Here is a 256,141-nt window from a genome sequence, read left to right as displayed (position 1 = left end):
GAAATTAGTAATAGCCCTTGTGCTCAACAAAACCGCTGTATCTCCTTTGGTACATAAAGGGAAGTCATTCTTAACAGAAGTTAATTTTAGGTTAGTTTAGAAATACATTGTGGAAACAGGCCCTTCGGCCCACCGAGTCCGCACCAACCATTGATCACTCCATACATGAGCACTATCCTACTCTCTAGGGGCAATTTACAGAAGCAAATAAATCTACAAAGCTGCAAGTCTTTGGAGTGTGGGAGAAAACCGGAGCACCCAGAGAAAACCCATGTGGTCACACGGAGAACATTCAAACTCCATTCAAACAGTCGGGATCGAACCTGGGTCCCTCTCACTGTAAGGCAGCAACTACTGCTGCACCACGGTGCCACCCATATTATTCAGTAAGAGATTTTTCAATTTATATGTTAATAATTCAAGTGCTATATTGATGTGCATCATTGTGTGACAATTCTGATGTATTTAACCCAAGTAATGCAGCTTAATGATCCAACTTTGAAATAAGTAGAGAAAAAATACATGATTAAACAGTCTAGTCTGAAACAAGAATTCTCTCACTCTCAAATGCTGCCTGATCTTCTGAGTAATTCAAGTATTTTGAATTTTTTTGAGCAACCTCATCTTGTGAGCCAGATAAAGAAAAAGCTAATGAACAAGGCAGGTAAGGGATACTGAGTTGGATGATCAGTCATGATCATATTGAATGGTGGTGCAGGCTCGAAGGGCCGAATGGCCTACTCCTGCACCTAATTTCTATGTTTCTATGTTAACAAATAGATCTTAAAAGATAGAAGTAAATAATTTAGAAATTGCATAACTTGTGTTATTTTCTATGTATATGTGTGCTTGTTTGTATATCCTCAGGGGAAAGTAGCAGTGAAAATTAAAGTGGCAGTTATGATCTTATGTTCAGCCAAGCAAACTAATCAAATCTGATCTGTTGACTGAATTGATGCAAAATATCAAATTAAATCTGTCTGGAATATTAAATGAGTCTGCCTGCATATTTGCCATTCTTGATTATCATTTGAGGAAGCTCATCAATTAATTTAATATGAATGTCTGCAGCCATTCCAGAAGAGGTGTGAATTTGTTTGGCCAACTGGAAGTTACACTAAGCAGGTCCCAGGATTTGTTCTATGCAGGAGCTGGGTAAAACAAGTGCCCTGAAGATCTATGAATTGTTAAAGTGCCCTGAAGATCTATGAAATGTCCCCTTTTGTGAGACTTTCCCACCTCATTTGCTGGTCTGGAGTAATCTAGGCGTACTCGTCCCAGCTTGCACCTCAAGCTGACCTGTGTGTAGAAAGGAACTGCAGATGCTGGTATATACCAAAGATATGCCGAGCCTAACCATCAAGGCTGAGCAGGTGAGGAAGGAGCTGAGCAGACTGCCCAGGTAAAGCTCTGGGTTCTGACGGTGTCAGTCCTAGGGTACTCAAGGTGTGTGCCAGTCAGTTTTGTGGAGTACTCCAGCATATCTTCAACCTAAGCCTGGAGAGGGTTCCTGTGGTGTGGAAGACATCCTGCCTGGTTCCTGTACCAAAGAGGACGCGCCCCAGCTGATCCAATGATAACAGACTTGTGGCACTGACTTCACACGTCATGTAGTCCCTGGAGAGGCTGGTGCTCACTCACCTGTGACCCTCTGGTTAAACCGTACCCGGACCCCCTGCAGTTCACTTACCAAGCAAAGATGGGGTTGAGGATGTCATTATCCACTTTCTCCATCTTTCCGATGCCCACCTGGATAAGCCGGGCAGCATCGTGAGAGTCAAGTTTTTTGACTTCTCCAGTTCTTTTAACACGATCGGGCCTGCACTGCTAGGGAGCAAACACGAAGATGTGGGTGGATGCTCCCTTGGTGTCCTGGATCACCAACTACCAACTGGACGACCACAATATGTCCGGCTACAGAACTGTGTCTCGGACATGGTGGTGAGCAACACGGGACGGTCCTTTCTCACTTCCTGTTTACCATCTACACTTCGGACTTCAGATATAACTCCGCTCCTGCCACCTGCAGAAGTTTTCAGATAACTGCAATTGTGAGCTGCATCAGTGAGGGGAGGGAAGCTGAAAACAGAGATGTAGTCAACGACTTTGTTGAGTGGTGTGGGCTGAATCACCTGCACACAGGCCCTGTACAAGAAGGGACAGAGCCGCCTGTACTTTTTGAGAAGGCTCCACTCCTTCAACGTCTACAGAAAGATGCTGCAGATGTTCCACCGATCGGTGGTAGCCAGTACCATCTTCTTCGCTGCTGTGTGCTGGAGCAGCAGTGCGAAGGCTGCGGACGCCAATAGGGTCAACAAACTCTTCAGGAAGGCTGGCGTTGGATTATTGGGAGGTGGTCTTGCTCCTCAAACTGCGGAGCATCCTGGACAATATAGCACACCCCCTCCATGACACACTGGTCAACCTGAGGAGTACCTAGTGCAACAGATTGGTTCCACCAAGATGCAGCACAGAACACCACAGGAGATCCGTCTTCCCTGTGTCTATCAAACTTTACAACTCCTCCCCTTTCTGTCATGGGGTAGACTGAGACTGGACCCTCCAATTTGCGTTGGGCCTCACTCTGACCATGGAGGATGCCTAGGACAGAAAGGTCAGTGTGGAAATGGGAGGGGGAGTTAAAATCTTGAGCAACTGGGAAATCAGGTAGGTTCAGGCGAACTGTGGAGGTGTTCAGCGAAACGATCGCCAAGCCTGCGCTTAGTCTCGCCAATATACAAGAGTCCACACCTGGAACAGCAGATATAGTAGATGAGGTTGGAGGAGGTGCAAGTGAACCTCTGCCTCACCTGAAAAGACTGTCACGGTCCTTGGACGGAGTCGAGAGGGGGGGGGTTTATAGGGACAGGTGGTGAATCTCCTGCAGTTGCAGGGGAAAGTACCTGGGGAGAGGGTGGTTTGGGAGTGAAGGGATGAGTTGACCAGGGAGTTGCGGAGGGAACGGTCTCTGCGGAAAGTGGAAAGGGATGGAGTTGGGAAGATATATATACACATACACACAATCAAACACATATATATACATACACGCACACACATGTATATATGTGTGTGTATATATATATATATATATATATGTATATATATATATGTATGTGTGTATGCATATATATATATATATATATATATATATATATTTGTACACATACATACACATAAAAATCAAATACACAATAATAGTCAAAAAGATAAAACCAGATGATGGAACAAACATTGTTTCAGTTCTGGGCCTGAAAATTGATCTTGATGTATTTCTATTCCATACAATCCCTGCCTGTCCCTGAAGGTTAAACCATGCTTTTGTGAATCGAACGAAAAGGGAAAGGACAAAAAATCATTTAAACAAAGAAGCCACCTTCCTTGAACAGACTTTCAAAGAGGAACGTGAAGCCAGAAGGAACCAAACTTCAAAGCAGATTTACACATTCAACTTACTAGAAATATTGAAATTCAAGTATAACAGGAACAAATGGACTCTTTTGAGTTCATTGTCTGAATAACTTATAATATTTTATCCACAAGATCAATGTCACAAGGTTATTCAAGTTCCATCTTAAACATCTTAATTCATTCTTTTACGTACACCACTAAGCAAAAAAATTTGGTATAAATTATAATTCAGAGTTCTGTGAAATGGAGTGTATTGGCATCTAAATGTTATAAATTAATTCAAATTTCTAAGGCCACAATGACTTAATATTTCTTCAGAACAAGCTGCCAGAGAAGGTAGATGGGACTATCCCATTGTTTAAAAAGCAATTAGACAGGTACATGGATAGGACAGGTTTGGAGGGATATGCAGGCAGGTGGGACTAGTATAGCTGGAACATTGTTGGCTGGTGTGAGCAAGTTGGGCCGAAGGGCCTGTTTCCACACTGTATCACTCTACGGCTCTGTGACACTGATCTTTTCTTAGTTTTGAACAAATGAACCGTACAATGCTTAAATATCTGTGAATGCCACTGGATTTTGATTTCCCATCAGGCTGCCAGTAACTCATTTGCAGGATTTTATTTTCCCGAGTAATATCTTCACTTTACGTGTGGTAATAAAAACTAGGTGACAAAGTATTTTTTCATTTCCTTCTCAGTGAAGGTAATGACTTTTAAATAAGATAAGAAACGATTCTTGCTCCTCAAGATGTGGGTGAGACATATTACCAGTCACGTTCAGCTAAGCAAGGTTATTCAATTCATAATGCTTCTACAATACTGAAAACCTTTCAAATACAAATTCCTATTTGCCTATGATAACATCTCAAGATCTTTAAAATAAGCCTGCCAAACTATCGAAGAACCCAAGGAGTAAGATTTAATTTACAGGTAGCTCTGCTATAACATAAGAGTTGTGTTTCAGAAACATCACATTGTAGAAAATCATGTTATAAAAACAATTGTGTCTGTGGGGAAAAGAGGTTAGGGGCTTCAGAATTTCAGACTCGAAATAACAAATGTTTATTTCCCTGCAGGATTTTCAGAAATAAAAAGCCTTTTTAATAGCTTTTAAGTTTATTTTGTTACTGCAAGATAAAAAACACCAATGGCTGTATGTTATGTTATTTAATAGGTTTAGGTTTTAGATTTAGGTTTATTATTGTCACATGAACTGAGGTACAGTGAAGAGCTTTCTTTTGCATTCTGCCCAATCAGATCAGATAATACTACACATAAATACAATCGTCAAACTCCAGTGCAATACGTAGAGCGAAGGGGAAGATACAGAGTGCAGAATAAAATTCTCAGCATGGTAGCCCAACAGTTCCATAGACAAAGTTGAATGTTCTTCACGGGGTAGAGGTGAATTTGACAGTTCCCTAGCTTATGGTAGGATTGCTCAGAAGCCTCGTAACAGAAGGAAAGAAGTATCTGAATCTGGTAGTGCGTGCTTTTAGGCTTCTGAACCATCTTCCTGACGGGAACAGAGAGAAGGAGGAATGAACGGGTGTGACGAGTATTTGATTATGTTAGAAACATAGAAAATAGGCGCAGGAGGAGGCCATTCGGCCCTTCGAGCCAGCATCACCATTCATTGTGATCATGTTGACTGCTTTTCCGAGGCAGCGTGAAGTGGGGATGGAGTCAATGGTGAGGAGTCTGGTCTGTGTGATGGATTGGGTTACATCTACAACTCTCTGTTAGTTCTTACATTCTTAGGCAGAGCTGTTCCCAAACCAAGCTATGATGCAACCAGCAGTATTGCTGTACAGCATCATTGCACGTGGAAATAGAAATGATTTCTTGTTAATTTCAATGGCCACTTGCAGTGAAACAAGCAGACCGCTCTTAAGAGACAATGGTATCTAATTACTGCAGGGATTATATACGGAAAGTATTTTTCTTCCCTTGACTATTTTTTCCTATGACAGCTTTTTATTTTGCTTGTCAATTTCCAAAATAACATTAAGTGGTTCTCTAGTTCCCAATCGAAATCACATAATAATCAATTTAGTCCACAAAATACAAATAATTAGTGTTATGGTATTATATCAGTAGAACATAGAACAGAGAACAGTACAGAACAGGAAGTGGCCCTTTGGCCCACAATGTCTGTGCTGGGCATGATGTCAGGACCGTAGGATGTGTAGGAAGGAACTGTAGATGCTGGTTCCATGTCAGGACCAACACTTATCTGCCTGGACATGGAGCCCAAGGCTTACATATTGTAGGAGACACTATCTTTATGTCAACAGCTTGCTGTTTCTAATGCACTAATGGCTCACCTGAGGATTCCACGTGATCAGCCTTTACCCATTCAACTTGGTGCAACATTTGTCAATAGGGAGGCCGTATGCCAACTTTGAAAAGTCAAAGCAATGTTGGTTCAATACTAGTTAAGTTAATGTGCTTTCTTTCTTGTAAGGCAATGAGTATTGCTTATACATGCCCCAGGACAAAAAGTATTGTGTGACCTAAACCCAAAAGAGAAGAAGAATCATGCTACTTTAGAGGGAGATGGGTCAAACGTGGGACTAGTTAGATGTTTCCATGCTGCACGATTCTATGACTCTAGGATGTTTAAGTGGAAGTTTGCTATAAAAACAGATCATGCTGGAGACACCAACTAGGTCAGGCACCAAGGCACAGCAGCGCAGCGGTAGAGTTGCTGCCTTACACCACCAGAGACCCGGTTCGATCTTGACTACGGGTGCTGTTAGTGCAGAGTTTGTACATTCTCACCGTGACCGCAAGGGTTTTCTCCAGATGCTCTGGTTTCCACCCACATCCAAAGATGTGTGGGTTTGTAGGTTAATTAGCTTCTGTAAATTGTCCCCAGTGTGTAGAATACAACTAGTGCACGGGTGATCGTTGGTCGGCATGGACTGGGTGGGACGAGGGGCCTGTTTTCACGCTGTATCTCTAAACTAAACTCTAAGCTACCAACTGTGGACTCAGAAACAAATAGAAGAACCCTTGCGAAACAGCTTCAGCATAAAATGTTGCCTTGCCACAAATTGTTGAACCAGTTTAAAATTATATTTATCGGTCACATAAAATGCAGAAAGAAATGTGTTGCAGATTAAAGGAATCATGCACGCCATTGTCACGATACTCTCCCAGTTGCCAAATGCAGGCTTTCACAGCAGCCCTTGTGGAACTGTCATTGACCTTTTACATTGGAGATTTGTGTTAACCTTCAGATTCAGCAACTTCCCACTGAAATGCTAAAAAAAACATTGATAACATTTCACCAGCTGCGAATAGACAGTAGTATCAGGGTCCCTAGAGAATAAAAGCAGCCGAAACCTGCTAAACCTTGAAAAAGGAGGAAAGTTAAATTTGCTATTAGAGTTTTTGGTTTTGTTTTTGATATTTGATAGCAAAGCATCTGCAGATCCTTCTTGAACACTAAGATTATTAAGGGTTTGGACACGCCAGAGGCAGGAAACATGTTCCCGATGTTGGGGGAGACCAGAACCATGGGGCCACAGTTTAAGAATAAGGAGTAAGCCATTTAGAACATAGATGAGGAAACACTTTTTCTCACAGAGAGTTGTGAGTCTGTGGAATTATCTGCCTCAGAGGGCGGTGGAGGCAGGTTCTCTGGATGCTTTAAAGAGAGAGCTAGATAGGGCTCTTGAAGATAGCGGAGTCAGGGGATATGAGGAGAAGGCAGGAACGGGGTACTGATTGGGGATGATCAGCCATGATCACATTGAATGGCAGTGCTGGCTCGAAGGGCTGAATGGCCTACTCCTGCACCTATTATCTATTGTCTATTACCAATTGAGATCCCATTGTGACGTCATTGTGATGTCATACGCAACTGACGGGCAGGGCAAATGCAAAAGTGGTTTGAAAAATGATTTTTGTAAAGTTTAAAATGTCAATAACTTGTAAATATAACATAATTCCGAACTAAACTTGTTTCATTTACATCCCAGGACAATGGTGAGTAAGGTGGGCCAAAAATAGTAGAGCTATTGTGTACTGTTTTGACGGGGTTTTGGGATGTCACGCACATTCACGCACGCATGCATACAAACAAACAAGATGAGAGTTTTAGTAATATATATAGAAGGATGCATGATGGTCAGCCGGACTCGTTCGGTCATAGAGCAAGTTTCCATGATGCATCATTCCAAAATGATGCCTTTATCATTCTTTATCATTCTATCCTCAAGTTTTTCAAAAGACAATTACGTTATTTTTTATTAAAGGTACTAATTGTAGCAATGTGAGAGATAACAGTGATCAAAATGAACACTGAAAAGATGAGACAGGCAGAGTAGTATATTCCTGTCCACATGTTTCTACGTCTTATGTTTCTAGATTAGTCCCAGGTCTGCAGGTTCTTTGGGTGAAAGGTCTTGGAGAGATAGCATTGGAAAATTGGCTTCCCAGCCCCTGCTGTGCAAACAGTGGGAAAAAATGGAAAATAATCTTCATAATATGTCTCCAATAATTCAATTCCTCTGTTGCAAATATACAGCAGTTAACCATTTATAGTATCCTGAACTAATGAAAAGTACAGTGATTTAGAACTGCAGCAATGAGGTATACATTTTTAAAAATGCATCTAATGGCTCAGACTGCTCAAAGGCCTCAGAACAGATTTGTTTTAAGTCTTAGAGAAAATGCAGCATGATGTATTATCCAGAAATCTAAGCTCAACAACAATAGAATTTAAATTAGTTATCCACATAAATACTTTGATTTATAGAAACTCATGGAACAAGAGCTTTAGTACATGTGCAATGTAATTTGTGTGTGCTCTTAATATGATTATTGTACTTTTTAATTTAACAAAATGGCGTCGCTTTGAATGAAGCTAGTACAAGTCAGAAAATGTTTTGGTTTGATCATCTAAATTGTTACAAATATTTAAGTAATTACATCATTTTGTTGTGTTAATTAGGCAATTATTTCTTGTGGAGCAGTCATTAGCTGTACTGCTGAAGAACTGAAGGAGGTTACAGTTAAGACCTACATTTACACTTGCTGTGGTAATTTGCCAGGAGGTTGCATTGGGACTGACACCTGCCACAGTAATGTGGTTATTACAGTGTACTCCAAAACTGTGCAGCTCTTTCATCAGGCAAATAAAAGTCTTGCCATATGTTACTCCACACAGTGGTGCAGCGGTAGAGCTTCTGCCTCTCAGTGACAGAGATCCGGGTTGGATATTGACTATGGGTGCTGTCTGTACGGAGTTTGTACGTTTTCCCTGTGACCACGTAGGTTTTCTCCGGATGTTCCAGTTTCTTCCCACATTCCAAAGACATGCGGGTTTGTAGGTTAATTGGCTTCTGTAAATTGCCCCTAGTGTAGGATGGGAAAGTGGGGTAACATAGAACTAGTGTGAACGGGCGCGATTAATGGTCGATGCGGACTCAATAGGCTGATGGGCCTGTTTCCATACTGTATCCCTAAACTATACGTTAATCATGGACTGTTCGCATCCTTGTATCCCTCATTATCACGTTTTCCCCAGACAACAATGGGCTCCACCCTTCCTTCGTCATCTATTGTCGGTTCTGATTTGCTCTGGTCTTTTCCTACACTGGTTCTCTCCCTTCTACTTTCAGTCTGAAGAAGGGTTCTAACCCGAAACGTCACCTGTTCCTTTCGCCAGATACATTGCCTGACCCGCTGAGTTGCTCCAGCACTTTGCACCTCAATTTATTATAAACCAGCATCTGCAGTTCCTTCCTACACTTAATAAGCATGTGGTAGGTGACAGGCAGTGCTTTCTGCTTTAACTCAGCCTCTGAAGATCATAGCATAGATGGTTGCACAGTGTCAGAGCTACAAATACTTCCTAAGCTGTCAGTGTTTTTGGAGACAGTTTCCTCAGCAAATTATAGTTCCATCAAAATGTTGCTATTCAGGGGCATGTTTATAAAAGGAATAAAAGTAGCACTGGGAGAGCCAATTACAAAGATGCAAAAGTGAGACCATACTTAAGAGGAAGACCGTGACAATGAAAACAGAAGTGACCTCTTAAAAGGGAACTAAAAGACAAATCGTTCACAAGAAAATAATTACTTATTTCCCTTTTCTTTGGACATAGAAGGCAATATGGCCCATCTAGACCATGACAGCACTGAAGTGGAAAGGGTTGAAAGCTTCAAGTTCCTAGGAGAAACTATCATCTGCAACTTGTCCTGGACTAGACATATCAAAGCATTGGCCAAGAAAGCACGCCAACACCTTCCTTGGTAGGCTTGGAAAGTTTGGTATATCCCCAACAACTCTCACCAACTTATACAAATGCGCCGTGCAAAGCATTTTATCGGGATGCATCACAGCATGGTTTGGGAACAACTCCATCCAAGCCTGCAGGAAATTGTGGATGCAGCTTTGACCATCACACAAATGAACCTCTCTTCCACTGACTCCATCTACACTTCACACAGTCTCAGCAAGACCACCAGCATAATCAAGGACAAGTCTCATCCTGGACTCTCCCTTTCTCCCCGCTCCGATCAGGCAAGAGGTATCAAAGTATGAAAACGCATACTTCTAGATTTAGGGACAGTTTTCATCCCAGCTGTTATCAGGCAATTGAACCATTAAATCACCAACTAAAGAGCAGTCCTGACCTACCGTCTACCTCATTGAAGACCCTCGGACTTTCTTTAATTGGACTTTACTGGACATTATCTTGCACTACACATTATTCGCTTTATTATGTATCTGTACACAGTGGACATCTTACATAGAAACATAGAAAATAGGTGCAAGAGTAGGCCATTCGGCCCTTCGAGCCTGCACCGCCATTCAATATGATCATGGCTGATCATCCAACTCAGTATCCTATACCTGCCTTCTCTCCATCCCCTCTGATCCCTTTAGCTACAAGGGCCACATCTAACTCCCTCTTAAATATAGCCAATGAACTGGCCAACTACCTTCTGTGGCAGAGAATTCCAGAGATTCACCACTCTCTGTGTAAAAAAAAAAAGTCTCATCTCAGTCCTAAAAGATTTCCCCTTTATCCTTAAACTGTGACCCCGTGTTCTGGACGTCCCCAACATTGGGAACAATCTTCCTGCATTTAGCAATGTTGTAAGTTTCTATAAGATCCCCCCTCAATTCTAGTGAGTGCAAGCCAAGTCTATCCAGTCTTTCTTCATATGAAAGTCCTGACATCTTGATTGTAAAAATGTCCAGTCTTTCCGCTGACTGGATAGTACACAACAAAAAAAAGGTTTTTCACCGTTCCTCGGTATGCATGACAATAAACTAAAATAAAATAAATGAAACTAATCAACTAATCCCATCAAATAAATCCTGCCTGTTTAGTGTATTTTGTGAATGCAAAATGTATGCTCTATTTTAGTGTTCAGGGAGGATCCAGTCCAGTCAAGTTTCAAAATGCCCAAATGTCACCAGGAGCCCTGTCCATTAGCAAAGCTTATGCACATAGATATTAAGAATTCAATATTAGCATGTGCCTGTCAGAATAAGAGGCAACGGTGATAGGTTTAGGGCTCACTGATTAATAAAGTTAACTCTGGTTAAGTGTTTGAGCAGGCAAAAGGAGGAAACAACCTTAAAGAGGTGTACAAAATCATGAGAGGAATAGATCGGGTAAACACACCGAGGCTCTTGCTCAGAGTAGGGGAATTGAGAACCAGAGGGCAGAGGTTTAAGGTGAAGGGGGAAAGATCTTATAGGAATCTGAGGGCAAACCTTTTCATACAAAGGGTGGTGGGTTTACGGAACGAGCTGGCAGAGGAGGTAGTTGAGACAGGTACTATTGCCACATTTAAGAAGCAATTGACAGGTACATGGATAGATTAGATTAGATTAGATTAGACTTTATTAATCCCCTTATTCAGGGGAAATTCAGATGGCCTTGCAGCACACTAATAAAAATACAACATAGTATTCATGAAGAAATTCAACACCAAACATAAAACATCCCCCCACAGTGATTCCCACTGTGGGGGAAGGCACAAAGTCCAGTCCCCATCCTCTTGTCCACCCAAAGTCGGGCCTATTGAGGCCTCCACAGTCGCCGCCACGGCGCCCGATGTTCTCGCCGGGTGATGGTACTCCGGCGTCGGGAGAACCCTCAGCGGCTTGGGGTGCCAAGAACGGCCGCCTTCCCACCGGAGCCCGCGGCTTCCAAGCCAAACTGACCGCGCCGGGCGGAGCTCCACACACTGGCGATCTCGGCGAGAGATCCCAGGCTCCGGGATGTAGGTTCAACGTCGCAGCTGGCCACTCCGCAGAACCGCGGCTCAACGATGATGATTTTGGCGGTCCCAGCATACTGGAGTCCCAGCACGATGACCCAGGAAGGGCATCGCCCGCTCCGCGACAGCGCTCCAGCGCCGCGCCGCCGCCAAAGCCGATGTTCTGGGCAGGGCCCCTCAGGAAAACGTCGTTCCAGGACCCGCTGGTAGGCCGCGAGGACGGGTCGAAGACGCTGCTCGGAGGAAGGCAACCCCTCCGACCATGTAGGGACTTGGAAAAGCAGTTTCCCCCTCATAGGATAGGTTTATCCAGGATAGGATAGGTTTGGAGGGATATGGGCCAAACACAGACAAGTGGGACTCGTGCAGATGGGACATGTTGGTTGGTGTAGGCAAGTTGGGCCGAGGGGCCTGTTTCCATGCTGTATGACTCTATGTATCAGGAGATACAGGAGAAAACTTTAAAATAGATTAGAAGGGAAAAAAGGACCAATTAAATTACCTTGGCATTTAGGATTATGGAGAATCACAAAACGTTTTACAAACTTTTAAGGGCAGCATGGTGGCGCAACAGTACTGTTGCTGCCTTACAGCGCCAGAGACACAGGTTTGATCCTGACTGTGGGTGCTGCCTGTATGGAGTTTGAATGTTCTCCCGGTGACCACATGAGTTTTCTCCGGGTGTTCCAGTTTCCTCCCACATTCCAAAGACGTGCAGGTTTGGAGGTGTGTTGGATAATTGGTTTCTATAAAGTGTAAATTGGCCCTAGTGTGTAGGATAGTGCTGGTGGACTTGGTGTTTGCTGGTCGGAACGGACTCAGTGGGCTGAATGGCCTGTTTCCATGCAGGATCTCTAAGGTCTAAACACTGAATATTAGAAGAGAGAACCAGGTACCGAAGGAAGAAATAGATTCCACAAGATCAGAAGTGATAGGAGCAGAATTAGGCCATTCGGCCCATCGTCTACTCCGCCATTCAATCATGGCTGATCTATCACTCCCTCCTAATCCCATTCTCCTACTTTCTCCCCATAACCTCTGACACCTGTACTAATCAAGAATCTATCTGACTCTGCCTTAAATATATCCACTGACTTGGCCTCCACTCAGAATTCCACTCAGGAATCAGAGGAGTAATAGATGCGGAATCCAGATGATAGAAGCGAAACCTTAAATTAATACCTCATCAGTATTCGCTGGCCAGAAGGACATGGAGACTAGACATGAGCTAATGGAGGAGTACAATGACAACTGGAAAGATGACAAGGTTAGGTAATCTTGGATGACAAAAGTATGTAAAAGTTGGGACATTACATTGCAATTTTACAAAACACTGGTTAGACAGTATTTGATGTATTGTGTGCACTTCCAGTGGCCACACTATAGGACATTTGTGGTTGTACTAGAGAGATTACAGAGAAGATTCATCAGTCTCAAGAATGGTCCTGACCAAAATCATCATCTGTCCATTCCCTCCCTAGATACTAGCTGACCTTTTGATTATCTCCAACACTGTGTTTTGCTCAAGATCCCAGCATCTGCAGTCTCTTGTGTCTCCATTTCACCTAGATGCTGACTGGATTGGTGGACCTCAGTTACTGGGAGAGATTGGATAGGGTTTCCATCGAGTGAAGAAGGGAAAGGGGTGCCCTGATAGTAATATAGAATACTATAAAAGGCCAAGAGATAGGTTTATGGTAACAAAAAATGGAATTTAAAAGGCGATTTAAAGGATTTAAAAAAAATACTCAAACATACACAAACACACTGAATGGTTGATGTCTACAACTTGTTGCTGGAAGAGATGGTGGAGTGAAATACTATCATTTTAAGTTCACAAGTTCTAAGAGCAGATTTAGGTCATCGGCCCATCAAGTCTACTCCGCCATTAAATCACGGCTGATCTATCTTTCCCTCTCAACCCCATTCTCCTGCCTTCTCCCCATATCCTCTGACACCCTCGCTAATCAAGAATCTGTCAATCGCTGCCTTAAAAATATTGACGGCCTCCACAGCTATCTGTGGCAATGAGTTCCACAGTCACCACCTTCTGATTAAAGAAGTTCCTCCTCATATCCTTTCTAAAGGTTCACCTTTTATTATATTTAAGAGACATTGAGACTGGCTCTTAAATAGGCAAGGAATCGAAGAACACAGACATAATGGAGAAGGTACACAAAAATGCTGGAGAAACTCAGTGGGTGCAGCAGCATCTATGGAGCGAAGGAAATAGGCAACGTTTCGGGCTAAAACCCTTCTTCAGACTGATGGGGGTGGGAGGGGGTGTGGCGGGGAGAAGAACGGAAAAAGGAGGAGGAGGAGCCTGAGGGCTGAGGGAGAGATAGGAAGGGGAAGAGACAGCAAGGGCTAACAAAATTGGGAGAATTCAATGTTCATGCCCGCAGGATGCAGTTTCCCCCAAGCGGAATATGAGGTGCTGTTCCTCCAATTTCCGGTGGTGCTCGCTCTGGCCATGGAGGCGACCCAGGACAGGGAGGTCGGATTGGGAATGGGAGGGGGAGTTGAAGTGCTGAGCCACCGGGCAGTCAGGTTGGTTAAGGCGGAGGTGTTCGGCGATACAATAGGCAAGCCTCCGCTTGGTCTCACCGATGTAGATCAGCTGACATCTATAGCAGCGGATGCAATAGATGACTGTTTGGAGGAGATGCAGGTGAACCTGTGTCGCATCTGGAACTCCCCGCCCCCCCCCCCCCCCCCCCCCCCCCCCCCCATCAGTCTGAAGAAGGGTTTTGGCTCGAAACGTTGCCTATTTCCTTCGCTCCATAAATGCTGCTGCACCCGCTGAGTTTCTCCAGCATTTTTGTGTACCTTCAATTTTACAGCATCTGCAGTTCCTTCTTAAAGACTTAATGGAGCAAATGGGTCTAATCCATGTGGACAAAGAAGGTTGGTCTGTGTGTTGCAATAATCTTGTACTTGACGATCGTGCCAAACCGAGGACAGCGTTTACCCTACAAGCCATTTGGAAAACCCACATGTGTAATGTTTGTCAAGGTTTGTCACTCTTTCCATGTTAACAATAATAAAACATGCATCTTGTAGCAGCCAAGTTGAGGTTTTGAATTGGTTCCCTGCTGTGCTGATGCAATCTTTGTTCTTTTGTGCCTTTCAGGATGTTTAATGGGTGACCGGTAAATTCCACCAGGTAAATTCCACCACCACGTGACTCGATTGTTGAATTTTGAATTTAACTGTTTAGAATACACAGACCATTGCTGCAACATTTATCACATCCGAGAAGAACAAACGTAAGCTTTGCGATGAAGAGAATCATATATATGAAAAGCATGGGGATAACAGTAGCAAAATCAAGACATATTGGCGTTGTGAGCGTTTTTATAATGGTTGCCGAGCTAGACTACATACAACTTACAACTGCAGTGAACCAGAAGTAATTTTTTCATCGGGCTCCACAATGCTTTGCGCTCATCGATAACATCCACACATCCAAATGTGTGGAAACTGTGCACTGCCCTTAAGGCTGAGGAAGGATTAAGCCAGACAAAAATTGCGCACATTCGACGTGGAGACTCAACAACAAAAAAAAAGATCTATCAAATTATTGATGCACGACTGAAGAAGCTAGTTCAAGATTATCAAAATGAAAACCCTCTGCAATTTTTAAGAAGTATTGCACGCAATTTGTCTTAAGAGAATTTTCTTTAAATAAATTGAACTTTTTTTTCATAACTGCTTTTATAATGTACTCGCTGTTATTTTTTATCCTAATGTCAGAATAAAATGTGAGCTAAAATTTATTCTTTTTCTTTCTTTATCCCAAATTATATTATATTAAAAATTTTGCGATGGGAGTTCCTTTTTTTTATTTACTCTGGTGGAATTTACCTGGTGGAATTTACCGTGGTGGAATTTACCAAGAACCGTTTAATGACATGTCCTTCAGAGGCTGTAGCTTATTCCAGGCATGCTGAAAGTATCACGCAGAGCACAAATGTCAACTCAATGTGCAGCATCTTCAGCCTCCAGTCTCCTACCTTGTAAATACGTCAGGAAAATTATAAAAAGCCACCGCTGCAATGTTTTTCTACGGTAGTCTTTTAAAGGAATTCTACATTAATACTAAAAGCGCCCCGTCACAAATCATAAATGGTTAAAACAAAAATGTTTTTAAATGAAAGGTTTGAAGACTGTGATTGCTTTTTGTGCAGGGTTCAATTCTTTCCCCAGAATTGAGTAGATATAAGAATGCTTGGACAATTAAAGGACCTGTCGCCTATTGCAATGGGTAAATTTAGCTATGTAGGACATTTTGCAAGATGTTCTCTTTTACAGGAGAAAGGGTAATTTAGAGGGTGCGTGTGTGTGTTTTTTTTTACACACAGAAGTGTGGCCATTTCAATGCCACGTTTCCTACAAGGGATCTGGAACCCATGTAAACAGGCCAAGCTATTCTGCATAATCAATAACACCATGGATCAGAGTCAGAACCTGCTGATGCAAAACATGACAAATAATTGGTATTAATATAGCCAATTGTGCATGGTAAGAGGCACAGAAAGAGTAATACAAATAAGGTAAGAATATGGAGTGTATAAAAAGTAGTTACGTGTATGTAAAAATGTTCTTATTATTTCAAATAATAACTAAAATCTGATGGAATATTTTAGGTTAATTACATTGATATGGAGATTGTGATTGTGATATGGAAATAAAGGGCCTGTCCCACTTGGGCGTCATTTGCGCGTCATTTACGCGACATCCAGAAAATTGGTCGGCGCGTTGTGACGCGTGGGTGACGCATGCATGGGTGCATGGTGAGGCGTAGGTGCATATGTAGTGGCGCGCGGTATCGCGTGGTGCTCCAGGATTTTGCAGTGCTCGAAATTCTCGCGCGCCACATGCATGACGTATCCTTTACGCACGCTGACGTACTATTGGCGCATGCTGATGTACTGACATCGTACGTTTAGCGCCTGGTGACGCATGGTTACGTCACCGTGCATCAACGTCCGTAACCATGCGTTGCTGCGCGCCACACATACACCATCGGCGCGCCACTTACGCATCATGTGAGCGCTGCATCGCGTGACCACCCGGATATAAAGCGCACGAGTTTTGAAAAATTTCAGTCACTGGAAAATTTCTAGCCACGGAGTTTATTTCTTGCCAGGGAGTTACGAATGACATCGCGAATGGCTGCTAAAAGAAGCAGGGGCCTCAAGAACAAAGCCCAAAAGAAGCCAACCATGCAGGAGCAGAACTAGGTGAAGTAGATTGACATCCAGGTGGATCCAGCTCCTGTTCTTGGCCATGCTGCTGCTCCTGCCCCAGCTCCTGCCCCAGTTCCTGCTCCTACTCCAGCCACTGCCCCAGCTCCAGCTCCTGTTCCAGCTGCAGCTCCTGCCTCAGCTCCTGCTCCAGTTCCTGCTCCAGTTCCTGCCCCAGCTCCTGCTCCTGCTCCAGCTCCTGCTCCAGTTCCTGCCCCAGCTCCTGCTCCTGCTCCAGCTCCTGCTCCAGTTCCTGCTCCAGTTCCTGCTCCAGTTCCTGCTCCAGTTCCTGCCCCAGCTCCTGCTCCTGCCCCAGCTCCTGCTCCTGCTCCAGTTCCTGCCCCAGCTCCTGCTCCTGCCCCAGCTCCTGCTCCTGCTCCAGTTCCTGCTCCAGTTCCTGCTCCAGTTCCTGCTCCAGTTCCTGCCCCAGCTCCTGCCCCAGTTCCTGCTCCTGCCCCAGCTCCTGCTCCTGCTCCTGCTCCTGCTCCAGTTCCTGCTCCAGTTCCTGCTCCAGTTCCTGCCCCAGCTCCTGCCCCAGTTCCTGCTCCTGCTCCTGCCCCAGCTCCTGCTCCTGCTCCAGTTCCTGCCCCAGTTCCTGCCCCAGCTCCTGCCCCAGCTCCTGCTCCTGCTCCAGTTCCTGCTCCAGTTCCTGCCCCAGCTCCTGCTCCTGCTCCTGCTCCAGCTCCTGCTCCAGTTCCTGCTCCAGTTCCTGCCCCAGCTCCTGCTCCTGCTCCTGCTCCAGCTCCTGCTCCAGCTCCCGCTCCAGCTCCAGCCTCCAGCTCCTGCTCCAGCTCCTGCTCCAGCTCCCGCTCCAGCTCCAGCTCCAGCTCCTGCTCCAGCTCCTGCTCCAGCTCCTGCCCCAGTTCCTGCCCCAGTTCCTGCCCCAGCTCCTGCCCCAGCTCCTGCCCCTGCTCCTGCTCCAGTTCCTGCCCCTGCTCCAGCTCCTGCCCCAGTTCCTGCTCCTGCTCCTGCTCCAGCTTCTGCCCCAGCTCCTGCCCCAGTTCCTGCCCCAGTTCCTGCCCCAGTTCCTGCCCCAGCTCCTGCCCGAGCTCCTGTCCGAGTTCCTGCCCCAGTTCCTGCCCCAACTCCTGCCCCAGTTCATGCTCCTGCTCCTGCAGCAGAATGGGACTCTGATTTGGCTCAGGACACTGATGCCTCTGCTGGGCCAGTAATTAAGAAGAAGAAGAGGCTTATGGCAACCAAGCGTTACGATTTTAGCAGGGAAGAAGAGGGGGACCTGGTAGATTGGTATCAGGGTCACCCAGAGTTGTATGACAAAGCCCACAGGAATTTCAGCAGCACGGATGTAAGGAACTCGCTGCTTGAAAGCAAGGCAAAAAAGTTCTCTGGCTGCACTTGAAAGTACACGCTTTGTAGTTTGTCTGCATTTCTCTGGTTGTAATTGCAGTTCCAATTAAGATTACAATTTGTTCTACACTGATCTTCAATCATTCTATGTTTTCACAGATGACCAACTGTGCCAATGGTTCAAAAGCCAGAGGACAAGGTTCAGGAGGCTGTCGCACAGTCTGCATATGTCTGGCTCCGCCAGTAAGCTGGTGACTGAGAGACAGCAGTGGATCATGGAGAAATGGGGGTTTGTGCAGAACCACATAGTTCGAGTGGAGAGGAAGGAGAGCACCAAGAAGAATAGTTAAAAACATATTTAACAATGATAATTTATTGGCCACCTTGCTTGTTACGTCCTGATGGTCTTGAACATTTGTGATACACATTTATTTTCTTGCAGTTTATCAAGGAGATTTGCCCGTGTGTTATCTCTAGTGAGGATGAGTCGGATCCTCTTGAGGGACCCTCTGGGTCCACCACTGCGACCAATCAGGTGCACAACAAGCGTAAGCCGGCCTGCACAACTGCGGCTGAATGTGAAGAGACTGGAGAACAGTCAGAGGGAGATGTTCACAGATGTAAGTGCTTTTAGGTGAATTATCCGCAAGTTTCTCATTTAATCCACCTCTATGTCTATGTTTCTCCATCGCCTCCCAAAAATTACTTACCTGGATCGTACTCATTTGTTGCAGATCATGCAACAGGCGAAGACAACGACAGCCATGTCACACCCAAGGACGGCACACGAGAGGACGGTTTATGCCTTCTCAATGTTCTTGAGAGAGGAGATGCTGCAAATCCCAGAATCCGAATAGATTAGGTTCTCCTCGGTGGCCTTTGCCTTGGCAAGGGCCCATAGATTTCCTCAGCCAGTAAAATCTTTTAATCAAAGTTCATGGGATTTATAAAACGTTTTACTTTAATGCTTTGTATGAATTACTCACTATGAATGTGTTGGTGATGCAGAGTCTGATGAGGCACATGCTATTCATGGGACACCAACAAATGGGGATATGGCACCACAACATGCTCACCAGGTACACTGTGAAACCTTTTCTGAGTCTTATTCAAGACTACCTGTGACACACAGCTTGTGAAAGGTTGTGATTTAGTTTATATGATTTGTTTGCCTCCCAACTCATATTGATAGAGGTTTATGTGTTTTACCCACAGGCAATGATGGGACCACGACACTTGGCATGCCCATGGATGGCAAGCGCACCCAACATCAGGTTAGCCAGCTCAACGCCACATCAGGCACATCCGGCATCCGGCCTGGATACACTCTACAGCATTCCCACCGTGATTAGAGGGTCAGGACAAGTGTGAACTTGAGTCTGAATCTCTCGAACTATTTGATTGACGATAGCCCAGCGCAAAGTGCCCATAAAGAATGATGTTCGTTCACCAACATTCAATATTCTGTTGACTTGTGTCGTATATTAGAATTTTGTTTCTTGTTGTTGTTTTTCAATATGTTATTTGTTGGCTTGCACTAAATAAACAATTTATTTCTTAAAAAGTTATTGGTCTTTGTATTTATTGTCAATAAGTGCACGTACAACATGATTATTATACTTCAGTGTAACCTTTTCACGTTGTGGAAAACGCAGTTTGTTTGACTATCAATAACATTCTTGTCATTTCTATGAAAATTTGATGTGTGATGATCTTCTCATTTCTCAGTATTGTTAATCATGGAATTAATCTCACTTATGGAAAACACGATTTATTAGATAAATAAAACACACACAGACATTGAACTGCTTTGAAATGCAAAATGTGTCATATAATGTCATATAATATGGTCAATAAGGAAAAACAGATACAAGCATTTAACTGCTTTTAAAATTATGGCATTTCTACGAAAATCCGATGTGCGAGGTATTATTATCTCAGTATTAATAAATTTCACATACATAAATCCTCCATTAACACACATAAATCTTCCTATAATTAGATCAGTTCCTGTCGTGTTGGTCCTCCATTTGTGGTGTGGGATGTCAGCTGCTGATCCTCACCTCATATTGTTCTGCCAGGGTACACTGCCCAGCTCGGAGTTGTAGTAAACGCAGAGATGGTCTCTCTGCTCCTTGGCTCTCTTGTTGCAACCTGTCCAGTGCCACCATCGGTGCAGCCTGTCCTCCAGCTCTCCATGAACCTGCTGTGACGTTTCCTGTCTGTTTGTCCACTGTGTCACCCTCCACCATGACTGCTGCTGCACCTCTGCTGCGGATCATAGAAACATAGAAACATAGAAAATAGGTGCAGGAATAGGCCATTCGGCCCTTCGAGCCTGCACCGCCATTCAATATGATCATGGCTGATCATCCAACTCAGTATCCCGTACCTGCCTTCTCTCCATACCCCCTGATCCCTTTAGCCACAAGGGCCACATCTAGCTCCCTCTTAAATATAGCCAATGAACTGGCCTCAACTACCCTCTGTGGCAGAGAGTTCCAGAGATTCACCACTCTCTGTGTGAAAAATGTTTTCCTCATCTCGGTCCTAAAAGATTTCCCTCTTATCCTTAAACTGTGACCCCTTGTTCTGGACTTCCCCAACATCGGGAACAATCTTCCTGCATCTAGCGTGTCCAACCCCTTAAGAATTTTGTAAGTTTCTATAAGATCCCCCCTCAATCTTCTAAATTCTAGCAAGTACAAGCCGAGTCTATACAGTCTTTCTTCATATGAAAGTCCTGACATCCCAGGAATCAGTCTGGTGAACCTTCTCTGTACTCCCTCTATGGCAAGAATGTATTTCCTCAGTTTAGGAGATCAAAACTGTACACAATACTCCAGATGTGGTCTCACCAAGACCCTGTACAACTGCAGTAGTACCTCCCTGCTCCTGTACTCAAATCCTTTTGCTATGAATGCTAACATACCATTCGCTTTCTTCACTGCCTGCTGCACCTGCATGCCTACTTTCAATGACTGGTGTACCATGACACCCAGGTTTCGTTGCATCTCCCCTTTTCCTAATCGGCCACCATTCAGATAATAGTCTACTTTCCTGTTTTTGCCACCAAAGTGGATAACCTCACATTTATCCACATTATACTGCATCTGCCATGCAGATCAGGTTGTGGAGGACACATGCTGCATAGACAATGGTCTGCACATTCTCGGGCTCCTGCTCCATTGTAGTCAGCAGGCATCTGAATCTGCTAGCAAGGATACCAAAGGCATTTTCCCACGACCCTCCTAGCCCTGGACAGCCTGTAATTAAAGTAGGGGATGTCGGGGTTGTCTTCTCCCGGCAGAGGTGCTGGATCAGAAAGGCCTGCCCTTCCTTCTTCCCGTGCTTGCCCAAGGGAGGTCTCTCTCCAGATCCCTGAATCTCCGCCACTGCCAGGTGTGCCCACATCCACAAGCAAGAATTTGTAGTTTGCATCCACCACAGCTAACAGTACGATTCAATGGAACTTCTTGTAGATAAAGTACATAGAACCTCTCCTGGATGGCCACACGCTTCCCGTCAACTGCCCCACATGTGTGCAGGAAGTTCCATCTGGTTTGAAGGCCGTGCGCCACTCTCCTCCACTCGTCAGGTGCACTAGGGAAGTCAATCATTTCTTCTTCACATGCATTGGTGATGGCGTCACAGGTCTCTCGGACAACCTTGCTGATTGTGTTGTGAGCCACACAGAAGTTGTAGGAGAGGTTCTTGTAGGAGTCTCCTGATGCAAGGTAGCGGAGGGTGGTGGCCAGGCACAGGCCTGGTTCCAGTGCCTTCCTCATGAAGGTGTCCGTTTTCTCCAGAAGAGGACCGACTCGTGTCTGTAGCTCCCGAAACAGGTCAGGGGGAATCCTGGTGAAGTTCCTAAAGGCAGCCTCATCTTCCCGCTGCAGATCAGTCATCATGAACTCATACTGGGTCTCATCCGGAACAAGGACCTCGTCCACAGACCTCTCCCTGGGTTTCTTGCTACCCTTTCTTGTTGTACTCCTGCCTGGCTGATCTGTAAGCATGAGGGCTGCTGCTAACTGAAGTCTCTGTTGTTGCTATAGCAATACAATCTGGAGTTGTTCCATGGTGGTCATGATGCAGAATAGCAGCCTGTAACCCCCTTTATAGGGAGGCTGGGTATTCTAATTACGTCACGCGCACCAGACGACTGTGATGACGCATGATAACGCATGATTTTGCGTCACTACCGGCCTGTCGCGTAAATGACGCGCAAATGACGCTCAAGTGGGACAGGCCCTTAAGACACAACAATCCAGTAGAAAAATCACTGTCACTGGAATAAACAAGCACAAACTGTTTCGTGACTCAAGGATAAACCACCCCCTCCTTAGATACTTTCCCCTGCAGGAGATCAACAACTGTTCCTATGACTCCTTCCTCACTTCCAGGGACCTTAGCTGAGACAGTGGCTTACATACACCTCCTCTAACCTCATTGACTGTATTTATTGCTTCCGATGTGGTCTCCTCTGCATTGGTGAGACCAAGTGTAGACGAGCCTGTGTGTTCGGAATGCCAAGGCCTGCTAGTTCTACCAGTTCTACCAGTGCCTGCTAGTTCTAACATTTTAACTCCCCTTCCCATTACCATACTGACCATTCTGTCCTGGGCCTCCTCTCTTGCCAGTGTAAGGCCACACACAAACTGGAAAAACAGCACCTCATGTTCTGCTTGGGTAACTTACAACACAATGGTATGAATATTGAATTCTCCAATATTATATATATGCAACATCACCTATTTTCTCCCGTCTCTTCTTGTGCCCCTCCCATCGTGTACCTATTTCTTCTACACTCCCGCTCCCCTTTCCCCTTCCCTAGTTGAATGGTGGAATAGTCACAAGAAGAAGTTTGGTCTTTACTTGCTCCTATTTCTTATGTAACGTGTCCACATGCTGACACTGAGGTTAAAAATGTAAGCCTGGATGTGTGACCCTATTGAAATGGTCGGATTAAACTCATGCCATTCACTTCTACATAGCGGCTCCCAAATGTTGCCCTAACTTCAATGGAAGGTATTTCCAAACTACGAGATAAATGCTTGCACTGCCTTTTGGATTGTTTTCTTGGACCTTCCATTGCAATCATGTATGGCACTCGGATTTGTTGCAACTTCTAAAATGACTGCCACCCATATAACACAAAGCTCCATGGAATTCACATACATGGAATTCACACACTGACCCACTCGGACAACAACTCCTACATCAGGTTGTTGTTCATCGACTTCAGCTCTGCATTTAATACCGTCATCCCCGCCAGCTTGATCACCAAACTCAGCGGACTTGGCATCACCACCTCCCTCTGCAATTGGACACTGGATTTCCTCACCAACAAACCACAGTCTGTTAGGATCAACAACCTCACCTCCTCCACTCTAACACTGAACACAGAGCTGTGTGCTCAGCCCTCTCCTCTACTCCCTCTTCACCCATGACTGCGTCCCTATGCATGGCTCCAACGCCATCATAAAATTTGCCGATTACACCACGGTGGTAGGACTGATCAGCGACAACAACGAACCAGCCTATAGGGAGGAGGTCCAGAACCTGGCAGCCTGGTGTGCCAATAATAACCTCGTCCTCAACTCTAAGAAGACAAAGGAAATCATCGTTGACTTCAGGAAGACCAGAGGTGACAGACATACCCCCAACCACATAAACGGGACTGAGGTGGAGCGCATCTCCAACTACAAATTCCTTGGGGTACACATCTCAGAAGATCTGTCCTGGTCCCTCAATACCACCAAACTGATCAAAAAGGTGCAGCAGCGCCTTTACTTTCTGAGGAGGCTTAAGAAAGCTCACCTGTCCCCACAGATCCTGACCAACTTCTACTGCTGTACCATCAAAAGCATCCTGACCACCTACTTCACGGTATGGTACAGCAGCTGCACCACAGCTGACAGGAAGGCACTGCAACGGGTGGTGAAAACCGCTCGGCACATCATCGGTGCCCCGCTCCCTACTATGGATGCCCTCCACCGCAAACGGTGTCTGAGACGGGCCGGGAAAATCATCAAGGACCCTTCTCACCCTAACCATGGACTATTTGTCCTCCTTCCATCAGGGAGGCGGTACAGGAGCCTCAGGTCTCGCACAAGCAGGCTGAGGAACAGCTTTTTCAATAACACCATTACATTGCTGAACACACAGTCTCGTCGCTAGCTATCTTTAGGCTCTCCCATCTGTATACATTTATTTGCCTATGTACCAGTTTAATTCATCCACAGTCCACACATTGTTAACCAGTATTTTTATTTGTATTTTTATTTTGTACTTTTATTTTTATTTCTACTATCTTGCACTATGACCAGACGCTAAACTGCATTTCGTTGTACCTGTACTCGTATTTGTGCAATGACAATAAAGTTGAATTGAATTGAATTGAATGTTGGATTGAGAAGATACAAGAATTGGCACATTTAGAAGGTGCTCGCACCTATCGAGCCTTTAAAACCACAAGGAAGTGCAGACGCATTTAAAATATTTGTTTAGTTTAGTTTAGTTTAGTTACAGTGCGGAAATAGATTCTATTCCATTCTGTTTGTAGTTTGTTTGGTTGTTTGTTTGTCTTTTTGCACAAAGTCCGCGAGCATTGCCACTTTTCATTTCACTGCACATCTCGTATGTGTATTTGACAAATAAACTTGACTTGACTTGAAATGGTCCCTTCTGTGCACCGAGTCCGCAACGACCAGCTATCCCCACACACGAATACTATCCTATACTCACCAGGGACAATTTACAATTTTACCAAACCAATTAGCCTAAAAATCTGTATGTCTTTGGAGTGTGAGAGGAAACTGAAGTACCCAGAGAAAACCCATGCAGGTCATGGGGAGAATGTACAAACTCCATACAGACAGCACCTGTAGTCAGGATCAAATCCGGGTCTCTGCCGCTGTGAGGCAACAGTTCTACTTCTGCGCCACTGTACCACCTTTGTTACATTAAAATTAGCAATCCAATCATCAATTTTCCATTTTTACCCATTTTGTTTGGAAGAATATTTTCCCCCCTTTTCCTTGGAAACATTTGAAAACGTTAAGAAGAGAAATAACAGATGCTGAGATGTCATGGCGGAAATAGTGCTTGAATACCCTATTGATTCACCATTTACTTCACAGAAACAGGTAACCTCAGGTTATCAGGTAGATTCAGAATTTTAAAACTGCTTTTGACTCCAGCTAAAAAATATCCAACGTAACAGGTAATAAATCAGGCAGAAGTGAACATATTGTTTCTGTTTGAAGATGTCTGTCCATATGATGTGCTATCATTATGTAGTTTAGGGGCTTCAGCAGTACAAGGGGAAAACAAAGACAGAAGGCATTGATATAACCAGCTAACAATGTTGGTGGGCAGAGTGAAGCAAAGCTGTATATGTGTGAAATCAAATTCACTTCCACCACCTATCTTCTAGCAATGGCTGGTCTGGCACCTCCTGTAATCCGAACATAATTATGAGAGCACACTTGAAACCCCTCCCCCGAAGTGCCCCCAAAAATATGGCGCCCAGACCGGGTGAGCCGGCCGATCTCGACCTCACCGGGACTACCGCGCCAATTGGCAAGTCAACTTTGCCCCCTGCGGTCAGGGCTCTGGAACCCTGGCCTGGCCCTGAACAGAAGATCTGTTCTCATGGACGACTTCGAAGGCCAACTTCTCAGGGGCCGGTATCTTGGCTCCCTGTCAAGCTACGCAGACCGTTCTGGTACCATTGGACTCCTCTCGGAGAACGTGAGGGAATGGACAGATGACATAACCTCCCGAATATGCTGCTGTTCCTCTAAATTCCATCCAGCACCATGTATTTTGAAAAACAAGATGCTCTTTTTAATCAAAAACAAAACAGAAATAGTAAAAAAAGCCGAAGGGAAATGCTAGTTTTGAAGTTTTCTGCTTTCCTCAAAATTCTGACCTCAAAATCAATAGCTACATCCTAAATTACAAAACATGTACAGCTTTGTCCTATATTTCTTTCCGTTGTACAATAAAAAGCAAACAAAATGCAAAATTGCTCCTCAGAATCTGAGAACACAGAGCAAAAGAATAAACATACATCTCAAAAGAAGCTTTGAATTAAATATTTCTAATCAAGTTTCTGGTTTCAGAGGGCTTGGATCAAATTCTTTTTATTACTTAAAATTTTCAGATTTTATTAATGTTTTTCGATTTACACTCCACAATTCAATTTGTTCATCATCTGCGGCATTACTTTAATCGCCCCATCTGAACTATTACTCACTCTCATCACAATTACTCTGTACCTGTTAGATGCTCCACGTGGAATTGGATGAGTAACGATTTCAAGCTGGATCAAAGATCTTTTAGTCTGGTGTGTGTGAGGAAGCTCCTGTAATCTGTGCTGCAGGCACAGTTCATGATCTCCGGGACAAACATGAGTGATCACTGATCAGGATTTGTAAAAGGCAAGTCATGTGCAACCAATGTAGCTGCATTTTTCTGAGAATGTAATTATCATGATAGATAGGGAATTAAAGAATGATCAGAAGCATAAAGCATTCAAAAACACTTCACATAAAAGACAATTGTAGTCAGAGTCATACAGCATAAAAACAGCCCCTTCGGCCCAACTTGACCCCGCCGACCAACATGCCTCATCTACACTAGTCCCACCTGCCTACGTTTGGCTCATATCCCTATAAACCTATCATATCATGTACCTGTCTAAATGCTTCCTAAATGTTGTGATAGTACCTGCCTCAACTACCTCCTCCAGCAGCTCTTTCCATACACCCACCACCCTTTATGTAAAAAAGCTGCACCTCAGGTTCACTAGGATTTCTGTTTTTCACTATATTTATCAGATTTAGTTTAAAACAATGGTAAGCTTCATATTTCAGTTAATTAATGACACTGATGGTTCACAAGCAGTGAACAGATGCTGGAACTAATGTTTCTAGGGAGAATTCTGAAGGTGATCTATTATACGTTGTTAGACCACATCAACAAGGTTTCCTGATGCACTGCACATCTTTGCACATATATGTTTGCACCATGCACCTCAATTATAAGTGATAGGAGATGAATTAGGCCATTTGGCCATTAATGCCCCTGTCCCACTTAGGAAACCTGAACGGAAACCTCTGGAGACTGCGCCCCACCCAAGGTTTCCGTGCGGTTCCCGGAGGTTTTTGTCAGTCTCCCTAATGGTCGAAAGTGGTTTCCGCTTCTTCTATGTTCCGGCAATTATTTCAAAAAATTAAAAACCGGCCGCTACTAATAATATGTTGCCGTTTTAAAAATCGGTAATTTTTTAGTCGAAGCCGGTTGCGATGCTAGTTGAAGGTGGTTGCCGGAGGTTGCAGGGAGTTGCCGGAGGTTGCAGGGGGTTGCCGGAGGTTGCAGGGGGTTGCCGGAGGTATTTAGTGGAAGGTCTTACCTTCCACTACCTGCAACCTCCGGCAACCACCTTCAACTAGCTTTGACACCAGCAACCTCTCCTCGTCGGAGGATGAGGCGACATCAGGGTCCCGACGACGGAGGCACTGCTGAGAGATGCCATTGCCTACTTGCAGGACAGACGGGCGGGTGCCTGCCTAGTCAGCTGGACCAAGAGAAGGTCTTCAACGAGATATCGCACACGTACATGAGGGAAGTGCTCTACAGAATGGGCTTTGGGGAGGGAATCAGGAATTGTATCCAACTGCTCTACACCGATATCTGTAGTTCAGTCCAAATCAACGGGTGGGAATCAGACAGCTTCCCCGTCAGGTCTGGAGTCAGGCAGGGTTGCCCTCTCTCCCCTGTCTTGTTCATCTGTTGTGTTGAACCTTTTGCCGAGTCCATCAGGAAAAACGCGAGCATAAGAGGAGTGACATTGCCAGGCAGTGGGGGCACTCAGGTCAAAACATCCTGTACATGGATGATGTCGCCGTCTTCTGCTCAGATCCAGGGTCGGTCCGCAGATTGATTAGCGTATACGACAAGTCTGAGTCAGCCAGGGTGAACCGCAGGAAGAGCGAGGCCATGCTCTTTGGCTACTGGCCGACCGATCCTCCGTCCCCTTCACCATCAAGCCTGACTTCTTGAAGGTGCTGGGGATCTGGTTTGGGGGGGCAGAGGCGTGTGACAAGAATTGGCTGGAGCAGCGCTCCCTTTCTATAACGGGGAAAAATGTGGTCATCAGGTGTGAGGTACTCTTGGGTTTGATGTACTTGGCGCAAGTTTGGCCTGTCCCTCCCTCCTACACCACAGGGATCACCCGGGCCGTCTTCCAGTTCATCTGAGGGTCGAGGATGGACCGGGTACGACGGGCCACAGTCCACAAGTCGGCAGACAACGAGAGTAAAATTATACCCAACGTCGCTCTCACCCTGACGGCCACCTTTGTGTGTGGCTGCATCAGGCGGAGTGTAGAGCCAAGGCACGTGGGCACCAAGTGTTACTACCTGCTGAGGTTCTAGCTGTCCCCAGTGTTGCGAAGGATGGGCCTGGCGCCAAATGCCCACGCAATGTGCCAGTCAGCTGGACATTGCCGCTCCATCTGTCACTTGTGGAAAGGTTCTTCCGGACCAACACCTTTGACCACAAATCCATTGGGCAGTGGTCAGCACGGAACGCCCTGCAGGGAAATGACTCCATGGATCCTGTGGCGTGGTTCCCAGAGCAGACTGCCCAGCTTGTTTGGCAAAATGCCTCATTGCCAGAACTCACCGACAAGCACCAAGACCTGGCTTGGCTAGTGGTGAGGGGAGCCCTCCCAGTCAGGTCCTTCCTACACCGTCAGAACCTCACTACCAGCGCACGCTGCCCTCGGGACAGCTGCTCTGGAGAGGAGACGGTTGCCCACCTCTTTGCAGAGTGTGGATTTGCAAAGAGAGTCTGGAGAGGTTTGCAAGGGTCCCTGTCACGGTTTATTCCGAACAGCTCCGTCACAGATGACTCTGCGATTTGCGGACTGTTCCCAGGGACGCATTCAGAGACATACATCGAGTGCTGCTGGAAGGTCATCAACTCGGTGAAAGAAGCTCTTTGGTCTGCCCGAGCTTTGTTGACCTCCCAGCAGAGTGAGATGTCTGTCAGGGAATGTTGCCGACTGGCCCGCTGCAGACTGCAGGAGTACGTGCTGAGGGACGCACTGAAGCTCGGTGCAGCCAACGCCAAGGCTCTGTGGGGGAGGACCACAGTCTAGGGTCCTTCTGCTGCTGGACATGGGGGGCAGGGTGTGGTGGAGACGCCCCTCAAAATAAGGGAAGGGATTCCACGCCAGTGGGCCACATAATTGGCAAGGGTGGTGGGAAAAATTGTGTAATTTACGTAAGCAATATTGTATGTATGTATAGCCTCTGAGAATGTCAGATGGAGTTTTATAAGGATCATGTATTGTATATATTTATTTATTGAATAAAGTCTATTTTGAAATAAATAAAAAAAAAAGGCACGGTGGCGCAACGGTAGAGCTGATGCCTCACAGTGCATGAGACCCGAGTTTAATCCTGACCTCGGGTGCTGACTGTGTGGAGTTTGCATGTTCTCCCTGTGACTGCATGGCTTTATGACAATAAATGCGACTCGACTTGATCTGGATAGGTACAGCAACAATAACATACTGTTTCGGACAAAGCAGCTGATCAGGACCTCAATATCACCATCGGGTGGCGCCCATAATGGCTGTCTCACCAGCAGTCTGTCTTGTCCCTTCTCTGTTTTTAATTATTTGAAGTATGTCTTGAATGTTTGTTTTAATGTCTCTTGTTATGTTTTATGTGGGGGATGCGGGGCGGGGGGTGCAGGGGGGGGTCGGGGTAAACCTTTTTCAGTCACTTACCTCAACGGAGATGCAAATTTTCTCCGTGTCGCATCTCCGACCCCCTCTGCGGCTACAATGTGGAGTGGTGCGGCCTTTCCTGGAGACCGGCCCGGAGCTTCAAGCCGCGGGTGCGCATGGATTTATCATCGCGGAGCCTGGGATCTTTTGCCGAGGATTGCCAGTGTTGGTGCTCCGACCGCGGGGCCTGTGGACTTTAACACCGTGAAGCAGCGGTCTGCGGTACGAAGCGGCCGGCTCGGGAGCTCCATGCCGCGGAGTGTTCCGATCCATCCTGCTGCCGGAGTTTCGATCATCCCTACGAGAGGGCTTGAACAGCGGACCGGCAACAGTGGTTCAAAGGCCCCGACCACGGGTGAACAAAGGAGGAAGATGACTGAACATTATTGCCTTTCATCACAGTGAGGAATGTTGATTCCACTGTGGTGGATGTTTATGTTAAACTTTATTTTATGTGCTGTGCTGTTTTTGCTTTTTTACTTAGCATGGCTGAATGGTAACACAAATTGCACTGTAACTTAAATGGTACAAGTGACAATTAAATGAAATCTTGAATCTTGAATCTCTCTGCCCCTGCACCACCCCCCTATCGATCACAAATGGTCTGACTGTAGTCACGTTCTCTGCAGGCTTTACTGAAGCTGGATATTGATGATACATCATATTAACAACTAAACATTTGCGTTTTTGTTCCACTTTATGAAATAGAAGTCCATGTCAGGAGCAGTTTGGTTTTTAAAATGCTCAGTAAGAATCTACAATAAACCCTTCCCAAGATTAAAAACCTTACATTCTGACAAACTATAAAACTGCTATTATATTAACATATGTACCAAATGGAAAACTTGCTTATGAATGAAACATGTTTAATTAATTGCAATCGACAGTGAAAGGAAGGAATATTCCATTATTTAAATAATATCTCACACAAATGTCTATGGATTGTTTTCAGTATAAACCAGCAATGACAAATTGTCATTTATTATATATGTGGAACTGGAAATTAGCTGACAAACCACTTTAATGTTTGATTGAGAAACTCTTTAATTGAATAAGATGGTAAATACCAATATTGGACTTGAAATACTGTGCAGCATTTAAGCTGTGGTAGGTGAGGGTAAAGATGATCAGAGAACAAAATAAGAAAATTAAAGTAAGAAAAATATGGAACAAATAAACAAGTGTAAACGTAAGGTGTAATCAATACGCAATAATATAGTATAGGGTGATTTCACCAAATATCAAATGAGCGTAGATCCCCCCTCACGTGACCGAAAATTTTAACTGGAGGACATATGTCACTTCGGTACATGTTAGTGAATGGGGAAACACGCACTTTCCCACCCGTTAAAAACATGGAAAACGGCCGATTTTTGAGCTGAAATTTACTGTGCTAGTCGGGGTGACAGTGAAGCACAGCGACCTAAATTTTCAGGCAAAAAAAAAGATAGAAAGTAAGGTAATTACAAGAGGGAACTGAAGGTGGAACACAGCGGAAGTGATCAGCCGACATTTGCCGTGGAGATTTAAAGATCCAAAATATCGGGAATTATCGCGTTTGCTCGCTGAATTTCATCAAAAGTAAGGCATTATTAACTTATTTAGGTCGCTGTACTTCACGGTCACCCCGACTAGCACAGAAAAATTCAGCTCAAAAATCGGCCGTTTTCCATGTTTTAACGGGTGAGAAAGTGCGTGTTTCCCCATTCACTAACATGTACCGATGTGACATATGTCCTCCAGTTAAAATTTTCGGTCACGTGAGGGGGGGGGGGGATCTACGCTCATTTGACATTTGGTGAAATCACCCTATATGTGCCTTAGAAAACTTAAAGCAGGCTGCCACAACCTAACTTTGATCTTCAAGTATAACCCTTTATTATAACCATTCTATTTTCATATATTGGTTTTCACGTATAAACTTACGATGCCATTTAATTGCACTTAACCTCCTCTGTCAAAGAAAATGAACAAACACCATACATTTTACCGTACAATTTTCGTACTACAACCTACCCGTAACCAGAAATAACACTTCCAGGCTTACTTCCAACCACAATCATATAAGATAGAGCTAACATTTATATAGTCTCTCGCTCACCTTCAGAATATTCCAAAAGCTTCACCAGTCAGAGTATATTTTGTTTACTAATTGCGGTAATTTTGGAAATGAGGCAACCAATCTATGAAAAATATCTTTAGACTTTAGTGATCAGCATGGAAATAGGCCCTATGGCCCAGTAAGTCGGTGCAACCCAGCGATCACCCCGTACACTAGCACTATCCAACACACTAGGGGCAATTTGCAATTTTACCGAAGCCAATTAATCTATGGAGTATGGGAGGGATCTGGAACACCCAGAAAAAACCCATGTGGTCACAGGGAGAACATATAAACTCCACACAAACAGCACCCATATCCTTTAAGCAATTCTGCAAAAATGAACAGAAAATAAATTTTACTAGCGATGACCGACTGATAAATATTGGTCAGGACATTATGACTTCCTCTGCTTTTTATCAAAGCTTAAAGTACACTAGAGGTCATTTATACACAACTGAGAAGACCAGTGAGCTGGTGTATGTCATGTCACCTGTGGCAAAGTATCTCCTACATCCTCTCCACGGAGCACTGAGTTGTCAGCCTAGTTTGTGCACTCAGGTCTCCAAGATCACAAGATCACTGGAGTACGTGTAGGAGAACGTATAGACTCCGCACAGATAGCACCGTGGTCAGGATCAAACCCAGGTCTCTGTGAGGCATCTGCTGCGGTACTGTGCCACCCTATAAAAGTGGCTGATTTGAAGCACCTCAGCAACAGGCACCACTGGGATTTGAACCCAGGATCTGTTTACTAGACAGGTGCTTTAACTAACTAAGCCATGGTGCCACTATTGTGTTTCCGAAATTAAAGTGATATGAACCTGCACCTTCGCTGTCTGGGCATTGTCGTGTCAAATGCCTCACCTGGCCATCCGATTGCTCACCTGATTTCTCCTCCCTATCTGGCTCTTTGTTTTTATTTAAATGAAAGAAAATCGAAGAGACGCCCTCCTGTTGCCTGAAGTCCACCAATCCTCATCCATTTTCCTGCTGTATGATGATTTATTTTTCAATTTGTTTCTTGGCCTGCACTTTTAAAGTAAGCTAATACAGTCACGGTGGCGCAGCAGTAGAGTTGCTGCCTTACAGCGAAAATGCAGCGCCGGAGACCCAGGTTCGATTCCGACTACGGGCGCAGTACGTAAGGAGGTTGTACGTTCTCTCCGTGACTTGCGTGGGTTTTCTCCGAGATCTTCGGTTTCCTCCCACATTCCAAGATGTACACGTTTGTAGTGTAATTGGCTTGATAAATGTAAAAATTATCCAGTACAAAATCGTCTAACTTCCAGTATAGTTCCTGGTGGACTCCTCGGAGGTGATGACCACAAGGTACACGGTTGAATTAAAAAATCAGTCAGAATAACCATCCCGACCCGAAGTGTCACCCGTCCATTTTCTCCAGGGATGCTGCCTGACCCACTTAGTTACTCCAACATTTTGTGTCCATCTTTGTTAAAATAGAAAGATTGTCCTTTGTCACTGAATAAAAAGAAAACAATATGCAGATATCTATTTGCTTTTGGGGTAATCAATCTCAAATGACTGCGTGGGAGTCCATTGTTATTCAGGCTCACTCCAGGAATATGCAACATCCTCTCAATGATGTCTCTCTCGTATACATTGATTCATGTAATACATTACGGAAACAAATAGCTTCCTCTGCCTACATATCAACAGATTTTAAAGCTTCTCCAAGCCAGAGACCAACTTCACATTCCAAATAGGGATATGCAGTCAACCAAATATTTATGCTAATATCTCATAAGGATGACATTAGTAAACAAAATGTTATCAGATTTGATGCACAGGGTTAGCTATAAAAACTGCAGGCGAAAACTCCTATGTAACTAAAATGGTCTATTCTGTCTTTAACCCCATGGAAGGTGTTTTTCTAACGCCCCATTATTTGTCAATGTAATGTCTGGCCATTATCACTGAAAGTTCAGTATGAGAAATGAGGAAGCTTCCTAAAAATACAAGAAGGTTCCTGAAACTTAGCAGCTACATTTCCTTGTTGAAGGCCACAATGGTGCAGCGGCAGAGTTGCTGCAACACTGCGCCAGAGACCCCAGTTTGATCCTGACCTCGGGTGCTATCTGTGTGGAGTTTGCACGATCTTTCTGTGACCGCGTGGGTTTTCTCTGTGTGCTCTGGTTTCCTCCCACATCCCTAAGACGTGCAGGTTTGTAGGCTAATTGGCTTCTGTAAATTGTGGGATGCGAAAGTGGGATAACAGAACCAAAGATCCTATAGCAGGGGATCTTTGAACAGAACTAGTGTGAATGGGTGATCGTTGGTCGGTGTGGAGGGTGGATCGAAGGGCCTGCAACTCTAAACTAAGATAAACTGAGCTCCTTTACTGCTCACACCTGGAAGTACCAGTCTTTTCGTACCATCATTTACATACAATGCAAGTGTTTCGTAAGCTTCAATGCAAAATTTGGCAGGGCATGTAAAACTCAATCAGGGTGAAGTGGTGCCAATTTGCTAATCCAGACAATTTTCTGTAACCAAATCTTGGTGATAGACAGTCCTGTGTACATCTGAAAACCGAGTGGTGCTGGTTCTTCTCTGAATTGTTAAACTGATCAAGACAAGAGAATCGAAAGTCAAGAAAGTCAAGAGTTGAGTGTTTAATTGTCACATATACTGAAACGGACCAATTAAATTCTTACTTGTAGTAGCACAATGGGTTTGTAAACACAGCACTCAATAGATAACATAATTAACAAACAAACATAAAAACGAGTTCAATAAATGAAAACCCAATGTAGAGCAAAGCCGGTCTTCATAGTTTTCAGACTCCTATACCTACTTCCCGATGGCAGGAGTGAGATGAGATGCATGTTTTGTCTCTTATTAGCTTGGCATTATAATGAAAGGAAAGCGTTGGCTATGTTCATTTTAAAGCCTTGAATAACCCCTTAGGGAAAACAAGTACAGGTGCACAACTTTTATCCGAAAGCCTTGGGACCAGACACTTGTCGGATTTCGGACATTTTCGGATTTCCGAATGGAAGATTTTTAGCGTAGATTAGGTAGGTAGCGCGGGCGGCTTGAAAAGTCTGGAGCAGCTGCCTCCTCCCCGGAGACCGGGAGAATCATTGCATAAATGTTAGTCAGTTAGTTCGGAGGGATTTTATGTGGTGGTGGTGGAGTAGGGGTGAAGGGGGAAACTTTAATTCTTAGTCCCCTACCTGGTCGGCGACTCCCAACCTCGCGGAGCTGGGGGCTCCGTCCGGCCTCGGGCGGCGCCGGTTGTAGCTCCGACCCCGGCAACTCTACCCCTGGCTGCGCGGCTCCAAATCCAGCGACGCCCCGCAAATGTTGGGTCGGCGGCCACAGCGCTCCGGAGCTTGCCGCACGGCGACCCGGTAAGGCATTGCCCGCTCCCCGCTGGTGTCCCAGCGCTGCGACGCCGCCGACTCCCAACATTCTCGGAGCTGGGGCGTTCGGCCTCGGGCCGCGCTGGATTTGGAGCGCCTCGCAGCCAGGGGTAGAGTTGCCGGGGTCGGAGCTACAACCGGCACTGCCCGCAGCCCCACCGGCCACAGCGCTGCGGAGCTTACTGCACGGCGACCCGGTAAGGCATTGACCGCTCCCCGCCTCTCCGACCAGGTAGGGGACTAAGAATTAAAGTTTACCCCTTCACATAAAAGCCCTCCAAACTAACTGACTAACATTTAAGCAATGATTTACAGATGTTTAAATGTCTCCCCGGTCTCCAGGGAGGAGGCAGCCGCTACAGTAGTACAGACCTGGGTTGACCGTGGGTCGTTTCGGGTCAAGTTTGGCGCCAAACGCGAGCTTTGGTGCGCAGACGACATCTGGAAAAAATGGCCGGTTTTCGGGGTTTTTCGGTTTCCGGAACTCCGGATAAAAGGTTGTGCACCTGTATAGGTATACAATATGTGCTTGTTAACAATTGCCTCTTTGTTGCTATGTAAAACCAACTTCAGTTCCCAATTTCCCTTCTCATGTGAAAGGAAATAGGTTTTTATTTTGCAATTTACTGCCATTCCAAAGAGAAAATATGTATCTGAATTTTAATTGTCCTAATTAGAAGAAAGGTCTACGATTGACTGATGCAGAAAAGTCTCCAATAGTTGAGACTTAACTACTTTGAGGATGATGCCGTTCTACTCTGGAAACATTTAAAGTCATGAAAATTCAAATTGTTTCCGATATTGATAATGAGCTAAAATTCTATTCAAGGATTATTTTCCATACCATTAAAATATTTCTTGAGAAATGTATTGCCTTGCTTGATTGAACAAGTCTGATACTGCAAATGGGTTAGGGTTTGAGTGGAGAAGATACAGTGTGACTCGAATGTAGGCAGCCTACTGTTCTACTTTTTGAGTTTAGTTTATTGTCACGCATACCGAGGTACAGTGAAAAGCTTTTGTTGCGTGCTAACCTGTCAGTGGAAATACAATACATGATTACAATCGAGCCATCCACAATGTACAGACACATAATAAAGGAAATATTGTGAATAATTTCTAGTGCAAGATAAAGCCAGCAAAGTCCCATCAAAGATAGTCTGAGGGTCTCCATTGAGGTAGATAGTAGTTCAGGACTGCTCGCTGGTTGTTGGTAGGATAGTTCAGTTGCCTGATGACAGTTGGGAAGAAACTGTCCCTGAATCTGGAGGTGTGTGTGTTTTCACACTTCAACAATTCCACTGAACAATTGATTGCTTCTGCACCAGATACCTTCCTGGAGAATAACTAGCGAGGGTCATCAATAGCAATCTACATGGCAAGTGTTCGATTCGTGGATATAATAAATGGCATTTGTGAAGGTGAAAGATATAGACCAGAGTTTGAGGTGCTTTGCCTGCTGTTTTTCTCTCTCAGAATATTTTGTCAGAATCATCCTCTTTCATCTGCAATCATATCTCCAGTATTGGAATTCATTATGCTTTAGGTCATTTTTTTACAAATCAATCAACGCTTATCTTTCTTGTCTGCATTGCGGGATATGCAGTGTTTTATCTTTGTGATATTTTTAGCCCGAGGATTGTATTGGGCCAGTGGTTATGGCACCTTTTCAAATAACCCTGTAATCAGTCCCAACATCTGATTAACTAATGGCAAAACATTCACTTCTTGCAATCCTATCTTTTTCATCAGTGGAAACTGTGAATGCATTTATTCACATAGTTGTTATAGCAAGACAAACAGCGGTGATCGGCTGAATATCAGCCCATCAGTGAGATCGGGAAGGCAAGCAGAATAGGAAATAATTGAAGCCAGCAATGAATATGAGATTAGACCAGCAGGGAGCAGAAAAAGAAAACCTTTTATCACCACATAAGTAAGATGCAATTTGTGTGAGAAAACCTGGAATTGATTGAAACTGAAATGTTTAGAGGCAAATGGCTCAGGAATATTGATGTCAAAGTTACAAAGAGAAAGTTTTGAAAATAATAGGCAGGCAAGAGGATGTACTAAAAAACACTGGAAGAGCTTAACATAGATATGACCAGATCCAGACAGATGCTTCCAAGGTTAGTGATGTAGCAGGAATTGAGGCAATGAAAGTAATGGTCATTAACTTAGAAACATAGAAATTAGGTGCAGGAGTAGGCCATTTGGCCCTTCGAGCCTGCACCGCCATTCAATATGATCATGGCTGATCATCCAACTCAGTATCCTGTACCGGCCTTCTCTCCATACCCCCTGATCCCTTTAGCCACAAGGGCCACATCTAATTCCCTCTTAAATATAGCCAATGAACTGGCCTCAACTACATCCTGTGGCAGAGAATTCCAGAGATTCACCACTCTCTGTGTAAAAAATGTTTTTCTCATCTCAGTCCTAAAAGATTTCCCCTTTACCCTTAAACTGTGACCCCTTGTTCTGGACTTCCCCAACATCGGGCCCAATCTTCCTGCATCTAGCCTGTCCAACCCTTTTAGAATTTTCAACCCCTTAAGAATCTTCTACTCCTTCCTATATACCTAGGAATGATCAAGAGTTTTGGAGAATTGCATCTCCTTATTCAGAAAAGGTTATTTAAAATTAAAATTCAGCAACTACAAGATAATTTAGTTTAAATTCCACAATGAGCAAGCTACTGGAAACAATAACCAGCCATATATTGTACCCAAAATGACACAAAGTGCCGGACTAACTCAGCGGGTTGGGCAACATCTCTGGAGAACACAAATAGGTGACGTTTCTGGTTGGGACCAGAGCATTCTGAAGGCAGCCGACCGAACTGCTTTTGAACAATTTATTGCATCTGCATCAGATACCTTCCTGGATAATGAAAGTGTCTAGAGAGAGTTATCAATAGCAATCTACATGGCAAGTAGATGCCTATCCATGTTCTCCAGAGATGCTACCTGACCCGCTGAGTTACTCCAACACTTTGTGTCCTTTTGTATAATAATCTCCATTTGCAGTTCTTTGTTTCATACAGTGTATCCATAGCCTTGGGCCTACTGTGATCCCACTGTTCAGGTGAGTTAGGTGATGTGCCTACATTGTACCAAGCACAATGACACTGACCAGAAGATATACACTATAGCACAAGCTTAAAGACACAAGTAACATACCGGTTCTGCACTGTGCATAAATTGCTCCTCTTTTGATGTACAACAACACAGGGTGGCACGATGGTGCAGCGGTAGAGTTGCTGCCTTACAGCGTTACAGCGCCAGAGACCCTGGTTCGATCCCGACTATGGGTGATGTCTGTACGGAGTTTAAATGAATGAATGAATAAATGCATGAATGAATGAATGAATGAATAATGTATGAATGAATAAGTTTATTGGCCAAGTATTCACATACAAGGAATTTGCCTTGGTGCTCCGCCCGCAAGTGACAACATGACATACAGTGACAGTTAGGAATGACACATAAAACATTCAACATTAATAAAGTTTAATTCAATTAGTTTGTACGTTATCCCCGTGACCATCTGGGGTTTCTCCGAGATCTTCAGTTTCCTCCCACATTCCAAAGACGTAGAGGTTTGTAGGTTAATTGGCTTGGGGTAAATGAAAACTTGTCCCTAGTATGTGTAGGATAGTATAAATGTATGGGGATTGCTGGTCGGTGCGGACTTGGTGGGTCAAAGTGCCTCTTTTTCGCAGTGTATCTAAACAAACAAACACAAGAAAATAGGAGTAGGGCATATGCGACTGATGTGTACATGAAATTTTATTAAGCGTTTGAAAACACTCTCATCAGCTGAATTAAGCTCTTGATTGGAAACACTGTGAGCATGAGGATTGTAGATTTTCAGGCTTAGGACCTTTGTTCCTGGGGATGGATACTGGGACCACACCTGTTCCTGATATACATTAATAGTATAGTATATCTTTATTGTCATTTTCCTGAGTACTCACATACCCAGAGGAAACAAAAAAATGTTACTCAACCAGTGTCCATTCAGTGTGCAGTAAAAAATAAATAGAAATAAAAATACATATATCATGAACAAATTAAACACTCTACTCTCTACTATACATCAACAGGCGTTTTGATCGGCAGCGGCACGACAGTGGCTCTACTGCAGTGTGTCCAGGTTGGTGGTTGGTGCGCGATACTGTGGCAGGGGGCAAAGGCCGTTTATCAGTCTTATAGCCTGCGGGAAGAAGCTGAGGAGCATCCTGCTGGTTTTGCAGCTAATGCTCCTGTACCTCTTCCCAGATGGCAGGATGGAGAATATGTGATGCGATGGGTGGTAGGGGTCTTTGATGATGGAGATGGCTCTGCTGATACATCTCTTCCTGTATATGTCCAGCAGGAAAGGGAGTGGAGCACCAATAATCCTGCTGGCGGTCTTCACAATCCTGTCTAGTTGGTGCAGTTCGTACGCTTTGCAGCTCCCGAACCAGGAAGTGATGCCGTAGGTTAATGTGCTCTCGATTGTCCCCCTATAAAAAGTCCGTAGGTGTGTAGTGGGGAGACCTGCTTTACGTAGTCTTCGGAGAGGGTATAGTCGCTGCTGGGCTCTCTTGACCAGTGCTGCGGTGTTGGTTGTGGACGTCAGGTCATCTGACAGGTGACAGGTGGAGTCCTAGGAACGTCACGCTGCTGACCCTTTCCACATCAGCTCCATCGATGTGCAGAGGTGTATGGTGATGTTTTCCTGCCCTCCTGAAGTCAACCACCATCTCCTTAGTTTTTTTCCCACGTTGAGAATGAGGTTGTGGGATTTGCACCATCCTGTGAGTAGCTCCACATCCATCCTGTACGCCGACTCATCATTGAACTTGTTGATGAAGTTGTTGTTGAGTCTAGCAGTACTAACAGATAAATAGCATGATCGTCAAATGTTCCACAAAACCTTCCGGTTATAAATCTCTTAGGTACTTGAATTAATTTAGTCGTTGGTTGTAGGATAGCCTCCAGATGATTTCATCAAATTACGTCACTTGTGTAACTAAAATATTGAGCATACAAACAGGCTACCTGCTCTGACAATAATGCAGATCTCATTGATAAAGTAAAACTTGGATACTCTTATATGAGGGTACATTCATCTAAATTAAATATGTTGGGAAGAGATTTATCTTAATTAGAGACCATGCGAAGGTTCAAGTGCTTTGAAATAATATTTTTAAAATATTTGTGTTTTCATTAGGGTTAAAATGATACTGTAAAACTGGAACTCAAAGTAAACTTGAGCTAAAGAAAATGTCCCTTCCTGTCATTCCTGATATATTTCTATATTACAAAATAATATTGTTAAACCTTTCGGCAGAGTGTTTTGGGACACTACTTAACTCCACATAAAAGCAGTTTTCCAGGAAACTAGGTTTAAGAGAAAAGGTTGATAATTTAGGACTTTATTCCTTGGAGTGCAGGAGGCTAAGGGTTGATCTTATCGTGGTGTAAAATATCATGACGGAATGGATAGTGTTACTGCGCAGAATCTTTTTCCCAGGGTAGGGGAATCAAACACCAGAGGTTTAAGGTGAGATGGGCAAGGTTTAATAGGAACCTGAGGGGTAACTTTTTCATTCATAGGGTTGTGGGTATATGAATCTGGCAGTATGTGCTTTCAGGCTTTTGTGTCTTCTGCCCAATGGGAATGGGAACAGGAAATGACCAGCGCGGAAAAGATCCTTGAGGCTTTTGGGGCTTTTCCAAAGCAGTGAGAAGTGTAGATGGAGTCAATGGTCGATTGCGGGAGGCACCCACAGGGAACAAAGGAGAGGGACATCGGTTCACTGGTCGATCCACACGTCCAAGGAAGGCAATTAAATGGCTGACTATGACCTCTGCCCTTTAGTCCTAGTTAAACTCACATAATGCATTGCATTTCCTCTCCAACTATCAATGCTGAAAAAGGGGCCATTAAAAATTCCTCAAGGTGCTGCTCACATTAAATTCACAAGATGACTCAAATGAAAGACTTTACCGTTCTTTCCCATTATACATAATATGTGCAGAGAAAAAGAAATTGTAATAGGTTGAACATGCATTTGAATAATTTACCCTGGAGAAAATGTTTTACTCTTGTTATCAATCATGGTACATTGAAAAATAATTTAAACAAAGCAGTGTTTGAGACTGTTGGTTTACCTTTTGAAGTACCTTCAAAGTACCTGAAGTAATTGTTCTTTGTATCTGTGGCAGCATTGATTTTAATAGCACCAGGTTTTCCAGGCCTGCATCTGCTTGGGGACACTGTTGAAATATTCAATTGATACACAATAATTATGGAAATTACCTGGTAATTAGTATTACCTTAAAGGACGAGAAGGCATAAGTGTGGTAGAAATTTCTATATAGTTGAAAATCTTTAAATACTATAGCTTAAAGATTGCACGGCTAGTGATATAACCCTGGTAGGATTTTTCATTATTATTTATGGGAGGAAATGCGTGCAACCCATAATGTAGAACTTACGAGGGGCAGCACAGTGGCACAGCAAGAGGGCTGCTGCCTTACAGTGCCAGAAATTAAAGCACATTCTGCACATTTGGTAGTCACAGAACAGCTTTAAGATAGAAACAGAAAGCACTGGAAATATTCAGCAACTGAAGATGCATCTGTGGAGAGAGAGGGAAGGGTTAACATTTAATCACAATTGCTTTACAATCAGCATTATTTACAAGTTTTGATTTGCCAGACAACATCTCTGAATCTGCAGTGAGTCATCACTGAGATACAATTTTATCAATAATTCTGGTTTATTTGGTGCTTTCCACGTAAAGTACAACTTGGAGAAAAATAACACAGCCCTCTTAACATGGAGACAAGAAATCTAAGGAAGATAAGAGTTAGGATGGCACAGTGGCAGAGTTGCAGTGGTAGAGTTGCTGCCTTACAGCACCACAGACCCGGGGTCAACCCTGACTACAGGTGCTGTCTGTATGGAGTTTATACGTTCTCCCCTTGACCAGGTAGGTTTTCTCCAGGACGATTTGAATAAAAAATAAATAATGAAAGCCATGTATGTTGTGTGTAGGGAGGGGGGGGGTGATTGGCAGTCTGAAGGAGGGAGGGGTCGATGCCCAGGTTTATGAATAATGGTGGAATGTGGCTGGTTTCCTCCCACACTCCAAAGATGTACATGTTTGTAGATTAATTGGCTTTAATACAGATTGTACATTGTCCCTAGTGTGTAGGATAGTGTTAGTGTACTGGGATTGTTGATCAGTGTGGACATGGTGGGCCGAAGGGCCTGTTTCCACGCTGTATCTCTTAACTAAACTAAAGAATCCTGATCCGAGTTGCTGCCTGGCTATTTCCTCCCCAGATGCTGCCAGACCCACTGAGTTCCTCCAGCACCATGTGTTTTATTCCTGTTAATATTCCACAACTAACCCATCAAATGAAGCAAACCAGTTTGATCAGCTGGTACTTGAGTTTCACCTGATTGTATTTACAATTGATTGTGTTTATCTGATCTGCATGCAAAGCTTTTCACTGTACCTTGGTACACCTGACAATAATAACCCTAGCTGAAGTTATAATCTAACTCTCCTACTGAAATACGAGCTGATCAGATCCGCAGTTCGTTTTTTCCCGCAGTAGCGTGTCTTAAAAAACGTTGTTTTAAGAATGAAAGACAGATTCCCGCTGGGTGGCGAGATACCTTGCAGACAATTTCTCACTTCCTCTGGGTTTTCTTGGAGGAGAAATTTGAAGGCAGCATGGAAACATATTCCACACACGGGCACTGCTGTCAACTCCTATGAACCAGGAATCATCTGATTCCTACTTAACATTTATTAATCCGTGTCAGTGTCATTGACCGTCAGTTGTACAGCTGCAGACATGCCCTGTAGGAGTCAGTGTTCAAACCATGCTTGATGTCTCACTGATAAAATGGTAAGTGACTCCTTCAAGTGCATTGTGATGGGCGCAGTAATAGTACGAGCCAAATGCACTAACATCGCCTGTCATTGACTATTTCTTATTGGACACAAAATTAATCCCGTATACGAATAAACCATCATATCATAATAGTATTATTTCTGATCATTCACCATTGACTTTTATACTTAGTCGGTCTTCTAACCCCTACTGCCCGTCCAGATGGGGCTGGCGTTCCCGGATCCAGGGGCTGGGTTTCTCCAGCTCCACGGGTCGGGTGGTGGTCTCCAGCGCACGCGGTAGGGAATGCCGGGTATAAAACCTTTTTGGAGATTCAACGCACACATATTAAATAACCCGCAGGGCTATGAGTATATAAAAGAACAAACAAAATTTTTTTCCGAAATAAATGACATGCCGGGTATTTCTGCACCGCTATTATGGGAAACCTTCAAGGCATATATTCGCGGCGTCATAATCTCTTACCAAAGTTTTCAAAATAAGGAAAATAAAAGAGAACTTCAGCGGATAGAACAGAATATAAAATTACTAGAACTGGACAATGCAACTGACCCAACCATAGATAAACATAATAAGATAACTTTATTGAAATATAAAATCAATAGAATACTATCGGCAAGAGTAATAAGATTATTCCATATTATAAAACAAGCACACTTTGAATTTGGGGATAAGCCACATAAACTGCTTGCGAGGCAACTGAAGCAACAAGAAAAGGAAAAAACTATCACTAAAATCAAATCGGATAAGGGTGAGTTTCTAACACTGCCAAAGGATATTAATAAGAGGTTTTGCCCAATTTTATCATAATTTATATACATCTAAAATAAATACAGATGTTAGTAAAATTACACATTTTTTAGATAATTGTAATCTCCCAAAATTGGATAGTTTAGAACAAGAGCAATTAGGAGCACGGATTACTAGTGAAGAAATAAAACAAATAATAAACTCACTGAAAAATGGGAAGACCCCAGGACCAGATGGCTTCAGTAATGAATTTTATAAAAGATTTCAGGAGTCAATTGTACCAAGATTATTCAATTTATACATGCAGGCTTATACCGTAAAAAAAAACTACCAGATCAACCCTAGCAGAAGCAACAATAACGCTTATATCAAAAAAAAGATAAAGATTTAGATGAACTGGGTTCTTATAGAGCTATTTCACTACTAAATACGGATCAGAAAATTTTAGCAAAGATTCTAGCTAGAAGACTAAATAATTATATTAACAATTTAATAAATACGGATCAAACGGGATTTATACCCAAAAGACAATCATTCAATAATTTGAGAAGGCTTTTCAATATAATGTACTCTCACAATGAGGACAATGAAGATATTTCAGTTACGCTGGATGCAGAGAAGGCATTTGATCAGGTAGAATGGCAGTATTTATACAAGGTACTCCAAAAATTTAATACGGGAGAGAATTTTATTAGATGGGTTAAACTACTTTACGATAGACCTACGGCAAGAATATTAACTAACAATATGCTATCTCCAAAATTTTACTTATCAAGGGGTAATAGGCAAGGTTGTGCCTTATCACCATTGCTATTTGCCCTTATGATAGAACCGCTGGCCGAAAGGATTAGAAATCACCCGAATATTCACGGATATAACACTAAGGACTCAAAGAATAAAATTTCATTATACGCTGATGATATCCTTTTATATATTACTAATACACAAACGAGTATACCCACATTATTAACATTAATTGAGGAATTCGGCTCTTTTTCAGGATATATAATAAATTGGAATAAAAGCGAAATTATGTCTTTAAAACCACAGGATTCGAGACACTTACTAAAATTCCCCTTCAAAATTGCAACAGAAAAATTCAAGTATCTGGGTATTCAAATTACGAGAAGACACAAATCATTATTTAGTGCCAATTTTATGCCACTATTAAATAAACTGAATGATATGATTAAATTTTGGAAAATGCTCCCGCTCTCATTGATAGGTAGAATTAACGCTATAAAAATGACTTACTTACCACAATTAATATATTTGTTTCAAGCGATCCCAATATATATTCCAAAATACTTTTTCAAAAAACTAGATTCTACTATCACTAATTTTATATGGGATTACAGAGCACACAGAATTCAACGAAAGCATTTGTGTAAACCTAAAGAAGTTGGGGGTTTATCATTACCTAACTTTATGTATTACTACTGGGCAGTACATATTAAGAACATAATGTACTGGTTGTATACTTCCACTCAGCAGTTGGAGTGGATAAGAATGGAGAAAAGAGGAGTGCTATCGGCACGATATAGGAACGATCTTGCTCTCACCGATAAAATTGAATAGTATAATATATAAGAAGAACCCAATTATTCACAATTCAATAAGAATTTGGAAACAAATAAAAGTATCCTTGAAATTAAATAATCTATCAGTACTAACCCCAGTATTGAACAACCCCGCATTCAAACCATCTCTCATCGACAAAACATATCAACAATGGGATAGACTGGGGATTAGGAAAGTAGGGGATATGTATGAATTGGGCAAACTGTTATCATTTCAACATTTTAAATTAAAATTTAAACTGAAGGATAATCAATATTTTAAATATATACAGATATGTGACTTTATGAAGAAATATATACATAGATTTCAAACTATATTTTTAGACCCTTTAGAAGAAGCAATGAATATTAAGTCTGATTCACTAAAAAATAATATCATACTTTTATAATAATATATTAAATAGAGAATTAGAAGCACTAAGAGAAGATTGGGAACATGAGCTAATGATAAAGATCTCAAAGGATAGATGGGAAAAGTATCTGATGAACACATAATTGTTCTATTAATGCAAGACATAATTTAATTCAATTCAAATTATTACATAGACTATATTATTCAAAAACGAGGTTGAATAAATTTTATCCAAACGTCTCTCCCAGATGCGATAAATGTTTGTTTCAAAACGCTAATATAACACATTCATTTGTAGGATGTACAAAGTTGAATAAATTTTGGAGCGATATATTTGATAATTTACAAAGCTTTTTAAGTCCACAATAGAACCTAAAACGGAATGGATTATATTTGGAATAATAGTAGAAGATATCAATTTAAATAAAGACCAAAACGTTTTTTTTAATTATGGGTTAATAATTGGAAAGAAATTGATACTTAAATTTTGGAAAAATACAACCATACCAACTGTTAAAATGTGGATTAGGAATATGATGGACATAGCACGCCTTGAAGAAATGAGACTCCGAATAATAGATAAATATGACCAATTCTTAAGGAGTTGGTCTCCTTTCATCGACTTTTTGGAATCATGTGATGCAGCGGTACCGTAAAGATTGCTGATTTCAGTTCATGCCGTGGATAGATCTACATCTCCGAATAAAGATTTGAAAATTTCTCTTTTAAGGGGCCTTCTCTCCTATTTCTACTTTCTACTTTTTCTTTTTTTTATATACACACTTCACGTTTTTCTATTCTCTACCATCTATTTTTCCTCTTTTTCCCCTTTCTATTGTTTTCTTTTTCTTGTCTTACTTCCCTTCTCAAAACATAAAAGTAGAGGTTGTACATAGAATGGATTACGGTATGACATAGTTGGCACCTAAAATTAGGTTCCACTGTACTGTTTTGTACTGTATTAACTTCTAATAAAATAAACAAAATGTAAAAAAAACAAAAAAACATCGCCTGTCAGAACATATATGAAGAACACTGGCTAATGCTATTTAGCCCTTGTTCAAAATAATCAAATCGACCATCCACTCGAGCAATCTTATTTTAAGCTCACATCTTTCACCTTTCATTACAGCAACACAACAAACTAATATTAATATTTTCTTTGGAGAGAGAGAGAAACAGAACTGCCGATGTTGAAATCTTGCGTAGAACATAAAGTGCTGGAGGAATTCAAAGGGTCAGGCCTTTGGAGGACATGGATAGGCAGCATTTCGGGTTGGGACCCTTCATCATTTCACCTTACGTCCTGCCATTATCCACCACCTTTTCCGAAGAAGAAGGGCTAAAATTTTTTCATGGGAATGCCACCGCAAATCACAGCATAGTTTGGGAACAGCTCCTGCCAAGACCACAAGAAATTGCAGAAGATGGTGGACCTTCCCAAAAACCAACTTCCCTTTCCTTGACTCCATTCACACTTCACGCTGCCTAGGCAAGGCCACCAGCATAATCAAGGACGAGTCTCACCCCGGTCACTCCCTCTTCACTCCTCTCCCATCAGGCAAGAGGTCCAGAAGTGTGAAAACGCACAGCTCCAGATTCAGGGGCAGTTTCTCCCCAGCTATTAACAGGCAACTGAACCATTTTATCAACAACTAGAGAGCAGTCCTGAACTACTAACTACCTCATTGGAGACCCTCAGACTATCTTTAATCAGATAAAGCAATTTAAAGTTAATTATACCTGAGTACATCTCACAATAATTAATTTATTTAGTATTTTTACCTTGAACTTTATCTTGCACTAAACATTATTCCCTTTATCATGTATCTGTACACAGTGGATGGATTGATTGTAATCATGTAATGTCTTTCCGATGACTGGTTAGCATGCAACAAAAGCTTTTTACTGTACCTCAGTACATGTGACAATATACTAAAACTAAATTAAACTAAACAATGATAACTTGAATTGATCATTAATTAATTAATTTTCGACCACTACTGAATTTAAAAACCTTCTTTCAAATCCGCCTTATGGATTTCCCCATGGATATGATAAAGGCTATCAAGTCAAGTTGTCCATTTTAGTCCTTTTCCACACTACAAATGTTACTGAAAACATTGGTTTTGACAGGAAATTCAGACGTGAGTACATATGACCAAAGCTAACTACTTCATGAGACTCAGTGTCTGATTGATTAAGACAGATTTTCCTGGATTAGCCTACTCAACCTCCTTCTCCTGCCCTTGGCCTGTAACCTTTGATACCCCCCTACCGATCAAGTATGCAAATCATCTATACTAGTTTCAGAATTCCCCATCCAGGGGAACAAAAAGACTGAGCATCCACCATATCTCTACAACCCTTGATTTTATTATATACATCAAAGGTCACACCTCAGCCTTCTTTGCTCCCAAAGAAAAGGGTCAAATGATTAAATTTAGATCAATGATGCATGTGGATGAAAAGTGCAATAATGCATGTTTTCCCGTAATATTGCACTTTGCAGATTTTTCTTGCTGATTCTAACTCATCCACCTTAGTCACAAGAGATCTGACATGAAACTACAGCATAAAGGGCATGAATACAGCAGCTGTGGCCCCACTGGGGGCTGCTTACACGTTCGTGTGTCAGCCGAAGTGTTGGAGCAATGACAACTCCATTGACGTGCACCTTCCTGAACCTACAGTGTTTGAAGCTATCCTTTGACATAATGTCGAGGATAAATATATTATAGCCACAAAAAGGGAATACCTGTACAGCATTTCGGAGAAATTTAGTCACACGGGGAATGCAAGACAATGGGATGACTACAATTATGAACAAAGAAATAGATCTCAACGAGCACCTTGCAGGAGGTAAGTGAAGCAAAGAGATGGAGAAATACCCTGGGGCAGTGGGCAGATAACCCATATTGTCCAGAATGGAAGCCCGATTTTTCTGCTCACATTTACTTTGCCTTAGAGGCAAGCACAGAAATACAAGATTCAGCAGAGGTTCCATTTGAGCTTTTTGATTGTATTAAACGATGCACAACAAAACAAAGGCAGGTGCTATTGCAATGTTTAAGAAACATTTAGACAGGTACATGGATAGGATAGGTTTAGAGGGATATGGGCCACATGCAGGCAGGTGGGGCTAATGTAGATGGAGCACGTTGGTCGGTGTGGGGAAGTTGGGCCGTAGGGACTGTTTCCACGCTGCATGACTATGACTCTATTTGGTGTGAGCTAAATACATTATGCAATCATCATTTGACATAAACTCTTCAATAATGGAGGAGAGTTTTTGCAAAAAAAATGTCTTGGCAAAAATAATTTCCCAAGAAACAGTTCTTTTATCTCTTAGCTGACCTGGGTAGTCAGTCCTTCAAGATTGATGAAACCGGAGGGACTTTGATGATTATAATAATAACACAGGGACAAGTTGCCCTTCCATAAGATGTCAGTAACATTTTCTAAAAATGAATGATTCAAGAAAAACAGCATAAGTATTTGCATAAGTGTCCATGTTATTTACGAGATATTAATCGTGTATTAGTAGAAGAAATTTGTTCTTTGTGATTGAAGATTTGGATTCATTCCAAGGACTTTACGAGTGAAGATTCAAGTCCAAGGACTTTAGCAAATTACTTACATTGGCCGGAGACCAAATTAAAATTTCTGGGCTTTTAGTTTAGTTTAATTTAGTTTAGAGACACTGCATGGAAACAGACCCTTCAGCCCACCAAGTCCGTGCTGACCAATGATCACAATGATCACCCATACACTAGACCTATGTTATACCACGATTGCATCCTACACACTAGGGACAATTTACAAAATTCAAACAACCTACAAAGCTGCACATCTTTAGAATGTGTGGAGGAAACCGCAGCACCCATATAAAAAATACACAGTCACAGGGAGAATGTACGAACTCTGAACAGACAGCACCCAGAATCAAGATCAAACCTGGGTCTCTGGCACTATAGGCAGCAGCTACTGTACTACTGCACTACTGTGCCACCCTAAAGTACATTCTATTGGCACAGCTTTGCCTGCCAGATGGACTTGAAGAATCTCATGGAAGAGGGAGACATCACTGCCAATTTTTATTCTATGATGAGAATGATTAAATTTGATTACCTGGTCACCTTTTTGATTGCTATTTTGGAAACTAGCTGATTTATTTCTCATGTACAACAGTGTCTGAAAAGGACAACATAATTGCAATTGTTTTTTTCCTGTGAAAAAGTGTTTTATCTGAATTAATATATGCTACTGCTATAGTTACTAAGCCAGAGTTGATGGACTATTATCGAGATCCAAAGTACTTGGATAATAATAATCTATCTTCAGTTTTTTTTTTATCCCGTATCATGAAGACATTTTAATTAGAATGTTTCTTTGTCTTCAAGGGTCCAGTAGAAAATCAGAATGGACTGGTGTTTGGGATGGATTTCAATTGTGTTCATCAGTTAAAGGTCACATCCCATTCTCTGCCTGTTAAACAAAGCTTGCAATCATCGTGAACTTAATTTACATTTTCTGACAACAACAGGTTTGGACATTCACTGCATATGAATGACCAGGAACTTCAGAGTTTAGTGATAAAAGAATGATGGTGTAATTCTGTATAACTGTATATGGCATGATTTTAAGTGAAAATGCATGGAATAATAATGTCTCTAGTTTAAAATTAATCTCCACCTTATGGTTGCTGCATTGCGGCAGGCAAGCTGTGACATTAACACTGGATCAACAATGGAACCATGTAGAAACAAAGAACTGCAGATGCTGGTTTATACCAAAGACAGGCATAACGTGCTGGAATAACTTAGTGGGTCAGGCAGCATCTCTGGAGATGCAGGATGGGTGACTTTCGGGGTCTGAAGAAGGGTCTCGACCCGAAATGTCACCTATCCTTTTTCTCCAAAGATTCTGCCTGAGCCACAGAATGTGCTTTTTTGTGTTTTGTGTTTTGTGTCAATAGACAATAGACAATAGGTGCAGGAGTAAGCCATTTGGCCCTTCGAGCCAGCACCGCCATTCGATGTGATCATGGCTGATCATCCCCAATCAGTACCCCATTCCTGCCTTCTCCCCATATCCCCTGACTCCGCTATCTTTAAGAGCCCTATCTAGCTCTCTCTTGAAAGCATCCAGAGATTGCATTCAGAGATAACAATAGAACCATTCTCCATGAAGACCAGTGTCGATAAAGGCTGTAACACTTCTCGGCCTTGCTTGATGCACTGTTGCATCTGATCTCCAACAGGTATCGTGCAGTAGTGGTAATTCTTGGAATTAATTGGAGGCTCTTCAAATGCAGTAATTGCACTCCATGACCAAGGTAACCAAGCCTGGGTAGATGAGCTGTAGTAAGCAAATGATAATTGTGTTCACTCAAGTTCAGAGGCCGAGGGCCGAGCCATCCTCGATGCCTTCAACAAAGCATACGAGAGGATGGGTCTTTCACTCAGCATTCACAATGCAAACAACCACGAGCGATCGATGGTCAGCTCTGTAAGCTGAAGGGCCTGTTTCATGCTGTATCTCTAAACTAAACCTTTGCTGCATCAAACATAGACACAAAATACTGGAGTAACAGCGGGTCAGGCAGCAACTCTGAAAAAAAGGAATAGTGATGTTTCAGGTCGAGACCCTTTTTCAGATTGCGAGTCTAGGGAAAAGGAAACTGGAGGTATGAAAAGTTACAAAGAACAAATAAATGAAAGGTATGAAAATTGTTATCTGACAATAAAGGTACAAGCGAAACCCTTGCTACAGTTTGGAATCCAACTCTCAGCAGAGGGAGAGAACATTATTGAAGTTTACAACTACTTCAATTGAAATGTGTTGGAAAATCAAAACTCTGTGACCTATCAAACTATGACCAACTGGGCAGTAGAGAGCGCGGCACTACTCCATGTTTTGACACCAGCACCACCACCAATGGGCACCTTAAGGCGCTGAAATGATACAAATGATGCCATCCTTGCCATATTTTCCAAATTTATAGAAAGGTTTGCTTCTCCTTCCAATGTCCTCTCCCACACTTACATTCCCAATATTAAGGTCCTTGTGTCAGAATGTTATTCCAGCACTTTGTGTCTATGACAATAGGCTCACTGACAATTTTAAAAGAGTATCGGAACAAACTGATAAGAAAGATGCTACTTTTTTGTCACACTCCAAAACCAGTCTGAAGAAAGGTCTCAAACCAAAACCTCATCTATCCATGTTCTTCAGAGATGCTGCTTGACCTGCTGAGTTACTCCAGCACTTTGTGTCAGTCTGGTTGCTAGTTGTTGTTGGTCCAAATTGGTGCTGAGGTTTCAAGATTCCATATAGATTTCAACATTCACCTGCAGCATACAATACAAAAAGTGAGTTTCAGTATTAAATGCCACTTTTGTTTGCTCAAATGAATGCAACTCAACCATGCATCGAGAAAGAATGTCAAAGTCTGCAGGTTGTTACAGCATCGAACCACTGAGTGCCGCTGTGGAATAGCTGGCTACCTTTTAATAAGTTTAAACATAAAAAAGGGGGGAAAAGGGGGGAATTGTAGGGATTTGTTTTTTTCTTCTTACTCCCTGTGACTACAGTCTGCCACCGCAACTCCTAATGCCCCTGTCCCACTTAGGAAACCTGAACAGAAACCTCTGGAGACTTTTCGCCCCACCTAAGGTTTCCGTGTGGTTCCCGGAGGTTGCAGGTGGTTGCCGGAGGTTGCAGGTAGTGGAATCAGGCAGAGAGACTGACAAAAACCTCCGGGAACCTCCGGGAACCGCACGGAAACCTTGGGTGGGGCGCAAAGTCTCCAGAGGTTTCTGTTCAGGTTTTCCTAAGTGGGACAGGGGCTTTAAGCAAAGATAGACACAAAAATGTGGAGTAACTCAGCGGGACTACAGCATCTCTAGAGAGAAGGAATGGGTGATATTTCAGGTCGAGAACCTTCCTTAGCACTCCTAAAGCAGGTGGCTTTGTAACCATGGGCTCAGGTCAAAGTTGAATCATGAAGCATTGGGACTTCACTTTGTAGGAGTCACTTGTGTGCACTACCTTATCAGTTTCAACAGTGCACAGTGCCAGCTTCCAGTGTAGATCACAATTATCATCTCCCAATAATCAGTGGCACATAACTGTGCCACTGTGATTCATGTGCAGGCAGATGAGATTAGTTTAACTTGGCATCATGTTTGACACAAACATTGTGGATTATAGAACCCATTTCTGTGCTGTCCCATGTCCTTTTCCCTACGTGAAGAAGGCTCCCGATGCAAAATGTCGCCTATCCATTCCCTCCACAGATACTGTCTCACTCGCCGAGTTACGCCAGCACTTTGTGTTCGGCCACTAAGGACGAGTCTCACCAAAGCCACTCCCTCGTCCCCCTCATCCTTCAGGCAAACTGTTTACACACGTCTAAGAGGACAGATAATCTAGGGAGACAGTGGAATTGAAAGAACTTTGCATTAGGTGAGAAATAGTATTGGGTAGACTGATGGGACTGAAGGCTGATAAATCCCCAGGACCTGATGGTCTGCATCCCAGCATACTCAAGGAGGTAGCTTTAGAAATTGTGGATGCATTGGTGATCATTTTCCAATGTTCTATAAATTCAGGATCAGTTCTTGTGAATTGGAGGGTAGAAAGGAGCGAGAGAGAAAACGGGGAATTATAGACCAGTTAGCCTGACATCGGTGGTGGGGAAGATGCTGGAGTCAATTATTAAAGACACGCATTTGGATAGCAGGTACAGGTCAGCATGGATTTATGAAGAGGAAATCCTGCTTGACTAATCTTCTGGAATTTTTTGAGGATGTGACAAATAAAATGGATGAAGGAGAGCCAGTGGACGTAGTGTATGTGTACTTTCAGAAATACTTTGATAAGGTTCCACACAGGAGGTTAGTGGGCAACAATAGAGCACATGGTATTGGGGGTAGGGTATTGACATGGATAGAGAATTGGTTGGCAGACAGGAAACAAAGAGTAGGAATAAACGGGTCCCTTTCAGAATGCAGGCAGTGGCGAGTGGAATGCCGCAAGGCTCGGCGCTCGGGCCAAAACTATTTACAATATATATTAATGATTTAGATGATGGAATTAAAAGTAACACGAGTAAATTTGCAGATGACACAAAGCTGGGTGGCAGTGTGAACTATGAAGAGGATGCTAGGAGGTTGCAGGGTGACTTGGACAGGTTGAGTGAGTGGGCAGATGCAGTATAATGTAGATAAACGTGAGGTTATCCACTTTGGTGGCAAGAACAAGGAGGCAGATAATTATCTCAATGATGTCAGATTAGGAAAAAGGGAAGTGCAACGAGACCTGGGTGTTCTTCTACAACAATTATGCAGGTACAGCAGGCAGTGAAGAAAGCTAATGGCATGTTGGCCTTCATAACAAGAGGATTTGAGTATAGGAGTAAAGAGTTCCTTCTGCAGTTGTTCAGGGCCCTGGTGAGACCACATCTGGAGTATTGTGTGCAGTTTTGGTCATCTAATTTGAGGAAGGACATCCTTACTCTTGAGGGAGTGCAGCGTAGGTTCACGAGGTTAATCCCCACCCGGGATGGCGGGACTGTCATATGAGGAATGATTGGAAAGACTGGGCTTGTATTCACTGGATTTAGAAGGATGAGATGGGATCTTATAGAAACATATAAAATTATAAAAGGACTGATCAAGCTAGATGCAGGAAAAATGTTCCCAATGTTGTGGGAGTCCAGAACCAGGGGCCAAAGTCCAAGAATAAGGGGTAGGCCATTTAAAACTGAGATGAGAAAAAACTTTTTCACCCAGAGAGTTGTGAATTTGTGGAATTCTCTGCCACACACGGCAGTGGAGGGCAATTCACTGGATGAGTTATGTAAATGAGTGATCAAACACACTTGTACTTTACACTAATCTTTAATGAGAACACAGGGTTAAACACACATCAGCAGTCACTGTCTCCAGTCTTCTACTGTACTGCGCAGAAGGAGAAGAAGGCCTTATTATAATTGGTAACTAAGGCGTGGTTGGTGGTATTGAGGTAGCTATATTATTGGTTGCATGCATAAACCATCTACATCCTTCCCCTTAGAAAACCAAGCACGGCACGGAACCATGGCAACAGAGTTAAATAAAATTAAACAAAATCGCCGTAACAAACAGGCGGCTTAACAACCCGACCCGAGCACATACGGACCATGCCTCCCCCCCCCCCCCCCCCTTCACCGGAAAGAACAGAGGAATCAGCGGGAGCTGGAGACGGCGAGGCAGCAGGGGAGACCGAGAACGGTAGGGGGGACCGACATGCAGGCGGTGTTGAAACGCGGTCGGCACAGGGCGACCCAGGTGGAGGAGATCGCAGCACGCGAGGGGTCTGGGGCATGCAGGGGTCAGCAACCGGGACGGTTGTCGGTGGCTAGAACAGCAGCGGCGGAGCGTATGGACCCTCGGGCGGCGGTCTCGACTTGTTCACGGCAAGCAGATGCTGACGGCTTCTGCGATAAACAGTTCCTTCAAAGTCAACCAGGTAAGAGCGGGGAGAATTGGCCACGCCAACCACTGTTGCGAGATGGAAATAGCCACTGGCAGTCTGCAGCCGAACGACCTGTCCTGGCAGCAAAGGCTTAAGAGGTTTGCACGACCTGTCGTGGGATCGCCGTTGGACGTCATGTCTTTCCTGTATGCGCCTCTGGACGGAGGCAGGCTCCAACACTTGAGGCAGCAGCTTCTGTTGAGCAATCGGGATCGGTGGCCTGGTTGTCCTGGACATCAGGCGCTGGGCAGGTGAACCCATGGTCGGGTCTCTGGAGATATTTCTGAGGTTCAGGAGGTCTAGGTAAAAATTGGAGTTCGTCAGGCGCGATTGCTCCATTAAAAGTTTTGCACTTCGGACAGCCCGCTCCACAAGACCGTTGCTCTGTGGGTACTCCGGGCTACTGGTGAAATGGTGGAAGTTCCATTTGCTGGCGAATGCCTTGAACTCGTTGCTTGTGAACTGCCTGCCGTTGTCGGTCTGCAAATGGACCGGGGAGCCGAAAGTGGAGAAATGTCTCCGCAACTTGCGGATAACCATCTCGGACGTGAGTGAAGTAAGAAGGTCCACCTCGAACCAGTTTGAGTACGAGTCGGCCAGGACGAGATAATGCTTGCCACGCCATTCGAAGATGTCAGCAACCAGCGAAGTCCAGGCCATGGCAGGCGCCGGTTGCTGTAAAAGTGGCTGCCGTTGCTGGTGGGGCGCAAGGTTGTTGCAGGTAGAGCAGGACATGATGCGGTCTCGGATGTACTTGGCCATGCCAGGCCAGTAGAATTGGCACTGAGCGTGGGCAATCGTTGCATCAGCCCCAGGGTGCCCACTGTGGGCCACGTTGAAGTACTGGTCGTACAGGGAGGAAGGGACCACGACCTTGTGACCCTTAACTATGATGCCGTCCTGGATCACCAGCTCGTCGTGGACCAGGAAGAAGGGTTGAGCCTCAGCCGGTGCACTGGCGCGCTTGCTTGGCCAGCCACGTTTGATAACGGAAGAAAGTCGCTGCAGAGCGGGATCAGCAGCGGTGTGCTCGGCCAGGCACTGGAGCTGCTTAGTGGGGACAAAGTTAACGCCGAGCACAAGTAGATCCTCTTGTTCATAGGGGTGGCGGTCGCAGGAAGCCCGTGGGGCGCGAGAGAGAGTGTCGGCAACATGCATCTCCGTGCCCTTCTTGTGGACCAGTTTAAAGTCAAAGCGCTATAGTTGCAACATCATCCGCTGCAGCCTGGCAGGAGCAACATGGATCGGCTTGTTTAAAATGGTCACCAGCAGCTGGTGGTCGGTCTCAACCGTAAAACGGCTGCCAAAAAGGAAGTCCTTAAATTTAGAGCAGGCGAACACAACCGCAAGCAGCTCTTTCTCGAACTGAGCATACCGTTGTTCGGTGTCGGTCATGGTGCGGGAGGCGTACGAGACAGGATACAGCGATCCATCATCAGAGGACTGTACGCAGGCCACACCGAGCCCGAACCTGGAGGCGTCGCAGGTGACAGTGATCGGGCACCGTAGGTCGAAAAACCTTAGTGTCGGGGTGCTGATCAACTTGGACTTCAGACAGTCGAACGCCTGCTGGTGTTGCGGGAACCAGGACCAAGCGGAGTCCTTTCTGGTCAGTTGCCGCAGGGACCAGCTCAGCTCGCTGAGATTGGGTATAAACTTCCCTAGGTAGTTCACCATACCCAGGAACCGTTGCAGACCAAGCACGTCGGTGGGGGCCGGCATCTCGGTGATTGCGGCAGCCTTCAATGGGTCGGGCTTTAGTCCTTCCGAAGTGAAGACATGCCCGACGTAAGTGACCTCCGAGACCCGGAACCTGCACTTTTTAGAGTTCAGCTTCAGGTTGATTTGCCGAGCCCGATCCAGAGCGTGGCGGAGGTTCATGTCATGCTCAGCAACATTCTTTCCGTAAACCATGATGTCATCTACGATGATGGCGCACGGCAGGCCGGAGAACAACTGTTCCATCGCCCTCTGGAACACTTCGCTCGCAGAATTGATGCCGAATGGCATCCGCAGAAACTTAAATCTGCCAAACGGTGTCGAGAACGTCGTGAGGTCGGAGCAGCCCTTGTCCAGCGGTATTTGCCAAAAGGAACTCTTCGCGTCGAGGACTGAGAAGACAGTGGCCTGTCCGACTTGGGCTGTAACGTCCCCCACGGTCGTCATGGAGTAGTGGGGGCGCCCGATTGCGAGGTTTAAATCCTTCAGGTTGATGCACACACGTATTTCGTTTCTGTCCTTTTTCAGGGTGGCAACCATGGTGGAGACCCATCCTCGCTGACCGCCTCCAGCACTCCCGTGGCGACCATGTCATTCAACATCGACTCAACTTTGTCTTTCATGGCGTGGGACACTCTATGCGGTGCGCGGACCACGGCCGCCACCTTCGGGTCAATGGCAATTCTGTAGGTGATGGGCAGCTTGCCCAGCTCATCGTTAAACAGGTCAAGGTATTCCGATATCGGATCCAGCGAAATCAGCACTTTGTGGACCGTTCGGTCGAACGACACCAGTCCCAGGTCCTGGCATGCCTGGTTGCCCAACAGAGTCACACAGTCAGAGTTCAGGACATAAAACGTAAGGGGCCGCGATGTTTTTTCCAGCACGCAATTGAAGGTGGCCTTTCTCATCGATCTCAGCACCTCGCCCCCGTAAGCGTGCAGAGTGGAGCGGTCTGCAGTTAGGAGCTCATTATTTCTAATCTTCTTGAACAGGCTTGTTGACATTACGTTGACCTTGGCACCCGTGTCGAGCTTAGCTTGGAAACTGCAATTGTTGACAGTAACCAGGACAGTCGGATCGGGTAGTCGGCCAGGTGCGTGGAGGAGTGAGAACACACTTGCCTCCCCTTGAGAATTAATTGGATCTAAATCGTGGGCCGTGTCTAGCGAGGACTGGGAACCAAACTGGTTATCAATTTGCATCAGCATGTTTAAGTTAGGTCTAGAAGCCTGTGGAACTTTCCCACTGGAGCGGCAAGCTGCAGAGAAATGATTTAACTTCTTACAAAAGTTGCAGGATTTGCCGTAAGCTGGGCACGGCGACTGCTTTTGATGCATGTAGTTGCAATTGGGGCACTTACTGGGGGGCACCCCACTGGGACCGTAGCTGGCCCATGGCACAAATTTTGCATTATCCATCCGAGGACGCGGTCTGTTAAACCCCGTCAGATTGATCGATTTCGTGTCCGACCCCCTCTGACCGACCTGCGGATCAACGACCTCAGCCATTCTGCAGGCGTGCATGGCTTCGCTCAAAGTCAGATCTGGTTTCCTGAGGAGCTCCGATCTTAACCTCTGATCGAGCATCCCCATCACTAAAATGTCCCTGGTAAGCTGGTCTGTCATTTCACCGAAACAGCACCTTTGGGCTAGGTATCGCAGGTCAGCAATGAAATATTCAACAGGTTCCTCCGGCAGCTGCTTTCTGGTGGCTTTCTGGCCCTCTCTAAAATACGCAAACCTCCCTGAACTTGTGCAGCAGGCATACCGGGTTGTCAGCAGTCTCTAGAGGTATCTGATCAGCGGGACCCAAGACCGGCGGGTCGTAGATGAAGGTTCTTGCTCTCCTCATGGCATCGGGGCCGGCAAGGTTGAGAAGTAGAGAGGCTTTGACCGCGTCAGGCTCGTTCCGATGTGCGATGTTGATGTAGTGGCTGAAGTCCAACACGAAGGTAGCCCAGCCCTCTGCGATGTCAGAATCAAAGATGAGGGGCGCGGGCTTTTGGCACGAGGATGCTATGGTCAGTGAAAGCAAAACGCAGAGCAAGAAATAAAACTCAGAAAAAGAATTAAACCCGGGAAACAGGAGACGCAAGTCTTTTCCGACTGACACCATGTAAATGAGTGATCAAACACACTTGTACTTTACACTAGTCTTTAATGAGAACACAGGGTTAAACACACATCAGCAGTCACTGTCTCCAGTCTGCTACTGTACTGCGCAGAAGGAGAAGAAGGCGTTATTATAATTGGTAACTAAGGCGTGGTTAGTGGTATTGAGATAGCTATATTATTGGTTGCATGCATAAACCATCTACAAGTGAGATAGAGCTTTTGGGGCTAGCGGAATCAAAGGGTATGGGGAGAAGGCAGGCACGGGTTGCCGATTGCGGATGATCAGCCATGATCACAATGAATGGTGGTGCTGGCTCATAGGACCAAATGGCCTCCTCCCACACCTATTTTCTATGTTTCTATGAGAAAACACACACCTCCAGATTCAGGGACAGTTTCTTCCCAGCTGTTATCAGGCAACTGAACCATCCTATCACCAACTGGAGAGCAGTCCTGAGCTACTATGTACCTCATTGGAGACCTTTGGACTATCTTTGAGTCTACTCCACCATTTAATAACGGCTGATCCATCATTCCCTCTCAACCTAATCCCTTCATAACCCTTGATAACCTTACTAATCAAGAATCTCACAATCTCCACCTTAATATCTACCGAATGACGGCCTCCACAGCCGCCTGTGGCAATAAACTACATAGATTCAACACCCTCTGACTAAAGGAATTCCTCCTCAATTTCCTACCTACATCTTACAGCTACATTTTAACCTTTTACAAATGAAACACAGATCTTTCTGCATCTCAGAGCCCTGCATTCATGTTAATTTGGATAATGGGCAATTTCATTCCCCCTCCCTCTTCACATTATATTCCATTTTCCTGCCCTTGATCGCTTCAATCAACCTACGTAGATTCTTATGTAAGCAGCCTCTTACTATCCTCCACACTATTTACTTTCATGCTATCAATTAATTTGGCAACCATGCCAAATTATAAATTATGAAAAAGCTGATGCTTCATCTGCATTCCCCGTGGCAACCACTTATCAACCAGAAAAGGATCCATTTTTGTCTACTCTCCAATTTTTGTTAGCCGGCCAATGTTCTACCCATGCAAATATGTTACCTCAAATATCATTCATTTTTATTTTCTGTAATAAACTTTGATGTGGTACCTTATGAAATGCCCCATGGAAGTTTAAGTGTAGTACATGTGCATACAACATTTGCAAAGATTTCCAATAAATTGGTCAAATATGAATTTCTTTTCACAAAACAATGTTTATTTTGTCTGATAAATACAGTTTTTCCCCCCCTTGAGCTCTATCGCATCATTAATAATAGCTCCCAACATTTTCATGATGATTTTAAGCAAACCGGCTTTCATCTCCTGCATCCCTTGTCTCTAGAAAAGTATGTTTAATTCCTTTATTCACGATCTAATCGTACCTCTCACAAGTCTAGGGAACTTTGTTAAATTACAATCAATACATCAGCCACCTGGCCAGCCATTCCTTTTAAGATGCCAGGATAAAGTCCACCAGTGCCCAGAGACTTGTCAACAACATATTGCCTCACAGCACCAGAGAGTCTGGTTCAAACCTGTCCTCGGATGCTGTTTGTGTGGAGTTTGCACGTTCTCACTGTGACCGCGGGGTTTCTTCCTGGTCACAGAACACAGAAACAGGCCCTTATGCCCAACATGCCCATACCGACCAAGTGCCCCATCTATGCTAGTGCCCCAACTACCTGTGTATGTACCTATTCAAGCAGCGTTTAATTGTTGTTATACAACCCAACAGACTGTCTCATCCTTTTTTGTTGTTGTTGTTTTTAGTCTGTTGTTAAATGCATATTTTAGCGGACCTCTAGTTTTGTGTTATGTGGGGGGGGGCGGGGGGTCGGGGGGGGGGGGGGGGGGGGGGGGGGGGGGGGGGGGGGGGGGGGGGGGGGGGAAAACTTTTTTATCTCTTTCCTCGACGGAGATGCGACTTTTCCGTATCGTATCTTCCGTGTCGACCTTGGCCCAACACCGTGGAGCTGGCGGGCCCTTTGCTGACGATTGACTTCAGGAGCTCCAACCGCGTGAGCCTGCGGACTTAACATTGTGGAGCTCGCGGTCCCTTGGTTAGGGATCAACTTTGGGAGCTCCAACCGCAGGAGTTTCGACCACACCGATTGCGGAAGCTTCGATCGCCCCGACGCGGGAGCTTCGATCGCCGGCTGTGGGAGTTTCGATCGGCCCAACTGCAGATGGTTCGACTGCCCCGACCGCGGGAGAAAAGGAAGAAGATAATACGTGACTGGCTTCCATCACGGTGCGCTGGGAGTGGTTGTTTATGTTAATTGTTATCTAGTTGTGTGTCTTGTTGCTTTATTCGGTATGACTGTATGGCAAATCAAATTCTTTGTATGTTTTATATACTTGGCTAATAAATTAATTACAGGACAATTACAATACAATACAATAATAACTACCTTTTTCTGGCAGCTCATTTCATATAGGGAAGATGCAAACAAGGGGACATGACTTGAGAATTAAGGGACAGAAGTTTAGGGGTAACATGAGGGGGATCTTCTTTACTCAGAGAGTGGTGGCTGTGTGGAATGAGCTTCCAGTGAAGGTGGTGGAGGCAGGTTTGTTTTTATCATTTAAAAATAAATTGGATAGTTATATGGACGGGAAAGGAATGGAGGGTTATGGTCTGAGCGCAGGTAAATGGGACTAGGGGAGAATACGTGTTCGGCACGGACTACAAAGGTTGAGATGGCCTGTTTCCGTGCTGTAATTGTTATATGTTATATGGTTATATGGTTATATACACACTACCCTCTGTATGAATTCAAAGGGTGTTGAGTATATCAATCGCAGCACATCTTTGGTTGCTCCAGTTTCCCCCACATCCAAAGATGTGCAGGTTTGTACATTAATTGGCCTCTGTAAATTGCTCCCTGTGTGTAGGGAGTGGGTGGGAAAGTGGGGCAGCACATGGAACTAGTGTTTAATGGGTGATCGATGGTTGGTGTGGAATCAGCGGCCCGAAGGCCCCATTTCCTTGCTCCAAAGTAAACCGCTTCAATGATTTACTCACTTCCTAAAGGCAAGTCGTGAGTCATAACACTGACCAGTCAAGATAATGACAACAATGCCCAGGAATCAAAGGTGTTCTGAAAAAGTGTAGACTTTTATATGTACTTCCATCCAAGTCGAGATACTGCCAGTCCAGGAGCATCCAATCATCAGATAATTCTGCATTGCGAGGGGCAACTTTAGAATGTTATCCTGGTTCCGACCTATCTTTTGCTGATGGTACAACACAAGTAAAAGTTTAAACAAGTAGGAAGATAATGGGTGGGTGTTGACAAACCCTACATTGTTAATGTTCTGTGTTTGAGGTTTGTGGAGATTACGACAACATCCAGGAGGACACAAAGTGCTGGAGTAACTCAGCAGGTCAGGCAGCATTCTTGGAGAACATGGAAAGGTGATGTTTTTGGTCGGGACCCTTCTTCTTCCTGGGACGTCATGACGTCATCGCATCCAGGCCTTTTTCCATGGTTAGGGATCCTCACCTCCCAGTGACGACCCCTTCTCCTGTCGCTAAGTTTCCTCAAGACTACAACTATGTTGCCCAGGTCAGAGGGTGCCAGGGAGATCCCTGTAAAGGCATGAGTGCAGTCTAGGACAGTCTGCAACAAGAGCAAGGCTGGAATACAGGTAAATACTATGCCTGCCCTTCCCGGTGGGAAGGAATAGTGAATTAAGTCACCACTCTGAGTGTGAACAGCAATCTGTAGGATACGGTGGAGATAAGTGGCAGCTTGGACTATTCAGTGGGAGAGTGACTTTGACCTTCACAGTCATAGCACTCAAGGTAAGTACTATATTTACGAGCACACTGGTCTTCAAACAAAGCCTGCACTGTTTGAAGGCCTTTAAGCACAACTTAGAGAGAAATGGGGGGGGAAAACCCAATTACTCTGCACATATTTTCATTTTTAAGTTTAATTTAGAGATACAGTATTGAAACAGGCCCTTCAGCCCACTGAATCTACACCTACTAATGATCACATCGTTCTAGTTCTATGTTATCCTAGTTTTGCATCCTACACACTTGGTGCAATTTACAGAGACCAATTAACCTACAAGCCTGCACGTCCTTGTGACGCTAGAGGAAACTGGAGCACCCGGTGAAAACCAATGTGGCCACAGGGAGGACGTAGAAACCTTGTACTGACAGCACCCATGGTCAGGATCGAACTCAGGTGTCTGGTGCTGTAAGGCAGCAACTATACATCTCGGGGGGCGTTGTTCTGGCAGCAGCCATGTCAACAGTGCATCAGTTTTTTCAACTTTTTTTTTTTTTTGAGTATGTTTTAAAGTGTGTATTTAATGTTTCTTTGTGTGTTTTGTGTGGGGGGTGGTGTGGGGGTGTAAGGGGGAAACCGCTTCGGTCGCCTCCTCCAAGGAGAGGCGACGTTTTCCAGGTCGCCTCCCCCATGGCCTAACATCAAGGATCGGCGCGGCCTTTCCCGGAGACGTGCCCGGGGCTTCAGCGGCAGGCACAGCGTGGACTCTCGGCGTGGAGCGGGTGAGCCCTCGCTGGGGCTCGCTGGAGGGGAGTGCTCAATTTTGCTGGCCCGGGGCAGCCGGCAGCCTGAAGTCGCAGCCTGAAGCCGCGGTCTGCAGAGCTCCAGCTAGTGCGGCATCTACAGCCCTACATCCCTCGTGGGGGACCTGGGGGAGGAAGAAGCCGCCATTGCCGGCCCACGGCCAACTTCTACCACGGGGCCGGCATGGACTTACCATCACCCCTGGAGGGGAGCATCGACCGCCGGCCCTGCAGTCTACGGTGCTTCTGGCTGCGGCGGGGACTTTAAATCTTGACCGCCGGCCTGCGGCCTACAACAATCTAAAGCCGCGGTCTCCGGTGAGGAAGTGCCGATCCTGGACTGACTCTGGTCTCTGGTCCTGTCCACAGGGGGGGAAATGGAGGAGGACTGGCCAAATTTTTGTGGCTTCCACCACAATGATGAATGCTGTGGTGGATGTTTGTGTTACATTTTGTGTGTTCTTTATTATTGTATCGCTGCTGACAACCCAATCCTTGCCGGGTCACTGCTCGTGCGGTCGACCGGTAGGTGCAAAGAGTAGCTTTGAATGTTTGTCCCTTCGTTGATTGTGTCTCTGTCTTTTTTTTTTAAAAGCTACTCCAGAATTCTGTGTTTATATCTTCGGCGTAAACCAGCGTCTACAGTTCTTTATTATACAAGAAATTTCGAGAGCAAGGTCCAGAAACGGAAAGAGACATATGGAGGTAAATTAAATGGGAATCTTTCTTCCACTTGTTTTACGTTGATCTTGTTGAGTCTTAACAGCTGATGTTGTTTTTTTTAAATAAAAATGCGTGTTACATGCTGCCAAAGTGCAAATCAGAGCAGCAGTAACATCCTTGAATCCAAACTATAGTTAGTCTCATTAGCAGCCTGCAGTTTGGCCTCTATGTTGATGATCATTGGTCAGAATGGATACATCTTTAAATGTAGGAAGGTTTTAAAATTTAGGCCATACAAGTGATGAAAACTATTGTGTTTTGCAAATGCTGCCTCCTAGCCTTTTCTCCCATTAACATTCAAGGTTTTCCACGTTCCCAACTATTAAGCCACCACTTGTTTCAGCCTGCTATCATTATGTAATGAATGTCACTTTCAGTTCAAAGAAGTAAACTAAACAAATGGTGAATAAATATAGTATTGTCGTTATGTTTGTCTTAACCTTAGATTCATATAGAAACTTACAGTGAAATTAATATAAAAGAGTGATACTGTTAAAAAAAAAAGAATTGTATATAGGATACTCAAAGTAGAAAATTATGTTATTTCAAGATCTTTCTTGTGGCGGCACGGTGACGCAGCGGTAGAGTTGCTGCCGCGTTCGATCCCGACTACAGATGCTGGCTGTATGGAATTTGTACATTCTCCCCGTGACCGCATAGGTTTTCTTCAAGATCTTCGGTTTCCTCCCATACTCCAAAGGCGTACAGGTTTGTAGGTAAATTGGCTTAGTAAATGTAAAAATTGTCCCTAGTGTGTGGAGGATAGTGTTAATATATAGGGATCGCTGGTCGGCGCAGACCCGGTGGGCCGAAGGGCCTGTTTCCACACTGTGTCTCTAAACCAAACTAAATCTTTCTGATAAATCATTAACAATAAGACAACTATGCTAACTTTAGGTTTGTTCTGCAAATTCCATTTCTTTTACTATTGATAGATACATTCAAAGTGCCCCTGGTTTTGTTGGGTTTTGCCAATGGTTCCATACTGAACAGCCAGCATTTGTCAGCATAGTTACTGTGCAAATCCCCAAACTTATTAGCAGAGCGCTATCAGTAATTGCTAACTACTTGGCCAAACTGTACTTAAATAAGGCTGATTGAATCTCATTTATTACAACACATTTCTGACCTTTTACAAGAAAAAACACATAAGATCAATTGCGAATTTGATCACATAAAGCAGCGAGCCAGTCAAGTTAATGACAAATTAATATTGAATTCAAGCAATGTTACAATTGCTATGCAATTCAGATAATACGTTGAATACTTTTCTTAAGTAATATGACCGAAATAGATACAGTGGTCCAAACAGTGTTCCACCAATCCCCTATATCGTGGATAAATACATTGAATTTCCCTTCATGTAATTGGAGGCCTACCTTAATTCCACTACTGGGTATGAAGGAACTGCAGATGCTGGTTTAAACCAAAGATAGACACAAAATGCTGGAGCAACTCAGCGGGACAGGCAGCATCTCAGGAGAGAAGGAATGGGTGACGTTTGGGCTCTAGGCCCTTCTTCAGACTGTCGTCATGGGGGAGGGAGATAGATAAGGAAGTGGAAGGTGTGAAAACAGGGCAGAGAGAATGGAGATCAAGGAAAAAGTAGAATAGATCATTGTTATCTGGGAGAAGGTCAAAACAAAGCAAACGGAGATAATATGTAGTCGGAGACCGTAAGACTGGTCAGAGAACTGGGCAGGGGGAGGGATGGAGAGAGAGAGATAGTAAGGGTTACTTGAAGTTAGAGAAGTCAATATTCATAGTGCTGGGGTGTAAGCTGCCCAAGCAAAATATGAGGGGCTGTTCCTTCAATTAGCACTGGGCCCTACTGTTGGGATTAACAACTCAGTTATTCATCTTTGTTTGTAAATCAAGTAATGGCTGATATCATCATTCATCTTCTTAAATCTGACATGAGCTACACTATAGCCATTGGTCATTGGTAGCCACACAAATAAAACTGGCAAGTAACGGAGTAAAAACTGGCATGTAACAGAGTTAAAACTGGCATGTAACAAAGGTAATGCCACTGTGGTGATGGGGGATTTCAATATGCAGGTAGACTGGGAAAATCAGGTTGGTTCAGGACCCCAAGAGAGAGAGTTTGTAGAATGCCTCCGAGATGGATTCTTAGAGCAGCTTGTAATGGAGCCGACCAGAAAAAAGGTAATTCTGGATTTAGTGTTGGCCAATGAACCAGATATGATAAGAGAACTCGAGGTAAAGGAACCGCTTGGAGGTAATGATCATAATATGATTAGTTTTAATCTGCAATTTGAGAAGGAGAACGTTAAATCGGAAGTGTCAGTGATGCAGTTGAACAAAGGGGACTATGAAGGCATGAGAGGGGAGCTGGCCAAGGTAGACTGGAAAGGGATCCTAGCAGGAATGACGGTGGAACAGCAATGGCAGGAATTTCTGGGCATAATCTGGAAGACGCAGGATCATTTCATTCCAAAAAGGAAGAAAGATTCTAAGGGGAGTAGGAGGCAACCGTGGCTGACAAGAGAAGTTAGGGATAGAATAAAACTAAAAGAAAAGATGTATAACACAGCAAAGAGTAGATGGAAGCCAGAGGATTGGGAAACTTTCATAGGACAACAGAAGGAAACAAAACGGGCAATACGGGCTGAAAAGATGAAGTACGAAGGGAAGCTGGCCAGGAATATAAAGAAGGACAGTAAAAGCCTCTTTAGATATGTTAAGGGAAAAAGAGTAGCAAAGTCAAATGTGGGCCCCTTGAAGGCAGACACGGGTGAAATTATTATGAGCAACAAGGAAATGGCAGAATAGTTGAATAGGTACTTCGGTACACTAAGGAACACACAAACAATCTCCCAGATGTACTGGAGGACAGAGGATCTAAGGGGATAGAGGAACTGAAATAAATTTTCATTAGGCGAGAAATAGTTTTGGGTAGGTTAATGGGACTGAAGGATAATAAATCCCCTGGGCCTGATGGTCTGCATCCCATGGTCCTCAGGGAGGTGGCTCTAGAAATAGTGGACGCATTGGTGATCATTTTCCAATGTTCAATAGATTCAGGATCAGTTCCTGTGGATTGGAGTATAGCTAATGTTATCCCACTTTTCAAGAAAGGAGCGAGAGAGAAAACGGGGAATTAAAGACCAGTTAGCCTGACTTCGGTGGTGGGGAAGATGCTGGAGTCAATTATTAAAGAGGTAATAATGGGGCATTTGGATAGCAGTAATAGGATTAGTCCAAGTCAACAGATTTATGAAAGGGAAATCATACTTGACTTGAATTTTTTGAGGATGTGACAAGTAAAATGGATGAAGGGGTGCCAGTGGATGTAGTGTATCTAGACTTTCAGAAAGCCTTTGATAAGGTCCCGCATGGGAGACTGGTGACTAAAATTAGAGCACATGGTATCGGGGGTAGGATGTTGACATGGATTGAAAATTGGTTGGCAGACCGGAAGCAAAGAGTAGGAATGAACGGGTCCTTTTCAGAATGGCAGGCAGTGGCGAGTGGAGTGCCGCAAGACTCGGTGTTGGGGCCATAACTGTCTACCATATATATTAATGATTTGGAAGAGGGAATTAGGAGCAACACTAGCAAGTTTGCGGATGACACAAAGCTGGGTGGCAGTGTGAACTGTGAAGAAGATGTTAGGAGGTTGCAGGGTGACCTGGACAGGTTGAGTGAGTGGGCAGATGCGTGGCAGATGCAGTATAATATAGATAAATGTGAGGTTATCCACTTTGGCGGTAAAAACAACTACTTTCAATTTGAATAAGGGTCTGGCCCTAAATGTCACCCATCCTTTTTCTCCAGAGATGCTGCCTGACCTATTGAGTTACTCCAGCATTTTGCGTCTATCTTCAGTATAAATCAGCATCTACAGTTCCTTTCCACACAAAACTGAACTATTAGTTTTGTTACTCTCTCCACAATAGCTGACAGTCCCGTTGATCAATTAAGCATTGTTTTTAGGCTTCAGTTTTCATACTATTTTGCTTTCCAAATAATTAAATATATTTCATTGTAGGAAGAGGTTCATTGCTTTTTGTAAAGACATTTGGAGAGGTACATGGATAGGAGAGGATTAGAGGGACATGGGTCAAACACAGGCAGGTAGGACAAGTGTAGATGGAACATCTTGGTCGGCATGGGCAAGTTGGGCCGAATGGCCTGTTTCCGGGCTGCATGACTAAATATGAAAAAAAAATGGGATTGATAGAGACATCAGTAACGATAATTAATTTTGGAACAGTGGAAGACCGGTGCCTAATGATACACGACTGACACCAGCAACATTAACACATTATGATGTTAAGCAGACCGCACTTTCTCAATTCCCCCAGCAAGTTTTGATGAATTTAGATCCTAATCCTTGTGGGAGAAAACAAAACTCTATCCAATTGACAGTAACATTTCCGCAGGGATCTGTAAAATAGTTTGCTCTGGTCTTTTAACAGAATTCATTCCTTTTGATTTGTTTCAATTCACAAAATGTCTTTGATAGCCAGAAACGCTTGCTTCCAAAGAAATGATATAAAACATGCTGCTTTTATATGTAGACTAATGGAGCAGTGTCCAACGTAATTAAGACTGAACATTCTTGCCTAGAAACTGAACTCTGTGGGCTTTATTCGAGTAAAACGGAGAACCGTTCCCCGATCATGAACATTCAATATCTATGGGGCCTCCGGCCAAGGTGTTTATTTCCCAGAGTTAAAAAAAATCCAGAGAAAAAAAAAATTGGAGCGCTATCAGCGTTTCCACTATGACGGAAATTACCCGAAGTTCTGGTTCCGGCCCGCTGGAAGTTTTGGGGAAAAAAATTGCGACCATCTGCACCTGCGCAGTTGGGGGAGCCAGTGACGCAAAATGACGCTGTCTCTCCGCGTGTGTGCAGTGGGCCCGAGGGTGTTCAGATCTCCATTTGCACTCCACACAATCAACTCGATGCCTCGTGTCTACCAAAGATCCTAGGTGTCTACTCCAGGTAAGTAGTGGAATATTGCGTATTATATTTTGTTGGAGTGCAAGATTTTGCCGAAGAATTGTTCCGACGGGCGTTCTGTGTGTTTTTTTTTTAATTCGCCCGACAACTTAATCGCTGGAGTGATTTTAAAATCAGCTTCTGAAGCCATCAATACCGACAACGGGGCCGGATTTTATGTAGGGGACAGGTAAAAGAAAGTAGTTTATTTTTATGTATAAAAGTGTTTCTTAAGATGCATTTAATTCATATTTTAAGTTGCGAAACAGTGATTTAGTCCCCGAACGAACCGGCAGTGTATTTGCTGCAGATATGGGGACTAAAATCACCGCAACCGCAACGTTCCAAATGGTCGCATTCCATAAAATCCCACTCGCAAGTTGATTTAAATGGCCATTAATTTACAGGTATTAAACATTAAATTCCTTCCATTTGGCCTATAAACCCATGACAATGAGATCTAAAAATTATGTTATATTGTGAATTCTTGTGTGAATGTTATTTGGACACTTACGCTATTTAAAAATGTTAATCTATTCTTAAGAAATGGATAGATGTTTAGATCTAGTAATTTAATTTTGTAATTAGCTACAATTAGGTAAGTAACTAATTATATGCTTTAATTTCAAGTCATCTAAGTAAGATTGGTTCATATTTGTTTCAGAATGCTCCAACCTATAATAACTGAAAATGTCTTTCAGTTCTCTTAATTTTTAAGAAAGTTATGGACTTTTGACTATTCTCGATCACAGCTTTTGTGTTGTCAATGAAAAAGCAATAGGGAACAAGATGCTAATTTCCGAGTATGAAAATGGCCATAACTATTTTAATACTGAAGATATGAAAGTGAAATAGGTGTCAAATTAAACTTCTTTTTATGCTTTATCTGATGGGATAAATTACAGACTTGATTTTTAAAATCTCAAAATGCTGTAACATTGCTACATCAAAGGAGTATTTCTTGACATTGGAAGTCAAAAAGCACAACTATTGCTCAGTTGTTTACATCTTCACTTGCTGTACTCTGTACTTAAAGTTCCTGGCGATTTAGGTAAAGACATACAAGGAAAATGTGAGAAGGGGATTTTAGCTAACAAAGATCTTGAAGAAGTACACAACATAACTAAATTTCTCAAAGGCATTTGTAATGCACAAGATATCAACAAGAATGTAGAGTTTGTAGCTTGTTTCAGGTATGTACCAGTGACCTCAGCTGGGGTAGAAAGAAGTTTTTCACAACTGAAGCATATTCTGTCTGACAGACGGCATAGTTTAACACCAGATAATTTGAAACGAATGCTGGTAGTTATATGCAACCAGGCAATAATGTAATATATCTTTATAATAATCATTTAAAATCATATTTTGGTGGCGAAAATACATGTCTTTTTATGCCTTTTTTGTCAATAAATGCTTTTTCCGTGCCTTTTTTGTAATTTTATTTTGCCTTTTTGCCTGCGCTGCCTATTTCAGAGATTTTTAGCACCTAAACATACTGGTTCTAATAATGAAGCTCACTTTCTAAATCAATCACGTAACAGTACAACAGGGGACCAGAGTAGGTACACAAGGCGACCAGAGGGGGCAGTACAGCAGGGGACTGGGGTGGATAGTACACAAGGGGACCAGAGGGGGCAGTACAACAAGGGACTAGAGGGGGCAGTACAACAGGGGACCAGAGGGGACAGTACAACAGGGGACCAGGATGGGTAGTACACAAGGGGGCCAGAGGGGGCAGTACAACAGGGGGCCAGGGTGGGTCAGTACAACAGGGGACCAGAGGGGGCAGTACAATAGGGGACTGGAGGGGGCAGTACAACAGGGGACTAGAGGGGGCAGTACAACAGGGGACTAGAGGGGGCAGTACAACAGGGGACTAGAGGGGGCAGTACAATAGGGGACTGGAGGGGGCAGTACAACAGGGGACTAGAGGGGGCAGTACAACAGGGGACCAGGATGGGTAGTACACAAGGGGGCCAGAGGGGGCAGTACAACAGGGAACCAGGGTGGGTAAGTACACAAGGGAACTGGAGTGATCAATACAATAGCAAGAGTGAAGAGACAATTTTGGGAGTGAGCATTCACGTGTCATTCAGTGTTGGGGAACAAGTAAGTGAGACTGGCAATTAGTAGGCAGGAGACCCAATGTACCACTGTGCCACCAAACCGATCTTAGGTCTTGTCAGTGTATACGTTGCTCCCCACCACATTATTGTTTTAACCAGATGCATCACAGCTTGGTATGGCAACTGTTCTCCCAAGACCAAAGAAATGGCAGTGAGTTGTGAAGGGAGGGCTGGGAGGGGGAGAGGGGAACAAATGATATGTCGGTATGTCAGTGATGGTGGAGACCAGGGTTATTCAGAGAAGCAGTCACTTCCAGTGCAGTTATTAGATGACTGAGAACTGAGGGAAAGAAAAGTTCCCATTCTCGAACTGTGAGGTACATAAAACAGCTGTGGCTGGAAATCTAAAACAAAAGTGAAGACTGGAAATAGGCAGCTTCTGAGGAGAGAGAAAACACAATTAACATGACAAGAAACCTTTTTATCAGAACTGGAGACATAAGGAACTGCAGGTACTGCTAGACAAAGTGCTGGAGTAACTTAGTGGGTCAGGCAGCATCTCTGGAGAACATGAATAGGTAATGTTTCTGGTCACGATCCAGTCTGAAAAAGGCTCCCAACCAGAAACGTCACCTATCCATGTTCTTCAGAGGTGCTGCCTGACCTGTTGAGTTACCCCAGAACTTTGTGCCTTTTGTACCAGTCACAATGTTGTGCCATATAGCACCAAGGACCCGGGTTCGATCCTGATTACGGGTGCTGTCTGTACGGAGTTTGTATGTTTTCTCTGTGAGGTGGGTTTTCCCCAGGTTTCCTCCCACATTCAAATGATGTACAAATTTGTACGTTAATTGGCTTTGGTAAAAAAAAATGGTCCCTTCTGTGTAGGATAGTGCTATTGTATGGGGATTGCTGGTCGGTATGGACTCAGTGAGCCAAAGGGCATATTTCCATGCTGATAAAGTAAATATGTTTACACATGAACATTCTGGAGGCTGGATCACTGGAGGCATTTAAAGAGAAGGTAGATTATAAATTTAATTGAGTTTAGTTTAGTTTAGTTTAGTTTAGTTTAGTTTAGTTTAGAGATACAGCATGGGAACAGGTCGTGCAGCTCACCGGGTCCATGCCGACCACGATCTTCCATACACTAGTTCCATCCTACACACTGGGGACAATTTACAGAAGCCAATTAACCTACAAACCTGCTCGTCATGGGAACGGTGGAGAAAACCGGAGCACTCTGAGAAAATCCACGCGGTCACAGGGAGAACGAACAAACTCCATTCAGATAGCACCCATAGTCAGCATCAAACCTGGGGCTCTTGCACTGTAAAGTAGCAATTCTACCGCTGCACCACTGTGACGCCCTATTTTTATTGATAGACCAGAGAAATGCAGACATATATCTGGATAAGCAAGTGGAACTATCCCAATATGCCAATTTGGTTTTGCATGGACAAGGTGGGTCGAACGGTCTGTTTTCATGCTGTACAGCTTCATGATTCTCGGACTCTCATTGCGAGCTGTGGGAATCCTGCACCAAAGACAGTTTGAGCCTGGGGCAGATTAGCCATGATCACATTGAATGCTGGAGCAGGCATGAGGAACCACCCCTGCCCCAATTTTCTTGTGTACCTGTGTTTCCTTGGTCAGGCTAGGAAGAACGAGGGTTGGGGGAGCAGTAATCTGGGACACAGCAAACACCTCCAGATTCAGGCAGTTTCTTCCCAGCTGTTATCAGGCAACTGAACCATCCCACCAACAACTAGGGAGCAGTCCTGAAATACTATCTACCTCATTGGAGACCCTTGGACTGTCTTTGATCGGACTTTATCTTGCACTAAACATTATTCAAGTCATTGTCTTAATGATGTATCTGTCTGTACACTGTGGGCAGCTTGATTGTAATCATGTATCGTCTTTCCACTAACTGGTTAGCATTCAAAAAAAGCTTTTCACTGTATCTCGGTACTCGTGACAATAAACTAAACACAACTCAACTCAACTCAGAGGAGACAAGGTTAAGAGCTTGTCAGACAGAAAGTCTACTTACACTTGATCTGACAGTAATACCTCTGGGAATATGTTTTGCTGCTAGCCTCAATGTCAGCAGAAAAATGACGAAATGGAGGATGGACAGCATAAAGAAGGCACACTACAGCCTACACTGTCAGCAAAGATAAAGTCACTGTGAGAAACTGCCAGTTAACATTGTCGTTGTGATAACTGCGATTAGATAATTCCCAGGTCTTGGAGAAGGAGACAGCCTGAGCAATCAGTAATTGTTTGTAACGCTGAGCCTGCACACGTACATCTGTTCCACCTTGCTTCCAAACTCCACAGATGTGCCCCAGTATTAAGTAATCTGGTTTGTACAATGGGAGGAATTGTACAGCAGCTGCAATTATTGAACCACTTCAGGAATCAGGTCCAAGAGAAACAGAGAGTGTTCCAACCCAGTCCTTTTATCTTGTCTGGTCGTGCATTTTGCACTTCTAGTCAGCAGTTAGGGAGTGAATACTCTTTTCTCAAAAGAGAGAGAGAGAGAGAGAACGATCCTTCTTTCAACATTTCAAACTGCTACTGATTCAGAATAAAGACGTCAACAGCTGTGGCAGTGGAGTGGAGACACTCAGCACACTTACAATGCATCTCAGGGGAGTATTGCTCACTGCAAAGGCAAAATAGAGCAGATGCTATAAATTTAATTTATAGTATAGTTTAGTTTAGAGATACAGTGCGGAAACTGGCCCTTCAGCCTACCTAGTGCACGGAGAGCAGCGATCCAATACATTTACACTATCCGACACACGAAGACAATTTATAATTTTACCAAGCTAATTAATCTACAAACCTGTACGTCTTTGGTGTTTGGGAAGAAACCAGAGAACCCAAAGAAAATCCACGCAGGTTACAGACAGCACCCGTAGTCAGGATCAAACCTGGGTCTTTGGTGCTGTAAGGCAATTACTACTGCAGCACCATCGCCCCTGAAATACAAAGTGAAAACACTGGCAATACTCAGAGAACAAGCAAAGTGGATCTGAACCTGTGGTGATCAATGCCCTGTGGGAGTGGCTCAGACCAGAGAGAGTGGTGGGTTCCTGGGAGGGTATAACTATAGATTGAGAGTGATTGCTGGTCCTGGGGATGTGGTTTGGCCAAGGCAGGAGGTGGAGAGACACAAGGAGGTCTTGGCACTGATATCCCTGACTGTCATGGTCAATGAATTCTGGAGTAGGCCAAATAGAGTCCTAGAGTGTGGAATAGAGAGGGCATACTGTGTGGAAACAGTGCCCTTCGGCCCAACTTACCCACACCGACCAAGATGTCCCATCTACACTAATCCCACCTGCTGCATTTGGATAGGGTTCTATTCCTTGGAGTGCAGGAGAATGAGGGGTGATCTTATGAAGATGTACAACATTATGAAGGGAACAGATCGGGTAAATGCATGTTGGGGAATTAAGAACCAGAGGATATAGGTTAAAGTTAAGGGGGAAAAGATTTAATAGAAATCTGAAGGGTAATCTTTTTACACAGTGATGGGTGTATGGAACGAGCTGCTGGGGGAGGTAATTGAAGTAGGTACTATCACAATATTTAAGAAATATTTACACAGGTACATGGATAAGATAGGTTTAGAGGGATATGGGCCAAATGCAGACTAGATGGGACATGCGGTGTGGGCAAGAATGACTCTATGACCATCTAGTTATCTTATACTCAATGCTCCGACCTACTGTATGAGAGCAAGCATACCATATGCATTATTCACCACTCGATCTACTTGTTTTGCAGGGAACTATGGACTTGGACCCCAAGATCCCCCGGACATCAATGCTATTAAAGGTCATGCCATTAATTGTGTATTTCCCCTTATATTCGAAATTACCCCATGGTACGATTTCTGACAACAGGCGTACAGCATGGTTTGCAGTAACAAATATATTATCAGACTCCAAGAAATTGTTTTTGGATGTAGCTAAAGAAATCTAAGTAAAACAGCCAGCACCATATGGTGCATTATATTAATGTGAAGGAGACAGTTTACAATGATTACCCTACACGCCTTCCACAATGTGATTGCAATTCATGACAGCCTCATCGTCACTGCTTTTAATGAACATTTTAAAGCCAATTATTCGCTGTGAATTATCAGGTACAACATTCAGCCGATGTGCTCCCTCTGACGTTTTAATCATATTTTTAAAAATTTAGTGCTCCTAGGAATCAGTATTATCCTTACAAATATCCTCAGTGTTTTGCATAGAAATAGCCTACAGGGATTCTAAACTATTTCTCTACTGAATAAATTCTGACTCGTTTGTATTCTCTTCATATAAATAAAATCCCATTACACATAAGATTTTTTTAGTGGATACAACTGCGTACATAAGAAGTGGCTATGATGCCTATTCCCTGCTGAGCTTCATATTTTGCCATTTCCCTCAAAGAATATATGCTATCCAATTGCGTGAATGAATTAATACTTTATTGTCACATGTAACAAGTCACAGTGAAATTCTTTGCTTGCATGCCCAAGGTATGCAAATAGTCGCCACATACGGCACTTACAGTTATAAAGTACCCCCGCGGCAGGTCCCCCTTTGTTCTCCCTCCCTCCCCCTCCCTCACGACGGTCCCCTCATGACGGGTCCCCATTGTCCATTGTTCTTCCTCTACCCCTCCTCCCTCACGCAGTCCCCCCGCTTACTTTGCGGGAAGTGGATTATATTAATGCTGGCCCAACACAAGTATATGTGTGTGCATGCACTTGCACAAGTGTGCATGTAAATATGCATGTGATCATATTCATGCATGTGAGTGTTAGTGTGTTTCTATATTTGGGGGTATAACAATAATACCTTCTTAATACCTTCAATAATACCTTTAATAATACTTTCAATAATACCTTCATAGGAACAAAAATTGAATCAGATGTGCAATTGGATATCAATGTTCCATTTTACTGGAATAAAGTGGACGAGCTTGAGGCTCAGTTAGAAACTGGCAAGTATGATGTTGTGGGAATTACTGAGACCTGGCTGCAAGAGGGCCAGGGCTGGGAACTGAATATTCAAGGGTTTACCTCCTATCGAAAAGACAGACAGGTGGGCAGAGGGGATGTGGTTGCCCTGTTGGTGAGGAATGAAATTCAGTCTCTTGCAAGGTGTGACATTGAAACGGGAGATGTGGAGTCAGTATGGATAGAACTAAGGAATTGTAAGGGTAAAAAGACCCTAATGGGACTAATAGACAGGCCCCCAAACAGTAGCCTGGACATAGGGCGCAAGTTGAATCAGGAGTTAAAATTGGCGTGTAGTAAAAGTAATGCTGTGGTTGTTATGGGAGATTTCAACATGCAGGTAGACTGGAAAAATCGGGTTGGTACTGGACCCCAAGAAAGGGACTTTGTAGAGTGCCTTCATGATGGATTCTTAGAACAGCTTGTATTGGAGCCTACCAGGGAGAAGGCAATTCTGGATTTAGTGATATGTAATGAACCGGATTTGATAAAGGACCTCGAGGTTAATGAGCCATTAGGAGGCAGTGACCATAATATGGTTAGATTTAATTCACAATTGGAGAGAGAGAAGAGTAGATCGGAGGTGTCAGTGTTACAGTTGAATAAAGGGGACTATGGGGCCATGAGGGAGGAGCTGGCCAAAGTTGACTGGAAAGATACACTAGCAGGGATGACAGTGGAACAAAAATGGCAGGTGTTTCTAGGAATAATACAGAAGGTGCAGGATCAGTTCATTCCTAGGAGGAAGAAAGATTCCAAGGGGAGAAAGGGACGACCATGGCTGACAAGGAACGTCAGGGACAGCATAAAAATTAAAGCGAAGAAGTACAACGTAGCAAAGATGAGCGGGAAGCAAGAGGATTGATTGGGTAATGTTCAAAGAAGAACAGAAGATAACTAAAAAGACAATACGGGGAGAAAAGATGAGGTACGAAGGTAAGCTAGCCAAGAATATAAAGCAGGATAGTAAAAGCTTCTTTAGGTATGTGAAGAGGAAAAAATTAGTTAAGACCAAAGATGGACCCTTGAAGATTGAAAAAGGTGAATTTATTTTGGGGAACAAGGAAATGGCAGATGAGTTGAACAGGTACTTTGGATCTGTCTTCACCAAGCGGGACACAAACAATCTTTCTGATATAGTAGTGGCCAGAGGATCTGGGGTGATGGAGGAACTGAAGGAAATCCACATTAGGCAGGAAATGGTGTTAGATAGACTGATGGGACTGAAGGCTGATAAATCCCCAGGGCCTGATGGTCTGCATCCCAGAGTACTTAAGGAAGTGGCTAGAAATCGTCGATGCATTGGTGATAATTTTCCAATGTTCTTTAGACGCAAGACCAGTTCCTGTGGATTGGAGGGTAGCTAATGTTATCCCACTTTTTAAGAAAGGTAGGAGGGAGAAACCAGGGAATTATAGACCAGTTATCCTGACGTCGGTGGGGAAGATGCTGGAGTCAATTATAAAAGATTAGATAGCCAAACATTTGAATAGCAGTAACAGGATCGGTCCGAGTCAGCATGGATTTACAAAGGGGAAATCATGCTTGACTAATCTTCTGGAATTTTTTGAAGATGTAACTAGGAAAATGGACAAGGGGGAGCCAGTGGATGTAGTGTACCTGGACTTACAGAAAGCATTTGATAAGACCCACATAGGAGATTAATGGGCAAAATTAGGGCACATGGTATTGGGGGTAGAGTGCTGACATGGATAGAGAAGCGGTTGGCAGACAGGAAACAAAGAGTAGGGATTAGCGGGTCCATTTCAGAATGGCAGGCGGTGACTAGTCGGGTACCACAAGGCTCGGTGCTGAGACCGCAGCTATTTACAATATACATCAATGATTTGGATGAAGGGATTCAAAGTAACATTAGCAAATTTGCAGATGACACAAAGCTGGGTGGCAGTGTGAACTGTGAGGAGGATGCTATGAGAATGCAGGGTGACTTGGACAGGTTGGGGGAGTGGGCAGATGCATGACAGATGAAGTTTAATACGGATAAATGTGTGGTTATCCACTTTGGTAGCAAAAACAGGAAGGCAGATTACTATCTAAATGGCGTTAAGTTGGGAAAAGGGGAAGTACAACGGGATCTGGGGGTCCTTGTTCATCAGTCTATGAAAGTAAGCATGCAGGTACAGCAGGCAGTGAAGAAAGCGAATGACATGTTGGCCTTTATAACAAGAGGAATTGAATATAGGAGCAAAGAGGTCCTTCTGCAGTTGTACAGAGCCCTTGTGAGACCACACCTGGAGTATTGTGTGCAGTTTGGTCCCCTAATTTGAGGAAGGACATTCTTGTTATTGAGGGAGTGCAGCGTAGGTTTACAAGGTTAATTCCCGGGATGGCGGGACTGTCATATGCTGAGAGAATTGAGCAGCTGGGCTTATACACTTTTAGAAGTGTAGGATTTTAGAAGGATGAGAGGGTATCTCATTGAAACATATAAGGTTGTTAAAGGCTTGGACACGCAAGAGGCAGGAAAAATGTTCCCGATGTTGGGGGAGTCCAGAACCAGGGGCCACAGTTTAAGAATAAGGAGTAAGCCATTTAAAACGGAGACGAGGAAACACTTTTTCTCACAGAGAGTGGCGAGTCTGTGGAATTCTATACCTCAGAGGCAGGTTCTCTGGATGCTTTCAAGAGAGAGCTAGATAGAGCTCCGTAAACAAAGCGGAGTCAGGGGGTATGGGGAGAAGGCAGGAACGGGGTACTGATTGAGGATGATCAGCCATGATCACAATGAATGGGGGTGCTGGCTCGAAGGGCCAAATGGCCTACTCCTGCACCTATTGTCTATTGTCTATTGTCTATTGTCTATTGTCTACTTGCACTTTTAAAAACAGCGATGGATTTTTCTGATATTATCCCACACAATCACATTACTGAACAAAATGAATTTCTTTCTGTGAAAAGATCATAGTCTGGAAGGAGATAATCTTAATGCCTCTCTTCTCTCCTTCTTTATCTACCACCGTGGAATCCTAAATGGAAATGTTAATTGTAACAAAGCACATATTCATGCAAAACGAATGTCAAATTTTTATGTGTTCTGTTAATTTGTTTAATTTATTCCAAAAAATATTTCTTCATATTCCACGTGCGTTTTTGAGAAGTGAAGATATCTATTAAATAATTAAAGGATACTTTATATCGGAGCTAATCTGCAGATTAGGGCAACTGATTTTAAAATGGCGAGGTGGTGTTGTGGTTGGGGTTTTGCAGGTTGGTTCAAGAGGATTTAGAAAAAGATTTAGAGGGAAAGGTTTGGATGGATAGGTTTAGAGGGGTGAGGGCCAAGTGCAGGTAAATGGGACTTGCTTAAAGCGGGGCATCTTGGTCGGCATGGACAAGTTGGGCCGAAGGGCCCCTTTCCGTGCTATATGACTCTATGACTCGAAGAGCTTGACGGCTGATGAAAAGAAGCTGTCCTTAAACCAGAAGGTAGTGGTTCTCAGGCTCAATGGTAGCAGCAAGATCCTGGGTGGCCAGGAAGGTGAGGATCCTTGCATTTTCTCAACTGCCCTTCTTTGCAAAAGGAATAACATTATTAGTTATGCTCCAGCCTTCTGGAACATCGCCTATGATTAAAGATGCAAAAATTTGTCAGTGCTCCAGTTGTTTTCTCCTTTGCTTCCCATAGCAACCTGGGATAGATATTACCTGACCCCTGCGATTTATCAACTGTAATGAGTTGTAATAATATGATCCACAGGTTAGCCATATTATTAATTAAAAACACTTCTGATAAATGGAATTCTACATGCCATAAATACAATTGCCTCTAGGATATGCTGGATTATAGGGATATGTGTTTATTTATTTATCTGAATAGGTATGAACATGATGAATAAATATTACCATTAATATTTTTATGCCAGCCACATTGAAGACATTGCCAAGAAAGTGCACCAATGCCTCGACTTACACAGAATGCTTAGGAAGTTCAAGATGTCCCCTACAACCCTCACCAACTTCTACAGATGTGCCATAGAAAGTATCTTATTGGGATGCATCACGGCCTGGTTTGGGAACTGCTCCATCCATGACTGCAGGAAATTGCAGAGAATTGTGGACGTAAACAAGATCATCACACAAACTTTCCATCTACTCCATCTCTACTTCATGCTGCCTCGACAAGGCTGCCAGCATAATCAAGGACCAGTCTCACCCAGTCACTCCCTCTTCTCTCCTCTCCCATCGGAGAGAATACAGGTTTGAAATCAAATATTTCCTGATTCAGGAACAGTTTCTTTCCTGCTATTATCAGCAACTGAATGGTCCTCATCATCTAGAGTGCAGTCCTGGCCTCCTATCCACCATATTGGAGACCTTTGTACTTTCTTTAATTGGACTTTATTGGGCTTCAGTCTTTGTACTTTATCTTTGTACTGTGGATGGTTCGATTATATTCACTTCCAATAAAATAACTAGTCGTACCATAAATAAAGATTTTTTTTTTAATGGCACATAATTTCTAGGCAGACTGGAATCAAGTGCTAACTATCTATTATATACAAGAACCCATTATACTGTAGCGCCACAGTAGGTTGAAGCCCATGTAATGGGGCAGCTCCTCATTTTCTGCTAAAGTGTCAGCCAAAGCAAGAGTTGGAGAAGCACATAAAAAGTGGGCTCTGGAATTGTGCTGCAGAAAATTGCCGTAAGGTTTTCTGAGCATTCACTGGAGCTCCCTGGCTTAGATCACAACTGCCACTTAGAAGCCACAATGTAACTGAGGGAAACAACCTGCCAAAGGTTAGATTTGGGTGTCATTTAAAGGACCACTGATCTCAACGTAGAACGCTTGATATTGGCCGCCCCAAAATCCAATGAGGACTGCTCACACAATTCCCAAGATGCTCAAACTATTCTCAAACTGGTTTACATTCGCCGGTGGAGAGTTGTGGCGGTCAACTAAATAAAGAACAAAAGAGAGAGAGGGAGTAAGAAATGGCATGTTTGTTTGTGTATGTGTGTGCATGTATTTGTGAGTTTGTGTGTGCACACATGCCTATGTTTGTGTGTGTGTGTACGCAGATGTGTTTATATGTGTGTGTGAGTTTGTGTGTGTGTGTATGTGTGTATATGCATATGCATGCGTGTGTGTACACATGTGTGTGTTTAGTTTAGAGATATGTGCAGAAACAGGCCCTTCTGCCCACCGGTTCCGCGCCAACCAGCGATCCCCGCACATTAACACTATCCTACACCCACTAGGGACAATTTTTACATTTACCAAGCCAATTAGCCAACAAACCTGTACGTCTTTGGAGTGTGGTCTCCAGCGCTGCATTCGCTGTAGGACAGCAACTCTACTGCTGCGCCACCGTGACTGTTTGTGTGTGTGTGTGTACGTATGTGTTTGTGTGTGTGTGCATGTGTGAGTTTGCATGTGTGTGTAAGCACCTGTGTGTGTGTGTGTGTGTGTGTGTGTGTGTTAGCGCCTATTTGTGTGTGTGCATGTGTGTTCGCACTTATGTGTGTGTGTGTGTGTGTGTGTGTGTATTAAAGTGATGTATTTATAAGCCTTAACAGATCACCGTGGTAAATCTAATAACGTCATGACATATTTCCAGCATTTCTCGGTTGTAAGTTAGTTCCCCCTGGCATTTGATTCATCCACCAGCAATCCATTGTCTCGGTCAGAGAAGCTCTCCTCCATGGTAGCCACGATGTGTGTTGCTACCGTCTGGTTGGCCCCATAACAGAAGCGTCCACGTGGCAGGGCTGGAAACTGGAAGTATCCTGAGCTAACTCTGCTACCACCATCATCTATTGCGACAATTGATGGCTTCCACTGATTGTTGCCGGAAGCTTACGTCCTTTTCAGGACGGACGATGACAGCGAGGTCAACACTAGTGAATGCAGACCACGTCTTCCAATTGACGTGGTCTGCATTTATCGACTTACTACAAGAATAAGGTGCATCAGTACTTCAAAAAAAGAAATGTTCAGGATCTAGTAAGGGGGGAGGAAAAATACGAAGTTGGTATATCCCTTTTGCACGGTTTTCATAATAGAGCTTTTGTTTTGTTTTTTTCCTTCTTTCTTTTCTAGGGTCTATAACTTAATTTTCTTCTCTAACTAATGGGGTTGTTTTTTATTGATCATCTTTTGCACTAACACAACTTTCTTTCTCTCACTTTCTCTACTTTCTTTATTTCTATCTTTCCTTAAAGCTTAAAAAATGAAGGGGTACAATAAATGTAATAAGACATATCTGGCTTGTACTACTGTCATTTACTGTACTTCTAATAAATAAAAAAATATATATATTTAAATAAATAAATAAAGACATTTGTAACAAGATGGACACAAAAAGAGGAAGACCATCTGGCTGCCATGAGGACTGTGCCTTTAAGAGGTGACATCCTCCTCTAATTGTCGTAGAGCCAAGAGGTGACAGGTGCGTGAGATAGGGTGTGTCCCCATCAGGGTGTGCTCTTCATGATTAAATGCACCCGTTTGTATAGAAACCTTGCCAATGCTGTGTGCAGCCAATTCCACGATCTTGTTGGGGACTCAATTTGCTCCATTCAAACAATGTTCATTTCGCACCAAAAAAAGCAAAGCCCAATTTCTGGCCACATTAGTTAGAAAACCCAGGCTGCCTGATGCCAGGTTGCGATTGTTTGCTCATGCATTTGTACAGTTGTACAGGGTCTTGGCGAGACCACACCTGGAGTATTGCGTACAGTTTTGGTCTCCAAATCTGAGGAAGGACATTATTGCCATAGAGGGAGTGCAGAGACGGTTCACCAGACTGATTCCTGGGATGTCAGGACTGTCTTATGAAGAAAGACTGGATAGACTTAGTTTATACTCTCTAGAATTTAGGAGATTGAGAGGGGATCTTATAGAAACTTACAAAATTCTTAAGGGGTTGGACAGGCTAGATGCAGGAAGATTGTTCCCGATGTTAGGGAAGTCCAGGACAAGGGGTCATAGTTTAAGGATAAAGGGGGAAATCCTTTAAAACCGAGATGAGAAGAACTTTTTTCACACAGAGAGTGGTGAATCTCTGGAACTCTCTGCCACAGAGGGTAGTTGAGGCCAGTTCATTGGCTATATTTAAGAGGGAGTTAGATGTGGCCCTGGTGGCTAAGGGGATCAGGGGGTATGGAGAGAAGGCAGGTACGGGATACTGAGTTGGATGATCAGCCATGATCATATTGAATGGCGGTGCAGGCTCGAAGGGCCGAATGGCCTACTCCTGCACCTAATTTCAATGTTTCTATGTTTCTATGTGCAAGTCCAGGGACTAAACCAGAAAACACCAACAACATCAACGGAACCCATTACATTTTAAATGTCCTGACCCGAAACTTCACCCATCCTTCTTCTCCAGAGATGCTGCCTGACTCACTGAGTAACTACAGCACTTTGTGTCTATTTTCGGTAAAAACTGCAGTTCCTTTCTACACATATTTTAGATTCAGTTGAGTGTCGTTGATACCTCTCCTGTTAAATCTGTCTATCGGTCTGCTCCTCCCTGTTCTAGAGTAGGCATGCAAAGTGAGCTACTTTAACCTCCAGATTTTCATAGACTCATACAGCGCGGAAATTGGTTCTTCAGCCCACCATGTCCATCCTAAGCAGTGTGGACCCATTCATAATTAATCCCACCTTTGAGCACTAGGTATATTGCCTTCTATATCTTGGCAATTCAAGTACTCTTCAAGACACTTCTTAATTGTTGTCAGTGACCTTCCTTGAAAGTGGCGTCACAGGTAGATAAGGTGCTCAAAAAGGCTATTGGCTCAGTGGCTCTCATTAGTCAGAGTATTGGGTATAGAGGCTGGGAGGTCATGTTGCAGTTATACAAGACGTTTGTGAGGCTGCATATTGAGTATTCGGTTCAGTTCCAGGCACCATGTTTAAGGGAAGATGCTGCCAAGTGGGAAAGCACACAGAGAAAATTATAAGGATGTTGCCAGGACTCCAGAGTCTGAGCTATAGGGAGAGGTTGAGCAGGTTATGACTCTTTTCCTTGGAGGATGAGGGATGAACAAGAACCAGAGAACATAGGTTTAAGGTGAAGGGGAAAGATTTAATAGGAATCTGAGGGGTAATTTTTCCATACAAAGGGTGGTAGGTGTATGGAACAAGCTGCCAGAGGAGCTATTGATGCAGGGACTATTGCAACATTTAAGAAACAATTAGACAGGTACATAGTTAGGACAGATTTAGTGGGAAATGGGCCAAACGGAGGTACTAGTGTAGATGGGACATGTCGGCCAGTGTGGGCAAGTTAAGCCAAAGGGCTTGTTTCTACGCTGTATGTCTCTATGACTATGACTTTCACTGTTTCTACCACACTCTCAGGCAATGCATTCCAGATTTTGCCTGGGGATTGAATTGGAATCACCCTCAGTCTTGATATTTTAAGGTGGAAAAAAACCCAGGTAACCCTGTTAAGCGACAATCATTGCATTAAATTGCCTTGTTAGCTGTGAACTTGTATCATTCAGTGAACTAGACTGGGAGTGAAAACTAATCCGGTAACTGCAGCCACTAATCATTAGCCAGCTTAAACAGTCTATGATCTTTGGTGGAAAGTGATAGTGATCTGGAGTATTTTGATGCAATTAATAACTAACTATTGAGGTTCAGTTTCAGAGCAGAGGAGGCTGAGGGAGTGGAGTGGTAGGAGGTCATATCTGTTTAACAACTTGCAGAAATTTAAACTAAATCATGTGTTAAGTGAGTTAAGTGGTGACCAGATTTTAGTTTAGTTTAGAGACACAGTATGGAAACAGGCCCTTCGGCCCACCAAGTCCATGCTGACCAGCGATCCCCGCACATTAGCACTATCCTACACACACTAGGGACAATTTACACTTAGACAAAGCCAATTATCCTACAACCTGTACATCTTTGGAATGTGGGAGGAAACCGAAGATCTCGGAGAAAACCCACGCGGTCATGGGGAGAACGTACAAGACAGCACCCATAGTCGGGATTGAACCCAGGTCTCTGGCGCTGCAAGCACTGTAAGGCAGCAACTCTACCACTGCGCCACTGGGCCGCCCTTAATTTTGATTTTCTTTTAGGCTGACATTTGGTTTTAAAAATTAATAAAGTGTTTAAATGCCCTTTTGTTTGTAAACAACAACAAAGGACATTTATTATCACATACACCAATTGGTGTAGTGAAATTTGACTTGCCATCGCAGCACACGAATAAAGATAAGACACAACATTAAAAAATGTACCAATAAACATAAAAACTTCCCCCACAATGGTTCCCACTGTGGGGGAAGGCAGCAAAGTCCAGTCCCATCCTCTGTTCACCCATATTCGGGCCTATTGTGGCCTCCGCAGCCAGTCCGATGTTTTCAGGCCCTCTTGCCGGAAAGCTGGAACTCCGTCGTCGGGTGAACACTTCTCAGCAGCTTGGAAATGTCTGGAGCGGCCGCTTCCTCCCCGGAGACGGCGGCACCCGCAGTCCTCAGGCCGCGCTGGCTGGAGATCCGACTCTGGCGATCTCAAAGATGTAATTGTCAATGTGAAGAGTTGATTGAATACAATGGGAATAATGTTGTGAATAATATGACTTAATCTGAGTCAATTAGGGTCTGAAGGCAATGAAGTGATTTGTTGTAGAAAGACACAAAGTACTGGAGTTGTGGTATTATGCAATATAGTGTAAGGCTGAGCAGAGGGGCACTAGGACCCTGTGTGCCAGAAGCCAGGCTCCAGTAACCGGATGTGACTGGAACCCAGGGTGTGGGCAGTTAGAGAGTTGCCTGGGCTTACACACGAGGTTGCTGTTATTGTACAGATTAAAGGTATACTCTGTTTACGTCGTCGTACGAGCCTTATTACAAGCATAACCCGGCATGGTGTCAGATCTGGGAGACTTGTAAGCAAGAAAATAAATAAAGAAGAAGAGGACGGTGTATCGTTTTGGCGGGAAATAGGAGACGAGCTGGCAGATATGGCGCAACTGCTACGTTCACAATACAACCTCCAGAGCCATTCGATTTTACCAAGCCTCAAGAATGGGAGAGTTGGATCAGGAGATTCGACCGCTTTCGGCTTGCAAGCAATTTAAACGCGACGTCGGCAGAAAACCAGGTGAACACGCTAGTGTATTGCATGGGCGATGAAGCAGAAGATGTGCTAAAGGGGCTAACGCTAACTGCAGATGAGAGGAGGGTGTACACGGATGTCAAGGCAGGCTTTGATGCATTTTTTGTACCTAAAAAGAATGTAATCTACGAAAGAGCCAAGTTCAATCAGCGTGTGCAACTGCCAGGAGAAACAGTGGATTCCTTCATCACTGCTCTATACGGATTAGCTGAACACTGCAACTATGGACAGTTACAGAACGAGCTGATCCGCGACAGGTTAGTGGTGGGGCTGAGAAACGTCTCATTGTCAGAAAAGCTACAGCTAGACAGAGACCTAACCCTTGAAACTGCTATAGCAAAGACAAGGCAGTCTGAAGAAGTTAGACGACAGCGGTCTGACTTAAGAGGAGAAAATAGCAGTGCTAGCAAGTGCTCAAATGTTGATGCTGTGCATGCTAAAAGCTACAGAAAACCCAAATTTCCCTCAAAGCCTCAGCCACAAGCACAAACACCAGGCAAAAATAAACTTAATACACAGCCACAGCCAGGTTCAAAGGCCTGCTATAGATGTGGAAAAATGCCTTCGCATGGAAAAATGGAATGCCCTGCTAAAGATGCTGTGTGTCACAACTGTGGCAAAAAGGGACATTATGGCAAAGTGTGCAGAAACAGTGCAAAATCTCTCAATGCTGTCACTACAGAGGAAGAAAAGAGCTTTTTCCTGGGAGCTGTGGATGCTGGAAAAGACCCGTGGACGGTGCAGCTACAAGTGAGACAAAAAAAAGTGTGCTTTAAAATAGATACTGGTGCTGATGTCACCGCCATGCCAGCGGAAGTGTACCATGACATTACAGGGGGGCATGATGTGAAACGCCTGGCAGTGTCGACACGCCCATTGTTTGGGCCAGGGGGCAATGCACTCTCTGTCCTGGGTGTAGCCAGAGAAACACTGCGCAGAGGCAACAAGACAGCCATAGAGAACATTTATGTAGTCAAAGACCTCCACACTGCACTGTTGGGAAGACCTGCCATAGAAAGGCTTCAGTTTGTGTGCAGGGTTGACGGCATCACCTTGGAATCAGAGGACACCAACATGTATGTAGACTCTGTCATCAGCAACATTCCTGTCAGTGGAGATTATCTGAGCAGCCTACGTGAGCACCTGCAGGCAGACAGCACATGCTCTGCACTGATGGAGTACTGCACAGACGGCTGGCCCGACAAAATGCCAACTGCAGGGAGTGCTGAGACATTACTGGGCTGATAGAGCAGTGCTGACTGTGCACGATGGGCTGCTGCTGCGGGGCACGAGGCTCGTCATCCCATCAGCCTTACAAGGTGATGTGCTGCAGAGACTACATTAGGGACACCTGGGGGTGACAAAGTGCAGGGGCCGGGCCAAACAGACGGTATGGTGGCCAGGACTCAGCAGCCAGCTGAATGACATGGTGCTGAAATGTAGAACCTGCATCCAAGAGCGAAGGAACGTCAAAGAGCCGCTGATGCCAACGGAGATGCCAGACAGGCCTTGGCAAACCTTGGGAGCTGACCTATTCACGCTGAAAAACAAGACTTATCTATTAGTCGTAGATTATTTCTCAAGATATGTGGAAGTTGCGCTGCTGTCACCCACAAGGTCCACAGATGTGGTGGTGCACCTGAAATCCATATTTGCTCGTCATGGAATTTGTGATTTTCTTAAAAGTGACAATGGGCTCCAATTCTCAGGTAGCCACTTTAAATCCTTTGCAGCAGAGTATGGCTTTATGCACATCACGAGCAGCCCCAGGTTTCCTCAGAGCAATGGGGAGGCGGAACGCGCTGTACAAACCGTGAAAAACTTGCTAACAAAGGCGTCATACCCATATCTTGCATTGCTGGCTTACAGAGCAATCCCTCTACTAAACGGCTATAGCCCAGCCGAGCTGTTGATGGGGCGCCGCCTCCGCACTACAGTTCCTGCCCTTCCAACCCTGCTGAATCCAGTTTTGCCTGACTACAACGCACTGGGGGCCAAAGAAAGGGAGAAGAGGTGGAACGACGCAAGATCTTTTGACCAGAGGCACGGAGCGAGAAATCTGGAGCCACTAATACCTGGGGAGGATGTGTGGATCACCGATGCACGAGTCCAGGGCAAAGTGCTATCTACACACAATACCCCTCGCTCTTATATCGTCCAGGTGCCTCAGGGCACACTGAGGAGGAACCGGCAGCACTTGGTGCCGCTGCAGACCAACAGTGAGGTAGTCGACGCGGATGAGCCACCGGTGGGAGAAGAGCCAGCTCCACCAGAGCCAGCTCCACCAGACCCAGCTCCACCAGTGACAGCATCACCCAGCGGAGAGGGCCCCACCACAGAGACTGTGCGGACTAGGTGTGGGCGAGAGGTTAGAAAGCCGAAGAGACTTGATTTGTGATTTATTGATCTGTTTTCTACAATAAAGAAAAAGAGAGAGTGAAATGTGATGTGAAATTGTTCTGTAAACCTGTTACATTTACCTGAAACCTGAAAGAATAGTTCACAGTATGGTAACGTGTAAGTTATTTTATTTCTATTTTGCATGCTTAGATCAGGGACAGGTCTTCCAGCAAAAGGGCAGAATAAACCCCTTAAGACCTGCAGAGACAAAGGTAGTCCACCCTTTGTTCTCAAAGAAAGGGAGATGTGGTATTATGCAATATAGTGTAAGGCTGAGCAGAGGGGCACTAGGACCCTGTGTGCCAGAAGCCAGGCTCCAGTAACCGGATGTGACTGGAACCCAGGGTGTGGGCAGTTAGAGAGTTGCCTGGGCTTACACACGAGGCTGTTGTGGTTGCTGTTATTGTACAGATTAAAGGTATACTCTGTTTACGTCGTCGTACGAGCCTTATTACAAGCATAACCCGACAGAGTAGCTCAGCGGGCCAGGCAGCATTTCTGGAGAACATGGAAAGATAATGTTTTGTGTCGTGGTTCTTCTTCAGACTGATTGCGGGGGTGAGAGTGAAAGAAAGCTGGAAGAGAGAAGGGGCAGGGTAAAGCATGGATGGTAATAGCTGAACACGGGCGAGGGGGTTGTTTGATAGGCAGATTGTTGGACAAAGGCCAGAGATGAAAAACAGGTGTGAACCAAACACATTGTGGATTGTGAAGCTGGGAGAACGAATGGGTGGAGGGAAACCAGTGCAAAGTCATCCAAGGTGCAAGGGAGGGGAGTGAGGTGTGGGAGGAAAAATAGGGAGGGAGTTTTGTGGGAGAAAGGGGAGGGGGAAGAGGGGGTGTCGGTAGAAGTTACCTAAAATGGTGAATTCAATGTTCATGCTATTGGGTTGTAAGCTACTCAAGCAGAGATGATTTGTTATATAAATTAGAATCATATTCATGGTGCAGAGACACTAACCAGAGGCAAACTTTACTAATATGGTTTTATTGCTTTGTACATGCAACCTGTGTATCCTTGGTGATTGAAGAGTTTACAGTGGAAGGGCCGGGAGTGGATTGAGCCAGGAGAAGAAATTGTAATTCCAAAAATGTTTCAATTATATATTTTTATGAGACTTGATAAGCATTCATTATATTAATAGGATTATATATTCACCACAGTTAATTAAAAAACTTATTTATGATACATTTTGTTACATAAAGAGCAGTTTACACTGCAACATTTATGCATGTGTTTGAATGAAGTGACAGTCATCTGGTCATGCAGCACAGACACAGACCCTACAGCCCACAGAGTCCTCCCCGATTATCAAACAGCCATTTTTACATGAATCCTACATTAATCTCATTTGTGATTCTCCCATCATTCCCATCAACTTCCACAAGATTGTCCTTAACAACAAGTGGAAGAAGAGTGAAGCCTAAATCTATATCTATACTCCCAAGCCTTTCCTGACGTCCACTGAGCGAGGGCTATATGTATATATGTATGTAGTTTGTTTCTTTATACTATTCTTATAACAAATGTAAAGCACTTTGGCCAACGAGAGTTGTTTTTTAAATGTGTTATATAAATAAATGTGACTTGACTTGACCTAAATGCTTAACATCTTAACAACCCACTCCGTCTGAAGATGGGTCTCAACCCGAAATGTCACACATTCCTTTTCTCCAGAGATGCTGTCTGACCCGCTGAGTTACTCCAGCTTTTTCCGTCTATTTTCGGTTTAAACTGACATCTCCAGTTCCTGCCGACACACCTTTATGGCTTTCCCCGCAAATCTTCAAAAACTCTCTCTCCTCTCCTCTCTCTCCTCTCTCTCTCTCTCTCTCTCTCTCTCTCTCTCTCTCTCTCTCTCTCTCTCCTCTCTCTCCTCTCTCTCTCTCTCTCTCTGAAAGCTCTCTCTCTCTCTCTCTCTCTCTCTCTCTCTCTCTCTCGCCTCTCTCTCTCTCTCTCTCTCTCTCTCTCTCTCTCTCTCTCTCTCTCTCTCTCTCCCTCCTTCTCTTTCTCTCTCACTTCTCTCTCTCTTCTCTCTCATTCTCATTCTCTCTCTCATTCTCTCTCATTCTCTCTCTCTCTCTCTTTACTCGTTTTCTTTCTCCCACTTTCTTCTCTCTCTCATTCTCTCTCTCATTCTCTCTCATTCTCTCGCTCCCTCTCGCTTTCTCAATCACTCTCACACTCTTTCTTCTCTCATTCTCTCCCTCTGTCACCCAAGAATACTGTACTGCTGTTAATCTTATTGTTTGCAGTAGTTCTCATTCAGACAGTGTTGTCATCAATTGTTGAAAAATAACATAAAATACACATTCCTTCCACAAAATAGATTCCAATTTCCTTCATGGATTGCTACCGGTGCTTTTCTAACAGTGTCAGAGGCCCTCGATGATTATGATTAGCATTTGATGATGTTGGATGGCAAAATGTCACTTAGTTAGAGCCACCCTACCGACCAACCCATCTCCATTTTGCTATGTCTTGAAATCAGCCAATATTTTTAAATAGCAGCTCAGAAAGGGGCCCCATAATGAAACCATCGGAAAGAAAAGCACGAATGCTCAAAAACAGTAAAATAACTTTTTAAAATAACCAGGACAATTCGACTTATCATTGCAAAGCTTGATGCCACAATTTCAACCTTCCAGGAATCCTGCCCACATGCTGATACCACCAGCTACCTATAAAACCCATCAACCATCCACCCCAGCCCTGCCTGTGTTAGAGAGGAACTGAGAATTCACATTCATCAGAATACAGAACAAAGATAAATGCTACACAATAGAAGTAAAAGTTTAAAATGTCATGAATCTGAGAAGCAAATAAGCATTTAACTGTATGGATTATCTTTAAATCTACATTCTTAAATTCTCTTTCATTTAACCCAAGACAGCTGGCAGCCGTAGGTAGCTCCATTAAAATCACAACATCAGTCCATGAGAAAGAATTGATGCCATAAAATGCCACTTCATTATTACAAGATCTGCATACAAATATTGAAAGATGGGCTAACACTAGCTATAGGATATAGACCAGGAAAGGTGATGTATTTATTTACATTTATTTATTGTTTTGGGTCCTAAAACCTGTTGGTGCCAATCCAATCAATAGACAATAGATAATAGACAATAGGTGCAGGAGTAGGCCATTTGGCCCTTCGAGCCAGCACCGCCATTCAATGTGATCATGGCTGATTATCCCCAATCAGTACCCTGTTCCTGCCTCCTCCCCATATCCCTTGACTCTGCTATTTTCAAGAGCCCTATCTAACTCTCTCTTGAAAGCATCCAGAGAATCTGCCTCCACCGCCCTCTTGAGGCAGAGAATTCCACAGACTCACCACTCTCTGTGAGAAAAAGTGTTTCTTCATCTCCGTTCTAAATGGCTCACTCCTTAATCTGAAACTGTGGCCCCTGGTTCTGGTCTCCCCCAACACCGGGAACATGTTTCCTGCCTCTAGTGTGTCCAAACCCTTAATAATCTTAGTGTTCAAGAAGGAACTGCAGATGCTGGAAAATCAAAGGTACACAAAAATGCTGGAGAAACTCAGCGGGTGCAGCAGCATCTATGGAGCGGAGGAAATAGGTAACATTTCGGGCCGAAACCCTTCTTCAGACTGATAGGGAGTGGCGGGGAGAGGGAAGGAAAAAGGAGGAGGAGGAGCCCCAGGGCTGGGGGATGGGAGGAGACAGCCCGAGGGCTGAGGAAGGGGAGGAGACAGCAAGGGCTAACAAAATTGGGAGAATTCAATGTTCATGCCCGCAGGATGCAGACTCCCCAAGCGGAATATGAGGTGCTGTTCCTCCAATTTCCGGTGTTGCTCACTCTGGCAATGGAGGAGACCCAGGACAGAAAGGTCGGATTGGGAATGGGAGGAGGAGTTGAGTTTCTCCAGCATTTTTGTGTACCTTAATAATCTTATATGTTTCAATGACAACGCCTCTCATCCTTCTAAACTCCAGAGTGTACAAGTCCAGCTGCTCCATTCTCTCAGAATATGACAGTCCTGCCATCCCGGGAATTAACTTTGTAAACCTACGCTGTACTCCCTCAATAGAAAGAATGTCCTTCCTCAAATTAGGGGACCAAACCTGTACACAATACTCCAGGGTGCACAAAAAAGCTGTAGAAACTCAGCGGATGCAGCAGCATCTATGGAGTGAAGGAAATAGGCAACATTTCGGGCCGAAACCCTTCTTCAGACGAAGCCGCTGAGTTTCTCCAGCTTTTTTGTGTACCTTCGATTTTCCAGCATCTGCAGTTCCTTCCTAAACACAATACTCCAGGTGTGGTCTCATTAGGGCTGTACAACTGCAGAAGGACCTCTTTGCTCCTATATTCGATTAATTTTGTCAACATGCCATTCGCTTTCTTCACTGCCTGCTGTACCTGCATGCTTACTTTCATAGACTGATGTACAAGGACCCCCAGATCCTGTTGTACTTCTCCTTGTCCCAACTTGACGCCATTTAGATAATAATCTGCCTTCCTGTTTTTGCTACCAAAGTGGATAACCTCACATTTATCCGCATTAAACTGCATCTGCCATGCATCCACCCACTCCCCCCAACCTGTCCAAGTCACCCTGCATTCTCATAGCATCCTCCTCACAGTTCACACTGCCACCCAGCTTTGTGTCATCTGCAAATTTACTAATGTTGCTTTGAACCCCTTCATCCAAATCATTAATGTATATTGTAAATAGCTGTGGTCCCAGCACCGAGCCTAGTCACCAAAGATTATAGAGCGGAGCAAGATACTCCACTCCGACGTAAATTAACGCACTGTGTAGTACGTAACGGAACGTCACGGCCGCCATTTGTCAATGCAAAACGCGACTTCCGTTATACCTCCCGCTGTGCACTCCACTCTATCATCTTTGGTGTAATCAGTATTGCAGGGAACATTGTTTGATACAGCTCATCTATCACCTCACATATTTTAGTTAATTTTATTGTAAATGTTTTCCCCCTGTTCCCCCATTTCCCTCCCATCTTTCCTCCTCCTTTGTGTAGTTTCCCTTGCATTATATTGTGCAGTTTCTCTTCTATTGCTTTAACACACGCTGTGCACAAAATTAAATTTAACATATATATATTCATATGAATGTGTGTTTGTGTGTGCCTGTGTGTGTGGCAAGTTGGAGAGATATACATTTCCATCTCATGAATCAGAAGCAACTTTGATTTAAGGCATCACTATTACTCTCTATCGTATTTGTCAGATGATGTACATAAACCATAAAGGCAATTATATATATAATTATATACATATAAATAATATGCATATATATAAATATATTATTAATATACACAAATATATTTGAAATTTGACCCAATATGACAAATTTGACCCAATATATACACAATTTGACCCAATATATACACAAAGCTGCACACAAAAATATGACATATTGGGTCAAAGTTCAAATTCCTTGACAAGCACTTTATTGGGTTCATGACTGACATAGTACAACAACAAATGTCGAAAAGATAGCACATTGATGACAAGTTTCCAAAAATGGCATCAGAATACACAAAATAATTTTGTGTAATGGTTGTCGCGTGGTGACCAACAGTGACCTGCTGGACACAGTAAGTGCACGTATTTCTTATTCCTTTCTATGTGGATGAATACCACATGGAACAATAAAATTGTAAACACCGTTTCCACTTCATTCACTTGATCAGAATACTAGTAGATTACTGCATCCATCTGAGTGGACACCCCATGTGATCTAAACGGTACATTACCTTGTGGATCTGAGTGACATAGGTGGCCGATGAGACAGTGTGTTGCCAAATTGAAGATTGGTTCAGTTTTAGTTTTAATGACCAATTCATGTTTTGCCCCTCTCTCTGTGTCTCTGTCTCTCTCTCTGTCTCTGCCCCTTCTCTCTCTGCCCTCCCTCTATACCCCCCCCCCCCCCCACCCCTCTCCAGGTGTGACTGCAAGTTGGGGGCTATGCGTCAGTAGATAGGGTGCTTATGGGGTAAAAGGAGCAAATTAATAATATTAATATAATATCAAGGGGGGTAATTAGCGTGAATGCGGGGGGAGGGGGATAGTTAGTGTGTGTGACGCTGCATGCCACCTGCCCCCCAATTGGGGGAACAGACCCAACGGGTCTGCACTTGGTCTAGTATATATATAAAATATTATATATATATAAAATACTATATATAATATATATATATATGTGTGTATGTATATACATATCTATACACACACACACACATATATATATATATATATGTGTATATATATATATATATGTGTGTATATATATATATATGTGTGTGTGTCTGTATATACACACATATATATATACACATATATATATATATATATATATATATATATATATATATATATATATATATATATATATATATATATATATATATATATATATATACACACACACACACACACACACACACACACACACACACACACACACACACACACACACACACACACACACACACACACACATATATATATATATACATATACATATATGTATATAGATATCTATATTACTAAAAGTCTGTTCTTGACCGGTTTTGGTCATTTGTGCTGCGATTTCAGAGAGAATGCTGCCACCTACGTCCGTCATTTTTGGCCACCTTGCTCAGAGCCCTCCTCCACCGCATGTGTGCCGAGGATTTTTCCCGTCGATGAAAAATGACAGAGATATTAATGTTTTTACAAAATTCCCCATTCTCTCTGCTGCCCCCGCTGGCAGCAGGGGGGGAGACTATAAAACCAGGAAGTGGTGTGCCTCACAGTCTCTTCAAAATGGAGGAAGGCAGAGGGTCACGTTTCTCTGAGCTGTGAATAACACTGAACACATATCTACTCAAATGTAAGTGCCCTTAGTGGTTCTAAAATGCTTGCAGAATGTGTCTATTGGTTCTAAAGCTTGCAAAAAAGGTGTCTATTGGTTCTAAAACTTGCAAAAAAAATGTCTATTGGTTCTAAAGCTTGCAAAAAAATGCTATTATTGCTTGCAAAAAATGCTTGTTCTAAAGCTTGCAAAAAAATGTCTATTGGTTCTAAAGCTTGCAAAAAATGTCAATTGGTTCTAAAGCTTGCAAAAAAATGTCTATTGGTTCTAAAGCTTGCAAAACATGTCTATTGGTTCTAAAGCTTGCAAAAAATGTCTATTGGTTCTAAAGCTTGCAAAAAAAGTCTATTGGTTCTAAATCTACACACACACACACACACACACACACACACACACACACACACACACACACACACACACACACACACACACACACACACACACACACACACACACACACACACACACACACACACACACATATATACATATATGAAATCCTAATATTTTGAATAAAATATTCATGAACACAATGTCGAAATATTTTTCCATTCTTTCATTCTATATTAGCGTAATACAATGAAGTGCCTACATACCTACATATTTAAATTCAGTCGATAAGTTGGTCAAATAACAATGGGGACCTTCTTGCTTTTTTTTGAGACATGAATTTTTTAAATGTGAATGTCTCATAACGACACATTTGTGGGTCAGCAGTATATAGACCCACAAATGTCAGTACATAATTTACATCTTTTAATGCGCAATACATACAGGCTTGCAGGCTTTTGAAAGTGATGTAAAATTCAACATATTTCAGACGATGATAGCCCCACCCCTTGCTTACCCCAAAGGACAACATTTCCAACTTATATACATTAATAAATAAATCATCATTTGCACAAATTTGTGTGGGTAACGGGAGGTTCTCATTCTTTCTCTTGAGTAACCTGCGTTGGGAAAACAGACGTTTCGGCGTGTTCTGGATGTCAAATAGCGTTGGAACTGCATTCCAATTTAGCCTGTTATTGGTCTGCCTGTTGGAAAACTGGTCAAGTTAAGTGTTCAGAACAAAGACGGCAGGTGGTTGACGAGTACACCGGAGTTCGGTGGAGGAGATCTTGTCAACGAGTATTCTGGACCCGCTGTCGACATCTGGAATTACAGAAAATCTCATATAGGATTAACTAAGAAGAAAAAAAAATGATTATAACTACATATCTGCATAATGGATGAAATATCACTTAAGTGCAATTGTTTTCAGTTGTGGGGAGAGACCTGGATATTGAAGATGCATTTTGCCTCTAATATGTCAATTCAATGTAGAAGAGCTTTCTATCCTCTTTTGGACCTAAGACACTAGCAGGGCATCAACTCTCAGGCAGAGAGAGGGGAGGAAGACAGAAGGAAGCAAATGGGGCAGACAGAGAGAGAGAGAGAGAGAAAGGTAGATAGGGCAGAGAGGGAGAGAGAGAGAGAGGGAGGGACATTTTTGTTCCACTGTCATCCCTGCTAGTGTATCTTTCCAGTCAACTTTGGCCAGCTCCTCCCTCATGGCCCCATAGTCCCCTTTATTCAACAGCAACACTGACACCTCCGATCTACTCTTCTCCCTCCCCAATTGTAGATTAAACCTGACCATGTTATGGTCACTGCCTCCTAATGGCTCATTAACCTCGAGGTCCTTTATCAAATCCGGTTCATTACATAACACTAAATCCATAATTGCCTTCTCCCTGGTAGGCTCCAATACAAGCTGTTCAAAGAATCCATCACGAAGGCACTCTACAAAGTCCCTTACTTGGGGTCCAGTACCAACCCGATTTTCCCAGTCTACCTGCATGTTGAAATCTCCCATAACAACCACAGCATTACTTTTACTACATGCCAATTTTAACTCCTGATTCAACTTGCGCCCTATGTCCAGGCTACTGTTTGGGGGCCTGTAGATTAGTCCCATTCGGGCCTTTTTACCCTTACAATTCCTTAGTTCTATCCATACTGACTCCACATCTCCCGTTTCAATGTCACCCCTTGCAAGGGACTGAATTTCATTCCTCACCAACAGGGCAACCCCACCCCCTCTGCCCACCTGTCTGTCTTTTCGTTCGGAGGTATACCCTTGAATATTCAGTTCCCAGCCCTGGCCCTCTTGCAGCCATGTCTCAGTAATTCCCACAGCATCATACTTGCCAGTTTCTAGTTGAGCTTCAAGCTCGTCCACTTTATTCCTTATACTTCGCGCATTCATATACAGTCCTTTGACCTCCGTATTCACTTCCCCCCTCGCAATTGGCCCTGACCATTCTCAAGCTTTCCTTCCCATTAATTCGAGAATTTTTTGTAATTTCCCTTGTAGCCACTTCCCCTTCAACTCCATCTTTATACTCCCAATCTGTCAATCCCTCCCCCCCACTATTTAGTTTAAACCCACACGTGTAGCCCTAGCAAACCTGCCTGCCAGAAAGGCAGTCCCCCTCCAGTTAAGGTGTAACCCGTCCCTTTTGTACAGGTCACCCCTACCCCAGAAATGATCCCAATGGTCTATAAATCTAAATCCTTGCTCCCTGCACCAGCCCCTCAGCCACACATTCAGATCCCCTATCTCCCTGTCACAAAAGAGACAGTACACTGTAGAAAATCATGGCTCAAATTAAAAGACACACATTCATGCCAATATTTTACCTACAGTATATTGTGCAATTAGCGTGCAATTGAAGAGTGGAAGGTGCAAAACACTGACAATCCTTTATTCACAACACCTTCATCATCAGAGGGAGTTAGATGTGGCCCTTGTGGCTAAGGGGATCAGGGGGTATGGAGAGAAGGCAGGTACGGGATACTGAGTTGGATGATCAGCCATGATCATATTGAATGGCGGTGCAGGCTCGAAGGGCCGAATGGCCTACTCCTGCACCTAATTTCTATGTTTCTATGTTTCTATCATCAGTTATTACCTTTCAGAACCAAAAACGTGTTGAAGTGCTTGCAGTTATCAAACTAACAATCAAACCAAAGGGAGTAAATGATGACTGTTAATTAATGATATTTGATTTAAGTATGGCAGTTTCCTGCTTCTTATTTTCAAGCTCCATCCCATCAAGTTGTTACTTGTCTCAGCTGATCAGCTATTTAAAAAAGCAATGAAGGAAACATGGGATATGATTCTGGTAAATGTTAATCATTTAAATCAGCACATTTTTGAAACCAAAGTTTATGAGGTTTGTGTCATTTTTCTACAACACTTAAAATCTATTTTTTTCTGCTGAGATTGGAACGTCAATAAATTCTTGATTAAATTTCTACCGAATCTACATTCTGATGCTGCTGAATTCAGTTAGGATCGCCATGGAAACTGGCTTTGAAATACAGCTTTTGTGTATTATATTATTGCTGTTAGCAACATTTAAATTTTCCATTAAGATCCTCGGTGCAAGGTTTTTGGTTGTACAATAAATTGAAAGCTGTTTGGAAGACTGCAATTTGAAAACTTTAACAAAAATAATCACCTCCAATATGTGAACTTACCAAAATTGGTGTCTAAAATGTTCCACAAACATTTGCAGCTTAATGCCCCTGTCCCACTTAGGAAACCTGAACGGAAACCTCTGGAGACTTTGTGCCCCGCCCAAGGTTCCCATGCGGTTCCCGGAGGTTGCAGGTGGTTGCCGGAGGTTGCAGGTAGTGGAAGCAGGTAGGGTGACTGACAAAAACCTCCGGGAACTGCACGGAAACCTTGGGTGGGGCACAAAGTCTCCAGAGGTTTCCGTTCAGGTTTCCTAAGTGGGACAGGGGCTTTACTCACTGTAAAAGCTGAATATTACTTTTCTTACAAATGTTCCTTTATTTTCCTAAAGAATTCTTCCAACAGGCTTCGATCCCGTCAAAGGACAGACTGCCATCCAAACTTGGATTGTTTTTTTCTGGAATGTCGGAGGCTGAGGGACGACCTGATAGAAATGTACAAAATTATGAAAGGCATACGCAGAGTGGTCTGTCAGAATCTTTACCCCAGAGTGGGAATGTCAAATATTAGAGAGCGTAGCTTTTAACTCAGTAGATGAGCAGGGCAAGTTTTCTACACAAAGTTTGGTAGATGTCTGGAATACACTGCCAGAGTTCCAATGGGAGCAGATACATTAGTGGCGTTTAAAAAATTTTTTAGATAGGCACCTGGTGATACGCAGAATGGAGGGATATGGTTCATATGCAGGCAGAGGAGATCAGTTTAACGATGCCGTTAGGCACAGACGCTGTGGACCAAAGGGCCTGTTCTGTCTGTGCTATTCTATATTCTGTGTACTCATTCATGACTGGATACAAAATATATTCCATTAGTTTAATGATGAGTAATTTTAGGATAATTATTCAATGAAATTGCAGAATTATAGCAAGTGTACGTTAAGTGATGTGATACAAGTACATAGGAAAGAGGGTGGCACAGCAGTAGAGTTACTGCCTCACAGAGCCAGAGACTGTATCAGAGCCAGAGACTATCGGTGCTGTCTGTATGGAGTTTGTACGTTCTCCCCGTGACCTGCGTGGGTTTTCTCCAGGAGCTCCCGTTTCCTCCCACACTGCAAAGAAGAACAGGTAGCCAAAACAGGCTAATTGGCTTGGTAAAATTGTAAGTTGTCCCTAGTGTGTGTAGGATAGTGTTAGTTTGCAGGAATCACTGGTCAGCGCTGACTCGGTGGGCCAAAGGGCCTGTTTCCGCGCTGTATCTCTAAACTACAAAAACTAAACTAAGATGTTTCTGACAGAGAAATTGCCTCAGACAATTCTCAGGAACGGAACCCTTATGCATTCCGTTGACTTTCTTTAATCTGAATTGTACCTTCCACCTTCATCCACCTTAAAAAGAAATTGATGTTCTAATCCCATATGAGAGAGTCTTGGGCCTGTCCCACTTGGGCCGTCAGTTACGCGACAGGCCGGTGGCGCGCAAAGATTTCGTGCAGGAAGATGTCCACACTTCTCCACACCACTCCACACTCCTCCACACCACTCCACACTCCTCCACACCACTCCATGCACCATCACACGCTACCCACGCGCTACCCACACGCTACCCACACGCTAGTAGGTCGCTTAAATAGCGCGCGAATGACAGCCAAGTGGGACAGGCCCTTTACTCACTATACTGTAACCACTTCTGAAAGCTCTGCTGATTGTTTTCTGTTCTGATGCATTGTAACAGTGTGATTGTAAATTCTCTCCTCCCTATCACAAACTCAACAGCTTAATGACTTGAAGACCACATCTAAGAATGATTCAAAGGGAAGACATGGAAGATTATATACTTTATTCACATTAATAATAATGACATTTTATAGTTTGTAATAGTTGGAAAGCACTGTTGTTTCATGAACCATAAAAATATATTACTTTAGGAAAACAATGCACATTTTCGCATGAAAGCTGCCAATTCACCTGAAAAATAAACAAAACTTTACGGTTAATTGCAGGAATATTTTTCATTATATATTGGTATTACTGGTTAGGAAGCAATCATTTGTTGATTTTATTCTCTACTAGACCAAGTGCAGACCCGTTAGGTCTGTTCCCCCAACGTGTGGTTGCGGGGGATGGGGGGGGTTTTTTCCCTTCTTCCCCTTTTTTCCCTCCCCCCCTTTCCCCCCCCCCCCCCCCCCAACGGGGGGTGGTGGCATGCGGCGTCATACACACTAACTACCCCCCTGCACAAACGCTTACTACCCCCCTTGATATTATATTAATATAATTAATTTGCTCCTTTAACTGCCCTATCCACTGACGCATAGCCCCCAACTCGCGTCTATAGAGGGGGGGGGGGGGGGGGGGGGGGGGGGGGGGGGAGGTAGAGAGTGAGTGCCATTTACAATGAAAAATAAAAATTCCAAAGTCTGGTCCAAAGGCTGGGAGTGTTGGAATGCCCAGAGGGGAATAGATAGGGTAAATGCTCAGCCTCTCGCCAGAGTAGGGGAATCGGGAACCAGAGGACATAGGTTTAAGGTGAGGGGAGGAAAGATTTAATAAGAACCTAAGAAGTAACTTTTGTACACAAAGCTGTTTTTTAAACGAGCTGATGGAGGAGGTAGCTGAGGCAGGTACTATAACAACATTTAAGAAACATTTAGACAGGTACATGGATAAGATAGATTTAGAGGGATATGCCCAAATGCAGACAGGTGGCATTAGTGTAGATGGTGCACGTTGGTCGGCGTGGGCAAGTTGGGCAAAAAGCCCTGTCTCCATCCCATATGAATCTATGACTTTATGTACAAGGTACATCTGAATGCCAACATTTTTCAATCTTTCACCATTTAAAATACCACGTTGTTCTAGTTTTTCTGCCAAAGTAAAATATATCCTACTTTTCCGCATTATATTACATCTGCCATGTCCTTGCACATTTGATTAGACTGGCCATGTCACCCTGAAGCTTTTCTACATTCCCCTCATAGCTCACACTGACAACTTGCTTAATATCATCAGAAAACATCTGCAAGTGTGCAGAACCTTCTAATGAGCTTCTTTAACCTTTGTGAACAGGACAAGCAATTGTGTATCTTCTCAACAAGTCAGAAAGAAAAATAATTAAGAATTCTGAACAAGAGTCAGTTGGAATACTGAATTCTTACTCTAAAGCAGGCGTAGAAAATGAATAATGGGCAGCAAAATGCTGAATTAAGAGTGAAAGTGTGAAAGATACATCCACTAGATGCGCTGGGACACATCCTCAGTGATGTGACCTGGGGTCATCGGGTGTTTCGGGTCACAACATCAGACACCCTCGCCCAGGCAACCCAGCCAGGGGTTGATCAAGCCCCGACTTGCGTCCAGCAGCAACCGCCCACGGATCAGCCCCTGCGGCTTCGCTTGCGGATTGAATGGCGCTCAGGTCATAGAAACGTAGAAACATAGAAATTAGGTGCAGGAGTAGGCCATTCGGCCCTTCGAGCCTGCACCGCCATTCAATATGATCATGGCTGATCATCCAACTCAGTATCCCGTACCTGCCTTCTCTCCATACCCCCTGATCCCCTTAGCCACAAGGGCCACATCTAACTCCCTCTTAAATATAGCCAATGAACTGGCCTCAACTACCCTCTGTGGCAGAGAATTCCAGAGATTCACCACTCTCTATGTGAAAAAAGTTCTTCTCATCTCGGTTTTAAAGGATTTCCCCCTTATCCTTAAGCTGTGACCCCTTTAGGTCCCTATAAAAACTTTCACCCCCTCACCTTAATCAGGGTTAAACTTGTTAAACTAGTCAAACTTCTACACTCAATACTCTGACTGATGAAGGCCAATATGCTTAAAGCCTTTTTGTCCACCCTATCTACCTGTGCAACCAGCCGATCTAGTTGTGAAAAAATAGATTTTTATTTATTGAATTCCTGTGGAAGAAATTAATTTAGAGGGAAATAGAAGGAAAAACAAAAAGTTACAGACTTCGTGGGTTTGCTTCAAGACACTTTATTGCATGATATCATGGAGAAATGGCTGCAGAAAACTGCTTACCAGTTCTCTGACTTCACAGCAGAATTAGCTGACAGTAAACAACTTTTGTTTTTTGTTAGATACAACTACATGAAAAAATACTCTCTACTACATGTGTGCCAATTATTTAATTAGTCATAACATAGTTTTCGCTTGTTAATCTTATTCAACAACAGATGGTTAATACGTCAAACACAATACAAGGACATCTTGACATTATTCTATCTCACCTTTTAGGCGGCACACTCCACCATCCCCTCTCCGAGCCAATCATAAGTCTCCCATTTACAGTAACATTTCTATGCATCAAGCGGTAGGGGGTGCGAGTGATCTACTGTAACTTCTCACAGAAGAATAAACAAGCTTCGTTATCTCCCCTACTATTTCACCATCCACCCTTCAACACATTCCCAGACAAGAGATAATACGTCTAATCTTACTTTGCCGATTCCCACAAACGTCTTCTGCACATAGTCAAGCGAGAGCTGCTAATTATCAGATCCAAAACATCCTTTCGTTATCTTGTTCAATTCCAATCAACATTAAATAGGGAAGGATATTGATTTTTCTTCCACAATTCCAAAAAAGCATTAATTAAATCTTGAAGATTCATGGCTTGTTTAAATTAATTTTCACATCAATAGTAATTGGCAATTATAGTCTTATTTCCACTTACACTGGTTCTAGCTCAGCCATTGATTTTAGTACCCATCTATAAGATATGGAAAATAACTTACGGTGAGAGAATGTTAAGGGCCTGTCCTACTTGGGCGTTATTTGCACGTCATTTACGCGACATCATACAGGTGCACAACCTTTTATCCGGAGTTCCAGAAACCGAAAAGCTCCGAAAACCGGCCATTTTTTCCAGATGTCGTCTGCGCACCAAAGCTCGCGTTTGGCGCCAAACTTAACCCAAAACGACCCACGGTCAACCCAGGTCTGTACTACTGTAGCGGCTGCCTCCTCCCTGGAGACCGGGAGACGCTTAAACATCTGTAAATCATTGCTTAAATGTTAGTCAGTTAGTTTGGAGGGCTTTTATGTGAAGGGGGGTGAAGGGGTAAACTTTAATTCTTAGTCCCCTACCTGGTCGGAGAGGCGGGGAGCGGTCAATGCCTTACCGGGTCGCCGTGCAGTAAGCTCCGCAGCGCTGTGGCCGGTGGGGCTGTGGGTGGCGTCGGTTGTAGCTCCGACCCCGGCAACTCTACCCCTGGCTGCGAGGCGCTCCAAATCCAGCGCGGCCCGCGGCCGGACGCCCCAGCTCCGCGAATGTCGGGAGTCGGCGCGTCGCAGCGCTGGGAAACCAGCGGGGAGCGGGCAATGCCTTACCGGGTCGCCGTGCGGCAAGCTCCGGAGCGCTGTGGCCGCCGACACACAACATCGCGGAGCATCGCTGGATTTGGAGCCGCGCAGCCAGGGGTAGAGTTGCCGGGGTGGGAGCGCCAACTGGCGCCGCCCGCGGCCGGACGGAGCCCCCAGCTCCGCGGCTCCAAATCCAGCGACGCTCCGCGATGTTGTGTGTCGGCGGCCACAGCGTTCCGGAGCTTGCCGCACGGCGACCCGGTAAGGCATTGCCCGCTCCCCGCTGGTATCCCAGCGCTGCGATGCCGCCGACTCCCGACATTCCCGGAGCTGGGACGTCCGACCGCGGGCGGCGCTGGATTTGGAGCGCCTCGCAGCCAGGGGTAGAGTTGCCAGGGTCGGAGCTCCAACCGGCGCCGCCCGCGGCCGGACGGAGCCCCCAGCTCCGCGAGGTTGGGAGTCGCCGACCAGGTAGGGGACTAAGAATTAAAGTTTCCCCCTTCACCCCGACTCCACCACCACCACATAAAATCCCTCCAAACTAACTGACTAACATTTATGCAATGATTCTCCCGGTCACCCGGGAGGAGGCAGCAGCTCCAGACTTTTCAAGCCGCCCGCGCTACCTACCTAATCTACGCTAAAAATCTTCCATTCTGAAATCCGAAAATGTCCGAAATCCGACAAGTGTCTGGTCCCAAGGCTTTCGGATAAAAGGTTGTGCACCTGTATAGCGTCACGACGCACGATGCAACATCATTTACGTATCACGCGCATGTCGTGACATGTGCATTACGCGTGCATGGCGCGTGGTGAGACGTGGTGGCATAGGAAGTGATGCGCGGTCGTGCGCGGCGCCCCAGGATTTCGGGATTCTCAAAATCTTCGCGCGCCACTTGTGTGATGCACAAATGATGCCCAATTGGGAGAGGTCCTTTACCTTGTCTTTTTCAATGAAGCAGACACCTTGGAGAGAACCCTGAATTCTGTATGTGTGCTTACAGCAAACAGCTCATTTTCAAGATAATGGTGAACCATTAATCTGACTGCAAAATTTGACAGTATTATTCCACCATAATTAATTATACCCAGAAAATTGTAGTTGATGGGATTTTTGACAGTTCTTTACAAGATATGGTACAAAATGTAGAATTAATCCATTTAGCTTTTTAATTGTAACACAACGGGTCAGGCAGCGTCTCTGGAGAACATGGATAGGTGATGTCAGGTCGGGTCCCTTCTATATTCTAGAGATGCTGCCAGTCCTACTGAGTTACTCCAGCACTTTATGTGATTTTTTTTGTAAACCAGCAACTGCACTGCCTTGTGTCCAGCTTTTTAAGCACTGATGAATGAGATGGTAATGACAATTAATATTGTTCTTTTATATAAAACCCATCACGTAAGATCTATGATAAACAAAATTAGAATTAAAATGTAGTACCTTGATTGACAAATCGAGTGATTACATGAAAATGCAATTATCTCTGCATGAATCTTAAGTACTCTGTTAAAACATTGCAGAGGTCACTAGAATGGATGATAGGTTTAGTTTTAATTTATTTAGTTTAGTTTATTATTGTCACGTGTGCCGAGATACAGTGAAATGCTTTGTGTTTTGCATACAACCCGGTAAAATTATACAGCAGACCTCACCAAGGAAGTACACTAGAGTTGCCATGTGTCTGGCACCAATAAAGTTACCAAGGTTCACCAAACATTCCTATCTTCTGCCTGCCATCGCACATCAAAGTCAAAGTCAAAGTCAATTTTATTCGTCACAGGCACCTGAAGGTGCAGTGAAATTAATTTGCCAGCTCTGATACACTTAAAAAGAACACACAATACACAATAAGATCTCACACAAACATCCACCACAGCATTCGTCACTGGTGAAAGGCAACAAAGTTCCGCCAGCCCTCCTCCTTTGTTCACCCGCGGTCGGGGCCATGAACCATCCGTAGTCGCCGCTACGGACGGCCCGATGTACAGGCGCTCTCATCAGGATGATCCAAACTCCAACGTCGAGACGGTCAAACACATTCCGCAGCTTGGAGTGCCCGAATCGGCACTGTCCCACCGGAGACCACGACTTCAGGATGTTATAGGCCACGGTCCGGCGGTCGGAGCCCTTCACCGGCGATCCCTGGCAAGTGATCCCAGACTCCAGATGGTAAGTCCACGCAATGGCCGCGGCTAGAAGCTACGTAGACAACAGCCCCGCGATGCCAAAGTCACCAGGCCAGCGACCGGAGCACTCCTCTCTGGCGACCCCCAGCAAGGGTTCGCCCGCTCCGCGATGGAAGAGTCCATGCTTTGCCCACTGCTGTAGCTCTTGTCCCGACTCTGGGAAAGGCTGTTCCAATCCAAGCTGTTAGTCCGCGAGGGAGTCGACATGGAAAAAGTCCTGTGACTGAAAGCAGTTCTCCCCCTTTTCCCCCCCAATCACCCCACACACAAGACACATCATGAGACGCCTAAACTAACATTAGACACACCAAAAAAAACCCCAAAAAACTTATCAAACCATGTGCCGTATAAAACCTCAGCATTACACCCCTGTTGTGGGGGGAGAGGGGGGGGGGGGGGGGGGCGAGGAGGAAGTGTAGTTTCAGAATAAAGGCCGCTAAATTAAGGTATTGATGAGGAGGACATGTTTCTCTTGGATCTTCCCCAGATAGCACTGGAGATGGAGTCATTAAATACATTCAGGGTGGAGATTGACAGATATTTGAACTACTAGAAGGTCAAGAGATATAGGAGTGTGTGGGGGAACAAGGAGTAAAGAGCAACATTGAATCACCTATGATTTTATTGGATGGCCAAGCAGAATCCAGGGACCAACTGGTCTACTCATGTTTTTGTTTCTTGAAGTGTTTTGTTTTAGATGGTGACTGAGTGAGTGAGTCTGGGAAGAGTAGTTCAGTGTGGAGATGTGAGATCATAAACGTCACACGTGAAAAAGACAAACTGGAGTTTTCCATAATGTCAAGAGAATCAGAGCTATGTCAGAGGGAAGGAATTAAGAGTCTTGTATACAACCATAGTATTAATCTTTGTCCCAGAGGACTGGACTGGAAGTTAAAAAAATTAGCAAAGTGTTGCAGGAGCAGTGAGGAGGCCTTGTTACGCGCCACTGTATACGCACTGAACTTATACTCAGGCACTGTGGTTTGGACAGAGCTTACTGGCTTTTAGTGATAAACCATAATACTGCGGTGTATAAAGGATAAACCTATTAGGATAGGTCCATAAACCTGATTTATATTCCCTAGAGTTTAGAAGCTCAAAGATGTTTCAATTACAGTCTTTAAAACAACAAAGGAATTTAAGAGCACTGATTTGAAATTGTTTATTCAGAGTAAGGAAATCCAGAGCAATTCTTTTATTGCTCATGACAAAACAAAATCAACCTATCAAGTCGATACCGGTTATCCAAAGCAATATCATTTCCATTCGTAGACAAAAAATGCTGGAGTAATTCAGCGGGTCAGACAACATCTCTGAAAGAAATGGATAGGTGACGTTACAGGTTGGAACCCCTCTTCAGACTGCAGAAGGAACCCGATCCGAAACTTAGTCTATCTATTTTCTCCAGAGATGTTGCCAGACCTGCAGAGGTACTCCAGCATTTTAGAAATTAGGTGCAGGAGTAGGCCATTCGGCCCTTCGAGCCTGCACCATTTTGTGTCTACCTTTGGTATAAATTAACATCTGCAGTTCTTTTTTATGTCATTTCCATTCTTATTCCCTTTGACCTATTTCCTCTTGCATGCCCCTTCACTCTGCTCTGAGTCTCCTCCCACCCGTCGTCATGAGGGCTGAATAACAGTAACCAAAATAATCTACTAACCAGCACCTCTTTGGGATGTGGGGGAATTGGGGCACCTGGGGAAAATCCACATAAGGACAGGGAAATTGTGCGTATAAGCAGCACAGAAACCCACCATCTAATCCAGGTCGCTAGAGTTGTAAGACACAGCACCATTTCCTTAATGGCGTAATAAATCAGAGGAGGTCTCGGATAAGTCAGAATGAAATTGAGTATTTCAGGGTAGTGGTAGCCTGGAATAATTTTTACTGAAGGGCTGCTGAGGAAATTACAATTTTCCATGATACACTATAATTAGATAAGCAAAGAAAATGGAGGAATGTTAGGTAAATATTGTTCAAATAAAAATCACCATTGCATTGCAAAACAGGCTTGAGGGGTTGATCTGTATTTAACGGTTTTGTCATGTTCCCATGGCCAAAATTGTAACTTCCTCAGCAGATAAAATACTTCGAAGTAATGTCAGTATTTGAGAAAGGAAGTCAACTAATTACAAGAAAGCCTTTAGCAACCAATCTGTTCCTGGGTTACTATATCAAAATCTTCATAATATATATTTTTATAGATACAGCGTGGAAACAGGCCCTTCATAGAAAATAGGTGCAGGAGGAGGCCATTCGGCCCTCCGAGCCAGCACCGCCATTCATTGTGATCATGGCTGATCATCCCCTATCAATAACCCATGCCTGCCTTCTCCCCAAATCCCTTGGCTCCACTAGCCCCTAGAACTCTATCTAACTCTCTCTTAAATCCATCCAGTGATTTGGCCTCCACTGCCCTCTGTGGCAGGGAATTCCATAAATTCACAACTCTCTGGGTAAAAAAGTTTTTTCTCACCTCAGTCTTAAATGCACTCCCCTTTATTCAAAGACTGTGGCCCCTGGTTCTGGACTTGCTCAACATTGGGAACATTATAGAAACATAGAAAATATGTTTCTTCGGTGGACTTCGGCCCACCAAGTCCATACTGACCAGTGATCACCTGTACATAAGGTCTATCCTACAGACGAGGCACCATTTACAGAACCCATTTAACCTACAAACCTACACATCGATTGGGATGTGGGAGGAAACCAGAGCACTCGGAGAAAACCCGTGCGGTCACAGAGGAAATGTACAATCTCGGTACAGACAGCACCCCTTGCTCAGGATCAAACCCAGTTCTCTGGCATTGTCAGACATCGACTCTACCGTTGCGCCACTGTGCTACCCTTGCTGCACCACTGTGCCACCCTTCAAATGTACTGTAAACTACTAGCAAAATGTAATATCAGAGAAATATAAGAGTTTGCTCTAAACTAACTGTTGGAATATGCTAGATTAGGTAACAGAAATATTTTGAAGTATATGCTCACCTGGATAAACCGGGAAGCACTGTGAGAGTCATCCTTTGTTACTTCTCCAGTGATTTAACACCATCCGGCCTGCACAGCTAACTTTCGAAGATGCGGATGGATGTTCCATTGGTGTCCTGGATCATCAACTACCTGACTGGACGACCACAGGATGTCAGGCCACAGGGCTGTGTCTCGGGCATGGTGGTGAGCAACACAGGGGCCCCACAGAGGACGGTCCTCTCTCCATTCCTGTCTACACCACAGACTTCAGATACAACTCGGACTCCTGCCACCTGCAGAAGTTTTCGGATGACTCTTCAGTACCTGGAGTACCTTCAGCAACAGACTGGTTCCACCAAGATGCTGTACAGAATGCCACAGGAGATCGTTTTTTCCTGTGGCTATCACTGTACAACTCCTCCCTCTTCTGTCGTGGGGTAGAGTAACTCCCCCCACCTTCCCAACCCCCGAATCTTTGCACCTCCACAATCCTTTCCACTTGTCACTTTAATTTCATGTTTCATGTATCTTGTTATGTTTTATGACTGTTGGTAGACCAGTTTTCCTCCAGAGGTAAATAAAATTATATCGTATATTCTATACTTTTCATAACATTTCAAAGTCGGTTGACTCTAACACAGACTATTGACTTTAAAACTATACTTTTGATTACAGAGATATCGCAAAGAGCCAGGCCCTTTTGCCCACCGAGTCCACACAGACCAGTAACCCCATACACAAGCATTTTCCTGGAGTCAATGAAAGAGTGCTCACGTTGTAGCCCTGTTTCCACCAATCTTTCCACCACCACTGTTGGTCGGTGGGGGCACTGCGAGATGGCTTCCCTGCCGGCAGTGTGTTAGTTAATTCTACTTTTTTTTGTGTTTTTTAGTATGTCCAAACGTTTGTTTTAATATCTCTCGGTGTGACTTGTGTGGGGGGTGGCGAGGGGGGGGGGGGGAGGGGGGGAAACCGCTTTTGGTCGCCTCCCTCACGGCCTAACACCAAGGATTGGTGCGGCCTTTCCCAGAGTCGGGCCCGGAGTTTCAGCAGTGGGCGCAGCGTGAACTTTTTATTGCGGAGCGGGTGAGCCCTCGCTGGGGATCGCCAGAAGGGAGTGCTCCGATCACTGGCCCGCAGCAGCCTGAAGCCGCGGTCTGCGGAGATTCCAGCTGGCACAGCTTCCAGGGACCCTGGAGGAGAAGAGCTCCGACCTTCTACAACAGCTTGAAGCCGCAGTTTGCTGTGCTTCTAACCGCGGGCGCGGCGGGGACTTACTTACTTACCAACCGGAGCGGGATCCCTCGCCGGGAATGCCTGGAAAAGAGCTCTGGCCTACGGCATCTTCAAGTTGCGGTCACAAGTAGGGAAGCACCGATTTGGGACTTACCTTGCCTGTACATCTGGCCGGCCGCAGCGGCAACTGCGGAGGTTTATAGTCCTGACCATAGGGAAAAATGGAGAAGGACTGACTGAACTTTGTGCCTTCCTATAAAGCAGCAACTCTACCACTGTGCCATCTTCATTCATTGCACCACTGTGTACACCACCCTTCACTTGACTTGACTTGACTACTGTAATGTACCCGATTAGTTATTTTCGCGCCCAAGTATTTCACTTCATGCACGTTCTCTATTGCTTTTGTGCAACATGTCTAGCTGTGTCGTAGATTCATCTGCTCCAACACAGTCTTTCACAGATGTCAAACCCAAGGAACATTTTAATTTCTACAACCCAAAGATTTTTAGGTCTAACTGCACGACTATTTTCTCCCAATCCAACTTCCCTGTTTAACTATTAAGAGAACAGAACTGTAATATCCAAGGGTGCAAAAGAATTATTTTTATTTAAATCATACCTTCTGCATCGATAAACAATCACATTTTTCCATTGTGTATCCAGATTGTTATTTTATTTGCATATCTATATCTATTCTAATTAAAATTCATCGAACTTTAAATTTGCATGCACTACCTGTGATTTGGCAGTCAACATACCCGACAATTTGTCATGGATGATCTCCAACCTCTTTCTAATAAACATTGTGAAGATTAATATTATGACCTCACCCCCTGTCATGAGCACTATTTACACCAGCTCCATTTCACACTATATGCACTGATTCCAGCTGAAATGATTTACTATTTCAACTGGAGAAGCTTTTAACCTGATATTCTTCTCATTACTCAAGCCCTGTCAGGACTTTCTCCAAAGTCTGTGTCTTCTAATTCTATTCTCCTACATACTTTACCTCCTGCCATTGACACACCTACATTACATAGAAAATAGAAACATAGAAAATAGGTGCAGGAGTAGGCCATTCGGCCCTTTGAGCCTGCATCGCCATTCAATATGATCATGGCTGATCATCCAACTCAGTATCCCATCCCTGCCTTCTCTCCATACCCCCTGATCCCTTTAGCCATAAGGGCCACATCTAACTCCCTCTTAAATATAGCCAATGAACTGGCTTCAACTACCTTCTGTGGCAGAGAATTCTACACTAGTTATGCCTTAGTCAGTGAAGTTGGACCCAAGTGAAATAATTTTATAAACATTCATCTCTATTTTCCTCTTCTCTGAAAATATAGTTTGACCAGCGTAACATCCTGATCAACAAAAAAATAATATTTTACTTAATGTTTTCAATAACAACATCAAAGGACTTAAAGGCATTTATTTTCAACGCTATATAAAAGCAAGTTGTTAATATTGTTATTGTATAGAAATTGTACATTGTTGTAAAGAAGGCATATAATATGCTTTCTTCCATTAGTCGAGAATTGGGTATAAGGGTCAGGAAGTCATGATGTAGCTTTATAGGACCTTGGTCGGGGCACATTTGGAGAATTGTGTGTAATTTTGGCTGTCCTTTTATAGGACTGATGTGGTGGCTTTGGGAAGGGTGCAGAGGAGGCTTAACCATAATGATGCTTGGATTAGGGGGGTTTTAGCTACAAGGAGAGGTTGAACAGACTGTGATTGTTTTCTCTGGAATTCTGGAGGTTGAGGTAAGACCTTATAGAACTATGTACAATTATGAGAGGCATACATAGACTTTTTCAGAATCTTTTTCTAGGATGGAAATATCAATCATTAGAGAGCATAGCTTTAAGGTGTGAAGGGCAAAGTTTACAGGAGGTGTGCAGGACAATTTTTTACACACGGACAATGGAAATGATGGAGGTGGATTTGATAGTAGCATTTAATACACTTTTGGATAGGCACATGGATATGCAAGGAATGGAGGGATATGGTTTATGGCACAGACATTGTGAGCGAAAGGGACTGTTTCTGTGCTGTGCAATGGCAACCCAAATTTCACTACACCAGAAATGGTGTATGTGACAATAAATGTCCTTTGTCCTTTGTTCTATGTTCTACGTTTATTAATGCATGGAAAAAATATTGGATCAGTTTTGATTCCACATAGTTGCAGGCTATTCTGAATGCAGGTTGCTTAGTTTAATTTGCTTTTTAGTTTAGTTAGTTTATTGTCACGCGAGCCGAGGTATAGTGAAAAGCTTTTTGTTGTGCGCTAACCAGTCAGCGGAAAGACTATGCATGATTGCAAAAAAGCCATCCACAGTGCACCTCCTCTCCTTATCCTGTCAGAATCCACATAGGAATAAATGAAGAGAATATTTAAAATTTGAATTTTTCAAAACAAAATAAAATACAAGGAACGATGTTTATTTTTGGCAGACATTCCAAAATAGTTTTTACAGATGATAGCAGTGTGCATTTATACATAGTTTTATATTATGCATTAATAGAAAGCTCAGAGGACAGAATCACAAAAGTTTACATTGCAGAGGGAAACCACTTTGCCTATCATATAGCCAATGTGTCTTTCTTAGTGAGATATTAAACAGTATATTTGATTATCAACAGTTTTAATGGCATATTCTCAATTTCCAACTGGACATGATTCTGTGGACACCAAGCTGTATACATTTAATAAAAAGATCATCTGGAGGTCTTTACCTATAATACGTATTGTCCGTGATACAACTGCCTCACCTTTGCCCCCCATTCTGATAATTTACACTGTAAAATCCGTATCCCATGAACTACAGTGTAAAATCAGTCAGAACTCTCAGTTTGAACCAAAGGCAATGTTACACTTGCATATATTTGTTTCTAATGTAGGAATTATGAATAGATACATTTTGAATGGTTAAAAAATGTGTGCGAATTGTCCAAATAACTGAAAGTAGTTTTGGCATACAAAATTACTTAAAACTGAATGCTACTAGCTTTGCCTTCTCTGCCCCACCTTATCAGAAATTAAGACACACCTTCAGTCAATGCGTTGTACATCTATCATCTTTAATTTGACTTCTGCAAATTCAGCTTTGAGGCAAGTTGCTATTAAGGATGTTTGTGTCCACTGTTTGGTCCTTTTAGGTATGCAAGGCGTGTTCCAGAGCCATTCTCTGGAATGCACTTAATCTCATAAACTGGTCTCACGAAGGAACATAGTCCCAATATTGTATGATTTTCTCCTTGTGCAAGAGGGCATGCTTATCACTGTTAATGCATTCAGAGAAACATTAGCCTCCAGAAAATGACATATTCCATGAATTTCTTTTGGGAAGTTTTCTGGAAGGTCACTTTGTGAGCGTGGAATAAACTTGAAGTTCTCATCTCCCTTCAATATCCTATATTCAAGAAAGAGAGCAAAGAGTTAAATGAAACAATACAGAGGTTCAGTATTTTCCCTATTTGGCAATCATTGTGCTACAAACATTTGAAAAGCACTGATGAACCAATATTAGGAGGGTTCGGGGTGGGGGGGGGAGTGGATGTTGCAGAGTGGTGCAGCTAGTAGAGCCACTGCCTCACAGCTCCAGAGACCCGGGTTCGATCCTAACCACGGGCGCTGTCTGTGTGGAGTCTGCATGTTCTCCCTGTAACCACGTGTATACCTTTGGTTGCTCCTGTTTCCTCCCACATCCCAAAGACATGCAGGGTTGTAGATTAATTGCCGTCTGTAAATTGCCCCCAGTATTTCCGGAGCGCATGCAAAAGTGGGATAACATAGAGCTAGTTTTGAACGGGTGATCGATAGTCCGCTCGGACTCAGTGGGCGGAAGGGCCTGTTTCCATGATGGATCACGAAACTAAACTAAACATTTAATGCTGTGTGTAATTATAGCAAGTTAAATCGAACCTTAAGTGCACAGCTCTGATCGTCACACTGTAGAAAGGATGTGAATGCATTAGAGAGCGTGCAGAGGAGATTCACCAAGGTGTGGCCTGATTTGGAACATTACAGTTACAAGGAGAGACAGAAAACGGTGAACTGCAGGTTTAATTTGAAAGGCAATAATGTGTATAATCCGGGCTCGTGTTACAATGAGATCCTCAGAACAGTGTAAATGGCCGAGCACAGAGGTCGGAAAAGACTGGTTGATGAGAGTGACAGGTTAGATCATAAGGTCATAAGGGATAGGGGTAGAATTAGGCCATTCAGCCCATCAAGTCTACTCAGCCATTCAATCACGGCTGATCTATCTCTCCCTCCTAACCCCATTCTCCTGCCTTCTCCCAATAACATCTGACATCAGTACATGTGGGAGGAAACTGGAGCAAACAAAGGTTATTGGAAAGCCAATCATCACACTGCAGGAGCATTCTGAATGGAGATGTTCCACTGGATAGTCACCTAATCTCCCACTGTAACAACAACCACACTGTAAGCAGTAAATACCGTGTACTAAAGTAAAAGAAGGATTTGTAAATCACTGCTATGATAATCAAAAAAAAAGTGCAGATGCTGGAAATCTGAAACAAAAACAATATGAGGAAACCCTCAAGTTAAGCACAAAACGCTGCAGTAACTCAGCAATTGGGTAGCTCATAGATTGACAATCTCATAGCTTCATGATCATCATTACTGATACTAGCTTTTTATTCCAAATGTATTTAATTATTTGATTTACCCATTTGATGTTTTGAGTTTCAAATTCATGACAGTGAACGAATGGTCAGGACTTCTGCTTATTGATCCACAAGCACTTTGTTTACAGAATATAACTGAGAATATAACTGCGCAGTTGCACAGGAAGGTGCCAGTGACAGGAATGTGTTTTGATGGAGATGAAAGAATGACAAGAAAGAGTCCTTGGGAACAGTCTCTTCACAACGCTGAAAGAAGGTGGGGGGGGGGTTGCGACAACATCAACATTAAATTGAAAGAAGCAAAATGTGCCGAGTCAGAGGCATGAGTGGATTGTAAATGTTGGTAGTGATTATTGATGTAAGCCAAAGGAATGGGAAGGGAGTGGAAGGGGTGGTGTGGGAGGAGGTGATGAAAGGTTGAGACCATTGTGAGTTTGAAAACAAGGATTAGAATTTGTGCCGAATAAAACAAAACATGAAAGTACAGGTCCACCACCGATAAACTGACATGCAAGAAGAGTTGTACACAAAGTGCTGGGGTAACTCAACTGGTCAGATGGCATCTCTGGAGAACATGGATAGGTGACGTTTCGGGTCGAGACCGTTCATCAGATTGATAAACTCCTTCAGACTGTTCTCAGGGACAATAACTAGTCTCCTGAGATGTTGCCTGACCCATTGAATTACTCCAGCACTTTTTGTCCTTTTGTGTAAACCAGCATCCGCAGTTCCTTGTTTCCGCTGTTTGGCAAGCAAAGTTGTTGATTTTACCGAGGTGGACATGGGCATTATTGCTGATGGAATCTCAGTTCTTTGTCAAACATGCTAAGTTTCTGAGTCATTTAGCTCAGCTTTCCACTCTATCCTGTACTAGAAATGGTATAGAGGGAACTGGATTTCTGGAAAGGATCGTAGACAATAATAGTCTCTCCTACTTTTAGCTTCCGGAAATTTCTGCTCATCAAGTAAAAACATGGTGAAAATGGAAGAGAGACCATTACAGATGATACTTTGGCAATGATTCAATAACTATGCTGGAGCTATGGATAAGAGGTAGTTAAGGACACAGGGTGCTACCCCCTCTGTGATTCAGGCTCTGCTTTGTTCTGTACCTTCCCAGACCTCTAGTTTCCCCCTCCCAGACTCTCAGTCTGATGAAGGGTCTCAACCCAAAACATCATCTATTCCTTTTCTTCAGAGATGCTGCAGGACCTGCTGAGTTACTCCAGCATTTTGTGTCTATCAGTGTAAACCAGCATCTGTGGTTCCTTCTTACAAAGGGTGGTTAGATGTGCATATTGCTGAAGTCCGGTTAAAAGTAGTGAGGAGTGATAGTTACAGGAAGCAACGACCCTTTTTTGGTGCTAAAGAAATAAATTATTCCAGATGGAAACAGGCTATAAAATATTTTGCTATTTTTCCATGTGTCGGTGAATGATAATAATTTTACCAATGCTTATGCATCAGTGCAAGGAACAGCACGTTAAGAAACATTCTGTCTGAGCGTTTTGCCTCATAAATTCAGATGAGGCACAAGGATAAGCACAAGGATACATGATAAGTAACTGATCAGAATTCAGAACACCATCCTGTACCATCTACAGGATGTATTGCAGCAACTCCCAAGACTCCTTAGACAGCATCTTCCAAATTCATGAGGTCAACCAGCGGGAAGGACAAGCGCAGCAAAAGTATGAGAACACCACGGCCTTGGAAGTTGCCCCACCATGACTTGGAATATGTCAAATGACCCTTCCGGAGGTCATCTTTTGCCAGCCCTGTTTTGTTCTGGCCTTCTATATCTTTCGATTTGAACAAATCCAAGAATGAATAAATACATGAATGAATAAATTCATGAATGAATAAATAAAGCATTCAAATTGATGATCTCAAGAGGGGTCACGCCCTCTTATCCCCTCTCCCATTCGGCAAGAGGTACAGAAATGTGAAAGCGCATACCTCCAGATTCAGGGGCAGTTTCTTCACAGCTGAAGAAACTGAACCATCCTATCACCAACTAGAGAGCGTTCCTGACCTAACATCTACCACATTGGAGACTATCTTTAGTCAGACTGAGAATAAAAGGACTTACCTTTACGAAGTGGATGAGGAGGAATTTCTTTAGCCAGAAGGTGATGAATCTGTGGAATTCATTGACATAGATGGCTATGAAGGCCAAGTCATTGGGTATTTTCAGGGTGGAGATTGCCAGATTCTTGATTGGGAAGGGTGTCAAAGGTTATTGGGAGAAGGCAGGCGAATGGGGTTGAGAGGGAAAGATAGATTAGCCATGATTGAATGGCGGAGTAGACTCAATGGGCTGAATGGCCTGATTCTGTTCCTATGACATTATGAACTTATGAACATTGGGGATTTACACATGTGATTTATAATTCTTCAAGTTGGAAGTTGAATATTCTTTCAGGATTTGTTTTGATCTCTTTATTTGTACCAAATGAAAGACACACAAGGTTGGACTGAAAAATTAGAAATGGAAGGTAGTTTCAAAGGTGGCTATTGTAAGAATTGTAAAGGTGGCTGTTGATTTAATAAACACTTTAGTTTAGAGTTTCGATATACAGCATGGAAACATGCCCTTTGGCCCACTTAGTCCATGCTAACCATCGATCACCCGTTCACATGAGTTTTATCCCACTTTTTCGCCCCTACACACTAAGGTCAATTTACAGAGGCCACTTTAACCTACAAACCTTCATGTCTTTGGGATGTGGGAGGAATCTGGAGCACCCAGAGGAAATTCGCAGGGTCACGGAGAACGTAGGGTCACGGAGAACGTACAAACTCCGCACAGACAGCAGTTGAGGTCAGGATCGAAGCCGGGTCTCTAGCACTGTGAGCAGCAGCTCTACCAGCTGTGCACTGCGCCACAGAGCACAGTCTCTCAATCTTTTTGTGTTTAACCTTTGTGAGTTAAAGTCAGCGGCTGAACAGGGTCTTGAACCATGGCCCCTGAGGTTAACAGTCTGATGCTTTACCGACTGAGCTAATCTTTCTATGTGCTTTATTTTGGCATCTCAACAGTGTTTTCATACTCTTGTACAGCAATCTAATGTGGGCAGCAGGGCACCTCGGGCATGGGATAACTGTACATGTCGCTCACCAAAGTGCCCATCTCAAATCTCCAGAAATTCAATTTCAATACCATCAATTGACAAAGATAAAAAGCAACGTCAAAAAAGGCAGCAATGATTAAAATAACCCAGACGTAGCAGAGATGCCGCTTGATTTGCTGAAAATTGATTTGCAAATGTCAAAGTAATTAGATGCACTGCCTTTTGCTATTCGTAGGGAGGTAGATGTGAGCAGGAAGCAATTAGTCCTGTGATGCTCGAAGAGACTTGTCGTTAGAAGTGTGTTATAAAATATTCAAAATGGATTAACAAAAGTAGTTAGTTGATTTTTGCAGTCCTATGATGTGGGTTACCAGAGGCTGATTTCATTAATGATGTGTTGTAATCTGCATCGGGTATTTAACGGTAGAAGCTTCTATTAGACAAGCAATCGTTGCCTGGAAAATTCAATTAGAATTCAAAGCAGAGTAGGTTGGATATCTACCAGATCTTATCTTAGCATTTATTGGCACTCAATGCAAATCAGCTTGGATTGTCCACTGTTTTTTTGCAGTGGACAACGACCAGAGTCACCATCTGCTGTGCTTTATTGAGGATTAAGATTACTTGCAAAGTAGCTGGCAAAGTTTTTTAGGTTCATTACGGTCAAATACCATTTGCCAAAATCTTGCCAAACAAAATAATTTAACTCTAAGAAAAAGATAACAAGACTTTCAGAGATGATCACAAGAGTGACAGAGACACAAAGTGCTGGAGTAACTCAGCGGGTCAGGCAGCATCTCTGGAGAACATAGATAGGTGACGTTTTGGGTCGGGACCCTTGTTGTTTCATTGCAATATTGCGTTTTAGAGTTTGTGTGTGCAATTAGACAATAGACAATGGACAATAGGTGCAGGTGTAGGCCATTCGGCCCTTCGAGCCAGCATCACCATTCAATGTGATCATGGCTGATCATCCCCAATCAGTACCCCGTTCCTGCCTTCTCCCCATATCCCCTGACTCCGCTATTTTTAAGAGCCCTATCTAGCTCTCTCTTGAAAGCATCCAGAGAACCAGCCTCCACTGCCCTCCGAGGCAGAAAATTCCACAGACTCACCACTCTCTGTGAGAAAAAGTGTTTCCTCGTGTCCGTTCTAAATGGCTTACTCCTTATTCTTAAACTGTGGCCCCTGGTTCTGGACTCCCCTAACATCGGGAACATGTATCCTGCCTCTAGTATGTCCAAGCCCTTAACAATCATATGTTTCAATGAGGTTTCCTCTCATCCTTCTAAACTCCAGAGTGTACAAGGCCAGCTGCTCCATTCTCTCAGCATATGACAGTCCCACCATCCCGGGAATTAACCTTGTAAACCTATGCAGCACTTCCTCAATAGCAAGAATGCCCTTCCTCAAATTAGGGGACCAAAACTGCACACAATACTGGAGGTGTGGTGTCACTAGGGCTCTGTACAACTGCAGCTCTTTGCTCCTATATTGTTATAAAGGCCAACATGCCATTCGCTTTCTTCACTGCCTGCTGTACCTGCATGCTTACTTTCATTGACTGATGTACAAGGAGCCCCTGATCCTGTTGTACTTCCCCTTTTCCCAACTTGACGCCATTTAGATGGTAATCTTCCTTCCTGTTTTTGCTACAAAAGTGGATAACCTCACATTTATCCGCACTAAACTTCATCTGCCATGCATCTGCCCACTCCCCCAACCTGTCCAAGTCACCCTGCATTCTCATAGCATCATCCTCACATTTCACACTGCCACCCAACTTTGTGTCATCTGCAAATTTGCTAATGTTACTTTGAATCCCTTCATCCAAATCATTACAGTCATTCATCAGAGCTTCCTGGTGAGGCCTCTTCTGTAGACTAGAACATTAAATTATTGGAATCCACGAGAAAATGGAACATAGGATTGGGTAATACTTTACCGCAATCCTGCCTGGAGTAGCACAGAAAATGAGGAGAGTGATGTTTAGTTTAGTTTAGTTTATTGTCATGTGTACCAAGGTACATGAAAAGCATTTTGTTGCAAGCTATCCAGTCAGTGGAAAGACAAACATAGAAACATAGAAATTAGATGCAGGAGTAGGCCATTCGGCCCTTCGAGCCTGCACCGCCATTTAATATGATCATGGCTGACCATCCAACTCAGTATCCCGTACCTGCCTTCTCTCCATACCCCCTGACCCCTTTAGCCACAAGGGCCACATCTAACTCCCTCTTAAATATAGCCAATGAACTGGCCTCAACTACCCTCTGTGGCGGTAGGCGGCGCGACTCTGGTCAGCAGCGGCCTCTGCAGCCTGTCCGCGTTTTTATTATTTTTTGTCTGTGTTTTTATGTAGTTTTTGTTATTTTATGTTGGGGTGTGTGTGGGGGGGGTGGGGGGGGGTGGGAGGGGGGGGGGGAAACTTTTGAATCTCTCCCTGCACTGGAGACCCGACCTTTTTTCTCGTCGGGTATCAGTTGTCGTTGGGGCCGCAACGAGGAGCGGCCTCCAACAGGAAGAAGCCGGGGACTCTGGTGCCGACTCACCTCACCGTCGCGGAGCTGGCCGAGACCGGAGCGGTGGAGGAGCGCTGCCGCTGCTGCTGCTGCTGATGCGGAGGCTGCTACTGCGGGTCTGCGGACGGCGGCACCGGGAGCCCGCGGGTCCCTGGAGGGAGACCGCTTTTCGGGGCTCCTGCAACGGCGACTTCTCCCGCCCGAGTTGCGGGGTCGAAGAGCTCCTGGAGCGGGGCCTAGCACCACTGCCCCGCGCGGCTTGGAACGGCCGCGGGACTATGCGAGCGCACGCCGGGGTCTTTAACACCAAGACCCGGTGTGCGACCTCGCACCACCCGGCGTGGCTTTGATGGCCGCGGGACAATCGCCATCGCCAGCCGGGGGCTTTGACTTTGACTCTGACAACGGGGGGGGGAGAGTGCAGTGGAGAGATAAGTTTATTTGGCCTTCCATCACAGCTATGTGATGGATGTTTATGTAAAATGTAATTATGTTGTGTCTGGGGTCTATTTGTGTGTAATGTATGGCTGCAGAAACGGCATTTCATTTGGACCTCCAGGGGTCCAAATGACAATTAAATAGACTATTGACTAGACTATTGACTATTGATATTGGCAGAGAGTTCCAGAGATTCACCACTCTCTGTGTGATAAAAGTTCTTCTCATCTCGGTTTTAAAGGATTTACTCCTTATCCTTAAGCTGTGACCCCTTGTCCTGGACTTCCCTAACATCGGGAGCAATCTTCCTGCATCTAGCCTGTCCAACCCCTTAAGAATTTTGTAAGTTTCTATAAGATCCCCTCTCAATCTCCTAAATTCTAGAGAGTATAAACCAAGTCTATCCAGTCTTTCTTCATAAGACAGTCCTGACATCCCAGGAATCAATCTGGTGAACCTTCTCTGCACTCCCTCTATGGCAATAATGTCCTTCCTCAAATTTGGAGACCAAAACTGTACGCAATACTCCAGGTGTGGTCTCACTAAGACCCTGTACAACTGCAGTAGAACCTCCCTGCTCCTATACTCAAATCCTTTTGCTATGAAAGCTAACATACCATTCGCTTTCTTCACTGCCTGTTGCACCTGCATGCCTACTTTCAATGACTGGTGTACCATGGCACCCAGGTCTCGCTGCATCTCCCCTTTTCCTAGTCGGCCACCATTTAGATAATAGTCTGCTTTCCTGTTTTTGCCACCAAAATGGATAACCTCACATTTATCCACATTATACTACATCTGCCAAACATTTGCCCACTCACCCAGCCTATCCAAGTCACCACAATAATGATTACAATTGAGCTGTCCACAGTGTACAGACACAGGATAAAGTGAATAACGTTTAGTGCAAGATAAAGTCCAGTAGAGATAGTCGAAGGGTCAGCAATGAGGTAAATGGTGGTTAAGGGCCACTCTGTGGTTCTCTAGATATGTGGTGAGATTTCCACGGCTGCATTACCTAGTCCAGTATTACACTCCACCGCCCATCATAGCCACTGCCAGAAGTCAGACCACCTCTCAAGACTCTACAAGCCTAATAATGTGCCTGGGGAAAGTGACAGGAAATCCTGAACAGAGAAGTTGAGTTAAAATAAAAAAAAACATCTGGTAAGACACCAAAGATGAAAACTCTCGTGAAAGTGAAAAGGAGGAAAAGTGAAAAACAAAACTCTTAAGATTAAATGACCTTAGAAAGACTAGAAAAATCTTCACATCTAGAATCATTTCATTTGTATTGTGTACTCATGATACAGAGAAACAGTCATTTTATTCTTACTATCAGCTGACAATCATTAATTAGTGGTTAGTATGTTTCCAGATCTAGTTTCATATCATGGGATCTATGTTTGGAAAGACTTATAAAAGAGCCTGACATTGTCTATGATCCCATATATGTTTAGGTCAAGCTGCGTTTTGTACTTACTGGTATGTTGTGGGACTGACATTAATGCGGCATGGTTGACTTCCTGATTCAAACTTGCTGGCCAGGGTCACGTTGTTTCCAAACAAGCAATAACGAGGCATTTTTACACCAACGACTCCTGCTAGTACTGAGCCAGAATGAATCCCAATCCGTAACTGTAAAAAAAAGCGTCGTTTTTTTCTTACATCAGAGACAATTTGGGCTCATAGATTGTAATAGAGTCATAGTCATACAACATGGAAACAGGCCCTTCACTCAAACTTGCCCACACTGGTCAACATGTCCCATCTACACTAGTCCCACCCGCCTGCGTTTAGCCCATATCCCTCTAAACGTGTCCTATCCATGTACCTGTCTAAATGTTTCTTGAACGTTGCGAAAGTACCTGTCTGAACGACCTCCTCTGGCAGCTCATTCCATACACCCACCACCCTATGTGTGAACATTCCTAGAGTGTCACAAGACAGTTTTCTTGTGAATGCATCAGCTAATTCCACAGTCTTCAGCAGTTGAAAGGCAAATACAAGTTAAAAGATTATTATGTATAAACTGCAGAAGGAAGAAGAACTCTGAAGAAGCCTCTTGACTCGCCTATCCATGTTTACCAAACATTTTGCCTGATCTGCTGAATTATTCCAGCCCTTTGTGTAGAATCAAGGAACTGCAGATGCAGTTTTAGAAAAAAAGACACAGTGCTGGAGTAACTCAGCAGATCCAGCAGCATTATGGCTTTTTTTAACAGATGGTATATTTGAACAGGCATACTTGTGCCAACAGGTTTTGTGCTTCCTTGCAAAATCAGAGAATAAGTTTATTGGCCAAGTATGTACACATACAAGGAATTTGCCTTGGTGCTCCGCTCGCAAGTAACAACACGACAAACAGTAACAATTAAGAATGACACGTAAAACACTAAACATTAATAATTTAAAAATATAGTATAAACATGTGAATGAAATAAAATACTACAGCAAACGGAGGCTACAGACTTTTGGTTATTGAGTAGAGGTACTGCTCGTGGGAAAAAAAGCTGCTTTTATGTCTGGCTGTGGCAGCTTTGACAGTCCGTAGTTGCCTTCTAGAGGGAGGTGCTTCAAAGAGTTTGTGGCCAGGGTGAGAGGGGTCAGAGATGATCTTACCCGCTCGCTTCCTGGCCCTTGCAGTGTACAGTTTGTCAATGGGGGGAAGGTTGCAGCCAACAACCTTCTCTGCTGATCGGACGATTCGCTGCGGCCTCCGGATGTGGTGCTTGGTGGCTGAGCCAAACCAGACCATGGTGGAGAAGGTGAGGACAGACTCTACGATGGCCGTATAGAATTGGACTGTGGCAGATTGTGGTTCTTCAGCTGCCACAGGAGGTTTGAAGAAGGGTTTTGACCTGAAATGTTGCCTATTTCCTTCGCTCCATAGATGCGGCCTCACCTGCTGAGTTTCTCCAGCATTTTTGTTTACCACAGAAGGTACATCCTTTGGTGGGCCTTTTTGACTGTGGAGTCGATAGAGGCCCCCCATTTCAGGTCCTTGGAGATGATGGTTCCAAGGAACTTAAAAGACTCCACAGATGTGACTGTGGTGTTGTTGATGGTGAGTGGGGGGAGGGGAGGGGGAGCTCTCCAAAAGTCTACTTTCAATTCCACTGCCTTAAGAGCATTGAGCTCTAGGTTGTTGCGATGGCACCAGGACGCCAGCTGTGCCACTTCCTGTCTGTAGGCAGATTCCTCCCCATCCTGGATCAGCCCAATCAGGGTTGTGTCGTCCGCCAACTTGAGAAGCTTGACAGAGGCGTCTGTGGAGGTGCAGTCGTTGGTGTAGAGAGAGTAAAGGAGAGGAGAGAGTACGCAGCCTTGCGGTGCTCCTATGCTGAGGGTCTGCGGGTCCAAGGATGTGCTTTCCCAGCCTCACATGCTGCTTCCTGTCTGTCAGGAAGTTGGTGATCCACTGACAGAGGGGTTGAGGCACAGTGATCGTGGAGAGTTTGGAGTGTAGTAGCTCTGGCACAATGGTGTTGAATGCTGAGCTAAAATCCACAAACAAAATCCTTGCATAGGTCCCCTGGCGGTCTAGGTGCTGGAGGATGAAGTGCAGGCCTAGGTTGACTGCGTCATCCACTGATCTATTGGCCCGGTATGCAAACTGCAGGGGGTTTGTGATATTTTTCAGCTGGGCCAGCACAAGCTTATCATGCCTCCAGAGGCAACTTATGTAGGTGCCCTGGCTGAATGGACAGACTGTTTGCACCACCTTAAGGGCCTGTCCCACTTACGTGCCCTTGGCACGCAAATTACGCGACCTTGTCGTCACGTTGAGGCGCACGGGTGGCCGCGCAGGGCCGGTCCCACTGAGAAGCGCGGAGGGGTATGTAGTTGTGCGCAACATTGCGCAGGGCTCCAAAATATTTGTAGCGAACAAAATCTTCGTGCGCCAACGGCCTGTCGCGTAAATGACGGCCAAAGTGGGACAGGCCCAAGACCCTGGTGCGACACAACGTCTAACCTGCAACAGCAGCAGAAGCAGGCAAACGATTGCCGAGCTCGGCCTGGGGCTCACGACCATTGCAGTCCAAATCCGCCCCCACTTCTACTCCCACAGTGGGTCCAAGAAAATTGAAGCAATGGGTGACGTTTCGGGTCAAGACCCTTTCAGACTGAAGAAGAGTCTCGACACGAAACGTCACCCATTCCTTCTCTCCATTGAAGCTGCCGGTCCCGCTGAGTTACTCCTGCATTTTGTGTCCATCTTCAAATGACGTCACGCGCTCCAGACGGCTGTGTGGGCACATGGAATCGTGTGCGACCCTCGCTGGACCGTCGCGCCTCAACGCAACCACGATGTCGCGTAATTAGCGTGCCAAGGACATGTAAGTGGGACAGGGGCTTTAGATACAGTAAGTCTGGGTGTGAGAAACATCAAAACATAGAAAAATAGGTGCAGGAGTAGGCCATTCGGTCAATATGATCATGGCTGATCTTCTAAAAGCAGTACCCCGTTCCTGCTTTTTCCCCATATCCCTTGATTCCTTTAGCCCCAAAGAGTTAAATCTAACTCTCCCTTGAAAACAAGATAGAACAGGAGGGGAATGGGTTCATGAGCTGTAACAAGCTCAAGATAGTGCTGTGGAGCCATCTTGCTTTCCTTCCATAACTTCTGTATTGCTCTTGTTTCCACAATCTACAATAATCTGTATGTTTGTCACAAACCCTTCGACCAAAGATAAACTCACAGTATGCACCACATAATGGCAACCACACTGACACAAACATGACCTTCTGGGCTGAATGTAGCCTTGGGACAGTAGGGTGAAAAATGCCAACCTAATTGAATGATTTTTCTAAATGAAATCATTTCAAACTGGTGTGTTTATTGCATGTGAATCCCTTTTAAAATTCTGGTTCCGTGTGGTGCTATGTGACGACTAAAACTGATTGTATTGTGTATTGTATTGTGCTGGAAAATAACTAAATTTGTCAGTCATTCACATTTTATTTTTGCCAGATCAATGCTCATTACTACAGAAAGCTGCTGCAGCAAAAGTAAATTGAAGCAGAGCTAGTGTTAACATACAGTCACATACATACAAGATGACATATAATCCAATTTAAGACAGTGACCTTGATAAAATGAAAGATACGGTCACATTTGCTGCAATGTGCCACAATTTGAAAAACATTCCCAATAGCAGCAATTGATGATGAACTTACTTCTCCACTAAAAGTCCAGTGAAATGCAGATCATATTAGTCAGCCTGAGCAACCTTTATGTTATCTTAATGGTAATGGTAATTATGGTAACTTAAGATTGACACAAAGTGCTGGAGTAACTCAGTAGGTCATACAGCACCTCTGGAGCAAAGAAATAGATGACGTTTCGGATCAGAATTCTTCTTCAGACTGAAAGTAGAGGTGGATAGTTTGATCCTGAACCTTAGCATTGGTAGCACAGCTCCCGATACATATATTATTAAAACAAAAAGACACAGTGTGCTGGAGTAACTAAGAGAATCAGGCAACATCTCTGGAAAACACAGCAGATGATGTTTCAGGTCTGGATCCATCTTCAGACTGCATTGCCTACGCCTGCAAAAGTCTGAAGAAAGGTCCCGACCCGATCTATGTTACCTATCCATGTTCTCCAGAGATACTGCCTGACCCACTGTGTTACTCCAGCACTTTGCGGCTTTTTTTTGGTGTTATATCTGTCCCCCCGGATCCTGACCAACTTTTACCGCTGTACCATAGGGAGTATCCTGACCACCTGCTTCACGGTATGGTACAGCAGCTGCACTGCTGCGGACAGGAAGGCACTACAACGGGTGGTGAAAACCACGCAGCACATCATCGGTGCCCCGCTCCCTGCCATGGATGCCCTCCACCGAAAACGGTGTCTGAGACGGGCTGGGAAGATCATCAAAGACCCCTCACACCCCAACCATGGACTGTTTGCCCTCCTCCCATCAGGGAGGCAGTACAGGAGCCTCAGGTCACGTACTAGTAGGATGAGGAACAGTTTCTACAACAACACAATCACACTGCTGAACTCGGAGTCCCGCCGATTGATTCTCTGGTCCCTCCGTCCCCATTGTTTAATTATTCTGTATTTCTTGATTATTCTGTATCTTCTCTCTTTCTATTTTTTTTTTCCTTATGTACAACTACTATGGACTGACGCAAAACTGCATTTCGTTGTACTCATACTTGTATTTGTGCGATGACATTAAAGTTGAATTGAATTGAATTGAATTATATTGAGATTATCTTGCGACCTTCAGCAGTTTTAGGTGTAAAGTTGTAAAGAGTGCTCCCCTTCTGCTCGTATTCCTTTTGTTATCCAGTCTTCTGGGCCTACTTTGTAGACTCTTGGGCCTGTCCCACTTTGGCCGTCAGTTACGCGGCAGGCCGGTGGCGCGCGAAGAATTTGGGCTGGACGAAGTCCACACTCCTCCACGCCACTCCACACTCCTCCACACCACTCCATGCGCCCATCCCACGCTACCCACGCGCTACCCACACGCTACCCACACGTTAGCAGGACGTGTAAATGGCGTGCGAATGATGGCCAAGTGGGACAGGCTCTTCTCTTCAGACATCGTGTAGTGTTTCTACTCATTTAGAGAGCATGAACCACACAATACCAAAATGCTTCTAGGTAGGGAGTAGTTATCGAAACAGGAATTAAACCTGGAGTATTTGTAATATGTTTTTATAAACCAGCATCTGCAGTACCTTGTTTCTACATATATTATTCAATCTGTTTTCTGTCTAGGTAGCAGACTTCTGCAAGCGCCAAGAATCTACAAACCCGTAACCTAGCTGCTGAACAAGAATTTAACTGCATTAACACTGTGAATAAGTCAGATGCTTTAATTTGGTCAACCACAAAGAAAACAGCATTCACAGCATAGGCTCCCATAATTAAGTGGTGTTATCAGAAGAGCGTACCATTACCGAGGATATATCTGTGAATTGCGAACAACATTAATTCAAATAAATGACAACTGCATGTTCATTACAATTATACACTTAGATTAGAATCGTAGTCATACAGCACGGAAATAGGCCTTTAGGGCCAACTTGTCCAAGCCGACCAACCTGCCCCATCTACACTAGTCCCACCGGCTTGCGTTTGGCCCATATCCCTTTAAACCTATTTTTTACAGGTACCTGTCTAAATGCTTCTTAAACTTTGCAATAGTACATGCCTCAACTACCTCCTCTGGCAGCTTGTTCCATACTCGCACCATCCATTGTGTAAAAAATTTACACCTCAGAGAAGGTGTAAATCGTTGCCCCTTCACCTTAAACCTATGTCCTCTGGTTCTCGATTTCCCTACACTGGGCCAAAGACTCAATGTGTTTACCCTATCTATTCCTCTCATGATTTTGAACACCTCTATACGATCACCCTTCATTCTCCTGCACTCCAAGGAATAAAGTCCTAGCTTGTTCAACCTCTCCCAATAAGAATCCTGGCAACATCCACGTAAATCTTCTCTGCACCCTTTCCAGCTTGACAACGTCTTTCCTATAAACTGAAACACAATACTCTAAATGCGGCCTCATCAATGTGCCGGAAACAATACCGTGAATGATAAAGGCCAATGTGCCAAAAGCAAATTCACCTCTATAATTTTTGGAAAGGTACAAATTATATTTAAAATATAGCTTGTATTTTAACTTTTCAAACACTATCTTTATCAGATTGGCACTGCAGTAGAGTTGCTGCCTTACAGCTATTGCCAGCCTTGTATCATTTTAGGTTTTTAGTGAGAATTAGATTAAGTGGGACCCATTGGGTCCCAGTCACATGGGAGGCCTGGTCCCCCAACACAACCCATTCCCCAAATCATTATTCCACCACTCACCCGTTCCCCCCAACGCAACCGTTCCCCTAATGCAATATTCCACCACTCACCCATAGCCCCTAACTGCGCAGGCGCGGCTCATTTCCTCTCATCCCCAAGCACTCCCTCCCCTCCTCTTCATGTGTGTGGGGGGGGGGGGGGGAGGGGTTGAGGGGTGTGAGGGGGGGGCGGTGTAGGGGGGGGGGGGGGGGGGGGTGGGGGGGAGGGGGGTGGGGTGGGATCAGGGGTGGGCTGGGGGGGGGTGAGTTTTGGGGGGAGAGGGATGGGGTGTGGGGGGGGGGGTTGTGGGGGGAGTGCCAGCGGGTGGGTGTGTGGGCAGGGGGATTGTGGGGGGGGGGGTAGTGGGCTTGGGGAAGAGGGGGTGGTGGGGGGGTGAGGGGGTGAGGGGGTGTGCTGGTTGGGGTGAGGGGGGGGGGAGGAGGAGGAGTTGTGTGGGGGGAGAGCAGTGTGTGTGGGGGGGTGTGAGGGGGTAGTGGCTGGGGAATTGATGGGTGAGAGGGGGGACTCACAGGAGGAGGAGCTGGTCGCTGTTCGTGGCTGGAATTGATGGTGCGATGGGGACTCACAGCGGGCGCTGGTCGCTGTTCGTTCACTTCCGCTGGGATCAGAATCTCCGCTTTCTGTTTGGAGACATCGGCGACATCTCTGACTCCAGGCTGGGCTCTGTCTCCGATGCTGGGCTGGGTCTCCGATGCTGGGCTGGGGCGGGTCTCCGATGCTGGGCTGGGGCGGGTCTCTGACACTTGGCTGTGTCTCCCACGCTGGGTCTCCGGGGCTTGGCTGCTTGGGGCGGGGCTGCTTCAGGTCCCTCCGAAAATTGTGTCCAGTTGGAAACCTCCGCCGGCCATTCTCAGCTCCAGTAAAGACACGATGGCGCAGGAAGGGGTGGACCGTCCCGATGAGTGACGGGGAAGAGACAAATACTCGCGGCGCTGAACGGCAGGAGAAGAGATCGATCTGCGCAAGCGCGGTTTTTAAGATTTGTTAAACCTTTGCGATAGCTTGGTGCAATGGCAGCGTAGGAGAATGGTGAGTGAGCTGGTGAAAAATTGTAGCGCTATCCCAAACCGTTTTTGCGCAAATAGAAAGACAGCACAAACTGGAAGATGAAAAGATCAGAGTTTTAGTTTTGTATAGATTAGGCGACATAGCTCCAGGCATATTAGCCACCATTATTACAACAATCATTATGTTATTGTGTTACTTTTACAAAGTTGTGTGTTCTATTGAGTAAAGTAAATTTTGTTGAGACTTTATACTTTATAAATACAGCGCGGAAACAGGCCCTTTAGCCCACCGAAGCCGCGCCAACAAGCAATCACCCCGTACACTAGCATTGTCCTACTCACTGGGGACAATTTAAAATTTACAGATGACAATTAACCCACAAACCCATACGTCTCAGCAGTATGGGTGAAAACCGGAAAAGGATCGAACCCAGAATATCTGGCGCTGTAAAACAGCGATTCTACCACTGTGCCACAGTTACAGTTAACTCTAATTAATAAGTTCCTTCGTCTTCGTAACCTTCAGAAACTTCCAAAATAATATTTAACATCAAAGAGCAACGGGCAGCACAGTGGCGAATCGGTAGAGTTGCTGCTTCACAGGGCTGTAGATCCGGGTTCAATCATGGCAATGGTGCTGTCTGTGTCGAGTTTCAAATTCTCCCTGTGACCGTGTGGGTTTTCTCCGGGAACTCTGGTTTCCTCCCACACTCCAAAGACGTGCAAGTTTGTAGATCGAATGGCTTCTGTAAATTGTAAATTGTCCGTAGTGTGTAGGGTAATACGAGTGTATGCGTGTGGGGTAACATTGAACTAATGTGCCCAGAATAGGTGATCGATGGTCGGCACAGATTCGGTGGACCGGAAGGCCTGTTTTCATGCTGTATCTCTAAACTAAACCAACACAGTAATAACAGGCGAAAACAGACATGCAATGGGAGGTCTTCAAATTTCAATGGTGAGCATATGACATTTTAGGTATTGCAGGTCTGATTAAGCACCAGCAGGTCTAATGCTTAGAAATCCTTAGTAGATTCAAATTTAATAAGGCAGACATTTGTGTTTGGTCATGCTGCAAAGTACTGCAGCTGCCTTACATAGCTCAGTCCAATATTTAGGTGTCCCGAAAACTGAAGACAAATAGATTTTGATATAACTAGCCAGAGATTTCAACTGGATTGTTCTAATGGATTTGCACCGCACATTCGTTGAGTGTCAATGATTGTTTGTGATTGTTTATCTGCACAAAACCCTTTCTCATAAAGAACTGTTGAGTTGCAGTTCTCCCAAAACACTGCAGCACCACTGTTACCTTGGCAACATTTCCAATATTAGCCAGGAAAGCTGAAATAGTTTTGTAGTTCCAATTATTTTAACCTCTGTGGATAAAAACACATTCTTTTTCTACTTGAAAGAGCAAAACCGAGTCCTTGTAAACGGAGACGTGGATAATACTGAACAAGTGGGATAAAAGGAGCTGGCTAATTCAAGTACATTAGAAAGGTTAGCATATGGTATTTTATCTGTACTGAGTACTCTCACGGATGTATCAATCAGATGGTCTTCCCATCACTTCAGATGGAGAAGAGTCACCATTCAAAGGGGCGAGTAGGGCTGAAGCCACGCAGGGGATATTGGAACCAGCGATCGGGTAAATGACCAGGAGGAGTTGGAGGTTAAAGGGAGATCCCAGGGTTTGTTGGGTTGATTACATTGTCGTGAAGTAGATTGTTCGGTGCGGGATAATTAGAGGGCTGTTGGGCCTCCAAATGGAGAATCGGGGCCTTAACCAATCAAAGGGTAAGTGGGGGGTTTTTGTAGGTGAAGGTGGTCAGAGACCTTTAGGGAATATGATACTTGAATTAATGGACGAGGATGAGTTGATTGGAGGATATTGGGGGAAATTGAGATTAGAAATTGGCAGTGTCATGAAGTCTAATTTCTAAATTGCAGCATATTCATTTTAATAAATCTCTTAAATAATTCATACAACAATAGTCATTGTGTTCATTTGGCAGGAAATTAATTACTTGTAGTGGCATATATGAATTCAAGACATTTTTTTCAACCTTGAATCAATGTAGATAGAAACACTCAAAATGTGGACGTCAATTAGCATCAGAAAAATGTAGATTATGAAGGAAGCTCATTGTGCTCAGACCAATGAAAGGAAAAGGCATGGAGGCACAGGGGTAGAGTTGTTGCCTTACAGCACCAGAGACCAGGGTTCAAACCTGACTACGTGTGCTGTCTGAATGAAGTTTGCAAGTGTGACAGCATGGGCTTTCTCCCACATTCCAAAAAAGTGCATGTTTGTACATTAATTGGTTTCTGCAAATTGTCCCTAGTGTGTAGGATGGAACTAGTATACAGGTGATCATTGGTTGGCATGGACTCAGTGGGCTGCAGGGCCTATTTCCATGCTGTATCTCTAAACTAAACAAAAATTGATAACCACAATTTGTCAAGACCCTTCAAACAAGTCCTCACTCATTTTTTTCTAAATGTTTAGATGCTACAAACCCACATATTCTAGGTAACAGCCATCTCTGAACAGCTTCCCTCATTTAAAATCCATTCTTAAATATGTAGATCTATACTGTACAGAGCAGCGCACACTTGATGTCACCAATGCCTTGTGTAACTGTTTGCCTAACCTGCATTCAACTTGCTTGGCAACACGGACTCAGTGGGCAAAAGGACTCGTTTTTGAGCTGTATCTCTCTGTGATTCTAATATAAGTCAGTGCTTTTTTGGAAATAAAAATTATCATTAGTACACCTTACAATGGCAATGACTTTTGGACAGGGTTGAGAAAATTGTGACATAATTAGTCTAAATCACTGCAGAATTAAGTCAGCAAAAATATTTTATCCCACACCTGCTAAATGCTCTCTTCCATTAATTCAGCTCATTGCAAGGTTATTAAAATTATTGCACGTTATATTTATTTTGAAAGAAATACAAGCAGATAATGATTTACTCATTGCAGTCAGCTGCTTCATTCCAAAGTGGGTAAACACATTTGCTGGACTTTAATTACCAGTTTAGTAAAAAACTGAATCGCAGGCAACATCCTCCTCTTCTCTAATGAGGCAATATTCTCTAATGAGGCTACTACAGCTAAAAATTAGCACATTATTTAGGGACTCAGCAAAAATACTATTTTCTTTATTCTTGAGAGATACTTTATGAAGGTGGAAGTGAATATCACCAATTCATGTAAAAACTACTTTTTACTTCAATCATTTTATATTTTCAAAACCAGTGTGTGATGTTCACCCATGTATTAGCTATTTGTCATTTCTATTTTCATATCATGATGACTCAGATTCAAAAGCTGTCTGCTTATCTGAAGATTCTCTTTAAGACTGTAAAACTTCAATGTGACACTATGAAGAATCAAAGGCGTCCATTTCTGCAGTACATTATTACGGCACAACTCAGGTAATTCAGGGTTGATTCATTTTGAATTCCCAATCCAGCCAACATTCCAGACCCTACCAGTCTCACTATAAAGGTGAAAATATGTTATCACCTTGCAATCGTATAAGAGTTTAGGGCAGCACAGTGGCACAGGAGAGGAGCTGCTGCCACACAGATTCAGAGACCCAAGTTCAATCCTGACCTCGGAACCACACACAAGGTGCTTCCTGGGCAGTTTGTACATTCTCCCTTTGACTGCGTGGGTTTCCTCTGGGTGCTCCGGTTTCCTCCCACATCCTCACACAAAGATGAGAATATGTAGAATTGGGGATACTTTAGGACTAAGTTTAAGTATTCTGAGCTAAGTTTCAATTTCTTTATTTTGACATCATTAAGTTAAGTTTAATTATCCTTGCTGTGACATTGTTTTTCCTGGAAAACGTGTGATGTTTACGTGGTTTAATGCTCTTGAAATTGGCTAAGATGTATTATGCTATGTATGATTGTAATTGGGTAGAAAGATTGTCCCCACCTATATAACCATGTAGTTATTGGTCTAGAATCACCACCCTTTGTAAGTTACCTCCCACTGCATCAACCATATATATATATATATATATGCTAATTCCTTTATTTGAGCATGTGTGTTTCTCTGTGATCCACTGGGAACGTTTCCCAGGGCAGTACAGAGAAACCTAGTCACCATGGTGAAATAAAGGATGATTTAAAGTATTCTAGTCGGTGTTTTAACTGAACGGACTAAGGGATATAAACACAGGAATTATCAAAGACGTGCGTGTTTGTAGGTTGATTGGCCTCTTTAAATTGTCCCAAGTGTGTAATTGGATAACTAGTGCGAACAGTCATCATTGTAAATTACTAGAGTGTGTAGGGAGAGCATGCAAACGTGGGTTAACATGGAACTAGTGTGAATGAGTGATCAACGGTTGGTGTGGACTCGATGGGCTGAAGGGTCTGTTTCCATGCGATATTTCTAAACTAAAGAGTTGTAAAAACTGTATTTCTTTGAATAGTCCATTTAATTTTAAATTTAGTAGTTTACTTTAAGTTAAACTACTGTTGCCTCCAAATAAGCTCCTTCTATTAAAAGCAAGAGTAAGTGAGTCAGCATCAAGATCATGATGTGTAGGAAGGAACTGCAGATGCTGGTTTAAACTGAAGATAGACACAAAAAGCTAGAATAACTCAGTGGGTCAGGCAGCATCTCTGGAGAGAAGGAATGGGTGATGTTTCTGGTCGGGACCCTCCTTCTGATTGATCAGCCTGAAGAAGGGTCTCGACTAGGGTTGCCAATTTTCTCACTCCCAAATAAGGAACAAAAGGTCAAAATAAGGGACAAATTCCCGACTACAATTCATTGACCGACTCAGCCGTGGCTGGGTTAATGATGAATTGGCCCGGGTGCTGGACTGCACAAAGCCCAGCCGGCGGGCCAGCTGAGGAGTTTTGGCCCGGGCGCCACATCGTGTGCAAAGTCCGGCACCCCATCCAACTCATGAACTGATGATCGGCCATGAGATGGAGTGGTGGTGGTGTCAGCAGTAAGCGAAGGTCTGAATGTCGGACAGCTGGCCGGGCTGCCGACCGACGGGGTCAGGGGTGAGGTTCTTTAGTAACTTGTCAGTTTCTTTGTTGAACTAAACTAAGGCGCATGTTCCAATCAAAAGCGCTTGAACAATTGCTGCTGCTGCACTCCATGGGCTGCACTACATCGGGATGTGAGGCGGGGCCAGATACGGCGCTCCGACCCGACAGTCCCCTCGACCAGAGTAGTAGCAGGCAAATATAGGACAAGGGCAGACCTGTACGGGACAAACCAATTTCGCCCAATATACAGGATGTCCCAGCTAATACGGGATAGTTGGCAACCCTAGTCTCGACCCGAAACGTCACCCATACCTTCTCTCCCGTGATGCTGCCTGTCCCGCTGAATTACTCCAGCTTTTTGTGTCTATCAAGATCATGATATTCGTTGAAGTCTGTATATTTTGTGGCTGTGCGTTGACTCGTCTGGTCACTTTGCCTGCTGTTGAGTTTGACATTTAGTTTAATTCGGACATAAAGCAGTACAGCACAAGACCAGGCCCTTCGACCCATCATGTCTGTGCTGACCATGCCAGCCTCATTAATCCCATGTTTCTGCACATGGTCTGCACCCTGCTGTTCCCTGCCTCTTCATGTGTCTGCCCAAATGGCTCTGAAATGTTGCTGTCGTACATGCTTCTGCCACCACCCCAAATCACATATAAAAACCATCGATTCAATGGAGTGTCCATGTAATCTGTGTATCTATTTCACCTCAAATGTAACTACCCATAAACTCAAAATCATCCAGTTACTCCAGCAATATTCTGTGCCTCATATAAATAGAAACAACAATTTGCATTTATATTCGCCACCTTTAATCTTGCAAAGACGTCAAGAGCACTTCAAAGGTTTATTAACAAAGTCTGTCGTTGAGTCATGCAAGCCAATAACAGGATGATTTAGTGTTAGGTCAATTGTATTTTGCAAAGATTTTGAAATGTTTGCTTGGGTGAAGGAGCCAAAAATAGTGGAAGCAGAGGCAGTGGCTGAAGAAATTCAAACCACCCATCCATGGACCCAATCTTGCTTGCAGACCCCACTTCCAGATCTGATTTTGCGTGCAGTGCCCTCCTCCCTCCTTTTTTGTCCCCACATCCCCAGACCCGGCTTGAACATGAACGCAGTGCCACAAAAAGTTAAATGACCACTCACTTATGGTAAAGGTAGATTAAATCCCATCATCTCTGGTGATACCTTCTGCAGCACAGTCTCACTCCCTGTCCCAAGCAATTCCACCATCACTCGCTTCCATTACCAGCACCTGACAGGCAATTTACAGCAGCCAATTACCCTACAAACCCGCACGTGTTAGGAGAGAACTGGAGCACCCTGAAGAAACCAATATAGTGACAGAAAAAATGTGCAAACTCCACACAGAGAGCAGCTGAGGTCAGAATCGGACCCAGGCCTCTGGCGCTGTGGGGCAGCAGCTCTACCAGCTGTGCCACTGTGTTGAGTCAGAATTACCTCGATGTCTGCACTCAGAGTGTTCCCATTAATTGCATTCCTCCACTTAACTCCCAAACCCTGTGTTCTCTTACATGCCCATCAACCTGTTCCTAATATTCCTACCACCCACCTCCAATAGAGGCAATTTACAGTAACTAATCAACTAATCAATAGGTGACGTTTCGGGTTGGGACCCTTCGTCAAACTGATTATAGGGGGGTTGGGGTGGGTAGAAAGTTGGAAGTGAGGAGGGGCTGGACAAAGCACAACAGGTAATGGAGGAATACAGGCGAGAGGGGGAATTTAATAGGCAGATGGTTGGACAAAGGCCAGAAATCAAAAAAAGGAGCAAGCAAAAGGATTGAAGAGGTGCAAATTGTGAAGCCAGAGTAAGGAAGTGTGGGGGAGGAGAAATAGATACAAATCCTGGTGGAATACAGAGGCGGAGGGGGGGGGGAAGAGGAGAAGAAAGGAGGGTGTGGAATAGAAAGGGGAGGGGAAGCTGGGTTGTTAGAGGTTACCTAAAATTGGAGAATTCAATGTATGGATTACATATTAGGTTATTAATGTAGCTCCTTTCCACCTCAAAAAAATATCGCAAAGGATTTCAGCAAGAGTATATTGTATTTGGAAGATACACACAAAGTGCTGGAGTATCTCAGCGGATCAGGCAACATCTCTGGAGAAAAAGGATGGGTGAAGTTTCGGGTCGGAACCCTTCCTAAGACTAGGCTTCGGAAATCAGCAAAGAGAGCTGTATGCTGAAAAAAATGCTTTCTGAAGAAAGTTTCCGACCCATCCTTTTTCTCCAGAGATGCTGCCTGACCCACCAAGTTACTTCAGCACTTTGCGTCTTCTTCGGTATCAACGAGCATTTGCAGTTCCTTCCTACATTTATTGTATTTGGGGTTCTCATGAGAAAAATAATACGTCACCAGGCACATTCAATATCTTCCATCAAGCATATTGTTGGATATTCTCTATTAATTGATCTTGAATATTTTGGCTCAGCATGGGTGCTGGAAATTCCACCGCGGAACCTCATTAATCACTTCAGAGTGCAGTCAACATCACAAATTTAGAACAAATGTGACATGCAATTACTTTCACTTCTGCAGGCTATTCTTCAGTTTGATGTTATTTGGTGGCAGACAGTTTAATTAAAACTTTTCCAAAACCACACAGCATTCACCAACAGGAACAAAATTGCCCACTGTTGCATCTCTTCCGTCAGGAACCTGTGTGTCATTCATCACATACATCTCGAAAGGCACGATCAAAACGGCAACAGCAATAAACAGTCCACTTACATGACAGTTCCATTGGCAAAATGAGGGAAAATAACAAGGTCAACACAGTTTACAGGGAATGAAAATTGAATCCGTTTCCGCGATCTCATTGCCCATTCCAGCTGTGTTGTGTACACTGGGGAACATTGAATGGTGTTGAATCATGTATTAATTATTGCAAGCAATGATTAGTGTAAAAGTAAACCATTCATCCCCATATTAAGAAAAATCGTTTCTGTAGCTTCCATTACTAAATAACATCGATCTTAAAGTAATAGGAAACAAAATGTGGGGAATACAGTAATAGGAAACAAAATGCTCACTGTGGGGAAAAATAGAAAATGCTGGAGTTTTCAAGCACCTTCATTGTCTGCACATCAAAAGGGAACAATAAAAGCAAATAAAAAAACACTCCAAATGCTGGAAGTCCAAATTAAAAACTGGAAAATGTGAGAAATATTGGGCAGCTCAGAATCTAAATTGTGTTAAAAAGGCCATTGATCTGGAATGTTAACTCTTTCTCATATTTGACCTGCTGTGTATTTGCAGCACTTGTTTTTTAATAATATACTAGACCAGGTGGGACCCGTTGGATCCCGTCCCCTCAATATGTGGTTGCGGGGGCGAGTGGCGGCCTGTGGCATCACACACACACACTAACCACCCCCACCCCACACACCTTACCTTGATATTATATTAATATTATTAATTTGCTCCTTTTCCCCATCCCCCACCCTATCCACTCACGCATAGCCCCCAACTGCGCAGCAGAGGGAGAGGGATGGGTTAGAGAGGGAGGGGAGGGGTAGAGAGGGAGAGGATGAGGGGGTTAGAGAGGGAGGGGAGGGGGAGGGGGTAGAAATTGAGGGGTGGGGGGCGCGGCTTTACTAGGAAGGCTGGTCCCCTAATGCAATACTCCACCAATCACGCATAGGTCCCAATCAAAGATCGTTGCTCTAGTAACTATGGTCCCAATACTCATCACTCCCGAGAGAGGGAGGGAGGGGGGTAAAGAGGGAGGGGGGGGCAGAGAGGGATGGGTGCAGAGAGGGAAGGTGGGGGGGGGCAGAGAGGGAGGTGGGGGACAGAGTGGGGAAGAGAGGGAGGGGGTAGAGCATGAGGGGGCTAGAGGGGGAGTGGGTAGAACAGGAGGGGGTAGAGAGAGGGAGAGGGGAAGGGGTAGAGAGGGATGGGAAGGGGGTACAGAGGTAGGGGGTGTAGAGAGGGAGGGGGATAGATAGGTAGGGAGTAGATGGGAAAAGGGGGTAGAGAGGTAGGACAGCTTGTTCTATTTGATCTTATTTGATTGTGCACGCAAGGTTGATTGCATTTGTGGAAACATGTGAAGGTTGTAATCTCCCACCCCTGTCCCATTGTGATGTCATATGTAAATGAGATCCATTGTGATTGGATCTGTGACATCATCCACGGAAAGTGTTGCAAGACTCCCACTGAAAAGCAGTTAATTTTTTGAAATAAACGATTCAAACTTAAAAAACTTTGGAAATATAGGTTGGAATGCGACGGGAAGACATTTATCCCATCGAGGGAAAAAATGTGAGTAGCATGTGTGAAAATGGGACGGCTGTGGCCAAGCATTTTGGAAGAAGATACAAATTCAGGAGATTAAAAGAAAGCCTACACTACCCTGCATACACACAGAAATTTCGAATGTTGAGAACAAAGGGAAGGGTTTTAGTATAAGGGTTACTAGACCAAGGGGACCCGTTGGATCCTGTCCCCTCAATGCGCGGTTGCGGAGGAGGGCAGCCTGCGGTGTCACACACACTAACCACCCCCCCCTCACACACACACTAACACACTAACCCCCCCTGATATATTAATATTAAACATTTGCTCCTTATACCCCATCCCCCGCCCTATCCACTCACGCATAGCCTCCACCTGCATAGCCTCCACCTCCACCTGCACAGAGGGAGAGGGAGGGGGTAGAAGAGAGAGAGAGCGCAGAGAGAGAGAGGGCATGAGATATAGGGGGGGAGAGAGAGGGGGCAGAGAGAGAGGGCAGAGAGGTGGATACAGATGAGTGGTACAGTGGTGCAGACAGTAGAGCAGCTGCCTTGCAGCGCCAGAGATCCAGGTTCGATCCTGACCTCGGGTACTGTACGGGTGGAGTTAGAGCAAGAGTGGGTCATGTGGCGTATGGCGCTCCCGCCTCCATTTCCTGTCATCCTGATCAAACCTCCATATTCACTTTATTTTCCTATCCTATCTTCAGATCTATTGAATCCCCTAAAAATCTCATTTACAGTCCTCTGAGGTTGAGAATTCTGAATGCTCATTGTGTCCCAAGCGAAGTACCTTCTTATCTCAGTTCTCGTTGTTTGACTCTTTATCAATCCCAATCAATCAATCAATCAATCAATCAACCTTTATTGTCATCTTGCAAGCAACAGTTGTACAGTGCAAAATGAAAAGACCTTTCCCAGGGAATACCGGAGCATCGCACATGAAATTTAAAACATTTCACACATAATAACACTAAAAACAATCCAGTCCCTGATGGAACAGTATAAATAGTTAAAAGCAGGTAAAACACAACGTTAAAATACAGTAAAACCAATCATAAAAATGTCCGGGGCAGCTGATTTGAGTGGCCAGTGCCAGTTATTAAAGTGTCCATGCCAAGCCGCAGAATCAGGTGACTGTGAGTACAGAGTGACTGTTTAGCAGCCTCACAGCCTGTGGCAGGAATCTGTTTAGCTGTTTATCCTGAAGCAATGACCTGGACCATGTTAACTATTCAGATGGTTTTACATGTGTTGATGATGCTTGTCAATTTTCTAAACTCCACTTCATATAGACCAGTTCTCTCATCGCAGAATCAATCTAGTGAACAACTTTTGTGCTCCCTCCAAAGCAAATGTGTCCTGCCTCAAAGGGACACCAAAGGTAGACATTGAAGTCCAGGTATGGCCTGTCCAAAGCCATCTGACATGGAATGTAATGTCACTCTCCCCCTCTGTTATCAGTCTTCTGAACAATCCTTCCATCAGCTGTAGTACTATCCGATTCACCTCTACCCCCTTGCGGATGTTGTCTATGGAAACTGGTGCGCTACATTGAGAACTATGTTTGGCACTCTGAATCTTCCCCTTTGCACTACCTCGGCCTTTGCTTTTGGCACTTTGGCCTTCATCAGTCAGAGTATTGTATAGTAGTTAGGCAGTCATGTTGCAGTTATATAAAATGTTGGTGTGGCCACATTTAGAGTATCATGTTCAGTTTTGGGCACTATGTTATAGGAAAGATGTTGTCAAGCTGGAAAGGGTGCAGAGAAGATTTAAAAGGATGGTACACAACAATGCTGGAGAAACTCAGCGGGTGCAACAGCATCTATGGAGCGAAGGAAATAGGCGACGTTTCGGGCCGAAACATTGCCTATTTCCTTCGTTCCATAGATGCTGTTGCACCCGCTGAGTTTCTCCAGCATTTTTGTGTACCTTCGATTTTCCAGCATCTGCAGTTCCTTCTTAAAGATTTAAAAGGATGTTGCCAGGACTCAAGGGCCTGAGATATAGGAAGAGATTGAGCAGGCTATACCTTGAAGTGCACGAGGATGAGGGGTGATCTTACAGAGGTGTACAATATCATGAGAAGAATAGATTGGGTAAACGCAGAGTCTCTTGCCCAGAGTAGGAGAATCAAGAACCAGAGGATATGGGTTTAAAGTGAGGAGGGATAATTTTAATATGAACCTGAGGGGTGACGTGGTGTTATTCCACTTTAAACAGTTTTCTTCTGATCTTTCCATGACATTCCCAACATAATTCACTCACTGTAAACAAATGCAGCTATTATCTGTCACCATCTGATTGATACTCTAAAGTTTATCTTGTAGCTGGGTTTCCAGTACAAATATATGCCGATATGACACAGATTACCTGCCATGATTTGTCTTACTATGTTTGGCACTCTGAATCTTCCCCTTTGCACTACCTCGGCCTTTGCTTTTGGCACTTTGGCCCTCATCAGTCAGAGTATTGAGTATAGTAGTTAGTAAGTCATGTTGCAGTTATATAAAATGTTGGTGTGGCCACATTTAGAGTATCATGTTCAGTTTTGGGCACTATGTTACAGGAAAGATGTTGTCAAGCTGGAAAGGGTGCAGAGAAGATTTAAAAGGATGGTACACAAAAAGGATGGTACACAATCTTCCAGCGTTCATCCCCCCCACCCTGGCTACAATCAGTCTGAAGAATGGTCCCAAATCAAAACGTCACCATGTTCTCGAGAGATATTGTCTGACCTGCTGAGTTACTCCAGCACTTTGTTTCTTTACTTGTAAACCAGCATTTGCAGTTCCTTGTTTCTGTTGATGTCGCTTCTTCCCTGAGTGACCCTACAGGGTTACCAGTTGTCCAATTGTAACCATTCAACCATTTTCTCCTTTTTGACCTTTTACTGATATTTCTTCTCTTCAAAAAGAAACCATTCCATTTCAATCCAAATATTACCCTTTAACTTCAGCTTTGATGCATTTTCTGATTTTTTTTTAACTTGCCATTTCTCCAAACTTGACAGCAGTGTCAAATCTCCTGAGTGCAGTAAGGTCAATATAAAAGGTGAAAAACCAGCTTTGTAAAGATTCCAAGAAAATGTTTTTTTAATCTCACAGTGGGGCAAACAGCAACTCATTCTGCTGAAGCACTAGCCGTATGTTTCTCATCTCTTGTTGCTGGAAAATTGAGATTAATAACAATAGATATCTCTTGTGCAGAACTCTACCTTTGCAGAACTCTGATATATCACGACCTTTGACATTAAACTTATTTTATTGACCATTGGAAACATTTCTTAAAGAGTCACAGCTTCTGCATTTTTCACTTGATTTAGTTCCAAGTATATAACTCCCTGAAAATGGCAACACAAGTAGATATTGTGGTAAAGAAGGCATATGATATTCTTGCCTTTATTGGTTGGGGCAATGAGTATAAGAGTCAAGACGTCATGATGCAGCTTTATATGACATTGGTTAGGCTGCATTTGAAGTATTGTATGCAATTCTGGTCACCCCATTCCAGGAAAGGTATGGAGATTTTGGAAAGGATGTAGAGGAGGTTTACTGGAATGATGCCTGGATTAGGTATTAGCTACAAAGAGAGTTTGGACAGACTTGGATTGTTCTCTCTGAAATGCCAGAGGTTGAGGGGAGACCTAATAGAGGTATATTCAATTATGAGGGGCATATATAGGGTGACAGTCAGATCTTATTTCCAAGAGTGGAAATATCAAATACTAGAAGATATAGCTTTAAGGTGAGAGGGAAGTTTAAAAGGAGATGCACGGAGAAAGTTTTTTTTACACAGAGGATGGTGAGTTCTTGAAACATGCGGCTGCGGGTGGTGGTGGAGACGGATGTATTTAAGAGATTTTTGGATAGGCGTATGGTTATGCAGGACATGGAGGGATATGGATTATGTGTAGGCAGATAACAGTTGGTCTTGCCATCATGTTCATTGTCGGCCAAATGAACATTGAACATGATGGCAAGACCAACTGTTATCTGCCTACACATAATCCATATCCCTCTATATCCTGCATAATCATACGCATATCCAAAAGTCATTGTCGGCCAAAGGGCTGTGCTGTGCTGTTCTATGTTTTTATGTTCGATGTTATATATATTTCTGTTAAATGCCAGGCAACTCTGTGCCACAAATATTATGTACATCTTATTAGCCTATATCCGAGTGTTACAGCATGCAAACAGGCCTTTCGGCCCACTGGGTTCATACCGACCATTGATCACCTGTTCACACTAGCTATTCCACTATATACGAGGAGCAACTTACAGAGGCCAATTAACCTACAAACTTGCACATCTTTGGGATATGGGAGGTGACCAGACACAGGGAGAACGTGCAAACTCCACAGAGACAGCACCCGAGGTGAGGATTGGCGCTGTGAGGCAGCAGCTTCAGCGCTGAGCCACTGGGTTGTTATTGCTGCTTACAGAGAGTTGAGGAGTTGTGAATGAACTGAACATTGTGGCATCACTTCCAATGATCCCCATTATTGACACGATGAGAGGGTAATGATGACGATGATCTGTGTCTAGGACACTGCCTGAAAGAACTGCAAAAATGTGTTAGAGTTGGGATGATCAATTTTCAAAAACCATAACCTTCATTTCTTGTGGAATGTATGAGTTTAATTGTTGGAGTATTTTTTTCTTTGGGTGTGCCCTTACTTCAGTTTTACCAAGTAGCATTGATGCCTACGTTAAATGCCGCTTTGATGTCCAGGGCAATCTCTCTCACCCCGCCCTAAGATTAGCTTCTTTTAACGCAAATTGTGCCAAGGGTATCTTATTCTTATAACCACCTTATTTTATTCAGTGTTCCCTTAAAAACTATTAAATACTTTCATAGAATAGAGAAAAAGCTATAGTGTATAGACCCTTTTAGTTTAGTTTAGAGATACAGAGTAGAAACAGTCCCTTCAGCCCATACCCCAGTTCTATCCAACACACAAGGGACAAATCATAGAAGTCAATTAACCTACAAACCTGCACTTGTTTGGAATGTGGGAGAAAACCAGAGCACCTGGAGAAAACCTATGGGAGAATGTACAAACTGGGAGAATGTACAAATCCCACACCGCCATTGGTTCAATGGTGCTGTATTTGTCACAAATGCTACTACAGAATAAAATTCTTTAGCATATATTACACATGCTGGCGTTGCCATTTCTTGCGCCATTATACAAAGTCCAGCCGGCGCGCACACCCGATATACTGGAGCAGTTCCCACGAACCGACAGCAACAGGATCAAACCCAGGTCTCTGGAGCTGTAGGGCAGCAATTCAACTGCTGCACCACTGTGCCACCCCTAAAAATAGTTCTTATAGAAATGTTAAACAAAGCACAGATGTACCATCAATGTTGATTGAGCTCAGTTATTTATGCCATTTCTCAAATAAGTCTGTGAACCACTTTGAGCCAAAATAATTAACAGTTCATCTCAGGGAGTTTAGGAACTATCTCCAGAACCATTACTCACCTGAATGGGCTTTCCATTGGGTGTCTGTACTTCCTCCGACAGTTCTATCATCTTTAATGCCATCAGGGCGATGAGTTTAGCATGATTGTTGCTTTTTCTATGTAATCCTCCAGCCACACAATATGCATCACCTATTGTTTCAACCTGCCAACATTCAAATAGGAAAAGGCAATGAGATGTTGCTATGTTTACCCAGTGCTTTTTCTGACATGATCCTCTGCACATCTCATTCAAGCAAGACCAATCTCCCGGTCTGAAGTAAATGATAGAATTACAAATGTGCCAGACAAGTCAAGTCAAGTCAGATTTATTCGTCACATACACATACGAGATGTGCAGTGAAATGAAAAGTGGCAATGCTCGTGGATTGTGCAAAAAAACTACAAAACAGAATGGACCAGAATCACATATTCACATATTACATATTTGTGGGAGGAAAAAATAAAGAAAAAACAGCAATTTTAAAAAGACATCACACAACAGTAAATTGCTACAGTAAAGTTAGTCCCTGGTGAGATAGGAGTTTACAGTCCTAATGGCCTCTGGGAAGAAACTCCTCATCCTCTCCGTTTCCACAGCATGGCAATGGAGGCGTTTGCCTGACCGTAGCAGCTGGAACAGTCTGTTGCTGGTGCGGAAGGGGTCTCCCATAATCTTGTTGGCTCTGGAGTTGCACCTTCTGATGTATAGTTCCTGCAGGGGGTCGAGTGTAGTTCCCATAGTGCGTTCGGCCGAATGTACTACTCTCTGCAGAGCCTTCTTGCCTGGGTAGAGCAGTTCCCAAACCAGATTGTTTGTCCAGCAGTTCCGGACAAGATGCTTTCCACAGCCGCTGAGTAGAAGCACTGGAGGATCCTCAAAGACACTCTGAATTTCCTCAATTGCCTGAGGTGGTAAAGGTGCTGCCTTGCCTTACTCACGAGTGCTGTGGCGTGTGATGTCCATGTCAGATCTTCTGAGATGTGGACTCCCAGGTATTTAAAGCAGCTCACTCTATCCACAGTATTCCCATTTATCTTAAATGGTGTGTACGTCCTCGGATGATGTGGCCTCCTAAAGTCCACGATCAGCTCCTTAGTTTTTTTGATATTCAAGGGGAGGCTGTTGTCCTGACACCAGAGTGCCAGATCAGCCAGCTCCTCCCGGTAGGCCTTCTCATCGTTAACCGAGATCAGGCCCACCACCACAGTGTCATCAGCAAACTTGATTATAGAGTTGGAGCTGAACCTAGCCACACAGTCATGTGTGTACAGGGAGTACAGACAAGTCATCGTCTGATATATTGTGCTGGAAATCAATTCTGCTGTTGCCTCCAGCATCACATGGGTAGCATTTTTGCACATGAAATTATAGAATCATAAAATCATTTCAGCTGGAAAGGATGGCATTTAGCACATCCTGTCTATGGCATAGGAAACCAGTCAGTCTAGTACCTCCAATCATTCCCAATTTCCCATCATGTTTTTTCTCCCAAGCTACTATTAAATTCCCTGTTGCCATCACTCCTTCAGGCAGTGAATTCTTGATCATGACGACTTGCAGTATGAGTACCTTTATTCCTCTTAAAGGAGGGTCTCAACGCACAACGTCGCCTATCCATGTTCTTCAGAGATGCTGCCTGACCCCCTGAGTTACTTCAACACTTAGTGTATTAACCAGCATCCGCAATTCTTTGTTTCTGAAGCACGAAAATGGTTTTCCTCACATCACTTCTGATCTTTTGCCAGTCAGCTTAGATTGTGCTAATTGGTCCTCGATAGGACACAAAGTGCGAGAGCAATCTATCCATGTTCTCCGGAGATGCTGCCTGATCCATTGAGTTATTCCAGCACTTTGTGTCCCTTGTGTAAACCAGCATGGGCAGTTCCTTGTTTCTACATTAGATTCTCGACCTTTTCCTCAGTATAAGTTGTTACCTTTATTCACCTTGTCTCAACCTCTGATGTATTTAAACTTTCCTTTCCAATCGCATAGCCTTTTTTTTTTCTTTCTCCCCCCCCCCCCCCCCCCCCCCCCCCCCTCCCTCCCTCTCTCTCTACCTCTCCCTCTCTCTCTTTCTCTCTCCTTCTCTACCTCAATCCTCAATTGTCTCTACACTCACACCAATTGTATTGTGCTGCCAAAATTGTCAGTGGAACAGGACATGCCTGGGGATGTGGGGGGAGTGCGAGATGTCAGGCGAAAGTTTCAATTTCAGGGGCTGGTACACAACTATTCTGTGGTACAGTTTACCAGTTTTTAGCATGTGTTTAAATGTTTGTGTTCACAACATTGAGGCTTAATGAATTGGGCATCTGATTCCAGGGACAAGTTAATTTAACTGTTCTCTATTGTTTTTTGTTTTACTGTTGTCCCTATTGGAGGCTGATAGAATTGAAAGGTTTGCTAGGTTATTTTTGATAGACAGATACAAAATGCTGGAGAGATCCAGAGATGCTGCCTGTCCCGCTGAGTTACTCCAGCACGTTGTGTGTATCTTTGGCGTAAACCAGCATCTGCTGTTCCTTCATATACAGGTTTATTTTATCGGTCCACTACAACCTTCCATAATCCATTCACACTAGTTTTATGTTATCTCCCTTCCGTATCCACTCCCTACAGACCTGGGGCAATTTACAGATGCCAATTAACCTCCAAAATTCACACGTCTTTGGGATGTGGGAAGAAACCGGAGCACCCGGAAGGAACCCACGCAATCACAACGAGAACGTGCAAACTGAGGTCAGTATTGAGCGTATGGGGTGATCGCTGGCCGGCAAGGACTTGGTGTGCCAAAGAGCCTGTATCTCTAAAGACTAAACCTCTTTTAAACTATGCCCCTCTCACCTTAAAGCTGTGCTCTCTAGTATTTGATTTTTCCAACCCGGGAAAAAGATTCTGCCCGATCTATGCCTTTAGTTTCACAACAATGACATTGTCCTTTACAATTACCTTGTACACATCCAGGATTCCACATTGGTAGTCAAATCTGGTGTATAGTTCGTTCAGCATACTGATCACTTGCATCGGGGTGCATTGTTCACAAATAGCTGTGAAGCCAACAATGTCCGAGAAAAGCATGGTGACGTCGTCAAACTTTCTTGCCTGCACGGATTTTGCTTGCCACAGCTGTTGGGCAATGTCACCTGGGAAAATCGAATACAGCAAGTCCACCGTCTTCTTTTTCTCTTCTTCTAAGGCTTGATGTGCATTTTCAAGAGTTGCTTTCAACTTGTCCATGCATTTCTTCAGGCCATCCTGGGCTTTAGCTTGCTCACCCAGCAAGATAACATCTCGGGTAGCATCATGGATGGGTATGTCCGAGAGATGCAAGCCTCGTCCCATTAACTCCTCTAGTTTGTCAACACATGGTGAGCCCAGGAACAGGATAGAGTTTGATTCAGGCACATAAATCATTTGTCCCTTTATCTCCATCACCTATGAAGAACAAGAAAGGTTTTTGTCATCTGTTCCCACCATAACCCAAACATCATTACAAATTACTTAAACATGAAATCAACAATAAATGGAGAAAAATTGGCACAACGTCAAGGAATCTTGATTGGGATATTGTCCTTAGATTATGTTGGGGGCTAGCACAGAATACTGTAGACAGTCGTGCATGAAAGAGGAATAGATAAGGATAGATGCACAGAGTCTATTCCCCAGTGTAGGGGAATCAGGAACCAGAGGTTACAGGTTTAAGCTGAGAGGGAAACGATTCAATGGGAACCAGAGGGGCCACCTTTTCATACAGAGGGTGGTGGGTATATGAAATAAGCTGCTAAAGAAGGTCATTGAGGTAGGCTCTAACAACATTTAAGAGACATTTTGACAGGTACATGGATAGGAAAAGTTTAGGTGAATCTGGGCCAAACGTGGCAGGTGGGCAGTGTGGCTGGGGCATCTTTGTCAGCATGACCAAATAGGACCAAAGGGCCTGATTCCTTACTCTCTGACTATGATATCGTTTTTTTTAGCCCTATCTGCCACTTCCTTTATCCCCCATTTACTTACTTAGCTTCCTGTGATCTTTCAGCTCAATTATTCTGTAATATTGCATTCTGATACTTTCTGGTTAAAGATATTTTGCCTGAATTGTGTTTATCAGTAATTATATTTATGGCATCTGTTTTTGGATTTATAGATGTAGTGAGTCCATAGAGCAACATAGCATGGTAAAAGGCCCTTCGGCCCAACAGATCCATGTTGACCAATTTGCACAGATGGGTAATCTGAGAGTTGGTGCAGACCTTAAGGACTTCATAAATTGGTGGACTGGTGATGAGTCTGCACATTCACGAATGAACTCGTGACTCTCAATCTAAATGTTCCTAATTCAGTGATAGTCCCTCTAATTTACCAATAGTCTCTCTAATTCAGTGATACTCAGAACATTGTCTTTGAGATGCAACTTGGAGTTCTTCCGCTATTCCACAGTTCGCAAAGCTGCATCCCTTCGTTATCACCTCTTCCCCAGCCAACAATAGGCCATTATGGGCTCCATTCTTCCTGGACCATCTATTGCCAGCCCTGATTCATTCTGGCCTTTTCCTGCATCCAGTTCCAAACTCCCAACCCCCCCCCACCTCCACCCCCAACCTGGGCTGGCTGTCTGAAGAAGGGTTCCGATCTGAAACGTCACCCATTCTTTATCTGCAGAGATGCTGCCTGACCAGTTAGGTTAGCCCAACACTTTGTGTCTATCATTTGCAGCTCTTCGAGTTCTCTGTAGCAGAACAACATTTCCTTTCCTAACAGAGTAAAAGAAATCATACATTTCCCGTTGAAATCTGTTAACACCGGGACACTCGTTAAAAATCAATTTGAATTAATTTAAGAGTCCAATCCTCTCATGGATGTTCGTACCCCTGGTGTTGCTGCGCAACCCAGCAGAGCAACAAAGATAGTAGAAGTATGAAGATTAAAATAAATCTTCCTCTTTAAAAAGGAATGGGATTTTTATTCTTTGTGCCCAGTGGTAGAGATAAACACTTCTCTGTAATATGCAATCATTAGAATTAATGCAATTTAAAAAAAAATCAAAGACTAAAGGCAAAATCAGCTTACTCTCCAACACACATAAGAGTCTCTTTGAATTGCTGATCAACCATAGCACTCAACTTCACAAAACCTGCGTGTGGGGAGGAGTCTTACATTAACGGAGACCAGGTGATAAAATAACGGAGACCAGGTGATAAAATATATGCAATAAATAAAGACACAAAGTGCTGGAGTAACTCAATGGGTCAGGTAGCATCTCCAGAAAACATGGATGGATGTTCTGAGGATCACCCATCTAAGGACCGGAGATGCTGCCTGACATGCTGTGTTACTCCAGCACTTTGTGTCTTCTTTTGCAAACCAGCATTTGCAGTTCCTTGTATCTCGTTTTTACATGCAATAAATACGTTGGCTAAACTTAGTTTTTTTTATCACTTCAGATTTATTTGGTTGCATTTTCAGAGGATTTGGGTTTAACTATAATTATGTTATTCCGATCACTGTATGCGCTTGCTTGGTGGAATGGTGCGGTGAAGAAAGAGCAGTATTAACATCACATAACTGTACTGTTGCTCACTTTCAACTGAAGAACCTGAAAGACAATAATTGAATGTGGCTGTGAAGCCCAAGCTGATTCTCAGACCCATGTAATAGGGTCATAGAGCCAAACAGCACAGAAACAGGCTCTTCGATCCACTTGCCCATGCTGACCCAGATGCCCCATCTATACTAGTGTCACCTGCCTGTGTTTGACCCATATCCCTCTAAACCTTTTCTATACCTGTTCCTGTCTAAATGTCTTTTCCAGCCAAACATGATCCATTAAAAGCTCCACCCTTCCTGAGGTCATCTGTTGCCGGCCCTGATTTGTTCTGGCCATTTCTCATCTCCAACTCCTGCCCCCCTGCCCCCCCTCCCTCCCCCCCCCCCCCTCCCTGCAATACTGTCATTACAGGCAAAACTGCAATACGTTTAGGTCGTTCAGTTTAGAGATACAGCGGGGAATCAGGCCCTTCAGCCCATCGAGTCGGCGCCAACCAGCGATCCCCATACACTAGTTCAATTTTTGGATTACATTATCCGGGCTCTGAATGTGGGGGAGGAAAGCGGCCTACCATCGCTGGAGCTGGAGGCCCCCTCGGACGGTCGTGAGCCCCACCGCGGGGCGTGGACTTAACATCGGAGCTGATCCCTTGCCTGGGATCGCTCCCACCATGACCACCGTGGAATCAACACCAAGGGCTCGCAGTCTCGGGTGAGGCCCCGACGTGAGGTTCGATCGTCCACCGTGGGGGAGCTGATGACCCCCCCGAAGCGGGAGCTTAATTGCCTCGACGCGGAGGGCCTGAACGTCGCCGGCTACGGGAGTTAAGAACATCCCATCAACGAGGGCTTGAGGCCCATGACCGACGAAGAACTAAGGGAAGGGATTTGAACTTTATTTCGCCTTCCATCACAGTGAGGAATGTGTAGGAGTCACTGTGGTGGATGCTCATGTTAAATATGTTTTTGAATGATCTGTTACTTTTAATTGTATAACTAACCTGGCCAATTAAATTCCTTATATGTTGCAAAACATACTTGGCGAATAAAGTGTGATTCTGATTCTGATTCTGATAATGCGGCTTTTAAGCTTCAAGTCTCACACACTAATTGGCCGTAATGTGGCTTTTAAGCTTCAAATTCAAAAGCTTCAAATGGTGCTTTTTTTAAATTCAGAGTAAAAATATTTGTAAAACCAGTTATGTACGTGAATGAAAACATTTATTTTACTCTGAGATAAAAGAGGTGCTCATGACAGTACAGTGTACCAGCACCTAAACTAAACATTATTTTATCTTCCAGCCACAAGACACATACCTTTATTAATTGTGCATATTGGCACCTTATTGTCGACCAAAACAGCACTGCATTAAAGGATGCCAAGGATGTAGTCTTTCAATTTAGCAAGCAACAATTCAAAATGTTTTTGTGTTATATTGTACATTTCCCCAAATACAATTTGGTTCCCATTTCATGTTCTGCACACTGTTAATGTTTGATTACACCAGTATCTGAGTAAGGTCCAATTTTAAATTGTCTTGTTGATCTCAGTGGTACCCTGAAGTAATCTACCCCAATACTCATTAACAAATTCCAAAGAAAATGATCCTAATCTAACATTAATTTCATTTTCAGTCATTTGATATGAATGCAAATATAATCTTTATTTTATACAGAGGTTTTGAAGATGAGATAAAGAGCATAATGTAATTTATTCTGATTCTATGTTAATAAGAAGCATGCTCATTGCCAGGGGTGGTGGTGGAGGCTGATACAATGTTGGCATTTGAGAAGCTTTTGGATTGGCACATGGACATGCAGGGAATGAAGGGATGAGGCAAAGGAGATTAGTTTAATTTGGCATCATGTTCAGCACGAACATCCTGTGCAGTTCTTCAATGTTCTTTGTACTCATGCAGTGTACCACTCCTCTCTAACTTACTTATTTTGCCTAGATATGTTCCATCTACTCTTTACATGGCCTCAGCATGGCCACCAGCATAATCAAGACCAGTCGCACACCGGTCACTCTCTCTTCTCCCCTCTCCCAACAGGCAAACGTGATAGAAGTGTGAAAATGCATACCTCCAGATTCAGGGACAGTTTCTTACCAGCTGTTATCTGGCAACTGAACTGTCCTCTCACTAGCTAGCGTGCGGTCTTGACCTCCCAGCTACCTCACTGGAGAGCGTTGAACTATCTCTTGCACTAAATGTTGTACCCTTTATCCTTTATCTGTGCTGTGGATGGCTTGACTGTATATCACGGACAACACGACAGCGGTCATCAAGAAGGCTCAGCAGCGGCTGCACTTCCTGAGGGTCCTCAGGAAGCACAACCTGGACTCTAACCTGCTGCTGACCTTCTACCGCTCGTCCATCGAGAGCCTGCTGACATACTGCATTACAGCATGGTATGGCAGCTGCACCATGGCAGACAGGGAGAGGCTTCAGAGGGTAACTAGGACAGCGCAGAGGATCATTGGCTGCCCTCTCCCCTCCCTGATGGACATCTACACCTCCCGCTGCCTTAGCAGGGCAAAGAAGATCATCAAAGACAGCTCCCATCCTGCGTTTGGACTGTTCGACCTGCTGCCCTCTGGAAGGCGCTATAGGTGCATCAAATCCAGGACAAATAGACTCAGGAATAGTTGCTTTCCGAGAATTATAACTACTATTAATTCAAATTCACACATGCACTGACTTCACTGCCCAACACGGACTTCCATCTGTATATATGTATATATGTATGTAGCGCCGCAGAAATTGTGCACCTATTCCCCCCCCTTCTCCCTTCTGTTTTTTGTTTTTTCTGTTTCTTGTTTTTGTGCTAAATTGTATGTATGCACTGAGTACGAGCAGCTTTCATTTTCACTGTACATGTATAGTGACAATAAATGGCATATCTATATGTATATCATGTATATATCATCTGACTGAATAGTACACAACAAAAGGTTTTTCACTGTACTTCAGTACACATGACAATATAAAACTAAATCAAACTAAATATGCATGGACTAGGTAGAGTTGTGATCTCATTTGACTTCTGCTGAACAGATGAAGATAGAAGGAGTAGACCACTTAATCCCTCGAGACTGGGATTCAACATGATCATGGCTAAATTGTCACTGGCCCCGTCTCCACTTCTGTGCTGTGCCTTGATGCCCCAATTTTTTAAAAATGTAGTTACTTGCTCCATAAATCCTCCAACGATCTGGCAAAGAATTCCAGAGACTCGCCATTATTGAGAAGTTCCTATGCACCTACGTTTTAAATGGCACCCTCACCCAATCTAGGTCCCCTGATTCGAGATTCTCCCATAAGTGAAAACATCTTAGCATTTATTCCTCAGGAACATATTGGTCTGAAATACGACAGGTGGAGCAGCAGTAGAATTGCTGCCTTACAGCACCAGAGACCCGGGTTTGATCCTGACCATGGGGTGCTGTTTCTATGGACTTAGTACATTCTCCCTGTGAAGGGATGAGTTTTCTCCAGTTGCTCCAGTTCCCTCCCACACTACAAAGACGGAAAAGTTTGTAGGATAATTGGCTTTGGTAAGTTGTAAAATTATCCCTAGTGTGAAGGATAGTGTTAGTGTACGGGTTGATCGATGTTCGGACTCAGTGGGCCAAAGGTCCTGTTTCTGCACTGTATCTCTAAAGTCTAAAGAATAAGGTCACCTCTCATTCTGTCTATGAACTAGAGACAAATGACATCCGCAGTGAGAAATCTATGCTTGAGTTTTGGTGCCAGGACATGTCCTGTATGAGCCCACTGCCCGTTTCAAAGAGTTCCACTCAGTCCCCCATAGCTGAGCTTACACCGCATGCTGTCATGTTAGGAGCAAAGAGGTTCTTCTGCAGTTGTACAGGGCCCTAGTGAGACCACACTTGGAGTATTGTGTGCAGTTTTGGTCCCCTAATTTGAGGAAGGACATTCTTGCTATTGAGGGAGTGCAGTGTAGGTTCACAAGGTTAATTCCCGGGATGGCAGGACTGTCATATGCTGAGAGAATGGAGTGGCTGGGTTTGTATACTCTGGAATTTAGAAGGATGAGAGGGCATCTTATTGAATCATATAAGATTATTAAGGGTTTGGACATGCTAGAGGCAGGAAACATGTTCCCGATGTTGGGGGAGTCCAGAACCAGGCGCCACAGTTTAAGATTAAGGGGTAAGCCATTTAGAACGGAGATGAGGAAGCACTTTTTCTCACAGAGAATTGTGAGTCTGTGGAATTGTCTGCCTCAGAGGGTGGTGGAGGCCAGTTCTCTGTATACTTTCAAGACAGAGCTAGATAGGGCCCTTGAAAATAACAGTCAGGGGATATAGGGAGAAGGCAGGAATGGGGTACTGATTGTGGATGATCAGCCATGATCACATTCAATGGTGGTGCTGGCTCGAAGGGCCGAATGGCCTACCTATTGCCTATTGTCTATTGATCACCTTTGTCATTAACACTTCTTTACTTTAGACTTTACTATAGAGATACAGTGTGGAAACAGGCCCCTCGGTTCACAGAGTAACACCAACCAGTGATCACTCCGTACACCAGCTCTATCCCACTGGGAGGAAACCGGAGCATCCAGAGAAAACCCATGCGATCACAGGGAGAACATACAAACTCCATACAGACAGCACAGCACCTAAGATCAGAATTGAACCCGGGTTGCTGGTGCTGTGTCAGTGGAAAGGGAAATGAGAGATACAGCTAGTGATATGGAGAGATATAGAAAAAATGAACGAAAGATATGCAAAAAAGTAACGATGATCAAGGAAATGGTCCACTACAAAGGACAAAGGACAAAGGACATTTATTATCACACTAACTACACTAATACCCTACACTAATTTCATTTTATTATCCTTGGATTACAATTAACTTCCCCAGACACTAATGCTCCCCTGCGAGAGAAAATTCATTTTAGCCGATCAAACTTCCAAACTGCATATCTTTGGGAGAACTTGGAGGAAACAGGAGCAGTTACTGGGGTAACACGCAAACTCTGCACATAGATCAATGGAGGTTAGGACTGAACACTGGGTCACTGGAGGTGTGAAGAAATAGATCAACTATTTGTGCCACCGTGCCATTACTCTTTCTTCTAAATTATGGATATACACATTATCAAAGGCCTTAGTGTATTTATTATCCTGAGGAAAGTTTCAATAAAGTTGCATCTTCAAAATCTCCAAAGAAATCTCCAAATATATAATCTTGCATCCCATTCGATTATCCAGGCAGCTTTTTCACTGAGAAGGTGGTGGGTGTATGAAATGAGCTGCCAGAGGAGGTCGTTGAGGTAGGTATCTTAACAGCATTTAAAAGACACTTGGGCAGGTACATGGATGGGGAAGATCTAGAAAGATATGGGCCAAATGCAGGCAAATTGAACTAGCTTTCAAGGGGCACCTTGCTTGGCGTGGACAAATTGGGCTGAGTGTCCTGGTTCTACGAGTCTATCCACTTTGGATCAGTCGTCCATTTCACAGACATTTCTGTGTAGCAGCTTTAAAACCATCTTATTGTTCAGAACATCCAATTATCTAATTCAATTTTTACTGATAACCCTCTCTCACATTCTTAGCTAAATATCCATTCAGCTTTATTTTAATCAATACAACCTTGACTTGCAATTTAGGAAGCAATTGCTCCTCCAAGAGGATTGTGGCCTTTAATAGAACAGGACTCGTTAATAAACAGTTCACACAGACTTTTTAATTTCCTGTTAAGACATTGCACAAATTATAGTAATTAATTCTGCTGCAATGCTAAGTTGCTTATCCTTGTTTTCCTGCAACACATACTCAATCAGCAAAACAAAGGAAAGCAGTATCAAGAAGAGGGCATAACTTTAATCTGACAGGAGCAAAATTTAAAGGAGGCTAAGTTGGACCCGTTGGGTTCCTGTCACACGGGAGGCCTGGTCCCCCAACGCAACCTGTTCCCCAACGCAATATTCCACCATTCACCCATAGCCCCCAACTGCGCAGGCGCGGCTCATTTCCCCTCAAACCCCAGCACTACCTCCCCCTCCTCTTCATCCTCCCTCTTCTTCCCCTCTCCTCCTCTGCTCCCCCAATACCTCCCTCACCTCTCCCTCCTTCTCCTTTCCCCTACCCTCAGTCACTCACTCCCTCCCTCCATAACTCTCCTCCCCTCCCTACCCCCATCCTATCCCTCTATCCCCCATCTCCCCCACTCCTCACCTCCCCCCTCCCCCCCCCCCACTATCCCTCCTGCCCTCCCCCACTGCCCTTCTCTCCCTCTATTCCACACTCCCTACTTCTCCACTCCTCCCCCTCTATTCCCCCTCCTCGCCCACTCCCTCCTCACCTCCCCCACATCCCCCCCTCTTCCTTGCTACCCCTCCTCTCCCTCAATCCCCCCACTCTCCCTCCTCACCGCCCCATGATCTCGAGACTGCTAGCTTGAGGTGGGGTCTGTCGGGGGGGAAGGGGGGGGGGGGGGAACGACTTGGGGCGGGGGCTGTCAGCAGGGGGGGATGGAGCACGACAGGGAGGGGGACAGCTTGAGTCAGGGGCTGTCAGGGGGGGGGGGGTTTGGGGGGGTTGAGCGTCTTGCAGCAGCCAGGGATGGGGACGACTTGAGGTGGGGGCTTTCGGGGGGGAGGGACCGTCCTGCAGCCGGGGAGGGGGATGGCTTGAGTCAGGGGCTGTCGGGGGCTGTTCGTCCTGCAGCTGGGGGAGGTGGACGGCTCGAGTCGGGGAACCCCAACCCAGGGCCCGGGGTGGCAGAAATTAAAATAGAAGGAAACTTACCCGTGGAGACTTTGCTTCGCCGTTGTGATGAGGGGGAAAAAAGATGGCATTCTTCGGAAATTATATTCTGGAAAGGCCGTTGGGTTCCCTTCGCGACGCTAGTAAAGACACGCATGGGAACTCTCCCCGACTGCGCATGCATGGTTTTTAGGGTTTTCAAACCTTAATAACTTTTCAAATAAACCATCGATTTGAACAAAACTTTTCACTTACAGCACAGGACAATGGTGAGTAAGGTGGGGACAAAAATCATGGCGCTATCGTAAACCATTTTTGCGAAATAGAAAAACAACGCTAACCTGCAGGTAACAAGATGAGAGTTTTAGTTATATACTAGACTAAGTGGGACCCATTGGGTACCATGTTCACACCGGAGGGCTGGTCCCCCAACGCAATATTCCACCTCTCCACCTGTCCAGCTTTCTGGAGCGCTAGTATGGGTGTTGTGGGCTGAAGGGACTGGGTTAGTATGGACATTGTGGGCAAATGGATTCATCTCACTCTCAGCTGGTGGGCTGGCAATTGACTCACGGCTATTCCTTGAAATTCCATTTCAAGCAGGGTGCAAGGCCACCAAATTCAAATGCAGTTTATTACCACTTCAAGCAGGGTGCAAGGCCACCAAATTCAAGTCCAGTTCCATGCCATTTCACGCAGGGTGCAAGGCCTCACAGTTCAGTAGACATTCAGTGTGTTCAGTTGATTCACAGCTCCGACAGAGTCGTGACCTCTCCCTGCCCCATCTTGCAGAGGCTGAGCCACATCCACATGTCCGGGTTTTATAATCCTCCCCCTCCCACTGGAAGGGGGGTGGCCTTCATGGCGTGATCGACAGGAGAGTTTTTTAAACACTAATAACACTTTTATTTTTAATTGGGAAGAATCCTCTGCACCTGATGAGCGGAGGTGGACTGAGTAAGATGGCCAAAAATCACAGCCGTAAGTGGTAGCGTTTTATCTAAAATCAATATACAGTGCAAACAGGAAGTTGTCAAGTTTAGACTTTTAATCATTTGCCATTTCAAACAAACCACCACCAAACATTTGCTGTGCTTTATTTCAAACCAACCACCACCAACCGTTTGCTGTGCTTTATTTCAAACCAACCACTACCAACCATTTGCTGTGCTTTATTTCAAACCAACCACATTTTCATTTTCAAACCACATTAAGGGCACTCAAGGTCAGTAAAACCACACTCACAGTTTAGTATACATGTGTTCCATGTTATTCACAGCTCAGACTGAGAGACGTGACCCTCTCGCTCCCCCATCTCGCAGAGACTGACTGAGGCACTCAACACTTCCTGGTTTTATAGTCCCTCTGGAAGGGGTGTGACTTTCAGGAGAGAGAATCTCAACATTTTTTAAACACTAATAACTGTTTTATTTTTCATCGATGGGAAAAATCCTCTTGTCCTGCTCAGCAGAGGGGGACTGAGTAAGATGGACAAAAATCACAGCCGTAAGTGGCAGCGTTTTTTCTAAAATCAATATACAGAACAACAGGAAGTGGCCAAGATCAGACTTTTAGTAATATAGATACTAGACCAAGTGCAGACCTGTTGGTCTGCTCTCCCAACGCACCCTTTCCCTACCCGTAGCCCCCATGGGAGGCGTTGTCCTCCAACTCAAGCCGGTCCCAAACGTAAGATTCCAGCACTCCCCTGCCTCCCTGAGCAGTGGGCTTTAAAACAAATTCCAATTGCACTTCCCCTGCGTGTTGCAATAGCAATTTTCCCTCCCCCTCCTGTGAGGTGAAAAGTTCAGAGTGTTCCTGTCGTCACTGCTAGCTGAGCCATTGTGACGTCATCAGTTGAAGCTGGTCATTTTGAAATTCAAAGTATTTTGATTTTGTTTTTACTTTAATCAGTAATGTCCAGAAATAAAGCATAAAATGGTTAGTGAAAGTGATCTCTGCCTAGAGGGAAAAAATGTGAATCAGAATATGTAAAATCCTTGTGAAAGTTGGCATTTTTAAAGCTTTAATCATGAATAAAGTGTCAAATACAGGATGAAGCCTTCAGTGAGGCTGATCACTGCTGTTCGAGCCATTGTCATCAGTGAAAGCTGGTCATATTAAAATTAAAATCTTTTGATGTTTTTAAACTTCTTACTTTTAGTCAGTAATAAGTCGAGAAATAAAGCATAAAATGTTCAGTGAGGGTGATCCCAGCCTCGAGGGGAAATATGTCAATCGAAATATGTAAAAATGGAATCATTACAGCGTAGTGTTTTTACGAAGATGTAAAGACAGCCACATATACACACACACATACACATATACACACACGTAGAAGATCAGATGTTGGGTCTGCTCCCCCAACCCACCCGTTCCCTACCCGTAGCCCCCACGGGAGGCATGGTCCTCCAACTCAAGCCGTTCCCGAACGTAAGATTCCAGCACTCCCCTTGCCTCCCTCAGCAGTGCTCTTCAAAAAAAATCCCATTGCACTTGCCCTGCGTGTTGCAATAGCAATTTGCCCTCCCTCTGCTGGTCGAGCCATTGTGACGTCATCAGTTGAAGCTGGTGGTTTTAATTACAAAGTCTTTTGACTTTTTTAGACTTTTAATTAGTAATGAGTCGATAATAAGTCGAGAAATAAAGCAGAAAATGTTCAGATAAGGTGATCCCAGCATCGAGGGGAAATATGTCAATCGGAATATGAAAAAATGTTATCGTCACTGCGTAGTACTTTGCATTTGTTTTCAAGGAGAAGGACATGGAGGACAGTAAGATTAGTGTGGAGAATACTAGTATGCAAGGGTAGTTTGAGATTATAAAGGAGGAGGTTTGGTGTTCTTGAAGAGCTTTACGGAGGATAAATCCCCAGGACCTGATAGGATCTATTCTAGGTTATTAAGAGAGGCAAGAGCGGAGACTGCAGGAGCCTTGACAAAGATTTTCAACTTTTCCAGCTACAGGAGAGGTTCCGGAGGACTGGAGAATAACTAATTTTATTGCTTTATTTAAGAAGGGAAGTAGAGAGAATCTGGGGAGACTCGCGTCAGTGGTAGGGGAACTATTGGAGAGGATTCTTTGGGATAGGATTCACTCCTATTTGGAAAAGAATGGGTTAATTAGGAACAGTAAGCATGGCTTTGTGCATGGCAGGTTGTGTCTTATTAACTTGATCAAGTTTTTTGAGCAAGTGATCAATGAAGTGATCAAAGTTTCCCATCAATGGTACTATTTCATTGGTTGCCATTATTAATAACCAGTTTATTTTCCCAAGTTTTCTTTTTAGCTTCTCAAAATCCAATTTATCCACCTGCCTTACTCAATAATGAACTTAAAATGTATATTATGGTCATGATAATTTGAATATTCCCCTATCTTTATACTTTATTTTCTCCATTTTCTCCAGATTTAATAACCTTTGATTTTAAATCACTTTATTGAGAGGTCCCTTCCTTTCCCTGCAAATTCCTCCAGCCCTAAGACTTTGCAGGTATCTGCAAACTCTGAGCCAATGCCGTTGCCAGGACTACGGGCCTTTATGGCCAAGCTAAGAATTTAAATTTATTTTACAATCGGACTTGAAGGGTACGCGATGGTGCCTAAAACATGACGACTCCTGCATAAGGGCTCAATGCGGTCCCTATCTTGCACTCACATACTTAGTATGATTGTGCCTAATGAATTGCTGCAATGTCGTTGAACTGTATGCAAAAAAATAATTTCACTGTACTTAGGAACACGTGATAATAAAGTACCATTGAACCATTGATTTATTTCTGGCATATTCCTCAGTTTTGAATTGATTGATTCCAGCATTAGTCAAGGTGTAATAGCTAATAAGCCCTCAAGCTCCAGAATTAGCTCCTTAAACCTTCCTATCCATCTACTTACAACTTTTAAATTGCAGGAGTGTGAAAAAACGCTAAAGAAAATATCTGGAAATGTTTGGACATGAAACCACATTGATGAAGGAATATAAGAAAATGTCCAGAAATGGATTTGGACATGAGATATTGAAAATGAAAGCATAAAAGTGAATAAAATACTATAAAAACATAGAGGATGTTTAGCTATTTTTAATTTAATTTAAAGGTACAATGCGCAAACGGGCCTTTCATCCCACCAAGTCCACGCCGACCAGCGATCCGCGTACACCAACACTATCCAGCACACTAGGGACAATTTATCATTTTTAGCAAAGCCAATTAATCTACACATTTGTATGTTTTTGGAATGTGGGAGGAAGTGGAAGCACCCGGAGAAAACCCATGCGGTCACAGAGAAAACATACAAACTCTGTGCAGACAGCACCCATTGTCAGGATCGAAACCGGGATTCGGGTGCTGTATGGCGACAACTCTACCACTGTCCCACCCTCAAATTTGATATTGCTAAAAAAAGACACAGAGTGTCAGGATCGAGTTGTGTATCAGGGTCTCTGGCATCGTAAGGCAGCAACTATACCGCTGCGTCACCATGCCTCCTCTTTTGTGTGTAATCTCACTGCAGGAAGGATCTGAAAATCATTGAAAAGACAGTGGGAAGTATCACTACAATTACAGTGTAAAAAGTATTAGCAGTTATGAAGAAAATTTTCTGAACAAATAAGTTTGAAACAGGAGGAATGGATTTTCTAAAGTTTTGAAAGATCTTCGGGAGATATATAGAACGTGGTTATTTTCACTTATTGGTCTGTAGGAAGAAGGGGATATGGTCTGGATCACCTCACAGCAGTTAAGTTGGTTAAGAAGGCTTTCGGCACATTATAACCATATAACAACAAACATATAACAATTACAGCACGGAAACAGGCCATCTCGGCCCTTCTAGTCCGTGCCGAACACTTACACTCACCTAGTCCCATCTACCTGCACTCAGACCATAACTCTCCATTCCTTTCCCGTCCATATACCTATCCAATTTATTTTAAAATGATCAAATCGAACCTGCCTCCACCACTTCCACTGGAAGCTCATTCCACACAGCTACCACTCTCTGAGTAAAGAAGTTCCCCCTCATGTTACCCCTAAACTTTTGTCCCTTAATTCTCAAATCATGTTCTCTTGTTTGAATCTTCCCTACTCTCAATGGAAAAAGCTTATCCACGTCAACTCTGTCTATCCCTCCCATAATTTTAAAGACATCTATCGTCCCCCCTTAAGCTTCTGCACTCCAAAGAATAAAGACCTAACTTGTTCAACCTTTCTCTGTAACTTAATGCTGAAACCCAGGCAACATTCTAGTAAATCTCCTCTGTACTCTCTCTATTTTGTTGACATCATTCCTATAATTTGGTGACCAAAATTGTAAACCATACTCCAGAATTGGCTTCACCAATGCCTTGTACAATGCCTTTAACATTACATCTCAACTTCTAGACTCAATGCTCTGATTTATAAAGGTCAGCACACCAAAAGCTTTCTTTACCACCCTATCTACATGAGATTCCACCTTCTGGGAACAATGCAAAGTTATTCCTAGATTCCTCTGTTCAACTGCATTCCTCAATTCGCTACCATTTACCATGTATGTCCTATTTTGATTTGACCTGCCAAGATGTAGCACCTCACACTTATCAGCATTAAACTCCATCTGCCATCTTTCAGCCCACTCTTCCAAATAGCCTAAATCTCTCTGTAGACTTTGAAAATCTACTTCATTATCCACAACACCACCTACCTTAATATCATCTGCATACTTACTAATCCAATTTACCACACCGTCATCCAGATCATTGATGTATATGACAAACAACAGTGGACCCAACACAGATCCCTGAGGCACCCCACTAGTCACCGGCCTCCAACCTGACAAACAGTTATCCACCATTACTCTCTGGTATCTCCCATTCAGCCACTGTTGAATCCATCTTGCTACTCCACTATTAATACCCAACAATTGAACCATCTTAACCAACCTTCCATGTGGAACCTTGTCAAAGGCCTTACTGAAGTCCATATAGACAACATCCACCACTTTACCCCCATCAATTTCCCTAGTAACCTCTTCAAAAAATTCAAGAAGATGAGTCAAACATGACCTTCCAGGCACAAATCTATGTTGACTGTTCCTAATCAGACCCTGTTTATCCAGATGATTATATATATTGTCTCTAAGTATCCTTTCCATTAATTTGCCCACCACTGACGTCAAACTAACAGGTCTATAATTGCTAGGTTTACTCTTAGAACCCTTTTTAAACAATGGAACAACATGCACGGTACGCCAATCCTCCGGCACCATTCCCGTTTCTAATGACGTTTGAAATATTTCTGCCATAGCCCCTGCTATTTCTACACTAACTCACCTCAATGTCATTGGGAATATCCTGTCAGGACATGGAGACTTATCCACTTTTATATTTTTCAAAAGTGCCATTACTTCCTCTTCTTTGATCCTCATAGTTTCCATAGCTACTCTACTCGTTTCCCTTACCTCACATAGTTCAATATCCTTCTCCTTGGTAAATACCGACAAAAATAAATTGTTCAATACCTCCCCCATCTCTTTTGTCTCTGCAGATAGCTGTCCACTCTGACTCTCTAATGGACATATTTTATTCCTCGTTATCCTTTTGCTATTAATATAGCTGTAGAAATCCTTTGGATTTACTTTCACCTTACTTGCCAAAGCAACCTCATCTCTTCTTTTAGCTTTTCTAATTTCTTTCTTAAGATTCTTTTTACATTCTTTATACTCCCCAAGCACCTCCTTTCATGCTGCCTATAATTATTGTAAATCTCTCTCTTTTTCTGAACCAAGTGTCCAATTTCCCTTGAAAACCATGGCTCCTTCCAATTATTACTCTTTCCTTTCAACCGAATAGGGCAATAAAGATTTTGTACTCTTAAAATGTCACCTTTAAATGTCCTCCATTTCTCTTCTGCATCCTTCCCATAAAACAAAATGTCCCAATTCACTCCTTTTAAATCCTTTTGCATCTCCTCAAAGTTAGCCTTTCTCTAATCAAAAATCTCAACCCTTGGCCCAGTCTGACCTTCTCCATAATTATATTGAAACTAAAGGTATTGTGATCACAGGACCCAAAGTGCTCCCCAACACATACCTCCGTCACCTGACCTGTTTCATTTCCTAACAGGAGGTCCAGCACTGCCCCTTCTCTAGTAGGTACCTCTATGTATTGGTCTTCATCAGTCAGAGTATTGTGTACAGAAGTCGGGAGGTCATATTACAGGTGTTAAAGACTTTGGTGAAATACATTTAGAGTATTGTGCGCAGTTGTGGTCACCATGTGAAAGGAAACATGTTGTCAAGCTGGAGAGAGTGCAGAGAAGATTTATGATGATGTTGCCAGGCTTGGGAAAGATTTAAAAGGAAACTGAGGGGTAACTTTTTTACACAAAGGGTGGTGGGTGTATGGAACAAGGAGACAGATGAGGTAGGTACTATCACAATGTTTAAGAAACATTTTGACAGTTACATGGATATGATAGGTTTAGAAGGATATGGGAAAAACACAGGCAGGTGGGACTAATGTGGATAGGGCACGTTGGTCAACATGGGCAAGTTGGGCAAATTTCTATGCTGTCAGACTCTATGACATCAAAGAATGAAGGATGACATTAGAACTCAGACACACAGAGATAGAAACACAGACACGTAACACATAAACATTAGGATATATTCCTTCACTGCACAGCAGTGACTCAAGACCAATAGCATTGTTAAAGAATGATTTGGACAAAGCTTTGAAAAAGAAACTGAAAGAAAAAAAGTAAATAAACTTTTGGATGGGGGCACTAGACAAACAGTACAGTTTGAAGAAGGGTTTCGACTCAAAACGTCACTTATTGATTTTCTCCAGAGAAGTTGCCTGACCCGCTGAATTACTCCAGCATTTTGTGTCTACCTTCGGCATAAACCAACATCTACAGTTCCTTCCTACTGTTACGATGAGCTGAATAACCTCTTGTTGTGCTGTCTTGCAAATGATCCTGAAAGCATGCATGTAAATTTGCTCAGATTCTCAAACGCTGCAAAATTTGAAATACATCAAAATGCACACTAATTATATGCTGAATGCTTTTGAATTGCTTCCACTCTGAGCAAATTATGAATTGGTAATCACCTCTGGTGCACAAATGTAACTGAGCACTTGCCCCTGGGAAAAAGCATAATTTCACTGATACCTGCGTTCTCATCCACCTCACCCAGCACTATCATTATGTTCTGTTCACAAATGACATTTTCTGGTGAGAGCTTTTAATTATACTGTTTATGGATCAATATTTGCATACTTAACATCAAAATTAAAATCCTTCAGGGTTGTTTAATTTAACTGGTATTTGACACTGAAACGTAACCTTGACAATGCTACACATAGGTCAATAATACAAACAGAAAATGCTGGGGGAAAAACAGGAGCATCTGTGGAAAGGGAAACAGTGAATGTTTCAGAGAAATGGAGGCACAAGGGACAGCAGATGCCTGTGTACAAAAAACGTGCCGGAGTAACTCAGCCGGTCAGACAACATCTATGGAGATTTTGGATAGGCAATGTTTCAGGTCGGGACTCTTCTTCAGTGATAGTCTGAAGAAGGGTCCTGACCCAAAACGTCATATTTAAACTTTAGAGATAAGAGAACGGAAGCAGGCCCTTTGGCCCACTGTGTCTGTGCCCACGATCATCCTGTACAGTAGCACTGTCCTACACACTAGGGACAATTCTTTACCAGCCAATTAACCTACAAACCTCTAGTAGAAAAGATTCACCAGGCTCTTTGAGGAAAAATTTATATGCAACTAAGATTTAAACCATCCCACCCTTATCTTGTAACTCTGTCCCATCATTTGAGATTTTTCCCATTTGTGGAAACTTCTCAACCTTATCAGACCCATGACATGATGAAATTGAGAGTTTGCAATCTCCACCCTCTACCAAATAGGGTCCAAAAGCAAAAGCAGCAACTTCTCCAAAGCTTCCTTCATGATCACTCTTTCAGTCACACCCTCCTGTCACCAAGCACTGATCAAATTCAAGGTGAATAATCCATTGATTGCAACTGGCTCCTAGAACATCAGGGTAACTCTACCCTCTCCCTGAATTGAGTCTAAAGTCTAACTCAATTCCAAGCCAAAATTCCTCAAGCAGCATTATTAACTTACTTTTGATGAAATTCAGCGAGCAAACGCAATAATTCCCGATATTTTGGATCTTTAAATCTCCACAGCAAATGTCGGCTGTTCACTTCCGCTGTTTTCTACCTTCAGTTCCCTCTTGTAATTACCTTACTTTCTATCTTTTTTTTTGCCTGAAAATTTAGGCCGCTGTGCTTCACGGTCACCCCGATTAGCACAGAAAATTTCAGCTAAAAAATCGGCCGTTTTCCATGTTTTTAACGGGTGGGAAAGTGCGTGTTTCCCCATTCACTAACATGTACCGAACTGACATATGTCCTCCAGTTAAAATTTTCGGTCACGTGAGGGGGGATCTATGCTCATTTGACCTTTGGTGAAATCACCCTATTAAGAAGAGAATCGTAAGAAAGGCATGCCTACTTTGAAGACTGCAAAATCTCCTCAAGGTATGCTTACTTTGAAGAACTTCTCCTCAAATACTTTGTGAGTATCTGCAGTTTCTTGCTCCTACATTTTGATTGCTCCACCACAGCATCTCTTCAAGGCATTCTTACTTTGAGGAAGTTCTCCTCTAAATGAATCAGAAGAAGGGTCTCGACCCAAAGTGTCACCTATACACCGTGGAGCTGGATTCCGTGCTGCAGGCTATTTACTTCCTGTCTCAGGGAGATCACATAACGGCGGGAGAGAGAGAGAGAGAGAGAGAGAGAGAGAGAGAGCAAGAGAGAGCCCAGGACGGAGAAGCCAACCTTCCGTTCAGTAGCTACCCGCCAACCACCACCTCCACCGGTTGCGCCTGTGCCAAAGGACACCGTGGCTGGCTGGCGGGCGGGCTGGCGTCGCTGTCTGTGGGTGCTTCCAGTCGGCTGAGCTGACGGTGCGCGCTGGTGTTCTGCCGCTCCGCTGCTCCGCTGTTCTGGCTAGCTCAGGAGCGAGACGGAGTTCGGCCAAAAAGTTGTTGCAGCCGCAGGAACCGAAGTCCAGAAGTTCCTGTTGGCTGTACGAAAGGAACACAAGACTGCTCCGTGTGAGCAGACTTGAAGCAGGTAGGTGAATTGTCGCTGGTTCGCAGATTCTCAGGAGACACGGGGCGTCGCGATGTGCTAAGTCCCGTTTCCACGCTGTATCTTTAAACTAAACTAAACACCACCTAACTATTGAAAAATATTTCCATACAACAGATTTCCATATGCCCAAAGTTTTGCAGGCTCATGTTTCCAGCAGTTTTTGGCTTGTTTTAGATATCCAGAATATAAATAATTGTAATTAAAGATGTTCACCTTCAAATTACATACATTTCAAACCCCGCGCAAGATGATTTATAAATTCTCATTTTCAAAATTTCCATTGCTGTCGGACCAAATTAACAGGTTGCAGCTGCTGGAAGGAGAACTGTGCTCGCAACTAAATGGTAATTATAATCCAATTTTAATCATACCTCACCTGCCATCCTACTGCAATGAAAGTAAGTGAATAGAAAGATTTATCAAGATGCCCCATTAATATTATATGTTCTGCACTTTTATTCTTAAGCTGAGAAAAACTGCACTGAAGACTACATTGGAGAACCTCAGGTAAGTTGTAACATAAAGCCTCTGTATTGGTCTTATTTCAATAATAACATCAGACAGTCATGTCCACAAGTCAACTGGTAAACAGAGACGATCACACAATTTTTAGGACGTAGGATAAATCAGAACCTCCCAAAGGTTACAGGACGAACATGCAAACTCCACACAGACAGCACCCGAGGTCAGGATTGAACCCAGGCCTCTGGCAACGTGACGCTACTAGCTGTGTCACTGTGCTACCCCGGATTAAACTTTTTTAGACTTTAGGCTTTAGAGATAAAGTGTGTAAACAGGCCTTCGGTCCACTGGGCAGCGATCCACCCCCCACCCCCGATACTCAAGCACTATCCTACCTACTAAGAACAATTTACAATTTATACCGAAGCCAATTAACCTATAACCCTGTGCATAGAAACATAGAAAATAGGTACGTCTTTGAAGTGTCGGAAGAAATCAGAGCACCCTGAGAAACACAAGTGGTCACAGGGAGAGCGTGCAAACTCTGTACAGGAATGTAGTCAGGAACCTCCCCGGGTGCGTGGCGCTGTAAGGCAGTAACTCTACTGCTGCGCCATTGTGCTACCCTTTCGTTTGACACATTTATGCCCAACTGACCAGATCAGCTATATCATCCTCCATTCTAAAAGATTTTCTCCTTCCCATCAATGATATTCCCAACTTCTGTACCATCTGCAAATTCCTTTCACATCCCCGAAAATTAAGTCGAAATCGTTAGCATATGAAGCAAATGGAAAGGTGCTCCTTCTGAGTCACATGGAAACGCTATTGGAAACAGCCTCCCAGCCTCCCAGCCGTCATCATCATCTTTTGCTTTCATTGCCTTTATACCTTCAATGCATTCAATAGAACATAGAACAGGACATCACAGGAAATGGGCCTTTCATCCCCCAGTATTTCTGCTGAATATGATGCCGTTAAACTGATCTCATCTGCCTGTATATGATCCATATCTCCCCATTCCCTATATATCCAAGTGCCTATCGCTGCTATTGTATCTGCCTCCACCACCAACCCTGGCAATGCATTCCAGGCCCCCACTACTCTCAGGGTCAAAAGCTTGCAACGCGCATCTCCATGAAACTTTCCCAACCTCTCACTTTATAGCTATGCCCTCTAGTACAGGATATTTTCACCCTGGGGGGGAAAGATAAGAGCTATTGATTATATAAGTTGGGACATCATGATATAGTCATAGAAGTTGTGGATGAGATCACACTTGGAATAATGTGCGCAGTTCTGGTCGGCCAGCTCTAGGAAGGATGTCATTAAGTTGGAAAGGGTGCTGAAGAGATTCACCAGGACGTTAGCAAGACTTGTGGCTTAAGTAAAAAGAGAGAGACTGGATAGGGTGTGACTTTTTCCTGTGTAGGAGGCTGAGGAATGCATTTAAAGGGGATCGAGAGAAAGTTTATTTTTCAACAAAGAGTGGGTTCGACCGTATGATGGCACGACCCTTGGGAGCCGCCACAGGTTTATATTTGGAACGCACTGCCAGAGTAGATGATGGAATTGGATAAAATTACTATGTTTAAGCGGGACACTTATCTTTTGGTCCATTACAGGCATTGCTCATTCTCAGATATTCCTTTGTTCTTTTTGTAATTATGACGCATTTGTTGCATTTTCTTTGATTTTTATCTGGCAGCAATTTATTCTGCTTGCTTTCTTATTTCACTTTTAATTTCAACACTACACTTGCTAAATGCTTCTAGCCTTTCAATGGTATTACGTTCTTGATATTTGACACTCACTGCCTTGTTTTGCCAGGTTTACATTACACCACAAATGTAGCCGGGACAGAAAATGTATCAACTCCAATGAATAGAACAGAATTTATAAACACTAAGAGAACATCAAGACCAAGCTCTTTTCACTTGCTGATTCTCTCCAAGTGCTTCTAAATACAGGCAGGGCAAATTTGCAGGTGCCTTTAATTGTTTAGCTACACATTTTGACAATCAGTTTAACTGAAAGAACAGCATGGAAATAACTTTAAAGGACACAAAGTGCTGGAGTAACTCAGCGGGTCAGGCAGCAACTCTGGAGAACATGGGTACATAACCTTTCAGGTCAGGACTCAATAGAGGCTAAGTCAATGGATATTTTTAAGACAGATTCTTGATTAACATAGAAACATAGAAAAAAAGGTGCAGGAAAAGGCCATTCAGCCCTTCGAGTCAGCGCTGCTATTCAATATGATCATAGCTGATCATCTAAAATCAGTACCCCATTCCTGCTTTCTCCCCATATCCCTTGATTCTGTCAGCACTAAACGCTACATCTACTCTATATGAATATATCCAGTGAATTGGCCTCCCCTGCCTTCTCTGGCAGAGAATTCCACAGATTCCCAACTCTCTGGGTGAAAAGGCTTTTCCTCATCTCAGTCCTAAATGGTCTACCCCTTATTCTTAAACTGTGATTCCCCAATTTCCTGCATTCTAGGTCAGGGAAAAGAAGCAGGAGAATTGGGTTGTGAGAGAAATTTCCTGGAATGGCAGTCTCAGCCTAAATGGTAACATATGACAGGGGTTCCCAGCCTTTTTTGTCCCGTTACCTGGCAACTTTTCCAAAGTAACTGTACCCCCACTGTTTTGGGTAATTTGAGTTCACACTCTACCATAATAAGAAAGGGGACATTTTAAAATACTGATTTCAACACTGCCCCTGGGTAGTAACCCCCTGGGGGTGTCAGGTTGGGACTCTTATATGAACATGAACACAATCGGTCGAAATGTCACCTATTATCCATGTTCTCCAGAGAAGCTGCCTGACCTGTTGTGTTACTCCAGTACTTTGCATGCTTTTGTGTAAACTAGCATCTGTAATTCCTTGATTCTACATGGAAATCACTTTTGGGGAATAGTTAGATAACCATGGTATAATTTAAAGCAGCCAAAACACATAATAACCTGCCCATCTTAGATATAAGGGCAGTGATTTGGGCTCAGTCACCTATTAACCTATTGCAAGATGGCGGCGCGCACAGTTGCAGCGGCTCTAAGCTTCCCTTGCTCCTATAACATACGACAGGTGCGAATCTCACCTTCCCAGGCCGGATTTGTTTGTAGCCAAGACACCGTGTTGTGGCAAACCGGGCAAGCAAAAGCGTGGTCGCCGGTCCGGACTACTTTTCCAAAGTAAATTTAGATCCCCAACAAAAATGGACCTGTTTTGTTCAGTAATTTGAGTCACACACTTTGTACACGCACCTACCATTGAGCTAGCAGGCCGCACAGCAAAGCAACAAAACCAAAGGGGACATTTCACAACAACTGGTGCACAAATACACAGCAATCATAGACAGACAATCTGAACAAGTATTTAGATGCAGGCCCCTCCACGTGAGTTTACCCGTGGTCATAGTTAAAGCATCCCACCGGATGCTATGCTAGCATAGCCCTAGGCTACCTCCATAGCGCTATCAGCAAACAAGAGAACACCTACCCCAAAGCAGCCCATATCATAGCTGGTGATTTTAATCACGCAGACTTAAAATCAGTTCTCCCCAGGTTTGAACAACACATCAAATATGCAACCAGGGGGGAGAAAATACATTAGATAAGGCCTCCTCAAACATCAAGAAGGGGTTTAGAGCCACACCACTACCACACTTAGGCCAGTCGGATCACCTATCCATTCACTTAGTACCAGCATACATCCCCCTCAGGAGAAAAGCTCAACCCGCCACCAGGACTGTTAAAACTTGGCCTGAAGGAGCTTCCTCACAGCTACAGGACTGCTTTGAAAGGACAAACTGGGAAATTTTTGGAAATCAGAACTTGGAGGAGTACACATCCACGGTACTCTTTTACATCCAGAACTGTGTTGACAACGTCACCGTCGACAAACTCATCCGGGTGTACCCCAACCAGAAGCCGTGGATGACAAAAGAGGTCCAAACTCTCCTCAAGGACCGCAACACCGCATTCAGGTCTGGCGACAGAGCCCTGTACAGCGCTGCTAGAGCCAACCTGAAGAAAGGCATCAGGGATGCCAAAGCGGCCCGCAAGAGGAAGATAGAGGACCACTTTAACAACATCGATCCACGGCGGGTGTGGCAGGTCATCCAGCACATCACCAACTACAAACCCAGCAACAGCACGACTGCCGACGGCGACGCCTCACTGGCAGAGGACCTGAACTGCTTCTTTGCTCGCTTCGAAGCAGAGCCAGAAGAGTTTGTCACCATTCTCCCACCAGCCCCTAACGACAACAACTACACCCTCACTGTGCAGGAGCATGAAGTGAGGCGGGTGCTCAGGGCGGTGAACCCGAGGAAGGCTGCTGGCCCGGCTGGCGTGACAGGAAGGGTTCTGAAGGAATGTGCAGACCAGCTCTCCGAGGTCTTCACGAAAATCTTCAACCTGTCCCTGTCCAAATCCATCATCCCACCGTGCCTGAAGTCTGCCACAATCATCCCACTACCAAAAAAGCCTGTTATCAGCGGCCATAACGACTACCGACCGGTCGCTCTCACACCAGTCATCATGAAGTGTTTCGAGAGGCTGGTCCAGCAGCACATCAAAGCCAGCCTCCCGCCCACCTTCAATCCACACCAGTTTGCCTACAGAGCAAATAGGTCCACTGAGGATGCCATCGCCACTGCTCTTCACACTGCACTGACCCACCTCGAACACCAGGGGAGCTATGTGAGGATGCTTTTCATTGACTTTAGCTCCGCCTTTAATACCATCATCCCCAGCAGACTGGTCACCAAACTCATGGATTTAGGACTCTCCCAACCCATCTGCCTCTGGATCAAGGACTTTCTGTCTAACCGCCCCCAGACCGTCAGACTGGGCCATCACCTCTCCACCCCCATCACACTCAGCACCGGCTCCCCACAGGGCTGTGTGTTGAGCCCCCTCCTCTACGCCCTCTACACCCACGATTGTGCCCCCGCCCACTCCACCAACACCATCGTCAAGTTTGCGGACGACACGACTGTGGTTGGACGTATCTCAGGAGGAGATGAGACAGCCTACAGGGAGGAAGTCCAAAGACTGGCAGCATGGTGTTCAGACAACAACCTCATCCTAAACACCACAAAAACAAAGGAAATTATCATAGACTTCCGTAAGAACAGTGCAGCCCCCAAACCCCTATTCATCAATGGGGACTGTGTGGAAAGGGTCTCAGACTTCAGATTCCTGGGCACACAAATTACGGAGGATCTCTCCTGGACTACAAACACCACCACAGCAGTCAAGAAGGCCCAGCAGCGACTCTACTTTCTGAGGATCCTCAGGAAAAACAACCTGGAGGAGAAGCTGCTGGTGTCCTTCTACCGCTGCTCCATCGAGAGTGTGCTGGCGTACTGTATAACCACATGGTATGCCAGCTGCTCTGCAGCGGACAGGAGAGCCCTTCAAAGGGTCATCGACAACGCACAAAAAATCACTGGCTGCCCACTGCCTTCCCTGAAGGACATCTTCAGCTCTCGCTGCCTTGGCAGGGCAGCCAACATCCTGAAGGACCCTTCCCACCCTGGACACAACCTGTTCCACCTGCTGCCCTCTGGCAGACGGTACAGGTCTTTCAAAACTCACACAAACAGACTCAGAGACAGCTTCTACCCCATAGCCATACGTGAACTTAACAATGCAAAATAAGAAATAACACTCACATTCAACAGAATGGTTCTAACTCAGCTGCTATTGTTATTTATCTGTAATTTTTTTTTATATGTATATATTTTTACCTTTTCTTATATATTTAAAATTGCTCTTGTGAATCGCACCGTGGGATTGACTTTTAAATTTCGTTGTACCATGTGCAATGACAATAAAGAGATTCATTAAGCTGATGCAGTTGGAAAATAATATTTGAACAAAGATTTGCAATTGCATGTTGTTATTTTAGTTTAGTTGAGTTTAGTTTAGTGACACAGCGTGGAAACAGGCCCTTCGGCCCTCCAAGTCCGCACCGACCAGCAGCCACCCATGCACTAGTTCTATTCTCCACACCAGGGACTATTTACAGAAGCCAATTAACCTACAAACCTGCAAGAAATTGGAAAGTGCGATGGAACTGGAGCATCCGGTGAAAACCCATATGGTCACAGGAAGAACATGCAAACTCTGTACAGACAGCACCCAAAGTCAGGATTGAACCCAGGTCTCTGGCACTGTGAAGCAGCGACTCTAAGGCTGTGCTGCCCTTGTCTTTCATGTCCTTTGTCCAGGGAATTAAACTTACAATTTCACAGATTTTGGAAGAACAGACAAAACCCATCCTTAATTTTATATGATGAATGCCAGTCCATGTCCCCTCCTTACCCCTCTTGTTGTTGGGAGCAGCGATAGAGTCCCTACTTGCCACACTCCAATATTTCTTCCAAACAATATTATCATTACAAGGTCAACATTGCGAAGACATTTATTCACGCTAGATTTGCCATTGCCATGTGCGAGTTTAGACTGAGTGACAATTCATTATACATTCATGGCTATTGAATTTTTGTACACAAAAGGAGTCAAGTGAAATGAAGATAGAGTGAGAAAGCTGAAAAAAGAAAGAATTTGTGATGAAATTGAATGGTGAGGTTGGACTCCTTATACCCTTTTCTGACTTCAATTCCTTGCTTCCTTCATTCACTATGGAGGGCTTTGCTGAGAGGTTTTACCTACCTTAGTCTATATTCCCATATGTGCACCATGCCATTAGAGTCACTGTTGTACAGGTCCACCACTGATTTTCCAGCACCCTTGGTTCCAGAGGCTTGCCTTTTTACCCATTTTGCCAGACTCCGAGAGGAGTTCAACAATACCAGCCTGCAAAGTCAGCCTCGGAAGTTGGCAACAGGAATGGATCTGCTGTCTCTGACCATGCCAGAGTTCCAGAGCCAGGCTGCAGGTGGTCAATTTTACAGAAGCCAATTAACCTACAAATCTGTACGCCTTTGGAATGTGGGAGAAAATCGAGCACCCAGAGAAAATGCACACGGTGACAGGTAGAATGTACAAACTACATGCAGACAGCTCCCGTAGTCATGATCGAACCTGGGTCTCTGGCTCTGTGGGGCAACAACTATACCGCTGCACCAGTGTGCGCCTAAGATGAAGGAAGGTTGAATTGTGACTTTCCAGCCCTATGGCCAGGATTGGTGGTGGACAGTTAAATCACAAATGAACAAACTATGCTTCAGAAATATTCCCATCCTCAGTGATGGTGTGAAGGCTTGAGGCAAGACTGAAACATTGACAACATGTTCTGAATAGATTGTCCATCTTAGCTTCCTCCTGATATCCCCACCATCACAGAAGACAGTGTTCTGTCAATTAAAAACCCTCCAATCCCACTTCCCCTCTTTTTGTTTAATTACTTTTTGCATGACCCTAATGGAAAGCCTTCTTAAAAATCCAAATACACTACATCCATTTGTTGTCCCTTGTATATTCACTCATTGCAACCTCAAAATACTTTTCATAGATTTGTCCTTTCAGAAATCCATGGTAACTATGCCTAATTCTATTCTTATTTCCTAGATGCTCTGGTAGCACTTGCTTAGCTAACAAATCTCCCATTTACTTATTTTATTTTCTTTGCCCGTTTTCTTTGTAAGCATGTTTCTGTTATGGTTACACGCAGTCAGAAGAAGGGCCCCGAACTGAAACTCGCTTGTCCATTCCCTCCACAGATGCTGTCTGATCCCCTGAGTTTAATTTAGTTTAGTTTAGAGACACAACGTGGAAACAGGCACTGCTAACCATACACGCATACACCACCCATACACTTGTTTTATCCTACACACTAGGGAGAATTTACAGAAGCCAATTAACCCACAAGCCTGCATGTTTTTAAAATGTGGGAGGAAACCGGAGCAACTGGAAAAAACCCTTGTGGTGACAGAGAGAATGTACAAACCTGTTGACTACGGGTGCTCACTACAGACAGCACCCGTAGTCATGATCAAACTTGGGTCTCTGGCGCTGTGAGGCAGCTACTCTACCACTGCGCAGCTGTCTCTCCAACAGTTTTGCTCTTTGTTATGGTTATTAGAACAGAACAATTATTTCCATTTATACTATGTTTATTTATCTTGCTATAAATCTGTTTTCATTGAAATCAAGACCCCCCTCCATTTAGTTAGAAAATCATTCTTTCCTGCGTTTCCTACGTGGTCCGAGAGGTATAGAAGTTTCTTGGAACAAGATGGCCCAGTAACCTTCCCGCTCACTGATGTACCATTGTGTCCAAATCCCAGACTACAACTTTAGTTTTTAGTTTAGTTTAGTTTAACTAAACAGTCTCTCAACCTGATTCTGCTGCTTTGCACTGACAATTTAATAACTCTGGCCACTCAAATCAGCTGCCCTGGACATTTTAATGACTGTTTTTACTGTATTTTAATGTTGCTGTTTTACCTACTTATAATTATTTATACTGTTTCATTAGGGACTGGATTGTTTTTACTGTTATTATGTGTGAAATGTTTAAGTTTTATGTGCGATGCTCCGGTATTCCCTGGGAAACGTCTTCTCATTTTGCACTGTACAATTGTTGCTTTGCAAGATGACAATAAAGGTTGATTGATTGATTGATTGATTGATCGATTGATTGATTGATTGATCGATTGATTGATTGATTGATTGATTGATTGATTGATTGATTGATTGATTGATTGATTGATTGATTGATTGATTAGAGATACAGCATGGAAACAAGCCCTTCAGCAATCTCTCAACATTGTACACACTGGGGATACTGCAGCAGAGCTATGGATGTCCATGGGCAGAGATCCATTAACGGGGAGCACAGTGGCAATACAGTAGAGTTGCTGCCTCACAGTGCCAGACACAGAGGTTTAATCCTGACTACTGGTGCTGCCTGTACTGAGTTTGTGTGTTCTCCCTGTGACCACATGGGTTTTCTTCAGTTTCCTCACACATTCCATAGACATGCGCGTTTGTAGCTTAATTGGCTTCTGTAAATTGTCCCTACTGTGTAGGATGGAACTAATGTATGGTTGATGGTTACACAGAAAAGGTGTGAAACTCAGCGGGTGCAGCAGCATCTATGGAGCGAAGGAAATAGGCACGTTTCGGGCCACCCTTCTGTAGACTGATCAGGGGTGGGGATCCTTCGACAACAAACTACAGAGGAGTAGCCGGAAGGCTGGAGGGCTGGGAGGAGACAGCAGGGGCGCTGAGGCTCCAGCAAGGAAAAAAGAACTGGGAGAGTCGATTTCTTCGGGATTGCAGATCCCCAAACGGAATATGAGGTGCTGTGCCTCCCATTGCCGGTGCTGCTCGCTGTGGCCATTGAGGAGACCCAGGACAGAGAGGTCCTAGACGGAATGGGAGGGGGTCATCGTCACCCTGCTGAGCCACCGGGAGAAAGCTAGGTTATTGCGAAACATAGTGGAGGTGTTCGGCAGACAATAATCGCACAACTCACTTTGAATTCTACCGATATAGTTCTGCTGACATCTGAGAGTCAGAACGCAATAGATGAGGTTGGACAGAGGAGCAGGTAAACCTGTGTGCACCTGGAACGATTGGGATTTCTAGCAGCGGACAAAGCTAGACGGACGCTAATGTATGGTTGATTGTTGGTCGGTGTGGACTCAGTAGGCCGAAGGGCATATTTCCACGCTGTATCTCAAAAGTCTAAAGATCCTTTGACAAACTGCAAGAACAAGGCATACAAGGTGGCTTTCCTCATCAACAGCGCCATGCTCCACAAGCAAAAAAGCACTTTGAGTTTCTTCTCAAGATTAATAAAGGGTTTAACCAAAAATGTTGGCTTGTTTCTCTGCCATTGAGGATTGCTGCTCCAGATCCTACAGGAATTATATGGGTCATCGTCACCCTCAATACGTCCAAGAAAGTGTCAAAAGCAGAAACATAATAAAGTGGAGGCAGACAATAATCACGACACACTTTGAATTCTATTCAACAGCTCAGCTACAAGGCTGTGAGTCAGAAGGAATTTGTTTGACAAAGGAGTGTGTGTGTGTGTTTTAATGGATTTCTAGTTTTCTCAAAGCTGCAGGGGGAAAATATTGAGATGGGTAATCAGAAGCTATCCAGCATTGCTCAGCACACCTGCATTTAGTCATTAAGGTTTTTCTATCTGGATGAAGTAAGATGGACTGAATGTTTTTTCTCTGCAATAATTCACATAGATAAGCAGTAACTTTGATACAGTTTACCTGTCAGCAAGCAGCCTTGGCACACCTGCCGAGTATGTGTGGAGGAGCCTTACTTTATAATGTACCATCTTCTCAAGACAATGGTGCCATATTGCACCGGTACTGTTGACAGGACTGAATTTAGCTGTCATCTGGAGTCATAGAGTCATACAGCGTGGAACCCGTCCCAACCTGCCTGTGCTGACCAACATGCCCCATCTATACTAGTCCCCTGACTGCATTTGCCCCATATCCCTATCCCTAACCTATCCTACCCACTTGTCCAAATGTTTGTTAAATGGTGCGATAGCACCTGCCTCAACTACTTCTTCTGGCAGCTTGTTCCATATACCCACCACCCTTTATGTGAAAAAAGCTGCCCCTCAGGTTCCTATGAAATCTTTCCCCCTGACAGAAATCATGCCCTGTAACCTTCTGGGCAAATTCACGAGAGAAACCTTCAAACTGGGCAAATTTCCTCACATCAACCTTCATCATAACCATGCTTGACAGGGATCCATATCCTGCTACTAAATCACTTGCCTGTAGGTGCCTTACCTCCATTCACATTGTTTTTTTGTCCTTTCACTCTCACTTCAGCTTTCTTCTCTCTCTCCTTTCAAAATTCCCTCTCAAAAACACAACATTTTTACTCTACTACCATTTCCCACAATTTGCCACTGAATGGCCTGATTTGTTTAACCTTAAACTACATGCACTGATTTTCTCAAGAAGACTATTTGTCTCACTTCTTTGCAGGTTCAACGTAAGTTCCAATAATTTGGCAGCCTCAGGACCTTAGTGGTGGAAGACTGGTAGGTTTTTCAGTCTATGGACTGCTGTTAATACCAAAGATCATAGAACGGAGCAAGATAGTCCACTCAATGAAAAAGCCGTGGCAGGTCATGGGTAATCTTCAGCGCCATTTCCGTAACCGGTTTCCATCTCCGCTCTATGATCTTTAGTCATGGCGTCCACATCTATAAGCGTAGCGTACTGCTCTGCTATAAATTGCTCGAATCGCCAATGTAGCCAATATATCTGGCTGGGGCGGCTTTGACAGTCCGGAGTCGCCTTCCAGAGGGAAGTGCTTCAAAGAGTTTGTGGCCAGGGTGAGAGGGGTCAGAGATGATCTTACCTGCTCACTTCCTGGCCCTTGCAGTGTACAGTTCGTCAATGGGGGCAGGCACGGAACTTGCTATCAAAATATGGAGGGGACAGGGGGGACACAATGTTTTGGCGGCTGCGCGCACATGCGCACACTCACACACACATGCACGAGGCTTTGGAGGCTCAATCCAGCGCTAAATGCAGCTCAACTCTGCCTGTCTCGCCGGGTTAACCTACAGCCCTGACTGGACTAACAGGACACCAGCGCTGCTTCTCCGCGCTGGCCATATTTCCGGCAAGCCCAGGCAGAGTTGAGCTAGGTTTAGCGCTGCTTCATTGCGCTGGCTGTGGACCTGGGGGTACAGCTCTCGTCTGACTCCCGACCTATCTGGCCACCCGTGGGGAGGGGGAGGGGGGGTGGGACACTGGGGTGGGGACGGGACAGCGCCGGAGACCCAGCTGGGATCAATCTTGGCTGCGGATGAGGCGCAGGTCTGTGACACGTCTCCCTCCTCCAATCATCACACTCTATCCTCAGTCGTCCCCCCCCCACTCCTCCCTCCTCCAATGGTCGCGCTGAATCATCATGTCCCGCCCCCATTGCCTGCTGATGTCTCTCTCGTCCAATCGGTGCCCTCGATCAGCAGTCCCACCTACACTGTTTTGCGGAAAGCTGAGATTTTAAAACGTGGATGACAAAAACTTGGGGAGGATGTCCCCCACCTCTCAAAACATGGGGGCGAACTGTCCCCTCTGGTCCCCCCCCTGGGTTTTCCGCCCCTGAATGGGACGAAGGTTGCAGCCAACAACCTTCTCAGCTGATCGGACGATTTGCTGCAGCCTCTGGATGTGGTGCTTGGTGGCTGAGCCAAACCAGACCATGATGGAGAGGGTGAGGACAGACTCTATGATGGCCGTATAGAATTGAACTGTGGCAGATTGTGTTTCCTCAGCTGCCGCACAAAGAACATCCTCTGTTGGGCCTTTTTGACTGTGGAGTCGATGGTGGCCCCCCAATTCAGGTCCTTGGATATGATGGAGCCAAGGAACTTAAAAAGACTCCACAGATGTGACTGTGGTGTTGTTGATGGTGAGTGGGGGGAGGGGTGGGGGAGCTCTCCTAAAGTCTACTCTCAATTCCACTGTCTTAAGAGCATTGAGCTCCAGGTTGTTGCGATGGCACCAGCTGTGTCACTTCCTGTCTGTAGGTAGATTCCCCCCCATCCTGGATCAGTCCAATCAGGGTTGTGTCGTCTGCAAACTTGAGAAGCTTGACAGAGGAGTCTGTGGAGGTGCAGAGAGAGTAAAGGAGAGGAGAGAGTACGCAGCCTTGCGGTGCTCGTATGCTGAGGGTCTGCAGATCCAAGATGTGCTTTCCCAGCCTCACATGCTGCTTCCTGTCTGTCAGGAAGTTGGTGATCCACTGACAGAGGGGTTCAGCCAAAGTCAATGTTTGGAGCGTAGTAGCTCTGGCACAATGGTTTTGAATGCAGAGCTAAAATGAACAAACAATATCCTTGCATTGGTCCCCTGGCTGGAGGATGAAGTGCAGGCCAACATTGATTGCGTCATCCACTGATCTATTAGAAACATAGAAAATTGGTGCAGGAGGAGGCCATTCGGCCCTTCGAGCCAGCACCGCCATTCATTGTGATCATGGCTGATCGCCCCCTATCAATAACCCGTGCCTGCCTTCTCCCCATATCCCTTGACTCCACTAGCCCCTAGAGCTCTATCTAACTCTTTCTTAAATCCATCCAGTGACTTGGACTCCACTGCCCTCTGTGGCAGAGAACTCCATAAATTCACAACTCTCTGGGTGAAAACGTTTTTTTCTCACCTCAGTCTTAAATGACCTCCCCTTTATTCTAAGACTGTGGCCCCTGGTTCTGGACTCACCCAACATTGGGAACATTTTTCCTGCATCTAGCTTGCCCAGTCCTTTTATAATTTTATATGTTTCTATAAACTCCAGTGAATACAAGCCTAGTATTTTCAATCTTTCCTCATATGACAGTCCCGCCACCCCAGGGATCAATCTCGTGAACCTACGCTGCACTGCCTCAATCACAAGGATGTCCTTCCTCAAATTAGGAGACCAAAACTGTACACAATACTCCAGATGTGGTTTCACCAGGGCCCTATATAACTGCAGAAGAACCTCTTTACTCCTATACTGAAATCGTCTTGTTATGAAGGCCAACATTCCATTAGCTTTCTTCACTGCCTGCTGTACCTGCACGCCAACTTTCAGCAACGCCCAGGTCTCACTTCACCTCCCCTTTACCTATACTAACCCCATTGAGATATTGGCCTGGTATGCAAACTGCAGAGGGTCCAGCAGAGGGTTTGTGATATTTTTCAGCTTGGCCAGCACGTCTTTCAAGGGTCTTCATGACTACAGAGGTCAGTGCGACAGGCCTGTAGTCATTATGACCAGTAATCCTTGTATTTTTGGGTACAGGGACAATAGTGGAGACTTTGAAGCAGGAAGGGACAGTGCAGGTTTGCAGGGACTGGTTGAAAATGTCTGTGTAGCCAGTTGTTGGGCATAGAGCTTGAGGGTAGAGGGGGAAACATTGTCCAGTCCTGGAGATTTCCGGCTTTTCAGTCTTCCGAATACCCTCTCCGCCTCCTCAATTTCTATTGTTGGTGATGGAGAAGTGGCCAGACTGATGTTGGGCAGCAAGGAGGGGGTGGGTAGTGGACGAGGGCCCAGTCTTTGCAGACTGGAGTCAGGCTTTAAGTGGGTGTTAAGTGGTGATTGGAGGGGGCTGGAGTCAGTAAGCTTGTAAGCTTCCCAAGTGGAATATGAGGTGCTGTTCCTCCAGTTTGCGTCTAACCTCACTCTGGCTATGGAGAAGGTCCAGTGAACCATGTTGGGTTAAAAGGAGTGGAGTTAAATAAGACTGCAAGGCCTCAGTGAGTTTAAAGGAACAAGGAAAACAGAACCAAACCATTTGCTGAAATACCGCATTTTCAAAAAAAATCTGATAATTAATTTTCCTGTATATGACATTAATGTTTATGAGTCAGCGACCCACAATAATTGATAAAGACTGCTCATTGTTCTGCCAATTTACAACATATACACATTATAGAAATGTTTTCTGAAGGAGGGTGTCGACCCGAAACGTGACCCATTCCTTCTCTCCAGAGATGCTGCCTGTCCCTCTGGGTTACTCCAGCATTTTGTGTCTACCTTCAATTTAAACCAGAATCTGCAGTTCTTTCCTACACATAGAAATGTTTTCATTGGGATCACTGAACCAGCAACATGTTGAAATGCATGAACAAAAGGAAGGACGCAAGGATCCTTTAATGCTCCTGGAAATTCATACCTATCGCCTCAATGAGGGCATTTGTCTGTGTAATTACAACTATGTATTTACATGATACAGGCAGACAGGGGGCGCCGTCCTGTACGGGTATGGCTGCCCAGCCTGCAGATGTCCGTTTTTTTCATCTCTTTTTTTAATTTTTAGTTAGTTGAGTTTTTGTTTTCGGAGTTCTAGCCTTTTTTATGTGGGGGTGGGGGTGGGGGAAAACTGCTTTTCAGGGTCCCTACCTGGGCGGAGAGGCGGTTTTTCTCCAGGCTGCACCGACGACCAGTCCTCGCGGCCTACCAGTGGGCCTGGAGCGGCGTTTTCCTGAAGGCTCCGCCAGGAACCTCGGCTTCCGTGGCAGCGCAGCGTGCGGTGCGGTGCCTTGCCCGGGTCCAGAATGCTGAGACCGCAGGTGAAGATCGCGGAGCTGCGGGCGGCGCGCTGACCTTAACATCGGGAGCCTGGGATCTCTCACCGAGATCGCCAATGAGGTAGCTCCGTCCAGCGTGGCCTGTCGGCTTCGGAAGCCACGGTCTCCGGTAAGGAGGCGGCCGTTCCAGGTGTCCCAAGCCGCAGAGAGGATTCTCCCGACGCCGGAGCACCATCACCTGGCGATGAAGGGCTTGTAACATCGGCCCCGTAGCGGCGACTGCGGAGGCTTCAATAGGCCCGACTATGGGTGGACATGGGGAGGGGGACTGGACTGTGCCTTCCCTCACAGTGGGAACCATTGTGGGGGGATGTTTTTATGTTTATTGTTAAATTCTTTAGTTGTGTCTTATCTTTATCTGTGTGCTGCATGCAAGTCAAATTTTACTACAACAATTGGTGTATGTGATAATAAATGTCCTTTGTATCCTTTGTTTGTATACATGAGTAAAACTCCAGATAGTTTAAAAAATGGAACACTACATCATATAAGTGTGAAGGGTGTAAAAGCTGAAGATATGGATAACATAACCTGATACAGACACCTTCTTTACTTTAGAGTTTCTGAGATACAGCGTGGAAACCGGCCCTTCGGTCCATCAAGTCAACGCCGACCACAATCACTCCGTACACTAACTCTATCCTACACACTCAGGACAATTTACAGTTTACAGAAGGCAATCAGCCTGCAAACCTGCATATCTGCGGGAGGTAACAAGGGCGGTCACGGTGGCGCAGCGGTAGAGTTGCTGCCTTACAGCGAATGCAGTGCCAGGAGACCCAGGTCCGATCCCGACTACGGGTGCTGTCTGTACAGAATTTGTATGTTCTCCCCGTAACCTGCGTGGGTTTTCTCTGTGATCTTCGGTTTCCTCCCACACTCCAAAGACCAACAGGTTTGTAGGTTAATCGGTTTGGTAAAAGTGTTAATGTGCGGGAATCGCTGGTCGGCGCGGACCCAGTCAGCCGAAAGGCCTGTTTCCGCACTGTATGTCTAAACTAAACTGAAATGAAACCAGAGCACCCAGAGAAAACCCACACAGTCACAGGGAGAGCATACAAACTCTGTACAGACAGCACCCCTTGTCAAGGTTGGACCTGGGTCTCTAGCACTGTAAGGCAGCAACTCTACCACTGCGCCACTGTGCCTTCTGCCCAGATAAAGGCTCGATGGCAAATAATTTCAGTAACTAATTCTCCACAGCAAGGGATGTAAGGGAACAAAGCTGGTGTCCTTCCAAAAACTCTATTTTGAAAGAAAAATAAACTAGCTGAAGAGATAATACGACTCTGTTGTAGCTCTGTAATGAGGTGCATAATTAATGAGTTTAAAAGACTGAGACTGCCAAGAGCTTAATCTTGAAAGCTAGGCTATGTTCCAACTGTTCGTCCAGCCAAAACCTGTGCTTATGTGAAGGATAGTCATAAAACGCTGAAGCATCTCTGGAGAAAAAGAATAGGTGACGTTTCGGGTCAGGACCCTTCTTCAGACTGAGAGTCAGGGGAAAGGGAGATGGTGATGAAGAGAGAAATAGAACAAATAAGCTGGGGAACAGGAGTTCGCCGGCTCATTTGTTCTCTATGATTCCTGCAACATCTTCTCTCGCTGCACCCCCTCAGTGATTCCTCCTGCTCTTTGGCTCATTTGTTCTATAACTCTCTACATCACCATCTCTCTCTCTCATTTCCCTTTACCCTGTCTGAAGAAGGATCTCGACACGAAATGTCTTCCAGAGATGCTGCCTGACTCGCTGAGTTACTCCAGCATTTTTGTATCTATCTTCGATTTCAACCAGCATCTGCAGTTCCATCCTACACACCTATGTGAAAGATATTACTTCAGAATTGCCAGCTTGTTTATCATTTCCAAATTTAATCACTGTTCTCAATTGGCATTCTTGATTGAAAAACAAGGGCATGCACTTACTTTGTCGTGATGTTCGAATCCAGTACCTTCTGGCTTGGCACGAATGACAAATGGTGTGGCCAGCTTTGATAGAATCCATTGGAAAGTACAGCAAATCTTTGGGGAAGCTATCTCAAAGCAGTCCTGAAACCTCAGAATCGTATGAGTGTCATATTTCAGTTGTTTCCTGAGCCCTTCTCCAAGCTGAAGGATCAACATACTTGGGTCGAACATGAAATGAAATGGGAAAGCACTGCTGAAAGTGTTGATGCTTATCCTTAGATCGGACGGGGAATGCGTTAGTCCCTGTGGAAGCAAGTTCACATTTGTTGCTTCATTATATACTTTGATAATGAAGGTGAGGCAATTGCTCCGGTTTATGCCAGCTGCGGTCAGTTTCTCATCAATATTGTGCACCTGCTCTACGTCTACTTCCATCTGATAAATCTTCTCTGCCGCTGCTTTTATCAGTCCGGGCATTGCAAATCCAACTATTTTCTGTGGGTAAAAGTAATGAAGTTTCAAAGTACCATTGGGTAGTTCCTTGCATAGGAAAGAAGGGGATTCAAACTCATCCTGTTTACTTCTAGATGTTCTTGCGTGCTCCAGCAAAGCATCAAAACCCCCAAAGAATTCCTGCAACGTGCTGCCGACTGCCCGTAGGACTCGTTCATTCTCTTCAAAACAGATGCAGAACAGCTCTTCACCAAATTTTGCTTGCAATTCTTCAAACTTCAAACCTGAAAAGAACAAAGAGATTTGGTTAAATAAATATTATTTTTCTTTTTTGGCTTTAGACTTTGAGAGATACAGTGTGCAAACAGGCCCGTCGGCCCAACGAGTCCGCACAGATCAGCGATCACCCCATACACTAGCACTATCCGACACACTAGGAACAATTTACAATTTTACCCACGCAGACGAAAGAAGAATAGCACAAGAATGTAGGCAAGGAAGGAAATTACAGCATTATTTTTGGAGAGCAAGTGTGGAGGTACACTCTATTTCTACGATTGTTATTTTGTAAATTTTTACTCAGTAAAAGTCTCCAAAGTACACCTGTTTGAATGTTTCTACTTCCCCAATCAATATCCCATTGAGCTCCTCCAATGGGAGTAGAGATTAAACTATTTGTGCCTCCATATTTCCTCCATCCAAAATCCTTTTGTATAATTGTGACCAAAGACAGAAATCTTGGTTCAATCATTTGGATCTGAATTCAATGACAAGTCCATAATAGAAGAGGCCATTCATCCACTGCAGCAACCAACATCCTGTTTAAAACAGAATATGTTGGATATATTCAGCAGGTCAGGCAGCATCTGTGGAGAGAGAATAAATTAACATTTCAGGTGTCCTTCAAGTGAAAGGACAACCTTCCAATGAAAGATCACCAGCCTGAATCGGTAGGCCACAAAATGCTTGAGTAAATGCTCAGTGGATCAGGCAGCATCCCTGGAGAAGATGGATAGGTGGCATTTCCTGTCAGGACTCTTCTCTGTCTGATGACGGGTTCCAACCCAAAACGTCACCTATCCGTGTTCTCGAAGGATGCTGCCTGACCTGCTGAGTTACTCCAGCATTTTGTGTTCTTTCTTGGTAAACGAGCATCTGCAGTTTCTTGTTCTACAACTTGAAGCGGTAACTGTTTCTTGCTCCATGGACGTCAGCAGATCTGCTGAGTATTTCCAGGGTTTCCTGCTTTATCTCAGTTGCAGAATCTGCAGAATTTTCCATTTGATTCTGCAACTATTTGCTTTCTGTGCAAATAAGCCTTGTGTATATTTGTCTCTCCTCTCTTGGAATGCCCTCTACAGAATTTGCCATTAGGAGTTAAAACATTGTAATATGTGACATAATTATGTTTCTTCCAGACCATCAGAGTTAATTTTGAAAAAGATATCTAAAAACTGCAGAATGATAAGTTAAATAAACAACTAAATGAAAGAACAATTACAGACAGATAGATATAAATAACATATCTTCGGGACAAGTGGCCAGCATAAATATATCAAAATTGTCTTGGATGTTATGGAATTTATTTTTAGATTTAGTTCACCCTGTCTTAGTACTGCCAGCCCACAGTTAACAAAATACATTGATTATTTGACCATGGGGTCAAAAATACTGCACAAAGAGGAAATAAAATTTGTTCTGTAGACTGCCTTTGATCCAACCACACCTTGAGGTGATGTCACCAATACATGCATGCACACACTCACAATCTCACACAAACAGAATGGCGAGGCTTAATAAAGCACTGGTCAGACCGCATTTAGAGTATTATGACCAGTTTTGAGCCCCAATTCTGAGGAGGGACGTGCTGGTGTGTGGGATGGTTTTGGAGATCACCATTAACATCTCCACACAGTAAATGGTCCCTTCTCCTCCTCCCCGAGGGTAGGCTGGGTGTTACTTTTAGAGATACAGCGCTATATTAAAGACTATAGTAAAGGTTATAGTGTGTCAGACTAGATGCCTTTACAGAGAGGATATTTACAAAAATGGTACCGAGGGTACTGTGTTTTTTTAGAGATACAGCGTGGAAACAGGCCCTTCAGCCCACAGTCCCTGCCGAACAGCAATCACCCCATCCCCTAGGGCTATCCTACACACTTGGAACAATTTACAGTTTTTTTAATGAAACCAATTAGCCTACGTCTTTGGGGTGTGCGAAGAAATTGGAGCACCTGGAGAAACCCTATGTGGTCACAGGGAGAACAAACAATCTTCATACAGACAGCACCCATAGTCAGGATGGAACCCTGGTCTCTTACACTGAAAGACAGCAATTCTACCGCTGCGCCACTGTGTCACCCTGAGTTGCGGAGGCCAAGTTATTGGGTATTTTTAAGGATTGACAGATTCTTGATTAGCAAGGTTGTCAACAATTATGGGGTGAAGGCAGGAGCATGGGGTTGAGAGGGAAAGATGGATCAACCATGATTGAATGGCGGAGTGGACTCGATGGGCCGAATGACCTAATTTTGCTCCTATCACTAATGAACATGAACAATCATGCATGTGAACTCACTTACATGTGAATACGTATAGACGCAGAATATGTTTGTAAATGCGTACAAGAACGGTTGATATTTCAGTGCTGGAGACAGTTCAGAAACAGATTTCATGTGCTTTCGATTTTTAATTTCTCTCCAGAGAAAATAGATTCTCTATGGTTGTGCTACAATTTCCTTTGAAAATTTTATGACGTCAAACAGATCAGCTTTTAGTCTTCAGCACTGAATGCAACACTGGTTTAGCTGAGTTCATATAAAGAGAGTGCAAGAATGAAAAGATAAATTTATGGAAAGCAATTCTCAGAGCAATCTGTGGGGTTTTGCTCTTTCCATTATTGAAATCACAATAAACCCATGAAGAGCAATGAACCAAGATTGACCAGAACATATTAAACATGACAATGTGTTTCCATAATGGGCAAAAGGGATTTCAATATTGGTATTGATTGTGGAGGAGCTGGGAAACTAAGACGTGCAGCAATTTAATTTAAAATTTAAAATTCTGAAGAATTTTAATAGATCGAATAGAGAAAATGTTTATCGTGCGTTTTCTTTGAATGCAGTCAGCAATATAAGGGTTATTAACTTAAACTTAAACATTAAAGAGTGAACAAGATGTTATGATAATATTTTTATATTGAAAATGCTGCTGGAATATGGAGATCCTTCTGCAGAATGGAGTCATATCAGAAATTATTATTATTTTTAAAACAGAATAGAGAAAAAAAATTGTTAACGAAGACACAGAAATATGAGAGAAAAGGATACTTGCATGCGTAATGACTCAAGCACAGTGACAATGGTTCACTCCATTATAGGAATGATGTGGTGGCTTTGGAGAGGGTGCAGAAGAAGTTTACCAGAATGCTGCCTAGATTAGATAGTATTATAAATAAGGGGAGATTGGACAAACTTGGATAATTTTCTCTGGAATATTGGAGGTTGAGAGGAAACCTGATAGAAGTATAAAATGTTATTAGTGGCATACAGTAGATAGGGTATACAATCAGAATCTAATTCTTAGGCTGGATATGTCAAGGACTAGAGGGTATGGCCTTAGGTGGGAGTCGCAAAGTATATAGGAGATGTGTGGGCCAATTTGTTTTACACAGTGGTGGATGCCTGTAACGTGTTACTATGGATGGTAGTTGAGGCAGATACGATAATGCCATTTAAGAGGCACATGGATATGCAAGGATTGGAGGCTTATGGCACGGGCAGAGGAAATTAGTTTAACCAGACATCATGTTCGGCATGGACATTGTGAAGTACCATTCCTGTGATGTAACATTCTATATTTTATGTAATAATTTCAACGTCAAAAGCCCCATTCCAGAGACATGAGCTCAGGCTTACAATGCAGTACAGATGCAGTGCTGCCTTCTCAGAGCTGATGTCTTTTAGATCAGATGTCAAACTGAAGCTCATACGTCTTCCCTGTCCAATATGTGTAAAGATTCCATGGCATAATTACAAAGAAAATCAAGGGAATTTTCCCCGGTGCTCAAGCCAATATTTATCTTTGAGGCAGTATTACCAAAATAGATTATCCAATTATTTAGTGATGCTTGTCACTAAATAATGAGATAATCTATTTTAGTAATACTGATTCACATCGGCTGCTATGTTCCCCATATTACAATTGCCACCACACTTCAAACGTTTGCTTTGCTGGACAATATCTGGGGATATGAAATGGTGCTATAAAATGCAAAGTCGTGCTTTGTTGGATCAGCCATGATTTTGCACGTTTGAGTGACAATTTGGCCTACTCCAGTAGAAACAAGGAACTGCAGATGCTGGTTTACAAAAAAAGACGCAATGTGCTAGAGTAATTCAATGGGTCAGGCAGCATCCCTGAAGAACATGGATAGGTGGCATCATGTTCTCCAGGGATGCTCGTACAATCATAAGTCATAGAAGTAAAATTAGGCAATTCGGCTAATCGAGTCTACTCCACCATTCTATCGTGGCTGATCTAGCTTTCCTTCTCAACCCCATTCTCCTACTTTCTCCCCATAACTTTTGAAACCCTTACTAATCAAGAATCTGTCAATCTCTTTAAAAAAAAATACCCAATGATTTGCCCTCCACAGCCGTCTGTGGCAATGAATTCCACAGATTCACCACCCTCTGACCAATTAAATTCCTCATCTCCTTTCTAAACGTACAGTGCATTCAAAAAGTATTCAGACCCATTCACCTTTTCCACATTTTGTTATGTTACAGTCTTATTCTAAAATGGATTAAATTCTTTTTTTTTTTAAATCATCAATCTACACACAATACCCCATAATAAAAAAGCGAAAACAGGTGTTTAGAAATTTTGCAACGTAATTAAAAAGACATAACTGAAATATCACATTTACATAAGTATTCAGACCCTTTACTCAGTACTTTGTTGAGGCATCTTTGGCAGCAATTACAACCTCAAATCTTCTTGGGTATGATGCTACAAGCTTGGCACACCTGCAATTAGGTAATTTCTCCCATTCTTCTCTGCAGATCCTTTCAAGCTCTGTCAGGTTGGATGGGGAGCCTCAATGCAGCTATTTTCAGGACCCTCCAGAGATGTTCGATCGGGTTCAAGTCCGGGCTCTGGCTGGGCCACTCAGGGACATTCACAGGCTCTTGCGTTGACTTTCGCTGTGTGCTTAGGGTCGTTGTCCTGGTGGAAAGTGAACCTCCGCCCCAGTCTCAGGTCCAGTATCTGGAGCAGGTTTTCATCAAGGATCTCTCTGTACTTTGCTCCGTTCATCTTTCCCTCGATCGTGACTGGTCTCCCTGTTCCTGCCGCTGAAAAACATCCCCACAGCATGATGCTGCCACCACCATGCTTCACCATAGGTATGGTATTGGCCAGGTGATGAGCGGTGCCTGGTTTCCTCCAGACGTGACACTTGACATTCAGGCCAAAGAGTTCAATCTTGGTTCCATCAGACCAGAGAATCTTGTTTGCCTTTTGGCAAACTCCAAGCGGGCTGTCATGTGCCTTTTACTGAGTAGTGGCTTCTGTCTGGCCACTCTACTATAAAGACCTGATTAGTGGAGAGCTACAGATATAGTTGTCCTTCTGGAAGGTTCTCCCATCTCCACAGAGGAACTCTGGAACTCTGTCAGAGTGACCATGGGGTTCTTGGTCACCTCCCTGACCAAGGCCATTCTCCCCCGATTGCTCAGTTTAGGCGGGCGACCAGGTCTATGAAGAGTCCTGGTGGTTCCAAGTTCTTCCATTTAGGAATGACGGAGGCCACTGTGCTCTTCGGGACCTGCAATGCTGCAGAAATTATTTTATACCCTTCCCCAGATCTGTGTCTCGACACAATCCTGTCTCAGAGGTCTACGGAAAATTCCTTCGTCTTCATGGCTTGGTTTTTGCTCTGACATGCACTGTCAACAGTGGGACCTTATGTAGACAGGTGTGTGCCTTTCCAAATCATGTCCAAACAATTTAATTTACCACTGGTGGGCTCCAATCAAGTTGAGGAAACATCTCAAGGATAATCAATGGAAACAGGATGAACCTAAGCTCAATTTTGAGTGTCATGGCTAAGGGTCTGAATCCTTACGTAAATGTGATATTTCAGTTATTTATTTTTAATTACGTTGCAAAAATTTCTAAACACCTGTTTTCGCTTCTTCATTCTGGGGTATTGTGTGTAGATTGATGATTAAAAAAAAAGAATCTAATCCATTTTAAAATAAGGGTGTAACATAACAAAATGTGGAAAAAGTGAACGGGTCTGAATACTTTCTGAATGCACTGTACGTCCCTTTATTCTGAGGCTGTGCCCTCTGAACCTAGACCTTCCCACTAGTGGATGCTGCCTGACCCGCTGATTTATTCCAGCACTTTGTGTCTTTTTTGGCCTACTCCTGTACTCGTTTCGTATAGTCTCAAAACTTTTATATTCGGGAGTTTACATTCACTTCAGATCACCAGCTTTTGTGGAGAGTTACTGCAAAACACAGACATCTCCCTAGATACTTAAACCCAATGACACTATTATTTATTTCATTTCTCTTTTAAACGTACATTTCTTAAATCCCTTTACTGTTTCTGTGTGTTTCTGTTATTATTAAGGTAAGTCTTTGCTCATTTTTGAGGTTTCCCATTTGATTTACTTCTTTCTTTAAGGTCACTTTGGGGTCTCACAAGTTTAGTCTGATCATAAAAGGCTTTCAGTGCATTTGCCTGCTTCCCTTAAAGGCCTGTCCCACTTGGGAGACCTCCACCGCGAACTCTGGCGGCCTTAAGCGACTAAACAAAATCAAGGTTGTGGTGACCTATGACCTCCTACTAACTTCCTCGACTATGTGTACGACCTCCTACGACTATGTTGAAGACCTCCCTTGACTATGAAGTAGACCTCCTTAGACTATGTTGAAGACAGGCTTCGACCATGTACGTTTTACTCAAGGATGGTCTCTGGCAAATTGGTCCGTGAATGAGCACGACCCCCTTCCACCTCAGAGGACCACACCGAAAACCAACAACGACCAGTGACGAGTGATTACAGCTCAAATGATCACCTGATAAAATTATGTAATGTCTACATTTTTTTCTCACTAAAAAATGCCTCCCAGATTTTTTTTTAAATCATTCTGAACCATGCAAGCAAGGAAGGAACTAGTTTGGAGGATGTTAGTAAAAATACAACTACTGCTGTTTGCAGTAGCCCTTTTGCTTCAGCAGCCTTTTAAGAAAGGCAGAAGGGGAAGAGCAAGGATGAAGAGGTAGCACAAGAAGATGTCTCAATGGGTGAATGGAGATGATGTGATGGACTGTCCCAGTACACCAGATGACTGGAAGAGAGTGGCGCTGGGCTTTGACAAAAGATGGAACTTTAAGCACACATGTGGGCCAGTGGATGGCAAGCATGCCATTCTTGTCCCTGTCCCTGTACCCCTCATTTTCCTTTTCGTACAGGATGGCATTCTGCTGGAACCAAGGTCCCCCTCCTGTTTCCAACAGGACAACGACCCTAGGCCCACAGCGAAAGTCAACGCAGGAGTTCTTTTTAGGGTTGTGCCCTCCTCCTGCGCTGCTGCCTTCTTGGTGCCATCTCTAGAACACATGTCTCCTCTCCAAAAAACTCTCCCGCTATGAATGAACATGCCCTGGAGTGACAGCGATCACGTGCTGCTGTTTACATTACCTTTTTTTCTACTGACCTTTTGTTCAGTAGAAAAAAAAGCTATTACCTTCGACCACCTTTGACTACCTACAACTAGCATCACGACCTACTACGACCGACTTCGACTAGACCTACGACTAAAAAAAATAGATTGTTCCCACGGCGACCTATTTTTAGTCGCGGTCAATTTTTAACATCTTGAAAAATACGCCGCGACCTAGCTGAAGCCTCGACTACGCGGAGACCACTCCCGAGCATGAAGGACAGTGACAAAGACCTCCTACGACCTCCTAGCGACCGCGCCGCGACTATGGGTTGCAGGCAAACTCGCCAGAGGTCACGGTGGAGGTCTCCCAAGTGGGACAGGGGCTTCAATAGTGAACATGCACTAATCTGAGTCATATTCTGGGGAATAAGATGTTTAACTGTATCAAGGATCAACAAGAAACTAATTACACACTGAATGAGTAACCTCTTCCGGGTCCATCCTATAAAATGGTGATTCAAATCAACATTAACCACATTAGAAGCATATTCCACAATGGTTTGTCTTGAGGGTGGCACAGCGGCACAGTACAGCCGTAGAGTTGCTGCCTTACAGCGCCAGAGACCCTGGTTCGATCCTGACTACGGGTGCTGCCTGTACGGAGTTGTACTTTCTTCCTGTGACCGTGACGGTTTTCTCCAGGTTCTCCGGTTTCCTCCCACACTGCAAAGACTTGTAGGTTAATAGGTTAATTGGCTTTGATAGAGATTGTAACTTGTTCCTAGCGTGTAGGATAGTGCTATTGTACGGTGATCACTGGTCGGCGTGGACTCGATTGGCTGAAGAGCCTGTTTCCGCGCTGTATCTCTAAACTAAACTAAACAAGATCAAAATAGTTTCTACTGGAAATCAAACCATGGCCTCGGCCAGCATGGTGGACAGAATCAAAATGACATTCAAGCAACTTCTGACTAACAAAATTATTTTGCAAGAGAAAACAACACTCTTGAGTGACATAGAATATAAAAAAACAATTCTACCAAGGACATTTGCCGAACACTGCAGTATTCCTGAGACGTCTTCCAGCTCCTCACTGACAGAATGATCTGTGTCCTGGTATCTGTTTGATGGCCGCAGGTCTCTTTCTAATTCTCTGCAATTGAAGCAAAATAACAGTTTATAACTCTTGGTGGAACAGACATGCATACAGACAGGAGAACATCCTTAGTATCACAAGACTGCCCTCCACTATCGTATGGTGCTGACATTAAAGATTAATTTGTGGCAAGATTTCTCACATCTGGTTTTAAGTTACATGGTAAGAATGCTAATCCTGCAAAAAACGCAATGTGTAGCTACGCATAAAATCAGGAAAGACTTGTTTGACACCTGAAGGTGCTGTTCAGTGACCTGTTACACTGGGATCTTGCACATTCATCTGAGCAAAATCCATTAGGCATCAGAAAATATCTGCCAGAGCAACTTGACCAGAAAGCTAGATTATCAAATTCAAGCTTTTGGAAAGGGATGCTCTTACCTTGCAAAACTAAACCATTCGTCAGTGGACACAATAAGATTATTATTATGTCCACTTTTATCTCACGATGAATCAACAACCACCAGCAATTGTTAATATCTGCTTTAAGCACCATTAATATTTCAAAATGTACAGTCACGCATCAACATAGCAGGTCCCTGATTTGCTATGGAAGAACACAGAGTTTTGAAAGGACTGATTTCACTGTTCAGGAGGGTACTGGGTGAAGAATTTTTAAATGACCAGAGAACTACCTGAGCTCACCAGCTTCATGTCATCGGGACTATGCAGTATGATTCAACTGATTTCAGCCTCCCAGCTGATTTACAAGGCACAGTGAGGGCCTTCCCTACCACTGGGAGATGTCTCCAACACTGAATTTCACTGTCATTTCACCCAAGCCGGGAATTAAAAAGGTAGGTGACTTGTATGAAATGGGAAATTTATTATCATTTCAACAACTAAAATCAAAATTTAAATTGAATAACAACCAATATTTTAAATATTTACAGGTATGTGATTTTATGAAGAAATATATACCAAGATTTCAAAGTATAATTTTAGATCCACTTGAAGAAGCAATGAATTTCAAGGCGGAGTCACAAAAATTAATATCATACCTATATAACAGTATTTTAAACAGAGAATTACCATCAACAGAGGCAATTAGAGAAGACTGGGAAAAATAATTAATGACAAAAATCTCAAAAGAAACATGGGAAAAGTATTTGATATATATACATAAATGTTCGATTAACGCTAGACACAATTTAATTCAATTTAAAATATTACATAGATTATATTATTCAAAAATTAGGTTGAATAAATTTTATCCAAATATCTCTCCCTTCTGTGATAAATGTCTTTCTCAAAATGCCAATATTACACATTCATTTGTTTCTTGTACAAAACGTCAGAAATTTTGGTGTGATATATTTGATATATTCACAAAGCTATTTAAGATAAAAATGGACTCTAATACTGAAATGATTATATTTGGATTAAGGGGAGATGGGAACAAATTAAATAAACACCAAAACTCATTCTTTAATTATGGGTTAATAATAGCAAAAAAACTTATACTTAAATTTTGGAAAAATGCTAATATACCAACATTTAAAATGTGGATCAGTAATATGCTGGACACAGCGCATTTGGAAGAAATGGGACTCCTCCTAATAGACAAACAAGACCAATTCTTAATGAGTTGGTTCCCATTTATTGATATCTTGGAGTCATGTGGTGCAACAGTATCGTGAAAGTTAAAAGTTTCAGGTATGGGTGAAGGACGATCTAGAACATAAAAAATCATCTCCTTGTGGCGATTGGATAAACTTCCTCCAGCTTTCCCTCCTCACTTATTTCTTTTCTTCACTATTTTCTTTTTCTGCTTCTTACTCACGCACACTAGCCTATCCTTCACTCTTTACCACCTCTTTTTATTTTTCTCTTCTTACTTTTCTCTTTAAAAAAAAAAAAAGGAAGTTGTACGGAGAATGTAATATGTTAACATACTTTTGGGAACCTGTAAAAAGGTACCACTGTAATTGTACTTACTTCTAATAAAATTAAAAAAAAATTAAAAAAATTAAAAAATGTCACCCAAGCCGGAGGAGAAGGGTATGGAGGGAGCCTGAAAAGAATAAGAGAGAGGCTGTATGTTGGGAGGCTGAGGTACCAATAGCCATCTGAGCTCAATGTACATTCAAACAGATTCCAAAGAGAAAAACTGTAAGTTCGAGCAGTTCTTGCAGCAATCGTTGGCAAGCCTGCAAAAGATTTGATTTATTGTTCCAAGGTGACTTGTAGGTAAGTCAATTAATTTTATTTTAATCTGTGTCAACATATAGAACACCATACAACTTATAAAATCTAACACTGTGATTCACGTTGCTACAAGGAACGGCAGATGCTGGTTCATAGTAAAAGGCATAATGTGCTTGAATGACACAAAGTTCTTGACTAACTCAGCGGGCCAGGCAGCATCCCTAGAGAACATGATGTTTCAGGTCAGGACCCTTCTTCAGACTCAATGTGGTGGAGTAACTCAGTAGGTCAGGCAACATACAAAAAAAGGACATAAAATGTTGGACAAACTCAGCAGATACAAAATAAAATGTGCCAGAGTAAAATTTAAAAACGCTGCCTGACCCATTAAGTGACTCCAACACGTTATGTATTTTTACTGTGATACACATTTTCAGTTTATACTGTACTATGCATGGTTGCCTCCTCTTTGACCCAAGCTCTCTTGAAGTTTCCAAATCGGGAGCCTGGAATTAGCCCCACGGTCTAAAATAGGTTCCTTTTTAGGAATTATTTAATGACATATTTCTGTACGTTCTGAACACTTTCTTCCTTGTGCGTGCTCAGCTTCTTCCAACCAGCCTGAACTGGAGATGATGGGCAGAAGACCTCCACACAGTTGTGTTGTATAGATCCACAGCAGGATGTGCCAGACACCAGACAGATCTGACCCTACCTTCAATTCTCAGCATTAAACTCTGGTTATTTTCTTTGTCATAATTTTGGCATTAATTGCCAGAGCACACATATTTTACTAAGTAAAGTTTTATTTTTAATGTTAAAGTAGTTTTATATTTAAACAGATTTTCCATCCATTTAATCTTGTCTCAGTTTCGTGGGAGTCATATTTTCCCATCTGTTTGGGCATGTTTTAACTCATGCACAAAGAATGCGATTAGACAGTGCAAACTAAAATATTTTGCACAATAATATTACCTTCACACTGAGAAAACGATGTGCACATACAAAATTTCCTCCAACCCATTATTATTGCAAGTAATTCACATGAACACTCCCAGAATTTGTAGTTTAGTTTAGAGATATAGTGGATACAGAGATACAGCATGGAAACAGGCTCTTCGGTCCACCTGGTCCACAATTTACATAGGCCAATTACCCTACAAATGTGCACGTCTTTGGGATGTGAGAGGAAACCCGAGCCCCCAGAGGAAACTTTGCGGTCAGAGGGAGAACATGCAAACCCCACATAGACAGCACCCGAATCTGAACCTGAATCTGTAAATAAACTCAATATCCCTGCTGCATTACTTCCAAATTCATTGATATTTTTGGTCAACAAAAATTGACTAAACTCATTAAAAAAACAACATATAGAATTTGTGGCCATCTGTGGGACTTCCAAACTCCTACAACCCTTTAAATGTAACAGCCCGACTCTATGTGCTACCAGCCCTAGACTCAAAAACACTGAATACTCTCTCTGCATCCACTTCATTGGTTTCCCACAACTTCCATCTAATCACCACTTCTATATTACAAAAAATACATTCATTATTTCTGTAATTTCTCCTTAAATGTAACCGTTAGAGCCTCAATAAGTCTGTGATGGAGTCTTCAAATCCCAAAATACCCTTCATTAAATGGTAGAGTGGGAGAGCTAAGCCCAGTGATACTTCACTGAGGAGAGTACAGAGAGAGGGAGAGAAGGATCATAGCTAGGAGAATTGCGTGTCCATGAGTCTTTCAGGACCAATCCATCTCTTCCTGAATCCAGAGCCCAAACGTTCAAAGGCCACGGTTGACAGTATTCTGCCACCTTCAACAGCCGTAGTTACATACGAGTGCCGATGGAATTATGGTACTGTCATGCTGAATTTATTGGCCTCTGGATCATTTCAAGCCAAGGATGGTGATTTATGTCATATTTTGCAACCTACTGCTGCCCAAGATTACGCAGAAGAAATCCACTCAAGGAAAAGAATATTCATGTCTATCTCCTTGATGAAAGAACATCAGGAAGTGTAGAAGCATTTGCACAGATTGTATGCTTCATTAGTACAATGATAAAGCCACGTACAAGTATGCCCTCATCTTGGAGCTGACTTCCTTGTTCAAAACCAACAGCATCAACAAACTCCAATGGTTCACGATGGTATTGCGATTGCAACTTTGTCAGTATCTTTCAGTTAGAACATAGAAATGAACAGTGCAGGAATAGGCCATTGTTGTACAATGTCTGTGCCAAACATAATACAAAGAAAAACTAACTTCATCTGCCTACATATGATCCATACCCCTCTATTTCCCGTATATATATATCTGCCATGTAACTGCAACTTAAATGCCACTATCGTATCTGCCTTCAACACTATCCCCAGCAGCATGTTCCAGGCACCCACCAGCTTGTGTGTAAAATGGATGGATAACATTTTGGGTTCCTAACCCAAGACATCATCCATCCTTTTTCTCTAGAGGTGCTGCCTGACCCACTGAATAACTCCAACACTTTTTGTCTATCTTCCCTCTAGTCCAGTATTTGACGTTATTATTATGTTTTGACAGGACAAACACATTTTTTTATAGTTTCAAAGAGCTCAGATGATAGACTGCCCTTTTCAGTCTTAAACACCACCATTTAATACAAAATAATAATAATAATAATAATGCATTTCATTTGCTGGCGCCTTTCTGGACACCCAAGGACATAAAATCACAATACATTTATCAATATTAAAATCAAGTTGATTAAAAACAAAAAAAAAACAACAAAAATTACACAAAACATTTTAAGTCATTAAAATCAGGGTGAACATGGTGGAAGTTATGTCGGGTATGCTAATCTAAACAGGTGTGTTTTGAGTTGTGGTTTGAATTGATCGATAGTGTCCAGGCGACGGATGGGAGGTGGGAGAGTGTTCCAGAGACGTGAGGCAGAGCAGCTGAAGGCTCTGGCACCCATGGTGCTGAGTCTAAATGTGGGGACAGTTAAAATTGCAGCTGAGGAGGAACTAAGTGACCGGGAAGGAGTGTATGGTAGCAGCAGGTCAGAGAGGTATTGGGGAGCAAGGTGGTGTAGGGCTTTGAAGGTCAGCAGTAAAATCTTGTAGTTAATCCGGTGGTGCACAGGGAGCCAGTGGAGCTGAGTGAGGATGGGTGTGATGTGGTCCGATGATCTGGTGCGGGTGATGATCCGGGCTGCAGAGTTCTGAATGCATTGGAGGCGATGAAGAAGTTTATTGGAGGTGCAAGTGAGGAGGGCGTTGCAGTAATCGATGCGGGATGTGACCAGAGCGTGGATGAGGACTTTTGTATTGTCTTTGGAGAGGGAGGGGTGGAGTCTGGAGATGTTGCGGAGATGAAAGTATGCAGAGCGTGTGATATTGCTGATGTGGGGGCTAAAGGAAAGTGTACTGTCCAGAAATGATGCCAAGACTTTTGACATGGGAGGAGGTGGGTATGGGTGAGCCATCAACTGAAATGGTGAACGGGTGGGTTTTGGAGAGTGTGGACTTTGAGCCAATTAGCATGATTTCTGTTTTATTTCCATTGAGTTTTAGAAGGTTGAGTGACATCCAGTTGCTGATAGCTTGAAGACAGGTGGTGAGGTCAGTTGGGGGAAGGGAGGTGATTGGTTTTGTGGAGAGGTAAAGTTGTGTATCATCGGCGTAGCAGTGAAAATTGATTCCAAAATGACGGAGCATATTGCCAAGAGGTTGAATATAGATGATAAAAAGCAGTGGCCCCAGCACCGATCCCTGAGGAACACCATGGGTGACTGTGGCAGTTGTGGATGTGACTTTATTTCCCTGGATGAACTGTTTTCTGTCGTGTAGATAGGACATGAACCAAAGTAGTGCATTGTTGTTGATGCCGGTGGCAGATAGATGTTCCAGAAGAATTGGGTGGGAGATGGTGTCAAAGGCTGCTGTGAGGTCGAGGAGGATCAGAATGGATAAGTGACTGGTGTCAGCTGCGAGAAGGAGATCATTTGTAATTTTTACCAAGGCTGTTTTAGTTCTGTGATTGTGGCGAAAACCGGACTGAAATGGTTCATAGAGGTTATTGTTTTGAAGGTGGACTTGAAGTTGTGTCGCTACTGTCCTTTCCAGAAGTTTAGTGATGAATGGGAGGTTGGAGATGGGGCGGTAGTTATTTGGATTGTTTGGATCAGAACCTGTTTTTTTTAGAATCGGGGTGACAGAAGCTGTTTTGAGAGATGTAGGGACAGTAGCAGTTGATAGGGAGGAGTTAATTATGGACGTTATGATGGGTGAGATAGAGGGCAGACAGGATTTAACCAGGACAGTAGGAATGGGATCAAGCAAGCAGGAGGAGTTCTTGGACTTGGTGATGAGTTTAGTTATTTCTTCGACTGTTGGAAGCTGGAAAGTAGATAGGGTGGAGAGTGGGGAGTCCAGTGTGGAAGTCCAGGGTGGGCTGTTGCGAGCAGAAGCTGAGAAAGAGTTCAATTGGTGATGAATGCTGGTGATTTTGGTACTGAAGAAGTCCAAAAACATATTACACTGAGCAGTGGAGGTGAGGTGATTCGAGGTTTCAGGAGGCTTAAGTAGTTTGTTGACAGTGGAGAATAAAGTCCGAGTGTTATTTTCACTGTTGTTGTTGCCATAATGCAAAAATAATCTATTCTATCATGTACTCAACAAGTCATTCTATTACAGTTCTTGCTACCAATTATGGCTGTGCACACACCCATCTTGGAAAGGCAGTCCAAACCCAGATTGCTTTGCCCCCTAGGCCTCAAAATATTTTATTTCTACAAAAAACTATCTCCTTTAATTGGAAATGCGACCATTTCCCCTTGACATACAACTCCATAAGAAAAAAGGCATAGTGCTGGAGTAACTCTGCGAGTCATGCAGCATCTCTGGAGAACATGGATAGGTGACGTTTCAGGTCGGAACTCTTCTTCAGACTTTGAAGAAGGATCCCAACCCAAAACGTCACGTATCCATGTTCTCCAGGGAAGCTGCCTGACCCACTGAGTTACTCCAGCACTTTGTGTCTTATTTTGCAAACCAGCATCTGCAGTTCCTCGTGTGCCCAAAATAAATACCTTCATTATAGACCTCAACTAGCCATTTAATTACCAAAGCTCCAAGAGCACATCAGAGATGGGATATGCCGCATAAGGAGACTCCATGAGTTAATTCACAAACACTTCCACCATCTGCAAGGCACAACAGGAATAAAGACCATGGATGTTTTCCTATGCACCATTTTAGCAATCCCTTCAAAAAGGTAATTGATGTTCATGAGGAATGACTTAAGCTTTACGAGTGAATTCTGAAGAATTCAGCAGAAATGTTTTATGGAATGACTGATTATCTTCAAAAAAGAATTGAGCAATTACCTGCTGAAGAATGTGAGGCAAACTGGTGTTTGGATTCCCTGCTCACTTTCATAAAAAGTGGCGCAACAGAAGCAATTTTCCAATCTAAAGAAATGGATCCTAAATCAAGTTACCCTCACAAGATTATAGGCAGGAATCTGCAATAGTCTCATTGCCTTCTTTTAAAAACTGCAATAGAACACTGATCTGGGGATTTGTCATACTTTAATATCAATAACAAATGCTGGGGGTTTTCCTGAGAGGATATTGAGTCAGATGACCTTACACTCTCTGGAGTTTAGAGATGATCTCATTGAAATATAGAAAATGATGAGATAGTTTAATAAGACTTTAAAAAAAAACCGTAATGATCACCTTGTCCAAGTCATTAATGGCATTGTTTTCTTCATCATTTCTATTTTGCCAACATTAATTTTGATGTCACAATGGATGAATCAAGGTTTTCTGGGGAATACCTGTCATGCTATGCTCTTCTTTCATTGGAAATAATGTTTCAAGATAATAGTTCTCACTCTTTTCTTCTTTTCACTTACAAGATAACAGGTTTCAAAGGATCTGTGAGGCTATTGTTTTGTTTGCTCTGTTATCTTTCCATCATCCCTGTTAGTATTTCTTAATAATTGTTTGGTTTCTCAACATTTATGGCCATTTGCATCTTTCCCATCAGTTGCCCGGGTCTGATTTGGTTTTACCCTCTTTTGAATGCTTCATCTTTATGTTTTACTAGACCAATTGCAGACCCGTTGGGTCTGCTCCCCCAATGGTGTGATCCCCCAACCCAATATTCCACCATGCACCCGTCTCCTCCAACGGAACTGAACCCTTTCCCAAATGTAAGATTCCAGCACTCCCCTGCCTCCCTCAGCAGTGGATTTAAAAATAATTCCAATTTCACCTCCCCTGCCTGCTGCAGCAGTTCCAATTGCAATACCAATTGGCCCAACCCCTCCTGTTGAAGCACTTGCTGTGATATTCCATTGAGGTGAAAAGTTCAGAGTGTTCCTGTCTTGCAACTTTGTTTTGAAGTGTGTTGGAAGCTGATAGGAAGGAGCAGTGAATCAAAAGGAAGAAAGGCAGCCGGCAGCCAGACGGATAGTCGTCAGGTGGCAGCCACAGACTTTTATATAATAATAGATGTAAAACCTTACATCATCCATCATTGTGTAGGAAGGAACTGCAGGTGCTGGTTTACATCAAAGATAGACACAAAATGCTGGTCATTCATTGGGTCAGGTCGTGTTTCTGGAGAAAAGGAATAGGTGACGTTTTGGGTCAAGACCCTTCTTTAGACTGAAGAAGAAGTCAGACCTTCTTCAGTCTGAAGAAGGGTCTCTACACGAAGCATCACCTATTCCTTTTCTCCAGAGATGCTGCCTGACCTGCTGAGCCACTCCAGCATTTTGTGTCTATCCTCATCCATCATTGTGCGTTTTTAGGTGTGGTCTTCAGTTTGTTCAGAGTATCAAGACTTTAAACTAGAACGGTTTGGGGGAGGGACTCAAATATAGAAAGCTAGTAGACAGTGTGTGAGGCAGGAGGCAGAGAAGGGAAGCACTCAGACCCAATATGTAGGGGAGAAAGAAGAAAAAGATAATAAACAGAGAATAAAAGGCGGTGGGTTTCTTAAATGTGTATATTTTAATGCTAGGAGCATTGTAAGAAAGGTGGATGAGCTTAGAGCCTGGATTGACACCTGGAAGTATGATGTTGCGGCGATTAGTGAAACATGGTTGCAGGATGGCTGTGATTGGAAACTAAATATTCCAGGATTTTGTTGCTTCAGGTGTGATAGAATTGGAGGGGCAAGAGGTGGAGGTGTTGCATTGCTTGTTAGCGAAGATATTACAGCAATGCTTTGGCAGGAGAGATTAGAGGGCTCGTCTAGGGAGGCTACTTGGGTGGAACTGAGAAATGAGAAAGGTGTAGCAACACTTATAGGGGTGCATTATAGACCGCCTAATGGGGAGCGAGAATTGGAAGAGCAAATATGTAAGGAGATAGCAGATATTAGTAGCAAGCACAAGGTTGTGATTGTGGGAGATTTCAATTTTCCACACATAGACTGGGAAACACATTTTGTAAAAGGGCTGGGTGATTTGGAGTTTGTAAAATGTGTGCAGGATAGTTTTTTTGCAGCTATACATAGAGGTGCCTACTAGAGAAGGGGCATTTCCTAACAGGTCTCATGACCTGTTAGGAAATGAGACAGGTCAGGTGGCGGAGGTATGTGTTGGGGAGCACTTCAGGCCCAGTGATCACAATACCATTAGTTTCAATATAATTATGGAGAATGTCAGAACTGGACCAAGGGTTGAGATTTTTGATTGGAGAAAGGCTAACTTTGAGGAGATGCGAAAGGATTTAAAAGGAGTGAATTGGGACATTTTATTTTACGGGAAGGATGTAGAAGAGAAATGGAGGGCTTTTAAAGGTGACATTTTAAGAGTACAGAATCTTTATGTCCCTGGTCGGTTGAAAGGAAAGAGTAATAATTGGAAAGAGCCATGGTTTACAAGGGAAATTGGACACTTGGTTCGGAAAAAGAGAGAGATCTACAATAATCATAGGCAGCATGGAGTAAATGAGGTGCTTGAGGAGTAAAAAGAATGTAAAAAGAATCTTAAGAAAGATATAGAAAAGCTAAAAGAAGATATGAGGTTGCTTTGGCAAGTTAAGGTGAAAGTAAATCCAAAGGGTTTCTACAGCTATATTAATAGCAAGAGGATAATGAGGGATAAAATTGGTCCATTAGAGTGTCAGAGTGGACAGCTATCTGCAGAGCCAAAAGAGATGGGGGAGATATTGAACAATTTATTTTTGTCGATACTCACCAAGGAGAAGGATATTGAATTATGTGAGGTAAGGGAATCAAGTAGCTATGGAAACTATGAGGATCAAAGACGACGAAGTACTGACACTTTTGAAAAATATAAAAGTGGATAAGTCTCCAGGTCCTGACAGGATATTCCATAGGACATTGTGGGAAGTTAGTGTAGAAATAGCAGGGACTATGACAGAAATATTTCAAATGTCATTAGAAATGGGAATGGTGCCGGAGGATTGGCGTACTGCGCATGTTGTTCCATTGTTTAAAAAGGGGGTCTAAGAGTAAACCTAGCAATTATAGACCTGTTAGTTTGACATCAGTGGTGGGCAAATTAATGGAAAAGATACTTAGAGATAATATATAAAATCAACTGGATAAACAGGGTCTGATTAGGAACAGTCAACATAGATTTGTGCCTGGAAGGTCATGTTTGACTCATCTTCTTGAATTTATTGAAGAGGTTACTAGGGAAATTGATGAGGGTAAAGCAGTGGATGTTGTCTATACGGACTTCAGTAAGGCCTTTGACAAGGTTCCACATGGAAGGTTGGTTAAGAAGGTTCAATTGTTGGGTATTAATAGTGCAGTAACAAGATGGATTCAACAATGGCTGAATGGGAGATAACAGAGAGTAATGGTGGATAACTGTTTGTCAGGTTGGAGGCCGGTGACTAGTGGGGTGCCTCAGGGATCTGTGTTGGGTCCACTGTTGTTTGTCATATACATCAATGATCTGGATAATGGTGTGGTAAATTGGATTAGTAAGTACGCAGATGATACTAAGATAGGTGGTGTTGTGGATAATGAAGTAGAATGAAGTGTGAGGTGCTACATCTTGGCAGGACAAATCAAAATAAGACATACATGGTAAATGGTAGCGAATTGAGGAATGCAGTTGAACAGAGGGATCTAGGAATAACTGTGCATAGTTCCCTGAAGGTTGGAATCCCATGTAGATAGGGGGGTAAAGAAAGCTTTTGCTGTGCTGGCCTTTATAAATCAGAGCATTGAGTATAGAAGTTGGGATGTAATGTTAAAATTGTACAAGGCATTGGTGAGGCTAATTCTGGAGTATGGTGTACAATTTTGGTCATCAAATTATAGGAAAGATGTCAACAAAATAGAGAGAGTACAGAGGAGATTTACTAGAATGTTGCCTGGGTTTCAGCACCTAAGTTACAGAGAAAGTTTGAACAAGTTAGGTCTTTATTCTTTGGAGTGCAGAAGGTTAAGGGGGGACTTGATAGAGGTCTTTAAAATTATGAGAGGGATGGACAGAGTTGACGTGGATAAGCTTTTTCCATTGAGAGTAGGGAAGATTCAAATGATCAGGGGCCATGATTTGAGAATTAAGGGACAAAAGTTTAGGGGTAACTTAAGGGGAAACTTCTTTACTCAGAGAGTGGTAGCTGTGTGGAATGTGCTTCCAGTGGAAGTGGTGGAGACAAGTTCGATTTTATCATTTAAAAATAAATTGGATAGGTATATGGATGGGAAAGGAATGGAGGGATATGGTCTGAGTGCAGGTAGATGGGACTAGGTGAGAGTAAGTGTTCGGCGCAGACTAGAAGGGCCGAGATGGCCTGTTTCCGCGCTGTAATTGTTATATGGTTCTATTAAAAAAAAGATTTCACCAAAAAAATAAGTTTAAAAAATGTGCAAGTGAGATATATTTGGGATAACTAATGCAAATTTTGAACTTAAATATCCCCATTACACATTGAATACAGAGGGGGAGAGAGAGAGGGGGGAGAGGGAGAGGGGGATAGAGAGGCAGTGCTGCCAATTCCCATGCACTGAGCGTGAGAATCACGCATTTCACCAAATTCTCACTCTGATAACAAATTTCTCTCGCTCTGTTGTGAGAAATTTTGTGATCAACGAAAATTTCAAAACTCATATCCACTGCATGGGCCGCGGGTGTTAGAAGCGGAAGCAGCAGCGGGGACAGATGCAGACGAGGAGCGGGGCTGGAGAGTGTTTTTGGGGCTGGCGAGTCGCTCACTGCAACTCCGGCCATGGAGCAGCCTCAGTGCAAGAGTCCCGGGTCATCGGAGGCGTCGAAGCATTGCGCCGCTGCCGTGAGTCTCTGTGCCAAATTCGCCCAGGTGACCGGCATGGATCAGGCTGCGGCTCGGTGCTGGAGTAAGTACCAAGCACTGGGTAGATACGGTGGAAGATAGTGGACTTCAAATGGGGATGGTTGGTGAAAGCATCCTGCTTGCCTGCTAGATTTTCACTTACTGTAACTGCAGGAAAAATGTTCCTGATGTTGGGGGCGCTCAGAACCATAGGTCACAGTTTAAGAATAAAGGGGGGGGCAGTTAGGACTGAGATGAGAACAAAGTTTCTTCACGCAGAGAGTTGTGAATCTGTGGAATTCTCTGCCACAGAAGGCAGTGCAGGGCAATTCACTGGATGTTTTCAAGAGAGAGTTAAATTTTGTTCTTGGGGCTAACGACATCAAGGGATATGGGGAAAAAACAGGAAAGATGTACTGATTTTAGATGAATAGCCATGATCATATTGAATGGCAATGCTGTCTCGAAGGGCCGATGGCCTATTCCTGCACCTATTTTCTATGTTTCTATGCTTGAGTACATGGCAATAAAACTCGATCACTTGATTTTGAAGCATTCATGCATGGTGGAGGTATAATGTAGTCATAGTGATACAGTGTGAAAACAGGTCCTTCGGTGCAACTTTCCCATACCCGCCACATGTCCCAGCTAGACCAGCTGCTTTTAGTCCATATCTCCAAACCTGTCCTATCCATGTATCAGTCTAACTTTTTCTTAAATGTTGGGATGGCTCCTGCCTCAACTACCTCCTCTGGCAGCTTGTTCCTTACACCCATCACCCTTTGTGTGGATAAAGTTACCCCTTAAAAAGTTACCTCTTAAAAATACTTCATACAAAAAACATTGAAATCATACTTCTACAGTGCACTAAAACATGATTTTAATACATCAAATTTCAAAAAGTTCCTACCTTGGGAGGGGGAACACCCTTCTTCCACACCCTCTCCCCACTCGGTTGCTCCACTCCCTCACCTGGTACCCCCAAGGCCAGTGATCAGTGATCGCACAGCCTCCCTCTTTTCAAAAACGCTCCAATCCAATTTAAAGCATATATATTGCATTCAAGGGAAAGTTAAAAGACGCTATACTCCCTCGGGCTTGGTCTCTCGCAATTTCTCACTCCCAACTCTCACCCAATGTTGGCAGCCCTGGTAAAGGGGAAATCATCTCTTATAAAAAGTGCAGTAGAATATTCCCATAAAAGATCGACACAAAATGCTGGAGTAATTCAGCGGGTCAGGCAGTATCTCTTGTGAACAGGAATTAGCAAAGTGTACAGAAATAGTCCACTGGAAAGAGGCACCATATTTTGGGGCCATTTTCAAAGTCCAGTCTGCACTCTAGTTGTTATGAGCGCTGTCCATTCCAGGCAAGCCCTGGGCTGCTGCAGGCATCCGGCCATCGCCTTCCATGTGGATCATCCAGCGAACCAACATCCCGCTCCTCGCCTGTCCGTCTTTGTGCCGCGGGAGTGCATCCCGCAGCCGACCTTGAAGGCACTGTAGGACAGACCCCGGTTCCGTCTCACACTTCCTCTTCTCCCGCCTTGTCCGTCGTCATTGTTGACTCCATCCTCTGGTTTTCAAGGAAGAGCAGGGCCTGTCCTGTAGTTTCCCCCCCTAACGTCTGTGGCCCGCCGGCGAAGACAAGCAGGGGCCGGCTTGGCGGCTTCCCGCCAACAGGCCACAACACAGCCCACCGGGAGCTTCTGCCGCATGGCTCACTGGCACCTTCTGTTTATGTACATGTTGTTTAATCAATATATGCATGCTGATTATAAAGTGATGCTGTAAATATTTTTTTTCATTCGAATATGTTATCTGCTGTACTCACACTTGTTTTACCAATCACAGTGGCACCTTAATGACATGAATATTAGCATGTGAGCAGCTCATGCTCGTTAGAAATGTTCAGGGAAGGTTGAATGAGCAAAGCTGATTTGACATCACCAAGCCATTTTGATGCTCATATTCCAGATATTCCTATTTTAAACTTCCTCAATTGAGCATAAATTCTGCAGCAGGCCAGAAACCATCAACAGCTGACACCTATTAAACAACTTACAGGTTGGTAGCTGGTTATTTCTTCACTAGCTGTTGTTATAGTTATACAGCGTGAATCAGGCCCTTCAGCCCAACTCATCCATGCCAACCAAGATGCTTCATCTAAGCTAGTTTGCCCGCAATTGGTCAATATTCCTCTAAACCTTTCCCTATCTTTGTATTGTCCAAGTGTCTTTTACATGTTGTTGTTATATCTGCCTCAGTTACTTCTCTGGCAGCTCATTCCATAAACCCAACACAACACACAAGGTTCCCCCTCAGTTCCTATTAAATGTTTCCCTCTTTCACCTTAATGCCTGCCTGCTATGCCTGCATCTTTGTAGGGTACGTCGAACAATCACTGTTCCAGGCAAACACTGGCTCTATCCCTGAACTCTAGCTCCGCTACATTGATGACTTTAGTGAACGGGGGTTCCCCTCTTCCATTATAGATGAGGCTCTCACCAGGGTCTCCTTGATATCCTGCATCTCCGCTGCTGCTTCCCCTCCCCCCATTCATAACTAGTCCTCATCTTCCACCCCATCAGCCGCCGCATACAGCATATAATCCTCCAACACTTTCATCACCTCCAACGGGATCCCACCACTGGCCACATCTTCCCATCTCCATCCCTTTCTGCTTTCCGCAGAGACCGTTCCTTCCGCAACTCCCTGGTCAACCCGTCCCTTCTCACCCAACCCACCCCCTCCCCAGGTACTTTCCCTTGCAACCACAGGAGATGCAACACCTGTCCCGTTACCTCCTCCCTCGACTCCATCCAAGGACCCAAACAGTCTTTTCAGATGAGGCAGAGGATAACTTGCACCTCCTCCAACCTCATCTACTGTATCTAACTGTTCCAGGTGTCAATGCCTGTATGTCGGCGAGACCAAGTGCAGGCTCGACGATCGTTTCACCGAACACCTCCGCTCAGTCCGCCTTAACCTACCTGATCGCCTGGTTGCTCAGCACTTTAACTCCCCCTCCCATTCCAAATCTAACCTTTCTGTCCTGGGCCTCCTCCATCATCAGAGTGAGGCCTAACGCAAATTGGAGGAACAGCACCACATATTTTGCTTGGGTAGTTTAGAACCCAGCAGTATGAACATTGACTTCTCTAACTTCAAATAGCCCTTGCCTTCTTTCTCTTGAACAGGTATTTTGGATCCGTCTTCACTAAGGAAGACACAGAGAATCGCCCTGATGTACCAAGAGGATCTAGGGTGACGGAGGAACTGAAGTAAATTCACATTAGGCTGGAAATGGTGTTGCCTTGAATGATGGGATGAAGGTTGATAAATCCCCAGGTCCTGATGGTCTGCATCCCAGGGTACTAAACGAAGTGGCTCCAGAAATCGTGGACACATTTTCAAATGCTCTATAGATTCAGGATCACTTCCTGTGGATTGAAGGGTAGCTAATGTTATCCCACTTTTTAAGAAAGGCGGGAGAGAGAAAACAGGGAATTATAGACCAGTTAGCCCGACATCGGTGGTGGGGAAAAAAATGAAATAGCAGCACACTTGGATAGCAGTAGGAGGATCGGTCCAAGTCAGCATGGATTTACGAAGGAGAAATCATGCTTCACTAAACTTCTGGAATTTTTTGAGAATTTAACTAGGAAAATGGACAAGGGAGAGCCAGTGGATATAGTGTACCTGGACATTCAGAAAGCATTTGATAAGGCCCCACATAGGAGATTAATGGGCAAAATTAGGGCACATGGTATTGGGGGTAGAGTGCTGACATTGATAGAAAATTTGTTGGCAGACAGGAAACACAGAGTAGGGATTAACGGGTCCCTTTCAGAATGGCAGGCAGTGACTAGTGGGGTACCGTAAGGCTTGGTGCTGGGACCACAGCTATTTACAATATACATTCATGATTTAGATGAAGGAATTAAAAGTAACATTAGCAAATTTGCAGATGACACAAAGCTGGGTGGCAGTTTGAACTGTGATGAGGATGCTACGAGGACGCAGGGTGACTTAGACAGGTTGGGTGAGTGGGCAGATGCATGGAAGATGCAGTTTAATGCGGATGAATGTGAGATTATCCACTTTGGTGGCAAAAACAGATGCTGCCTGTCCCGCTGAGTTGCTCCAGCATTTTGTCTACCTTCGATTTAAACCAGCATTTGCAGTTATTTCCTACACACACTATCTATTCCCTTTATGACTTTATACACCTCTATAAGATCACCTCTTAGCCTCCTGTGCTCAAAGTAAAGTCCTAGCCTGGCCAACCTCTTCCTATAGCTCAGACCCTCGGGTCCTGACAACATTCTCATAATGTACATTCTTTCCCATTTAGTAACATCCTTCCTCTGCTGGTTGTGTAGGTCCGTTAGCTGACATTTGAAGAGTCATTTATTGACCATCAACCACAGATATCTGTGTTTGAGGTCAATGAATATATGTGGCAATGCACACAGATCTTCAGAGTTTTAAGCCTGACACCAGTCATCACGGTTATATCCTCACACTGCCTTTTGAGTAGTCTCCTAGATAAACAACACTAGTGATCTTCTTCTTCTCTGCAAAGACCTGCATGTAAACATCACACTCTCAGAGCCAGCTTTTTCCCATATGGTTCCATTTTACAACTCATCCCAGCACAGCGGTAGAGTTGCTGCTTTGCCGCACCAGAGATCTGGGTTCAATCCTGACTACCGGTGCAGTCTGTACTGCAATTGTACGTTCTCCCCGTAACCACGTGGGTTTTCCCCGGGTACTACGGGTTCCTCCCACATTCCAAAGACGTGTAGGGTTGTAGGTTAATTGGCTTCTGCAAATTGTCCCTAATGTGTAGGATAGAACTAGGGTAGGGGTGATCATTAGTCGGCACGAAGACGGTGGGCTGAAGCGCCTGTTTCCACCCTATCTCTAAACTAAATTAAACTATTCATCCTCATGAGCATTACAAACCCTATCTCATGAACATGACAAACTCTGTTTTTAACTTCACACCCCAGACCCTGCACACCCCATTGCCTATTTCAGTAAATATTCCACCACAGAAAAAAAGTATAAGAACGTGTTGACAATGAAAGCAGCATCTCAATTATATGCACTTGTGTCCCACCACCTAACACCCTTAATTAATGCTGAAATGCATTTCTTTCCCTCTGGACGATTAATTTATTTGTTTTCCTCCACAAAGAGGCAAGTGGTTATTTCACAGGAAAGTCTGACGATATACTTACTAAACACCCACATATATTTGCACACACATATCAACTGGGGTCAATAGACAATGATTGGAAGATGAATATCCTCCTGATTTCAGGACCTTCTACTTACCCAACTAACAACAGCTGGCTTGCCACAAGTCATCATTTTGAAGGTTCCATTTTAATTATTATATAAAGAGAGATTTATGTAAACATTGTCATATAATTTATTTGAATGTCAATTATTATAGAATGAATTTTACTTCGGAGTCACGTGAGTGACTTCGTGAAGAACCCCGCTACGGCGCATGCGTGCCATATCGCATACACGCATTGAACGTGTCGGACCTGGGGAGGACGTCCCCTTGAACGGGAGAATTGCAAAGCCGGTGGACGGCAGGTAAGTGACTCTGCATTTTCACCCTGTATAGGAAATGGACAGAGCAACACGCAGAAAGGCTGTGAAGAAGCTGCAGGACGTCAGCGGTGAAGGTGCCGGGGACCCGCAGCAGCAGCCGGCGGCACAGGCAGCTTGTACTGAGACAGCTGTGCCAGATTTAAACCCCGCGCCGGGAAAAACAAATTATAGACCGGGCAGGAAGGCTAATGTATAGCAAGATATAACCTCCATCCAAGTCTGAGGATTACTCACTTGTTGCAAGTTCAAACCAATATAGCAACTAAAACCACTGGTTGATTTCCATTTTTTGCTGCGAAAGTGAGCTCGAAAAGTCGCCGGTAAATACTTACCTATACCGCAATAACGATGACCAGCTGCAGGGCATAGAGCAGCCAGCAGCGACCACATCTGCAGAGCTCGGAAATCAGTACGAGTGGCTGCAGCATGTGGGGCCGTCATCAACATGTGGCGATGAGTACCGGGACGGCGAACAACGGCACTTGGAGCGGCCGGGAGCAACCAGAGCCGGTAGGCATGGGGACCGGCTGCCACAAAAAACCGCGTGCGACTAGTGCCCGAGGGCACGAAAGTCGGCAGGAGCGGTGGGCTAAAAATAAACACCCGCGATCGACCAGTGCGGGAGAGCACGTAAGTCGGCTGGAGCGGTTGTGGGAGGAATTTCTCCACAGTGCCAGGCTCCAGAATATGGATAAAGCCACACAGGCAAAGGTGTAAGTCCCTCAGCACATTGCCAGAAAAGGCTGCTGGACATTTCATCCTCCTCTGAAGAGGGTGTTCAAGGGCTGCCTGAGTCAGACTCTGAACAAGAGTCAGAGCCACGTTCCCATATGGGGGATGAGGGAACACAGTTGCTGGACATGGTGGGCAAATATTTCCAGCAAGAACAGACTGGCAAAGACCTAGAGGCCAGGATGGAAAAAAAAAAAAAAAAAAAAAAAATTTCTCCACAGTGGCAGGCTCTGGGATTGGAGGATAGCCACAGTGGGCAAAAAATATAAGTCCCACAGCAGTTTCCCATAAGGGCTGCATGTAATATCAGACGCCTCTGAGGAGGGTATGGAAGGTCTGACGGGGTAAAATCTGAGCAGGTGATGGAGCCACCTTTCCCCTATTGAAGGGTGGGATAAAACAACCTGCTGAACATGATGAGCCAGTACAGCCAGCAGGAACACACTGAGAATGATCTCGAGAAGGATGGCTGTGAGTATTGAATATATGTCCACCCATCAACTTCAAGCTAATACTTTTGCTGAAGTGTTGGCAAGGCATTTATACCCCGGGATATTGTGGTGCTCTTAATGTAGCCAGTGTTACAGGTGCACTTGCAGACATGTTGGGAAGGCCGTTAGGAGTCGGGATATTAAAATCCAAAATACTCTGAAAGGTCTCATGGCGGGCATAACAGCTTTGGCCCGCATGTTAGAAAAGGTGGACATAATTAGTGACCACAAGGATGCTATTGCACTATTTTTGCAATGTGCAGTTTTGAACTAAATATATTAGAAAGAGGGCCATTCAGCCAGCTCTAGACCCTAAGTTCGCTATACTATGTAAGCAAAGGGCTATTGACCCTGTTATTTGGGGGAGACCTGTCCAAACAGGTTAAAGAATTGGATGAGGAGGCTCGACTTTGGGGCTGATTAGAGCATCCAAAGGATATCTGGGGAAGACATTAACCTTATGTGCATCCTAAGAGAGGTAGCGTTTGTAATTATACTACAAAGAATTGGGCAGAGGTACCCAGCAGCAGCGTCCTGTTTAGGTTTTTTTTGGCCCGGGAGGACCACTGTGGAAGATGCAAAAGCCTCTACGTCAGCATCTACCCTAACCTAAACCTTTAGGCCCTCCACAACCACGAATGAAACCAAGAAAATAACTTGGTTACCACCGATAACCATGGAGGTAGGTGAATTTGGGGCTCCAGCATTAATAGGGAGCACGGAAGTTGGAGGAACATTGCAACTTCATGTTGAAGATTGGTGTAATATATCTATGGACAGATATATCCTTAGCAGTTTTAAGGGATATCTGATAGAGTTTCTACACAAACAAAACCCTCCAGTACAACATAAACCGGACAGATATACATGCTTACTAAAAGGGTAATGGAATAAACAAAACCTGAACAACAGGATTTGTCTCAAACATCTTTATTAGAAATAAGAAAGATGGGGGTTGCTGTATTATTATGGATTATAAACGCTTCACAATGTTGTGCAATATATTCATTTTAAAAATGGATACTTTTAGCAGTACTAAAGAGTTAGTTTTCAGCAGGCTACTTTATGGCAAGTATTAATCTTTAAGATCCTTACTATTCAATATCCAACAGGAGAAAAATTTTAAACCAGCTTTGGGACTGCTGCAACACCAAAATCATAGAGTAATGGCATAGTTGGATGATATCCTTATTGTGGGAATAACTTATGAATTGGCAGGTTAGGTAGTGGTTGCCACTAAACAATTATTTGAACAGCTGGAATTCATTGTCCATCCACTGAAGTCAAAATTGACACCATTAACACATTTAATATGTTAAGGACTTTACTAATAGGTAAAGCCACAGAGTTCAATGGGCTCAATATTATAGAGGCCATTTATTTTGGCCAATGGAGCTAACGATAGAAGCTATAAAAGAATTACAATGTTGGGAACACAATGTTAAGTATTGCTCCAACCCAATAGTTATTCACAACCCGTCTGTGCTATTACAAACAGATGCCAGTGCAATTGGTTACGGTACAACTGATACCATCTCGAGCTATGGGGGAGATGGAATATACAAGAAGCTAACCTACTTAACACTAAGGGTATAAGTACTTAGAAATGTTAAGTGCATTTCATGGGCTAAAAATCTTATTGCTCAGGAATGAAACTGCAGCATGTTAGATGGTAGATAGATAATACCTCGGTGGTGGCATATATAAGTCATATGGGTGGAAATATATCAACATCTTGTGATGAATTGGCAAATTAAATTTGGCAATGGTGTATCCAAAGGAATATTTGGTTATGGGCTACGTATCTACCAGGGATACTTAATTCAGTGGCAGACGCCAGGTCACGAAAATTTAATAAAATACGGAATGGATGTTAGACAGAACGATATTTGCTGAAATCACAGCAAAGTACGCAATGCCGGATATTGATTTTTTTTGCATCCAGGTTAAATCATCAGTTACCAAGGTATATATCATGGGAACCAGATCCTGGGGCAGAAGCTACAGATGCATTCTCACTGCACTGGGGGAAATGGTTCATTTATGCATTTTCCTCCTTTCTGCCTCATCAATCGGGTACTATGGAAAATTCAACTAGACTCGGCATCTGGGATTCTCATAGTACCTGATTGGCCTACCCAACCATGGTTCTCGGTGCTTCAGGATTTGGTGCTAACACCATATATTATTTTAAGACATAGTCCTCAGTTGCTGGTGCATCCGGTGACTGGGGACAGCCATCCTTGCCATAATTATCTGAATTTATTGGTTTGTAGACTCTGAAAGAACCACTTCGGCATATGGGTCTATCTGATAGAACTGTGGACATGATCACAGCAGCACAGAGAACTTCGACTCAAAAAACAGTATTTATGTCATATTAAGAAATGGACTAAATACTGCCTGGATAACAATCTAGACCACAGAAAGATGGATGTTCCAGCTGTGCTAGAATTTCTCACAAGCCTGCACTATGAAGGACTCAGTTACAGCACGGTCAATAGTGCTAGGAGTGCCTTGTCGAGTTATTTATGGGAAGGCACAGAAAGACAGGCTGTGGGCTCACATCCTCTAGTAGTAAAACTGTTACGAGGCATCTTTAACAAAAACCCACCAAGGGCTAGATATAGCCAAATCTGGGATGTGAGTGTAGTCCTAACCATGTTACGGAATTGGTCACCGGCTACAGCATTAACGCTGAACAAACTCACTATGAAAATGGTAATGCTAATGGCGCTGGTCACAGCGTAAAGGGTCCAGTCATTGCAGAAATTAAGATTGGATAACTTCACTGAGGCGACAGGAAGTTTGATTTTCGTGATCCAGGACCTTATTAAGCAAAATAGACCAGGATCAGCGGGTTAGGTCATAGAGTTCATAGCCTATCCGCAGGACGAACGCCTCTGTGTAGTGAAACACATTGTGTTATATATTGACAGAACAAGGGCTATCAGAGGCAATGAAAAGGCTTTTTTTGATTAGCCATAAGAAGCCGTACCATAAAGTCTCGACTCAGACCATTTCACGGTGGCTGATATATTGCTTAATTCAGGCAGGAGTGGACACTAATGTATTCAAATCTCACTCCACCAAGGCTACAGCTACATCAGCAGCTAATCGCCTTGAGGTACCGATGGACAAAATCCTCAGAACTGCAGGATGGTCATCAGAGAAAACGTTTCACAGATGTTACAACAAACCAGTTAGAAAAGAAGAAACGTTTTCGGGCAAAATTTTAAGTTCTATATAATTTATACCTGAAGCTTACAAGGTTTATGAATTGATTTAATAAATATTATTTACCATTTTTGTTTAAAATGTTGGTATGAATGTATTTCTTGAATACCAGTAACAATTTCTCCCAAACTACCAAGGCAGTTGTGAAGCTTGGACTCGTTCCACGGCATGAGGTCACAGAGCTTTGAAATCTTCACGAAGTCACTCACATGACTCCGAAGTAAAATAGTAAGATTAAACGAGAACTTACCAGTTTGAAGTTTGATCTTTATTTTATGAGGAGGAACGTTGAGGGAATACGTGCCCTCCGCTCCCACCCTCATATGGTCATATCTTAAACTGGTATCTCTTTAATAATCTTACTATCTTAGGTCATTATAGTGTATCTGTGACCTCACACCGCTGCTTTGAAGAATGACACGCATGCGCCGTAGCGGGGTTCTTCACGTATTCCCTCAACGTTCCTCCTCATAAAATAAAGATCAAACTTCAAACTGGTAAGTTCTCGTTTAATCTTACTATTTTCGCTGGCATGGTTGCTAAATTGTGATGAACATATATTGTAAGGGAATTATGGGTTGCAAGGCTGAAGGAGGTTACAAAGCTTGTGAGAACTCAGGTCATGACAGAAGTTGAAAAGAGTGTTTTTAAATCAAGATGTGGTAAAATATTGTGAAATATAAATATTTGTCTTTATTTTATAACATACAAAACAAGTTACAATAATAATCGCTAATTCAATCTGAAGAAATGAATGCGTTACATAATAATTTAGTGATATAGAAGTAGAAATGGATGATTCAAATAACTGTTATTTCAGTAAAATATATCAGAAAGATTCAAATGTATCTGAATTTGAAAAGATTTAAGAAATATAACCCAGGGCATGATGCTACTGTTTTTTGGTCCCCATTTCACACAGACAGGCAACTCTCTATTCTTTAATTTGATTCTAAGATGAAGATATCTTCCTGGCCATACCCACACTCCCGTTTCAGACATGACATGTGCGAACACCATGCACTCCTAATTATGGTTAATCTTTAAATAAATAATAATGGCAATCTGTAAAGAAAAAGAAACTTCAGATGCTGATTCATACCAAAGATAGACACAAATTGTTGGAATAACTCAGCGGGTCAGGAGTCATCTCTGTAGAAAATGGATAGGTGACGTTTTGGGTCAGGATCCTTTTTCAGACTGAAGTATGAAGAAGGGTCCCAACCCACAACACAAATGGACACCAAGTGCTGGAGTAACTCAGCAGGTCATACAATCTCTCTGGAGAACATGAATAGGTGATGATTCAGTTCAGGCCCTTTATTTATGTTAGTTTCTCATTTCTCCAATCTATTCACCACAGTAGGGATGGTTTGAATTAAAGCACATTATACTTGTTCTTCCTACTCCTGAAGGATCCTATTATTCAAATGCCACTGAGGTACAACATCCAGCTAGGGTTGAGGAGACCTTGGACGATGCTGCATCTTCTGACACCAGTGAGCAAGTTGTTTCCACGTTCTATGATTCTATGTGTACTATTTGTGTCTCCACCCTCTGTTCTTACTCATTTGTGATTAATGAGTCACCATGTAGAAATGAAACCATCGCACTTACCAAACCCACAAGGTTTAACTATCTCTTCTGGTAGATGGTATACAAGAGTTATGTGACTGTGTGCCCTGAGTGTGAATGTTTACTTCCTCCAAGGAGAAAGAGTCTCTGTCAGCCTTCAGTTTCACCCCTTGATAGATGGTATAGGGCTGTCGAATTGAAAACACAAGTTAGAATTATTGAGATAAGAAGGATGATGGTTTATCATATGCAAGAGATCAGCTTTCACTTACAACAGACATCCAGTCGAGAGGCAGCACGGTGGTGCAGCAGTAGTTGCCGCCTCACATTGCCAGATTCCCGGTTTGATCCTGGCTACGGGTGCTGTCTGTACAGAGTTTGTATATTCTCACTGTGACTGCTTGGGTTTCGACTTATGTAAATTCTGACTTACCTGGCGATTCACAGAACATAGATAGCCCTTATGTAAGGCAGGGAGTGCCTGTATGTACTGCAACATATATCACAAGAGTCAAATGTGTTTTAATGCCATATGACCTGAAACAGAATTTGTCAGTGGATGCTGTTGGATGCACCAGTGTGGTATTTCTAGCGACTATGCAGTCAGATACACTGGCTATCTACATGGTCATCTCTTCAGCAGACATCGCCTACTGACAACTAGAAGGATGATTTCAGTTCTGTCTCTTCTGGGTGTCCTGATGTAGTTCCTCCTGCAAGAAGGAGAAAAAAATGAGTGAGCGCGAGTAAAGGAATATGTTGAATGGATGGATAGGTGAAGAACATTTATTAGTGGTAACTATGAAGGAAAAGCATGATGTTACAAATGACAAGGTTAAATTTCAGTGGTGGCAAGGCAAATGGGGATGATAGCAGTTATATAGACAGGGTGTGCTGGAGTAGACAAAGGGCAGAGTGAGAGGGGTGAATTACTATGCACACAAGTACGTGCCACTGTGCCCACCTTTCCTGAATTGTCATTAAAGTCCATGAGGCACTGAATCCTGGGGTGGGGATCATTCGCCTGTTGCTGACTCCTGCAACGGCATTCTTCCTTCCATCTGCAGAGAACTTAATCTCACCAGCATGACATCCAGCGAGTCATCAATATATTTGGGGTCATCTGTCAATCGGAGGTAGCTTTGGGCAGTCCACTGATGTTTGCAAATGCGCCCGTAATTATCCAAGCTGAGAATCGACTTGTATGCCTCATTATGCATCCTCTGTCCATTTAATTGAGAAAATAGATTACCGGGGCTGCACAGTGGTGCAACGCTAGAGTGGCTGCCTTAAAGCGCCAGAGACCTGGTTTGATCCTGACTACGGGTGATGTCTGTACAAAGTTTCTACGTTCTCTCAGTGACCATGTTGGTTTTCTCCGGGTGCTCCGGTTTCCAGACACGCTCCAAAGACATACAGCTTGATGAGCTAATGGGACTGATTCCACACAGTCTCTAAAACCAAAACTAACAACATTTCCTTCGATATTTTTTCATTAGCTGTTACATCAATGTGCTCATTTACTAAAACCAACTAACACTTACACACTGGCTTTAGGATAAAATAGCTTCATGGTCCCTCACAGTGATACTCAATATATTTCTGAAAATTCTCATGATGAGCTGCAAGAAACTTTAACTAGATCAGACTATAAAGGGCCTGTCCCACGAGCATGCGACTCCATGTGGCAAGCGCGACCTAAAGAGCCTGTCCCACGAGCATGCGGCTCCATGCGGCAAGCGCGAACCTAATGTGGTCGCTTGAGCCGTATGGCTCGCAGGGCCGGTCCCACTTCGATCGCCGGAGCCGTATGGAGTTGTGCGGAGCTGGTCCCGACATCGCGCGGGGGTCCGAAAAACTGACTGTGTTCAAAAATTCCGCGCGGCAACGGCCTGCCGGCCCGCAGCCACCTCGACGCCATACGTCACGCGCAAACTTCCCGCGGACTTCGCTCGAACTTCATGCCACTCACTCGGCCTCCGCGCGGCCCCCAGCTTCTGGTTTGGTCGTGCTTGCCGCATGCTCGTGGGACAGGCCCTTTTAGGTTGCGCTTGCCGCAAGGAGTCGCATGCTCGTGGGAAAGGCCCTTAAGGAAGTGAGGTTGGAAGAATGGAATGATGTGGTTATTGAGAGTTGTTTGGGCTTGGTGACATTTATTTTCGCTTGGCATTTGATCGACATAGCGAACCGATCAGAAGATTCCATAGAATCCATAGGAAAGTGACAAATTGGATTAAAGACTGGTTCAGTGGAAGAAAACAAAAGTAATTGTCAACAGATGTTTAATGCCTCCATGGCTGAATGCACTGGGGCTTTGCAAAGCTCAGAACTCAGATCCCCGATTCGGAATTAAATTTTGAGGCCTTGATTAAAAGTCTAAGCCTAAAACTGTCAGAATGGCCAACTGTGAGGAAGAAAGTATAAGCTGCATTAATTTACTTGTGGACTTGTTAGGTGAGCACAAAAGTGGCAAATAGAATTCAATTGGACGTGTGAGGTACAAGTCCACCGCCAGTTTTCTGGTTTCAGACCCTTTCTGGATTATCCGTTTTGCCAGACCAACAGAGTCATCGATCGGTACTGGAACAGGGAAGCAGAGAAGCTAAAATATCCACCCGCAGATTGGCCTCGGACGTCGGCTATGGGAAATTCAACTCGATGATTGGCTGCAGAGGTTTGTTATAGGAACAGATCTGACTGCTTCAGCAGGGTTGGAATTCCAGAACCCCAGCTGCAGGGGTCAAATTCTCCCTGCCGATCGGCGAGAAAATCCTGATGAGGTCACTCAGTCTAGGTCTCTACTATCTACCTGGCATGTAGGGCAACAACAAAGGTCCTCCACTCAGTAGTGTTGATTCCTTCAGTTGCTGTTTCCATAACATATTTGTTTTACGAGACAGGGTTGTTAGCCCTGTGCTCAACCTCCAACCTGGAGGACCAGTGGATGGATCACTCTTCGTCTCGCCTCTACCCTTCGACCTGTCCAGCATGGGAGACCCTAACAGGAGACGAATCTCCCACTGGTATAGTTCTAGGGGTCACTGAGACACACAAGCTCCCCGACCACGACAAGGTTGCAATCCAACAGGGTCAGTCTAGGTGGGTGGGGGGGGGGGGGGACTTAAATGGGGGATTTCAAGTGCTCTCGTAATTTTGTCTGGATTAAAGGAGGTGCCGGACCACCAGTTGCCGGAAAAAAGGTGGTGAACCTGTATTATATTTGGGAAGAGCAAACAAGGCAAGGGTATACATGATAAATGGAGATTACTACAAGTATAATGAATAAAGAATATAACTTGCAATTCATGTCAATGGATCCCTGAAGGCAACAGGACAGGAGCAGAAGATAGATTTATGCGACTAGGGAAATACTGTAGTGCTAGAATCGTATATAACAATAGATGTGTCACAGTAGACTCTTGTGTGTTATTTTGGTCACCACAGGAAAAATACTTAGCACTCAAAAGGTGCAGTGGAATCTATTAAGTTGTTGCCAAGGCTAAAGGATTATAACAAGGAGAAGATTTTGGCTTGAATAGGATTATTTTCTTTGGAACGAAGGAGACAGAGAAATTTATGAGAAACCTAGATTGGGTGAACAGGATTAACATATGTTCCTTGGCAGAGAAATTAATGATTAAGGAGTGTAGGTTTTAAGTTAATTGGTAGAAGAATCAGAGAGAAGTTGAAGAAAACTTCCCAAACATGGAGAGTAATGAGGTTCTAGCCCCCAAAAAGAAGAGATGGAAATCATTAACCCATTTATAAAATATGTTGATGAACACTTGAAGATTTGTAACCTTCAAGATTACAGACCAAGGGCTAGAAATGGCGAGTAACCTGAATGCTTTTTTGATGGCATGAATATATTTATGAATATGTGCTGCTAGGTTTTTCTTATGATTGATTCCATAATAATGATCATGCATGCACTGATGTTCTGGAAGATAATGAGGTTAAGATGCAGCTCGATAAGATGTTGGATAGGCCTTATTTGGAGTATTACATGCCTCATTGGTCACCCCATTACAGGAAAGATGTTTATCGGAATGCCTGAAGTTGAGGATTTTAACAACTAAAGTTGGATAGACTTGGATTGTTTTCTCTGGAACGTCAGAAGTTCAGGGGAGACTTGATAGTATATAAAATAATGAGAGGCATAGATACGGTAGACATTCAGAACCTTTTTCCCCCAGGGTGGAAATGTCCAACACTAGAGGCCATAGCTATAAGGTGAGATGGGCAAAGTTTATGGACATGTGTGAGGTAATTTTATTTTTACACAGATTGTGGTGGGGGCCTGCAACGCACTGCCATGGGTGGTGGTGGAGGCAGGTATTATAATGCTGTTTAAGAGGCTTTTGGGCAGGCACATGGAAGTGCGGGGAATAGAGGGATATGGATCATGTATAGGCAGATGAGATCAGTTTAACTTGGTAATATGTTTGGCACAAACATTGCGAGCTGAAGGGCCCATTCCTGCGCTGTGCTGTTCATATCCTTATAAGTATAAAACTCTGATCTTGGATGTGTATTTATTTATTTGTTTGTGTATGATCACATCTTCTCGAAAAAACGACGTGGTAACGGTAACATTTTTACATAAAGAGATTTAACCCGTGGTGTCCAAAATTGCCTTTTCTGAAAAATTCATGCATTATTTCTCGTTATTCAACAAAATGTTCAAAAATCTGAAATAAATGAGATAGTCTCGCTGATGACATCACAATGGCTCTGCTCCGCGCCGCCTGCTGTGCTCTGTTCAACGCGCTGCTAGTGACGTCCCCCCCCCCCGACTCGCAGTCCTTTGGTCGCTGCCCGTCCGCCCAGCCCACTCAGTGTCCGCCCCGCTCTCCGAGTTCAAGTCTGCCCCCCTCCATACTCTCTGCCCCCTCCTCCTCTCCCTCCCCTCTCCCCTCCTTTCTCCACCCCCTCCTTCTCCCCCCCCCTCCTTCTCCCCCCCCCTCCCCCCCCCACCACCCTCTTCCCTCTCGCTCCCCCCCTCTCTTTCCCCCACCTCTCTCTCCGTCTCTGCCTCTCTCTCTGCTCCTCTCTTTCTGTCTCGCCCCCCTCTCTCTCTCTCTCTCTCTGTCTCTGTCCCCCTCTCTCTCTCTCTCTGCCCCCCTCTCTCTCTCTCTCTCTCTCTCTCTCTCCCCCTCTCTCTCTCTCTCTGTCTCTCTACCCCCTCCCTCTCCCTCTCTAGCCGCGCCTGCGAGTCTAGATGCGCGTGGGGGTTGGGGACTAGGCATCAGTAGATAGCGCGGGGGGGGGGAAAAAGGAGCGAATGAATAATATTAATATAATATCAAGGTGTGCAATTAGCGAGTGGGGGGGGGGGGGGTGGTTAGTGTGTGTGTGGGGGGTGGTTAGTGTGTGTGTGGGGGGGGGGGAGGGGTGGTTAGTGTGCATGTGACGCCGCAGGCCCCCCCCACAAACGGGGGGTTTAGGGGACGGGACCCAACGGGTCCCACTTGGTCTAGTAACCATTAAAAGTCTGATCTCGAATGTGTATTTGTGTATTATCACATCTTCTCGAAGAAATGACGCGGTAACAGTAAAATGTTTACATATTCTGATAGAGATTTATCGTGTGGCGTCCACAATTGCCTTATCTGAAAAATTCATCCGTTATTTCTTGGGTTATTAATCAAAATGGTCAAAAATCTCAAAATAACTTAGAAAATAAAATGGCTGGCTTTGGCTGATGAAGTGATGATGTCACAATGGGTCTCACACTGTGTTCCACGCGCAGCGAGTGATGTCATCTGGCTGCCCACTGCTCGGAGGCCGCCCGCTCCACTCCCCTCCTCTCTCGCCCTTTCCCCCTATCCTCCTCTTCCCGCTCCTCCCCTCGCTCTGTCTCTGCCCCTCTCTCTCTCTGTCTCTGCCCCCCTCTCTGTCTCTCTCTCTCTCTCTCTCTGTATCTGCCCCCTCTCCACCCATACCCCCCCCCCCAATCCCTTTCCCTTTCTAGGCGCACCTGCGAGTTAGGGACTATGCGCGAGTGGAAAGGGCGGGAATGGAGTAAAAAGAGCGAATGAAAAATATTAATATAATACCAAAGGGGGTTGGTTAGTGTGTGTGTGTGTGTTTGTGTGTGGGTGTGCTTGGGTGTGTGTGTGCATGTGCTTGTGTGCGAGCGAGCATGGGAGTGGTTTGTGTGTGTGTGCTTGTGTGTGTGTGTGTCTGTATCTCTTTGCCTGTATGTCTGTGGCAGTGTGCGTGTGTGTGTGTGTGTGTGTGTGTGCTGTGCGACGCCGCAGGCTTCCCCCCCCCCCCCCCACACACACCGCAACCGCACGTTGAGGGGACGGGACCCAACGGGTCCCCCTTGGTCTAGTGTTCTATAAGATGATACCAGGAATATTGGTAAAAGAGTTTGTACAAAGAGTAAAATTTTACCTCAGCAACTGGAGGGCACTAAAAACAGAAAAGATGACATAGGGAACTGAGATTGAGTCTAAAATGAAGATGAGGAATCACTTTATGCACATTCTGAAGGAATAAAGGTGAGGGATTATTTCAGTGTAACACTCAGGTTGGGATATCGGAGATGGATGGGTAGTGGTTAATAAGTATTTTAAAGGACCATTGGAGAAGAACAGGATAAAATGCTCTGAGAAGAAATACCTGAGGAGGAGGAGGAAAGGAGAACAAAATAACATTTATGGCAAAGGTAACATGTGTAAAGTTTTCTAATATTTTGAGTCATAGTGTGGAAACAGGCCCTTCGGCCCAATTTTCCCACGATGACCAACATGCCCCATTTCTACTAGTCCCACCTATCTGCACTTGGTTCATATCCTATTCATGTACCTGTCTATTGTTTCTAAAAGGTTGCAATAGTATCTGCCTCAACTACTTCCTCTGGCAGCTCGTTCCATGTACCACCTTTTGTGTAAATAAGTTGCCCCTCGGTTTCCTATTAAATCTTTCCCCCCTACCGTAAACCTCCGGTTTTCAATTCCCCTATTCTAGGTAAAAGACTGTGCATTAACCCTATCTATTCCAAATTCAATCTGCATTGAATTTCTCAATCTAGGTTTCACATAAATGAGAAACATAATGGAACCAACCTTGGGCCCTGGTTACAATGCTTAACAATTCCGTCCACTTTGAAATAACTCCTTTAGTAAGTTGCCACTTGTTTTCCTACTGTCAACATCTTATTCTACCTTATTCTTGGATTCACTCTAAATAGCTGATCAATTGAGATAAGCTTGTGGAGTACTCTGTTGAATGCATCTTGAAAGTTGTGGAGTTCACTCAATTGTTAAGCTTTCTACAATGCCCAAATGATCAGTGTTCAGCAAGCAGAATATTTCTATTCAAAATCCATGGCATCTGCTATTTACAGACAACTACTGTCCTCAAATTTGCTACCATTAATCAAGGCCTATTATACACAAAATTCAATAAGACATGAATAACAACATTTATAGTTATCCGATTCTATTTCATCCCTTTTGTGAAAACTGACTAATTGTTGGCATGTTTCCACTCATTTGTTACATCCACTGTGCTAATTCACTCTCTCTTAATCCCATTTCATAACAACTCTTATATTGCTATTCTGCATTTCATAGCAATTCTACATTTAGTTGTTTCGACCTTCCTCCTTTATCCAGGCTTTCACCAAGTTCATTAACAGTCAAATAATTTGAAGGCCCAAATATCTTAAACTTGGAATAAGTAATCATTCAGATCAGGATTTGTAAATATATCTGCAAGCACCAATATTAATTCCCAGACAGTCCGTACATACTTTCATTTGCTGGATTTTGTAAGATTGCACTTTCTTCCTGTAGTGTTTCTGTTTAATTCATCGATACAAGATTACACTTATAAATGCACCTCGTGCTTTTTATTCCAGATTTATAATTCCCCAATGTTTTATCATTTTTGGTGCTATTATATTACATTTGGGCAATTTAAATTCAGCTTTAAAAAAAATGGTTAGCATTCTTTGCCCATTGTCACGTTGTCACGTTCTACAAGACAGACAAAACAGTTGAATGACATTTGAACTTTCAAGTTAGTTGCACGAGAATTAATTTGACTAGGTCAGACAATTCATTTTTGATCAACTAAAATATATCTAAAATAAATTGACAGATATGTGCAAATTATTTATGAACAAAACTTAAGACTACTTATTCAGTACAATGGATTGAATACACACCAAGTTCAAATTCTAAACTTAGAAATATATTTCATTTAATTGTAAAACCTCATAAGCTACATTAGTATTGCCATGTTTTCATTGATTCTTACCTGATTTCATGCTGTTCAAAATAACGCAAGGTCCTCTGTAGAGCCCACTGTAATGTCTGTGGCTGCATTAAAAAGATATAAAAGTAATTGGTATCAAATGGCTATACCTTAAACAATGTAACTAACTACTTCTTAATTACATTACTATTTTGAAGGGAGAATGGCCAATTAAAATAAATTTGTGTTAACAGACATAATGAAATGCATTGACAATCAAAGGATGTGGAATATGTGGATTTACAATACTTTCTTAATTATTGGATTCCAGAAGTACTTTCTTAATTATTGCTTCCAGAACTATTGTGTGACAATTTTTTTCCGCTGTGTGCAGTCAGAGCCATTCACCACAGCAAATTCTTACCTGGCGTCTAAAGAGACTAGTTTTGGCTTACAATCCATTTCAGTGAGCCATCTCATGAGAGTGCCTACTGGTTGGAAGTTATTCCTTTCATTCTTCAGGTCAATATTGTTTGTGCTGCAGATTGCTAGAAGTGCAAGCTATAAACACTTTGTGCATTTGGGACCTTTGTGAATGACTGGAACAACAACATATATCCTCAGCCAAGGAGATGGAAGGCTTTGCAAATGAAAATGAAACAAGGGGTAAAAAAAATAGGTTGAATGCGAGTTAAATTTAATACAGAGAGGAAAACAAGGAAAGAGAATGATTATAGTAAGTGATAGAAAAGAGACTGAAAAATATATTAATAAAATTTTACAGTTTAAAAGAAGCCATTTATACTAGCTACCACCATCTTATAAAGGTGTATAAAATCATGAGGGGAATTGATAGGATGAATATACAGAGTCGTATACCCAGAGTAGGGGAATCAAGAACCAGGGGATCTAGGTTTCAGGTAAGAGAGGAAAGATTTAATAGGAATCTGAGGAGGCATCCTTTTCTCTCAGAGGGTGATGCATGTGGAATGAGGTGCCAGAGGAGGTAGTTGAGGCAGATGCAATACCAACATTTAAAAGACACTTGAACAGGTTTGTGAATAGGGAAGATTTAGAGGGATATGGGCCCTATGTTGGTAAATGGGATTAGCTCAGATGGGGCATCTTGATCAGCGTGGGCAAGTTGGGCCAAAGGGCCTGTTTCTGTGCTATATACAGTGCATTCAGAAAGTATTCAGACCACTTCACTTTTTCCACATTTTGTTATGTTACAGCCTTATTCTAAAATGGATTAAATTCTTTTTTTTTTTATCAGCAATCTACACACAATACCCCACAATAAAAAAGCGAAAACAGGTGTTTAGAAATGTTTGCAAAATAATTAAAAATAAATAACTGAAATATCACATTTACATAAGTATTCAGACCCTTTACTCAGTACTTTATTGAGGCACCTTTGGCAGTGATTACAACCTCAAGTCTTCTTGGGTATCACGCTACAGGTTTGGCACACCTGTATTTAGATCATTTCTCCCATTCTTCTCTGCAGATCCTCTCAAGCTCTGTCAGGTTGGATGGGGAGTGTTGATACACAGCTATTTTCAGGTCCCTCCAGAGATATTCGATCGTGTTCAAGTCCGGGCTCTGGCCTGGCCACTTACGGACATTCACAGACTTGTCACAAAGCCAATCCTGCATTGTCTTGGACGTAAGCTTTAGGTCGTTGTCCTATTGGAAGGTGAACCTCTGCCTCAGTCTGAGGTCCTGAACACTCTGGAGCAGGTTTTCATCAAGGATCTCTCTGTACTTTGCTCCGTTCATCTTTCCCTCGATCCTGACTAGTCTCCCAGTTCCTGCCGCTGAAAAACATTCCCACAGCATGATGCTGCCACCACCATGCTTCACCGTAGGTATGGTATTGGCCAGGTGATGAGTGGTGCCTGGTTTCCTCCAGACGTGACACTTGGCATTCAGGCCAAAAAGTTCAATCTTGGTTTCATCAGGCCAGGGAATCTTGTTTAGGTGCCTTTTGGCAAACTCCAAGCGATCTGTCATGTGCCTTTAACTGAGGAGTGGCTTCTGTCTGGCCACTCTACAATAAAGGCCTGATTGGTGGAGTGCTGCAAATATAGTTGCCCTTCTGGAAGTTTCTCCCATCTCCACAGAGGAACTCTGGAGCACTATCAGAGTGACCATCGGGTTCTTGGTCACCTCCTTAACCAAGGCCATTCTCCCCCAATTGCTCAGTTTGCCAAGGGGCCAGCTCTATAAAGAGTCCTGGTGGTTTCAAAGTTCTATTTAAGAATGACAGAGGCCACTGTGTTCATCGGGACCTACAATGCTCCAAAAAATGTTTTATACCCTTCCCCAGATCTGCGTCTCAACACAATCCTGTATCGGAGGTCTACGGCCAATTCCTTCATCTTTATGGCTTGGTTTTTGCTCTGACATGCACTGTCAACTGTGGGACCTTATATAGACAGGTGCGTGCCTTACAATCAATTTAATTTACCACTTGTGGACTCCAATCAAGTTGTAGAAACATCTCAAGGATAATCAATGGAAACAGGATGCACCGAAGCTCAATTGTGAGAGTCACAGCAAAGGGTCTGAATACTTACGTAAATGTGATATTTCAGTTATTTCTTTTTAATTATTTTGCAAAAATTACTAAACACCTGTTTTCGCTTTTATATTATTTTGCGTAGATTGATGATAAAAAAAATGAATGTAATCAATTTTAGAATAAGGCTGTAATGTAATAAAATGTGGAAAAGGTGAAGGGGTCTGAATACTTTCTCAATGCACTGTAACTCTATGACTCTAAGAGAGGACTGCCTAATATGGGAATGTATGGAAATCAAATTCTCTTCCAGGTTGCCAGTAAGAGAAAACAAATTATGTCTCATTCAGCAACTGCCTTACAATAATATATTTTAAATCAGTGTCAAGAAGAATCCCGACCCAAAATGTCACCTATCCATGTGTACCGGGGATGCTACCTGACCCACTGAGTTACTCCAGCACTCTATGTCCTTCTTTGTAAACTAGCATCTAATTTTTTCTAATATTTTAGTATAAGCTCATTTGATTTAAAAGCACTATTTTGAAAAACAATCTATTTTCAGAATATAAATTTATAAAATAATTTTTAAAGAACAGTATTTTCATGACTGACGGTAGAACAGTATAGATCATTCAGTAGTTTGTCAGGATTTGAAGCATGCTATCAGAACTTGCTTGGGAACTTGTTCCTATTTGATTGGCAACGGAACCATCCTATCAACAACTAGAGAGCTGTCCCGAGTTATTATTTACCTCATTGGAGATCCTCAGACTACCTTTAATTATACTTTACTGAACTTTATCTTGCACTAAATGTTATTCTCTTTATCATGTATCTGTACACCATGGATGGCTCAATTGTAAGCATGTATAGTCTTTCCGCTGACTGGTTAGCATGCAACAAAAGCTTTTCACTGTACCTCGGTACACGTGACAATAAACTGAACTAAACTACATGTCTCTGAATGATTGGCCATCTGTAGATGAATCAGATGAGTGAAGTACATCTGTGAGCAATGATACCAGGCAGCGGGCCACTTCAGCCTGATCTAATCTATGAATTAACAGTAATCAATTATCTCCTCAACGAAGATGGCTGAAAAACCATGGGTTTGTGCAAGCACAAGGAGGTTTTAATTGCTCAATAAATAAAGATTACTGCTTTGGCCTAAAAAATGAATTTTGTGATCTCTTTCCCTCAAAATAATTTATTATAGTGAATTACTCAAAAATTAAATTATAAAATATTAAATTAACACAAATCTCTTTTTTTTTTTAAATCGTTTTTCTCCTTTATCCCTCTCAACTAACCACATGTTCCCCAATAATTATTTTACTTCCATGTTTAATTTGGGAAAGTGCAAGGTCAAATGTGACTTTGGGAGGTCAAATGTGAGGAGAAGATATACTGTTAATGGAAAGCCCCTTATCAACATTGACGTACAGTGTGATTTTGGAGTCCAAATCCATTGCATCCTGAAAGAAGAAACATGTGTAGATAGCGTGGTAATGAAGGCATATGGTATGCTTACATTTATCATCATTGCATTGAGTATAAGTGTCAGGAAGTCATGTTGCAGTTTTACCAAACTTTACAAGTTAGTAGTTGGCAAATCATACAACTTCATATCATTATTCTTCAGTGTCCACCATTAACTGTAAAACTTATAATGATCAATAATCTAGTTTGAAGAATGTTCCTCAAAAGTGGCACATTGTGTAATGATCAATTGTTTCACTGTTCACAGTTTCATTTCAAATTAATAATATACTATCCTATGCATAAACAATGCTAGTCCCATATATTTTGCAGTACTTGCAGTGATAAAGCCCCATCAAATAAATTGTAGTGTTATAAATTAGTTATGTGTACTACAAGAAAAAGCTTGGAGCAAAACCTGAAAGCTGAGAATGCAGTCATGCAAACATTACAGCCCATTTCAAGTGTGAGAACAGACCACCTCAAAATTAAGCATTGTTTTCAATACCCCATGTTTGAATTCATTGAAGAATCTGATGGTAAATTGTGTTTTTTAATTTTAGAGCCACTGCTATCTGAAAAAAAAGTCTTGGCACGTTTATATTTATTATATACATTTTGTGCATTTCAATTAAATAATATTTCAGGCCACAGATAATGAAAATAAATGTCAAGCTTCATTCATTGAGCTGGCAACATCATCTAAGCCTCTTAAAGGATATCATCACTTAAATGAGACCATATTTAAGCCAGTTTGTAGGCTGTTCCTTTTAGCTGAAGGGCCCAGATCTAAACAGCAAAGTATCACAGTAAAATATTAGCCTCTTATGGCAGAAGCCGAGGGGAAATGTATTTTTATAATAGTCAACGCAAACTCCACACTAACAGCATCTGTAGTCAGGATCGGGCCCACGTCTCTGACATTATGAGCCAGCAACTGTACCGCTGTGCTTCTGTGCCACCTTTTCATGTAGAAAAAAGGATTTACCAGATAAAGGGATGGTTGCGAGTGTAGACTTGGGCCAAAATAGCTCAGGTGGTTGCCAGACTAAACTTTTATAGCACTTTCCGATAGTCAGAATATAATACGTTAAATCTTTACAAATTAATATTCTAATCCAGGACTAATGGTTAGCACTTAAAAAAATCAACATAACCATTCCAAATAACTGGAAAGGTTTGATTAGTATTTTACAGCAAATATATATTGATTAATCAACATTACTAAAAGAATGAAGCTCCATATTAATGTGGCAAAGGTTAGGCTTTCCTGAAATGAGAAGAAAAATATTAAAATCAAATTATTGTAAATAAATAAATTTCCAACGATTTATTAATTGGGGACAGTAAAAACATACCAAATATATCAACAAAAATCATTATGTATTAAGATGCCACAAACAATTAATTATTTCATAGAGTCGTAGAGTCATACAGCATGGAAACAGGCCCTTCGGCCCAATTTGCCAAGACTGCCCCATCTACACTCGTCCCACCTGCCTACGTTTGGCCCATATCCCTCTAAACCTATCCTATCCACATACCTGTCTAAATATTTCTTAAGTATTGCAATGATGCAATTTGACAAACAAAATTGAGGACATTCAGAAACAATTCAACAGCTTCTTGTACTTTGCCTTCAATGTAAATATTATTTAAATTGAAAAACTTCAGTTTCATTAACATCCTGTGGTAGAGAAAACTATCAGACAAACTCAAATATACCCCTTTAATGATGCCATCCATTTGCAGGAAAGTAGTTCTTCAACACAATTTCTGTGCTCCATTTGAAAGGAAGTTCATAAAGATATGCAGATACATATTAATCAGAGAGAAACTAGCATGTTTGAAAATCGACAAACTATCCCCTCCTCTTTAACATCACCTTAAGGGCCTGTCCCACCAGCATGCGATAGCATGCGTCTAGTGCGACCAAACGTGGTCGCTTGAGGCGTACGGCCTCACGGGGCCGGTCCCACTTCGATCGGCGGAGGCATATGGAGTTGTGCGGGGCTGGTCCCGACATGGCGCGGGGTTCCAAAAATCTTGCACTGTCCAAAATCCTGCGCGACAATGGCCTGTCGGCCCGCAGCCGCATTGAGGCCGTACGCAGCGTCTCGACGTCGTACGCAGCATCTTGACAGCGTACGCCTAGCGCGTGGCGTTGCCCGATGTCACCGCCCGGCGTGCCGTTGCGTGATGACGTCACCGCCCGACGCCATGTCACGTCCAAATTCAGTCAGCCGCCTCCCAGCTGATTGGTGAGTATGATGTCGGGACCAGCCCCGCACAACTCCATACGCCTCCGCGGTTGGAATTGGGGCCGGCCCCCTGAGGCCGTATGCCTCAAGCCACCACGTTTGGTCGCGCTAGACGCATTCAATTGCATGCTGGTGGGACAGGACCTTTAGTATCTGGGTTGTATGCCCCTGTGCTGGTGGCCACTACATATACGGCAGTGATTGTCACTATTAAAGTGCTGTGTGCCAATAACACTTATCCCATCCCAACCCCTCACCCACTCCCTCCTTCCCCCCTACATAAATATAAGGTAATTCTGAGTATATAAGTATATTTGACTATTTGGTATTAAGGAAAAGATATACATTCTACAACGTGAAACACCCTAAATGTAAAGTGTGGTTACTGTTATAAAGTAGGAATGGCAGCTGTCAATTTGCAGACAACAAGATAGAAATGAGGTAAGAAAAGAAAGACTTGCATTAAAATTGCAACAATCATGACCTCAAGGAGTCTCAATGGTTTACAGTCAAAGAGGAGTTTCTGCAGTGCAGTAATTTTTGTTATGTGTGAACTGCAGCGTCCACATTTTACACCGTAAGATGCCAAAAACACTGATCAGATAAACAGGTGGATCAGTTATTTTAGTGAAATACAGTTAAATATGGCCAGAACACTGGTAGAGTGCAGAAACAAAGAACTGCAGATGCTAGTTAATACACAAAAGGACACAAGAGTGCTGGAGTAACTTAGCGGGTCAGGCGGCAGCTCTAGAGAACATGGATAGGTGATGTTTCAGGTCGGGATCCTTCTTCAGACTAGACGATTGTACCCATTCTTCAAAACAGACAAATTATCCGTTTGGAATCTCGCCTCAAGTACTGCATTTACAACAGTGCAGAACTGATTTAATGCACTGAAGCACCAGCCTGAGTTATGTGTTCTGAGCTCTTGTTGACATCTTACAATTATTATCAAAGCTATCAGTGTGTAAGGATCTACATATGGTTGAGGTGATCCATCTTCTGTCAGCTGCACTCCTACACAGACAAACTCCCACACTCTGCTATTTCATGCAATATGACATCTCTTGATGAAACATCGGAATATGTTATCAGCTTTAGTATATTACAACAATTTTCAGAAAACATTTTAGTTGGATTAAAAATAAGTAATGACTATGCCTCTTCCTACAAGCCCACAAAGTGTACACTGCTCTAACATAATTCAAACTCCTTCACAAAACACCTACAAACTTTTGACCAAAATTCAAGCACGGATTAAGATTGATAAATAATAATAATTATTTTATTTATAGAGCACTTTAAAAACAAACATAGCTGCAACAAAGTGCTGTACATCGCTAATCATTGACAAAAAAGTTAATACACACCAAAAATAACAATCAAAAGAAATAGTAGGAAATGCAATGTAAAATAAAGAAACATCAAAAACACCACAAACAGAAGCAAAGCCTCAGGCATGGTCAAAAGCCAGGGAGTACAAATGTGTTTTAACACCGTTGAAGATGGACAGTGAGGGAGCCTGTCTGATGTGCAACGGCAGGGTGTTCCAGAGTACTGGACCAGCAACAGAGAAGGCTCTATCCCCTCTGAGCCTACGACTAGACCTCGGTACCTCCAGGAGCAGCTGACCAGCTGACCTGAGGGACCGGGCAGGAGCGTATGGGTGGAACAGCTCAGAGAGGCAAGGCGGGGCGAGCCCATTCAGAGATTTAAAAACAAATAACAGTATCTTAAAATGAACTCGAAAGTGCACCGGGAGCCAGTGTAGGGAGGCCAGAATTGGCGATATGTGCTCCCTCTTTCGAGTCCCTGTTAAAAGGCGAGCAGCAGCATTCTGAACCAACTGGAGACGAGCCAGTGAAGAATGAGCAACACCAAAATAGAGCGCGTTACAGTAATCCAGCCTAGATGTAATAAAGGCATGGATTACTGTCTCAGAATGCTGCCGCTCGAGAATGGGCTTCACCTTCGCCAGCTTCCTTAGGTGAAAGAAGCTGGACTTAACCACCGCGCATATTTGGCGATCTAATTTAAAGTCACTGTCCATCCTAAAACCCAGGTTCACAACTGTTGGCTTCACGTACCTTGACAATGGACCTAAATCAACAAATGGAGGTTCACGGCAGCCATTGGGATCAAATAAAATCACCTCTGTCTTCTTTTCATTAAATCCAAGAAAGTTTAGGGCCAACCAGGACTTAATGTCATCAAGACAAGACAGAAGCGATTTTACAGAAAAGGCGTCTTCCCCCCTCAGCGGCAAATAAAGCTGGGTATCATCTGCATAACAGTGGAAAGAGATGCCATGCTTTCTAAGGATGGAACCCAGATGAAAGTCTTTTCAAGAAGTGCCATTGGGAGTGTGACATTCTCAGCCCATTAACCTTTGCACAGTCAAGATGTTGCTCAATAAGGATTTTCCATGGGGACTGCATTGTCTTAATAAAATGCACCATTTCCCTATTAATTTCTCTCTGCCATGGCTCACGCTAGCATTCTTGCCTCCGAGTCAAAAGGGTGCATGTTCAAGAACTGCACTAAAGCCTTGAGCACAAAATCTTGACTGACACTTGAGTGCAGTGCTGGACAAGTGCTATATATTTTTAACAAGACCAGTTGGAGGTGGCTTCTATTAGATGTGATGTTAAACCAGGATAGAGAAGAATTTTTCAGATTGCCATTAAATATTCCACAGAACTATTCTAAAGAATTGAAAAACACCAATCTGCATTTTCTGCCAACATTTATTGCTTAACCACCATCACTAAAAAAAATGGACTTAACATGATAGCATAATTTTTCTGGTACATTTTCTTGTGCAATTTGGCTGTCTTGTTACATGCATAACAATGATAACTACACTTCAAAAGTACTGATGTAAATCAAAAATCTACAGCTGGTGGAAATCTGAAATGACTCAGAAAATTTTGGAAACACTCAACAGATCAAGCGGTAAGAAAAACAGGGTTAGTGTGTTAGGTCAAAAACCCTTCATCAGAAATGGGAAAGGGAGAAGGACAATATTGCAGAGAAAATGGAGGTGGGATGGATAGGACTGGGAATATCTCTGATAGGATAAGGCCAGTGTTGTTGTGGTGATAGGTTGTATAGGTCATCTAGTAGGTCGATGGGTTAATGGGATAATATGGGCAGTAAGAGAAATTTTAAAAAGAAGCAAAAGGCATGAGAATTGTTAAAGGGTGAAAATACAAAGGAATGCAAGAAGATGGGAAACACAGGTCTAAATATCATATGTTTAAGAGGGAACTGCAGATGCTGGAGAATCGAAGGTTACACAAAAAAGCTGGAGAAACTCAGCGGGTGCAGCAGCATCTATGGAGCGAAGGAAAAATCCTTTTTTCCTTCGCTCCATAGATGCTGCTGCACCCGCTGAGTTTCTCCAGCTTTTTTGTGTAACCGTCTAAATATCATGTCTAGTATGTCAGGCTGTGCTAATGTAAAGAGATAAACTGGTAATGAAACTGGTGAAAGACGATGTCTTAGATGTGAAGGCTCGAGGGGTGGAAGACAAAGACCAGGGAAACTCTACCCAGGAAAGGCAGAGGAGCAAGAAATATAACAGATCTGGTGAAGGGCTCAGTCAATGGTAGGTAAGCGCCATTGTTCAAGGAGAGAAAAATATCTCTAGGGCATACCAGTGGAAATTTAGTTTAGTTTAGAGATACAGCATGAAAACGGGGTCCACGCGGAGTCCACGCTGACCATTGATCACCCATTCACACTAGTTTTATGTTACCCTACTTTCTCAACCACTTTAACCTACAAGTCTGCACATCTTTGGGAGGTGGGAAGACACCAGAGCACCTGGAGGAAATCCATGGGCGACAGATAGCACAATGGGCTAAGAGTTCGGCTGGCGACCGGAAGGTAGCCGGTTCAAATCCCGCTTGGAGTGCATACTGTCGTTGTGTCCTTGGGCAAGACACTTCACCCACCTTTGCCTGTGTGTAATGGAATGTAATTACGGCGGCAGGCGCGGGCACACCGCGACGCCCTGTGTCTCCCTTTCAAGGGAGATGCTAAAAATGCATTTCGTTGTCTCTGTACTGTACACTGACAATGACAATTAATTGAATCATTTCATTTCATGTGGTCACAGGGAGAACATTCAAACTCTGCACTGGCAGCACCCGAGTTCGGGATCCAACTCAGGTTTCTGGCGCTCTTGCCATTATAACAAATATGATGACGGTAGAAATGACTTTGAGACTAAAATGATATCCCTACTGGAGACAGGATTGGAGGAAGTACAGTGAAGATAACTGTGGGAATTCTTCAGTGGCATGTGAAGAATATTTGTACTGAGAGTGATATCTATTCCAAATACGATGCAATTCATCGGCATCGCCTTAAATCACCAGTTACAGTCTAGTCTTACATTTACAAAAGAAGAACTTTAATCACCAATGGCCAAGATATCAAAACATTTAATTTACCAAAATATAAGAAATATAAACAAAAATGATGGCTCTCCCGTCAGCTTTTACTAATATTTAAATGCAAAATTTATGATTTAGATGAAGGGATTCAAAGTAGCATTAGTAAATTTGCAGATGACACAAAGCTGGGTGGCAGTGCGAACTGTGAGGAGGATGCTATGAGAAGGCAGGGTGACTTGGACAGGTTGGGTGAGTGGGCAGATGCAGTTTAATGCGGATAAATGTGAGGTTATCCACTTTGGTAGCAAAAACAGGAAGGCAGATTATTATCTAAATGGTGTCAAGTTGGGAAAAGGGGAAGTACAACGAGATCTGGGGGTCCTTGTACATCAGTCAATGAAAGTAAGCATGCAGGTACAGCAGGCAGTGAAGAAAGCAAATGGCATATTGGTGTTAATCAATCACTCAATCAATCAGTTTTATTTGTCACTTGCACATAAAGTGCAAGTGAAATGAATTTGCCGGCAGCGGTATAATGAAAAAGAACACTCAAAAACACAATAAAAATTGAACACAAACATCCACCACAGCATTCATCACTGTGGTGGAAAGCACAAAAATTGCCCAGTCCTCCTCCATTTTCCCCCGAGATCGGGATCTCAACCCTCCGCAGCCGCTGCTGTGAGCGTCCAGATGAGTAGACAAGGTAAAAAATCCAGGTAAGTCCATCATAACAAGAGGAGTTGAGAATGGGACCAAAGAGGTCCTAGCAGTTGTACAGGGTCCCAGTGAGACCACACCTGGAGTATTGTGTGCAGTTTTGATCTCCAAATTTGAGGAAGGACATTCTTGCTATTGAGGAAGTGCAGCGTAGGTTCACAAGGTTAATTCCCAGGATGGCGGGACTGTCATATGCTGAGAGAATGGAGCAGCTGGGCTTGTATACTCAGAAATTTAGAAGGATGAGAGGGTATCTTATTGAAACATATAAGATTGTTGAGGGTTTGGACACACTAGGGGCAGGAAACATTTTCCCGATGTTGGGGGAGTCCAGAACCAGGGGCCACAGTTTAAGAATAAGGGGTAAGCCATCTAGAACGGAGATGAGGAAACACTTTTTCACATAGAGAGTTGTGAGTCTGTGGAATTCACTGCCTCAGAGGGCAGTGGAGGCTGGTTCTCTGGATACATTCAAGAGAGAGCTAGATAGGGTTCTTAAAGATAGCAGAGTTAGGGGATATGGGGAGAAGGCAGGAGCAGGGTACTGATTGTGGATGATCAGCCATGATCACATTGAATGGCAGTGCTGGTTCGAAGGGCCAAATGGCATACTCTTGCATCTATTGTCTAGGATGCTACCTGGTAACTCTGTAGTTTTAAAGCCTTATGAAGCCCGTCCCACTTAGGCGCCTTTTTTAGGCAACTGCAGGAGATTATGCAGTCACCACATGTTCGCGGGTGGTTGCCGGGGAGTCGCCTTCATGGTCGTGTGAAGTTCCCGCATTCTGGGAACTAGTCGCGACCTCATTATGGTCGCCAATTGGGAAGAAAAACAAGTAAGTAGTAGTTTTCAGAAGCAAGGATAACCGACTGGTAATGTTATTGTCCACCGTGTTTCACAGCCGCATATCTCTAGCTTCTTAAAAGTTGTCTCCACTCCTTCTCCCCCCTCTCCCTCCCCCCCCCCCTCTTTTAAAGGACTTATCGTACACTGTGGTTTCGCTGTCTTAATTACAGCGCCAACAGATTCAGATTCAGATTCAGATTCAATTTTAATTGTCATTGTCAGTGTACAGTACAGAGACAACGAAATGCATTTAGCATCTCCCTTGAAGAGCGACATAGCAACCTTCCTGTTCATCGCGATATCACCTTGGCTTTGCACCGTGTGAATTTCACTCAGACATTGCTGCCCCCGCTCGCCCTGTCCCACTTAGCATAACGGGCTAGTGAAGGAAGTCGCCTGAAAAATCGCCTAAGTGGGACTGGCCCATAACTCTGCTGTACTTGATGTGAACCTGGGTTGACACAGCAGCGCAATGGTAGAGTTGCTACCTTACAGTGCCCAAGACCCGGGTTCAATACTGACTACGAGTGCTGAGTTTGTACATCTGCAATTTTCCAACACATTCATCCAAATGGAGAGTAGCACTTTGCATAAACATTTTTTACATTCTTAGGTAGACATAAAATGCTGGGATAACTCAGCGGGAGAGGTAGTATCTCTGGAGAGAAAGAATGGGTGACGTTTCGGGTCGAGACCCTTGTTCAGACTGGTTCTTACAATCTTAGGATTGCCTCATAACCAAAAGTTGAAACTAAAATTATGTATTTTAAATTCATGTAAAGTTAAACTCCATTTACAGTGACATGGTATTGTGGTGCAGTTGGTTATGTAAATATTCCTCAACTCTCCATTTACATTTTTCCTGTTTCTTTCAATATTGAGACAAAACTATGAAATGAATCATGTTAGTCACCAAATCTGTAGAATATCTACACACAGAATACAGAAAGAGTAAAAAAAAAACCAGGTACTTCCAAACAAAATATAAATCAGAGTGAATATTAAAATCAATGACCTGGACTTTGCAGTGAAGCTTTCAACATGGATAGTTATAACTGGGTAAATCTCTCAGTCCTATTCAATCTTACACGTGCATTTAAACATGGAAATCTGGAAACTACTGTCGGCAATTCAGCATTCCTTGCCAATAAACTTAGTATTAAATCACTGTAATAGAGTGAATCAGGGTCTACACCCAACATAGGTTCACACTATTGACAGATTAGTTATGGTTCAGCTATAAACAAATCTTTAAAGTGGTATTTGCAAAAATTACAACTGAACAACCTGAAAATTAAGGTAGTTAGTTTATTATTGTCACGTGTATCAAGGTACAGTGACAATCTTTTGTTTACATGCTATCCACTCAAAGAAAAGACTATCTACAAATACAGCAAGCTATCCACGCGCACTGATGAAGAATAGAACATTTAGTGCGAAGATGTAACATTGAAGTCCGATGAAGTCCAATTAAAGAAAGTTCAAAGGTCTCCAATGAGGTAAATGGGAGGTCAGGACTACACTAACTTATGAGAGTATTTTTTTCATTTGCCTGACAACAGCTGGGACGAACTGGAGTGTAGACTAGGGCGTGTGTACAACTTTGCTTCCTATAGTCAAAACCTATCTCCATTGTCTTGCTGACATTGAGGGAGAGGTTGTAGTCTTGGCACCAAGTCACAATCTTCTCAATCGTCTTTCCCTACTCTGTCTTGTCATTATTCGATAACCACTCACTACACTGGTGTTGTCTGCAAACCTGTAGATTAAGTTGGATTGGTATTTGGCAGTTGGGAGTGTACAAGGAGTATAAAAGGGGGCTGAGAATGCTTCCTTGCGGGGCACCAGTGTTGAGAATTATTGTGGAAGGTGATTTGTCGTCTATCCTCACTGGCTGTGGTCAGTGGATCAGGATGGCAAGGATCCAGTTGCAAAGGGGAGTGTTGACTCTAAATTCCACGAGTTTGGAAATGAGCTTGTTTGGGATAATGGCAATTAAGCAGAGCTATAGTGGTGAATAAGACTCGGATGTAGGTGTCCTTATCCAGGTGTTCCAGGAATGAATGTAGGCCCAGCGAGATGGCATCAGCCAAGAACCAGTTTTAACAGTACCTGTAACAGTAGGACAAGGCTGCTTGGTAGGCTGGAGTTAATATGCTCCATAACTAGCGATTCAAAGCACTTCATGGTGGTGAATGTCAAGGCCACTGGTCGGTAGTCATGAAGGCAGGAGATGTTGTTTTTCCTTGACACCGGAATGATAGTGATTTTATTGAAGCAGGTGGGTACCTCAGAATGGAGTAGGGAGAGGTTAAAGATGGTTGTAAATACTCCTGCTAATTGGTCTGCGTAGGTCCCAAGGATGTGGTCTGGGACTCCCGCCGGGCCAGCTGCTTTTCATGGGGTCAGCATCAGGAAGGTCGATCTTACTTCTACAGTGACCGTGGGAACAGACACACTCGAGTCTGTCAGGGTGGATGTCGTAGCAAGCATAGAATGCATTAAGTTCATCAGGGAGGGACACACTATCGCCAGCAATGCTGCCTGACTTCGCTTTATAACCAGTTTTAGTAATCAAGCTTTGCCACAGCCGACAGGTGTTCAAGCTATGGTGGGATTTAACCTTGGAGAGGTATTGCCTTTTGGCATTCCTGATGGATTTGCGAAGATCGAGGCAAGATGGCTCTGGACCATCTGTGAAAAGGCCATCAAGTAGAGAGGCTTTTCAAATCAACTAGATTAAAGTGCACCCATTGAGAAACATGGACTGAAGGAAGGAAGAAATGCAAGTTATTTTTAAATTGTGAGCAATGTTCAGATTGAGGAGAGAGATGAAAGGGAAATGCAGAAACTGTTTACAGATCTATTTAAAAAAATAAACATACACACTTCACTGTTTTGCTTTTCCCTTTTATCTCTCCTCAATCTGAACATTGCTCACAATTTAAAAATAACTTGTATTACATCCTTCCTTCTTTCAATCTATGTTTCTCAATTACACTTTAATCTGAAAAGCCTCCCTACTCGATGGCCTCTTCACGGATGGTACAGAGGTGGCACAGAGAGTGCCAAATTAAAACAGGTCGGATTAGTAGTGATCTTCGTTGATGATCCTGCAAAATGTCCGAAGCAAATATACATACACAGGACAAATGCCTTCTCCCCATATCCCCTGACTCCGCTATTTTTAAGAGCCCTATCTAGCTCTCTCTTGAAAGCATCCAGAGAACCTGCCTCCACTGCCCTCTGAGGCAGAGAATTCCACAGACTTTTTTGAAGAAAAAGAATCTGCTGCCGACAAGATCATCAGTGAAATCATACAGAAAATGTCCTTCCATGGCGATCTTGTGTTTATTGCTTCCAATTTTCAAACTTCCCACAAGCTAACACAAGTAAAGACATACACGGAAAAATGTGAGAGAGTGATTTTAGCTAACAAAGATCTTGAAGAAATACAAAATATAGCTAAAGTTCTCAAAGGTAGTTGTAATACACAAGATGTCAACATGAATGTAGAGTCTGTAGCTCGTCTCGAGTATGCACCAGTGACCTCAGTTGGGGTAGAAAGAAGTTTTTCACAAGTGAAGCATACTCTGTCTGACAGAAGGCATAGTTTAACACCAGATATTTGAAAAAAAAAATGCTAATAAATTTGTGCAATCAGGCAACTTTGGTCATTTAAGTATACCTTTATATTATTATTTTTAACCATATTTTGGTGGTGGAAGTAAATGCCTTTTCATGCCTTTTTTTGTTAAAAATGCATTTTCGTGCCTTTAAAAAAAAAATTATTATGCCTTTTTGTCTGACTATTTCAGAGTTTTTGTAGTGCCTAAATATCCTGCCTCTAGTCATAAGATAAAAAGCACATATTATTGGGAAAATACATAGTCTAAAATATTGATATTCTTAACCATTGGTTTAATAGTACAGGGTAGTAGTTTCTTCCTTTAAATGCTCATAGTCTTATCACAGAAGAGGATAATTATTACCAGGTCTCAGGAGGCTACAAACAGATCGATCCATATATCCAGTCACAATGTCAATCAGCAATGTTTCGCCAACTTTAGATTTACACACTAAAGCTTGCATACTGAGAAACAGGCCCTTCAGCCCACCGAGTCCGTGCTGACCAACTATCCGCATACACTGCAAACGGGACAATTTACAATTTTACTGAAGCCAAATTAACCTACAAAACTGTACATCTTTGGAATGTGGGAGGAAACCTGTGCACTGGGAGAAAACCCACACAGTTACCGAGAGAACGTTCCAACTCTATACAGACATCACCAGTCAGGAACAAACCCAGCTCTGTGGCATGGTAAAGCAGCAACTCTACCGCTGCGCCACCGTGCCACCCATACTACAAAAGTACAACAAAATAATAAAGAATAGAAAAGGTTTTGAAATCCCTTACACTTTGTGCACAGAGAAAATCATCTCCTTTAAACTGCAATGGAAATTTTAATTCAAATTCTTATTTGGTAATGATTTCTTATTGTCACATTAACAATATACAATGCAAAACTTTGTTTTGCATTTTATCCAGTCAAATCATGATTACATTAGGAAGTACAGAAGAGAAAATAAACAGAGCGCGTAATAGTGTAACAGCTACAAAAAGAGTACAGAGATAAAAATGCAAAGGCCACAATGAGGTAGATTGGAAGATCAGGAAATGTATCCCTATTAAATGAGTGATCCTTTCAAAAGTCTAATAACTGCAGGAAAGAAGTTCTACTTAAATTTGGCAGTGCATGCTTTCACGTTTTTGTATCGTGCCCGATGGGAGATGGGAGCAGAGAAAACGATAGCGGTGTGAGTGGTCATTGATTATGTTGGTTGCTTTCTCAAAGAATAAACATTTTGGGTAACTTGCATTTAGACTCCGTGCACTGTTTCTATGTAATATGTAGTAGTTGTACTTAGGTATGGCAGTATTCATACTGATCAATATGCAAAAACAACTTCACTGTACCTTGGTGCACGTGATAATAAAGGAAGCATTAAACCATTTGGCATCCTTGATTATTTTTGCTATTTTGGTTTGATAGCCATACAACTTTGTAAAGTATCCAGGAATCTTTTATCTACAACAGTGGTGCTATCTAAGCTCTAATTACTTTTGTAGTAAAAGTGTTCTTTTCATCATTTTAAACGAACAAAGAAATATACCAATTCTATTAGAAAACAAGGATCTGGGGGTACTTGTTCATCAATCTCTGAAAGTAAGCACGCAGGTACAGCAGGCAGTGAAGAAAGCGAATGGCATGTTGGCCTTTATAACAAGAAAAGTCGAGTATAGGAGCAAACAGGTCCTTCTGCACTTGTACAGGGCCCTAATGAGACCACACCTGGAGTATTGTGTGCAGTTTTGGTCCCCTAGTTTGAGGAAGGACATTCTTGCTATTGAGGGCGTGCAGCGTAGGTTTACAAGGTTAATTCCCGGGATGGCGGGACTGTCATATGCTGAGAGAATGGAGCGGCTGGGCTTGTACACTCTGGAGTTTAGAAGAAGGAGAGGGGATCTTATTGAAACATATAGGATTGTTAAGGGTTTGGACACACTTGAGGCAGGAAACATGTTCCGATGTTGGGGGAGTCCAGAACCAGGGGCACAGTTTAAGAATAAGGGGTAAGCCATTTAGTACGGAGACGAGGAAACACTTTTTCTCACAGAGAGTTGCGAGTCAGTGGAATTCTCTGCCTCACAGGGCAGTGGGGGCCCGTTCTCTGGATACTTTCAAGAGAGAGCTAGATAGGGCTCTTAAAGATAGTGGAGTCAGGGGATATGGGGAGAAGGCAGGAATGGGGTACTGATTGGGGATGATCAGCCATGATCACATTGAATGGCGGTGCTGGCTCGAAGTGCCGAATGGCCTACTGCTGCACCTATTGTCTATCGTCTATAAAAGCATCAGAACAAATATTACAAATTAGTTAAACAATCATCACAAAGGTAAATAGCAATACAGTTCAACAGAGATGTCCAAATTACTCAAGAACATGGTAGAATCAATAATGATATCACGGAAGAATTTTGTCTCAAAGCCTTCAGTGTCAGGTTCATACAAGGTGGATATAGCCCTTCAGCCCACCAAGACTGCACTGAACATCATGCACCAATTTACACCAATCCTCTATTATACTCCACACATTCCTATCAATCCCCACAGATTATACCTGTCACCCCCATACTTCGTGCACAGATGGATTTATAATGACCAAGCAACCTGTACACATCTTTGAAATGTGGGGATAAAATTGAATACCCAGGGGAAACCTATTTGAACACCTGGAGAACATGCAAACTGCACACAGTCAGTATCAGAAGTCAGAATTTAATCCAGGGGAGGCAGCAGTTTCATTGGCCGAAATATTGTGCTGACTGCTCAAATTAAAACCTGCCGGGTTTTTTTCCACTAGATCAAGAATATGTGAAATGCCCTTAGTTCCATTTACGGTTGCTCAGAATTCTCATACATATCCTACATTGGATGAAATACACTCTGGAAGAGACACTGTATGGAGAAGATTTATTAGATTCTGGCATCAGCAATCCCCACGATTGCTAATTTTCTTCATAAATCAGCCCTTCACACATTTAAAAAAAGAACCACATTTTTCAGACACAATGCTGAAAAACAAAGAATTAATAGGGTTTATCTTTGCTATCATGGGTTCATACTTTAGCACCATCAGTTCAAGCTAACCGGTGCGCAGACATTTTAGTAGAATATTCTCCAATAGATAATGGCTACTTCTGCTTTACTACAATGTTTAATAGATTGTGCAGCAACTGCTCAACATCACCATTCAAGACAGATGCCAAACTTAATGATGCTGCAACAAGGGAACATTTATGTAAAATATTAACTCACATTCTTTTATCATTAGGACTGGAACAGAAAACACAAAAGATGAAAAACACAAACATCAATATTTCCCTTAATGATATCTCGGATACAGCTAGTAGAGATGACTACAGTAGTGTCATTATGTACTGAGTGTGTAAACAGAATGTGGTTTCAACCAAATGTTTGATGAGTGTGTATGGACTGTAAAATTCATACCTGCAGTTTTCATTAAATAGAAACTAAGGAGATATCAACCAGCGAGCATTGCCATGGTACTAAATTAGGAAAAATAGATATTTGTGCACTAATATCAACCCAAATTTACTTTCCAGACTGCACAACCACGGATAATTTTTGTCAGTAGTAATAATAAAGTAATATAGTTACACTGGTCACAATCAAATCTTTATGAATTACTTTATTTTCATTAAAGTCCTTCAAATATGGGTAGCACATTGGTGCAGCCAGTAGAGTTGTTACCTTTGAGCGCCAGAGGCCTGTGTTCAATCCTGACAACAAGTGCTGCCTGTGTGGAGTTGGCGCGTTCTCCCCGTGCCTCAAATTCACTTGGACCATCTCCGACATCCCTACCGTTTCTATATCTCACCGTTTCCATCACAGGAAACAGACTATTAACCAACATCTACTACACACCCACTGACTCCCATAGCTATCTTGACTACACTTCTTCCCACCCTGCTTCCTGTAAAGACTCTATCCCCTATTCCCAATTCCTCCATCTTTGCCGCATCTGCGCCCAGGATGAGCGGTTCCATACCAGGGCATTGGATCATTCTTTAGGTAACGGGGGTTCCTCTCTTCCGTTATAGATGAGGCTCTCACTAGGATCTCTCCGATATCCCACAGCTCCACTCTTCCACCCCCTCCCCCCATTCGTAACAAGGACAGAGTCCTCCTTGTCCTCACCTTCCACCCCATCAGCCGTTGCATACAGCATTTAATCCTCCAACATTTTCACCACCTCCAACTGAATCCCACTACTGGCCACATCTTCCCATCTCCGCCCCTTTCTGCTTCCCACAGAGACCGTGCCCTCCGAACCTCCATGGTCAACTCGGCCCTTCCCACCCAAACCCCAGGTACTTTCCCCTGCAACCGCAGGAGATACAACACCTGTCCCTTTACCTCCCCCCTCGACTCCATCCAAGGACCCAAACAGTCTTTCCAGGTGAGGCAGAGGTTCACCTGCACCTCCGCCAACCTCATCTACTGTATACGCAGTTCCAGGTGTCAACTTCCCTACTTCGGCGGGACTCGGCGATCGTTTCACTGAACACCGCCGCTCAGTCCGTCTTAACCTAGCTGATCTCCCGGTGGCTCAGCACTTCAACTCCCCCTCCCATTCCCAATCTGACCTTTCTGTCCTCAGCCTCCTCCATTGTCAGAGGCCCAGCGCAAATTGGAGGAGCAGCACCTCATATTTTGCTTGGGTCGTTTACACCCCAGCGGTATGAACATTGACTTTTCTAACTTCAGATAGCCCTTGCTTTCTCTCTCCATCCCCTTCCCCGTTCTCCCACTAGTCTTCCTATCTCCGACTATATTCTATCTTTGTTCTGCCCCCTCCCCTGACATCTGAGGAAGGGTCTCGACCTGAAACGTCGCCCATTCCTTCTCTCCGGAGATGCTGCCCCACCCACTGAGTTACTCCAGCATTTTGTGTCTGCCTCCCTGTGACTGTGTGGGTTTCCTCCAGGTGCTTCGGTTTTCTCCCACATCCCAAAGACATGCAGGTTTGTAGATTAATTAGCCTCTGTAAATTGCCCCTAGTGTGTAAGCAGTGGATGAGAATGTGGAATAACATAGAACTAGCATTAACTGGTGATCGATGGTCAGCATTGACTCCATGAGCCGAAGAGCCTGTACCTTTCAATCAACCAATCAAAAACTTGCTAGAAGAATATGCAAGTAAAGATCAGAATATTTTTTCTGGGCCAATTTCCACTTTCAGAGCCCCTATTACACTCATCTCACGCCTTGAACAGGTAATATTGTTTTCATGCTAAATGACATATTCCCAAACAACCACTTAATTCTCTCTACATCATCATCTATATCTCGTTTCCCCAATCCCTAACCAGTCTGAAGAAGGGTCGCAAACTAAAACGTCACCCATTTCTTCTCTCCAGAGATGCTGCCTGTCCCACTGAGTTACTCCAGCTTTTTGTGTCTATCTTCCACTTAATTCAATGCTCTATCATGTGAATAGATTCCCTGGTGGATAAAGGAAAAGGTTCAAAGATGTGCTCAGAACTACCTTAAAAAAAAAACGGTAACGTTCTGACTGTGTCCTGCGAATCTTTGGCATATAAACTCTTATCCCGCATTGGGAGCATTCGGGATAGTATAGAGATCCTCTGGTCCTTGCACAGGTCTGGATAAATAGTGAAAGGAGCACCTGACCTTACAATCTATCCACCCCCTACCAAACGGGCATCGCTTGCCTCATTTTGAGATGTTTGCGATTCCCACATTGGACTTATCAGTTGCCCATTAAACTGGAATGGGAGCAGTCACCAATGATCCGGAGGATGTTTTCTTTGAAATGTATAATTTCTTTCATTTGAGTTACTTCAATTCTAACTCTTTGATTTAGGTCCTGCACCTTCTAATTATGTTATCATTAACGGCCTGAAATGGCACCCACGCCTTTATAGTTTTTGCTTTAAATGTTCTTCTAGTGTTGACCAGGGATCAAGCAATGGAACGTTATGCTTTGATAAATCATGATGTATCAAGTAAGATTTAGCACCAGTCATGAACATTTATGCTGCCTAGACTGTACAATCAAGAAAGATGAAGTTGCTACTGTGACACTTTGAATTGTTTATGTTCAGTATTTCAAAAGATATATTATACATTGATTCTGGAAGCCACCTTTTCTTCTAAAACATGTGGTTTATATTGATTAATTTTGAATTAATAAATTTTACAGATGGAGGATCTGTATGGACGCTAGCAATTCTCAACTTTGTGTTTTGTACACAGAAACATAGAAAATAGGTGCAGGAGGAGGCCATTCAGCCCTTCGAGCCAGCCAGCCATTCATTGCCATCATGGCTGATCCATAACCAGCAACCTGTGCCTGCCTTCTCTTGATTCCGCTCGCCCCAAGAGCTCTATCTCACTCTTTTAAATTGATCCAGTGAATTGGCCTCTACTGCCTTTTGTGGCAGAACATTCCACAAATTCATAACTCTCTGGGTGAAAAAGTTTTTTTCTCATCTTAGTTTTAAACTGACCAAAAGGTGCCAGCACAATAACCTGGCCCTCAACGCCAGCAAAACCAAGGAACTGATTGTGGACTTTGGAAGGGGAAGATTGGGGAGCCACAGTCCCGTTTATATCAACGGGTCGATGGTGGAAAGGGTCAAGAGCTTCAAATTCCTGGGCGTGCATATCTCTGAAGATCTTTCCTGGTCCAATCATAAAGAAAGCACATCAGCGCCTCTACTTCCTGAGAAGATTACAGAGAGTTGGTATGTCAAGGAGGACTCTCTCCAACTTCTACAGGTGCACAGTAGAGAGCATGCTGACCGGTTGCATCGTGGCTTGGTTCGGAAACTCGAGCGACCTGGAGCAGAAAAGACTACAAAAAGTAGTAAACACTGCCCAGTCCATCATCAGCTCTGACCTCCCGTCCATCGAGGGGATCTATCATAGTCGCTGCCTCAAAAAGGCTGGCAGCATCATCAAGGACCCACAGCATCTGGGCCATACACTCATCTCCCCACTACCTTCAGGTAGAAGGTACAGGAGTCTGAAGACTGCAACGGCCAGGTTCAGGAACAGCTACTTCCCCACAGCCATCAGGCTATTATACTTTGCTCGGACAAACTCTGAACATTAATAGCCCATAATCTGTTTACTTGCACTTGATCAGTTTATTTATTCATGTGTGTATATATTTATACAATGGTATATGGACTCACTGATCTGTTCTGTATTTGTGCCTACTATGTTCTGGTGTGCTAAAGCAAAGCAAGAATTTCATTGTCCTATCAGGGACACATGACAATAAACTCTCTTGATCATGAAATGGCCTCCCATTTATTCTTAGACTGTGGCCCCTGGTTCTAGACTCCCCAAATATTGGGAACATTTTTCCTGCATCTAGCTTGTCCAGTCCTTTTATAAGTTTCATAAGATCCCCTTCATCCTTCTAAATTCAAATGAATACAAGCCAAATCTTTGCAATCTCTCCTCATATGACAGACATGCCATCCCGGGGATTAACCTCATAAACCTATGTTGCACTCCCTCAATAGCAAGGATGTCCTTCCTCAAATTAGGAGACCAAAACTGCACACAATACTACAGATGTGGTCTCACCTGGGCCATGTACATCTGCAGAAGGACCTCTTTACTCCTATACTCAAATCCTCTTGTTATGAAGGCCAACATGCCATTAGCTTTCTTCACTGCCTGCTGTAACTACATGTTTACTTCCAGGATTGGTGTACAAGGACACCCAGGTCACGTTGCACTTCTCTTTTTCCTAATTGGACACCATTGAGATAATAATCTGCCTCCTTGTTCTTGCCGCCAGAGTGGATAACCTCACATTTATAAACCTTTTACTGCATCTGCCATGCATCTGCCCACTCACTCAACCTGTCCAAGTAACCCTGCAACCTCCTAGCATCCTCTTCACAGTTCACACTGCCACCCAGCTTTGTGTCATCTGCAAATTTGCGAGTGTTACTTTTAATTCCATCATCCAAATCATTAATATATATTGTAAATAGTTGCGGCCCCAGCACCGAGCCTTGCAGCATTCCACTCGTCACTGCCTGCCATTCTGAAAGGGATCCGTTTATTCCTACACTTTGGTTCCTGTCAGCGAACCAATTCTCTATTCATGTCAATACTCTACCCCCAATACCATGTGCTCTAATTTTGCCCACTGATCTCCATGTGGGACCTTATCAAAGGCTTTCTAAAAGTTCAGATACACTACATCCACTGGCTCCCCTTCATCAATTTTACTTGTCACATGCTCAAAAAATTCCAAAAAATTTGTCAAGCAGGATTTCCCCTTCATAAATCCATGCTGATCGATCAATCCTTTTACTGCTACCCAAATGCACCATTAATACCTCTTTAATAATTGACTCCAGCATTTCTCACACCACCGATGTCAGGCTCACTGGTCTATAATTCCCCCTTTTTCTCGCTCACTCCATTCTTGAAAAGTGGGATAATATTAGCTACCATTAAATCCACAGGAACTGATCCTGAATCTATACAACATTGGAAAATGATCAACGATTTCTAGAGCCACCTCCTTGAGTACCCTGTGATGCAGACCATCAGGCTCTGGGGATTTGTCAGCCTTCAGCCCCATCAGTCTACCCAATAATATTTCTCGCCTAATGCAAATTTCTTTCAGTTCCTCCGTCTCCCTAGATCCTCTGCCATCTAGTACATCTGAGAGGTTATTTGTGTCTTCCTTAGTGAAGACAGAACCAAAGTACCCGTTCAACTCTTCTGCCATTTCCTTGTTCCCCATAATAATTTCACCTGTTTCTGCCTTCAAGGGATCCACATTTGTCTTTACTAACATTTTTCTCTTAACATTCCTAAAGAAGCTTTTACTATCCTTTATATTATTGGTGAGCTTACCTTCATACTTCGTCTTTTCCTCCCATATTGCCCTTTTTGTTACCTTCTGATGTCCTTTGAAGGTTTCCCAATCCTCTGGCTTCCTGCTTCTCTATGCTATGTTATACACCTTTTCTTTTAGTTTTATACCATCCCTAAATTCCCTTGTCAGCCACAGTTGCCTCTTACTCCCCTTATAATCTTTCTTCCTCTTTGGAATGAAATGATCCTGCATCCTCTGGATTATGCCCAGAAATTCCTGCCATTGCTGTTCCACCATCAATCTGCTAGGATGCTTTTTCAGTCGACCTTGGCCAGCTCCTCTCTCATGCCTTCATAGTCCCCTTTGTTCAACTGCAACACTGACACTGCTGATTTAACCTTCTCCCTCTCAAATTGCAGATTAAAACTTATCATATTATGGTCACTACCTCCTAGCAGTTCCTTTACCTTGAGTTCCCTTATTAAATCTGGTTCATTAGACAACACTAAATCCAACATTGACCTCTCTGGTAGGCTCCAGTACAATCTGCTCTAAGAATCCATCTCAGAGGCACTCTACAAACTCCCTTTCTTGGGGTCAAGAACAAACCTGATTTTCCCAGTCTACCTGCGTATTGAAATCTCCCATAACCACAGTGGCATTACCTTTGTTACATGCCAATTTTAACTCCTGCTGCAACTTGCACCCTATATCTAGGCTACTGTTTGGGGGCCTGTAGATAACTCCCATTAGTGTCTTGTTACCTTTACAATTCCTCAATTCTATCCACAGCGACTCTACATCGTCGGTCCCTATGTCACCCCTCGCAAAGGACTGAATTTCATCCCTCACCAACAGAGCTACCCCACCTCCTCTGCCCACCCGACTGACCTTTCTATAGGACTGAATATTTGGTTCCCAGTCCCGATTCACCTGCAGCCATGTCTCTGTAATGAGACAATGTCATATCTACCAATCTCTAACCGAGCCTCAAGCTCATCCACTTTACTTCTTATACTTCGCGCATTCATATATAATACTTTTAATCCATTACTCACCTCACCTTTCACATCGATTCCAATTTCACTTGGCCATGCTCTCATGTCCCTTAGTGAGCTTTCTGTCCCATTAATTCTGGTGTCTTTCTTAACTTTTCCTATACTCCCTTTCCCTTTAACTCCATCCTTGTATTTCCAATTTTCCACGGGTGTGTGACCCTATTAGCCTCCTTCCTTGGCGGAAGGGACGATCAGATTCCTAGGCAACTGGCCTGCGGGATGTTTCCAATCAACGCGCACACCGAGGGCTGAGATACTCTGCTCATGGGACTGCAACTTTAGACGGTTAAAAATCAAAGATGCTGCATGGAATAAGCAAAACTCGGCTCCGTTTGCAGAAACAAGGAACTGCAGATACTGGTTTACAAAACAAAGACCAAAAAGTGCTGGAGTAACTCCGCGGGTATGACAGTATCTTTGGACAACATGGCTAGGTGACGACTTGTCCACCACTTGTATCATTAATAACCCAGCTATTTCAGCAGTTGGTTTGGTGACTATGTCTCCATTAAATCCGAGCCAAACAATGGAAAAATACAAGTTCAACCCTTCCTAATCAGCAATGCTAGATGATCTCCCGCCAGGGCACACTGGTGCCAGCATTTGGTTTTGCATTTTGGGTCCGCATGACGAATGCTCGAAACGAAGTGTGAAAAGACGCAAATCGTACAAGACTGGGTGCAACGTTAATTCAAATTTCCAATGTCAGCAGCAGTAATACATCAGGTTGTTAGTCCATTAATCCATACATCATTGTTAGTTCCTGCCTCATCTCGTCTGTCTCCAACTGTGAATTATTTCAGAGTTTATCTTCATAAAGATAAACGCTGAAATAATCCACACACAATGTGATGAATGAACTATTTAATCAGAATCTAACTTTATTTTACTCGAACACATTCTAAAAGCTGTATTTGTTGCATATCACACAAAATAGCCGAGGAGCTTAAATAAAATGTAGAGAATAAAGTAATACGATAGGCACTGGTTTACACCAAAGATAAACATTTAAAAAAGCTGGAGTAATTCAGCGGGTCAGGCAGCATCTCTGGAGAAAAGGAACAGGTGATGTTTCGGGTCGAGACTCTTGTTCAAACTGGTCTGAAGAAAGTTTTCGACCCGAAACATCTCCTGATTCGGCCCATGGATCTGCTCCACCATTTGATCAATGATCTGATCCACAGGTGCATTTATTGCATTTCCAACTAATTCCGTTTCGAGCTAGGAGCGAAATAGCATAAACGAGTGAACCCATTCGTTGGGGTTAATGGTACAGCAGGTGCAGGTTATTATTGATAAATTAAGGAGAGTTATGGAGATAACTGATTTAAAGACGAGGCTTCATTTGATAATGCCCTGCAATAACAGCGCAGCGCTTAGATAAATGACGACGTTCTCTAAATTGATTAGACGGTCAAAAATCAAAGATGCTGCCTGGAATTAGCACCAAAGATTACATTGCCAATCAGACTTGAGTTGGGGGTGATACTAAATAAAAGTTATTCTGAAGCATTAGTTATGTCAGTGCACTTAAATGGAAAAGGCGAACTGTACTCCGGACACTCAATACGTCAAGGTGATCAACGTGAGATTGCACAGAACTGGATGTTAAATACAGCTAAACACACAAAGTGCTGGAGGGACTCTGCAGCATCTGTGTGTGTGTGTGTGTGTGTGTGTGTGGGAGGGGGATTGGACGGGCGACGTTTTGGGTCGCGACCCTTCTTCAGATCTCATCTAATATCAGTATCGTTAATCATGTGCGTGAATTTGATGACTAGGCGAAGCCTGAAAGCTTCTTAAAAGATCGCGGGTTATCGCTATTTCTAAAAATACCAAATCTCACATCGAGTTTAACTAGAAAAGACTTGCCTCTATAACTTGACGGGGTCGGGTCTCAAATGGTCAACAATAAAGATATCTCAGACTTTTCCCCGTACGAAATAGAGGCACTGAGTCATATATTACGGAAACAGTCCAACTGGCCCATGCCTACCAAGATGCCCCCTTTGTCCTAAAGGTCACATTTGCCCTAGGCTTGAAGAAGGGTCCATTCTCTCCAGAGATGCTGCCTGACGCGCTGAGTTGCTCCAGCACGTTGTGTCCTATGTTTTTGTAAACCGGCATTTGCAACTCCTTGCTTCTACATTTCCCCAGTTGGTCCATTTCCTCTAAACCTTCCCAGTCACTCACTGTACATGTATAGTGACAATAAATGGCATATCTATATCTATATCTATCTATCTATATCTATCTATATCTATCTATCTATATATATATATCTATCAGTCCATGTACCTGTCCAAGTATATTTTAAATGTCGTTATAGTGCCTACCCCAACTACCCCTTGTGGCAGTTAGTTGCAGATAGCCACCGATTAACAAAAGACAGACACTAACAGGCGGTCACTCGTCTTGCCCAAAGTGAGCCTGAAACATTAGAGGTTGTCAGGCACCCGAGAGGTGGAATCGTTTGCACAGAATAAATACACCTCTGGGAACATTCAGAACATAACAGCGGCAAGAGGGGTTGCCTGGCATGTAAAGTGAGAAAGATGAGGCAGTGGTGGAATATGTATCGTGTTCTTTACCGTGGGAAGGACAAGTTTCCGGATGCTCGCTCCTAGACAGTCCAGGTTAACGCGCCGCCGGGCTGCCGATCTGCTCCCCGAAACCGAGCTCTTCCCATTCAACAGCCGCGAAAAGGGACAGCCGGCGTCCTCGGGGCTCTCGGGGTAATCCGAACTGGTGGAGCTGAACGATTCGGACGAGATCTTCCTGCCAGACATCCTGGTCAATGGTGCACATCAGCGTGTCAAGGCGTCGAACCCGAAGCTGCGCCGTGCACCGCTGGTGTCGCCGGTTCATCGCCCGAGCTTCAGAGTGGCCAGCGCCGATGCGAGCGAGCTCCCAAATCCCCTTCCTCTCCTGCTTTACTCTCCCAGAACAAACATTTTTAAAGCTCACGGTCGCTGCGATCACGTGTTTTCAGACGTCGTTAATGCCGCCCCAAATTGCCCTTAAAAGCCGCGGTGACAAGGCTTAAGGGACAGCGGCCGAGCCTTGCCTTGTAAATATTCCCCACATCACATGGAGGGCCCCTCTCGGCACTGGCCCCCACACACACACACACACACACGGGCA

The 256,141-nt window shown here is 43.6% G+C and overlaps 1 protein-coding gene and 1 non-coding gene across 2 annotated transcripts; both read right to left on the bottom strand.

Annotated features, from left to right (window-relative positions):
- Window positions 1–32,851: 32,851 nt before the first annotated feature.
- trnat-agu (transfer RNA threonine (anticodon AGU)) lies at window positions 32,852–32,922 on the bottom strand. The gene has a single exon. It is a non-coding gene; the product is annotated as a tRNA-Thr (tRNA).
- Window positions 32,923–113,300: 80,378 nt separating this feature from the next.
- Window positions 113,301–255,903, bottom strand: gucy1a2 (guanylate cyclase 1, soluble, alpha 2). Its single transcript, XM_055637048.1, has 8 exons — window positions 255,589–255,903; window positions 227,295–227,356; window positions 194,810–194,922; window positions 185,647–186,365; window positions 148,683–149,168; window positions 145,752–145,895; window positions 123,589–123,743; window positions 113,301–114,828 (listed from the first exon to the last, which is right to left on the bottom strand). Exons 1-8 carry the CDS (start codon window positions 255,784–255,786, stop codon window positions 114,621–114,623), a joined length of 2,085 nt encoding a protein of 694 aa, XP_055493023.1. The 5' UTR covers window positions 255,787–255,903; the 3' UTR covers window positions 113,301–114,620.
- Window positions 255,904–256,141: the final 238 nt, after the last annotated feature.

The sequence above is a fragment of the Leucoraja erinacea genome, chromosome 6, assembly GCF_028641065.1.
Source record: "Leucoraja erinacea ecotype New England chromosome 6, Leri_hhj_1, whole genome shotgun sequence".
NCBI lineage: Eukaryota > Metazoa > Chordata > Chondrichthyes > Rajiformes > Rajidae > Leucoraja > Leucoraja erinaceus.
This window is presented reverse-complemented; position numbering and strand designations above follow the sequence as displayed.

Coding starts and splice junctions, on each gene's coding strand:
- gucy1a2 (XM_055637048.1), bottom strand. CDS start 255,786: ATGTCTGGCAGGAAGATCTCGTCCGAATCGTTCAGCTCCACCAGTTCG. Junction 194,923..227,294: donor TTTGAACAGCATGAAATCAG/GTAAGAATCAAT, acceptor CTTCAATTGCAG/AGAATTAGAAAGAGACCTGC. Junction 149,169..185,646: donor GATTCGAACATCACGACAAA/GTAAGTGCATGC, acceptor TGTTCTTCATAG/GTGATGGAGATAAAGGGACA.